Source organism: Thamnophis sirtalis, unplaced genomic scaffold, assembly GCF_051295495.1.
Source record: "Thamnophis sirtalis isolate CommonGarterSnake01/CBP01778 unplaced genomic scaffold, rThaSir2_p1.2 scaffold_9, whole genome shotgun sequence".
In the NCBI taxonomy this organism is placed as follows: Eukaryota; Metazoa; Chordata; class Lepidosauria; order Squamata; family Natricidae; genus Thamnophis; species Thamnophis sirtalis.
In genome coordinates this window covers 2,552,239-2,833,886 of record NW_028261389.1, presented here as the reverse complement: position 1 = coordinate 2,833,886, position 281,648 = coordinate 2,552,239, and the positions used below count along the sequence as shown (strand labels likewise).

The 281,648-nt window shown below is 47.3% G+C and overlaps 11 protein-coding genes across 15 annotated transcripts in view; 6 read left to right on the top strand and 5 right to left on the bottom strand.

Moving 5' to 3' along the window:
• The first annotated feature begins 1,005 nt into the window (after nt 1-1,005).
• On the top strand, nt 1,006-40,570 carry COPG2 (coat protein complex I subunit gamma 2). Of its 4 annotated transcripts, none has more exons than XM_087722657.1 (24): nt 1,006-1,143; nt 6,827-6,879; nt 8,905-8,985; nt 11,136-11,207; nt 12,750-12,829; nt 15,915-15,990; nt 16,644-16,736; nt 16,875-16,961; nt 20,063-20,220; nt 20,884-21,017; nt 22,930-22,997; nt 23,372-23,560; nt 24,850-24,945; nt 26,391-26,634; nt 27,299-27,374; nt 28,823-28,926; nt 29,384-29,506; nt 31,041-31,103; nt 32,344-32,483; nt 34,134-34,305; nt 35,850-35,947; nt 37,292-37,430; nt 38,587-38,685; nt 40,167-40,570. In XM_087722657.1, the coding sequence occupies exons 1-24, from the start codon at nt 1,107-1,109 to the stop codon at nt 40,295-40,297; spliced, it is 2,613 nt and encodes an 870-aa protein (XP_087578783.1). In that variant the 5' UTR covers nt 1,006-1,106; the 3' UTR covers nt 40,298-40,570. The 4 variants fall into 4 exon arrangements, with proteins under 4 accessions (XP_087578783.1, XP_087578782.1, XP_087578780.1 ...); XM_087722656.1 differs by having other exon boundaries at nt 29,381-29,506; XM_087722654.1 differs by lacking the exon at nt 1,006-1,143 and adding an exon at nt 1,447-1,585 and having other exon boundaries at nt 29,381-29,506.
• A 594-nt stretch (nt 40,571-41,164) lies between these two features.
• MEST (mesoderm specific transcript) lies at nt 41,165-58,066 on the bottom strand. The gene is made up of 11 exons (XM_087722664.1): nt 57,786-58,066; nt 54,988-55,067; nt 54,794-54,871; nt 53,089-53,225; nt 50,621-50,679; nt 49,770-49,810; nt 47,834-47,904; nt 46,703-46,804; nt 44,556-44,632; nt 44,375-44,438; nt 41,165-42,330 (listed from the first exon to the last, which is right to left on the bottom strand). The coding sequence occupies exons 1-11, from the start codon at nt 57,937-57,939 to the stop codon at nt 42,213-42,215; spliced, it is 981 nt and encodes a 326-aa protein (XP_087578790.1). The 5' UTR covers nt 57,940-58,066; the 3' UTR covers nt 41,165-42,212.
• Nucleotides 58,067-62,457: 4,391 nt separating this feature from the next.
• Nucleotides 62,458-79,719, top strand: CEP41 (centrosomal protein 41). The gene is made up of 11 exons (XM_087722662.1): nt 62,458-62,523; nt 67,019-67,082; nt 68,131-68,178; nt 71,653-71,714; nt 72,220-72,289; nt 73,763-73,907; nt 75,629-75,777; nt 76,252-76,319; nt 76,511-76,625; nt 77,528-77,749; nt 79,510-79,719. Exons 1-11 carry the CDS (start codon nt 62,491-62,493, stop codon nt 79,656-79,658), a joined length of 1,125 nt encoding a protein of 374 aa, XP_087578788.1. The 5' UTR covers nt 62,458-62,490; the 3' UTR covers nt 79,659-79,719.
• Nucleotides 79,720-87,372: 7,653 nt separating this feature from the next.
• LOC106537620 (carboxypeptidase A1) lies at nt 87,373-99,455 on the bottom strand. Its single transcript, XM_087722661.1, has 11 exons — nt 99,361-99,455; nt 98,592-98,673; nt 98,158-98,292; nt 96,696-96,797; nt 96,456-96,557; nt 94,532-94,633; nt 92,966-93,076; nt 91,603-91,693; nt 91,246-91,445; nt 89,899-89,983; nt 87,373-87,906 (listed from the first exon to the last, which is right to left on the bottom strand). Exons 1-11 carry the CDS (start codon nt 99,423-99,425, stop codon nt 87,719-87,721), a joined length of 1,263 nt encoding a protein of 420 aa, XP_087578787.1. The 5' UTR covers nt 99,426-99,455; the 3' UTR covers nt 87,373-87,718.
• A 7,216-nt stretch (nt 99,456-106,671) lies between these two features.
• On the bottom strand, nt 106,672-125,806 carry CPA2 (carboxypeptidase A2). Its single transcript, XM_087722653.1, has 11 exons — nt 125,589-125,806; nt 123,266-123,347; nt 121,498-121,632; nt 119,924-120,025; nt 118,487-118,588; nt 114,568-114,669; nt 112,602-112,712; nt 110,116-110,206; nt 109,424-109,623; nt 109,231-109,315; nt 106,672-107,924 (listed from the first exon to the last, which is right to left on the bottom strand). The coding sequence occupies exons 1-11, from the start codon at nt 125,651-125,653 to the stop codon at nt 107,737-107,739; spliced, it is 1,263 nt and encodes a 420-aa protein (XP_087578779.1). The 5' UTR covers nt 125,654-125,806; the 3' UTR covers nt 106,672-107,736.
• Nucleotides 125,807-131,397: 5,591 nt separating this feature from the next.
• Nucleotides 131,398-137,786, bottom strand: SSMEM1 (serine rich single-pass membrane protein 1). Its single transcript, XM_087722472.1, has 4 exons — nt 137,779-137,786; nt 135,789-135,936; nt 134,144-134,201; nt 131,398-131,819 (listed from the first exon to the last, which is right to left on the bottom strand). The coding sequence occupies exons 1-4, from the start codon at nt 137,784-137,786 to the stop codon at nt 131,398-131,400; spliced, it is 636 nt and encodes a 211-aa protein (XP_087578598.1).
• Nucleotides 137,787-139,324: 1,538 nt separating this feature from the next.
• TMEM209 (transmembrane protein 209) lies at nt 139,325-173,033 on the top strand. 2 transcript variants are annotated; one of them, XM_087722658.1, is made up of 16 exons: nt 139,325-139,625; nt 141,434-141,573; nt 142,108-142,166; nt 148,863-148,994; nt 151,426-151,664; nt 152,590-152,794; nt 153,156-153,200; nt 153,815-153,990; nt 154,668-154,739; nt 155,008-155,104; nt 157,783-157,908; nt 163,334-163,431; nt 166,412-166,526; nt 168,078-168,175; nt 170,045-170,118; nt 172,369-173,033. In XM_087722658.1, exons 2-16 carry the CDS (start codon nt 141,437-141,439, stop codon nt 172,421-172,423), a joined length of 1,728 nt encoding a protein of 575 aa, XP_087578784.1. In that variant the 5' UTR covers nt 139,325-139,625; nt 141,434-141,436; the 3' UTR covers nt 172,424-173,033. The 2 variants fall into 2 exon arrangements, with proteins under 2 accessions (XP_087578784.1, XP_087578785.1); XM_087722659.1 differs by lacking the exon at nt 153,156-153,200 and having other exon boundaries at nt 139,328-139,625.
• A 5,060-nt stretch (nt 173,034-178,093) lies between these two features.
• On the top strand, nt 178,094-214,689 carry LOC148043994 (uncharacterized). The gene is given in 23 exon segments (XM_087722444.1): nt 178,094-178,176; nt 183,368-183,517; nt 187,889-188,016; nt 188,870-188,978; nt 190,489-190,605; nt 192,288-192,349; nt 192,680-192,814; nt 193,715-193,900; nt 195,544-195,646; nt 197,347-197,488; nt 198,567-198,750; nt 199,677-199,740; nt 199,743-199,775; nt 200,732-200,850; nt 201,184-201,221; nt 203,351-203,463; nt 205,779-205,905; nt 207,289-207,347; nt 207,350-207,411; nt 209,379-209,450; nt 212,269-212,284; nt 212,287-212,376; nt 214,395-214,689. Coding segments are annotated over 23 exon segments (2,241 nt in total). The 5' UTR covers nt 178,094-178,118; the 3' UTR covers nt 214,469-214,689.
• Nucleotides 214,690-217,953: 3,264 nt separating this feature from the next.
• On the bottom strand, nt 217,954-237,667 carry KLHDC10 (kelch domain containing 10). The gene is made up of 9 exons (XM_087722652.1): nt 237,425-237,667; nt 232,594-232,815; nt 231,053-231,207; nt 229,018-229,166; nt 226,363-226,447; nt 224,145-224,211; nt 222,301-222,348; nt 221,042-221,181; nt 217,954-218,476 (listed from the first exon to the last, which is right to left on the bottom strand). The coding sequence occupies exons 1-9, from the start codon at nt 237,561-237,563 to the stop codon at nt 218,267-218,269; spliced, it is 1,215 nt and encodes a 404-aa protein (XP_087578778.1). The 5' UTR covers nt 237,564-237,667; the 3' UTR covers nt 217,954-218,266.
• A 3,046-nt stretch (nt 237,668-240,713) lies between these two features.
• ZC3HC1 (zinc finger C3HC-type containing 1) lies at nt 240,714-263,149 on the top strand. The gene is made up of 10 exons (XM_087722651.1): nt 240,714-240,874; nt 242,379-242,490; nt 243,938-244,088; nt 246,227-246,310; nt 246,475-246,602; nt 248,665-248,837; nt 250,613-250,832; nt 254,460-254,672; nt 260,072-260,272; nt 262,307-263,149. Exons 1-10 carry the CDS (start codon nt 240,714-240,716, stop codon nt 262,373-262,375), a joined length of 1,512 nt encoding a protein of 503 aa, XP_087578777.1. The 3' UTR covers nt 262,376-263,149.
• Nucleotides 263,150-280,945: 17,796 nt separating this feature from the next.
• The window catches only part of UBE2H (ubiquitin conjugating enzyme E2 H), a 44,062-nt gene continuing 43,359 nt past the window's right edge, over nt 280,946-281,648 (top strand). The window contains exon 1 of the mRNA XM_087722650.1: nt 280,946-281,305. Within this exon, the coding sequence (XP_087578776.1) occupies nt 281,253-281,305 (53 nt within the window). The 5' untranslated portion in view covers nt 280,946-281,252. The remainder of the gene's footprint in view (nt 281,306-281,648) is intronic.

The window sequence follows — 281,648 nt, the reverse complement described above, 5'->3', positions numbered from 1 at the left end:
TCCTTGTTTGACTGACTTTGGAAAGATGGAAGGCGGAATCAACCTTGAGCCGGTCAGGATCGAACTGCTGACAATTTGCCTGCAGTACTGCCTTCTCACCACTGGTTCACCCATGACTCTTTTGGTAGGAGGAGGAGGAGGAGGAGGCCTTTTTTCCCATGTAGCAATGGGGACTTCCAGTTTCTGACAAGGTTGATGCTTTGCCCCACAGAAAGATGAAATCGTTCCCCTGCGGATCCTGTACTCATCCTATTTTCCTCTTTAACAGTTCAGGTACAACTAGTCCTTAACCACTTGAAGTCACTAAACGGAACTCCCAGAATTCCCCAGCCAGGCATGCTTTAAGATACGTGGACTTCAATTCCCAGAATTCTTTAGTCCGCAAGTGTTAAGAATTGGTGAACTTCCATTCCCAGAATTCCCCAGCTGGCATGCTTTAAGATGGGTGGACTTCAATTCCCAGAATTCCCCAGCCGACATTCTTTAAGACGGGTGGACTTCAATTCCTAGAATTCCCCAGCTAGTATGATTTAAGCCTTGTGGACTTCCACTCCCAGAATTCCCCAGCTGGCATGCTTTAAGCCTTGTGGACTTCAACTCCAGAATTCCCCAGCCGCCATGCTTTAAGACAGGTGGACTACAACTCCCAGAATACCCCAGCCAGCATGCTTTAAGATGGGTGGGACTTCAACTCCAGAATTCCTCAGCTAGCCATGCTGACTAAGGAACTCTGGGAGTTGAAGTCCATACATCAACGTTTCGAAGTTTGAGAAACACTGGTAATAAACCAAGGCCACATGCAGGGGGCGTCTATGGCTCCTCCCCAACAAGTCGCCGAATCCACGGCGCTCCTTTAGAGCGAGGAGGCGTGGGAAAAAAAAAGTGGGCAGGGCTCATGCAAATAGGCAAAACGAGACGGGCGCGCGCGTGACGTTACCAGGGAGGCCGTTCCCGCCGCTTTGAGCGTCATCCCCGCGAGCCGCTGACGTCGCCGAAGGTTGGCCGGGCGGCGACCGGCGAACGAGGCGGGATTTCCTGTCAGCGGGCCGAGCCGGGGACGCCGAAGCGAGCGGCGGGGGGTTAGCCAACCGGCCGCTGCCGTCGCCATGATCAAGAAGTTCGACAAGAAAGATGAGGAGTCCGGTAGGAGTTTCCACCTCCCCCGCCGCCATCCCCATTTCCCGCCGCTGCGATTCAACTTGAAGCGGTCGTTGGGCAGATTTGAAGAGCTGCTTCCCTCAACGGGGCCGCTAGCCCCGTCGTTCCATGAGAGACCTATTGGCTCCGCCTCCTGGGGGCGTGGCCCATGCGTCCCCTTCTGAGAGGCTCGAAGCGGTTAGCTGGGCGTGGTGGGCGGGGCCAGAGAGGGCGGGGCCGGCGAAGCGGAGGCTGTTCACGCTTAGCAGTCTTCTTTCCTCCCCCCCCCCCTCCGCGTTGCCTGGTATAAACCCAGCTTCGCTTTGCACGTCTGGACGGAGGGGGGGGACCATGCAAAGCGGGTCAGCAGATTGGTCCCTCTGGGTCAAAGAGCTCCTGGGGTCCCCGGGGCTGAGCGTTCCCTATGTTGCCTCTGGGCGTTTCTCAGGTGTGTTACTTAGCAACCAGCACTTACGCCCCCTCCCCAAATAGAGGGGATAGGCAGGTGACACGTGTGTCTCTCTGGGGAAGGGCTGGGGGGGGTAGATGGGGGGAGGGCTAAATGGACCCACCACTCAAAAGGCTGGTTGCCTTTTGGGGGGGAAGGGGTGAACATGGGAGGGAAAAGACCAGGATTTAAATCCTAGGGGGTGGAAGGGACCTTGGAGGTCATCTAGTCCAACCCCCCCTTTATACAGGTGATTCCCCAATTATGGCATCTTGGAGAATCTGGGTGGATTTCAAATTCGTGGGGTCCCCCGGGAAGCCTGATGCAAGCGGCCCCTCCACTCACAACAGCTCATTCAGTGACCGTTCAAAGTTACGACGGCCTCGGGAAGAAAGCGATTTAAGACCGTTGTTTCACACTTGCGACCGTTGCAGCATCCTGACGGTTGCAGTGTCCCGAGGTCGTAGGATTCCCTTTTGGGGTCCCGACCGGCAAAGTCAGTGGGGGGGCGGGGAAAGGCCAGACTCACTTCAGTGATTCGCTTAACAACTGCGGCAAACAACGGTTGTAAAAGGGAGACAAAACTCAAATTTTTTCACAGAGCCGCATGAACGTTGGGCTAAACTGTGGTCGTAAGTCGAGGACTACCTGTACCGAAGATGTCCCATCCCGGCAAATTTGAGACCGGTGGACTTCAACTCCCAGAATTCCCCAGCCGGCCACGAATGAATGACTAGGCGTGTCTAATCCAGTGTTTCTCAACCTTGGCAACTTGAAGATGTCCGGACTTCAACTCCCAGAATTCCCCAGCCAGCATTTGCTGGCTGGGGAATTCTGGGAGTTGAAGTCCGGACATCTTCAAGTTGCCAAGGTTGAGAAACACTGGTCTAATCTACTCTAAGATCTGTGCACTTTAACTCCCGTGAGCGGCTTGCTGGGGAATTCTGGGAGTTGAAGTCCACTGGTCTTAACAGGGCCAAGGTTATATTCCCTTGCCTTATGCAATCCTGGTTAAATGGTGGTTTGTTTTCAAAACCCTCCAGCAATGGAGCATTCCCAACTCTGGGAAGAAATCTGTTCCATTAATTCTCACAGACAAGAAGTTTCTCCTTAATTCCAGGTTGAAAATCTCTCTCCAATGAGCTTCCCCCGTTTACTCGCCTTTGGAAAACTTTTTGTCTCAGTCATGGCAACTTCAAGATGGGTGGACTTCAACTCCTAGAATTCCCCACGGATCGGAGAGGCGTGCCTTTATGGACCACAATTTCTTGGCTGTGTTCCAACTTCAGGACACGTAGATCTAGAACATTCATCGATAGCCATTGAGTCCCAATACACGCCGGCTGGGGAATTCTGGAGTTGAAGTCCACCCATCTTCAAGCAGTTGAAACGGAGAACCATCACCATAGACGCTGCTTGAGAGACCGCCTGCTGCCAATTACCTCCCAAAGACCCATTAGATCACACAGATAAGGCCTCCTCCGGGTTCCGTTTACTAGCCAATGTCATCTGGCCACGACCCGGGGGAGGGCCTTCTCTGTGGCGGCTCCCACCCCTTTGGAACGAGCTCCCCGCAGAGATTCGGACCCTCGCCTCTCTCCAGGCCTTCCGAAAAGCCGTTAAAACCTGGCTGTGTCGGCAGGCCTGGGGTCGATGAGTTCCCTTCCCCTCTTGAATTGTGTGGCTGTTGGTTGTTTTTATATGCCCTGTACTTTTATGTAGTCTTTGTGTTTCCCTTCCCCTCCTTGGGTTTGTGCGCTGCCCTGAGTCCCCCCGGGAATAGGGCGGCATATAAATAAAATGAAACTTGAAACTCGAAACTCAAACTCGAACTCGCTTGAATGCAATGACATTCAACTTGCGTTTCTCCCGCCGTGTAAAACTCTCGTGTTTTATACATTGCACAATCTCTGTTATAAAGACTCCGCTTTGATTGATTAGCAACCACGTAGCTGTCCTCATCCTGGCCCTTTAGGCCTTCTGGGTGCAACAACCATGAAGAATGAGGATTACACCTAATTTCCAGTTCAGAAGATTTATTACTCATGTCTACCCACAAGGATCTAGTTCAGTGTTTCTCAACCTTGGCAACTTGAAGATGTCCGGACTTCAACTCCCAGAATTCCCCAGCCAGCGAATGCTGATCTAGTTAACCAACGGCCAGCACTACATTGGCTCTGGATAAAAGTCAATGTAATTCAGAGGGAATTGGGCTTGGTGCCTTTGTGACAACGTAATGATTCCAGCCTGATTCCTCTCTTGACTCCACCCCCAGGCTCTGCTTTTTCTTCTCCTGCAAGGTCTTCCATGTCCGAGCAAAGGCAGACCTTCTCTAGCCCAGCCCCTTCCCCAAAGAAAGCCCCTGACTCTTGGATTAAGGGAGACGGACTGGCCCAAAGCCCCCCCCCCCCAGATTGCCTCCACGGCTCAGATTAGACTCGAACTCCCATCTTCTCAATCTTAGTCAAAACTGAACTACAAATGAGGGTCCGAAAGGGGCTTTTTTCAAGAGGCAACTGGACTTTCTGGGGTTTTTGTAAGACATTTCACTGTTCATCCAAGCAGCTTCCTCGGTTCTGACTGGATGGTGGAGGATGGAAGGATTGATACTCCTTGCAGACAGCTGGTCATTTGCATCCTTTTTTTAGAGAGTCGTTGAGGCCACTTGGAGGTTTTATCTGTGTCCTCGGGGTCACCTGAGCGATGTAAATGGGTGTGGAGCCTTCTTGGAACTGCTGAAAGGATCTTGTTGTAGACTGGAGATAGACAACTGTCGAGGGAGATGCGAAGTAACCATCCTCTGCTACCAAATGTGATGTTCCCGTGGTTCGTCCATGAGGCCAATGTGGAGAAAAGACACGGACACGATCTTTCTCGGGATGGAGCGACCCAGATTGGGGGTCTGAGAGCCCCTTTTATTGAGATAGGACAAAGGCAGGAGGAGCAATCAGCATGTGGTTAAAAACAGCCTGTAAAACTACAATTTCTAATCTACTACTCAGGGAAGTTCTGTCTATATATGGTCAAATCCTGGGCGTCATTGGTAGGGCACATCTCAGGATGTTATGTTATGCACTATCAGGATGTTATGGAGTTTTAGGAGTTTGTTTTCTCCTGTGTGGTTCAGCGTGGCTCCGCATGCCCTGGTATGAACTGGGCCATGGGTGACCCACACCTACACAAGGAACTATATTACAACAGGGAGAGCTGCTTAATTTTCGCCTAGATGACCTCCTTGACCCCACTTTCAAACCATTGGGCCTCTCTGTCCAGAAAGTGGACTTTGCTCTCTTCCAAAGAGTGGTTTTTGTCTTTGAAATGCAGATGGGACTGCTGAATCTTGTCCCGATGCGTTTGTTCTCCGATGTTGTTCATGAAGTGGTTTGTTGTTGTTTTACAAACGAGGGTCCCCAGGTTTAGAGGCCATCCACACCTATCTTACCTCCAAGTGTTTGGTGTCACAAGGTCCTTGCATGGCAAACATTGCCGGGCAACATATTACCAAAACTCTCACTGTCATGACCTTTCACCTGGCGAAACAGTGCGCCATAGGGGGTGATTTTGGAACCAAGATACCTCTAGTGGGCCACTGTAGAGAGTGTGCCCAAAATCTGGGAATGTAGGAGAGAAGGAAGGGGGGAAGGAAGAAGGAAAGGAAGGGGGAAAGGAAGGAGGGAAGGGGAAGAAAGGAGGGAAGGAAGGAGAGAAGGAGAGAAGAAAGGGAAGGAAGGAGGGAATGTAGGAGAGAAGGAAGGGGGGAAGGAAGGAGGAAAGGAAGGGGGAAAGGAAGGAGAGAAGGAGAAAAGAAAGGAGGGAAGGAAGGAAGGAGGGAAGGAGGGAAGGAGGGAAGGAAGGAGAAAAGAAAGGGAAGGAAGGAGGGAATGTAGGAGAGAAGGAATTGGGGAAGGAAGGAGGAAAGAAAGGGGGAAAGGAAGGAGAGAAGGAGAAAAGAAAGGAGGGAAGAAAGGAAGGAGGGAAGGGGAAGGAGGGAGGGAAGGAGGGAGGGAAGGAAGGGGAGTAGGAGAGAAGAAACGAGGGAAGGAAAGAGGGAGGGAGGGAGGGAAGAAGAAGTAGGACCGTTGTAAGATAAGATGGATCTATGGGATGGTAAGAAAGCAATCTTCAAGTATATGGTCAACTGTAGGGAAAAATTGTTATACATACATATTATTAATAACAGTTATGAGATCATATAATTGTGAATGTATATATGAAATTGATAAAATAAAATAATTTTTTTTTTAAAAAAAATCTGGGATCTCTTCTTCCCCAGGGAATGAAATTTGCGGGAAACGGTGGCGGCTTCAGTGCTGCTGGTTGCTGCTTGCAGTCAACACGATCTTCATTTTCAACCTTCTGTGACAGTTTCCCAGCCGCTCTCGCAATCCCTCATTCCCTCTGATACTTGTACAGGTAGTCCTCAACTTAGAACAGCTCATTCAGAGACTGTTCAAAGTTACAAACAGCCCTGAAAAAAAAGTGACTTATGACCGTTTTTCACACTAAGGACCGTTGTGGCATATCCCCCCTCCCCCATGGTCACATGATCAAAATTCGGATGCTTGGCAACTGGTTCATATTTATGAGGTTTGTAGTGTCCTGGGGTTATGTGATCATCATTTTGTAACTTTTTGTAACTTTCAAAGGGGAAGCCAGATTCACTTAAACGCGTTACTCGAAGACCTCCAAGGTTCCTTCCCAGCTCTGCTATTCTCTAGTTCAAGCCTTGGGAAGAAAAAATTCATGAGGCCAAGAAGGCCTGTTTTATTTATTTATTTATTAGACTTATATACCGCTTCATAGGGCTTTCAGCCCTCTCTAAGCGGTTTACAAATTTTTTAGCAAATTGAGTCAGCAACTTGCCCCCACAGTCCGGGGCCTCATTTCACCCACCTCGGAAGGATGGAAGGCTGAGTCGACCTTGAGCCGGTGAGATTTGAACCGCTGAACTGCAGATCACAGTCAGCTAAAGTGGCCTGCAGTACTGCACCCTAACTACTGCGCCACCTCGGCTCATTAATATCATTTGCTTCATATCATATCATTTGCTTCACAGCCTCATGTACGACTCCTATTTCTTGCTCATTTTCACATTGCCAAGAAGCGTCCATTCCGTGGGGATGAGTCCCTTTGATGGGAGCGCCTCACCTGGCATTGCTGAAAGTATCTAAGGGAGCGTCGCAAATCCCCCCCCCATTTGAAACGTCAAGGGCTCACATCATGTATGCTTGTCTCCTTCAGGTAGCGGCTCGAACCCTTTCCAACATTTGGAAAAAAGCGCGATCCTCCAGGAGGTATGATGGGGCCTTCTTATTTGACTTTATGTTGTGTTGTTGATTCTGTCTCTATGACCATCTGTCTCTGGGTGGTGTGCTAACAGATCACTCTTTATTTTTGTGTGTAATTGCTCGTCTCCTTTTCTGAAGTGGTCGGCCTGAGGGACTAGGAAGGACTTTCTCTGTGGTGGCTCCCTCCTTATTATTTGAAGGAACTCACCCTCTCCTGGTGATTGGCCCAAGGTTACCTAGCTGCCATTCACGCTTAAGGAGCTGCTAGAACTCTCCATCTCCTAGCGATTGCCCCAAATCACCCAACCAACTTTTATCCCTAAGGCAGGACTAGTATAGGTAGTCCTCGACTTACAACAGTTTGTTTAGTGACCATTCAAAGTTGCAACATCAGTGGAAAAAGTGACTTAGGACTGCTTTTCACTCTTATGACCATCACGGCATCCCCATGGTCACGTGACCAAAATTCGGACGCTTGACCACTAGCTCCCATTTACAATGGTCGCAGCATTCCGGGGTCACGCGATCCTCTTTTGCGACCTTGTGAAGTCCGTGGGGAAGCCGGATTCGTTTAACAACTGTGCTAACTTAATAACTGGAAGGATTCACTTAACAACTGTGGCCAGAAAAGTGGTAAAACTCGCTGAACAAATGTTTCACTTAGCAGGAGAACATTTGGGCGTTCAATTGTGGCCGTAAGGCGAGGACTACCTGTACTCGCAGTCTCCTGCTTTCTAGTTTGGTGCCTTTACCACTAGACACGACTAGAGCAATCTTCTTTCTGACAAGTTAAACATACTCAGTTCCTTTAACTACTTCTCGGTGGACGTCACATTGTCTCCCCTGACTATCAAGACTGGGGGTGTCAAACTCAATTTCTTGACGTCACTTGTGTTGGGGGCACCGGTGGTGGCCTGAGCGCTCTGTCAGTGAAAACGGGCTCCTGAGCTCCATTTTCGGCTACCGCATCCTCCTGCAATCCTCTGCCAGTAAAAACTCTGTTTTTGGGTACTGCAGCCTTCTGCAACCCTTTGCCAGTAAAAGCTCCCGTTTTCAGCTACCGCATCCTCCTGTAACCCTCAGCCAGTGAAAACAGAGCTGGGGAGTGCCGTTTTCACTGGCAGAAGCACCACGGTCCATTCCTTCACCGTTTCCAGGGCGACCACGTGGGCCAGATCTAAATTCCCTTGCAGTCCGGATCTGGGCCCACGAGCCTTGAGTTTGACACCCCTGATCTTGTGCAAACCTCTCAAAAATAAGTCATTGAGAGTCGGGAGTTTTTAAAATCTACGTAAACAGAATTGAAAATATAATATAGAATATTCTTTTATTGTCCAAGTGTGATTGGACACACGGGGAATTTGCCTCCGCTGCAAGATTTCCCAGTGGACCAACGACAAAGTGATGAGTCGTAAGATATAAACATCAAGGTGATAATAATGAGTAATGAAAATGATGCTTAACACAGAGTCCAGCTTGATGTCACTTGTGTTGGGGGCGCCTGTGCGCTCTTCCAGCGAAAATGGGCTCCCGACCTCTGTCTTTTGGTGGCGGGAGGCCGTTGCAGCTGAAAACGGAGCCTGCGGGAACCGCGCACAGCCCTCCCGATCTCCATTTTCGCTGGCAGAGGCACCGCGGACCGGGTTTATGCACGGTTTTCAGGGTGACCCCACGGGCTGGATTTGGCCTTGAGTTTGATACCCCTGATCTCGGCTGCCCTTCTGTGGACTCCAGCGTATTGACGGCCCTTTCGAAGAGTGGGGTCCAGACTTGGACCCAGAGTCCGACGGGAAACGTCAGCAAGTCTTCCCGGAGTCTGACTCTACGTTTCCTGTAGCGCAGTGTTTCTCAACCTTGGCGACTTTAAGTCCTGTGGACTTCAACTCCCAGAATCCCCCAGCCAGCACAGCTGGCTGGGGGAATTCTGGAAGTTGAAGTCCACAGGACTTAAACTCGCCAAGGTTGAGAAACACTGCTGTAGCGTTTCCTGTAGCAATGCGAAGTCCTGGATTTGTCTCTCTCCCTCCCCAGGCTCGTATTTTCAACGAGACGCCCATCAACCCACGAAGATGTCTGCACATCCTGACCAAGATCCTTTACCTGCTGAACCAGGTAAATGCCATGTCAGGGTTCCAAATAGCCTCCGAAATTAAATCAGAGTCCGAGGCAAAGGATTCCTCAAAGTCCCAATTGAAGAAGAGAGCCATGTTGGCACCTCTGGGAAAACCCGAATCTGAAAGCTTCCCAGTTTTCCCCACCCAGTTGAAAGTTCAAGATCTTGCCCCCCACACCCACAAGCCCACCCCACGGTCCAATCTCCCACTGTCATGCTGGCAGTTGCCCCATGCTAGAAACTCCCCATTGCCTGGGGATTTGCCCAAAGATACACATCCAACTTTCATACCTAAGGTGGGGCTAGAACTCCCAATCACCTGGTGATTGGCCCAAAGTCACACGACCAGTTTTAATGCCTAAGAGGGGGGACTCGAACTCCTCGTTGCCTGGTTGGCAACCACATCTGTATTTTTCCCCGGTAAAACACCCGCCTAGACAACAGGTCCATTAAATCGACGGGAAGCGAAACAGATCCAAGGTCGTCTTTACCTTTAGATGAACATTCTTGATTTATTTATTTAATTTCTTAATTAGACTTATATACCGCTTCATAGAGCTTTTAGCCCTCTCTAAGCGGTTTACAAATTTTTTTAGCAAGTTGAGTCAGCATATCGCCCCCACAGTCCGGGTCCTCATTTCACCCACCTCGGAAGGATGGAAGGCTGAGTCGACCTTGAGCCTGGTGAGATTTGAACCGCTGAGCTGCAGATCACAGTCAGCTAAAGTGGCCTGCAGTACTGCACCCTAACCACTGCGCCACCTCGATGTTTGAGGTGTATCTCCTTAGCACAGTGGTACCTGCTGCATTCCGGAAGCTGATGTGAAATTAACTGGGTCTGTTTTGGTTTCCTTTGTGGGGCGGTCCCGTAATTTTTTTTTTAATTGAGAATTTTAGGGAAAAAAACTTTTACAAATGTTTACCTCTCCCCCCTACCCTCCCCCCCACCCCCCCAACCTTCTTCCCCCCACCCCATTTCCCAGAACCAATACAGGGTATAAATCTTTAACAAAGATAGCAATAGCAATAGCAGTTAGACTTATATACCGCTTCATAGGGCTTTCACCCCTCTCTAAGCAGTTTACAGAGTCAGCATATCGCCCCCAACAACAATCCGGGTCCTCATTTCACCCACCTCGGAAGGATGGGAGGCTGAGTCAACCCTGAGCTGGTGAGATTTGAACAGCCGAACTGCAGAACTGCAGTCAGCTGAAGTAGCCTGCAGTGCTGCATTTAACCACTGAGCCACCTCGGCTCTTTCTAGATGTTCTAAAATAAACTTTAAAAAAGTTAGTATCATCTTTCATTTGAGCTCTAACTCCTCTTTGCTAGGCTAACTCTAAACAGATTATATCATTCCTTGTTTCTTCAGTCATAAACTATCTGGAATTTCTTAGTCCCATATTTATCCATCTTCTCCACTCCAATTTATATCTCTCATTGGAATGGTCCTTGAGATATGCTGATATTTTAGCCATCTCTACTAGGTTTGTTACTTTTAATGTCCATTCTTGAATAGTAGGCAAATCTTCCTTCTTCCAGTATTGCGCCACCAACAGTCTTGCTGCGGCTATTAAATGCAAAATCAAGTTAATCTCTATAACTGTACAGTCAGTAATTATACCTAACAAGAATAACTGAGGGGTAAACTTTATCCTTTTTTTAAGAACATTTTGCATAATCCACCATATTTTTTTATCCAAAATGCTATAACCTTTTTATAAGTCCACCATATATGAGAGTATGTAGCATCGAGACAATCACATCTCCAGCATTTAGATTGTAAATTGTAAATTATGGGCGGTCCCATAATTTGAGACCAGGAGAATTGACAATTGAGCCTAGCAGTTGAAGGGAGGGTTGCCTTCGCCTAAATAGCAATATAGCAATAGCAGTTAGACTTATATACGGCTTCATAGGGCTTTCAGCCCTCTCTAAGCGGTTTACAGAGTCAGCATATCGCCCCCACAGTCTGGGTCCTCATTTCACCCACCTCGGAAGGATGGAAGGCTGAGTCAACCTTGAGCCGGTGAGATTTGAACCGCCGAACTGCAGATAACAGTCAGTTGAAGTGGCCTGCAGTACTGCACCCTAACCACTGCACCACCTCGGCTCTTAAAAGTGTCCGCTGATTGCTTGTCTCCTTTAGGGTGAGCATTTCGGGACGACGGAAGCCACCGAAGCCTTCTTCGCCATGACAAGATTATTCCAGTCCAACGATGTGAGTCATTTCTTCCATGATTGATCCTTGGTTTCCTGTTCCTGTGTCGGCGACCGCTGGCAGCGTCCTTAGGGGTGTCCTCTGGTGGGTTGCTCCCGGCATTACGGCCAGTTTGGTGCGTGCGCATTTGCACAGAAGATAGGTCTGCGCATACGCAAAATGCTTAAAAGGGAGGGGGGTAAATTAAATTTGTGCAATCACAATTCTTCTGCGCATGCGCAGAACCAGAAATCAAGATGGCGGCCCCATCGGAGAATCGGTTTGGGGGCGTGGCAGGCCTCAGTCGCTGCCATTCCCAGCGACCCAGGCTGCCAAACCACTACTGGTTCAGGCGAACCGGTTCAAACTGGTAGGAACTGGGTGTCCTTTTTTGAAAGCAGGGGTCTCAAAAAATCAGGTAACCATTTTAAGACTTGTGGACTCCAAGTCCCAAAATTCTGGGAGATGAAGTCCATAAGTCTTTTTCTTTTCTGTTTTACTTTGTAAACATTACATGTTAGGTAAGCTCCCCGTTGGGAGAACGAGTGCGTTCAGAGAAGCGTTGTGAGAGTTGTGTTGGAGAACACACAAACCAGCATACAGAGATACTGCAGTTTAAATAGGCTTTTACTTTCGTGGAAATTGAGGTATCAGAGTCCATCAAACAGTCCAAGTCATACACGGATAAGACAGTCAGTCATCAATGTCTTTCAGTTAAGGGATAATCCAAATAACATAGTCCAGTATCATATAATCAGTTCGGCATTCAAAACTTGCTAACATGTTGCAAAACCTACAATAGCTCACGGCACTTTCTAACAGCCAGCTTCCAAAACACTCAGATCAGATCAGCCCAGCATCTAACAAACAGAGAGAGCTAACAGTCATTCTGGCTCCCTCTTATGGCCGATTGAGGAAACAGCAACCAATCACATTTTACAGTATGATTTAAAGAAACAGGTATAGCATTGTTACATGATTTATATATTGCCAACCCAACCGTTAGAATTATATTCCTAACAATTCATTTAGAGAATAAAATACAAAAGCAAATAGCGGGATATACAGCGGAAGGGAAGGGGAAAAGAGTGAGGAAGAGAGGGGGGGAAATTAACCCCCCAAAAAGTGTGTTGACTTCCAACTCCCTCTGTCGCAGTAGAATGAGATAGTCACATCCAACCTCCCCTTTTTACTTTTCCCTAATAGGATAAACTAGCCATTTCCTTTAACGGCGAATCAGTAAAACCCAAAATCAAAGGTTCTTCTCCCCGCCCTACCCCCCCCACCTCAAGCACAAAGTCCAGAAGTGGTTTCGAAGCAGAAAGAAAACACTTTTATTCTTTTCTTAGAACAAAACGGTCAATTTAGCCCTCTCTGCCAACTCCCATCCGCTTCTGTAGACATTCGTCCATGATGGGAAGAAGTCCACAAGTCTTAAAGTGGCCAAGGTTGGACACACACACACACACACACACACAACCCTAGAGAGGACCACGGGGATAAAACAGCAGTGGGTCATCAACCCCCTTGGAAAATTCAACTTTTATTGTGGTCTTTCCGCAGCAAACCTTAAGGAGAATGTGTTACCTGACCATCAAAGAGATGGCCAACATCTCAGAAGACGTCATTATCGTCACCAGCAGGTAATCTGGTTTTGATTCTGGGGCTAGAAGCATCGATATCTCAGGTGGGATGGGATGGGATGAGAAGTAGAAGAGAAGTTAGAATGGAGCGGAACTGAAGGGAAGGGAAGAAAGAGGAGAGGAAAGGAGAATAGAAAATAGGATAGAGAAGAGAAGAAGGAGTTGAGTAGAAGAAAATAGAATAGAATAGAATGGAATAGAATAGAATAGAATAGAATAATAAAATATAGAATAGAAAAGAAAATAGAATAGAAAGAACAGAACGGAAAAATAGAATATAGAATAGAATAGAAAGAAAAGAATAGAATATAGAATAGAATAGAATAGAATAGAATAGAATAGAATAATAAAATATAGAATAGAAAAGAAAATAGAATAGAAAGAACAGAACGGAAAGAATAGAAGAGAGAATAGAATAGAAAGAAAAGAATAGAATATAGAATAGAATAGAATAATAAAATATAGAATAGAAAAGAAAATAGAAAAGAAAGAACAGAACGGAAAAATAAGAAGAGAGAATAGAATAGAAAGAAAAGAATAGAGAATAGAATAGAATAGAATAATAAAATAGAGAATAGAGAAGAAAATAGAATAGAAAGAACAGAATGGAAAAATAGAAGAGAGAATAGAATAGAAAGAAAAGAATAGAGAATAGAATAGAATAGAATAGAATAATAAAATATAGAATAGAAAAGAAAATAGAATAGAAAGAACAGAATGGAAAAATAGAAGAGAGAATAGAATAGAAAGAAAAGAATAGAGAATAGAATAGAATAATAAAATATAGAATAGAGAAGAAAATAGAATAGAAAGAACAGAATGGAAAAATAGAAGAGAATAGAATAGAAAGAAAAGAATAGAATATAGAATAGAATAGAATAATAAAATATAGAATAGAAAAGAAAATAGAATAGAAAGAACAGAACAGAACGGAACGGAAAAATAGAATATAGAATAGAATAGAAAGAATAGAATATAGAATAGAATAGAATAGAATAATAAAATATAGAATAGAAAAGAAAATAGAATAGAAAGAACAGAACGGAAAAATAGAAGAGAGAACAGAATAAAAAGAAAAGAATAGAATATAGAATAGAATAGAATAGAATAGACAGAGTTGGAAGGGACCTTGGAGGTCTTCTAGTCCACCCCCCTGCTCAGGCAGGAAACCCTATCCCACAGGTGTCAAACTCGCGTTGTCATGGCGGCGTCACATGGCGTATTGCAACTCCCACCCCTTCGCTAAACCAGGTGTGGGCGTGGTCAGCGCGGGACGCATCTGGCCCGCGGGCCAGAAGTTTGCAAGCCCTGCCCTAGATCACTTCAGGCCAATGGTTCTCCCATCTCCTCTTAAAAACTTCCAGTGTTGGCTCATTCACAACCTCTGGAGGCATGGGGTGAAGAACCTAGGAGGGGTGACTCTGTTTGCCACCCAGAAGCCTATAGATCACTTTCCGGAATCCGTTCGGTCACCATGGGATCGTCTTCTGCAGGTTGAAACAAGCCTGTTTTTCGCATCCGGCGTCTCCTGGAGAACCAATTACCCTGCCTAAGGCAGATTGCAGCCACAGCTCGGTCTCCTGGGCACCCTTTAAAAAATCTAAGCAGACACATTTATCCTGCGAAAGCAACATTTCCCACCGATTTTAATATTCTAATTAAACTAACAGAACGTTTACAAAATAAAACACAGTTTGATGAGAGATAGCTTGATGCAGCCGATAATGCATCAGACTAGATCTGTAATGGCGAACCTTTTTCCCGTCACGTGCCAAAAGTAGGGGGAGCGCAGTGGGGTCGTGCACGGGCATGCCCACACCCATAATACTATGCGGAGATCCATGCACACATGACTCCCCCACCCGCTTTTGGCATGTGATGGGCCCGTTTTTCATCCTCCCCAGACTCCGGAGGCTTTCTAGGAGCCCGGGGAGGGTGAAAACAGCCCTCGGAGGCTTCAGGATCTTCCTTGAAGGCTCTGGAGTGCAAAAAACGGGCCTATGGGCAAACCGGAAGTTTGGGAACGGACTTCCGGTTTGGCCGTAGTGCCGTTTTTCGTGCTCCGGAGACTTCAGGGAAGCCTGAAGGCTCCGGAGGGCAAAAAACGGGCCTATGGGCAAACCGGAAGTTTAGGAACGGACTTCCGGTTTGGCTGTAGTTTCGTTTTTCGCACTCCAGAGCCTTCAGGGAAGCCTCCTGAAGCCTCCGGAGTGCAAAAAACGGAAGTTTGGAAACGGACTTCCGGTTTGCCCGTTTTTCTCGCTCCGGAGGGGGAAAAATGGGCCTACGTGAAAATGAAGTCACTTCCGGTTTGGCCGTAGGGCTGTTTTTCACGCTCTGAAGGCTCTGGAGGGCAAAAAACGGGCCTATGGGCAAACCGGAAGTTTGGGAACGGACTTAGGGTTTGGCCGTAGTGCCGTTTTTTGTGTTCCAGAGGGGGAAAAATGGGCCTATGTGAAAACTGGAAGTCACTTCCGTTTTGGCCATAGGGCTGTTTTTCGCGCTCCGGAAGCTTCAGGGAAGCCGCCTGAAGGCTCCGGAGGGCGGAAAACGGGCCTATGTGAAAACCGGAAGTGACTTCCAGTTTGCCCATAGGGCCATTTTTTGTGCTACGGAGGGCAAAAAACAGCCTTAAGGCTGAAGTTAGCTGGCCAGCATGCTGAAGCTGACAGGGCAATGCCTCATGTGCCACCTGTGGCATGCGTGCCATAAGTTCGCCATCATGGGAATAGATAGTGGAGGACTGCGAGTTCTAGTTCTGCTTTAGGCGTGGAAGCCGGATGTCACCACAGGCCAGATCTAAGCACCCCTTGGGCCAGATGCAGTCTATGGGCTCTGAGTTTGAACCCCCCCCCCCCCCAAACTGTAGGATAACAATTGCAATGGATCTCAGAATTCACCAAACAGGTAAAAAAAATCTCCTGGCCACACTTCGTACCAGCTGAAGCTTCCGGGCTGCCTTCAAGGGCTGCCCCAGTCAGGACTCACGGCAGCTGTCTACCTCTGAGACAGCAAAAGTTAGGATGGCTGAACCCCAGGCCTCCTGGCATCTGTGTTAAGGCGAGCCTTGTCTTCTGTGTCCTAGCCTAACTAAAGATATGACGGGGAAAGAAGACGTTTACCGAGGACCGGCGATTCGAGCCCTCTGTCGGATCACGGATGTGAGTTTGAAAATTTCCCAGTTGTGAAAACGAGGAATGTGTTGGTTCACGGATGAGATTTTGAACCCCGGATGAATGCCGTGTGTCTGTGTGTGTGTGTGTGTTAGTGTTATCCGGAGATCTTACCCCACACCTTCAGTCTTTTTGACATGTAGTCCTCGGCATACGACCACAGTCAACTGGAGAGAGAGGGGGGGGAGGGAGGGAGGGAGGGAGGGGGGGAAGGGAGGGAGGGGGGAAGGGAGGGAGAGAGAGAGGCAGGGGGCGGAGATGAATAGATGTACAGAAGACAGAGGGGAGAGAAGAGCAGTGGAAATCTGCAAGGAATCATTGCTTCAACTACAAAGGATTTGCCGTGTTTGGGGAGCTGGGCCAGAATGGAAATTGCTGGCTGAGGAATTCTGGGAATTGAAGTCCACAAATTGCCAAGTTTGGACTCCCCTGGTTTTAGAGGCTCGTTTCCGCCAATGCGAAGGACTAGAAACTTATCTTTTAAATCAAACGGTGAATAACTCCCCCCCCCCCCAAAATGCTCCGTTTTGTTTTCCGAGGTACCAAAGAGCCTCGCGTGAATGTGATTCCGTCTTCTTTCATTTCTGTCCCCGTGTGCCGTTCGGACGTCTGTCTCACCTCCGTTCTTCTTGCTTTCCCAGGGAACGATGCTCCAGGCCATCGAGCGATACATGAAGCAGGCCATTGTCGACAAAGTCGCCAGCGTGTCCAGTTCTGCCTTGGTGTCGTCCTTGGTAAGTGACAAAGGCCGGAGCCCTCGCGCCCGCGATCTGAATTCAAATCCTTGGCAAGCAAGCAAGCCTCCGTCTCCGAGAAGCGAAATCGGCGAGGGAAGCGGGGACGCATCATTCATGTAACGAACTCTTTTCCAGCATATGATGAAGATCAACTACGATGTGGTCAAGAGGTGGATTAACGAAGCCCAGGAAGCCGCTTCCAGCGACAACGTCATGGTGCAGGTAGGGATTCCCCGGAGCAGGAGGTGGGAATCTGGGGAGCTTTCTGGACCCAGCCTGGAAGTTGGGACACGTTTGGAGGCCCCCCCTGGTTAGTCCACCTTCCCTCCCTTGAAGCCGCCTCTGCAGGTAGCAATAGCGTTTAGACCTAGAGATACCGAGCCTTTATAGCGGTAAGCGGTTTACCGAGTCAGCCCCTCTTGCCCCCAACAATCTGGGTCCTCATTTGACCCACCCTTGGAAGGACGGAAGGCTGAGTCAACCTTGAGCCGGCCAGGATCAAACTGCTGGCAGTGCGCAGAGTTTGGCTGCAATACTGCATTCGAACCACTGCATCACCAGGGCCCTTCCTTCCTTCTCTGCCTTCCTTCCTCTTTCTCTCTCCTTCCTTCTTTCCTTCCTTCCTTCCTTCTCTTTCTTCCTTCCTCTTTCTCTCTCCTTCCTTCTTTCCTTCCTTCCTTCCTTCTCTTTCTTCCTTCCTCTTTCTCTCTCTCTCCTTCCTTCCTTCCTTCCTTCCTTCTCTTTCTTCCTCCTTCTTTCTCTCTCCCTTCCTTCTCTTCCTTCCTCCCTCTTACTCTCTCTCCCTCCCTTCCTTCCCTTTCTTCCTTCCTATTTCTCTCTCCTCCTTCCTTCTTTCCTTCTTTCTCTTTCTTCCTTCCTTGCTATAGCAGATAGACATTTATTATTTCAAAGGGCTTTACAGCCCTCTCTAAGCGGTTTACAGAGTCAGCCTCTTTCCCCCAACAATCTGGGTCCTCATTTTACCCACCTCAGAAGGATGGAAGGCTTAGTCAACCTTGAGCTGGTCAGGATCGAACTGCTGGCAGTGGGCAGAGTTTGCCTGCAATACTGCATTCTAACCACTGTATTCCCAGGGCCCTTCCTTCCTTCTCTTTCTTCCTTCCTCTTTCTCGCTCTCTCCTTCTTCCTTCCTTCCTTCTTTTTCTTCCTTCCTCTTTCTCTCTCCCTTCCTTCTCTTTCTTCCTTCCTCTTTCTCTCTCTCTCCCTCCCTTTCTTCTCTTCCTTCCTTCCTATTCTTCTTACTCTCCTCCTTCCTTCCTTCATTTCTTTCCTTCCCTCTCTTTCTTCCTTCCTTGCTATAGCACATAGACATTTATTGTTTCATAGGGCTTTACAGCCCCATCTAAGAGGTTTACGGAGTCAGCCTCTCTTGCCCCCAACAATCTGGGTCCACATTTTACCCACCTCAGAAGGATGGAAGGCTGAGTCAACCTGGAGCCGGTCAGGATCGAATTGCTGGCAGTGGGCAGAATTAGCCTGCAATATTGCAATCTCATCATTCTGCCACCACAGCCCTCCCTCCCTCCCTCCCTCCCTCCCTCCCTTCCAAACAGTTAGAAGCACTTAGATTTATATACCCCTTCACAGTACTTTACAGCCCTCTCTGAGCCGTTTATAGAATCACGGTCACCCCATTGACCCCAACAATCTGGGTCCTCGTTTTAGTTTAGTTTAGTTTAGTTTATTAGTTTTGTATGCCGCCCACTCTCGGAAGACTCAGGGCGGCTTACAATAAAAAGGGAGAGGGGATATAAAAATAAAACAACAATTTAAAATTGCAACAACATTCATAACTTAGAATGGGGCTAGATAATTCAACAGCCCCAGGCCTGCCGGAACACCCAGTTCTTGGCCGCTTTACGGAAGGCCGGGAGAGTAGTAAGGGTCCGGATCTCAACGGGGAGATCGTTCCAGAGGGCCGGAGCAGCTACAGAGAAGGCTCTCCCCTGGGGGGTCGCCAGCCGACATTGACTGGCAGATGGAATCCGGAGGAGACCTAGTCTGTGCGATCTGATCGGTCTATGGGAGGTAAATGGCAGGAGGCGGTCTCTCAGGTAGAAGGACCTCAAAAGGACGGAAGGCTGAGTCAACCTTGAGCTGGTCAGGATTGAACTCCAGACTGTGAGCAGAGTTAGCCTGCATTGCTGCACTCTAACCACTGGGCTATCGCAGCTCTTGATTGTTGGTCTACAATGCCCATCATTCTCAGTCAGCTCCACAGTGGCTAAGGATCGTGTGGGCTGTCATCATGACATCAGTAGTGGAGGACCTGTGTTCACACGTTCTAGGTCGATCCTCCCAGGAGGCAGGCATGAGGAGGTGCTACCTGTGTTGAGGGCTCCTTCAAACTTTCCCTGGCTTTGAGCCAATCCTGGTGTTCTGGCCGAGGCTTCCCAAGATCACGAAGCCGACTCCTCGTCCCGATGAAACCCCTTTTAATTAGTTTAAAGGGAATTCCACTCCAGCAAAGTCCCGGCCAACAGTCTTTCTTGCGATTTCACAATCATTGGCTTTTATCAGGCTTGGAGAGCGGCCAAGCCGATATGAGCCGAGGTGGCGCAGTGGTTAGGGTGCAGTCCTGCAGGCCATTTCAGCTGACTGCTATCTGCAGTTCGGCTGTTCAAATCTCACCGGCTCAGGGTTGACTCAGCCTTCCATCCTTCCGAGGTGGGTGAAATGAGGACCCAGACTGTTGTTGGGGGCGATATGCTGACTCTCTGTAAACCGCTTAGAGAGGGCTGAAAGCCCTATGAAGCGGTATATAAGTCTAACTGCTATTGCTATTGCTATCTTCCAAACTCCATCTGTAGCGGCAATTACTTGACAAGAAGTCAGGAACAGATCTTCACCCTAATGCATTGAACTGATTGTCTCCTGCAAACTCCACTCCCTTTTATTCCCTCTGGGAGGGGCCATTCACCGTCCACCTGTGGCCTTCCTCCCAAGTTGACCCCTGTTCTTTAGCTCTTCCCTTCGTCTGGCAGCTCTGCGCATGCGCACACTGGGAAGAGGCTCCAGCTGTTCTTCTGCCTCACTGATCTCCGACTCTGAAGGCAGCTGATAACTGTCAGACGGCCCTGGCCCCCTCTCTGCCTCTGACATGGAGCCCTCATCAGAGCCTCCTCCAGACTCCAGGACTGGCCCAGGTTCCTCCCCAGAGTCCTCACTGTCCGAATCTGCTTCCAGATCCGCTGGCGGGCCAGAACACTTTTCCCTGGCTTTGAGCTGACCCCGGCCACCCGCGTGTGTGTGTGTGTGTGTGTGTGGAAATCAATCCTTTTCCTTCTTTCTTTTGTCCGCAGTACCATGCCCTTGGCCTGCTCTACCATCTGAGAAAAAACGACCGCCTGGCCGTTTCCAAGATGCTGAACAAATTCACCAGATCCGGATTGAAGTCCCAGTTTGCCTACTGCATGCTGATCCGGATTGCCAGCCGGCTGCTGAAGGAGTCTGAGGAGGGGTAAAGAAATCGGGGGGGGGGGGCTCGTCAGGAGGTCCAGAAGAGCATCCCTGCACGACCCCCTCCCCAGCTTCCCAATGCTTTCCTGAAGGGCGAAAAACGGCCCCAAAGGGCCAACCGGAAATGATCCGTTTGCGGCTTCCGGGGAGCCGGAGGGGATCCGTTTCCGCCCTTCCCAGGCTTCAGGAAAGCCTCCGGAGCCTGGGGAGGGGTCGTGCGCGCATGCGCAGGTGGGCAGGGAGGATTGAATTGCCAGTGGTGGGTTACGACCGGTACGCCTCGGTATAGGCGTACCGGAGCCTGCCGGGAGCACCAGGTACCGTTCTGGTACGGTGCTCCGGAAGGCCCGCCCGCGCTCCTTACCGGTATTTGAGGTTTTTGGGGCTTCCGCGCACACCCACGGATGCTCCGCCGGCCAGATGGAGCATTGCAGGCAGTAAGTGTGCGTGCGTGCGCTGCGCGCATGTGCGCACATTCATGTATTGGACGCCCGGCTCCGTTGCACCGTACCAGTTGCAATTGGCCCCGGAACCCAGCACTGGGGTACCCATGCGCTCACGATAGCCCGTGCGCATAATTTTGGCACGCCATAAGAAAAAAGGTTAGGAGATTAATGGTGACGTCCCCCAACCTGTTAAAGGCAGCCGTCTCTTCTCCCCGCAGGCACGACAACCCCCTCTTCGACTTCATCGAAAGCTGCCTGCGCAACAAGCACGAGATGGTGATTTACGAGGCCGCCTCGGCCATCATCCACCTCCCCAATTGTACGGCCCGGGAACTGGCCCCCGCAGTCTCAGGTGAGCGCAACATGGGAGCCTGTCCCTTCGTGTCAGACCCCGGAACCCCCGGTGGATGAGGTGACCTGCGGCCTCAGAAAGTTTGTTTATTCATTTTGAACTGTTCAATCGATGCGTGACCCGTCAAAACCGCGCTCGACTAAGCCGCGCCCGATTAAACCGCGTCGCTGATGTCATCAACAGGGCGACAACAGCCAGCGCGGAGAAAGAAGGGCGCTTTAAATAGCGCTTTGAAAGCAAGCCGATTCAACTTAAGGTAAGGGTTAGGTTTAGGGTTAGCTTTAGGGTTAGGGTTAGGTTAAGGGTTAGGGTTAGGTTTAGGGTTAGGTTAAGGGTTAGAGTTAGGTTTAGGGTTAGGTTAAGGGTTAGGATTAGATTTAGGGTTAGGTTAAGGGTTAGGTTTAGGGTTAGATTTAGGGGGGTTAGGTTTAGGGGTTAATTTTAGGTTTAGCGTTTACAGCGTGCTTCTGTCTCCGCGCTGTTGTCGCCCTGTTGATGACGTCAGCGACGCGGTTTAGTCGGGCGCGGTTTAGTCGAGCGCGGTTTTGTGGTGGAACCCAATCGATTGACGTAGCTGCCAAGTCAATTTTTTTTTAAAAAAAATTCCACCGTATAGAGGTGGTCCCACGACTACAATTGAGGCCAGAATTGATGTCGCTGAGTGAGACGTGGCTTCAGTCAGTTCCACCCCACTTTACAACCACTTTGTTAAGTGAATCACTGTTGTTGCTACGTTAGCAGCATCCTTGTTAAGCGAATCTGGCTTCCCCCTTGATGTCGCTTGCTGGAAAGTTCGCAAAAGGGGATCGCGTGACATACCCCTCCCCCCCGGGATGCTGCGACTGTCATAAATATGGGTCAGTGATCAAGCATCACGTGGCCACAGGGATACTGCAAGTGTGAAAAATGGTCATAGGTTTCTTTTTTTCCATGGCGCTGTAACTTTGAAGGGCGCGGCCAGCCTGTTGCTACTCCCCAAACTGCTGGGCCAATGTTTCCTCTTCCCACTGGGTAGACTGTGCCGAAAGGACACGGGCCGGCCTCTTACATTTTCCAGGATGGCCCCTTGGGCTGGATCAGACCACATCGCGGACCAGATCCGACCCATGGGCCTTGAATTTAACACACACACACACACACACACACACTTAATTTAGACAAAGATGTAGAAGGGGTGTTATTTGGGTAACAAATATGCTAATGGATGTGCTGTCTATCGGGCTTGATCCCCTTCCCTCCTCTCATTGGGCTGCCAAAAAAGCCAACACAGTTCTAGGCTGCATCAACAGAGGGAGAGAATCAAGATCACATGAAGTGTTAATACCACTTTATAAGGCCTTGGGAAGGCCACACTTGGAATATTTGCATTCAGTTTTGGTCGCCACGATGTAGAAAAGATGTGGAGACTCCGGAAAGAGGGCAGAGAAGAGCAACAAAGAGGATTAGGGGATTGGAGGCTAAAACATACGAAGTACGGTTGCAGGAACTGGAAATGTCTAGTTTAATGAAAAGAAGGACTAGGGGAGACATGATAGCATCTTCCAATATCTCAGGGGTTGCCACAAAGAAGAGGGAGCCAAACTATTCTCCAAGGCACCTGAGGGCAGAACAAGAAGCAATGGGTGGAAACTAATCAAGGAGAGAAGCAACTTAGAACGGAGGAGGAATTTCCTGACAGTGAGGACAATTAATCAGTGGAACAGAATTTGCCTCCAGAAGTTGTGAATGCCCCAACACTGGAAGTCTTTAAGAAGATGTTGGATAGTCATTTGTCTGAAACGGTATAGGGTTTCCTGCCTAGGCCCCAGGGGGTTAGACTAGAAGACCTCCAAGGTCCCTTCCAACTCTGCTATTGCATTGTAAAATTGGTGTGACAGAATTCAAAGTTGTCAATCTTTGCTTCTCCGTTCAGTGCTTCAGCTCTTCTGCAGTTCTCCGAAGCCCGTTCTGCGCTATGCGGCGGTCAGGACCCTTAATAAGGTGGGCTCCATCAGAGAGCATTAACTATTTTATTGCATTTTATTTGCTTTTTATTTGATACTGTATTTATATCTTATTACTTTATTTTATATTTTATTGCATTTCATCTTATTATTTTACCATATTCTTTATTTATTTTATTTGATTTTTATTTGATACTGTATTTTATCTTATTACTTTATTTTATATTTTATTGCATTTCATCTTATTATTTTACCATATTCTTTATTTTATCATTAGTTTCGTTTATTATTATTTATTTTGTTGCATTTTATTTTATTCTATTCTATTATTTCATATATTATTCATCATTGCAGGCTGCAGGATTCCTATTGGCGGCTGTCCTCTAAGCCTTTTCTGGGTTGTGCTTTCAGGTGGCAATGAAGCATCCCTCCGCCGTGACAGCCTGCAATTTGGACTTGGAAAACCTGATCACCGATTCTAACCGCAGCATCGCCACCCTGGCCATCACCACCCTGCTGAAGACGGGCAGCGAGAGCAGCGTGGACCGGCTCATGAAACAGATCTCCTCCTTCGTCTCTGAGATATCGGATGAGTTTAAGGTCAGCTTTCTAAGAACCGGCTCCTGATTTTTCTCTTCGGGCAGCCAGGATTCTTAGGAATGGGATTCCGGCTTTTCTCTGCCAAAAACTGGCACGGAGGGGAGTCTGCCTGGGGAATTCTGGGAGTTGAAGTCCAGCAAAGTGGCCAAGCTTTGAGAGAAGGACTCTTGCGTGCTGTCCTGTGGCACGACTAAGCCGCGCCCGATTAAACCGCGTCGCTGACGTCATCAACAGGGCGACAACAGCAAGCGTGGAGAAAGAAGGGCGCTTTAAATAGCGCTTTGAAAGCAAGCCGATTCAAGTTAAGGTAAGGGTTAGGGTTAGGATTAGGGTTAGGGTTAGGGTTAGGGTTAGGTTAAGGGTTAGGGTTAGGTTAAGGGTTAGGTTAAGGGTTAGGGTTAGGTTAAGGGTTAGGTTTAGGATTTAGGATTTTAGGATTTTATTAATATTTGTAGGCCGCCCTTTTCCCTGAGGGGACTCAGGGCGGCTCACATAAAATCGGGGAGGGGGAATACAAACATTAAGATAAGACATATAATAAAATAGTAAACAACATACATTCATCATTCGGGAGGGGAACTATCCTTGTCCCCAGGCCTGACGGGCGAGCCAGTTCTTAAGGGCTGTGCGGAAGGCCTGGACGGTGGAGAGGGTGCGAATCTCTACGGGGAGCTCGTTCCAAAGGGTCGGGGCTACTACTGAGAAGGCCCTCCTCCTTGTAGTTGCCAGCCGGCACTGGCTGGCCGATGGAATACGGAGGAGGCCTAATCTATGTGATCTTATTGGTCGCAGGGATGTAATTGGCAGAAGGCGGTCTCTTAAGTAGTAGGTTAAGGGTTAGGTTAAGGGTTAGGGTTAGGGTTAGGTTAAGGGTTAGGTTTAGGGTTAGTTTTAGGGTTAGGTTTAGGGTTAGGTTAAGGGTTAGGATTAGGTTTAGCGTTAGGTTAGGGTTAGGATTAGGTTTAGGGGGGTTAGGTTTAGGTTTAGGGGTTAATTTTAGGTTTAGCGTTTACAGCATGCTTTTTTCTCCGCGCTGTTGTCGCACTGTGATGACGTCAGCTACGCGGTTTCGTCGAGCGCGCTTTAGTCGAACGCGGTTTTGTGGTGGAACCGCGCTGTCCACATTTCTCCCATCATACAAAGGTCACATTCTGCTGCCCTCACCATGACCTACATCAAGATGGGTTTGTCCCACTTTATGACCTTTCTCCCTCCATCAGCTCTTTAATTGACCGATACAGACAACTGACCGGTCCTCACTTAACGTCGTACCGTTGTATGCCTTGCAGGTGGTAGTCGTCCAAGCCATTAGTGCTCTGTGCCAGAAATACCCACGGAAACACAGTGTCATGATGACCTTCCTCTCCAACATGCTTCGGGATGACGTAGGTCCCTTCATCTGCCCCCTGCAACGCCCCCTGTTGGGGGAACTTACCTGGGCCGTTTCTTTGCAAACCCGTCTTGAGGACTATAAACCTGCCAAGCCTAGAGACTCAAGAGCAGGGAAGTCTTAAAAAGTAGTCCTCGACATACAACCATAACGGTCATACGTTGGGACATTCGTAAAGCAGGTCACCCACGACCAACCCCAAGAGGTGTTTTTTTTTGCAGTGGTCGTTAAATGAACCTCTGCAGTTGTTAAGCGAATCTGTTGTTTGCGATTGGGCATTTTTGTTGAAACCTGGAAGCCAACACCAGTTTTTTTGGGGGGGCGGGGAAGAGATTCTAAATTGTGGCCATGGGACGGCAGGATATGGTAACCAATAGGTGTGATTGCCAAGTGTCTGTTTTTGGTCACCTGAGTTCTGGGGGCAGTCTTCAGAACTTCAGAAACTGGTCGTAAGTATCTTTGGGGATGGGGTGTCTATCATACCTTTGAACAGCCGCTAAGCAGACGGTCGTAAGTCGAGGACTCTCTGTTCAGGTTGTCTATGGATGATACAACTTAGGTTGGCTGCCAATATTTTGATGGAAAATAGACTAATTTGTTTGAAATGATATAGGCTCTCCCGTTCGAGCTGGGGGTTGGACTAGAAGACCTCCGAGGTCCCTTCCGACTCTGCTATTCTGTATTCCGTAAGGGAAGAGTCGGAAGGGACCTTGGAGGTCTTCTAGTCCAACCTCCTGCTCAGGTTGGCCAATCTCTTCTTAAAAACCTCGATTGTTGAGCATTCACAACTTCTGGAGGCAAGGAGTTCCACTGGTTAATTGCTCCCACTGTCAAGAAATTTCTCCTCAGTTCTAGGTTGCTTCTCTCCTTGATTAGTTTCCACCCATTGCTTCTTGTTCTGGTCTCAGGTGCCTTGGAGAATAGCTTGACTCCCTCTTCTTTGTGGCAACCCCTGAGATATTGGACACGACTGCTATCCTGTCTCCCCTGGTCCTTCTTTTCATTAAAGAAGTTGTGCTACAGAGAGTCCTTGTTTTACAACCATTCACTTAGTGACTGCTCGCTGACAGTACTGAAAAAAAGTGACGTATGGCCATTTTCCACCCTCACGACCGTTGCAGCTTCCCCACAGTCACGTGCTCCAAATTCAGACGCTGGCTCCTATTTATGACGGTCCCCCTGTCCCCTTTTGCGACCTCCTGAGGTCAACAGGGAAGGCAGATTCACTTAACAACCGTATGACTAACTTAACAGCCACAGCGATTCACATGACAACCTTGGCAAGGAAAGTCTTAACAATGGCCTTAAAACTCACGCCACAATTGCCTCGCTTTAGCAATGGAGGGGTTTTTTTTTGGAGGGGGGGGCTCAATGGCGGTCGTAAGTCAAGGACTGGCCGCCGTTCCACTGCTGCACCCGTGTTTTGCGTGTCCCCCGCAGGGCGGCTTCGAGTACAAGCGGGCCATCGTGGATTGCATCATCAGCATCATCGAGGAAAACCCCGAGAGCAAAGAGACGGGCTTGGCCCACCTGTGCGAATTCATCGAGGACTGTGAGCACACGGTGCTGGCCACCAAGATCCTCCACCTGCTGGGCAAGGAGGGGCCCAGGACCCCCACCCCTTCCAAGTACATCCGCTTCATCTTCAACCGAGTGGTGCTGGAGAACGAAGCCGTTCGAGCTGGTGAGTTTGGGGAGGGGGGCAGGCGGGGGGCTCAGGCAGGTTCAGGAGAACTCGTATCTAACGTTATGGCCGGTTCGGAGAACCTCCAAATCCCACCCCTGGCTGGCCACTCCCCTCCTGCCAGGGGTGAAGGATTCAATTATTTTTTTTACTACTGGTTCTGTGGGCGTGGCTTGGTGGGCGTGACTGGGTGGGCATGGCAGGGGAAAGATACTGCAAAATCCCCATTCCCTCCTGATCAGCTGGGATTCAGGAGGCAGAGAATAGATGGGGGCGCGGCCAGCCACAGATGCTACTTGCCGGTTCTCCAAAGTACTCAAAATTTCCGCTACCGGTTCTCCAGAACTGGTCAGAACCTCCTGAATCCCACTTCTACACCCCTCCCCTCCCTTCCCCGGAGTCTCCACGTGGCTCATTTTGGATGCAGAGACAAAGGATGACCTTGGCTTTCTAGAAAGAATGTTGTTATGGCTACGTGGCATCTAATTCCGTACAATCCCCCCCTCCCCTTTTCCCGCCATAGAAAAAATGCTCAGTAGAAGAATAGAAAGTGTGGGAGGACAAAGACCCAAAAGAAAAAAATGGCTGCAGGCCTAAGAATAACCTGACGAAGGAGGTAAAATGAAGCCGTTAACCTTTGGCCTCTGACTTCCTTCCCCTGCAGCGGCCGTCAGCGCTCTGGCCAAGTTCGGGGCTCAGAATGAGAATCTCCTGCCCAGCATTTTGGTGCTCCTGCAGAGGTGAGTGCAGCCTCCACACAGACACACAGACACAAACACACAAAACCTGTATCAAACTCAATCAAAGTTTCTTCCAAATGGGTTCTCTCTTTTTTTGGCTGGCCAAGAATACCTTGAACGGACTCTCAAACCATCTATGGGGGGTCTTCGTCCTTCTGGGCTTTTGGGGGGCTTGTGGTGAATTTGGTGATCGAAAACCTGTGGGTGATTTCGGCAGAGGCCCCATTTTGGTTTTTAGAGAGGGCAGAGGGCCCGTCCTCTCTCTCTCTCTCTCAGCCCAGCCCACCTCGCAGGGTGGGGGAAAAGAGGATGACGAAAGTTCGTTGGCTATAGCAACAGCAAGAGACCTTAGACTTATATGCCGCTTCACAGAGCTTTTACAGGCCTCTCGTGTCCCCAACAATCTGGGTCCTCATTTTACCCACCTCAGAAGGACAGAAGGCTGAGTCAACCTTGAGCCGGTCAGGATCGAACTCCTAGCAGCGGGCAGAATTAGCCTGCAATGTTGCAGTCAAACCACTGTGCCAACAGAGTCCTTCCTGCCTGCCTTCCTCCCTCCCTCCCTCCCTTCTTTCTCCCTCTGCCTCTCACTCTCCCTTTGCCTTCCTTCCTTCCTTTTTTCACTCTGCCTCTTATTCTCCCTTTGCCTTTCTTCCTCCCTCCCTCCCTCCTTTCACTCTGCCTTTTATTCTCCCTCCTTTTCCCTCATTTCCTCCCTCTGCCTTTCACTCTCCCTTTGCCTTCCTTCCTTCCATCCATGTTTCGCTCTGACTCTCACTCTCCAGTTGTCTGCCTTCCTCCCTCCCTTCCCTTCTTTCACTCTGCCTTTTATTCTCCCTCCTTTCCCCTCCCTTCCCTTCTTTCCTCCCTCTGGCTCTCACTCTCCCTTTCCCTCCCTTCCTTCCTTCCTTCCGTCTTTCACTCTGTCTCTCACTCTCCGTTTGTCTCCCTTCCTGCCTGCCCCCCTCTCTCCCTTCCCTCCTTTTCTCCCTCTGCCCCCCACTCTCCCTTTGCCTCCCTTCCTCCCTCTTAAGACTTATATACCGCTTCACAGCCCTCTCTAAACGGTTGACAGAGCCGGCATATTACCACCACCAATTCAGGATCCTCAATTTACCGAACTTTGGTAGGATGGAAGCCAACTTGGAGCCGGTCAGGATCGAACTGCTAAAGTGCTGGCAGCCAGCAGCATACCTCTGCCACCTTGAGTTATTTGTAGAAATAATAAAGGCAGGGTAACCCCCCACCAAAAATCTAAAGAGATTGGAGGTATGTCTGTTTGTGAATTTTTGTGTGCTTAAGCTGGCAGTTCATAAATTGTATTTTAAGGCTGGTTGTTTTTGTCCACCGAGAGGCTTCTGAGCAGTGTTGGTCTCACGTTTCTTCTTTTGCTTCCTCCTCCTCCTCCTCCTCCTTCCCCTTCCTCCTCCTCCTCCTCCTCCTCGCAGGTGTGTGATGGACAGTGATGATGAAGTCCGAGACCGGGCCACTTTCTATCTGAACGTCCTGCAGCAGAGACAGCTGACTCTCAATGCGGCCTACATCTTTAATGGTAGGGGTCAGGATAACAGAGGGACCGGAAGGGACCTTGGAGGTCTTCTAGTCCAACCCCCTGCAACGACGTTGTTTTATACACTGAGAAGAAATTGAAGTTAAGCTGGAAAACGTGGAAAGGAAATAAAGACGGCTGAAATGGGAAATGGAAATACGATGCAAAGTGAACTATGCAAAGTGGGGGGGGGGGGAAACGGACAACGTTTTGTTTATAAAAGGAGTTAAAATATGTAACAAAAAATTAAAAGAAAAACCTTTGTTTATTTTTAAAAAAAGAAAGAAAACTTGTATAAAAGGTTTTATAAGCTGGCATTTTTGCACCGGCAAGATTGGCTCAAAGGTAGAGAGAGAAGCCTGCCAGATGTTGGAAGCGTAACCAGTCGCTGGGCTCATCCTGCCACATGTGATGGGCTCAAGAATCTGGGAGGAAAAGCCCCTTTTCTTGTCCTCAGCAGGTCTTACCGTCTCCATTCCCGGCATGGAGAAAGCCTTGCACCAGTATACGCTGGAGCCTTCCGAAAAGCCTTTTGACATGAGATCCGTGCCGCTGGCCACCGCCCCCGTCTTTGAGCAGAAAGGTACTGGGGATGAGGGGACGGTCAGGCTAAGGCGGGGGGCGGGGGGGCGGGCGGGCTCGTCCAGGAGGGCCACGGGGGCCCTCCCAGCGGCTGCTGAAAGCTGCAGGTCCCTTCGGCAGAGTTGAAGACCAAGCAGAGATTTCCAGGGAGGAGGGGCAGCAGGACGACGGTGGGGTCCTTGCAAGTGTCTCATGACCCAGCTAGGTAACCTCATCAGTGCTAGGAGGGAGGAGGTTGGTGGAGAGGAGGAGAAGGAAGAGAAAGGAGAAGGAATAAAGGGGAGGGAGGGTGGGCTGTGGGGTCCTTGGTGCTCTCTGAGCCTGGTTGTTTCCTTGCAGACGTTTCATGACCCAGGTAGTTAACCTCATCAGTGCTGGAAGGGAGTGGGGTTAGTGGAGAGGAGGAGGAGGAGAAGGAGAAGAGGAGGGGGAGGAGGAAGAGGAGGGCTGTGGGGTCCTTGATGCTCTCTGAGCTTGGCTGTTTTCTTGCAGACTTTTCATGACCCAGCTAGGTAACCTCATCAGTGCTGGAAGGGAGTGGGGTTAGTGGAGAGGAGGAGGAGGAGAAGGAGAAGAGGAGGGGGAGGAGGAAGAGAAGGGCTGTGGGGTCCTTGGTGCTCTCTGAGCTTGGCTGTTTTCTTGCAGACGTTTCATGATCCAGTTAGGTAACCTCATCAGTGCTGGAAGGGAGTGGGGTTAGTGGAGAGGAGGAGGAGGAGAAGGAGAAGAGGAGGGGGAGGAGGAAGAGGAGGGCTGTGGGGTCCTTGGTGCTCTCTGAGCTTGGCTGTTTTCTTGCAGACGTTTCATGATCCAGCTAGGTAACCTCATCAGTGCTGGAAGGGAGTGGGGTTAGTGGAGAGGAGGAGGAGGAGAAGGAGAAGGGGGGGGAGGAGGAAGAGGAGGGCTGTGGGGTCCTTGGTGCTCTCTGAGCCTGGCTGTTTCCTTGCAGACGTTTCATGACCCAGCTAGTTAACCTCATCAGTGCTGGAAGGGAGTGGGGTTAGTGGAGAGGAGGAGGAGGAGAAGGAGAAGAGGAGGGGGAGGAGGAAGAGGAGGGCTGTGGGGTCCTTGATGCTCTCTGAGCCTGGTTGTTTTCTTGCAGACGTTTCATGATCCAGTTAGGTAACCTCATCAGTGTAAGAAGGGAGTGGGGTTAGTGGAGAGGAGGAGGAGGAGAAGGAGAAGAGGAGGAAGAGGAGGGCTGTGGGGTCCTTGGTGCTCTCTGAGCCTGGCTGTTTTCTTGCAGACAATTTCATGGCCCAGCTAGTTAACCTCATCAGTGCTGGAAGGGAGTGGGGCTTGTGGGAGGAGGAGGAGGGACACGGAGGTTTGCAAGAAAACTACTGAGAAAGTCCCAAGGCAGCCGTAGTGCCTCCTCCTCCTCCTCTTCCTCAGTGCCAGGACAAATGCTGGAACCACAACAGTGGTTGTTATCACCACCCAAAGAACCAACCGATTCAGACAAAGGGCACCCGATGGTTCTCTGGCGCTCCCCGGTCGGAAAGATTCACCGGTGGCCGCATTTTCTCTTTCAGAGATTTCCCTGGTAGCCAACAAGCCTGAAAAACTGGCTCCTTCACGCCAAGACATCTTCCAGGGTAAGAATATTTCCATCCTCCTCCTCCTCCTCCGCCATCAGAATTCATCCCTCGCTCCCTTTGAACCAGGACAGAATGTCTCCCCATGGAGATGAAAGAGTTCTTTCTTTCTTTCTTTCCTTTCTTTCTTTTTCTTCCTTCCTTCCTTCCCTTTCTTTCTTTCTTCATTTTTGCCTTCTTTCTTTCTTCTTCTTTCTTTCTTTTTTCTTTTTCTTCCTTCCTTCCTTTTGTTTTCTTTCTTTTTTGTCCTTTCTTTCTCTTTTTCCTTTTCTTTATTTTTTCCTTCTCTTTCTTTCTTTCTTTCTTTCTTTCTTTCTTTCTTTCTTTCCTTTCCTTTCTGTCTTTCCTTTTCTTCTTTACTTCTTTCCTTTCTTCTTTCTTTTTTTGTCCTTTCTTTTTTCCTTCTTTCTTTCTTCATTTTTGCCTTCTTTCTTTCTTCTTCTTTCTTTTTTTCTTTTTCTTCCTTCCTTCCTTTTGTTTTCTTTCTTTTTTGTCCTTTCTTTCTCTTTTTCCTTTTCTTCTTTATTTTTTCTTTCTTTCTTTCTTCCTTCCTTTCTTTCCTTTCTTTCTTTCCTTTCTGTCTGTCTGTCTGTCTTTCCTTTTCTTCTTTACTTCTTTCCTTTCTTCTTTCTTTTTTTGTCCTTTCTTTTTTCCTTCTTTCTTTCTTCATTTTTGCCTTCTTTCTTTCTTCTTTTTTCTTTTTCTTCCTTCCTTCCTTTTGTTTTCTTTCTTTTTTCTTTCTTTTTGTCCTTTCTCTTTTTCCTTTTCTTCATTTTTTCCTTCTTTCTCCTTCTTTCTTTCTTTGCTTCTTTTTTCTTTTTTTCTTTTTTCTTTCTCTTTCTTCCTTTCTTTTTTCTTTCTCTCTTTTTTCTTTCTTCTTTATTTATTTTTTCTTTCTTTCTGTTTCTCTCTCTCTCCCACCCTCCCTCCTTTTCTTTCTTTCCTGCCTTGATTTTTACAAATAAACCCAGGCGGTGAACGTATATCCACACCTTCTTCCTCCTCCTCCTCTTTTCCCCATAACAGGAACCCTGCCAGGTGGGTGGAGTTGAGAGAGAAGGAGTGGACCAAAGTCACCCAGGTGGCTTTTATGGCTAAGGCGGGACTAGAACTCCCCGTCGCCTGGTCATTGGGCCAAAACCACCCAGCCAGCTTCCATGCCTGAGGCGGGACTAGAACTCCCCGTCTCCTCTTTCTTATCTGCCCTTCTGACCCCGAGCTCCTTTCCCCCCCCCCTTAGAACAACTGGCTGCCATCCCTGAATTCAAGACCCTGGGCCCGCTTTTCAAGTCCTCAGAGGCCGTGCAGTTGACCGAGGCAGAGACCGAGTATTTCGTCCGTTGCATTAAGCATGTCTTCTCCAATCACATCGTCTTCCAGGTAAGGGGGTTGGATGGGGGGTGGGGGGGGGATTCTCAAAAAAAAGCAAAAATGAGGCGGAGTAAATGAATTAGGAAGGCTTGAAGCGCATTGAGTTGCGTTCCTATCTTCATTGTCGCCTCTTCCTAGAGCAGTGTTTCTCAACCTTGGCAATTTGAAGATGTCCGGACTTCAACTCCCAGAATACCCCAGCCAGCGAATGCTGGCTGGGGAATTCTGGGAGTTGAAGTCCAGACATCTTCAAGTTGACAAGGTTGAGAAACACTGTCCTAACCACTGCTGGGGAATTCTGGGAGTTGAAGTCCGGACATCTTCAAGTTGACCAGGTTGAGAAACACTGTCCTAACCACTGCTGGGGAATTCTGGGAGTTGAAGTCCGGACATCTTCAAGTTGCCAAGGTTGAGAAACACTGTCCTAACCACTGCTGGGGAATTCTGGGAGTTGAAGTCCGGACATCTTCAAGTTGCCAAGGTTGAGAAACACTGTCCTAGAGCACGGTGTCCAGCACTGTCCGGTTTAACACCTGCGGACTTCCAACTCCCAGAATTCCCCAGGGTTTTCTTGCAGACGTTTCGTGACCCAACTAGGGAACGTCATCAGTGCGGTCATGATTTAACATCAGTGGTTCTCGAAACGTTTCTACAGCAACGGACCCTTTGAATACCTTTTGTGGCCAGGGACCCCCCCCCAAGACTTAAGATTTAAATCATAGCATTGCTTCGGGCCTTTTCCTTGGGAACACTGAGGATATTACCTAGTTTGGTAATGAGACGTCTGCAAGAAGACAACCCAGCTCAGAGCGCCTCAAGGGCCCCTCAGTCCTCCTCCTCCTCCTCCTCCCCACAACCCTCGCTCCCTCCAAAGCACTGATGATGTTCCCTAGTTGGGTCATGAAATGTCTGCAAGAAAACCACCAAGTTCAGAGAGCACCAAGGACCACACAGTCCTCCTCTTCACAACTTCCCTCCCTTCTAGCACTGATGATGTTCCCTAGCTGGGTTATGAAACGTCTGCAAGAAAATAACCAAGCTTCGGAGAGTAGCAAGGACCCCACGCTTCTTATCTTCTTACTCCTCCTTCTTTCCCTTCATCCCTCCTCCCTTCCCCGTCTCCTCCTCCCTCTGCAAACCCCACTCCCTTCCACTGATGATGTGACCTAGCTGGGTCATGAGATGTCTGTAAGAAAACAAGCACCAAGGAACCCACTGTCCTCCTCCTCCTCCTCATAAACCCCTGTCTTATGTAGCACTGATGATGTTCCCTAGTTAGGTTATGAAACGTCTGCAAGAAAACCACCAAGCTCAGAGAGCACCAAGGAACCCACTGTCCTTTTCCTCTTCCTCCTCCTGCTCTCCACTCCCTTCTAACCTTGATGATGTTCCCTACTTGGGTCATGAAACGTCCTTCAACGAAGCAACCCGCAACCCAGATCAGAGAGCACCAAAGGCCCCTCATTTCAACTTTGAGCTACAAAATATTCTTTATCGGTTCCCTTTTGGCTGTTTGGTAAAACCCACCCACCTGCACCTGGATTTACACTGAGAGTTCTTGTTTCTCAAAGTGTTACGCTGCTCAGCCAAGTTCTGGAACAAAGGCATGCTAGAAATCCCAACCAGGCGCTTTCTCTTTTTTTCTTCTTCTTTTTTTAGTTCGATTGCACCAACACTCTCAACGACCAGCTTTTGGAAAAAGTGACGGTTCAGATGGAGCCTTCGGAAGCTTACGAAGTTCTCCGCTGCATCCCGGCACCCAGCCTTTCGTACAACCAGCCGGGCATGTGCTACACCTTGGTGCGCCTGCCTCTGGACGATGCCACCGCAGGTACTGCCTGTTCTGACCGAGGCTTCCCAAGAGCAGGAAGCCAACTCCTTGTCCTGACAAAACCCCTTTTATTAATTCTCTGTGAATTCTGCTCCTTGCCACAAAGAAGAGGGAGTCAAACTATTTTCCAGGGCACCTGAGGGCAGAACAAGACGCAATGGGTGGAAACTAATCAAGGAGAGAAGCAACTTAGGAGAAATTTCCTGACAGTTAAAACAATCAGTGGAACAGAAGTTGCCTCCAGAAGTTGTGAATGCCCCAACACTGGAAGTCTTTAAGAAGATGTTGGACAGCCATTTGTCTGAAACAGTATAGGGTTTCCTGCCTAGGCACGGGGTTGGACTAGAAGACCTCCAAGGTCCCTTCCAACTCTGTTATTCTATTCTATTTTATTCTATGGATGGATGGATGGATGGATGGATGGATGGATGGATGGAAGGAAGGAAGGAAGGAAGGAAGGAAGGAAGGAAGGAGCAAGGGAGGGAGGGATTCTCCAAGGCACCTGAGGGCAGGACAAGAAGCAATGGGTGGAAACTAATCAAGGAGAGAAGCAACTTAGAACTGAGGAGAAATTTCCTGACAGTGAGAACAATTAATCAGTGGAACAGAAGTTGCCTCCAGAAGTTTTGAATGCCCCAACACTGCAAGTCTTTAAGAAGATGTTGGAGAGACATTTGTCTGAAACGATATAGGGTTTCCTGCCTAGGCACGGGGTTGGACTAGAGGACCTCCAAGGTCCCTTCCAACTCTGCTATTGTATTGTATTGTGTTTTAAAGCTGAGAAACATGGATCTATCCCGAGTGCGTTTTATCATTCATAACCAGTGGAAACATCTGGAAGTGCTGAAAACAGCCCATTTACAGTTGGTCCTCGACTTACAACAGTTCATTGAGTGACTATTCGAAATTACAACTTCACTGGAAAAAGTGACTTAGGACAGTTTTTCACACTTATGACCGCTCCGGCCTCCCCACGGTCACATGACCAACACCCTTGGCAACTGACCCATATTTATGACGGTTGCCGTGCCTTCCTGTTGCCACCTTCCAGCAAGCCAAGTCCATTGGGAATCCAGATTCACTTACTAATTTCGCAAAGGCAGCGATTCCCTTAACAGACGGGGTAGGAAAAGTCGTAAAACGGGGCAAAACCCACTTAAGAAATGACTCACTTAGCCACGGAATGGTAGGCCGCGATTGTGGTCGTAAGTCGAGGACAGCCTGTAGCTGATATTTTTTTTTAAAAAGGACCAGTAGAGCCGAGGTGGTGCAGTGGTTAGAGTGCAGCACTGCAGGCTACTTCAGCTGACTGCAGTTCTGCAGTTCGGCTGTTCAAATCTCTCCGGCTCAGGGTTGACTCAGCCTTCCATCCTTCCGAGGTGGGTAAAATGAGGACCCGGATTGTTGTTGGGGGCAATATGCTGACTCTGTAAACCGCTTAGAGAGGGTTGAAAGCCCTATGAAGCGGTATATAAGTCTAACTGCTATTGCTAACTGCTATTAATAAATCATCCTTTGAGCCTTGTCTCTCTCTCGCCCCCTAGTGGCCTGCACGTTTAGCTGCACGATGAAGTTCACAGTTCGAGATTGTGACCCCAACACTGGTGTGCCGGAGGCCGACGGTTACGAGGACGAATACGTGGTAAGAGCCGGGGCGTTTGCGGTCCTTTGGGGCGGGGTTTGGCTCGCGCGATGGCAGCCGCCATCTTCACTTTCTTACATCCCCCCCCCCCGACAGATCTTCCTCTTTATGGGAGGTCCTCGGATTAAGGACCACGATGGGAATTAGAATTTTTTAAAATCCGTCATACGGGGAAGTCCTCAACTTACGACTGAGCCCGAAATTTATGTTGCTAAGCGAGAAATTTTGTTCCGTGAGTTTGGCCCCGCTTTACGACTTTTCTAGCCACGTTTGTTAAGTGAATCACCGCAGGTTGTTAAATTAGAGCCGAGGTGCCGCAGTGGTTAGAGTGCAGCACTGCAGGCCACTTCAGCTGACTGTTATCTACAGTTCGGCGGTTCAAATCTCACTGGCTCAGGGTTGACTCAGCCTTCCATCCTTCCGAGGTGGGTAAAATGAGGACCCAGATTGTTGTTGGGGGCAATATGCTGACTCTGTAAACCGCTTAGAGAGGGCTGAAAGCCCTATGAAGCGGTATATAAGTCTAACTGCTACTGCTAATTAGTCACACGGTTGTTAAGTGAATCTGGGTTCCCCGTTGGCTTGTCAGAAGGTCATAAAAGGGGATCGTGGGACACGGGGGCACGCAACAGTCGTAAGTATGAATCACCGTCATAAATGTGAGTCAGGTGAGCATCTGAATTTTGATCACATGGCCCCGGGGAATGTTGCAACCGTCGTTAAGTGTGAAAACATGGTCACAAGTCTCTCTCTTCAGTGGCATTGCAACTTTGACTGGTCACTAAGCGAACCGTTGTAAGTCCAGGGCTAGCTGTCAATCAAAAACTAGAAAATGTGTTTTCTCCCTTTAGGGTTAAAAACTTGGCAATAACATAGGGAATTCTTTAAATATAAATTATGATAGTTTATAAAGTTTAAGGAGAAACCAAGATGACTAAATTGACTCTTCTTATCCAAAGAAGAGAGTACAAATAGTCCTCAACTTACAGCTATTCACTTAGTAACCTTTCAAAATTACGGCGGCACTGGAAAAAGTGACTTATGACCATGTTTTCACACTTACGACAGTTGCAACCTCCCCACAGTCACGTGATCAAAATTTGCACGCTTGTCAACTCCCTCGTACACGACGGTGGCACTGATTCACTTAACAACCATGTGACTCACTTAACAACTGCAGTGACCCACATAACAACCCCACTTTCGCTTAACAACTGGCCAAAAGGTCACAACTTGGGGCAAGCCTCCCTTAACACAACCGCCTCAGCGGTGGAAGTGCGGGCCTCCGTCGTGGTCGTAAGCCCGAGGACCACCTGCGATGCTTCCTGGGTTTCCCTCCCGCAGCTGGAGGACCTGGAGCTGACTCTCTCCGACCACATCCAGAGGATCCTGAAGCCGAACTTCGCGGCCGCCTGGGAGGAAGTGGGCGACGACTACGAGAAGGAGGAGACTTTCGCACTCAGCACCATTAAAAGCCTGGATGGTGAGAGAAATGGCGGCTGTTTCCAACCAGAAAGTGGGTTTGGGGGGAAGACCACCTAGCCCACGGATGACGGCTAAGCTTTTTGCCCACACGTGCGCATGGATGTGCTCCCAACTCTCTTTCCTTGCGCCCCGTTTGGGGGCTTAGCAGGCCTCCCTGAAGCCTCCTGAAAGCAAAAAACGCATTAGCAGCCAGAGGCTCAAAAATCAGCTGGCCGTCGACGGCCAGCTGATTTTTGAGCCTCTGGCTGCTAATGCGTTTTTTGCTTTCAGGAGGCTTCAGGGAGGCCTGCTAAGCCCCCCAAAATGCAATTTGGAGCAGTGATGGCTAATCTTTTTGTCCCTGTGTGCTGAAATCACACGCGTGCATACCCCCACCTATAATGCAATGTGCCCCGCCCCCTCGTGCATGGGCATGCCCCCCCCTTCACCTGCACCCCGTAATGGGCCTAGCAGTATTCCCTGAAGCCTCCTGGGAGCAAAAATGGGGCACGGGGTGTGTGTGTGTATGTGTGCACCACACACACCCATGCTCCTCCTGCCCTGGGGAATTCTGGGAGTGGAAGTCCACCCATCTTAAAGCATGCCGGCTGGGGAATTCTGGGAGTTGAAGTCCACCCATCTTAAAGCATGCCAGCTGGGGGATTCTGGGAGTTGAGATCTATACATTTTCGACTTGCCCCGGCTGAGACACACTGTCCTACAGAGTCTCATCTCCAAATTGCCATAAGAGACCTGCTTGCAATGTGCTGTCTCTTGTCTGCAAATAAAGGTAGATTTTTTTAACACAGCTGGAAGGGACCCTGTAGGTCATCTAGTCCAACCCCCTGCCCAAGCAGGAGACCCTATACCCTTTCTGACAGAGGGCAGTCCAAAGCCTCCAGGGATGAAGCTCCCGCAACTTCTGTTCTTGAGTTACGACCATAGCTGAGCACCCTTAATTATGGTCGTAGGTGGTGATGGTCCTAAAGTGAGTCACCGTGTGATTGAGCCTTATTTTACGACCTTTTTTTTAACGGTGGTTGTTAAGCAGACACCCCAGTCATTAAGGGAGCCTGTTGTTTTTGCCAGAAGGCTCTGAATCCCCGTGTGCTGAAGTGTGAGCCCGTGGAGGGCTAACTCTGGCTGCTGCTGTTGTTTTGTTCCCCGAAATGTAGAAGCTGTGAAAAACATTGTGAAGTTCCTTGGCATGCAGCCTTGTGAGAGATCGGATAAAGTGCCCGAGAACAAGAATTCCCACACCCTCTACCTGGCAGGTACGAACCCCATGGGGAATTAGGTAGGTGTGTGTGTTGAAGCTCCCGGCAGCTATTGGTCAGGGTTCCGCCTTCACGCAGAAAACACACACACAAACACACAACTTTGGTTCAGGAAGGAGGAGCCCAGGCCAACCTTGGGTGAATTTGGGGGGCTTCATTGTTCACGATTAGAGTGGTCCCATTGGTTAAAGGCAGGACTAGAACTCACCGTCTCCCGGTGATTGGCCCAAAGTCCCCCATTTGGCTTTCATGGCTGAGGCGGGACTAGAACTCACCGTCTCCCGGTGATTGGCCCAAAGTCCCCCATTTGGCTTTCGTGGCTGAGGCGGGACTAGAACTCACCGTCTCCCAGTGATTGGCCCAAAGTCCCCCATTTGGCTTTCTTGGCTGAGGCGGGACTAGAACTCACCGTCTCCCGGTGATTGGCCCAAAGTCCCCCATTTGGCTTTCTTGGCTGAGGCGGGACTAGAACTCACTGTCTCCCGGTGATTGGCCCAAAGTCACCCATCTGGCTTTCGTGGCTGAGGCGGGACTAGAACTCACCGTCTCCCGGTGATTGGCCCAAAGTCACCCATCTGGCTTTCATGGCTGAGGCAGGACTAGAACTCACCGTCTCCCGGTGATTGGCCCAAAGTCCCCCATCTGGCTTTTATGGCTGAGGCGGGACTAGAACTCACCGTCTCCCGGTGATTGGCCCGAAGTTACTCACTTGTCTTTCATGCCTAAGGCGGGACTAGAACTCACCCTCTGCTGGTGATTGGCAGAAACATCCCTCAGCCGGCTTTCACACCTAAGGCAGAACTAGAACTCAATCTCCTGGTTTCTCGACCTGCACCTTTAGCACTATAACCTCCAACCGATTGATTGATTGATGATTGATCGATCGCTTTGGGAAGACCGTGAAAGGTCCTAAAACAGAGGGGTGCGGTGGCCTAGCCATGGAGCTCTCGCCTCGCAATTGGGGGGCTGTGGGTTTGATCCCAGGTGGAGGCAGATATTTCTGTCTCTCTGGGCACAGTGAGAATATATCTGCTGAACAAAACTCCACATTGGCGACAGGGAAGGGCAACTGGCCACTCAGCTACATTCAGTTACCCAGACACCACCCAAAGGGATTATGGGATCATTCAAAGATGACAGAAGGCCCAAAGATAGCGCCCTCTCGTTTCTTGGAGAGAGCCGAGGTGGCGCAGTGGTTAGGGTGCAGTACTGCAGGCCACTTCAGCTGACTGCTATCTGCAGTTCAGCGGTTCTAATCTCACCAGCTCAAGGTTGACTCAGCCTTCCATCCTTCTGAGGTGGGTAAAATGAGGACCCGGATTGTTGTTGGGGGCAATATGCTGACTCTGTAAACCGCTTGGAGAGGGCTGAAAGCCCTATGAAGCGGTATATAAGTCTAACTGTTATTGCTATTGCTATTCTTCTGGAATCTTCAATCCTGGCCTACCTTCTTGGATTTCCTCCTCCCCAATCCCCAGGTATGTTCAGAGGTGGCTTAGATGTCCTGGTCAGAGCCCGACTCGCTCTTGGCGACGGCGTGACGATGCAAGTGACTGTCCGGAGCATCGTAGAAACCCCCGTGGATGTCATCCTGGCTTCCGTCGGCTAACGGTCGTAACCCCGATGCTGCCCCGTTCCCGACTCTTCTTCCGCCGGGCAAGGCGCAACCCGGATCTGGGGCGGTGCGTTCCTTCGGTTCGTCGTGCGAATCCCTTCGACTGTTATTTGTCTTTCATGGAATAATTTTGGCGTTCCTTTTTCCATCCCTAACCCCCACCCTCCCAGCAAGGCAAAAACTTGGTCGCATCTTCGTTCCGGTTATAAATTAAGATTGGAAGGGGGGGGGGTGTTAACCTTTATTTTTCTTCTTTCTTTTTTTTTTTTTTAAAAAAAAGCAGTTCGTTGATTGGATTTTTATTGGCCGCCAATAAATGGGCTGTTTTCAGCACTTCCAGAAGTTTCCACTGGTTATGAATGATAAAACGCACTCGGGATAGATCCATGTTTCTCAGCTTTAAAATACAATACAATAGCAGAGTTGGAAGGGACCTTGGAGGTCCTCTAGTCCAGTGTTTTTCAACCTTGGCAACTTGAAGATGTCTGGACTTCAACTCCCAGAATTCCCCAGCCAGCGAATGCTGGCTGGGGAATTCTGGGAGTTTAAGTCCGGACATCTTCAAGTTGCCAAGGTTGAAAAACACTGCTCTAGTCCAACTTAACGACTGCGGCCAGGAAGGTCGTAAAAACAGGCCAAAACTCACTCAACGGGCGTCTCATTTTGCAATGGAAATATTGGGCTCCGTTGTGGTCGTAAGACGAGGACTACCTGTAATTGGGGTGTTTAAAAAGGCAGCAGGGAAAATAATCCACTTTTATACGATCCAAGGTTATAAATAGGGAGCCGGCATCCGTGGGAATAATCCAAAGAATGTCTTTGTATAATACAAATTTATAATTTAGACGTAACCAAAAAGGAAACGAGGCGGAAAACTAAGTTTATCAAGGATGCCACAAGGCAGCCATCAACTTACAATGCTTCATTTAGCGACCGTTCAAAATTACAACAGTACAGGAAAAAAAAACCACATATTTTCCACGCTTATCTCCATTCCAGCATCCCCATGATCAAACTTTGGTCGTTTGGCAACTGACTCATACTTATGACGGTTGCAGCATCCCGGGTTCACGCGATCCCCTTTTGCGACCTTCCGGCAAGCCAAAGGGGAAGCCGGATTCACTTAACAACCGGGTGACTCACTTAACAACTGTGGAGATTCACTACACAACGGTGGCGAGAAAAGTCGTGTAACGGTGGGCAAGAGTGCTTTACAAATGTCCCACTTAGCGGCAAAATATTTGGGGCTCCGTGGTCGTAAGTCGAGGACTGCCTGTACCTTGTGCGCGGAGTGCCAAGCGATGAGTCCCTGGGGCAAACCTTTTGTGTCAAAATGCGCTGAGGACCAAATTTGATGCGTTTCAAAGCAGTCGAGTCCCAAAAATGACCACATGATCCGGGACACTTCAACCGTCTTAAATACGAGTCCGGTACCAAGCGTCCGAAGTTCGATCCCCTAACCACGGGGATGCCACGGTGGTCATAAGTGTGAAAAATGCTCAAAGTTCCCTTTTTTTTCAGCACAGTTGTAACTTCAGTCACTAAACGAACCGTTCGTAAGTCCAGGACTACCCGTACGGTTATCATCCCGATCCTGATGGGCCGTTCTCATTTCTGCTCGCTTATTCCCCTGGACTTTCTCTCCCCGCATCCTCCAGAGGCAGGATTTTGGGGGGAAAGCCCGGGAGGGGGGCTCCCGTCAAACTGCTTCAGACCCCTCCACCACCGTCCCCACCAATCCGTCGGGTAAGATTCCGTCAATTTACTCGCCGACGCAGAGATTGCATGAAAGACTGGTTCACCGCCGTCCGGAGTTTCCATCCGCTCTTCCCACGCCTCTCCTGTTGCTCCAGAATGCAAAATTGTCCTCGGAAGAGCAGGAATGGTTTCTGTCCATCGTCTTTGTGGCTCAGAAGGAGTTGATGAAGTTTAAGTAGGCGTTCAGAAAACCCTGAGGCTCCTCCAGCTGTGGATAATGGCTGATGTGGTCATCCAGCACCGTCACTGTCGACGTGGGAAGCATCTGTCTGTCAAAAAAACAACAACAGCAGAGGTTCTTGGGTGCTACCTCCAAGGTGCATGGGGACGGGGGGGACTCTCTGTAAACCGCTTAGAGAGGGCTGAAAGCCCTATGAAGCGGTATATAAGTCTACTGCTATTGCTATTGCTATTGTGAGGGCCATTTACACGGGGAGGGTCCCTAAACTTTTAAGACTTGTGGACTTCAACTCCCAGAATTCCTCCGCCATCCAGCTGTTCTTCAGAACTGAAGAAGCTTCTTGAAGGAGAAAGCGAAATCTCTTCAAGGGAAAAAAAAAGTCCAGTTGCCTTTTGGAAAAAGCTTCTATACCTAGTCCTCGAATTATGACTGTAATGCAACTGGAAGTCGTAACACGGTTGTAAAATAGGTCAATCACGTGACCGAGCCAGTTGCACATTTTTTAACAGCGTTTGTTAAGCAAACGTAACCATCATAAGGGGTAAACACCACAGTCACTAAATACAAGTAAACCCTGTTTTTTTCTCCTTGCAAAACTGTCTTAAAGCTCACTCACACAACTCCTTCCAAACAGCCATAAATGCAGCAATCGCGCCCCATTTATGTTGCATTACATTATATTATATTATACTAACTAAACTATACATTATACTACAGTATATTATGTTATATTATTGTATTATATTATATTACATTATAATATAATATTATACTAACTAAACTATACATTATATTACAGTATATTATATTGTTATGTTATTGTATTATAATATACTAACTGTACTATACTATACATTCATTATATATTATATTATATTATATTACATTACACTATACTATACATTACTACAGTATATTATATTATGTTATATTACACTACTATACATTATACTACAGTATATTATATATTATATTATAATATACTAACTATACTATACATTATACTACAGTATAATATATTATGTTATGTTATTGTATTATTATATTATAATATACTAACTAAACTATATTATACTATACATTATACTACAGTATATTATATTATATATTATATTATAATATACTAACTATACCATACTATACATTATACATTATACTACAGTATATTATATTATAGTATATATTATAAAATACTATACTATACTATACATTATACTACAGTATAATATGTTATTGTATTATTATATTATATTATACTAACTAAACTGTATTATACTATATATTATACTACAGTATAATATTATGTTATTATATTATTATATTAATATATGCATTTATTTTGCCATAAGTAACCCTTTTTCAAGTAGGTCGTAGCTTCGCTGAGCAGCCGGTCATAAGTCAAGGACTGCCTATATAACAGGAGACCTTCAGAGGTTTCGCAAAGACGGGCATCCCCATTCCAGGGTATAAAAAAAAAATTATGACAGTTTATAGCTATTATAAGGGTGCTTCTTGATTCTTATATGGAGGAATCATTTTATGGAAGGATTTGCACAATGCCTTTAGCCCCTGATGTTCGTAGAACGTAAGGTAATACCATTGGAAGGGCCCCTGGAGGTCTTCTAGTCCAGCCCCTGGCTCAAGCAGGAGACTCTATACTAGGGGTGGCTAACTTTCTTGTCCTCGCTTGCTGAAAGCACCCGCGGGTCTGACAGCGCGCATGTGCATGACACTGCGGACGGGCGTCCCCACACCCATAATGCCATGCGCACGGCACCCCCACTCCCGCCTGTGCCCTAGCAGACCTCCCTGCAGCCTCCTGGGGCCAAAAACAGGCCGAAGGGGCGCCACTCCCCACGCATGCAGGCGTGACCTGTCGTGCATGCACATGTCTCCTGTATGGGCGGCACAGAAAATCATCTGGATGATGGGAGGCGCATGCGCGGTGGAGCTGAGCTTGACGAGGGCTTGCGTGCCACCTAAGTTCGCCCTCACGTCCCTACACCGACGTGAAAGAATGGAGTTTCTCTTCAGATCAAGAAAAGGGGAGAGTACCGTTTTTGTTTTGTGAGTCCTTGAAATGTGACGGTGAGACCTTCTCCCCCCCCCTTCTCCCCCCCCCCCCAGCTTACTTATAAAGCGGGAGAAATTCCGGATGAGGGTTGACCGGATCCAGTGGTCCATAAATCAGATGCACTGGAAGAGAGGAAGGGCGACACGTTGGCACTAAAACCCAAATGAAAACAAATGTCCTACGTTTCTCCCCCGTTCTTACGAAGCCCGTCACAGGTCCGAGGAGCCGGTCCTACTCACAGGGAACGGAGGTGGATTGCAGTGCTCCGACCCATCGGTCTCGATGTTGCTTCCGCTGGGTGATGTAGTGTAAAAGGCTGCAAAGCAGAATTTAAGGGGTGAAAAATTCCCAGGGTAACAGAGTGGGAAGGGACCTCAGAGGGCTTCTAGTCCAGCCTCCTGCTTGAGCAGGAGATCCGACTCTAACAGGAGTCTTCCAACCTTGGCAACTGTAAGACTTAGGAACTTCAACTCCCATAATTCCCCAGCCAATAGCAGTAGTAATAGCAGTAGACTTATATACCGCTTCATAGGCCTTTCAGGCCTCTCTAAGCGGTTTACAGAGAGTCAGCATATTGCCCCCAACAATCTGGGTCCTCATTTTACCCACCTCGGAAGGATGGAAGGCTGAGTCAACCCTGAGCCGGTGAGATTTGAACCGCTGACCTGCTGATCTAGCAGTAGCCTGCAGTGCTGCATTTAACCACTGCGCCACCTTGGCTCAGGGTTAAATGCAGCATGCACCTTACATTTCCCCCCAAAACCAGTAACCTTTATTCTGCACACCTAAAAAATAATAATAGAATACAATGGAACAGAATAGAATTAGAGAATAGAATTAAAATGTAGAGTAGAACAGAACAAGAAAGTAGAATAGAATTAGAATATAGAGTAGAGTAGGAATGGAATGGCATGACATAGAATAGGATGGGATGGAATGGAATAGAATAGAATTAGAATTAGAATGTAGTGTAGGAATGGAATAGAATAGAATTAGAATGTAGCGTACAGTAGGAATAGAATAGAATAGAATATAGAATAGAATTAGAATGTAGAGTAGGAATGGAATAGAATAGAATTAGAAAGTAGAGTAGAAATAGAATAGAATATAGAATAGAATAGAATAGAATAGAATAGAATAGAATAGAATAGAATATAGAATAGAATTAGAATGTAGAGTAAAGTTGGAATGGAATAGAATAGAATTAGAATGTAGAGTAGAGTAGGAATGGAATGGAATAGAATTAGAATTAGAAAGTAGAGTAGAAATAGAATAGAATATAGAATAGAATTAGAATATAGAGTAGAGTAGAAATAGAATAGAATAGAATATACAATAGAATGAGAATGTAGAGTTGGAATGGAATAGAATAGAATTAGAATGTAGCGTACAGTAGGAATAGAATAGAATAGAATATAGAATAGAATTAGAATGTAGAGTAGGACTGGAATAGAATAGAATTAGAAAGTAGAGTAGAAATAGAATAGAATATAGAATAGAATAGAATAGAATATAGAATAGAATTAGAATGTAGAGTAGAGTTGGAATGGAATAGAATAGAATTAGAATGTAGAGTAGAGTAGGAATGGAATGGAATGGAATAGAATTAGAATTAGAAAGTAGAGTAGAAATAGAATAGAATATAGAATAGAATTAGAATATAGAGTAGAGTAGAAATAGAATAGAATAGAATATACAATAGAATGAGAATGTAGAGTTGGAATGGAATAGAATAGAATTAGAATGTAAAGTAGAGTAGAAATAGAATAGAATATAGAAGAGAATTAGAATATAGTGTAGGAATGGAATAGAATTAGAAAGTAGAGTAGAAATAGAATAGAACAGAATGTAGAATTAGAATATAGAGTAGAGCAGGAATGGAATGGAATAGAATAGAATTAGAATGTAGAGTAGAAATAGAATAGAACAGAATATAGAATAGAATATACAATAGAATTAGAATGTAGAGTTGGAATGGAATAGAATAGAATTAGAATTAGAATGTAAAGTAGAGTAGAAATAGAATAGAATATAGAATAGAATTAGAATATAGAGTAGAGTAGGAATGGAATGGAATAGAATTAGAATGTAGAGTATAACAGAACAGAACAAGAATATAGAATAGAATTAGAATATAGGGTAGAATAGAAAAGAATAAACAGAGTTAAAAGGGGACCTTGGAGGTCTTCTAGTCCAACCCCTGCTTAGGTAGGAAACTCTGACATTTGTTTAACGACCCCCACAAAAAAAATAATCAGAAAAATGGATCTGGTCGTGGGATGACCCATTAAAGCCAGCATGTCTCACGGCCATAATTGGCAGGCTCAATGACGGCCGTAGGTCGAGGACTAAACCTGTACTGCATTTGGGGGATTTAAGATCCTACCTGTCCACCACAAGGTTTCCGTCGTTTGTTCGCAGGGCTGTCCACATGTCCCACAATTCGGCCTCCGAAGGCTGGGTGTGCGGGCCGAAGACCTCGGCCAGGCTGGAAGGATTCAAGACGAGATGGATTAGCACTGCAGGATTCACACAGCACAAGCCCCCCCCCCCCTCAATACTCCTAATGACCAGTTCTGCAATTCAAATGGCTTAAATATAATCTGATTTTTAGGGCTGTAGGAAGATTATTTGACGAGTCTTATTCTAGAACAGTAATCCTCAAACTTAAGACACTTGATGACATGTAGACTTCAAATCCTAGAATCGCCCATCCAAATGCTTTAAGATGAGAGGACTTCAACTCCCAGAATTCCCCAGCCAGCATGCTTTAAGATGGGTGGACTTCAACTCCCAGAATTCTCCAGCCAGCATGCTTTAAGATGGGTGGACTTCAAGTCCCAGAATTCCCCAGCCTGTTTGCTTTAAGATGAATGGACTTCAAGTCCCAGAATTCTCCAGCCAACATGTTTTAAGATGGGTGGACTTCAACTCCCAGAATTCCCCAGCCAGCATGCTTTAAGATGGGTGGACTTCAACTCCCAGAATTCTCCAGCCAGCATGCTTTAAGATGGATGGACTTCAACTCCCAGAATTCCCCAGCCAGTATGCTTTAAGATGGATGGACTTCAACTCCCAGAATTCCCTAGCCAGCCTGCTTTAAGATGGATGGACTTCAACTCCCAGAATTTCTCCAGCCAACATGCTTTAAGATGGGTGGACTTCAACTCCCAGAATTCCCTAGCCAGCATGCTTTAAGATGGATGGACTTCAACTCCCAGAATTCCCTAGCCAGCATGCTTTAAGATGGGTGGACTTCAACTCCCAGAATTCTCCACAGCATGCTTTAAGATGGGTGGACTTCAACTCCCAGAATTGCCTAGCCATTATGCTTTAAGAGAGGTGGACTCCAACTCCCAGAATTCCCCAGCCAGCCTGCTTTAAGATGGGTTAAAGACCTCAATTCCCAGAATTCCCCAGCTGGCTCAGGAATTCAGGGATCTTCAAGTGGCCAAATTTGAGAAACGCTGTTCTAAAAGGGCCAAAATCTTTTTAACACCCTAAAAGGCAAACTCACCTTTTGGCGAAGACAAAATAGTTCGTTAGCCGAGTAAGAATGAGGGACAGCAGCCCGCCATCTTTCAGAATCTGAAAAGGAGCGGGACACCTGAAACAGTTTGCATGGGGAGGAAGAGGAGGAGAGGAGAAGAAAGGTGGGGGGGGGCTCTTCGCTGCAGCAAAATGGAAGAGAAACAGAGTCAGCTGCTAGCAGGGGGAAAAAATGGCTTTCCAAAATTAAAAAATTCCCATTGCATCTGGTTCCAGGTTGCTAAACTGGCCCGTTTTTGCCATGTTCTTTTGCGGTTCGGGACTTCCCAACATCAAAGCGGAGAAAGATCAAGAAACGGAGGCCTCCCTGACGAGACCAGTTCAAGTTCAGAATGAAAGGATATGCGGGTACTCCTCGACTTACGACCGCAATGGAGCTCCCAATTTCTGTTGCTAAATGAGGCAGTTCTGAGGTTTGCCCCGTTAAGCGAACCACTGCAGCTCTTAAGGGAATGGTGCGGCCGTTAAATAAATCTGGCTTCCCTCCTGCTTCTCAGAAGGCCTCAACCGGGCTCGTTGGTGGTCGTAAGTCGAGGACCGCCTGGGTGACGTATCAATAAATTGAACTGGTTGATATTTAAGAGGCAGCCTTTGGGGTGAAAAGAGAATAAGTAAACATCAGCTCGCTAACTCCTATTCCTTTTAGGTCTTTCTAATTAATCTGCTTTTTAAAAAATAACTGATAAATAGCTGATAATCCGGCGTTGCCTGGGTATTTATTTATAGGGGGGGAAATGTCCAGACCAAACATAATTTCTAATGTTGGAATTTCCCCCTTACCAGAGGGAGCCCCCTTGTGGAGAACTGTGAAGCCGTTGCCAGGGCAACTCCACTGCGCTGTACAGTAGAAGCCATTTTACGGCACTACAGTAGAATCCATTTTCAGACACAACAGGCTGCATCTTAACAGAACACACACCCCGAGGGATGTTAGGGGCATCTTACCCCCACAGTATTTTTCTCCAGAGGGTAAGACATCTGCGTGCCAAGTTTGGTTGAAATTGCTCGAGGCGTTCCAGAGTTATGCTGGAACATACATACACACACACACATTTATATATATATAACAAAAAGGCAATAGTAAAAATATTGGGTTTCTGCCTGGATGGTCTCTTGTGACGAGCCGATGGACAGAGAATGGAAGTAGTGATCTTCCTCCCATATTTGGGCATACCGGGGGTTGTAAAAGAAAAGAAAAAAATCTAATAGATACCTTTCACCCTGGCTCAGCTGATAAAGGAGGAGAACCTTGTGGCTTAGTGGTTAACACATCTGCCTAATATGTAATACAGCCCTGGTTCGAATCCCAGTAAGGGTATGGCTAGCTGATGAGAGCTAATGATGGAAGCAGTAGGCTTCCTCCCATATTTGAGCATACCAGGGGTTGTGACACTAAATACATACCTATTTCCCTGGCTCAGCTGATAAGGAGAACCTTGTGGCTTAGTGGTTAACACAACTGCTTAATATGTAATACAGCACAGGTTCAAATCCCAGTAAGGGTATGGCTAGCTGATGAGAGCTAAATAGCTTGAAATAGATCTATACTAGTCTCCCTTTATTTATTTATCAGCACAAATACAACAATATGTAACAAAAAGGCAACAGTAAAAATATTGGGTTTCTGCCTGGATGGTCTCTTGTGACGAGCCGATGGACAGAGAATGGAAGTAGTGATCTTCCTCCCATATTTGGGCATACCGGGGGTTGTAAAAGAAATATATATATATATATATATATATAAATAGCTGTCTGTTGCAAGGAAGAAACTTCACTTCCAAAGCTTAAGCAGACATAACACAGACAGGGTTATTTATTGGCTGGATTACTGGCTGATCCAAAAATGGAATTCTTCAGACGATAAATCTCTCCACGAAACCATTTTTCTGTTCACAGCAAATTACCTTCTGGATGAATCTGGGATAATAAACTTCTGGAAAAATGCCTGCAAATTGAAGAGAGGAATGGAAATCAGACGATTCGTTCCAAAACTTTTTCCATGCCACGAAAACAGTTTTTATCCGGGGGGGGGGGGGGGGGGGGATTACACTAAGATCCAAAGTGGCAGGTGATGGGCCCAAAACAGGTCAGCGGTCAAAAGGCATCTCCTAAAGTTTTAAATTGCACAGAATCCTAGGATGGAAAGGATCCTTAGAGGTCATTTAGTCCAACCCTCTGCCTGAGCAGGAGACCTTATACAATGCCGGACAAATAACTATCTGATCTTTCCTTGAAAGGATTTAAATTTGCGAGGTGAGTTTTGCTCCATTTTACGATGTATTTCTTGACACCGTTGTTCAGTGAATCACTGCAATTGTTAAATTAGTAACCACGGTCGTTAAGTGAACCTGGCTTCCCCATTGACTTTGCTTGTCGGGAGGTCGCAAAAGGGGATCGCGTGAACCCCAGGACGGTGCGCGACCGTCGTAAAGGGGAGTCAGTTTTCAAGCGTCAGAATGTAAGTCACGTGACCGCAGGGATGCCACAACGGTCGTTAAGTGTGAAAAAACAGACCTAAGTCACTACAAAGTCGTTGCAACTCTGAATGGTCGCTAAGTGAACGGTCGTACCTTGAGGACCCCTGTACCTGTAAAAAGGGAGTGGGGACTTGGATAGTGATGTCATGGTGCCCTCTAACTTGATTGACATCTGGATCCAACTGCCCCTCCCCTCTTCCTCACCCAAAGATTGATTGAACCAATCCTTTTACGTTCTGAGTAATTTTTCCATGGGAATTTTCCGATAAATCGCTTACCTCCGTTTGACAGACACAGGCTGTTGATGAGGACGCATCCCGTTCTGTTCTGTTCATACCTGAAAGTAAAACAGGGTAAAGTAGCGTTAACTACAATCTATATACAGAACAGCCAAATACCACTCACGCATCATCACAAATTCTCCAGAACCGTAAAGCCTACAAACTTGAAATTCGGCCCGTATGTTCCTCTTGGCTCGCTAAGAAAGGTTTTTTCAAAATGACCATGAGATCATCAGAATGTCTTATACAATATTATATTAACACACGTCGATGCTAAGGAGCTAGACGTTCTACTCCCCCTCCCCACCTGAAAGGGACTCTGTTCCAACTGGGGCAGTTGCCTTATATGGGCATGACCAGACGTATCCGGCCTGCGGGCTGGCCCGATCGTATGGTTTTCTAGCAAAGCATGGGCATCCAGCTAGTATAAATATAATATAAATATGACAATTCGGGAGGGAGAGAGGGAGGGAGCGAGGGAGAGAGAGAAAGAGAGAGAGAGAGAGCCTGGGCTGTCAATCATCCCTCAGATGGAGGTTCAACAGTCCCTAGGTCTGGAAGTGGCTGATGAGGAAGAGGAGGAACAGCTGGGTCCAGTGCCTGACGCATGGATGTACAGAAGTCAGAGGAGAGGAGAGCAGTGGAAATCTATGGGCCGGTCCTTGGGACGGAAGATCCCTGAGTGCCTGACGTGTGGATGTACAGAAGTCAGAGGAGAGGAGAGCAGTGGAAATCTATGGGCCGGTTCTTGGGACGGAAGATCCCTGAGTGCCTGATGTGCGGATGTACATAAGGCAGAGGAGAGGAGAGCAGTGGAAATCTATGGGCCGGTCCTTGGGACAGAAGATCCCTGAGTGCCTGACTTGCAGATGCACAGAAGGCAGAGGAGAGGAGAGCAGTGGAAATCTATGGGCCGGTCCTTGGGACAGAAGATCCCTGAGTGCCTGATGTGCGGATGTACAGAAGGCAGAGGAGAGGAGAGCAGTGGAAATCTATGGGCCGGTCCTTGGGACGGAAGATCCCTGAGTGTCTGACGTGCGGATGTACAGAAGGCAGAGGAGAGGAGAGCAGTGGAAATCTATGGGCCGGTCCTTGGGACGGAAGATCCCTGAGTGTCTGACGTGCGGATGTACAGAAGGCAGAGGAGAGGAGAGCAGTGGAAATCTATGGGCCGGTCCTCGGGACGGAAGATCCCTGAGTGCCTGACGTGCAGATGTACAGAAGGCAGAGGAGAGGAGAGCAGTGGAAATCTATGGGCCGGTCCTTGGGACGGAAGATTCCTGAGTGCCTGACGTGTGGATGTGCAGAAGGCAGAGGAGAGGAGAGCAGTGGAAATCTATGGGCCGGTCCTTGGGACGGAAGATCCCTGAGTGCCTGACGTGTGGATGTGCAGAAGGCAGAGAGGAGAGGAGAGCAGTGGAAATCTATGGGCCGGTCCTTGGGACGGAAGAGCCACCACTACTAGCAAAGCTCTGGGGATGAAAGGCAGGGGGCGGAGATGAATAGATGGGGCAGACAACTCTTCCTCTCCCTGCCAGACAGACTTGTTAGCCCGCGGTGAGAGAGAAACTTTTTGCCGGCGCTCCTAATAAAGGGATCATTGATTTAAACAGTTGGGTCAGAACAATTTGCTTTGTTTTAACAGCGCCAAGTAGCATCAACTCTCAAGGCTACCTGGATTCCAGGTATATGTATCTTAACTGAGATTAACTGCCCAGTCTCTTGCCCGAAAGGTTGGAATACAAAGGAATACAGGGAGTCCTCATTTAGTGACTGCAATTGAGACCAACGATATGGCCATTAAACAAAGCAGTAGGTAAGTGGACTCCCCAACTGCAACGATGATCCTCCTTGGCTTTACAGACCTGTGGAGGTCACAAATGCGAGGATTAGCAGTTTTCCTCACCACCGTAACAGCAAAGAGTCACTAAACGAGGCTGTCACTAAACGAGGACTGCCTGTGTTGTGACTGGGCTTGCAACACTAAGGACTAAGCGCAACCCTAACCCCAAAATACAGCACCAAACCCCAGCCATAGCGGTTCCTGGCAGTTGATAGGTAGTCCTCGACTTACAACAATTCACTTAGCGACCGTTTGAAATTATAATGGCGTGGAAAAAAGTGACCTGTGACTGGTTTTCACTTAAAAGACACTGGCGGCATCCCCGTGGCCACGTGATCAAAATTCAGGCGCCTGGCCACCCACTGACTCGTATTTATGACGGTTGGAGCATCCTAGGACACATGATAAATTGTGACCTTCCCACCCAGTTTCTGACCGGGGAGTGGGGGGGGGAGCAGACCCGTTTAACGACTGCACAATTCACTGGCCAACCAGGGCGATTGGCTTAACCACCGCAGCGAAGTACGGTTGGTCAAATTGGCCACGCCTCGCTTAGCAACGGAAACCCTGCCACCCAATGGTGGTCGTAGTACAGCGAGGATTTCCCGTCGTTCCCACGCACCTGTAGAGCAGTTCTTGGGCGACGGTGTCTCCGTAGTCGTGCGAAAGGAGGTTGATCCGTTGGTTCAGAAGGCCCAGGTGGCGCAACAGGCTTTCCACAATGCTGGCTTGTTCGAAGATGGAGTACGCGTGAGGCCGCTGTTTTGCAATGCAGAGAGAGAGAGAGAGAGAGAGAGGAGGGAGGGGAGGGGGAGCACCGAGTTCGAATCAAGCCCTGTTACTTCAGCGGCCCACCTGAACCCCTACCTGTCAGGTTGCAATCAAGCCAACGGCATTGAAGCGGAGGCAATGCTGCCGTCTCGAGTCTTTTGATGCTGCCGGTGATTGGCAAGACTTTACTGGGCCTAAGTTGGGTTTCCCTCACCTGCAGCTCTGTTTTTCTAATGGGATTTCTGCATTTATTTATGTCATGCCTTTAGTATTCCGACAAATAACTCGGCAAACATATCCAACACACCTTCCTTTCTATTTTCACAACAACCTTATGAGGTGGGCTGGGCTGAGAGAGGGACGGCCCAAAGTCACCCAGCTGGCTTTCGTGCCTAAGGTGGGACTAGAACTCACCCTCTCCTGGTAATTGGTCCAGTATTGCCTACCCAGTTTTCGTGCCTTAAGGCGGGACTAGAACTCACAGCTTCCTGGTGATTGGTCCAAAGTCACCCAGCTGGCTTTCCTGCCTAAGGTGAGACTAGAACTCACCGTCTCCTAGTGATTGGGCTAAAGTCACCCGGCTGGCTTTCCTGCCTAAGGCAGGACTAGAACTCACTGTCTCCTGCTGATTGAGCCAAAGTCACCCAGTTGGCTTTCCTGCCTAAGGTGGGACTAGAACTCTCCGTCTCCTGGTGATTGGTCCAATATTACCTACCCAGTTTTCGTGCCTTAAGGCGGGACTAGAACTCACGACCTCCTGGTGATTGGCCCAAACTCACCCAGCTGGTTTTCACAACTAAGGCAGGACTAGAACTCCCCGTCTCCTGGTGATTGGCTCAAAGTCACCCAGCTTTATTAATTTTACAAATAACCCAAGGCGGAAAACGGCACAGAAAAAAAAGTGACTCATGGCCTTTTTCACACTTTCGACCACGCATCCCCCATGGTCACACCATCAAAATTCAGATGCTTGACAACCGACTCATATTTAAGACGGTCATTTCTTTAGGCTGGCCGAATCCAAATCCTGCAACCGTTGTGGATACGTTTTAGTCTCGAGGGCCTTTCGTCTTTACTTTATTTCCAAAGTCTCAGCACCAAAACTGCGTGTATTTATTCCCTTTTTGGTGCTTTTGTGTGTTCCACTTTTTGTGCTGGCTTTGCACTTTCAAACCGGCAAGATTCCGTCAAGGTCGCCTTCGCCGTAAGACAGAATTGGACCGTGGGATCCGTTTCCCCTCTGGCAGGTTGACAATATTTGGGGAATAGCAATAGCAATAGCAGTTAAGACTTATATACCGCTTCATAGGGCTTTCAGCCTTCTCTAAGTGGTTTACAGAGTCAGCATATCGCCCCCAACAACAATCCGGGTCCTCATTTTACCCACCTCGGAAGGACGGAAGGCTGAGTCAACCCTGAGCCGGTGAGATTTGAACAGCCGAACTGCAGAACTAGCAGTCAGCTGAAGTAGCCTGCAGTACTGCACTCTAACCACTGCGCCACCTCGGCTCTTGAATGAAATGAAGTTGAGAAAGCCTCCTTCGAAAGGTACTCACAGGTTTGTCGCTGAAGCCGAAGCCCACAAAATCCAGCGCGATCACACGTTGGAATCGCTGCGTGAGCCCTTCCCAAATCTGCAGCCGGGATGAGGAAGAGAAGGAGGGGAGGGAGGGAAGTGGGGTTGACTTCCTACAGCGTCTCTACGGCCCCGTCCTGCCCTTCAATCCAACAGGTCCGTCCCTCCCCTCACCTTGTACCAGTCGTAACTCGAGGTGGGAAATCCATGCAGGAGAACCACGATGTCCGAACTGCCGACAGCGCCGGGCGAATCTAAAAGAGGCGAAGGGGAGTAAACATTCCTTAGAGCACTTTGGGGTTTGAGCAGAGCGTACCGAAATAAAGAAGAGAAAGTTCTCCATTTAAATGCGAAATGCATCGTGAATTCTTAACAGGGAATTGCAATTGGCTTGAGATAAAAACAGTTCAGGGGGTTCGGTTTCCCAAAATTTAATGAGCAAAGAGAACGGTAGCCGAAGACTGAATTGCATCTCTGCTTGAGGACTCTTGTGAGTGTCAAGAAGACAAATTGTCCAACTTTGTGGAAAGACACACAAAACGCATAAGCACAATGCTTTTAAATGGAGGCTGAAACATACGAAGAACGGTTGCAGGAACTGGGTATGTCTAGTTTAATGAAAAGAAGGACCAGGGGAGACGTGATAGCATCTTCCAATATCTCAGGGGCTGCCCCAAAGAAGAGGGAGTCAAGCTATTCTCCAAGGCACCAGAGGGCAGAACAAGAAGCAATGGGTGGAAACTAATCAAGGAGAGAAGCAACTTAGAACTGAGGAGGAATTTCCTGACAGTTAGAACAATTAATCAGTGGAACTACTTGCCTCCAGAAGTTGTGAATGCCCCAACACTGGAAGTCTTTAAGAAGGTGTTGGATAGCCATTTGTCTGAAGCGGTGTAGGGTTTCCTGCCTAGGCAGGGGGTTGGACTAGAACAGTGTTTTTCAACCTTTTTTGTGCAAAGGCACACTTTTTTCATGAAAAAAATCATGAGGCACACCACCATTAGAAAATGTTTAAAAAATTTAACTCTGTGCCTATAGTGACTATAGGCGGGTGTTTTTCCCACGGCACACCTTACACTACGTCACGGCACACTAGTGTGCCGCGGCACAGTGGTTGAAAAACACTGGACTAGAAGACCTCCAAGGTCCCTTCCAACTCTGTTTTTCTATTCTATTCTATTTCTATTTCTATTTCTATTCTATTTCTATTCTATTTCTATTCTATTTCTATTCTATTTCTATTCTATTTCTATTCTATTTCTATTCTATTTCTATTCTATTTCTATTCTATTCTGTTTCTATTCTGTTTCATTTCTATTCTATGCTATTCTATTTCTATTCTATTTCTATTCTATTTCTATTCTATTCTATTTCTATTCTATTTCTATTCCTATTCCTATTCTATTTCTATTCCTATTCTATTTCTATTCTATTTCTATTCTATTCTGTTTCTATTCTGTTTCTATTCTGTTTCTATTCTGTTTCTATTCTATTTCTATTCTATTTCTATTTCTATTCTATTCTGTTTCTATTCTGTTTCTATTCTGTTTCTATTCTATTTCTATTCTATTTCTATTCTATTTCTATTCTATTCTATTTCTATTCTATTCTATTTCTATTCTATTTCTATTCCTATTCTATTTCTATTCCTATTCTATTCCTATTCTATTTCTATTCTTTCTATTCTGTTTCTATTCTGTTTCTATTCTGTTTCTATTCTGTTTCTATTCTATTTCTATTCTATTTCTATTCTATTTCTATTCTATTCTATTTCTACTCTATTCTATTCCTATTCTATTTCTATTCCTATTCTATTTCTATTCTATTTCTATTCTTTCTATTCTATTTCTATTCTATTCTGTTTCTATTCTGTTTCTATTCTGTTTCTATTCTGTTTCTATTCTATTTCTATTCTATTTCTATTCTATTCTGTTTCTATTCTATTTCTATTCTATTTCTATTCTATTCTGTTTCTATTCTGTTTCTATTCTATTTCTATTCTATGCTATTCTATTTCTATTCTATTTCTATTCTATTCTATTTCTATTCTATTTCTATTTCTATTCCTATTCTATTTCTATTCCTATTCTATTCCTATTCTATTTCTATTCTTTCTATTCTATTTCTATTCTATTCTGTTTCTATTCTGTTTCTATTCTGTTTCTATTTCTATTCTATTTCTATTCTATTTCTATTCTATTTCTATTCTATTTCTATTCTATTTCTATTCTATTTCTATTCTATTTCTATTCTATTTCTATTCTATTTCTATTCTATTTCTATTCTATTCTAAATTTGCAAAAAGGAAGCATGCCCCCCTTTTGTTTAAAAGAATCCTTTGAACCCTGGGTGCATGTCCCCCCCCCCAGGATATCCCTGGACCACAACTTTTGCCTCTGCCAGATGTTAAACCGCAAACTAGCCTCGACAAGCCTAAGATTTACTACAAGTCTGTAGAGGTTCTCCATCATCTAGCTCATGGTTGTCCCAAAGGTGCTTTTTTTTTCAAGAGGCAACTGAACCCCTCCCCACTGTACATGCACGCACAACCCCTCCCATGCTCCCCACGCCCCTCGCACATGTGCGGGACACCTCCCCCCCCACGCTCCCCCATGCAACGTGTGTGACACCACCAGCCCCGTTTTGGGCCTAGCAGGCCTCCCTGAAGCCTCCTGGGAGCCAAAATGGGTGCCCGGGGGGGGGGGGACGCGCCTCCCGCACAAGCCTCCACCCCTTGGGGATGCGTGCATGACCCTCGCGCATGCGCGCACATCTCCTGCATGTGTAGCAGAGACCTGAAAATCAGCTGGCCAACGGGGGGCGCACACGCATGCGCAGTGGAGCCGAGCTGAGCGACGGCTCGAGTGCTCAGAGTGGGCTCCTCATGGCCACCCCCGTGGCACGCGGGTTCGCCATCACGGGTCTATAGCGAATATCCAAATGGCAAAAACTGGCCTAAGCATCTACGCCACCTCTGAAAAAGATGTCTTGCGTCTTGTAGGTGAAGAAACTCCCCGAGGAGCGCCAGGAATGCAGAGCTGGAGACAGCTTGGGAGGCGGGATGTGGAGGTAAACGGCAAGCAGGGGAAGCATCAGGAGGCCGACTTGGATCCACCACTCTTTCATTCTGCAATTGGGAGAAGGGAGGCCCAAAAAAATATATGAAAATAAAAAGGAAGAGGAATGGCAGAAGCTGGGGGCGGCGTCAAAAGAGGAAGCAGCCTAGAATCCCTACGTAGTCACAATAGCAATAGCAATAAGACTTATATACCGCTTCGTAGGGCTTTCAGCCCTCTCTAAGCTGTTTACAGAGTCAGCATATTGCCCCCAACAACAATCCGGGTCCTCATTTCACCCACCTCGGAAGGATGGAAGGCTGAGTCAACCTTGAGCCAGTGAGATTCGAACCGCTGAACTGCAGATAACAGTCAGCTGAAGTAGCCTGCAGTGCTGCATTTAACTACTGCGCCACCTCGGCTCTATCTATCTATCTATCTATCTATCTATCTATCTATCTATCTATCTATCTATCTATCTATCTATCTATCTATCCATCCATCCATCCATCCACCCATCCATCCATCCATCCACCCATCCATCTATCTAGCAATAGCAGTTCGACTTATATACCGCTTCATAGGGCTTTCAGCCCCCTCTAAGCGGTTTACAGAGTCAGCATATCGCCCCCAACAACAATCCGGGTCCCCATTTCACCCACCTCGGAAGGATGGAAGGCTGAGTCAACCTTGAGCCGGTGAGATTTGAACAGCCGAACTGCAGTCAGCTGAAGTAGCCTGCAGTGCTGCATTTAACCACCGCGCCACCTCGGCACAAGCAAATTACCATATTTCTTGGACTATAAGACGCACCAGAGTATAAGAGGCACTGTGATTTTGAAGAGGTACATTTTTAATAAAAAGGTTTTTGCACTCTGCAGGCCTCCCAAACCCTCTGCACACCTCGTTTTTTTGCACACAAAAAAAGAGGTGGGGGGGGGCATGCAAAGCTTTGGGAGGATTGTAGAGTGCTCCTGGGGGCGGGGGGGGGGAAAGGGAAACGAGCAAAAATTGCAGTTTTTGAGTTCTAGAATATCAGCCGCCACCACCCTTCTTTTTTAAAAAAAATTAAGTAATCCCCTAAGAAATAATCATATTTTCCTGGACGCTCTACAAACCAACTCTGTTTTTTTACAGATGTTTTCATAACGCAAGGCAGCAACATTCTCAGTGTTAGGAGGGGGGGGGGAGTTGCTGTGTTTATAAATGAGCCCCTCCTAACACTGATGATGTTCCCTAGTTGGGTCATGGAACGTCTGCAAGAAAACCAAGCTCAGAGACCACCAAGGACCCCACAGTCTTTTTCCTCCTCCTCCTCTCCACAAACCCACTCCCTTCTAGCACTGATGATGTTACCTAGTTGGGTCATGAAACATCCGTGAGAAACAATTAAATCCAGAAAGCACCAAGGACCCCCACAGGTGGCTCAGGGGCTAAGACACTGAGCTCGTCCATCAGAAAGGTCAGCAGTTTGGTGGTTTGAATCCCTAATTGAGGTCTCCTGCGTGAGCAGAGGGTTGGACTAGATGACCTCCAAAGCCCCTTCCAACTGTTATGTGTACTGTCCTCCTCCTCCCAACCTCCCCCCCTCCTAGCACTGATGATGTTCCCTAGTTGGGTCGTGAAACGTCTGCCAGAAAACCACCCAGCTCAGAGAACACACAAATGACGCCACAGTCCTTCTCTGCCTCCTCCTCCCCCACTTCTCCTCCCCTTATAGAGCCGAGGTGGCGCAGTGGTTAGGGTGCAGTACTGCAGCCACTTCAGCTGACTGCTAGTTCTGCAGTTCGGCGGTTCAAATCTCACCGGCTCAGGGTTGACTCAGCCTTCCATCCTTCCGAGGTGGGTAAAATGAGGACCCAGATTGTTGGGGGCAATATGCCGACTCTGTAAACCGCTTAGAGAGGGCTGAAAGCCCTATGAAGCGGTATATAAGTCTAACTGCTATTGTTATTGCTATTCTCCTTTGCAAATCCCTCTTTCTTGCAACACTGATGATGTTACCTAGTTCAATCATGAAACGTCTGCGAGAAAACCATCAAGCTCAGAGAGCACCAAGGACCCCACAGTCTTCTCCTCCTCCTCTTTCCCACTCCCTTCTAACACTGATGATGTTACCTAGTTGGGCCATGAAACGTCTGTTAGAAAACCACCCGGCTCAGAGAGCACCAAGGACCCCACAATTCAGCCCTAAGCTGCAAATATTCTCTCATTGGTGAAGCCCAAATCTTACAGAACCTTTTCAGCCCCACAAGCAGTGCATTTCCTAGGGAGGGGGTGCAAATAACGCCCCCTTCTCTTGCTCAGCAAAATGCACCACACACCCCCTATTCTTTTTCTGCCTTTGTTTGCAAGTTTCCATCCCCCCCCCTTTCCTTCCCCCTAAAAAAAGAACCACCCCCCCGCCCCAGAGATCCCCTTCCTTGCAGAGAGACAAAAAAAAAAGGGAAGGGGGCGTCTATTCCTCCTCGCCCCCCCCCCTCCACCTCTGTCCTGGGGAAGGACGCACATGCGCCCTCGGCTCACCTGAGCTATAGTCCGGAAGAAGTCCCAGGCAGGCGCGTGGGCCAAGGCGCATGCGCGTCCCCGGCTTCTCCTGCCCCCCCCCCCGCCCCTCGGGAGGCTTCCCACGGGTTGATTGCGCAATGCGAGTTTTGCAACCGGCGCCGCCGCCGCGGCCTTTTTGCAAGCGGGGCGGCGGGAACGTGTGAACGGGCGGCTGCAGGGATGGGGAATCAGGCCGGGGGGGGGGGTTGTTGTGCATTGTTTAGGAGGGAAGGGGCTTTGCAGGATCTTTGTCTCCGGCGACAGGTGCAATAAAGCCTAATGTGAGTTTTTATCCTTCCTTTCTTTCGTTTTCCTTTCTTTTCTTTTTTCTTTCCTTGAATTCTTTCCTTCCTTTCTTCTCTCTTCCTCTCTCCCTCCCTCCTTTCTTTCTCTCTATCTTTTCTTTTTTCTTCCTTTTCTTCCCTTTCCTTTCTTCTCTCTTCCTTCCTTCCCTTTTTTTCTTTCTCTCTTCCTTTTTCTTTTTTCTTTCCTTGAATTCTTTCCTTCCTTCCTTCTCTCTTCCTCTCTCCCTCCCTCCTTTCTTTCTCTCTCTTTTCTTTTTTCTTCCTTTTCTTCCCTTTCCTTTCTTCTCTCTTCCCTCCTTCCCTTTTTTCTTTCTCTCTTCCTTTTTCTTTTTTCTTTCCTTGAATTCTTTCCTTCCTTTCTTCTCTCTTCCTCTCTCCCTCCCTCCTTTCTTTCTTTCTCTCTCTATCCTTTCTTTTTTCTTCCTTTTCTTCCCTTTCCTTTCTTCTCTCTTCCCTCCTTCCCTTTTTTCTTTCTATTCCTTTTTCTTTTTTCTTTCTTTCCTTGAATTCTTTCCTTCCTTCCTTCTCTCTTCCTTTCTCCCTCCCTCCTTTCTTTCTTTCTCTCTCTATCCTTTCTTTTTTCTTCCTTTTCTTCCCTTCCCTTTCTTCTCTCTCCCCTCCTTCCCTCTTTCTTTTTTCTCTCTCCCTTTCTTTTTTTCTTCCTTCTTCCCTTCCCTTCTTCCTTTCTCTCTTCCCTCCCTTCTTCCCCTCTTTTCTGTCTTTCTTTTTCTTTTTTCCTTTCCTTCCTTCCCTTCTTTCCCTTTTTTCTTTTCTCTCCCTCCCTTCTTTCTTTTTCTTTCTTTCCTTCTTCCTTTCCCTTTTTGCTTCCTTTTTCTCTTTCTCCTTCCCTTTATTCTCTCCTTCCCTCCTTCCTTTTTCTATCTTTCACCCTGCCTTTTTCTTTCCTCCCTCCTTCCTTCCCTCCCTCCCTCCTTCTGGAAGCCTACACCCTTGCTCTTCATTGGGAAGGACGTCTGAAATGCAAGCTTTGTGATCTATAAATAAAAACAAGTGATTTGGAAATTTAATGTTCATAATGGTGAATCAGGGAAAAAAAATAACGTTGGCTGCATTCACACGCCGTACAGACACACAAACACAAAATACACGCGCAGACAATAGATGGTTTGGGATTCCAGATCCCAGAATGAGCAGCCCATACATGTGGAGACCATTAAGGGGGGGGGGGGAAATCAAGGTCCTCTGAGTTTTGAATGTACCCACACAGGTGAGCTGCACCCCACAGAACACGTGTGAGTGCAGAAATGAGGAAAACACGCGTCAGAACGCGCGTTGGCACAAAGGCACTACTTCTCCTCTCAGCCCCGCCCCTCCCGTGCAGACCCCCTCAGCGGAAGGACACCGCGGTAAAGCGTCCCAGAACTCCTGTTACATGATAATCCCGCCTCAAGCGCCGCTCGGAAACGAACCAAAAAAAAAAAAAAAACCCAGGCGCGCGGAGGCGTCCCTCGTCACCCAGGGAAACCGCCGACGCTCGCCCTGAGCCCCGCCAGCCTCAACGCGCACGCGCGAAGGAGAAAAGCCGAACCGGGACTTTTAAAATCCGCGGGCGTGTGGCGTGGGGGGGGCGGCGACCGACTTGGCAACAGCGCTGGGAGGGAGGGGTGGGTGGGAGAGCGCGCGGATGGGCGCGGGGACCGGCCAATCGGACAGGAGGCATGGTCCGAAGAGCCGGCGCGGATTGGGCCGGCGCGGGCGCGCGGGCCGGCGGAGGGGCGGGGCCTGCGCGAGGCTGACAGTTGGGCAGGATGTCGGCGAGGAGGCGCATCGGCGACCCTGAGGTGAGGAAAGCGGGGGCTCCGGGGGTGGTGGTCGTGAGGGGGCTTCCCAGAGGGCGGGGGAGGAGGCACGTGACCCCGGGTTTAAAGGGAGGGGGGAGGCCTGAGGGGGTCCCCCAACCCGGGAAGGCCCTGAAGAGGCCTCGGGACCCCAACTCGGCCCCACACAGGAGCTCCTTCCCTCAGGCCTCGTCGCTGTGGGGGGGTCCCCGGTATCCTGAGGGAGTCGGTGGGGGGGCTGTCAATCAAACATTGGGCCCCTTTTCTTATATTTCTTGATGTGTGTGTGTGTGTGTGTGTATACTCACATACACACATATATACATAAATACACACATACACACACACACACACACACACACACACACACACACACACACACATACACCCATATATAAAGGGGTTTTTGTCAAAGCACCTAGTATGCCCAGCTATGGGAGAGAGCATACTGCTTCCCTTTTGCGTTTCAATAGCAGTTAGACTTATATACCGCTTCATAGGGCTTTCAGCCCTCTCTAAGCGGTTTACAGAGTCAGCATATCGCCCCCAACAACAATCCGGGTCCTCATTTCACCCACCTCGGAAGGATGGAAGGCTGAGTCAACCTTTGAGCCGGTGAGATTTGAACAGCCGAACTGCAGAACTGCAGTCAGTTGAAGTAGCCTGCAGTGCTGCATTTAACCACTGCGCCACCTCGGCTCTTCAGCTCCACCCTAGGAGCCTTCCAGACAGGAAACCATTTTTGTGTTGCATTTGTGATGATAAATAAATAAAGGGAGACTAGTATAGATCTATTTCAAGCTATTTAGCTCTCATCAGCTAGCCATACCCTTACTGGGATTCGAACCTGGGCTGTTTTTACATGTTTAGAGAGTTGTATTAGCCTCTAAGCCACAAGCTCTCCTCCCTTTTCAGCTGAGCCAAGGAAATGATTTAAGTGTTATGTCAAAGCATCTGGCATGCCCAACTATGGGAGGGAGCACACTGCTTCCCTTTTGCCTTTCAGCTCCACCCTAGGAGCCTTCCAGGCAGGAAACCGTTTTTGTCTTGCATTTGTGCTGGTAAATAAATAAAGGGAGACTAGTATAGATCTATTTCAAGCTATTTAGCTCTCATCAGCTAGCCATACCCTTACTGGGATTCGAACCTGGGCTGTTTTTACATATTATTTATCAGCAAAAATGCAACCCAAAAATGATTTTTCTGCTGGAAGGCTCCTAGGGTGGAGCTGAAAGGCAAAAGAGAAGCAGTATACCAGGTGCTTTGACATCACACACACACACGTGCCCGCACGCACACATGTGTATATATGTAAGATGACAGATGGATGGATCATAGATGATAGACAGATGATAGAGATATAGAGCTGTTTTTACATATTAGGCAGTTGTATTAACCTCTAAGCCACAAGCTCTCCTCCCTTATCAGCTGAGCCAGGGGAATGGTTAAGTGTTTTTGTCAAAGCACTTGGTATGCCTCTGTATGTGTGTGTATGTATGTGTGTGTATGTATGTGTGTGTATGTATGTGTGTGTATGTATGTGTGTGTAAATAATTTCTAGTGCTTCTGTTATTTTTTTAAATTTTTTTATTCTTTTTTATTTTCTTTTTTTTTTATTAATGTTTTTATTTTCCATTTTTCATTTTCATACAGTCACATATACACTGTGCATAACCGGGGCCGTACAACATTAAACAATAATCACAGCAGTTCCTCTTGTCAACAATACCCCCAGAAATATAAATAAAATAAGACTCAGACTCAAACTCAAATAGAAACCCAATATACCTCTTCCGCTCTCCATACACCTCTTTCTTCCACCCCCCTCCAACTTACTATCTTCCCTCCATCATTCCCCTCTACCCTACTTCCCCTCCCCCTCTACCACTCCTCTCTCCCAGTCCACTCCCTCCCTTCCTTCTCACCCTCCCTCCCATCCTCTCTCCCGCCCTCTCTACCCCTCTTCCTTCTATAATTTCTAGTGCTTCTGATGGGGGGGTGACAATGACCTCAGCCAGAAGAAGAAGAAGAAATAAGAGAAATAACTGGAAAAACCGTAAAAAAAGTGAAATGCAGGGTGCACAGTGATATCAACTATCTGTAAAAATTGAATAAGAAATGATCAAGAACTATGTAAACTATGAAAATAAGGCTGTGGAAGTTGGAATAGCAAAGCCAGGGTTAAAGATGGTTAATTTCTAAAGATGAATTAATAGTATATTAGTTGAAGCCAAAAAAGAAAAGGGGGCTTAGTAACTGTTAGCGTAAATGAATTAATGGGAAAAGATAAAGGATTATATAAAAGAAGATGAATATGGATAAAAGTGGGAAGGCTAGAATATATGGAAACTATTATTATAAATAGGATGTGTAAGATGTGATCTGGAAGTGCACTCCTTGCTAGCACTGATGATGTTACCTAGTTGGGTCATGAAAGGTTTGTAAGAAAACAGTCAAGCTCAGAGAGCACCCTGTCAAACCTGAGCTACAAATATTCTCCTCGAAGAGTAGAAACGCCTTAGATTCTGCAGCTCAGCTACTTGGCTGAGTCATCTGGTCATTTGTATTCTTCTAGAGCAGTGTTTTTCAACCACTGTGCCGCGGCACACTAGTGTGCCGTGACATAGTGTAAGGTGTGCCGTGGGAGAATTACTTTATATATAGTCAATATAGGCACAGAGTTAAAAAATTTTAACATTTTCTAATGGTGGTGTGCCTCGTGATTTTTTTCATGAAAAAAGTGTGCCTTTGCACAAAAAAGGTTGAAAAACACTGTTCTAGAGAGTTGTTGAGGCCACTTGGAGGTTGGAGGGAGGGCAGAGATAAACCTCAACCACTCTAAAAAGGATGCAAATGACCAGTTGTCTGCAAGAAGAATCAGTCCTTTCAATTCCCACCCTTCCAGTCAGAGCTGAAGAAGCTTCTTGGGTGAGAAGTGAAACATCTTCAAAGAAAATCCAGAAAATCCAGTGGTCTCTTGGGAAAAAAGCACCTTTGTGACTCCTTTAATTGTTTAATTCATCTGAATTCATTATTGAATTCTGTCCTCCAGAAATTGGTTGGTGGTAGACCTTCCTGAAATTGAACTTCTTAAGCGGGAAGTAGGCTAACCTGGTTTGCTTGAGATATGTTGAAATTTAGTTCCCATGGCTGTAATAATATATTTGGCAGGGTGGTACCAAGTTAGTATAGATGGCTTGAGTCCAGGTACCTCCCTGTGAGAGGCCCTGAAATTACAGTTTTCCTCTTTCTGGGAATGCCTTGTATGCATGCTGATTGGTATCAAGAAACACTAGATTAACTCAATTAACCAGTTTTTTAGTTGATGCAATATACTGAGCCAAAATTTAACCAAATATGCAGCTTTATACAACATATAAGACACACACACAAAGTATTAGCACTAGCCAAGTTTAGCAATGTAGTCTAACCCCTTGGCTTGATTTGTTTGAGCAAATATTGTGAAATCAGGATTAAGCAAATTGTAAACCCAAAGTATCTAAAAAAAGATTAAATCATGGCAACTGGACCCAAGTCAGAAACTCTCTGCCTAACTAATTTTTTATTTTGACTGATGAAATTACATCAATGAGTAACAAAATGTCTCAGGTTAACAAATTTTGGTCCAGTTGCCATGATTTCACCTTTTTAGATACTTTTGTCCTGGATGATGGAGTTTTCATTGACACAGGAAGCCAGGTAGCCCTCACCTTAACAGCCGCAATTGGAAAGCAGAAGTTCCATTGCTAAATGAAGCGATTATTAAGTGAGTCATGTCCAATTTTATTAACCTTTTTTTGCTGCTGTTATTAAGTGAAACACAGTTACGTGAATCTGGCTTTCCCCCCTTTAGATGATAGTTGAGCACTGTGAAGGCAGCATTATACATCCCCCGTGAATAAAATGCACATTTGTGAGAAAATGACAGGGTCACCCAAATGTCACATTCATCCATTGAAAAAAGAAATAAGTTGCCAGTGAAAAAGGAAAAAAAAAAACCTAGCAAATGAAACCAAACAGATTGGATTATGGCTTGGAGTATGTAATGTGTGAAAACATAACAGGCTTTCTTTTTTCTCTTTCTCTTGACATGCTCGAATTGTAGAAATTGGGTGTGTGTGTGTGTGTGTATGCATATATATATGCTTGTGTGTGTGTGTGTGTGTTGATCACATGGCCCCGGGACACTGCAACCGTCATAACTATGAGTCAGTTGCCAAACATCCACATTTTGATTATGTCACTTGCAATGGTCGTAAGTGTGGAACATGGTCACGAGTCACTTTTTTCAGCGCCGTTGTAACTTCGAAATGGTTGTAAGTCAAGGACTACCTATATGAACTTTGGGTATTTCAGCATCATGCATCTTTTACTGTGGTGGTTCTGGGTCTTTGTTTTCTAAAGTTCTGTGCATATCGCAATCATGCTATTTTTCCATTCTTCCTGGGTAATTTTCTGATCGTTTTTCTTTCTACTTTCTCCCCCTCCCGGTAAGCAGTTCTTGACCAAAAGGATCCCACAGAATCCTAAATACCAGCATGTAAAAACTCGCCTTGACACTGGTAAGTTGAAATCTGCTCTTTTTGGTGGGTGGGGGGGAGTGTGAAGGGACAGCAAAGTGCTTAAGAGTTTTTCATTTGCTACATCCAAGCCCTGGACCTTGTGTGAGAAGCTGTGACTTCACCCAGGACTTGTGTGCACCATGAGATCAGGGCATGAAGGCACAATGGCCACCAGGAATGGGCTGCCCTTGAGAGCTTACTAAATTGTGGGGTCCTTGATGCTCTCTGAGCTTGGACCTTTTCTTGCAGGCATTTCTTGACCCAACTAGGTAACATCATCAGTGCTATTAAGGAATGGGATTTGCTCATAGTTTATATCCTTAAAGGCTTGCTCTGATGATGTTACCTCATTTGGGCAATGAAACAACTGCAAGAAAACAGCCAAGCTTTTAGAACACCAAGGGCCCCTCATATTCTCCTTTATTAGAGACATTTCATTACCCAACTAGGTATCCTCATCAGCACTAGAAGGGAGCAGAATGTGCAAAGAGGAGGAAGACTGTGAAGTCCTTGGTGCTCTCTGAGCTTGGTGCTTGGTTTGCCTACGTTTAGGTAACATCATCAGTGCTGGAGGGGAGGGAGACAACAGCAACATTGACAACTGTGGGGTCCTTGGTGCTCTCTGAGCTTGGTGGTTCTCTTGCAGACATTTCATTACCCAACTAGGTAACATCATTTGTGCTGGTCATTGACTGAATATTATAGATGGGTTCCTGGTTGCGCCTGTCAAAATAAATAATCTGTTTACAAGCCTAAGCCTGAAGCCGGCTTTCTTTTCTCAGCCTTATTAACATAATCTATTATTGAGAGGACAAAAATAGGCAGGGGAAAAATGGCTTCTCTGCAGAGGCCTTTGAAGAGGAATATGCGAGAAATAAATACATATTTCAAAGCACCCAAAGCCAAACTTGGCCGTTCCGAGGATGTTTCTGATTTCCCATCCCTGCTAATCCTGTTAATTACACATAAATGATTAACTTGGAGTAAACAGAGTTTTTGGTATAAAGATGGCCATCTCTTTCCTAATTGGGTGTCTTTTCTTCCACAGGTAGCAGTATGACCAAGTACACTGAAAAACTAGAAGAGATCAAGAGAAGTGAGTCCCATATATTGCAATAGGAACTCAAATGTCTGTAATCAGCTCACAGGAGGGTGGCAGCCTAGTCCAGTCTTTCTCAAACTTGGCAACTTTAAGATGGGTGGATTTCAACTCCCAGAATGCCCCAGCCAGCTTGGCCACTGATGAGAATCCACCCATTTAGAAGTTGCTTGGAGCTTTGGGAAGCACTGGTGGAACAGTAACGAAAAGACGCGGTTTTTATTCATTTATTATAATTTTATCCAACCTTTCTTACTTTATAAGTAACTGAAGGAGGCAAGCATACCGAACACTCTTTCATTCTCCTATTTTCCTCATATCAACAACGTTGTGAGATGAGTTGGACCGAAAGAGAGTGATTGGTCCAAGTCACCCAGACGGTTTTTGTGCTTAAGGTAGGACTAGAACTCCCTGTCTCCTAGTGATTGGCCCACAGTCACCCAGCTACTTTTCATGCCTAAAGCGGGACTAGAACTCCCTGTCTCCTAGTGATTGGCCCACAGTCACCCAGCGGCTTATATACATAAGGCATGACTAGAGCTTACAGTCTCCTGATGATTGGCCCAAAGTCACTCTGCTAGGTTTCATGCCTAATGCGACACTAGAACTTTCCCTCTCCTGGTTTCTAGGTCAGCACTTTCACCCCTACATCAAACTGGCTCTTTCCTCTTCCTGCTTCCTCCTCATTCATTTACTTTCCTCCTCAGCTTCCACAGGTGCCATGAAAGACCCATCTCGACACAGGCTCCGTCATCTTCCCAGAATAATTTAACTCCTGTGTTTTGGTATCATAATCTGGCCACACCTTCATTAATTAGGACTAGAACATTTCCCCCCCCCCCCACCTCAACAGCATTTCCTGCACCGTGAGTTTGGGTGTGTCTGTTTTGTGCATGGGAACTGACTTAATGAACCAGGGATGGGCGCCAGAGTACATTATGCGTTTCGAGCACCATTCCTACTATCTTTTTGCCCCCCGGCAATCTTGGCTGGTCCCGATGGAATCTGAAAAACACCTAAGAGGTTTCTAAACTGCCTGCTTTGATTTTAGAACCATTGTGTCATGTTGGCAGAACTTCAGGTATCCTCATTTTAAGTTTATTTTTCTTTTTAAGCGCTCTTCCTCTGCTCTTCATCCTGACTGCTTCGTTCGGCTGAAAGAGCTGGTTTCATAACATCCTCCTTTTAATGGAAGGCTTTTGAGTGCCGAAATACTAGCCGTGGTTTGTTGTGACACTGTCACAATCCTTGCTGTGTTTCTGTCCTTTTTTTTCGTTTGTGCTTTGAATTCTCTGCTCCGCAGCCCCGGTGTGCCTTTTCTCTTAGCCTGGCATTGTGCTTCAACTCTGCTTAGGTGGCAAAGCGTGCTCTTCAAGTGAATAAGCACCTTGTGTGTGGCTTTAGGTAACTGAGCTTTCTCAGGGATATATGAAGCCCTAAGAGGCAATCTGAAAAGCCCACACAGGGTCGCTTCTGTCTTTCTTTTGTAACTTGAGTCAAGTTGTGAAAAAGGCTGGAAAATCAAAACCGAGGCGCCCGCAGGTGCCGTCCTCACTTGCCTCTCTGACGGACAGAACCAAGAAAGGACAAGTCAAGATTATTTCTCTTTTGCAAAACCGGCATCCCCGCCGGTCTGAAAGGATCATTTATTTTTCTTAAACCGACGTTGCATCTTGGATTTAAAATGTCTGAAAACTCGAACGGATCTTCTGAATCAGCTCCAGGTAGACTGCGCTGGGGACTTGGGAGGAACTGTGATTTTTGGGCTGCTGGGGTGATGGATGTTGTAGTGGGCACCTCAGGAAGTTCTCAGATTTGGGGGGCATTTATGATCTTTGCTAAAATATTAGAGCCAACCGGGCAAAGATGCAAAATTTATAATCAGGAAACTATTGTATCTTTGTGCTTGTTTGCATTTTTTAATGGGACTTTTAGCAGTAAAATATCTTGGTCAGATTGTCTACATATCTTATATATATTATCTATATATTTGCTGGTGCTTTATTTAAACTACATTTGTAAATCACTGATATGCAGAGCTCTAGCCATACGCTAAATAAATAAATAAATATTCTTGGTCTGATCCTTATGGGAAATCATCCTTGTTTTCAGGCTATTATCAGGTGGTGAAAGATTTTTGTTTTAATAATGCCAAAATCCATTTCTGTAGACTGTGAAAATAATAAGTCAAGTAATTCTTGTTCTTTATTTGCTCATATTATCTGGAATTCTTATCATTCCTTTTCATCAAACCTCCGATTATCAGCCTAGGGAGGGCTTGGCACATATTGGGCAAGAGATTGAAAGCAGGCATGTCCAATCTTGGCAACCTTAAGAACTGTGGACTTCAAATCCCAGAATTCCCCAGGCAACCATGCATGGGAGTTGAAGCCCATTGGACACCCTCTGCTTTCAAGTTTGCTTCAAATGGATGAAATCAAGAGTTAGTTTGGTCTAGTGGTGAAGGCGTAGGCTGAAACCAGGATACGCTGAGTTCTAGTCCCACCTTAGAACTGGCTGGATGACTTTGGGTCAATCACCAGGAGATGGTGAGTTGTAGTCCTGTCTTAGGTGTGAAAGCCCACTGGGTGACTTTGGGTCCCATCTCACTGTCAGCCCAGCTCCCCTCACAGGGTTATTGTGGTGAAAATAGGAGGAGGAAGGCAGGAGTAATAGATATGTTTGCCACCTGGACTTGGCGGGATACACCCAAAATTAATAAAATAAACTGCTTTGACAAAGCACAAAGAAAACTAGATGCTCTCTCCTACTGAAGTCACAGCTGCACTTTCAAGTCACAGCCATGCTCTGGGCTTTCTCAAACTGGAGAACTGAGTCAAGTTTAGAGACAGAAGGAATTTGTCATAGTAGATCTCAAATTGGGCTGAAGTTTTACTTCCGTGCATTCTACATATTTCAGAAACCAAAACTGGAGAAAAATGTACTGTGTGAATTGGATTTGTTTGCTTATTTATTTGAAAGATTTACAGGGCCACCCCGTTAAAACAACTCTGGGCAGCTCACGATATAGGACAGGCGACTCCAAACTTTAAGACTTGTGAACTTCAATTCCCAGAATTCTGGGAGTTGAAGTCCACAAGTCTTTAAGTGGCCAAATTTGGAGACAATCAGAGTAGAAGATGAGCAGGCAGAGCCCGAGGACGGGGTCAAATGCATCATCAGTTTGGAGTCACTGCGTTCCCATGAGAGACCCAAGTCCAGGCCCCCACCTGCCCCCCATGAATTTCCTTGACCCTTTTCTAGCCCCAATTTGGCTTGACCATCAGTAAATCAAATTCTTGAGTACAGGTAGCATGTCATAAACTTTTGAGTGTTTTGAACTGCTCTTGTTCCTAGTGACTTGTACCTGAAACACATTGCGTGAACTGCCTGGAAATTCCAGATTTTTCTAAATTGAAAGCTTTGTCCTTTACTGAGTTTATTAACGGAATACTCCTCTGTGTTTTGCAGATTACAGATACAAGAAAGATGAGCTCTTCAAGAGACTAAAAGTGTCTACATTTGCCCAACTGGTAAGTTCCTGGTTTTGTCCATGAACATTAAACACTCCCCTCCCTTCCAGCTCTGGCCATCTCAGTGGGGATGAGTGGGGTCTGTACAGAAACCAGGTGGGGTGTGGGCTCTGACTGACTTTGGAAAGGCCCTCCCCAACTTCATGGCCCCAGGCCTGTGGTCCTACAATTTCTAGGCCAGCAGTTCTCCACCCTGCCAGCCTTACATTGTGTGGACTTCAACTCCCAGAATTCCCCAGCCAGCATCCCTACACAAACTCCAATCCAGATTTCTGGGAGTTGAAGTCCACACACCTTAAAAGTACCCTGAGTTGAGAAACATTCAACTAAGCAGCAGAAGGTTCATTAAGTCTTAAGTGCTATTGCTATTGCTAAAGAGACAAACACTCTCAATAGCACTAGCTGGGGAATTCTGGGACTGGAGGGCTACACACCTTAAAGTTGTCAAGGCTGAGAAACATTGTCCTAGACCTAGGCTGATTTCTGCCCTTTCTTCTTCCTGCAGGTTATTCAGGTTGCCACTCTGTCGGATGAAACTTTGAAAGGGCCACCTGAAGAAGGCCAGAAACTAGATGGTGATTTATTGATTTATGTCATTTGTTTGCTGCCCATCTTGTCACAAAGCGGCTTACAAATTAAATTCATGTTCTTTTTAAAAAATCCTATTAGGAAAGGAGGTTGGCTAGAAGCTTACTGTCTTTCTTTCTTTCTTTCTTCTTTCCTTCTCTCTCCTTCCCTCATTCCTTCTTGTTGTGAGGGTTTCTCCTTCCTTCCTTCCTTCCTTACTTACTTACTCACTCACTCACTCACTCACTTACTTACTTACTTACTATCAAATTTATTTGCTGCCCATTTCGTAGTTCAAGGCGACTCTGAACAGTTTACAGCAAGATAAAGCACACAAACATTTAACAGTTATTCATACAAAAACTTCATCTACATTGTGCTAATTTATTTTTGTACTGTTCTGTGTTTCACCTCTATCCCACTCTGGGTCGCATGTCAAGCAACAGCTACATACATCGATTAAATACACAAAATGGTTGCTTTGCATCCTGAAGCCAGAGACACATCTGAGTCCCTCTATGGAATTTGGGAGGATTTTTAAATGGGATTCTCACATTTCATAGGGGGGGGGAGAAGGGGAGGTCTCTGTATGCAAAACCTCTGCTCTGTCTCTTAGCAGATGCCTATAAAACAATTGATACAGTATCTGAATGGGCACAGCCAGTTGGTTTAATGATTATCAGGCTAGAAACCCGGAGGCTGTGAATTCTAGTCCCATCTTAGGCACAAAAGCTGTCTGGGTGGCTTTGGGCCAGTCACCGGGAGATGGTGAGTTCTAGTCCCGCCTTAGACATGAAAGCTGTCTAGATCAGTGTTTTTCAACCTTGGCCACATGAAGATGTCTGGACTTCAACTCCCAGAATTCCCCAGCCAGCGAATGCTGGCTGGGGAATTCTGGGAGTTGAAGTCCAGACATCTTCATGTGGCCAAGGTTGAAAAACACTGGTCTAGATTACTTACTCAATCAACCAACAGGAACCTATGAGTTCTAATCCCGCCTCGAAAGCTGGCTGGGTGATTTTGGGCCAATCACCAGGAGGCTGTGAGTTCTAATCCCGATTTAGGCATAAAAACCGACAAGGTGACTTTGAGCCACTCCCTCTTTGCCAACCCAATCCACCTCTCAGGGTTGTTTTGTTGTTGTGGGGAAAATAGGAAGAGGAAGCTGTGATGGATATGTTCATTGTCTTGAGTTTTGTAAAAATAATAATAATAATGAAGGCGGGATATAAATAAATATATTAAAAAACCGGATGCATTTCAAGGCCGTTAGTCCTGAAGCCTCTGTGTTCATCTTTGGATCAAGGGATTCCCGTTGCAAGGGGACAGTGGTGGGGAAAGAGAGGATGAACTGCTCCTGCTTGCAAGCCCTCCACACAGTCACCCTGGAAGAAGCAAACTGAGATGGACCTTGGGGGGTGCTTCCAACATCTCGCTGTGGGTCTGAGAGTTACGTACCCCTTTCACTTGCCCCTTTTCAGAAGGCGACGCTGCTCCTACAGAGACCAATCTTGAGGTAGCGGAGACCAACGGCAAAGGCAGCCCCGAGGAGGAGACGACAGCCAGTCCCATCCTGTTCATCAACAACACCGGAGCTGGAGAGTCATATCGCTCCACCTTACAGAGGTATCCAATATGCAGCGGTCTCCCTCCTTGCCCTCCCCTCCTCTCCTCTCCTCTCTATATGGGGATTCCCTTAACTCCCTGCAAAAACCTCTGATTAAACCACGATGGCTCAGTTCTTAGGCAAAACCCAGTTAGAAGGGTATCAGGCCTGTTAGCCATCTTTCCTTTTGGCTCTTAGGCCTGCCACACTTTATTCTACTATGCATTTTCTATTGTGGGAAAATGAGGGCGGGGGGGGGGGGGGTTATACGGAGTTGGATGAGATGTAGCCATAACAAAATTCCTTCTAGAAAGCCAAGGTCATCCTTTGTCTCTGCACCTGACCGGATCTGGATGGGTGGAACTGCCAGCATGGCAGTGGGAGATTGGACTATGGGATGGACATGTGGGGGGTGGAGATCTTGATCTTTCAACTGGGTAGGGAAAACCGGGAAGCTTTCAGATTCAGGTTTTCCCAGATGTGCCAACATGGCTCTCTTAACAAATTGGAACTTTGAGGAATCCTTTGCCTCGGACTCTGATTTAATTTTGGATGCTATTTGGAACCCTGACAAAGGGAGAGATCGACAGTACAAGATAGTCCTCAACTTATGGCCACAATTGAGCCCAACATTTCTGTTGTTAAACAAGACAGTTGTTAAATGAGTCTTGTCCTCCTCCTCTCCACAAACCCCACTCCCTTCTAGCACTGGCGATGTTACCTAGTTTGGGTCATGAAACGTCTGCAGGAAAACCACCCAGCTCAGAGAGGACCAAGGAACCCCACGGTTCAATCCTGAGCTACCAAGATTCTCTCCTATCAGATTTGATAATAGATGACCTTAGTCTGAACCTGTGGGGTTTGAGCTTCCATTCTGCCATTCTTCCTGAGCTTAGTTTTCGATCTATAATCCTTATTTTTGCAACGAGCCTAAAAAAAGGTCAGCAGAACACCCAAATTCTCACAAAGGCAATTTTTTCTTTCTTTTGAAGACCTTTCACTTCTCATCCAAGAAGTTTCTTCAGCTCGGATAGGATGGTGGGGAATGGAAGGATTTATATTCCCCACTATCCTGTCAGAGCTGAAGAAGCGAAGGGTCTTCAAAAGAAAAAACAAGAAAGTCCAGTTGCCTCTTGGAAAAAAAGCACCTTTGGGACAACCCTGACCTGGAGGACTGAGAATCTCCACAGACCCAAATTCTCAGCTCTTGGGGGGGGGGGTTGCTTGCCGTGGGTTCCACCACAAAACCGCGTTCGACTAAAGCGCGCTCGACGAAACCGTGTAGGTGACGTCATCACAGCGCGACGAAAAAAGCACGCTGCGAACGCTAAAGCTATAATTAACCCCTAAACCTAACCCCCCTAAACCTAATCCTAAACCTAACCCTAAACCTAACCCTTAACCTAACCCTAAACCTAACCCTTACCTTAACGTGAATCGGCTTGCTTTCAAAGCGCTATTTAAAGCGCCCTTTTTTCTCCGCGGTCGCTGTTGTCGCCCTGCTGATGACGTCAGCGACGCGGTTTAATCGGGCGCGCTTTATTGGAGCGCGGTTTTGTCGCGCCACGCTCTCCAAACACCTGTGATTCGGGGGGGGGGGGGATCTTTCTCCTTTCTACTGACTGACTGCCTGAGAGACTTTCTCTCCGATACTGATTGCTGCAGAAGCCAGCAGTTTAGATCCAGGAAGGATCTAAGGAAACCTTATTCCGGGGTCCCTAACGTCACTTCTTTCTCCCAGTGTCATCAGTGGGGTAGGCGAGCTGGACCTGGGCAAAGGCGACCCCAAGGAGACGCAGGTTCCAAACGATGGACCTTATCCCGACTGCCCTTACCTGCTGCTGGACGTGCGAGAGCGAGACGCCTATGACCAGTGCCACCTTGTGGGAGGTGAGACAAAGGCACTCACCGTGTCCCCCCGCAGGGGCATTTTGTGGGAGGACAGAAGGGGCCACTCTCCCTGCAACGGACCCTTCCTTATAACTGGGTTGTCTGACACATCTATTCATCTCCGCCCACTGCCTTTCATCCCCAGAGCTTTGCTAGCAGCAGTGGCTCTTCCGTCCCGAGAACCGGCCCATAGATTTCCACTGCTCTCCTCTCCTCTGCCCTCTGTGCATCAGGCACTAGATCCAGAATGGAAGCATCTGAGTAGGCTGCTCAGCCTCATATTAGAAATCCTAGCTCGTTGAGGAATTCTGGGAGTTGAAGTCCACAAGTCTTAAAGTTCCCAGGTTCGGAGAGCCCTGCTGTAGAAGCTCGGCCTCCATCTCCGTCTAAGAGCCTAATGCTTTGGACTCGTCCTCTGTTATTTGACCCAGGTTCCTTTCTGCTTTTTCCTAACGTGTTTCTCTTGCCTTTCAGCTCACTCCTATCCCATCGCTACTCTCTCCCGAACGATGAATCCCTACACCAACAGCATTTTGGAATACGTATCCTTTGTGAAGTGATGACGTTCCTTGGCTGGGTCATGAAACGTGTGCAAGAAAACAACCAAGCTCAGAGTGCTCCAAGGACCCCTGAGAAACAGACTCAAGAGGGAGGAGGACTGGGGGAAGGCTGCTTCTCCGTCTGTCTCTTCTCCCCATGGAACTTTGGACCCTTAACCCCCTCCATCCGCTAGAAAAATGCTCACGGGAAGATTATCATCCTTTATGACGATGACGAGAGGGTGGCCAGCCAAGCAGCCACCACCATGTGCGAGCGGGGCTTCGAGAATCTGTTCATGCTTTCTGGAGGTAGGAAGGCTCGGAGGCCTTAGGATTAACCTCCTTCCCAGCTGGGATCCACTGAGCACAGAGAAAGGCAAGGAAGTGGGCATTAGGACCGCCTCTCCTGACTCTATCCCTGTAATTGGAGGGAGATTTTTAGAATGAGAAAGAATTAGAATAGAATAGAAAATAGAACAGAGAATAGAATAGAAAATTGGAATGGAATGGAATAGAAAGGAATAGGAATAAAATAAGATGCAGAATATAGAGAAGAATAGAAAATAGAATAGAATTGGAACAGAACAGAATTCTTTATTGGCCAAATGTGATTGGACACACAAGGAATTTGTCTCCAGCACAGAAGCTCTCAGTGTACATATAAGCAACAAGTGATAAATCATGATCATAATCATGAAATACAATCATCACAAATCATAAAACACCCAATGATAGTCATAGGATACTAAATAAACAATCAACATAAATCATAATAGGATACTAAATAAAAGCAGTCAACATAAGTCACGAGATACAAACCACAAAGTTATAGTCATAAGAAGCGAAGGAAATATGTAATAGGAAAGGTAATAGCGTTCTACTACGTGGTTTGACATCCCAGGGCATAAGGACAAGTTGTGGGAATTAGTTGTTTAGTTGTGATGGGATGAGAGAGAGAAAAAACTCCTTGTCTCTAGTTGTTCTGACGTGCAGAGCCCTATAGCGTCCTTTTGAGGGTAGGAGTTGAAACCATTTACGTCCAGGATGCGAGGGGTCTGTAGATATTTTCACGGCCCTCTTTTTGACTCCTGCAGCGTACAGGTCCTCGATGGAAGAAGGCAGGCTGCTTGCAATTCCTTTTTTGTGCCGTCCTAACCACTGCATATTTTTTGAGACTTCCCTGCCATCTTGTCGTCCTCCTGTTCTCCCAGGTCTCCGAGTCATTGCTCAGAAGATCCCCGAAGGCCTGGTGACCGGCTCCTTCCCCGCCTCCTGCCTGGTGGCCAGTCAGCAAGGAAACTCCCGGAAAAAAGCCACCACGCCGCCGCCGCCCCTCGCCCACTCCGCCGAAAACAAGTGGAGGTTTACCGCAGAGGATCTGCAGAAGATACAGTACTACCTGCAGGAGGAACAGCTTCCCAGCGACCCTGCCAGTAAGACTCCCACCCTCCCATTTGTCTTCAAGGCCAGAGACCCCTTTCCTGCAGGGCTGTTCTGGGAGGAATTTGCGCTGGGCTTAAGAGGCTCCAATCAGGCCGCAAAATCAGGTCCCAAAGGTGTTTTTTTTTCCCAAAAGGCAACTGGACTTTCTCCAGGTGGTTTTGTTTCTTTCCTGAAAACATTTTGCTCCTCGTCCAAGAAGCTGCTTCAGTTCTAACTGAAAAGCTTTGACTAGAACTGAAGAAGCTTCTTGGATGAGAAACGACACGTCTTCAAGGGGGGGGGGGAGCCAAGAAAGTCCAGTTGCCTTTTGGAAAAAAAGCACCTTTGGGACAACCGAAGCATCTCCAAAGACAACGAAGGACAAGTTGTGATTCAGAGCGCACACAAGCACCCAATCAGAGAAGGCAGCATGGCTGCTTTCAAGGGTTCCCAGCCAATGGTACAGGCACAGCCACCCCATTGCCCCATTGACAGGACCCTCCTGCAGGCCTGGCAACAAGGCATTGCTAGGTGACTGGTCTGGTGTGTTGCTGCAACAACCTCAGGCAACTGGCACACACATTGGGGCTGCCCTTTGCATCACCCTGGAGGTAACACTGCCACAGCCACGCTGATGGAGCAAACATAGCTGGCACACGGGGGCAGGGATCAATTTGGGAAGGCAACCCTTTTGTCGCTCATTTATGACGGTCCCTAATGTGACTTTTTAAATTGTGCGGCCAATCCAGAATGGATTGTTCCTCTGGGTGGTTCCCATGTGTGTGTGTGTGTGTGTGTGTGTGTGTGTGTGTGTGTGTGTGTCAAAAAAGTCGAAACGGTGGCACCTCACAACTCACTGGTGGAGCCTCCTGCCTGGCGCTGTGCTAATGAGAGGCAATTTCTACAGATAGTCCTCGACTTACAACAGTAATGACCATTTGAAGTGACAGCGGCACTGGAAAAAGTGACTTATGACCATTTTCCGCACTTATGACCGTTGCAACATCCCCTGGGATGTCAAACCACCTAGTAGGACGCTATTACCTATTATCAGCCCTCAGATAGAGAATCAACAGCCCCAGGTCTGGAGGTGGCAGATGAGGAAGAGGAGGAACAGCCGGGTCCAGTCCCTCACATGCAGAAGCACAGAAGGCAGAGGAGAGGAGAGCAGTGGAAATCTATGGGCCGGTCCTTGGGACGGAAGAGCCACCGCTGCTAGCAAAGCTCTGGGGATGAAAGGCAGGGGGCAGAGATGAATAGATGTGCAGAAGACAGAGGGGAGAGGAGAGCAGTGGAAATCTATGGGCCGGTCTTTGGGACGGAAGAGCCACCGCTGCTAGCAAAGCTCTGGGGATGAAAGGCAGGGGGCAGAGATGAATAGATGTGCAGAAGGCAGAGGAGAGGAGAACAGTGGAAATCTATGGGCCGGTCCTCGGGACGGAAGAGCCACCGCTGCTAGCAAAGCTCTGGGGATGAAAGGCAGGGGGCGGAGATGAATAGATGGGGCAGACAACTCTTCCTCTCCCTGCCGGAGGGACTTGTAAGTCTGCGGTGAGAGAGAAACTTTTTGCCGGGGCTGCCGGCACTTCTAACGAAGGAATCTTTTGAGTTCCCTTCAGAGGGTTTTGTCGTGTTTGGGGAGCTGGGCCAGAACAGGGGGATATAAATAAATATATCTGGTTACAACCCGCCCCCCCTACCCACAAACACAGCTCTCCTGCTGGACCATCCTGCGCCCTGATGGCCTTTCCTCTCGGTCCCTTCTCCACAGGCCGCCTCAGCCGCTTATCGTCCGCCCGGGATTGCAAAGCCACCGCCGTGAAGAGCAGCCAGAACGTGCCCAGCACCAACCCAGCTACGGCGGGCCTCACCACCCGCTCCCTCAGCAGCAGCAGCCTGCAGAACAGGCCTTGGCGGTAGCCCGGCACCCTTTCGCGAGAATAAAAGAGGGCCCGTTTTCCTGGGGCCGTTTAACCCGACAGACCAGGCCCCCCCTCTTTGCTTTTTAGGAAGGTAGTTTGCACGGGGCGGGGAAGGGGGCTGGAAAGCACGTTTGGGGGGAGCTGATCCCGCCGAGGATTGTCGTGTTCTTTCCTCTTCCTGAGAAACCCAAAAATTAGCCAGGAAGTGGCCGATGCAATTGGACCAAAATTTTGCTTTAACCTGAAGCAGCTGAAGAGTTTCTGGGCTCAGCAAAAGGGGCACAGAGACTGTTTACATCCTCATCCTCCTTCTCCCGCCCACCCCCAGGAGCTTCCCCATAATAATCCTTGGATATACTGGGAAAAGAGGGGGGGAAAAACCCCAAACCCCACCCTTTCCTGGCTTGCCTCCAAAGCTATTTGGGCCTTAGAAAGACGGTGGGTCGATCAATCCCCAAGCTAAGAGGATTGGGACTGTGCAATGGGAAGCCCACCCCTCTTTTACTCCTGGTACACCTAACAAGCAGGCAAGGGTTTGGGTGGCACCCTTGGCTTCCCCATCTTTTTTTGACCCCGATGCCCACAGACCAGAGGAAAAACAAGATGAAGCCCTGGCGAGGAATTTGAGGCAGTCGGGTTTCATGGAAGAGGGTTACCGGGTTTTTCGGAGTATAAGAAGCACCTTTCCCCACCCCCCACCCCCAAAAAAGAGGGTGAAAATCTGGGTGCGTCTTATACACTGAATACAGCAGTTTTGGCCGCCCGAAACCCCGCCAAAATAGACACGCAGAGATTTTGGGAGGCCTGCAAAGTGCTCCTGGGGGGGAGGCAAAAATGAGTGGTTTTGCCCCCCCTCTAGCCCCCAGGAGCACTTTGCAGGCCTCTCAAACTCTCTGCATTCCCCATTTCCCCCCCAAAAAACGAGGCGTGCAGAGGGTTTGGGAAGCCTGCAGAGTGCAAAAACTTTCTTTTTAATTGACCTCTTCAAAATCTTGGTGCATCTTATACTCCGGAAAATACAGTAATTTAGTTTAAATCTTTGTTCAGTAAAATCTCCACAAATAAAGAGGTGGTGCCAGGAGCCACCTTGCGGTCTTGCTCTTTGCCCTGCTGGGGTTTTCAAGGAAGGGACCAACCCTGGTGATGGAATAGCCCGTTCCTCCCACCCACCCGCCCTGGCTCCTGGGTGATTCCCTGCCCCCTTACAATGGTACCAACGGAAAAGCCAACTTGTACCGCCCAGGAAAAAACTGTGTTAAATTGCACCCTGTATCCTCCCCAGCTGGAGGGCACCAGACCTGGAAGGGCTGCTGTGTGCAGCCACGGAGGGGAGATGGGTATGGCTGACGGGGAGCACGGGCTCCTGGCTGATGGGCCAAAGTGGTGGGCGTGCAAAGAAGGGCTGGCACAATCTCTCAGCCTCTCTTTTTTTTCCCCCCGTAATGGAAAGCAGCATCAGGGGGCCGCATCGCAGAAGCGGCCAAACGGAGACCAGGGGATGGGCAGGGAAAATGGGCATTGTCCCCTTCTCCCCACAGCTCACCCCCTTAAAAAGATGGAAGAAGCTGTGCTTGAGAAAGCAATTTGGAGCTGAATTGCACGATCCCTTCCCTTCCGCCCTGCCTTTCCTTCTCTGCTGCTGAATCAGGATGAGGGAATAGCCAGATTATTTCAGACATGGCCTGCTTTGTGTCTAGGATTAGCCCCGGTGGAGGGGCACCTGGCCTTGGGCAGCAGGACAAAGGAGCGACAGCTGACGATGTCAGCCTCTCTACCCCCCCCAAAAAAAAAAAACATTATCCTGGCCATATTTATCAGTATTTGTCTGATGCTGGAGCAATGTTTTGGGGGCTCTGAATCTCGATCCTAAGAGGCCCCCATCAATGTTAATGGCTGTCTCTGCTCAAAGTCATCATAATGCTGCACTTCGGATGCTATCTGCCTGCTCAGCTGAGCTCTTCCCATACTCCACCTCTCTCACCCCTAGCCTAGAAGCTGGCCTGCCCCCCCCTTCCCTGCCCCCCAATCCCTCCCCTCCCCCTTGCATTTGCTGTTGGATTCATTCCCTTTGCTTAAACCCCCTCTGGGGCTGAAAAGCGTGCATCGTCTTAGAGCCGGGGGTTGTCTCCAAACACAGCCACTTTTAAGACTTGTGGACTTCAACTCCCAGAATTCCCCAGCCCACCATGAGGAATTCTGGGAGTTGAAGTCCACAAGTCTTAAAAGTCGCCAAGTTTGGAGACCCCTGGCTTAGAGGTCAAAAATTTTCAACCTCGTGTGTGTGTGTGTGTGTGTGTGTGTGTGTGTGTGTGTGTTGAACAAGAATTGACAATTCCTCTTTCAGTGCCCTTTGGTTATCACACCTGCATCTGATTCTCCAGTGGTTTTTTTCCCCCACCTTTTTTTTTAAACCTTGGCAGCTTTAAGCTGGCTGGGGAATCCTGTGAGTTGAAATCCCCACATCTTAAAGCTGCCAAGATTGAGAAACTACCCCAGAGAGACAAATTGCCGGGGAAAAACCCAAACCTGGACATCAAAAGCCCAAATTCAAAAAGGAACTCTACCAACCCTATCACCCCACTTCCCACAAGGCACCCCCAGTTTTTGCCGTCCTTGGCGAACAACACCGCAGTCCTTTCGGCGATGCCCAGACCGAGTGGTATGCATGCTTTCAGGGGGGGAAAAAACCCCAATATTTAAAAAGGACTGAGGCTTTACACCTTCCCATCCTATTTATCTTCCCTCATCGCCTCCAACGCCGATAAGCCTCCCTGTGTTTTTCCTCTCTGTACAGATTTGTGTAAAATGTCTATTTTTATATTAACTTAATCATGCGTGGTTTTTAAAAGTATGAAGAAGGTTTGTGGGGCTTTTGTCATTGGTTTTTTTTGGGGGGGGGGTCCGCGTTCCTGATTTTGTGTTGCGTTTCCTTGATTTGCAGACCCCCAACCTTTCTTGCTTGTGAGGTTTTATAATTTTTGACTCCAGAGCTGTTTGCTTCTTAGTTCTGCTTGGATAAACGATTGCTGGCTTTTTTGCTACGCCCTTGTCCATTCGGTTATTTGAATTAGGACCCGGAGCAAATGCTTCGCGAATAGATGAGCGGCTGGCTGTAATGGCATCCCAAATCGGGGCTTCCATGCTGTGGCCGTCTCCTTTGCCACAGCAGCAGGACAAGTCACCACAAGTTGTTAAGGCTGAGACCCCTAAGGATGTCTCTCCACCCAACCTCGTGATCCCTCTTCTCCAGCTTCCTGATCCCGCCGCCCTTCCATCCTGACCCAGTAGCAATTTCTTGGCAGCTTGAGCCGAGGTTTGTGTAAATACCATGTCTTTATTACGACCCGGTTTGTGGTTTGATGTCAGTTTGTTGCCAGTTTTTATTCTGCTACCTTCTTATTTTTAAATGCATTCAATCCAACTCTGTAAATTTTTCAGGTGAACTAGAATCACATGTGTTTCCTTCTTAGCTTACAGTTTTGGTGTGCCTGGTTACTGTTTCTTTCTTTTTTAAAAAATGTGTGTTATTTAATGTAAATTGTTAGCGTAACCGTCCCTCAGTCGGTCCTGAAAGCAGCGGCAGTCAAGCTACAGATTAGCAATGCAAGGAAAACGACCCCTTCAGAAAACTCCGGATTTCAGGACTGTTGGGAAAAACGGAGAAAGTTTGATTGGAATCGTTGGAATACACCTCTCTTGCTTTTGGTAAGCAAAAGGAAACAGCTCCTCACCCTTGGCTGGTGATATTTTCTTCTTCCCACAATGTCTTGGGGTGGGAAAAAGAAATCAATACAATTTGATTCTGTGGCTGTGGCTTCGTCCGAGTAACTGAGAAACTTCTGCGGAGGTTTTGAAAAGAACATTGAACGCTAAAAACTCACAATCTCTGGAAGCGTCAAGCGTGAGGCTCGTATCCAGAACCTTTTTCAGAGGACCAAGCGTGCACTTTGGTGTGACCATTGGGCACAGGGTGGTGTGTTTCCGTGCCTGACGTTTGCCCAAAGGACTGAACCATCTGGTGCAGCAGAAGGACAGATGCCACCGCCCGGATTCCTTCACCCCAAAGAACCTTTTTAAAATCCTTGGCTGTTGGAAGGCCTGACCTGCTCAGTGGATTTGGGATGCTTTAGTCATTAAGCGAATTAAGGCAGCCATTGCTGCTGCTGCTTCTTCTTCTTAGCACTTCCATTTTTGTGCTGTGTTTGACTTGCCTGTTATATGGTTTGCCTCTTAATAAATACAGAGCGGCGTGCTATTATTTTTAAGCGGGTTCATTTGCTTTCCCCAGAAAAGTGGAGACTCTGGAAAGAGGGCAGAGAAGAGCAACCAGGATGATGAGGGGACTGGAGGCTCAAACCTACGATGAACGGTTGCAGGAACTGGGCCTGGCTGGTCTAGGGAAGAGAAGGACCAAGGGAGGCATGGATAGCAGTGTTGCAATATTTGAGGGGCTGCCACAGAGAGGAGGGGGCTCAAGCTATTTTCCAAAGCACCCGAAGGCCAGACGAGGAATAATGGATGGAAACTGACCAAGGAGAGATTCAGAATATAAGGAGGAATTTTCTGACAGGGAGAACAATCAACCCATGGAACAGAAGTTGCCTTCAGAAGTTGTGGGAGCTTCATCCCTGGAGCCTTTCAAAAAGAGACTTGACTGCCCTCTGTCAGAAATGGTGAAGGGTCTCCTTCTTGGGTGGGGTGAGGGGGTTGGACTAGATGACCTACAAGGTCCCTTCCAATCCTGTTAATCTATTAAAGATGCTAACGACCTGTGGACTTCAACTCCCAGAATTCTTGAGCCGGTCATGCTGGCTGAGGAATTCTGGGAGTTGAAGTCTTAAGAGTTGCCCACTCCTGCCCTAACACCTGTTAAAAACTTATTTTCAAAAGGAAGATCCAACCCTTACACTCGGCATCAAAATTAAAATGGAGACAGCCCGAGGTAGGTCATTTTTTAATTTACGGTCGGTAGTCATGACGGCCGTGAAGCAAATCACTCAGGTGACCGACCCAATCTTACGACCTTTTTTGCAGCAGTTGTTAAGCGAATACAGCTGTCCTAAGGCAGCCGCCATGATGGTTAAGCAAACACCCCAGTCGTTAAACGGACTCTTCGCTATGAGCAGTTTTCGCTGAAAACGGAAAGCAGATGCTGGTTGTCAGCAGAAATGTCATAAAATGAGTCAGCTGACTGGGATGCTGCAAACGGTCATAAAAGGAGATAAGTTGCCATACATCCAGCAGGCTGTCATGTGACTGGGGGGGGAGGGGGAGGCCATCGTAACTTTGGAACCACATCGTAAGTACCTTTAATGGGGTCTGTCGTAACTCTGAATTGTCACTAAGCGGCCAATCGTAAGTCAAGGACTACCTCTAGAGATAATCGGTCGGTCCATAAGGAGTGCCCACTTATTGACAAGTATTCCCTTCTATGGCCAGAAAGTGCCAGGTAAATAGTCCCAAAACACCACTTGGAAACTAATCAAGGTGAGAAGCAACTTAGAACTAAGGAGAAATCGGGGGGGATAAAAATTGTGGTTTTTTTTAAAAAAAGAAATCAGATTTTTTTACATTGGATTTTTATTTTCATCAAATTTATTTTAATCAAATGCTTTTGGAGTAAACATCTACCTAAAGATAGTTTTCTATTTAAGATACATTCATAATTAAGTTTATTCAGCCCGAAATGGAGCTTAGTTCTGTAGCATGAGAGGCTGTGCATTCTGCAATATTGGGACTGTCGGTGAGTCAACAGCAGGACAGAGATGACAGCTGCTCTTTCAAAATCAGGACTTAAATTGAGCTGATTTAATACGCTCTACATGGGGCTGCCCTTGAAGAGTGTTCAAAGACTTCAGCTAGTCCAGAATGCAGCCGCGCGAGCGATCGTGGGTGCACCCAGGTACACCTATGTTACACCTATCCTCCGCGAGCTGCACTGGATACCTATTAGTCTCCGGACTCGCTTCAAGGTGCTAGTCGTTACTTATAAAGCCCTACATGGCATCGGACCTGGGTACCTGAGGGACCGCCTCCTGCCAATTACCTCCCATAGACCGATCAGATCGCACAGACTAGGCCTCCTCCGGATTCCATCTGCCGGCCATTGCCGGCTGGCGACTCCCCGGGGGAGAGCCTTCTCTGTTGCAGCTCCAGCTCTTTGGAACGAACTCCCCATGGAGATCCGGACCCTTACTACTCTCCCGGCCTTCCGCAAAGCCACCAAGTCCTGGCTGCTCCGGCAGGCTGGGGGGCTGTTGTAATAGTCAGCCCCACGGGAACTATGAATGTTGTGTATTTTAAATTGTTGTTTGTCTGTTTGTCTATTTATCACCTTCCTTTGTTTATTGTAAGCCGCCCGGAGTCCTTGGGAAGTGGGCGGCATACAAGACCAATAAAATACAAAAATACAAATTCAAAATAAATCAAGCCCTTTTTGCTAGTGATTTAAATCGTGATTTAAATCAACTTGATTTAAATCAAATCCAACCTGGGAGAAATTATGAGGGCCCCTTGGTGCTCTGAGCTTGCATATTTTTCTTCAGATGTTTCATGACCCAAACAAGGTAACATCCTCAGGGCTAGGAAGGAGTGAAGGTTGCTGTATTCTACTGGTAATATAATAATATTCTAATATAAGAGAATATAAACTGACAGCAAACTACTCCTTATGTCAGATTCAGGTTAATGCCAGGGTTCCAAATAGCATCCAAGAGTAAATCAGAATCCGAGGCAAAGTATTCCTCAAAGTCCCAATTGATGAAGAGAGCCATGTTGGCACCTCTTGGAAAACCCAAATCTGAAAGCTTCCCGGTCTTCCCCTCCCAGTTGAAAGTTCAAGGTCTCCCCCCCCCCCCCCCAACCACAAGTCCACCCCACGGTCCAATCTCCCACTGTCAATGCTGGCAGTTCCACCCATCCAGATCCGGTCAGGTGCAGAGGTGCAAAGACAAAAGATGAACTTGGCTCTCTAGAAAGAATGTTGTTATGGCTACGTAGCATCTAATTTCGTACAACCCTCCCTCCCATTTTCCCACAATAGAAAAAAATGATAATAGAAATTGTGGCAGGTCAAAGACTCAAAAGAAGAGATGGCTGCAGGCCTGACACCTTACTACCGTAGCACTGATGATGTTACCTAGTTTGGGTCATGAAACATCGGTAAGAAAACAAGCTCAGAGAGCACCAAGAATCCCTCATTTCAACCCTGAGCTACAAATATTCTCCTTTATTAGTAAGGAGACATTGCTTGACCATGAGAAGAATCTATCAGTGGAACTCCTTGCCTCCAGAAGTTGTGGGTGCTCCAACACTGGAAATTTTCAAGAAGAGATTGGACAGCCATTTGTCTGAACTGGTGAAGGGTCTCCTGCTTGAGCAGGGGGTTGGACAAGACCAGTGCCAGGTCACAGCATGCCAGAAACTGGACTGCGGAAACAAGCAAAGCTCGATAAGCGGGCATCACGCAAAACCACACACCCGTCTGGTCTGCGGAAAAACGTCCATGGAACCCATCCCTGGTGCCCAAAAGACCAGTAGAAGACCTTCAAGGTCCCTTCCTACTTTATCCTACTCTTAAGCTACTGAATCCTGAAATGGGAACTTGTTCCAGTATTCCATATTTAACTTATAACTTTTATCTCCCGTCACTTGGACTTGCTTAGTGCAAAAAAGTGCCGGGCACACAAAAAACACAGATCCACACACAACGGTCCAATTAGAACTACTTTATTGCTGAAAACCCGACGCACAGGAATCTTCTCAACTATCGGCGCCTGCCGGGAGTTAGATCTCAGGGCCAGTGGAATTCCAGGGAGGGTAGATTTCATTCGCTTGTGACTATGTAGGGATGCTAGGCTGATCCCTCCTTGGACTCCACCCCCAGGTTCTGCCGCACTGCCATTACTACCGGCAGCAGAAATGCAGCAGGAGCCGATGATGTGCAAAGGGGCTATTGGTAAGAATCAGGCGGGAGGCGCCCCCGGGTGAATCCCAAAGGCGGGCTGAGGACCAGGCGGCCTGGGGCAAGACCGTCGCCGTAAGCCCGGCCCCTCCGGCTTAGTAGGGATGATCCCGCGTGTGCTCCATGATGGCCATCAGGGCAAGCCAGGTCTCCTCTGCCGTGGGAATGATCTGGTTAGCCGGGAGCAGGAACCCGTATCGTCCCTTGTCTCTCAGCTCAAAGGTGTAGGAGTACTTAATGCCTTGGTCGTAGGTCCAGTCAATCGTGCCTCCGTCAGCTTTGTCTAGAGACAGGAAGGGGGATGCAAAAGAAGACGATTCGTGAAAACCGTCTCTCGAGCAGGACAAAAGCACCCATCACCCCTCTCCCTTCGAGCACTGATGATGTTGCCTAGCTGGGTCATGAAACGTCTTCAAGGAAGCAATCAAGCTCGGAGAGCATCAATCACCTTTCCTCCTCCTCCTCCTCCCCTCTCCCTTTTCCCCTCCACAAATCCACTCCGAAGGCAGCTGATAACTGTCGGACGGCCCTGGCCCCCTCTCTGCCTCCGAGCCCTCATCCGAGCCTTCCCCAGACTCCAGGACTGGCCCAGGCTCCTCCCCAGCCTCCTCACTGCAGCCACCTCCGCTGACCAGCCACAACACTTGGTTCGTTTTGGTTTTCTCCCTCTTCCAGATAACGGGAGGGCAGAGAAGGAAAAAGAAGTGCTTTTTCATTCCTGACAGGCTCCCAGGTTCACACGTTCCCCTGGGAAGAATCCGGGAAAATCGACAGACCGAGGCTTCCCCACTGTAAGGTGATTGTGGTGCCGAGTTGGCGATAAAGGAGAAGATTTGGGAGTCCTGGGATGTGGCATAAGTCAAGAACTGTCACCAACGACGGTGGCTTTAATGATAGAATGAGAGCGATGGGTGGGACCTTGGAGGTCTTCTAGTCCAACCCCCTGCTCAAACAGGAAACGATCTACTGGATTCCTTATGGACTCAATCCACTACTCAATCCTGATGTCATCCAAGTCATCCTTGTCCCAAAGATGCTCTTTTTTTTCAAGAGGTAACTGGACTTTCTGGTTTTTCTTTGAAGATGTTTCACTTCTCATCCAATAAGCTTTCTCAGTTCTGACTGGGTGATGGAGGAAGGAAGGACTGATCCTCCTTGCAGACAGCTGGTCATTTGCATTCTTTTTAGAGGGTCGTTGAGGCCACTTGGAGGATTTTCTTTTGAAGACGTTTCACTTCTCATCCAAGAAGCTTCTTCAGCTTCTGACCGAATGGTGGGGGATGGAAGGATTTATACTCCTTGCAGACAACTAGTCATTTCCATTCTTTTTAGAGGGTCGTTGAGGCCATTTGGAGGTTTTTCTTTTGAAGACATTTCGCTTCTCATCCAAGAAGCTTCCTCAGTTCTGATCAAATGGTGGGGAAGGGAAGGATTGATAGTCCTTGCAGACAGCTGGTCATTTGCATCCTTTTAGAAGGTCGTTGAGGCCCCTTGGAGGTTTCTCTGTGTCCACAGCGTCACACCTGAGTAGTGCAATGGGTGTGGAGCAAAAGAACTGTGCAATTCCAAAGAAGCTTCCACACCCATTTGCACCACTCAGGTGTGACGCTGAAGACACAGAGAAACCTCCAAGTGGCCTCAACGACCCTCTAACAGGATGCAAATGACCAGCTGTCTGCAAGGAGTATCAGTCCTTCCTTCCTCCATCACCCAGTCAGAACCCAGGAAGCTTCAGGGATGAGAAGCGAAACAACTTCAAAGAAAAAAACAAGAAAGTCCTGTTGCCTTTTTTGGGGGGGAAAAGCACCTTTGGGATAAGTAATCCTAATCAAACCGTAGGCCCATTCCAATACAGGTAGTCCTTGACTTTACAACCCCCCCCAAATTCTGTCGCTAACCAAGACATTTATTAAATATCCGTTTTCTCCCGTTTTAACACCACCTTGCCACCGCTCTTAAGCGAATCTCTGCAGTTGCTGAGTTAGTAACCCGGTTGTTAAGCGAATCCGGCTTCCCCCACTGCTTGTCAGACAGCCGCCCAAGGGGAATCACGTCACCCCGGGACGTTGCAAGCGTCATAAATACGAGTCCCTGGCCAAGCCGCTGAATTTTGATCACATGACCAGGCAGGGGGGGTGCTACCTCGGTTGTGCGAAAAACGGCCCTGCCCCCTTTTTTTCCCCCAGCGCCGCAATAACTTAGAACGGTCACTAAACGAACGGTCGTAAGTCCAGGACCGCCTGCAATTCATCGGCTGGCCGTTTCGGTCACTTACAGATGGTGGTGAGGATGTCGCCGTATATGTACTTGGTTCCGTGGAGGGACTCCAGAGCAGCGACGGCCTTCTTAGCCAGAGCATCCTGGGAAGAGAGAGGAGGAGAGGAGATGGGAGGACCAAGTGGGGGAAGGGGGAAGTTTCTAGAAGGGGTTTTTTTTGGAGGGGTGGGGGCTTTAGTTAGGGAAGATGAGCAGCCGACAGAAAACCTCTGGTTGAGAAGAAGTTAAGGTGGCCTGTTGGGTTGGCCAAGCGTTCTTTGGGTCATCCTCGATTCACGACCACGACGGAGCCCAACGTTTTTGTGGCTAAGCGAAACATTGGTCCAGTGAATTTCCTCCCCCGGGGGAGGAAATGTTTCTTGCCCCCATCAGTAAGTGAATCGCTATCGCCATACGGTTGTGATAGCAAACTGCACTCCTTGCTAGCACTGTTGACGTTACCTAGTTGGGTAATGAAACGTCTGCAAGAAAGCCACCCAGCTCAGGGAGCACCAATCGCCCTTCCTCCTCCTCCTCCTCCTCCTCCTCCTCCTCCTCCTCCTCCTCCTCCTCCTCCTCCTCCTCACCTCTCCCTTTCCCCCTCCACAAACTCACTCCCTTCAGCACTGATGAAGTTAACTAGCTGGGTCATGAAACGTCTGCAAGAAAACCACCCAGCCCAGGGAGCACCAATCGCCCTTCTTCTTCTTCTTCCTCCTCCTCCTCCTCCTCCTCCTCCTCCTCCTCCTCCCCCCTCTCCCTTTCCCCCTCCACAAACTCACTCCCTTCAGCCCCAATGATGTTACCTAGCTGGGTCATGAAACGTCTGCAAGAAAACCACCAAGGTCAGAGGTCACCAGGGACCCCACAGCCCCTCCTCTTCCTCCTCCTCCTCCCACTCCTCCTCTTCTTCCTTCTTCTCTCCCTCACAAACCCACTCCCTTCTAGCACTGATGGTGTTACCTACTTGGGTCACGAAACATTTGCAAGAAAACCACCAACCTCGGACAGCACCAATTGCCCTTCCTCCTCCTCCTCCCCCCTCTCCCTTTCCCCCTCCACAAACCCCCTCCCTTCAGCCCTGATGACGTTACCTAGCTGGGTTGTGAAACGTCTGCAAGAAAATACGTGAGCTCAGAGGACTCCCCGCTCCTGTCAACTCCAGGCTACAAATATTCTCCTTTATATTTTAATCTTTTGAATAAAATTATATATACCTACATAGGGATGTGTGTGTGCGTATGTGTAATTTTATTCAAAAGATTAAAATACACACACACACACACCCCCAATTCAGAACAAAACTAGAGGAGAACATTATTAAAAGACACGTGAATTTTCGGATGGTTCTTCTGAGGAAGCTTACCAGCTCCTGGTGATCTGGCGCTTTCTCCGTGGTGTAACCGTAAGGGTAGAGGAGCATCTGGGAGTAACTGTGGATGGAGACGAAGGCCTTGATGTTGCCGTGTTGACGCACGAAATCCGCAATGGCTTTCACCTCCGGTTCAGACTCTGCGTAAGGCCCGCGGTAGGTTTCGGAGCAGGGGTTCCCGCTGGAGCCAGTCCCTGCAATGCAAAATGACAGGGGTTGGACTAGAGGACCTCCAGCGCCTTGATTCTTGCGCCACCGCAGGCGGTCCTCGACTCGCGACCACAATTGGGGCGCCGACTTCTTCCGTTGATGAAGCTGCCCAGTCCCCCAACACCCCCACCAATGTTTTACCTCCAAAGCCTGCTGCCCAATTCCGGTTGGGGTCGACTCCGATGCAAGTGGATCCCTCTATCTTCGATCTGGTCTTACGCCACATACGGTTCTGCAGATCAGGAATGCCCATCAGTAGCCGTAGCACTTATATGCCGCTTTCACAGGGCTTCCCAGCCCTCCCGAAGCTGTTTATAGAGTCATCCGATTGCCCCATATAATCTGGGAGCACATTCTAAGGATGGAAGGCTGAGTCGAACCTTGATCCGGTCAGGATCGAACTGCTGGCAGTGGGCAGAAGTAGTCTGCAATAGTGCATTCTGACCACTGTGCCACCAGGGCCCTTCCTTCCGTTCCCTTCTCTCCCTTCTTTCTTCCTCCCTTCTTTCCTTCCTCCATTCCCTCCTTCCCCTTCCCTTTCTTCTTTCCTTCCCCTTCCCTTCCCTTCCCTTCCTTTCCTTTGCCTTTCCGTCCTTCCTTCCTTCCTTCCTTCCTTCCTTCCTTCCTTTCTTCCTTCTCACTTAGCAGTATCATTTAGACATATACCGCTTCACAGTGCTTTTACAGCCCTCTCTAAGCAGTTTACAGGGTCAGCCTCTCTTGCCCCCAACAATCTGGGTCCTCATTCTACCGACCTCGGAAGGATGGAAAGCTGAGTCAACTTTAAGCTGGTCAGGATTGAACTCCTGGCAGTTGGAAGAGTTTGCCTGCAATACTGCATTCCAACCATTGCGCCACCGTGGCCCTTCCTTCCTTCCTTCCTTCCTTCCTTCCTTCCTTCCTTCATTCATTCATTCATTCATTCATTCATTCATTCATTCATTCATTCATCTCCATTCTCTCCTTCCTTCCTGCCTATGGCTCCCAACAATCTGGGTCCTCCTCCTACTGACCTCAGAAGGATGTAGGGCTGAGTCATCCTTTAGCCGGTCAGGATCAAACTGCTGGCAGGGGGTAGAGTAGCCTGCAATACTGCATTCTAACCACTGTGCCACCACAGTTCTTCTTTCCTTCCTTCCTTCCTTCCTTCCTTCCTTCCTTCCTTCCTTCCTTCCTTCCTTCCTTCCTTCCCACTTAGCAGTATCATTTAGACTTTATATACCGCTTCACAGTGCTTTACAGCCCTCTCTAAGCAGTTTACGTGGTCAGCCTATTGGCCCCAACCATTTGGGTTCTCATTTGACCGACCTCGGAAGGATGAAAGGCTGAGTCAACCTTGAGCGGGTGAAGATTGAACTCCTGGCAATGGGCAGAATTAGCCTGCTTCATTCTCACCACTGTGTCACCACAGCTCCAATGAATGTCGGAAGGAAGTAGAGCCTAAAGCATTTTCATGCTGCACCTCACATGTACCACCGATGTTCCACCACCAGGAACAAGATACCTTGGCGTGGGTGTAGGCATAACCATCCGGATTGGTGACAATCTCTAAGAAGATATCGAACTGGTTCATGATGGATGTGAGAGAAGGATCTTTCCCGACTTCTTCAAAGATCTAAAGAGGATCGAAATCAATTGAATGAAGCTGTTTCCTGGCCAGATGCCTTTCCTGTTGCCAATGCGGAGTTTTGTTCAGCAGTTATAATCCCATTTTGCCTAGAGAGAGAAATATCTGCCTCTACCTAGGATCGAACACACAGCCTCCGGATTGTGAGGCAAGAGCTCAACCTCTAGGCCACAGCACCACTCTACATTGCATCCATCTAACTGCCTTACTGGTGCATTTATGGCAGTGGCCCCCAATCTTTTGGGCACCAGGGACCGCTTCCGTAGAGACAAGTTCTCCACTAACCAGAGGGGGGCGTGGTTTCGCGTGCTGCCTGCATCCCACGGATGGGGCTTCGCTTGTTGGTACGGCCCAGTTTGTGGCATATTGTGGACCAGTACCTATTCACGGACCAGGAATTGGGGACCCCCGATTTATGGGATCACTATGACAGGACACCCTTCACAAGCCAACATATTTTAGGACCTGGAGTGGGGGGGAAAAAATCTAGAAAATATCAGATTGGCCATGGCTTTTATTTTATTTTTATTTTAGGACTAAATGGGGAACAGAAGCCATGAAATGCGGTGGGGGGCAGATGTGCTGGACCGTCCCCATTTTTCCTGCATTTAGGGAAAATTACAGGAATATCATCATCGTTCTTTTAATGACCTCATAATTCTTTTGGGGGGGTGGAGCCTGGGCAACTGAATGAAGCTGAGTGTTTCCTGGCCGGATGCCTTTCCCTGTCGCCAGTGCAGAGTTTTGTTCGGCAGATATATTCTCATCGTGTGCAGAGAGAGAAATATCTGCCTCTACCTAGGATCGAACTGACCGCCTGCCGATTGTGAGGCCACCGCAGCACTTGGAAAATTACAGGACTATCTCTAAGAAAAAACAAGGTGGCATATAGATAGTCCTTCGGCTCACGATCACAATTGAGCCCCGAATTTCTGTCGCTAAGCAAGACATTTATGAAGCGAATTTTGTTCCATTTTGCAACCTTTCCTGTTGCGGTCGTTCTATGAAACACTGCAGTTGTTTTAAATGAATAAGATGGGTCAGAAAGTAACAAGAAGTGATCCGGGACACTCATCGATAGGAGTCAGTTGCCAAATGTCTGCATTTTAATCACGGGACTGCAGTGGTCGTGTGAAAAAATCAGGGTTTTTTTCCCGTGCCCTTGTAACTTCGAATGGTCACTAAATGGACTGCTGTACCCCGAGGACTTCGCCTGTAGTGCAATTGGAGCCCCCGTCAATCCGCCAAACTTGAAAAGGGGTTTTTTTCCCGTGCCCTTGTAACTTCGAATGGTCACTAAATGAACTGTTGTACCCCGAGGACTTCGCCTGTAGTGCAATTGGAGCCCCCGTCAATCCGCCAAACTTGAAAAGCCCTGATCTAACCAAGAGATGATGGTTTAGCTTTCCCCTCTCCTGCCTAGAGAAAGTTTGCGGCTGTTACCTTCTTTGCAAACCAAATTCCACTGGCTTGAGTGACCCACTCGCGGGAATGGATGCCGGTGTCAATCCAGATCGCTGGCCGATTGGTTCCCCCGGTGCTGAACTGTGCCAAGCAAAGAACAAAGAGAAGACTTCCATCTAAGCCAGTGTTTCTCAACCTTGGCAACTTGAAGATGTCCGGACTTCAACTCCCAGAATTCCCCAGCCAGCATTCGCTGGCTGGGGAATTCTGGGAGTTGAAGTCCGGACATCTTCAAGTTGCCAAGGTTGAGAAACACTGATCTAAGCAACCATCTTGATTTGAATCTTACAAACATTTCATGACCCAACTAGACAGGGGTGAGATTCAGCCGGTTCAGACCAGTTTGCCAGGACCGGCTGGCCCTACCCCTCCAAGGAGTCTCCACACGGCCCATTTTGGATGCCGGGTAAGTGCCTGGAGGCTCTGGGAGGGCGAAAAACAGGCCGACCGGAAGTTCTGGAAGTCTGGAAACGGACTTGTTTCCGGCTTCTGGAGGGCCCCCAGAGCCCGGGGAGGCAATTTTTGCCCTTCCGGAGGCTCAAGGAAAGCCTCCAGAGCCCGGGGAGGGTGAAAACGACCCCCCCACACACACACACTGTGAGGAGGCCAAGGAGGCCACCCAGCAACTGAGCAGAGAACCAGTTGTTAAAATTTTCCAATCTCACCTCTGGAACTAGGTAACATCGTCAGTGTTACAAGGGAGGGAGGAGGAGGAGGAGGAGAAGAGGAAGAAGGAGCAGAAGAAGGGGAGGAAGAGGGGGAGGGGGAGGAGGAGGAAGAAGAAGAAGAAGAAGAAGAAGAAGAAGAAGAAGAAGAAGAAGAAGAAGAAGAAGAAGAAGAAGAAGAAGAAGAAGAAGAAGAAGAAGAAATAATCATCCTTGGTGCTCTCTCATGAGGGATCTTTTGATGCTCTCTGAGCTTGGTAGTTTTCTTGCAGACGTTTCATGAGCCAACTAGGGAACATCATCAGTGCTAGAAGGGAGTGGTGGTTTGTGGTGAGGAGGAGAAGGTGGAGGAGGAGAAAGGAGAAAGAATAAAGGGAAGGGGCAGGGGGAAGGAAAGGGAGGGAGGGCTGTGAGGGAGTCCCTGGTGGTCTCTGAGCTTGGTGGTTTCCTTGCAGATGTTTCATGACCCAACTAGGGAACATCATCAGTGCTAGAAGGGAGTGGGGTTTGTGGGATGGAGGAGGAGGAGGAGGATAAGGGAGGAGAAGGAAGAGGGAGGAGGAGGAGGACTGTGGAGTGCTTGGTGCTCTCTGAGCTTGGTTGTTTTCTTACAAACGTTTCATGACCCAACTAGGAAACATTATCAGTGCTAGGAGGGCGTAGGGTTATGGACAGGAGGAGGAGGAGGAGGAGGAGGAGGAGGAGGAGGAGGAGGACTGGGGAGGTCCTTGGTTCCCTCTGAGCTTGCTTGTTTTCTTACAGACGTTTCATGACCCAACTAGGTAACTTTATCAGTGCTAGGAAAGCAGGGGGTGGTTAGTGGTGTTGGTGGGGAGGAGGAGGAGGAGGGAGAAGAAGAAGAAGAAGAAGAAGAAGAAGAAGAAGAAGAAGAAGAAGAAGAAGAAGAAGAAGAAGAAGAAGAAGAAAACTACTACTGTGGGGTCCCTGGTGCTCTCTCAGCTTGGTGGTCTTCTTGTAGATGTTTCATGCTCCAACTAGGTCACATCATCAATGCTGGAAAGAACGGTGTTTACTCTCTGTTTATATACTCCACTGAAGATGTTACCTAGCTGGGTCAAGAAACGTCTACAAGAAAACCACAAAGATCTCCACAGTTCAACGCTCAGCTACCAATCTTCTCTTCTCTTGGGGTTTAGTTATGTTGAAAAGACACGACAACTTTCCCCCCCCCCTCCAGAAGTCCTCCCTCCAAAATGAGCATCCAAACAGAGACTGACCTTCAACACATTGATTGGGCGTCCTTCGGTTGTCTGGCCAATCTCAATCTTGCTGACCAGGAGGGGTTTGGTGCGCACCAAAAGGTCCATGAAGCTATAGATCTAGCAAGCAAAGAGCAGATGCCACAATGGGGTCTCTAAGTGGTCCTCTAGAAGTCTCCTCCGCTACTGAATTCAAATATTCGCAGTCGTAAGATGGTTGGAGACACACACACCCCACCGTGCCTTAAATGTACTTACTGTATCCAAGTCGTGGTAAGCAGCGAAGTTAAAATTGGCGAGTGACAACTCTTGGACTTGTCGTTGGCGCATCATTTGACTCCTCTCCTCCTCAATCAGTTTCTGAAGGAGACAACGAGGAGAATCACAAAGGGTCAGTTGAGCAGGAGGTTAATCTCTCCTCTGCGTCTTCCACTCAGAGCTAAATCCCACTCCATCCTTCCGCGGAATGAAGACTTTTTCTCAAATCCATTCTCCCGTTGATCCATCGAAACCCTTCCAGGAATTTCAGGAAGGTAAATGTTCCCCTCGCTTTACTTCTATTGTAAAGGTAAAAGTAAAGGTTCCCCTGGCACATATGTGCTAGTCGTTCCCGACTCTAGGGGGCGGTGCTCATCTCTGTTTCAAAGCCAAACAGCCAGCGCTGCCTGAGGACGTCTCTGTGGTCATGTGGCCGGCATGAATCAACGCCGAAGCCGCACGGAACGCTGTTCCCTTCCCACCAAAGGTGGTTCCTATTTTTCTACTTGCATTTTTTGACCTGATTTCGAACTGCTAGATTGGCAGAAGCTGAGACAAGTCACGGGAGCTCACTCCGTTACGCGGCGCTAGGGATTCGAACCGCCAAACTGCTGAGCATTCTGATCAACAAGCTCAGCGTCTTAGCCCCTGAGCCACTGCGTCCCTTCTGAAAATTCCAGGAAAGCCAACCCCAAGCCCTTGGTCATGTTGGCCAACTCATCTGATGGAAGAGCAGCCTAGAACTTCTTCCAATCCATAACATTGACTCAAAACATCTGATGGTCCGTGGGGGATACCTTCTTAACGATGGGGTTTCAACATTGAGATAGGGTCAACTTGCTACACTACATTTTTTGGTGACGAGCCTAAAACATACAGCATAGACCAGAGTTAAAAGGGTCTTGGGAGGTGGTTTAGTCCAACCCGCTGGTCACAGAGGAAATCTCATTCCATTTCGGACAAATGGCTACCCAATCTCTTCTTGAAAACCTCCGGTGATGGTGCACCCATAACTTCTGTTCCACTGATTAACAGTTTCAACTATCAGGACATTTCTCCTTAGTCCTAAGGTTGAATCTCTCCTTGATTAGCTTCTACCCTTGCTTCTTCTTCTTCTACCTTCATTGTTTTTTGGAAAAAGCTCTCACTTTTTGTGGCATCCCCTTAGAATTACAGTTCAATATGATTACGGAGAGGTAGTGTTTCTCAACCTCAGAGACTTTAAGTCCTGTGGACTCCAACTCCCAGAATCCCCCAGCCAGCTATGCTGGCTGGGGGATTCTGGGAGTTGAAGTCCGCAGGACTTAAAGTCACCGAGGTTGAGAAACCGTCTCTTGGAAAAGCACCTTCGGGACACTTCCATATGTCCTTCTCCATTGCTTCTGATGTCAGATCTTTTGAGATTGCAAGAGTGGTTCTTTCCAGGACCAACAGGTCCACCTCATGTGGTCAGAGCACTCACCTGAAGGTTGCCGATCATGATGGAGTATTGGATGTCATTGGCCTCCAGAAAGGCCTTGACCCCTTGAAGGCTGTGGAAGGGCACGCGGACATCTATGGGGAGGTCGGGATGAGCCGGTGCTCGCCAGAAATCCAGCTACGCATCCAAATGAGAATGAAGAGAGAAGATTATTGACATGGTGTCATCATCGTTGTTGCCTTCTTTTAACGACCCCATCCTCCGTTGCAGCGTGGAGTCTGGACAACTAAATGGAGATGTTTACTGGCCGGATGCCTCCCTGTCACCAATGAGGAGTTACATTCAGCAGATATGAACTTTGGAAACACATCCTATATAGCTCAAGAACAATTTCCTATTCCTTCAACGTTCTTTATTAATGAATAACTTCATCATTCTGGCCCCTGATCGTAGGAAAGGTTCTTGTTAATCAGTACCTGAAGATTCTCCAGAGCTTCCAGCTCCTTCAACGTCTCCACCTGAGCTCCATCGGCAGCCCGGATTCTGAGCACCTGATGTCTGCGGAACAGAATAACAAGAGTTGGAAGGGTCCTTGTAGGTCATCTAGTCCAACCTCCCGCACCCAAGCAGGAGGCCCTACACCATTTCTGACAGAGGGCAATCCAGTCTCTTCTTGAAAGTCTCCAGGGATGAAGCTTCCACAACGTTTGTGTGGGTGACAGAAACAGAATCCCCCCCCCAAAAAACGGCATATATTAAAATGAAATTTCGTTGCATACAGCTCTCAAAAGAGTCACCACCTCCAATATGCACCGCATGAACATGACAAGATAAATAAATACAAAATGATGCATATACCCGCATATATTGCGTGAAGTAGAGAAACAACACAGTCTCTAACAATGCTTCAAGCTCTATGCACATAGCGCTTATGAGCAGTATCCTGAATAGCGGGAAGCAAGCTTACTATAATCTCCACTGTCCTCACCACTCTCTGTAGGGACTTTCTATCTGATTTGTTAAAACGCTCCCCATCGCGCCTCGTTTAAAAAGTGGCCAGGATAGAAGGAGAAAGATGTAGCATACATAGCAGGGGCTCTACTTAGAGGCTGGTAAGGGATGCCCCCCACCCCAAATTATCAAACTGTCCAGCGACCAATGCTGCTAAGAGTCCGAAAGTGGCACCCGGTGAACTCTTCCCCCGGTCACTGTGTCCTTTCCTATCCGAGGCCCGTGTCTACCTACCCGTTGAAGGTATCGGTGGCAAACGCCACCGCCAGCAAAGTCGCCAAGACCACCAAGACCCTCATTGTCACCGAACAGGGCAACAAATAGGAACCCCTTCTCTTCCATCGCATTTTTATATATACCTGCCTAACCCGGCCACGTGTTGCCTTGACCATCCACCGAGGACACAGCGGCCAGCTGTCTGCTTTCTCACGGCTCTGTCGGAAAAGACACACAAACACACAAGGCTCACCTGACGGGTGTCCGGGGAACACGCCAGCTGCCTTGATAGGAGGGAAGAGGGGGGTCGTCTCTGCTGCGTCTCTCTCTCTCTCTGCCCAAAGCTGTGACGAAGATGGATTTCTTGCAAACACAAACCCAGCGTTGCTGTACGGGTGGTCCTCGGCTTACGACCGTCCGTTCAGTGATTGTTTGTTTCACAAACGGTTGTGAAAATAAACGGGAGTTATAACCGGTCCTTGTGTTTAAAAGGGCCACAACATCGCCACAATCAAGTGATCACAACCTGGGCATGTATTTTCAAGAGTTGCCGAGTCGCGGGAATCACGTGGTCGCCAGTTGTGATCTTCCCAGCGGGCTTGCCGCAAACAACGTCCATGGGGGGAGCTGGAGTCGCTTAACGACTGAGCGATTTGCTTAACAACCGAAGGGGTTTAGAACATAGAGAAACAGAGTGGGAAGGGACCTTGGAGGTCCTCTAGTCCAACCCCCTGCTCAAGCAGGAGACCCAAGACCGTTCCAGACAAATGGCTGACTAAGCTTCTTCTTTAAAACCCTCCAGTGATGGAGCACCCACAACCTCTGGTGGCAAGGAGTTCCACTGGTTAATTGTCCTCACTGTCAGGAATTTTCTCCTTAATTCTAGGTTGCTTCTCTCCTTGATGAGTTTCCATCTCTTGCTTCTTCTGCTTTCTGGTTCATTGGAAAATAGACCCCTCTCTTCTTGGTGGCAGCCCCTCAAATATTGGAAGATCAGTGTGATAGAATAACAGAGTTAGAAGGGACCTTCGAGGTCTTCTAGTCCAACCTCCTGCCCAAGCCGGAGACCCTGTACCGTTCCAGACCAATGGATGTTCCTACATTGGTCAGGTCATTAAATTTATCTGCTCCTAGATTTGCCGCGTAACACAGCTATTGTACAAGTTGCAAGAGCTCTCCGTTTCTCTCCATGCGCCATTCAAGGTGCTAGTCCTCACCTTAAAAGCCCTTTCACAACCCAAGACCAGGTTTATCTGCGGGATTCACTTTTCCCTTAAGGGCATCTACTGGTCCTTATCAGATCAGATCCAGCGGGCACACCCTTAATCCCTGGGGGATTCTGGGAGTTGAAGTCCAGGCATTGCAGTCTGGCTGGGGAATTCTGGAAGTGGTAGTCCATACGTGTCAAAATGGCGGCGGTTGAGAAAATCTGGCTCCGAGGCCGTGCAGGGTTAGGGATTGCAAGGCTGTAAGTAGTTGGCCCATTGCGGAGACTTCCACGGTCCCTCAATTTAAGACAGCCCTGATTAATGATGAGAAAATCTCTCTCTGGTGCAAGAAAAGGTTTTCCAACCACGTCATGTTGGTTAATGGTTAACGGTTTGATTCTTTTTCCCCCCAGTGGAAAATTCCCCCCCCCAGCTCAGGTGACATAAACAGATGCTCTGAATCCCAAATATCCTGGCTCAGCATCTCTTGTCTGCTTCTCTCTCTCTTTTCTTGTCTCTTTTGCTCTTTCCTTTCTCTCTCTTTCTATTTCTCTCATTCTTTCTCTTTTTCTCTCTCTTTTCTCTCTCTCTTTCTCTTTTCCTCTATCTTTTTTCTTTCTCTCTCTTTTCTCTCTCTTTCTTTTCCTCTCTTTACTTTCTCTCTCTCTCTTCTCTCTTGCTTTTTTCTTTCTCTCTCTTCTCTTTCTATTTCTTTCTCTTGTTCTTTCTCTCTCTTTGTCTTTCTCTCTCTCTCTCTCGCTCTTTCTCTTTTCCTCTGTCTTTTTCTTTCTCTTTTCTCTCTCTGTCTCTCTTTTCCTCTGTCTTTTTTCTTTCTCTCTCTTTTCTCTCTTTTTCTCTTTCTCTTTCTTTTCCTCTCTTTACTTTCTCTCTCTCTCTCTCTTGTCTCTTGCTTTTTTCTTTCTCTCTTTCTCTTCTCTCTAATTCTTTCTCTTGTTCTTTCTTTCCCTCTCTGTCTTTCTCTCTCTCTCTCTCTCTCTCTCTCTCTTTTCCTCTGTCTTTTTCTTTTCTTTCTCTCTTTTCTCTCTTTTCTCTTTCTCTTTCTTTTCCTCTCTTTATTTTCTCTCTCTTTTCTTGTCTCTTGCTTTTTTCTTTCTCTCTCTTCTCTCTTTCTATTTCTTTCTCTTGTTCTTTCTCTCTCTTTGTCTTTCTCTCTCTCTCGCTCTTTCTCTTTTCCTCTGTCTTTTTCTTTCTCTCTTTTCTCTTTTTCTCTTTCTCTTTCTTTTTCTTTCTCTCTCTCTTTTCCTCTGTTTTCCTCTGTCTCTGTCTGTCTGTCTGTTTGTCTGACTGTGTGTGTGTGTGTGTGTCTGACTGTGTCTCTGTCTCTGGTCTCTCTCTCTCTCTCTCCACAGACACTTCTATCACAGGGTGCAGGGTGTGCTATTTTTAAACTGTTCCAAAGCCAGAGGGCCATACCAAATTTGCCAGGTCAGCTGCGTCCTCATAATGTCTCTCTTTGGAATCAACTGATCCATGGACAGGTGGCTATGCTGGACATGCGCTGCAGGCAAACGCATGCATTAAAATATAACATATTTCCAAGAGAGACTGGAGAGCCACTTGTCTGAAAGAGTATAGAACAGCGATGGCAAACCTTTTTTGGCTCGCGTGCCATAAGTGGGTGGAGCGTGGGGGGGGGGGTCGTGCACGGGCATGCCACACCCATAATACAATGCACAACACCCCCCCCATGCGTATGCGCGCATGACAGGTGCTCCCCCCCCCATTTTTTGCATGCTTTTTTCGCCCTCCCCAGGCTCCAGAGGCTTTATAGGAGCCTGGGGAGGGCGAAAACATCCACCCCCACCCCCTCAGAAGCCCTCCGGAGGCTTCCGGGACCTTCAGGAGGCTTCCTTAAAGCCTCCGGAGCAGTCAAAATGACCCACCGAGCAAACCGGAAGTGACTTCTGGTTTGCCTGTAGGGCCGTTTTTAGTCCTCCGGAGCCTTCAGGGAAGCCTCCTAAAGGGCCCTGAAACCTCTGGAGGGCTTAAACTGACCCTACGAGCAAACCGGAAGTCCGTTCCCGAACTTGCCCCATAGTGCCGGGTTTTTTTGCACTCCGGAGGCTTCAGGGAAGCTCCTGAAGCCTCCGGAGGGCCTTGGGGTGGGGGGAGGCTCTTTTCATCCTCCCCAGGCTCTTATAAAGCCTCTGGAGCATGGGGAGGGCGAAAAAAATATCACTGTAACACGCTCTACATGGGGCTGCCCTTGAAGAGTGTTCGAAGACTTCAGTTAGTCCATAACGCAGCCGCGCGAGCGATTCTGGGTGCACCCAGGTACACCCACGTCACACCTATCCTCCGCGAGCTGCACTGGCTTCCCATTAGTCTCCGGGCCCGCTTCAAGGTGCTAGTCGTCACCTATAAAGCCCTACATGGCATCGGACCTGGGTACCTGAGAGACCGCCTCCTGCCAATTACCTCCCAAAGACCGATTCGATCGCACAGGTTAGGTCTCCTCCGGATTCCATCTGCCAGCCAATGTCGGCTGGCGACTCCCCGGGGGAGAGCCTTCTCTGTTGCAGCTCCGGCCCTTTGGAATGACCTCCCCGTGGAGATCCGGACCCTTACTACCCTCCCGGCCTTTCGCAAAGCCACTAAGTCCTGGCTGCTCCAGCAGGCCGGGGGGCTTGTGAAATATCCAGCCCCACGGAAATTGTGAATGTTGTGTATTTTAAAGTGTTGTTTTGTTTATTTATCCCCTTCCCTTGTTTATTGTAAGCCGCCCAGAGTCCTTCGGGAGTGGGCGGCATACAAGACCAATCAACTCAACTCAAACTCAAAATGGCTTTAAAAAAGGCTGAACTCAGCTGGCCAGTGCGCGAGTGCATGCTGGCCAGCTGACAGGGCAATGCCTTGCGTGCCCTGACAAATGGGTCCGTGTGCCATAGGTTCGCCATCCCGGGCATAGAGTCTCCTGCTTGGGGGGGTCGGACTAGAAGACCTCCGAGGTCCCTTCCAACCTAGTCACTCTGTTATTTTGTTCTGCTTTTTTAAACCTGTTTTGTACAGAATTGAAATTTGCTTTACAGGGGAGTGAATGAGCAGAGAGTTGGCCTGGCATAAGGCAGAGATAAAGAGCTCACCTGCCAGGTGACACCTGGCTGGATTTTGTCCCAGGAGAACAGAGGTGGGATTCAGCCAGTTCTGACCAGTTCTGGAGAACCGGTAGCGGAAAGTTTGAGTAGTTCGGAGAACCGGTAAATGCCACCTCTGACTGGCTCTGCCCCCATCTATTCTCTGCCTCCCGAGTCCAAGCTGATCGGGAAGGAATGGGGATTTTGCAGCAACCTTCCACTGCCACACCCATCAAGCCGGTACTAAAAAGAAAAAATTAAATCCCACCACTGCAGGAGACCCTTTTAACGGGCTCTGGTTTGACCCTCAATTCTTAGGGTTGCAAGCGTGCAAACAGCAGGCAGGAGTGTGAAACAGTTAGGGTGCATCACTTGATAAAGTTGTGTGCAAATTGCTAGGGAGATCGGTCGGGGGAGGGGGGCAAAGGGTGTGGGCAGAAAAGTCAAGATGGCAGCTATGATGATGGAATCCTCCTTTTGTGTGTGTGTGTGTTTTATATACCGCAGCCGTCCTTGGATTTGACCTTCTAAAGCGGATTTCTCCATCTCTGCAACTTTAAAAATGTCTGGACTTCAACTCCCAGAATTCCTCAGCCAGAATCAAGTGCACTCCAACTCCCAGAATTCCCTTCCCTCAGAAGCAGCCCGTTTCCTATTGGGCACATCCATCCTGGAGCTGTTTCTGATCCCCTTCCCCCCCACCTCCTATTTCTACAGCTGAAAGACTATTGTAATGCTTGCTTTCTGACGCTAGATGGCACTAAAGTACTGTCTGAGATGGCACTAAAGTACTGTTTGCATCAATATGTATTTTAAATAGTAGATACAAGCAAGAAAGCTATTTCCTTTTCTACTTATGACTATAACTTTGCTGTTTATATCTTTACGATTTGTATTTTTTATTTAGTTTCCTAGTATGCTTTGATTGCTTATTTAGTATCCTGTGACTATCACTAAGTGTCTTATGAGTCACAATGAATGTATTTTTATGGTGACTATGATCGTGATTTATCACTTATAGCGTTTAGCTTTTATGCACAATGAGAGCTTATGAACTGAAGACAAATTCCTTGTGTGTCCAGTCACACTTGGCCAATAAAGAATCTTCTCCTGTCCTGTCCCTATTCCTATTTTTGATTTTTTATTCTATTCTATTCCTATTTTTTGTTCTATTTCATTCCATTCTAATAATTATTCTGTTCTATTATATTATATTCCATTCCATTCTATTGCTAATTAATTCTAATTTTAATTCTATTCCATTCCATTCCAATTTCTGTTTCTATTTCTATTCTATTCAATTTCATTCCAATTATTATTCTGTTCTTCTGTTCCGTTCCGTTCCATTCTATTTCTATTTCTATTCTATTCCTATTTTCTGTTCTATTTATTTCTATTTTCTGTTCTATTCTATTCCATTCCATTCTAATTATTATTCTGTTCTATTATATTATATTCCATTCCATTCTATTTCTAATTAATTCTAATTTTAATTCTATTCCATTCCATTCCAATTTCTGTTTCTATTTCTATTCTATTCTATTCAATTTCATTCCAATTATTATTTTGTTCTTCTGTTCTGTTCCATTCCATTCTATTTCTATTCTATTCCTATTTTCTGTTCTATTTATTCCTATTTTCTGTTCTTTTCTATTCTATTCCATTCTGTTCTAATTATTATTCTATTCCATTCCATTCTATTTCTATTATATTCTATTCCAATTATTATTCTATTCTATTCTGTTCTGTTCTATTCCGTTCCATTCCAATTGTATTTCCATTCCATTCTATTCTCTCTAATATTTTAGGGTTCTTTGTGTCATTATCTGGTATAATTCCTCCATTCAGCTTCTGGTGCAGCCAAGTAAAATAATCTGAAAAATCCCAGATGCCAAAGTCAGTCTGATCAGCACTTCTGCCTTCTTCCATAGTCATCCATCTGGATTTTACCAGCCATAATTTGAATATTCCCTTTGCTTCCATATCTGGGGCATTTCCCCTGCTTCCCTCTCTCTCTCTCTCTCTCTCTCCCTCCCTCCCTCCCTCCCTCACACACACACACACACACACAGAGGGTTGTTGGAACGCAACTGTCTTCATTTATGTTCATATAAGAAGTCCTTGAACCTGATTGCTTCCAATGTATTGAACTTGGTTAGAAGTAGTATCAATTTACTAAGCCACAAATAAAATGAATCAGCAGAAGACCATTGTTGGGTACGAGATGGGTGGCAAATAAATGTTACCAATCAATCCATCAATCTCTATAGCTCAGGGTTGACTGATGGAGTCCTTGGTGCTCCTTGGACTTGGCTGATTGGGGTAAATTGTTTTCTGCTTGCTTGGTGGTTTGTCTGGTGTTAATCCCTGCTTATCTATTGGCTGCTGGAAAGGATGTCCTTCTTTGTGGGCTTTTCTGTTGTCTCTTTTGAATGGGGTGTAAATGGGGCTCATCTCTATGTGTCTGTTAGCACTGATGATGTGACCTAGTTGGGTAATGAAACATCTGCAGGCAAACAACCGAGCTCAGACTTCACAAAACTAACCAAAGCTACAGGTGTTCCTCGACTTACAAGAGTTCATTTAGTGACCATTCAAAGTTACAACGGTGGTGAAAAAAGTGGCTTACAGTCATAGGTTTTTCACACTTATGACCGTTGCAGTATCCCCATGGTCACGGGATTAAAATTTTGATGCTTGGCAACTGACTCATATTTATGACAGTCGCAGTGTCCCGGGGGGGGGGGTGTCACGTGATCTCCCTTTGCGACCTTCCGACAAGCAACGGGGAACCCAGATTCCCCCTAACAACCACATCCCTAGCTTAACGGCAATGATTAACTTAACAACTGTAGAAAGAAAGTTCGTAAAATGGGACACAGCTGACTGAACAACTGTCTGGCTCAACAATGGAAATTTTGGACTCAACTGTCGTCGTAAGTTGAGGACTACCTGTATACCCAGGGCCCACGAGTCACATCATTAAGAGGATCCATAGTGAAGAAAAATGAAGGAAAAGTCCAGAGGACAATTGGAAGCAGGATTTATTGATAAAGTGCTGGAGAAACATCTCAAGAAGGTTTAATCCAAAATATTAATGTCTAGTTGTCACAGGAACCACAGAAGAGAAGATTTGGTTCTCCACAACATTTGCCTTCATTCCTTAACTGCTAAATATGCTAGAATATCTTGGCTCAATGACCTTCAGACAAGCTGGGACTACAGCGTCCAGAATCCTCCGCTGCTGTCTGGGAATGCTGGGCAATGTAGTCCCCATTCATTCCAGCAAGCTTGCTGCTAAATACGCCACCCTGTCGGGAGGATTCTGGGAGTTGTAATCCAAGCACATCGAGGGCCGTCACCATGAGGCTGTCTTTAATAAGCTTAAACGTATCAGATCTGGACTGCAAAAAAAAAAACACGTAGTGACCACTAGAGGGCAACAACTGCAAAGAGATTTCTGCACCTCTGCTGCCCCCAGTGGCCATTATCTGAATTGACCTATTGATGGTTATTTAAAATCTGATTTTCTCTCTCTCTCTCTCTCTCTCTCTCTCTCTCTGTGGCCATCTGGTTTTTTGGGGCACCAGAATGCTGGAAAATGGCCTGAAAACGGCTCAAGAAATGCCCGAAAACCGGCCTGATTGTGGAGCGTTTTTGGTCCTTTTTTGACCTGTTTCAGGCATTTTTCGGGCTGTTTTCATGCCAAAATGGTTGGGAAACGGCCAGAAAACAGCTCAAGAAATGTCCAAATACCAGCCTGTTTTGGGGGTGTTTTTGGTCCTTTTTTTGGTCTGTTTTCAGGTGTTTGTTGAGCTATTTTCAGGCCAGAAATGGCCGGGGAATGGTCAGAAAACGGCCCCCAAATGACCTGAAAAGGGGCCACAAAATGCCCCCCAAACAGATCATTTTTCCTGGCTGTTTTTCAGGCCAAAAACAGCCAGAAAACAGGCATGGGTGCACCAGCCAACTGGTTTGAGCACTCGGTGCCGAAAAGCTTCGCCATGGCTTGGTCTCTCCTATAATCCGATTCCTGTGAGTGTGATAATTTGAAGCCCAAATCCTGTCTTCCCCGGGGGAACTTCTAGTCCTCAGTAGGGATGGTCCCGCACGTGCTCCATGATCTTCTTCAGGCCCAGCCACGTCTCCTGGGCGGTGGGGATGATCTGTTTGGCCGGCAAGAGGAAGCCGTAGCGCCCCGTGTCTCTCAGCTCAAAGGCGAAGGAGTACTTGATCCCAAAGTCGTAGCTCCAGTCAATGCTTCCACCGCTGGCTTGGTCTGGAAGGAAGACGGCGCAGGAGAAGACGGGTCTAAGCAAACTGGGTAGGTTTGCATCTCTACGGGGCAGGGCCCGGTTCTGCCAGCCACTACAGCCGGTTTGCTCGCGGCTGTGCCACACGCGCACGACAATAAGAATTGCTCTGTGCATGCACAGAAGCACAAAACAAGAGGATAGTACCTGCAGCACTGCGCAGGGAACCAGCTCGGGGGGGCCTGACAGGCCTGGGTCACTGGCGGACTATCCAAACCGGTAGGAACAACTGCTACTGGGCCCCAGAGCCTTAGACCAGGGCTCTCCAAACACTTTAAGACTTGTGGACTTCAATTCCCAGAATTCCTCAGCTAGCCAATACACACGTACATATCCAGGGGTGGGTTCCTGCCAGTTCTAACCTCTTCTATAGAAGAGGTTCCACAAATCTACACTGCCGTTTAGGACCAGTTCCAGCTCTCTCCCTCCCCCCCGCCCGTCCGCACATCATCAAGATGAAGAGCGAGAGGAGGAATTCTGGGAGTTGAAGTCCACAAGTCTTAAAGCTGTCAACTTTGAACACCACTGGGGTTTTTTTTTCCTAAAGGGTTAGGGGTGCGAGGGTCTTGTAACTTGACAGCTTTAAGACTTGCGTGCTTCAATGCCAGAGTTTCTGAGCCAACATGACTGGAGGAGGAATTCTGGGAGTTGAAGTCCACAAGTCTTAAAGCTGTCAACTTTGAACACCCCTGGGGTTTTTTTTCCTAACGGGTTAGGGGTGCAAGGGTCTTGTAACTTGACAGCTTTAAGACTTGCATGCTTCAAATGCCAGAGTTCCTGAGCTAACATGACTGGAAGAGGAATTCTGGGAGTTGAAGTTCACAAGTCTTAAAGCTGTCAACTTTGAACACCCCTGGGGGTTTTTTTCTCTAAAGGGTTAGGGGTGCAAGGGTCTTGTAACTTGACAGCTTTAAGACTTGCGTGCTTCAAATGCCAGAGTTTCTGAGCCAACATTTTGGCTGCTAAGCAAGAGCGTTGTAAAGTGAGTTTCACCACATTTTACAAGTTGGCCACTCCCACCCGGTCACATGACTGCCAAGTCACGCCCACCCAGTCACATGGCTGGAAAGCCACTCCCACAAAGCAGGCCACACCTACAGAAGAGGTTCTTTAAAAATGTTGAAACCCACCACTGATACATACATACATATACACATACACATACATAGAGGATTTGAAGTCCACACCTCTTCAAGCTGCCAAGGGTGAGAAATATCCTAGAACCCCCCCCCCCAAAGAGTCCCAGGCTGAAATACACCCCCCCACACTTACAAATGACGGAGCAAATGGGCCCGACTCTATACTGGGTGCCATACAGGGAGGTCAAGGCGTTGGCGGCTGATTTTCCCACCGTGTCCTAGGAAGGAAAGCAGAAATGAACCCCTTGGATTCCCTTGGGAGCAGAGATGTTCCCCTTCAACTTCCCCCCCCCCTTCCAGACTGCTCCTCTCCTCGGTTCCTTTACCAGTTCTGCCCCGTCTTTGGCCTTGGCGCATGTGTAGCCATAGGGGTACATGAGGAGCTGGGAGTAGCTGTGGATGCTGATGAAAGCCTTGATGTTTCCGTGCCTCTTGACGAAATCCACCACCGAGCGGACTTCGACTTCCGAGTTGGCGCTGGGTCCGCGGTAGGAATCGGAACAGGGGTCATCGCTGGCGCCAGGCCCTGCCAGGGTGGGAGTGCAAAGAGACCCCGTCAGAACACAAGAAGAATCCAAGGTTTGCTTTTATTCAGAGACCCCAATCATCAACTACCGTATTTTTCGGACTATAAGACGCACTTTTGCGTCTCCCCAAAGGGGGTGAAAAGGTCTCTGCGTCTTATAGTCCGAATATTGCCAAAGCCCCATGCACCCACCCACTGGCCATTTTCTGGGCTCTGCAGGCTCCCTTTTCAGGGCTTTTTTCGGCCCATTTTCAGGGCATTTTCCGGCCTATACGTACATGTCAATTTCCAAGATCCAAAGTTTGATCACGTCACCACGGGGACACCGCAACAGTTGTAAGTGTGAAAACCATCACAGGTTACTTTTTTTCCAGTGCGGTTGTAACTTCAAACGGTCACTAAATGGACTGCTGTAAGTCAAGGACTATCTAACACCAGCACCAGCCAATTCAAGAACTCGCTGCCTAACAAAAGAAGCAATGCCTAACTCACCTCCAAAGCCGGCATCCCAGTTTCGGTTGGGATCGACGCCGACACACCGGCTGCCAAGTATTCTGGACCGGGTTTTTCGCCACATGCGATTCTGGATACGGAAGAGAAAGCGGTTCCGTTAGAAGCGACAACAAGCCAACAATAAATGGCCATGGCATCGTGAGGTTCCGGATCAGAGGTTCTGGCTTTGCGGATCAGCGGAGAGGAGAGTGGATGTTACTTGCATGATATCCTGACGTAGGCTTCCCGAGGAAGCATAAATCACAATCTTAGTCCCCCAAACCGCCTTTTATTTTTACGGCTGTAAATGATGGTCATTCACAGTCCACAAGCAGCCTGTGAAGATTCCGACAGATGTCTGCTCGAGTTGCCACAGCCTTTCAGGGGAATGTTATTAAGAGCCGAGGTGGCGCAGTGGTTAGGGTGCAGTACTGCAGGCCACTTCGGCTGACTGCTATCTGCAGTTCAGCGGTTCTAATCTCACTGGCTCAAGGTTGACTCAGCCTTCCATCCTTCCGAGGTGGGTGAAATGAGGACCCAGACTGTGGGGGCGATATGCTGACTCTGTAAACCGCTTAGAGAGGGCTGAAAGCCCTATGAAGCGGTATATAAGTCTAACTGCTATTGCTATGTTGATAAACACCCTCCTTATCTCGCTGGGAACGTGGCCAGGGACCTCATTGCCAAAGGCAGAGCAAGCACCAAACTTAGCACAAACAGAAGTTTCTAGGTTTATTGGATTTATATGCCGCCCTTCTCCCAAGGACTCAGGGCGGCATACAGCATTTTAAAAAACACCTATTACAAAAGTTAAAAAAGGAAATTAAATAAAGTATCCAAAAACAAACCCAATTAATATCAACAATGCAATTTAAAAATCAGATTAAAATTAACAATTAGATCAGTGTTTCTCAACCTTGGCAACTTGAAGTCCTGTGGACTTCAACTCCCAGAATCCCCCAGCCAGCATAGCTGGCTGGGGGAATTCTGGGAGTTGAAGTCCACAGGGCTTCAAGTTGCCAAGGTTGAGAAACACTGAATTAGATTAATCGTTTATTTTATTCTGTTCAGGCTAAGCCGGCTTGCTGGAAAAGCCAACTTTTTAGGGCGCGTCGGAAGGACCGGAGGTCGGGGATTATACGAAGCTCTCGGGGGGCAGCTCATTCCAGAGGGAAGGCGCTCCCACAGAGAAGGCTCTCCCCCTGGGGGTCGCTAGCCGACACTGTCTGGCCGACGGCACCCTGAGGAGGCCAACTCTGTGGGATCGCACTGGACGGTGGGAGGCTGTAGGTGGCCTCGCAGGTATCCTGGGCCTAAGCCATGGAGCGCTTTAAAGGTCATAATTAGTACCTTGAATCGCACCCGGAAGACAACCAACAACCAGTGCAGGCCGCCTAAAAGGGGTGTAACATGGGAGCACCTAGGTGCCCCCATGATAACCCGCGCGGCCGCATTCTGGACCAGTTGAAGCCTCTGGGTGCTCTTCAAGGGCAGCCCCATGCAGGGAGCGTTACAGTAGTCCAGGAACAGGACTTTTCAAAGCTTGAACTAATTGTCCCATTCGCTCCTCTTTTATGTCTTACGGGAGGGGCCAATCACCTCCGAGCCGTACTCCCGAGTCGGACCCTGTTTTCTGAATCGTTCCTGCCCTCGGGCAGCTCTGCGCATGCGCGCCCTGGGAACAGGCTGGTAAATACTGATCAATACTGATCCATTTGACTAACTTACTTGGTTTCAACATAGTTTGAAATCCTGCAAGTAATAAATTAACTGAGATTAGGAATGATGTACATTGTTTAAGTTTTAATAATGATGGGAAGCTGAGCTCAATGTAGAGAGTTTATTGATTTTTCCCGTTTTTCTTTTTTTGTTTTTTTTTTATTCCCTTCTTTTTTCCCTTTATCTTTTATCTTTTAATTTCTAATCTATTTGGTTTTAATATACTCCAGACTGTGCTTGATAAAGAGTTATGCCGGGTATGGGACCTGGGAAGTCGGAAGGGGGTTAGGGAGGGGGGTTTACGGGGGGGGAGGGAGGGAGGGTGGAAATATAGCTTCAATTTTTAAAACAATAAGAACGCACTCGTATACTGCTGCAAGGTGGCGCAGTGGTTAAATGCAGCACTGCAGGCTACTGCTAGATCAGCAGGTCAGCGGTTCAAATCTCACCGGCTCAGGGTTGACTCAGCCTTCCATCCTTCCGAGGTGGGTAAAATGAGGACCCGGATTGTTGGGGGCAATATGCTGACTCTCTGTAAACCGCTTAGAGAGGCCTGAAAGGCCTATGAAGCGGTATATAAGTCTACTGCTATTGCTCTTTTTTCTTTTTTTTTCTCTTTTCCTTTTATTTTCCCTTTTTTTTCATTTTTTTTTAATTTTAGTGTAAAATATAAATTAAATATAGATTAATGTATAGTAGAAAAAAAAATACTGATCAAGACGGGAAAAAACGAGACCCCCTGATGCGATTCGGGATCAGAGACTCACTGTGGTGTGAGAGAAGACGTATCCGTCAGGATTGGCAACCACCAGGAGGAAAATATCCATTTGGTTGAGGAGGGAGGTCAGAGACGGATCTTTCCCAAAGTCAGAAGCAATCTGGGGAGGCAAGAAAAAAATAAAGATTCAAAGTGGGGTGCAACTCCAAGACCCACACTTTCTTGGGGGGGGGGGGAAAGTCGAGGTGGCGCAGTGGTTAAATGCAGCACTGCAGGCTACTTCAGCTGACTGCTAGTTCTGCAGTTCGGCTGTTCAAATCTCACCGGCTCAAGGTTGACTCAGCCTTCCATCCTTCCGAGGTGGGTAAAATGAGGACCCGGATTGTTGTTGGGGGCGATATGCTGACTCTGTAAACCGCTTAGAGAGGGCTGAAAGCCCTATAAAGCGGTATATAAGTCTAGCTGCTATTGCTATTGCTATATGCTGACTCTGTAAACCGCTTAGAGAGGGCTGAAAGCCCTATGAAGCGGTATATAAGTCTAGCTGCTATTGCTATTGCTATATGCTGACTCTGTAAACCGCTTAGAGAGGGCTGAAAGCCCTATGAAGCGGTATATAAGTCTAGCTGCTATTGCTAACTGCTAAGTCCCATCCCCCCCCTCCCAAGCAGGCATTTGCAGCCGTTGACCCTTCTGAGAATCTCCTTGTGGCTTCACACCCAACTTCCATCTATGTGCAGTTCCCATCCGCTTGTGTGTGTGGGGGGGGCAGACAGCCCCCCACCCCATAAACTTTACACCTCTGCGTAGTTAAAGCCTTGTTTTGCACCCCTCAAATCCTCCCACTTCCTTTTACACAAAGGGGAGCTTTGTTTTCCATCCTTATTTTCGCACTTTGTTTGAGGGATAATGTCGCGGGTGTGCACACCAACTTTCGGGATTTCGCAACCTGAGCTAAGAAGCTGATCAGCCCCTCTTCGCACCCCAATATACAGGTGGTCCTCGACTTACAAGTGTTCATTTAGTGACCATTCACAACAGCACCGGGAGGGGGGGGAACGAAAGCAACATAGCCGTTTTCGTGTGACCGTTGCCACCTCCTCATGGTCGTGTGATCAAAATTCAGAGGCTCGGACACAGGCTCATATTTGTGACGGTTGCAGGGTCCTGGGATTCGCTTTTGCGACCTCCTGGCAAGCGAAGTCAATGGGGGGAAACCGGATTCCTTTTAACCCCTGAGTTATGAACTTCACAGCTGCAGTGAGTCACTTAGCGTAAAATGGGGCAAAACTTACTTAAATGTTTCGCTTAGCAGCAGAAATGTTGGGCTCAATGAATGGTCGTAAGTTGAGGACTACCTGATGATGTTACCTAGTTTGGGTCATGCAAGAAAACAAGCGAGCTCAGAGGGAGCCAAGGACTTCCCCAGTCCTTTTCTTCTTCTTCTTCTTCCTCCTCCTCTTCCTCATCCTCCTCCTCTCCATAACCCTACGCCCTCCTAGCACTGATAATGTTTCCTAGTTGGGTCATGAAACGTTTGTAAGAAAACAACCAAGCTCAGAGAGCACCAAGCACTCCACAGTCCTCCTCCCTCTTCCTTCTCCTCCCTTCTCCTCCTCCTCCTCCTCCTCCTCCATCCCACAAACCCCACTCCCCTTCTAGCACTGATGATGTTCCCTAGTTGGGTCATGAAACGTTTGTAAGAAAACAACCAAGCTCAGAGAGCACCAAGCACTCCACAGTCCTCCTCCCTCTTCCTTCTCCTCCCTTCTCCTCCTCCTCCTCCTCCATCCCACAAACCCCACTCCCTTCCAGCTCTGATGATGTTCCCTAGTTGGGTCATGAAACGTCTGCAAGAAAACCACCAAGCTCAGAGACCATCAAAAGATCCCTCATGAGGACTACCCCCATCAGGTGACACCTTTTCTAGTTGCACCCAGTGGGTGTGGTCAGTCCCTCAAGTGGGTGGAGCCAGATAGAAACCTCCCCACCACTCCTATTCCGTAGCAACCGACCTTTTTAGCGGTCCAGAGAGCTGTGGCCTGGGTCACCCATTCCCGCGCGTGAATCCCAGCATCGATCCAGACGGCAGGCCGTCGGCTTCCCCCGGTGCTGAACTGTCAGACAGAATGTGGACTTTTACAAATAATAAAACACCACAAAAATGATAGCCAACGATAGACACTCTCAAATAAAATAACGATACAAAAACTAATTCTAAATCTAAAATGGATAAGAAGTCTCCCGTGACAGAGACAGGTTGCCAAATGTATTACAGATAAGCAGTATAGACAATAATAGGTTTCATGACTACAATATTAACAGATTAACAGAGTTGGAAGGGACCCGTTAAGGCCATCTAGTCCAGTGTTTCTCAACCTTGGCAACTTGAAGATGTCCGGACTTCAACTCCCAGAATTCCCCAGCCAGCGAATGCTGGCTGGGGAATTCTGAGAGTTGAAGTCCGGACATCTTCAAGTTGCCAAGGTTGAGAAAAACTGATCTAGTCCAACCCCACCACCTACCCCAAGCAGGAGACTCTGCCTAAAACCATTTCTGATGTATATATAAAATGTGTCATATAAAATATGTCGTGTTATATAAAAAATGACTAGGGGAAAAAAATGCAACAATATAAAATAATTTGTGCATTTTCAGAGCATCTCAATGCGTAGAAACACAATTTTTCAACCTTGGTCCCTTTAAGAGGGGTGGGACTTCAGTTCCTAGAATCCCTCCCCCCCAGCCTAGAATCCCCCCACCCCTCTTAAATGCAGCCAAGGTTGAGAGCCATTGGTACAAAAAAGAGTTCGGTGCTAAAGAAAATACATTTAAAGCCAAAAATCGGTTTAATTGCTTTTATTAAGCCTGTGGCAGATGACAATTTGTCAAATAAAGCCTTTGGAATCTGTGCAATGCAATCAATTAACCGCATGTCATTGTGTCTTAATGAGTATCTGAATAAAAACTCCCGTTCTGCATTAATTTGCAATTCTAGTTATTCCTCCTCCTCTGCTTTCTGATGATCATAGTTTGAAGTTTTTATATCCTTCTAAGGCAGCAATTTCCCCCTTTTTGTACATGTGAATATACATGTGTTCATTCTTAAGATGCTCTACCAAACAATTATGCATCTCTCTCTTTTTTTTTTAAAGATCTCGGTGATTTAATTCTTGGAATTGTGGTTTTTTTAAATCTATTTTCTTTTTAAATACTGATTTACACATATTATAGAAACAAACTTGATTGGATCTTTCCTTTTTCAATCCTCTCATTTACCTAATCAGGCTTCAGACCCGGTTACAGCACAGAAACCGCTTTGGTCGCATTGACCGATGATCTCTGGAGAGCCAGAGATGGAGGACATTCCTCCATCCTGGTCCTCCTTGACCTCTCTGCGGCTTTCGATACCATCGACCATGGTATCCTTCTGCGACGACTGCGGGAGGTGGGAGTGGGAGGCACCGTGTTGCGGTGGTTCTCCTCCTACCTCTCGGACAGGTCGCAGTCGGTGTTAGTGGGGGGGCAGAGATCGTCCCCTAGGCCCCTAACATATGGGGTGCCTCAGGGCTCGGTCCTATCCCCCCTACTATTCAACATCTACATGAAACCGCTGGGAGAGATCATCCGCAGGCACGGGATCAGATACCATCAATATGCGGACGATACCCAGCTGTATCTGTCCGCCCCGTGCCAACTCAATGAAGCGGCAGACGTGATGAACCGAGGCCTTGAGGCCGTTATGGACTGGATGAGGGTAAACAAGCTTGTGCTCAACCCAGAAAAGACCGAGTGGCTGTTGTGCTTCCCTCCCAAAGATTCGATCAATATTCCATCACTCAGGCTGGGGGGTCAAATTCTATACCCCTCAGAGAGGGTTCGCAACTTGGGAGTCCTCCTGGATCCACAGCTATCGTTTGACCACCACCTGACGGCTGTGACCAGGGGGGCATTCGCCCAGGTTCGCCTGGTGCGCCAGTTGCGACCCTACCTGAATCGGGAGGCTCTCACAACAGTCACTCGGGCCCTTGTGACCTCTAGGCTGGAATACTGCAATGTGCTCTACATGGGGCTGCCCTTGAAGAGCATCCGGCGACTTCAGCTAGTTCAGAACGCGGCCGCGCGAGTGATCGTGGGTGCGCCTCGGTTCACCCACATAACACCTATCCTCCACGAGCTGCGCTGGCTACCTGTCGATCTCCGGATGCGCTTCAAGGTGTTATTAGTCACCCATAAAGCCCTGCATGGTAGTGGATCTGCGTACTTGAGAGACCGCCTTCTGCCAATTACCTCCCTGCGACCAATTAGATCACACAGATTGGGCCTCCTCCGTATTCCATCGGCCAGCCAGTGCCGGCTGGCAACTACAAGGAGGAGGGCCTTCTCAGTAGTAGCCCCGATCCTTTGGAACGAGCTCCCCGTGGAGATTCGTACCCTCTCCACCGTCCAGGCCTTCCGCACAGCCTTGAAGAACTGGCTAGCCCGTCAGGCCTGGGGACAAGGATAGCCGCCCCTCCCGAATGATGAATGTATGTTGCTTATTACTTTTATTATATGTGTCTATGTCATTGTTTGTGTTCCCCCTCCCTGATTTTATGTGAGCCGCCCTGAGTCCCCTCAGGGAAAAGGGCAGCCTACAAATGTTAATAAAATCTAATAAATCTAAATCTAATCCATTTTACATCACAGCCAAATTATTTTCTTTCATTATTTTCCATTTTTTATACTTGTTTCTTCTTAATACATAAACAATATCTTCAATTGCCCCTTCAAAAATTACACCAAATTATCATTTCATGTTTCTCTATTGGTCTATTTTACTATAAACAACATATAGCTTCAACTTAAGTTTGAACATAGAGAGCATCGAAACTACCCGCCTATGGATGAAGCATGTAAACAGGGATACCCATTGTCATCGGGGCACTTGGCACCATGTCCAAGAATTTTATAAGATACACCAACAAATTGCAGCTTCCTGCAATAATACTAGCGGAACTGCAAAAGACTGGGCTACTCGGAACATCTTATATTTTAAGAAGGTCCTTGGTTGATACCTAGGAGGCTGGTAGCAAACTGTATCAACCATTAGCACCAGTCAATGGTGTTTGCAATGCATTTTTGAATGTTCAGTTGGCTGAGTTTCATGTTTAATGAATAAAGTATTTTTATTACTATTATTATTATTATACAATTGTATCACAGCGGCCAGTTGTTTCGCCAGATTTGTCATTGGTTACTAGTCGGGCCCCACCCAGGGGCCTAGGATGTCATAACGTATTTTCGTAATATGCGTGCAGATCCAAGCAGTGCGGCTTTTTGCATTTGACTGATGGTGATTTTGTCAATTTTTAACTGTTTTAAATGTAATTCCAGTGCTTTTGGAATAGCACCCAGTGTGCCAATTACCACTGGAATTACCACTGCTGGTTTGTGCCATAATTGTTGAATTTCGATTTTTAAGTCCTGGTATTTTGCGATTTTTTCATGTTCCTTCTCGGCGACCCTGCTATCACCTGGTATTGCGATGTCTATGATTGTGACCTTATTTTTCTCAACCAGTGTGATGTCTGGTGTATTATGCGCCAGTATTTTGTCTGTTTGTATACGAAAATCCCACAAGATCTTGACCATCTGATTTTCGGTGACTTTTTCAGGCTGATGTTCCCACCAGTTTGTTGCTGTTTCAATATTATAATTTTTGCACAAATTCCAATGGATCATTTGTGCTACTGAATTGTGCCGCAATTTATAATCAGTCTGCGCGGTTTTTTTTACAGCAGCTGAGTATGTGATCAACAGTTTCATCAGCTTCTTTGCAAAGTCTGCATTTGGCATCATCAGAGGATTTTTCGATTTTGGCCTTAATGGCAATAATAATAATAATAATAATAATCTCAAGATTTTAATACACAGACAGAAATACTGTAGTACCTTCAGGACAAAGAGGGGTCGGTTTTCATAGGTCTCTCCAATCTGGAGTTTGCTCACAATCTCGGGGTGCTCGGCCGCAATATCATCCATTGCTCGATAAATCTAAGGAGGATATAAAAGAGGAGACAGGTAGAATTTGGGGGGGGGGGGCAGATAGAAAAGGATACACCTGGTGGAGTAAAAACCACCTTGTAAAAAGTTAAATTTTAATACACAGTTTGATGTATAAGCTGCTTTTTTGGTCTAGAGTCTAGACCAGCGTTTCTCAGACTTGGCAAATTTAAGATGAATGGACTTCAACTCCCAGAATTCCCCTGCAGCAAGTTTGCTTTAAGATGCCTGGGCTTCAACTCCCAGAATTCCTCAGCCAGCATGCTTTAATATAAATGGGCGTCAACTCCCCAATTCCCCTGTAGCATATTTGTTTTAAGATGTCTGGACTTCAACTCCCAGAATCCCCCAGCCAATAGGCTTTAAGGTTGATAGACTTCAACTCCCAGAATTCAATGGCTACCTGGGGAATGCTGGGACTTGAAGTCCACCCATCTTACTGTTGCCAAAGTTGAAAAACTCTGGTCTAGATAGAGTTGCGGCCTTTGAAGTCACCTGTCAATCAGGGGCCTGTATAGAGGGAAGGTCCCGAAAATTCGAGGCGATGGCCAAATGCATGCGACTGAATGCAACACGGCTTAAAAAGTTATTCGCCGGTAGAGTGGTGGACGCCATCTTGACTTTTTTGCCACCGTAGGTCTGGTTCCTATGCTCTGGGATAGGAATCGTCACCTCATCAATAGCAATAGCAATAGCAGTTAAGACTTATATACCGCTTCATAGGGCTTTCAGCCTTCTCTAAGCGGTTTACAGAATCAGCATATTGTCCCCAACAACAATCTGGGTCCTCATTTTACCCACCTCGGAAGGATGGAAGGCTGAGTCAACCTTTGAGCCGGTGAGATTTGAACCGCCGAACTGCAGATAACAGTCAGCTGAAGTGGCCTGCAGTACTGCACTCTAACCACTGCGCCACCTCGGCTCTCCTCACATCCCTGAATGATGGACACGTGTCATTCATCATCCTTCCCGCCCCAAAAACGAGGCCATCTCCACCCAAACTGCAAATCTTTTGGTTTATTTATGCATTTATGCATTTCTCAAATGTCTTGCAGTCACCGGAAATGACTCTTGTTCTAAGAAGCTTCCTTGCCTAGTGGTTAGCTAATTGCCACCTTCGGTTCTCACCTCCGTCGCTTGCAGTAAGCGTGTTTGTGTAAAGCCAGGTTTGGTTCACTTAACAACCACCTTGCTCAGCGATGTAAATTCTGCTCTCCCCCCCCCTTCCCGTGGCGGTCGTAAGTCGAGGACTCCCTGTTCTATAACGGTTCCTCTGCGTGAGGGATGGAAGCCCACTGTGAGCCAAGCCGTTCTCAAGCGACTTACGGTGTCCAAGTTATGGTAAGCGCCGTAGTTAAAATCCCTGCTGCTCCCGGATTCCCGTTGCCGGTTGAGGTGCATCTCGCGAGATTCTTCGTCCAGCAGGGCCTACAAGGAGAACGGTGGCAGGATTTGAATGTGGCTACTCTAGAGACAAGGAGGACTGGGACTAGGGGGGAGATGAAAGCAATATTCCATTATTTGAGGGTCTGCCCCAAAGAAGAGGGGGCTCCAATTAGTTTCCGAAGCACCAGAAGGCGGGACAAGGAACAACGGATGGAAACTAATCCAGGAGAGAAGCAAGCTGGAATTAAGGAGAAACTTCCTAAAAGTGAGGACAATTCGCCAGTGGAACTGCTTGCCACCAGAGGTTGTGGGGGCTCCATCAGTGGAAGATTTCAAGAACAGATTAAGCCACAATTTGTGTGATATGGTTGAAGAATCTTCTGCTTGAGCTGTGGGTTGAACTAGAAGACCTCCAATGTCCTTTCCAGCTCTATTCTGATTGATTGATTGATTACAGAGATCCTGTGTTTCCCCGAAAATAAGACAGGATCTTCTTTTGACCCCCGAAATAAGCGCTTGGAGGTCTTATTTTCGGGGAAACAAGGAAGTCAGATTTGTTCTCATGTTGTTGGTCACCGATTGTGGGTGAAGTTGTGCAGGCCACACACTCTCCCTCGGCGTGAGGGTGGAAACATTGGTGGGGAGAATGCTGGGTGTATCACCTGGATTATTCACAGCAAAGTTTCTCAATTTTAACAACTTGAAGACGGACAGACTTCAACTCCCAGAATTCCCCAGTCAGTTTTGAGATAGGCGGAGTTACTTCAACTCCCAGAATTCCCTGGCCAGCCATCCTGACCAGGGAATTCTGGGAGTTGGAGTAACGCTGCCTATCTCAAAACTGACCGGGGAATTCTGGGAGTTGGAGTAACTCCGCCTATCTCAAAACTGACCAGGGAATTCTGGGAGTTGGAGTAACTCCGCCTATCTCAAAACTGGGGAATTCTGGGAGTTGGAGTAACTCCGCCTATCTCAAAACTGGGGAATTCTGGGAGTTGGAGTAACTCCGCCTATCTCAAAACCGGACTGGGGAATTCTGGGAGTTGGAGTAACTCCGCTTATCTCAAAACCGGACTGGGGAATTCTGGGAGTTTGGAGTAACTCCGCCTATCTCAAAACTGACCGGGGAATTCTGGGAGTTGGAGTAACTCCGCCTATCTCAAAACTGACCAGGGAATTCTGGGAGTTGAAGTAACTTCGCCTATCTCAAAACTGAACGGGGAATTCTGGGAGTTGAAGTAACTTCGCCTATCTCAAAACTGACCGGGGAATTCTGAGTGTTGGAATCCATCTATCTTCAAGTTGTTAAAATTGAGGAACCCTCATTGACAGGAACACAAGTAAACCTCTCACAACTCAACACGTCAGCCCACCTCACCCTACTCCCCCCAGTGCCCAGACGGAGCATGATTGTTATTGTGGTTCTTAGGGAGAGGAGCGATGGGACGTGTGGTCCAAGTACCGTGCTTGAGTCCCTTTTATTGATTGTTCCTTTTTGCCCCCTTCCATCATACCTGCACGTCTTCGATCAGGATTGAGTACTCGATCCGGTGTGACTCCAGAAAGACTTTGACCGCTTGGAGACAAGCGAAGGGCACCTGGAGATCGACCGGTTCTTTGGGGTGCGAAGGAGACCGCCAGAAATTCAGCTGAGGAGAAGAAGAGAAAAAGCCAGAGAAGGAGGCAAGGTCACCTCAAAATATGCCTTAAAAAAGAGAGAAATCCTCACGCACTCCTTGACATACGGCCATTCATTTAGCGACCGTTCAAAATTACAATGGTGCTGAAAAAAGTGACTTACGACAATTTTTCACACTTACAAACCTGTTCTGACTCCCCCCCTCCGTACGGTGAGTCACGCCGACACAAGATTACTCCTAGACAATTTATTCACAGTAAATTAACACACCGACAAGACTTTGGCAGCAACCCAGACTTCCACAGATAAGAAATACACACAAAAACTTCTCTAGCTTTAGTATAATAGTTGTGTCCTGCAAACAGCCTCCTCCCAGAGTCTCTTCTTATATACTCTCCTGGGGGGAGCCTAATCACAACCACCTGGCCCCAATTATCTTCTGTATCTCCGTAGTTGCTGTCGGCGCTTATCTGCCCGCCTTTGCCTGGCGTCCGGGACCAACTCCCTTAGCTCCTCCCCACTGCTCCAGGGCTTGACATCAGGGACCAACTCCCTGTGGCTTTCACCACTGCTCCATGCCTCAGGCGCCTCCTGGTGGCCAATCAGCCTCTCTGGTCCCTGCTTGGAGTCTGAACCCTGTCCAGGGACCTCCACAACTTCTAGAGCCGACTCATAGGGCCCCTCGCTGTCGGAGTCTGTTTGCAGCTCCAACGGCTCCTGCTGGGCCACAACACAAACTGTTGCAACTTCTCAATGGTCACGGGGTCAAAATTCAGACATTTGGCAATCGGTCCGTATTTATGGCGGTTGCAGCATCCTCACCATCATGCGATCAAAATCCAGACAACTCTTCCTCTCCCTGCCGGAAGGACTTGTAAGTCTGCAGTGAGACTGTTTTGTTGCCGCTACTCCTCGTAAAGCAATCTTTGAGTTCCCTTCAGAGGGTTTTGTTATGTTTGGGCAGCTGGGCCAGAACAAACTGCCTGAAGCACTAGGTGAGGATGGATCTATAGGAAATATTGATCACTCCTGTCTCTTTATCCCCCACTGCAACCCTATCGGCCCACTTATTTTGGGATGCAGAAGGCCAACCCAACCAATACTTAAAGAGATGCACACCTCCACACACTTGCAACCCGTTGGACAACTTAGCAGGAAGTTAAACCAGCTGTTCTACACACCATTCTACCCTTCATTCTGGGAGGTTTCAACTCCTAGGTGTAAGGTCAGAATTATTAATTTAATCAGAATGCAGCTAGTTCTCAACATACTATTTATTTAGTGGCTGTTTGAACGGCACTGAAAGAAGGGACTTATGGCCAGTGTTCACACTTATGACCATTGCAGCATCCTCACGGTTCCGTCATCAAAATTCAGACTCTTGACAACTGACTCCTATTTATGACGCTTGCAGGGTTCCTGTGGCTCCCTTTTGCGACCGTCTGATAAGCAAAGCCAACGGGGAGGCCGGATTCACTTAACGACCGTGTGGCTCGCTTAATAACTGCAGTGACTCCCCTTTACCATTGTGGCAAATAAGGAGGTAAAAACGTACTTCACCACTGCCTTGCTTAGCAACAGAACCTTTGGGTTCAAATTGTGGTCGTAAGTCTGGGATTGTTACCCTGCGTGAATGGACACACCTGGAGATGCTTCAGGCCTCCCAATTCTTTGAGCAGCTCGATCTGTTCCTCGTTGCGCGGCTTCATGCGAAGGACCTGGTGACTGAAAGAGCCAAAAATCAAAATAAGAGCATTAATGTTTCGTCATGTTTGACCCATTGACCCATTGCTGGGCATTCTGTATTCTGTATTTTACCTTTTAGCAGGTAAAACTCCAACTGGTTGTGGGAATTTTGGAGATAATGACACCACGGGCAAAACAGGTGGGCCTTTTGCAAATGTACCTGACAGTTGGAAGGGGCCTTGGAGGTCTTCTAGTCCAACCCCTTGGTCAGGCAGGAAACCCTATACACCTTTTCAGGCAAATGGCTATCCAGTCTCTTCTTAAAAACCTCCATTGACGGAGATCAAAGTTTAATGCATATAAAGAGGATATATATAATGTACTAATACAGAAGGATTCGGTAACAGAATTAGTTAAAGATTGTATGATAAAGTGGGCTCAAAATATTGAAGAACCAATAATGTTGGACACATGGGAAAGAATCTGGGTAAGAAATGTGAAATTTACACAAGCACAAAACCCGAGAGAAAAATTTTATAAGATGTTTTATAGATGGCACTTAGATCCTAAAAAGCTGGCTTCTACGCATCCGAATGTACAGCCTAAACGTTGGCGATGTGGTTCTCTCAATGCTACGTATTTTCATATATGGTGGACTTGTCAAAAGGTTAAGGCATTTTGGATAAAAATGTGGTGGGTTATGCAAAATATCTTTAAAAGAAGGATAAAGTTTACGCCTCAGTTATTCTTACTAGGTATATGTACTGACTTTACAGCGGTAGAGACTAATTTGATTCTGCACCTAATAACGGCAGCAAGACTGTTGGTGGCGCAAGACTGGAAGAAGGAAGACTTGCCTACAACTCAAGAATGGACATTGAAAGTTACAAATTTAGCCGAGATGGCTAAAATATCGGCATAGCTTAAAGACCATTCAAATGAGAGATATAAACGAGACTGGAAAAAAATGGATTGACTATATATACATTGATGGAGTAACCACAACTTCTAGTGGCAAGGAGTTCCATAGGTTAATCCTTCTCAGTGTTAGGAAATTCCTCCTTAGTTCTAAGTGGCTTGTCTCCTTGATTAGTTTCTATCTGTTGCTTCCTGTCCTGTCTTCAAGGTGCTTTGGAGCAGGGGGGGGGTCTCCAAATCTTGGCAACTTTAGGACTGGTGGACTTCCTGGCTGAGGAACTCTGGGAGTTGAAGTCCACCAGTCTTAAAAGTCGCCGAGGTTGGAGACCCCCCCCCCCTGCTTTGGCGAGAATAGGCTTCAATAGAACAAAAATAATTTGATTTCTTCCAAAAACCAGACAACATTCTGAATACAGTGAAGGATTGCATATCACATTAAACCTGGATTTATTTAACTCTTTCATCTATGGAGATGGTCAATCCTCCAGATCATGGTTTGTCCCCAAGATGCGACTTTCTTGGGGGGGGGGGGGTTCCCCTTAAAAACATTTTGTTCCTCCTTTAAGAAGCTTCTCAGAACCGAACAGGACAAGAAGCCACACAGATGGAAACTCATCAAGGAGAGAAGGAACCTAGAACTAAGGAGGAATTGACAGTTAGAACAATTCACCAGTGGAACTACTTGTCACCAGAAGTTGTGGGTGCACCAACGCTGGAAGTGTTTAAGAGATTGGACAACCATTTGTCTGAAATGGTAGAGGGCTTCCTGTCCGGGCAGCGGGTTGGACTAGAAGACCTCCAAGGTCCCTTCCAACTCTTGCTATTCTGCTAAGAACTGAAGCAGCTTATTGGATGACAAGCTAAACGTTTTCAACCACATAAGCCGCAAAGTTCACAAGTGCCTTTTTTGGGGGGGAAAAGCATCTTTGGGGTTAACTGTGTTTTATAATTCAGCCGAGTTGCCCGCAACACACATTACAATGATCGACAAGCAAGCAAAGCATGTTACGGTTTAACCTAATGCAGGAAATCTACCGCATTTGGGACCCTAGAGTTGGAAGGAGTTCCTGGAGGTCATCTAGCCCAACCCCCTGATCCTTGCAGAAATCCTCATCAAAGCATCCTCCTCCGCTAACAAATCCAGGAAGGAGAACCCACCAACACACGAGGCCAGGGGGGTCTCCAAATTTGAAACTTTGAGACTGGTGGACTTTAACTTCCAGAATTCCCCAGCCAGCTATGCTGGCTGGGGAATTCTGGGAGTTGAAGTCCACCAGTCTCAAAGTTTCAAATTTGGGGACTCCCTTCACTAGACGATTGGTTGATTCCAACCCAGGCCACGATGCAAGCTAGCTAGCTCACCCTTCAAACGTTTCCAGGCTCCAGGCGACCCCGAGCAAAACTCCAAACCACAGGATGAGCTTCATGGTGGGAAAAATCCAGAAACAGGATCCCGGAGTGAGCTGTATTTATGGGACCGGATCCCCTACTTATCTACTCTTAGGTTACGTCCTAAAAGAGTTCCATCTGCCACAATTCCCAGGGACGAACAAACAAACTCCCTTGCAAGAGCCGGCCAACCACAACAGGAATGCGATAATAATGTCAGGGGAGAGGAATTGTTTGATTAGTAACGTAGGTGTAGCTACACACCCCATTCTCGAGTGGCCCAAGGCGAGTTTGACAAGGGTGGATGTGTGACTCAGGAATCTATTGTTTTTCTCCTCCTTGGGGGACAAAAAAAAATATCACAATTTTAAGGGCGGTTTGACTTATAGGATCCACCTAACCTCCCAATAAAGTGATAGAAATCTGAGTCGGCTTCCTTCTCGTCTTCTTTCAACGCGGGAATTTTTCTCTTCCCTTCTTCCTCCTCAATGTTCCCTCTAATTTTTTTTCAGTGGGATCGGAAAAGTACAGTGTTTGAGCTGCACGGTTTCATGCTTGAGCACCTAAGAGAGCCACAGTTTGAACTGCTGCCACGTCTGCTGGACATTTGCGCAACCTTCCAAGCGTCAAGCGCCGATTGCGAGCGAGGTTTCAGCCCGAGGAATGCCAGGCATGAAAAGTGCCACTCAAACACTATTCTTTTCCGCTCACCCTGGAAAAAAAAAAAGGCTCTCTGCTCAGCTTTTACATTGTTAGACTGGCTAGAGAGAGACATGGCACCAACAGGGTCCTGGGTCCTGGCATTTTGCAGGCAACCCGTCCTCTCACATCCCTTTGGAATGCAACCCATCACATGTGAATTAGATTTTGCCAGTTATCCTATTAAAAAGATAACGCTATTATTCTAAAATACGACTAACTCAATATTAAAAACTGTAAATATGTAATGCTGATAAATAATAGCAGTAATTGTTATTTAGTACGATTAAAATCAGTATTGATATATCAATATAATATCTAACAAAATTGACAATAAACACTAAAATAACAATACAAATATATAATGTGGAATATAAATGTAATAAATATAATATATAAATGCAACATAAATGTAATAAAATAATTTGTCATGAAACTCTCCCCCTTTAAAGTAGTAAGATCAATTAAATAGTCTAGCAAGTTTGGACAATATGCTATATGTTATGTTACTTAAGAATATATATACCTCAGAATCAGATACAACATCCACATCATTTCCAACTGAGTCAATAAAATCATATGCCATGCCAAAACTATTTTAAATAAAGATATGGAATTAATCAAGTCTTGCATTTATTTTTCAAAATGAATGTACAATTTTTTTATTATTTAAGTTTTGTACCCTATCTTTTCTAACTAACGTTAACTTTAAAAAGATGTTACATCAGACTACAATACAAGTAATTAAATGAAGACTAAAATAAGTGTTTTGGCATATGGAGCTTTTTATATTTCTTTCTTATATTGCTTCCTTAGTTGAGAACTTGCTCCTCAGCTTACTTACGCATTAACTGTTTGTTGCTTTTATGGTTTATTCATTCACTGCTCCATCTTCAGTTTTTTTCACAGGGGGCAGGGCTTCCTTCCTTCCTTCCTTCCTTCCTTCCTTCCTTCCTTCCTTCCTTCCTTCCTTCCTTCCTTCCTTCCCTCCACTCCTTTGGCCACCAATTTTGATCCAATTCGCAATTCGTATACTTTTTCTACCACCATCTCATCAAGCGGAATCTCACACACACACACACACACACAGACACACACACGTTCTTTGGGGGGGATGTTGAATTACTCCGCCTCACAGCAAAGACGCGGCGCAAAGTCGGCGCAGCATGTGTTCGGCCCCCGCTTACGCCGAATCAAATCCGCGGCCGGCGGGACCAGGGGGTTGCATTGCAAAGCCGCCAGTCCTCTTGCTTCTTCTCCTTCTTTGCCGGTGAAGCCGGCAAAGCTCCCGCTGGCGCCCCCGCCCACGGAAGCGGCGGTGGTGCCTCCCCCTCCGCTCGGAGCACCTCAGCTGGGCTCTGGGTTACCCCTGCCCCCGCCTCCACCTCCGCCGCTTTCCTACTAGCTCCCGCGGCCTCAAAAGCACGGCAGAGGAGGAAGGGGGAGGGATAACGCGGGGGCCAGCTCAGGTGCTCCGCGTGGAGGGAGAGGCACCACTGCCACGGGCGGCTCATCAAAACAAGTCTGGGGAGGTCCTTTGCGGGCGGCTAGTTCTAGCCGCCCGCAAAGGACTTCCCCACGTTTGCTTTGGTAGAAATCTCTGCGCGGCAGTTAGAAACTGCTGCGCGGGGGTTTCTTGCCAGGTGCGCGGCCGCACAGCCGCGCACCTTAGAGAGAACAGTGTTCCTCCTGCTGCTTTCCAATTCCAGAGAATAACAGAGAATTCATTCACCACCCATGCTCTTCAGCATCACCCTTTAGAAGGAAAATCCAACTAGTGGTAGGAATTTGGTGGATAATTACACCGTGAGCAAAACAGGTGGGCCTTTTGCAAATGCATTGCAGAGTTGGAAGGGGCCTTGGAGGTCTTCTAGTCTAACCCTCCTGCTCAAACAAGAAACCCCATATAAGTAGGTATTGACTTACAAGGGGAATTCTGGGAGTGGAAGTCCACCCATCTTAACCGTGGCACGACAAAACCGCGCTCGACTAAAGCGCGCCCGATTAAACCGCGTCGCTGATGTCATCAACAGGGCGACAACAGCGCGCGCGGAGAAAGAAGGGCGCTTTAAATAGCGCTTTGAAAGCAAGCCGATTCAAGTTAAGGTAAGGGTTAGATTTAGGGTTAGGGTTAGGGTTAGGGTTAGGGTTAGGTTAAGGGTTAGGTTTAGGGTTAGGTTAAGGGTTAGGGTTAGGGTTAGGTTAAGGGTTAGGATTAGGTTTAGGGTTAGGTTAAGGGTTAGGTTTAGGGTTAGGTTTAGGGTTAGGTTAAGGGTTAGGTTAAGGGTTAGGTTTAGGGTTAGGTTAAGGGTTAGGTTTAGGGGGGTTAGGTTTAGGTTTAGGGGTTAATTGTAGGTTTAGCGTTTACAGCGTGCTTCTGTCTCCGTGCCGTTGTCGCCCTGTGATGACGTCAGCTACGCGGTTTCGTCGAGCGCGCTTTAGTCGAACGCGGGTTTGTGGTGGAACCCATCTTAACATGGCTGAATTTAAGAAACGCTGCTTTAACTTGGCTTCTTTATTACTAAGTTTTGAAAATATCTGGCTTTTTAATCATTTTTGAAGGCCTGAGCATTGTTTTTGATCCATCCTCTGGGATCAAAATCCTTTATTCTGGGCTTGATTGCTAATAGTGTCTTGTGTTATTGTATGTATGTATGTATGTACCGTATGTATGTATTGGTTAATAATGTTGTTCAGAACTGAATAGTATGTTTGAAGCAGGATATAAGCTCAGCAGATAAATGTGCAGAGAACTGGAAACTTGAGGCTAAGCCGAGTTTTTGACAGCAGCCTTGTAAATATAAACTGGGGAGACAGAATAAACGAACTAAATGTGCAGAGAACTGGAAACTTGAGTCTAAGCCGAGTTTTTGACAGCAGCCTTGTAAATATAAATTGGGGAGACAGAACAAACGAACTGAATTCAACTGCAAAATGAAATATAACCAGGATGAGCTGTGCATAATCGCCTTTCTGTGCTGAGATGAAAGAAAACACACCGGCAAGGATTATGCATCGCGTTAAACTACGATGTGGCTTGTTCCATTTGGGTTTAATCGGCTCAATGACCCCAGAACTATTGTGGTTTACAAACAAGGTTTCTATTTTGAATGGAACCGACTACAGTTAACTAGCCGCCACACAGGAAAGTGTGCAAATGCAGTCCTTGAGTCACACTCAGATTTCAAATGCATTGGCAGCCTGAATCTACCGCTCCTCCGAGTGGGCACTTTTTTTTTTCCTTGAAGAAAAAAAAAAAAATATATATATATAAAGAAAAAGGAAAGAAGGATGCACAATGCAACTTCAAATAAACCCAAGACCCTTCGGAGTGTATCGGCATCCTTTTCCAATGATAAGAATTTGTCCACTTTATTTAACTAAACACTGAGCTGAAATATGCTGTACAGCTGTCACAATTCACAGCCTGTCCAGCCTTGAAGGGAATCTGGCTGGGAAATTCACACCCCCGAAACACACGGACACAAGTCCTTCAAGGTCAGGCTATGGAGTCTGGCAGCCAAGCAGCCTTTTTAAAGGCAAAATGTTTCCCTCGAGTCTAATGAATGAGATGCCAAACCAGCAAGATTCACGACCCTGCAGTGTTGATATAGAGCATTGTAAAGTCAGGCGATGTACATCGGAGGTCTCCAATGTGGCCCCTTTAAGACTTGTGGACTTCAACTCCCAGAATTCCTCAGCCAGGCTAGGGAATTCTGGGAGTTGAAATCCTCAAATCTTCCTATATGAATGGCTGGGGAATTCTGGGAGCTGAAGTCCTCACATCTTCCTATATGAATGGCTGGGGAATTATGGGAATTGAAGGCCTCACATCTTCCTGGCTGGCTGGCTGGGGAATTCTGGGAGCTGAAGTCCTCACATCTTCCTGTCTGTCTGTCTGAGGAATTCTGGGAGCTGAAGTCCTCACATCTTCCTACATGAATGGCTGGGGAATTCTGGGAGCTGTAGTCCTCACATCTTCCTGTCTGTCTGTCTGAGGAATTCTGGGAGCTGAAGTCCTCACATCTTCCTGTCTGTCTGTCTGAGGAATTCTGGGAGCTGAAATCCTCACATCTTCCTGTCTGTCTGTCTGAGGAATTCTGGGAGCTGAAGTCCTCACATCTTCCTGTCTGTCTGTCTGAGGAATTCTGGGAGCTGAAGTCCTCACATCTTCCTACATGAATGGCTGGGGAATTCTGGGAGTTGAAGTCCTCACATCTTCCTGTCTGTCTGTCTGAGGAATTCTGGGAGCTGAAATCCTCACATCTTCCTGGCTGGCTGGCTGGGGAATTCTGGGAGCTGAAGTCCTCACATCTTCCTGTCTGTCTGTCTGAGGAATTCTGGGAGCTGAAGTCCTCACATCTTCCTACATGAATGGCTGGGGAATTCTGGGAGTTGAAGTCCTCACATCTTCCTGTCTGTCTGTCTGAGGAATTCTGGGAGCTGAAGTCCTCACAGTTTCCTGTCTGTCTGTCTGAGGAATTCTGGGAGCTGAAGTTCTCACATCTTCCTACATGAATGGCTGGGGAATTCTGGGAGTTGAAGGCCTCACATCTTCCTGTCTGTCTGTCTGAGGAATTCTGGGAGCTGAAGTCCTCACAGTTTCCTGTCTGTCTGTCTGAGGAATTCTGGGAGCTGAAATCCTCACATCTTCCTGGCTGGCTGGCTGGGGAATTCTGGGAGCTGAAGTCCTCACATCTTCCTGTCTGTCTGTCTGAGGAATTCTGGGAGCTGAAGTCCTCACATCTTCCTATATGAATGGCTGGGGAATTCTGGGAGCTGAAGTCCTCACATCTTCCTGTCTGTCTGTCTGAGGAATTATGGGAGTCGAAGGCCTCACATCTTCCTGTCTGTCTGACTGAGGAATTCTGGGAGTTGAAGTCCACAAAGTGGCCCAATGTACATTCACCAATCCACAACCCCTCCAGCTGGGTCAAAAACAACACCGTGATTTACAATTCATCTTTTATTGATACGGTTTATCCCGGCAAGCCCACCAAGCCAGCTCCTCAGTGCCCCCCCCCCACCCAAAGCGACTTGAACAGCACGGGAGGGGTCCCCGGACGGCCTCTTTGGCCCGGCCTCAGTTTTTCTTGCTTTGCAACGCGGAGTCTGGGTTGTAGAAGTGTCGGATCAGCCACTCGCGCGTCCGTTTCGCTTTGCAACGCAGGCAGGGCTGCTGCCTCATCCAGGCGGTCTCGGGGTCCCTGGGGGTCTTGGCGGGCCGTGGCTTCTTCTTCATCCGGCTGGCCTGGCTGACGCTGTCGCCTGTCTCGCTCCACTTCCAGGAGGATAACTGGGAATCGGGGCTGCCGGTGGCGGAAGAGTCGCTGTCGCAGAAAGTCTGCTGGCTGAGCAAGGAGAGACGCTTCTTCAGCCGTTTCTTCAGGGGGGGCGAGGCTGGGGGGTCCCCCGTTTCTTCGGTTCCTTTCCCCCCAAAGATCTTCCTGAACAGGCCGCAGAGGGTGATCTTGCAGTGACATTGGCAGCTGCATCCGTGGCCGCCTAAAAGAAGGGGGGAGGGAGACAAATTGCAGGGGGTCCTCGTTTAGTGACTGTTCGGAGTTACGACGGCACTGAAAAAAAGCAACGTGTGCTCTGTCTTACCACCATTGCCGTATGGATCACGTGATCCAACCCCCAGGGGCTGCTGGGAGGTACAGGGCAGTCCTCGGCTTACGACTGCAACTAAGGGACCGTTCAGATTTTGCAATAGCAATAGAAGTTAGACTTATATACCGCTTCATAGGGCTCTCAGCCCTCTCTAAGCGGTTTACAGAGTCAGCATATCGCCTCCACAGTCTGGGTCCTCATTTCACCCACCTCGGAAGGATGGAAGGCTGAGTCAACCTTGAGCCGGTGAGATTTGAACAGCCGAACTGCAGATAACAGTCAGCTGAAGTGGCCTGCAGTACTGCACCCTAACCACTGTGCCACCTCGGCTCTCTCAACAGATAGCAACAGTGCTTAAACCTATATACCACTTTACAGTGCTTGACAGCCCTCTCTGAGTGGTTTACAGAGTCAGCATATTGCCCCCAACAACAATCCAGGTCCTCATTTTACCCACCTCGGAAGGATGGAAGGCTGAGTCAACCCTGAGCTGGTGAGATTTGAACAGCCGAACTGCAGAACTGCAGTCAGCTGAAGTAGCCTGCAGTGCTGCATTTAACCACTGCGCCACCTTGGCAACCGGCCGTTACGACTGAAAAAAGCAACCTGTGACCGTTTTTCACACTTAACGACCATTGCAGCATCCCCGCGGGAAGGATACTGCAAAATCTCCCTTCCCTCCCCACTTCTGGAGCCAGCCGGAGGTGGTGTTTGCCGGTTCCCCGAACTACTCTAAATTTCCGCTACCGGTTCTCCAGAACCTGTCAGAACCTGCTGGATTTCACCCCTGTCTAGGAGTCCTGGTTTTTTTTTTCAGGATCTATCCCCAAATCCTTTGTTAATTTATGATATATAACAAAGGGTCTCCAACCTTGTTAAAAGTTTTAACTTGTGGGCTTCATTTCCCGGAACCCCCCAGCATGGCTGTATGGGGGAATTCTGGGAGTTGAAGTCCCCCAGGTCTTAAAGTTTGTGACCCGTCAAAACCGCGGTCCACTAAAGCGCGGCCGATCAAAGCGCGTACGTGACGTCATCAGCAGCGCGACAAATAAAATTAAAAATAAATTAAATTAAAATTAAAGCAAGCCGATTCACATAAAGGTAAGGGTTAGGGTTAGGGTTAGGGTTAGGGTTAGGGTTAGGGTTAGGGTTAGGGTTAGGGTTAGGGTTAGGGTTAGGGTTAGGGTTAGGGTTGGGGTTGGGGTTAGGGTTAGGTTTAGGGTTAAGTTAAGCGTTAGGGTTAGGTTTAGGTTTAGGGTTAGGGTTAGGGTTAGGGTTAGGTTTAGGGTTAGGTTTAGGTTAAGGGTTAGGCTTAGGATTAGGTTTAGGGTTAGGTTTGGGGGGGTTAGGTTTAGATTTACGCGTTAATTTTAAGTTTACCACTCACAGCGTGCCGTTTTCGTCGCGCTGTGATGACGTCACGTACGCGCTTTCGTCGAGCGCCCTTTAGTCTACCGCGGATTCGTGGTGGAACCTTAAAGTTGACAAGGCTACTCCCCAATTGTCCTTGTTAGGTATAATTACAGACTGTACAGTTATGGAGACTAATTTGATTCTGAACTTAACAACGGCAGCAAGATTGTTGGTGGCGCAGTACTGGAAGAAGGAAGAATTGCCTACTATTCAAGAATGGACGTTAAAAGCAGTAAACTTAAGCAGAGATGGCCAAAATCTCAGCATATTTGAAGGACCATCCAGGTGAGAAATACAAGCTGGAATGGAGAAGATGGATTGACTCCATTCAAAATAAATATTGGACCAAGAAATTTCAACTAGCTTATGAATGAAATGAACAAGGAATGTTACAACGAAGTTAGCTTAATAAAAAGGGAGTTAAAGTACAAGAGGGTGGTAGGATGGTATAGTTAGTTATATAGTGCAGTGTTTCTCAACCTTGGCCACTTGAAGATGTCTGGACTTCAACTCCCAGAATTCCCCAGCCAGCATTCGCTGGCTGGGGAATTCTGGGAGTTGAAGTCCAGACATCTTTCAAGTGGCCAAGGTTGAGAAACACTGATATAGTGTATGATTGTTAAATGTTTATACCCTGTATTTTGCTCTGGGAGGTTGGGGGAGGGAGGGGGGGCGGAGGGAGGGGAAGGGGAAACATTTGTAAAATCTATTAAAACTCTTTAATTAAAAAAAAAAAAGTTGACAAGGTTGGAACACCCTTGACGTGTAAAACATGCTCTCTAGGAGGAAACATAACTGTTTACCTTTCGAATGGACTTTCCAGTTGCAAGAGAGAGTGCCACAAGGTTTTCTCCGGAAAAACTGTACCGGGAAATATGGAAACGTTGAGTTACCGATTTTGAAAGGAACATGCAAAGCGCATAGCAGAAAACAGATCATATTGTTTATGGTTTCTTATTTTGGAGTTTAATATAGCAATAGCAATAGCAATAGCAGTAGACTTATATACCGCTTCATAGGCCTTTCAGGCCTCTCTAAGCGGTTTACAGAGAGTCAGCATATTGCCCCCAACAATCTGGGTCCTCATTTTACCCACCTCGGAAGGATGGAAGGCTGAGTCAACCCTGAGCCGGTGAGATTTGAACCGCTGACCTGCTGATCTAGCAGTAGCCTGCAGTGCTGCATTTAACCACTGCGCCACCTTGGCTCTTATTTAAGGATTAGGGTCATGTTGAAGGTAGGATTAAGGGGGTGTTGAAGAACCATAGGCCGCATTCACACAATGTTCTACACCATTGTTGCATAAATTATGACCTTAGCATGTTGTGCGAACACGGCTAATGGGTTTGAACCAGCTCCTAATATGAAATTGGAAGCCATCGTGGTTCCCTTTGGGAGATTTCACTCTTGGTGGGAAGACTGATCTACGGGGAATCCTCGACTTACAATTGAGCCCAAAATTTGGGTTGCTAAGCGAGACGAGTGAGTTTTCCCCCCATTTTATGACCTTTCTTGCCACAGTTATTAAGTGAATCGCTGCAGCTGTTAAGTTAGTGACACAGTCGTTGAGCGGATCTGGCTTCCCCCATGGACTTCGCTTGCCGAAACGACGCCATCGGGGGATCACGTAACCCTGGGACGCTGTAACCGTCACAAATATGAACCAATTGCCAAGCATCCGAATTTTGATCGCGTGGCAACAGTCGTAAGTGTGGAAACTGGTCCTAAGTCACTTTTTTTTTAGTGCCGTTGTAACTTCCAACCGTCACTAAGTGTCCTGTTGTAAGACCAGGACTTCCTGTGTTATTTTTCAACTGGTCCCAATGGCTACCCTAAGGCTTTGCGTGCAAGGAGCAGTCTATCAGCATATTCATGCAGCAGATGTTAGCTTTTGAGTGCTGGTTGCATGAACTTTCTTTATTTGTAATTTGTATTTGTATTTTATTAAATTTATATGCCGCCCTTTTCCCTGGGGGGACTCAGGGCAGCTTACAGCTTAAAAAGGGAAGGGGGAGAAACAAACTTTGGACATATAGAACAATACAATTTTAAGAACACAACATTCATACCATTCGGGCGGGTTACAATCTTAGTCCCAGGCCTGACGGGATAGCCAGGTTTTAAGTGCTATGCGGAAGGCCTGGAGGGTGGTGAGGGTACGAATCTCCACGGGGAGTTCGTTCCATAGGGTCGGAGTTGCCACCGAGAAGGCTCTCCTCCGCGTGGTCGCCAGTCGGCACTGGCCAGCAGATGGAACTCGGAGGAGGCCTAATCGGTGAGATCTGATAGGTCGCGTGGAGGTAATCGGCAGTAGGCGGTCTCTCAAGTAATGTTTAATGTTTTGGTTGACCGTTATGGGGACAACATGGCCGAGCTGATCCAGTGGGATTTTTATCGCTGGAGATCCTCTCCCTAAATGACAAAATACAACGAAACACCATCCCTTACCCTCTTCGCCCCCAGGGAACCGAGTTTTAGAACGAGGATAGCCAAACAGTAAAAAAGCAACATCTCTCCGATCACCCAGCAAATTTCTTCTTCCTCCTCCTCTTCCTCCTCGCAAGGGATTTCCTTGCGGGGACAGAGTCCACCTGCCCTTCGTCGGAATAATGCCACCAGGAATAGAGAAAAGGGAAAGCCATTAAGAGAGAGAAAAAAAACCAAAATCTCGCTTTGCAGAAATGTCCAAAAACGCTGTGCTAAGTTCAAATAAGGCTCCCAGAAAATGAGAAGTGTCCAGTGGCCGAGCAACGGATTGTGTGGACACCGCCCGTTTCCCAAGCTGTGATCTGCAAGACCTAGAACCCTGATTCTGGAGCATTCTGTAACCATGGGGACCACCAAGCTTTCTTTGAATAGCCTGTCTACTTTTTGGAGTCTGCAACAGACTTGATGTGTTTGAGTATCAGAAGGTCAAGATTCAGCCTAGGTAGCAGGAACTGTGAGAGGGATCTTGGAGTCTCTCGTGGACAACCAGCTAAATAGGAGCCAGCCGTGTGCGGCGACAGCCAAAAAAGCCGATGCAATCCTAAGTTGCATTAACAGAGGGATACAATCAAGATCAAGGGGAGGTACTAATACCACTCTATAAAGCCTTAGTAAGACCACACTTGGAATATCTGCATCCAGTTTTGGTCACCACACTATAAAAATGACGTAGAGACTCTAGAAAGAGTGCAGAGAAGAGCAGGATGATGAGGGGATTGGAGGCTAAACCTACGATGAACGGTTGCAGGAACTGGGCACGGCTGGTCTAGGGAAAAGAAGGACCAAGGGAGGCATGGATAGCAGTGTTGCAATATTTGAGGGGCTGCCACAGAGAGGAGGGGGCCAAGCTGTTCTCCAAAGCACCCGAAGGCCAGACGAGGAATAATGGATGGGAACTGACCAAGGAGAGATTCAACCTGGAAATAAGGAGGAACTTTTCTGACAGTGAAAACTATCAACCCGTGGAATAGAAGTTGCCTTCGGAAGTTGTGGCAACTGGACGGCCACCTATCTGAAATGGGATAGGGTCTCCTGCTTGAGCAGGGAGTTGGAGTAGAAGACCTCCAAGGTCCCTTCCATCTCTATTCTGATTGATTGATTGATTGATTATCATATGGATTTTTTGTGCCAAGATATACCCATCTGTTCTGACCCGTTCCTCCGTCCAGTAACGAATGCCGAGACAAGCTTAACTGGAATGTACTTTAATAGCAAGAAACCAAAACCTCGGTGGCTGAATGCCAAGCATAACAAACAGATAAGGACCTTGGCAGCAATCCAGCCTGCCAAGGTAGTTTCAAAAGTTCTCCAACTTTTAGTCAATGCGTTGACTTCTGCAAAGAGGGGCGTGTGCACAAGTAGTCTTTTTATAGTCTGGAGAGGAGCCTAATGACCACCAGCTGAGTGCAATTACCTCCTGTAATTGCGTAATTGTTCCTGATGCCTAGTAGCTCTTCGATGGTGTGCATCCAGGAACAACTCACTGCTGGCTTCTGGGTCACTCTCCCTTGTCTCCTCCCCACTGGTCCAAGGCTCAGGCGCCTCCTGGTGGCCAACCAGCCTCTCTGCACCCTGCTCGGAGTCGGAACCCTGTCCCGGGTCCTCCACATCCTCCATAGCCGACTCATAGGGCCCTTCGCTGTCGGAGTCTGGTGGTAGCTCCAACGGCTCCTGCTGGGCCACAACACCCATCCATGTCACCTGAAGGAGCAAATCACTCCCAGGGCTTGGAAAAAACATGACAGGACATGTTCTCATAAGCAAGGACGCATGATGGAAGACAAGACAATGCATGGCCTTCCGTGGAGGAGAGGAGAATGACTTGACATGCTCCCCAAGGTCACCATATCATGGGATCCGGGCATGCAACCATGTTATTAGGACTTGTGCAAGCTCATGAATTGCACCGCAGGGTTTTCTGGGTTAGCGGAGCCTCATTCAGACAACACACGGCGTCATCGTCAATAACACTGATGAGTGGATTAGGGCTTAGCATGTTAGGACAACCCAGCCGCCACAATGTGAAAACAAGAACTGGGCGGATTGCTACATTCGGACATTGTGGGAATGCTATCGTGGATAGACAAGCCATGGTTTAGGTCTTGGGCGAAACTCAGCTTGTAGATTAAACCATGATTGGGTGATGCTTTAGACCAGTGTTTCTCAACCTTGGCAACTTGAAGATGTCTGGACTTCAACTCCCAGAATTCCCCAGCCAGCGAATTCCTGGCTGGGAATTCTGAGAGTTGAAGTCCAGACATCTTCAAGTTGCCAAGGTTGAGAAACACTGCTTTAGACTGTGTGTGTGAACACTGTTATGGTTAGGCTGGCATAGCTTAGGTCAGTAAACCAGCTTGTGGTTAAACCATCATTGGGATTGATGGCTCAGACATTGTGGGAACACTATTATGGTTAGACAACGCGTGGTTTAGATCCGGAATGAACCAACTTGTAGTTAAACCACCATTGGCATGATGGCTCCGTGCAGTGTGAATGTTATCATGGATAGACAAGCCATGATTTAGGTCTTGGGTGAACTCAGCTTGTAGATTAAACTATGATTGGGTGATGCTTTAGACTGTGTGTGTGAACACTGTTATGGTTAGACTGGCATAGCTTAGGTCAGTAAACCAGCTTGTGGTTAAACCATCATTGGGATAGATGGCTTCAGACATTGTGGGAACACTATTATGGTTAGACAAGGCATGGTTTAGATCCGGAGTGAACCAACTTGTAGTTAAACCATCATTGGCATGATGGCTCCGGGCAGTGTGAATGTTATCATGGATAGACAAGCTAGGGTTTAGGTGTGAACTTGTGACTGTAAACATGAATGGATCAGTGGCTTTCAATACGGCCTGAATGCTATCATTAAAGAAGTCAGGGTTAAGAGCCTGTGTGAACACAGCTTGTTGTAAACCACGTTTTAGAACTGTGTGAACACTATCATGGTTAGACAAGCCTCAACTGGGTTGATGGCTTCAGATATTGTGTGAATTCTATGGTGGTTAGACAAGCCATGGCTTATTTCCTTTGTGCTTGTATTCTACTCCTTGAAGATCTATCACAAGGGTGGATCCCCCTTGGATCCCTCCCTCTCCATGAATCCAGCCAGGATCCCAAACTCAGCGCCCCATAAAACATTTTGAAGAAATCAGAGAAATCGCCTCAAACCCAGAAAGCTTTTTAAATTCTCCCGCCAAAACGTCAAAGAGCGGTTCGGCCAATCGGCGCTGAACACGCGGGCGGCCGCCAATCCCCTCTTCCGCGCCCGTTGCCTCGGCAACAAAGCCCGCCTTCGCGCGCAGCGTCCTCGATCCTCGCTTGCCCATAAGGGAGGGGGAGAGGAAAACCCCGCTGCGCGTGCGCAGTTCGGCCAAAGAAGGCGAATCCGTGCTGGTAAGCGAGAGGAAGGGTGCGGGATAATTTTTTTTTGGCGTGGGGAGGGGGCTGTCGGTTGATTGCATTTTTCTCGCCCCGTTATAGGGAAAGCGCATGCGCTTTCCGCACCGCGTTGACGTCGGGAGGGGGTCTTTGCCCCGCAGCCCTTTCCAACCGGCATCGCGAGGTTAAAGAAGCTAATCCACGTGAGGCCCCGCCTCCCGACATGGCGCCCACGAGAGGAGTAGGACCACGACTCCCAGAAGCCTTCGCGCCACGGACCGTTTCCCACGCCGCGCTGAAAGGCGCCGTCCCGATTCTGCCTTGCGTCATCTAAGCGCGCCGCTTTCGTCTCCGCAGCGGGAGCGTGCCTGGGTCAGATCCGGCATCTTCGCGCACGCAACGTGTGAATGTGGGGTAGGCACAATAGGGGTTAGGTTTTGTGGGGCTGTGCCTGCGGGGGGGGGGGGGGAGGGAGTCCTCCCCGTTAAATCAGGTAACATTCATTCATTCATTTATTTCATTGATTTTTCCCTGCGGTGCCTCAAGGTGGCGCTGTTGATCCCAACTTGGGTGAAACGCTCGCAAACGCAGATAGTCCTCAATAGAGCCCGAAATTGATGTTGTTAAGTGAGAAATTGGTTAAAGTCAGTTTGCTTCATTTTGTGACCATTCTTGGCAGTTGATTACTTATTTATTTATTTTATTACATTTATATTGCCTATTGCACATGGAGGTTAGGTGAATCGCTGCGGTTGTTAAGTGAGTGACGGTTGTTAAGCGAATCTGGTTTCCCCGTTGACTTTGCTCGTCAGAAGGGCGCAAAAAGGGGATCACACGAACCCCCCCCGGGGACGCTGCCACCGTCATAAATATGAGTCATGTGCCAAGCGTCCAAATGTGCATCACATCACCATAAGGATATGGCAATGGTCGTAAGTGTGAAAAAGGGTCGTAAGTCGCCTTTTCAGTGCTGTTGAAACTTTGAACTAAGAGTAAATACAGAACATGTGTCCCCCCCCCCCTCCCGCGTGATGCTTTGCTTGTCAGAAGGTTGCAAAAAGGGATCACATAAACCCCAGGGACACTGCAACCGTCATAGATATGAGTCAGTTACCAAGCATCTGAATTTTGATTGTATGATCATGGGGCGGTTGCAACGGGTTGTACGTGTGAAAACGGTCCTAAGTCCCTTCTTTTGGGGTGCTGTTGTAACTTGGAACGGTCACTAAATGAAGTGTTGTAAGCCGAGGACTAGCTGTACTCAAAGGGAGGGCATATCCACCATAGAAAGCGTCCTCACATATTGCGTTGCAGTGGGGTAGGCTGGTTTAACAGCTGCGGACAGGAAGGCCCTACAGAGAGTGATCGATTCGGCACAAGGAACCATTGGTTGCCCTCTGACACCACTGGGTGACATCGCCAGGCCTCGCTGCTCTAGCAGAGCAAGGAAGAGACTCAGAGATGATTCACACCCTGGTCAGTGTCTCTTCGCTCTTCTACCATCGGGCAGAAGACATCAAAGCATAGCCAGACGAACAAAGAGGTTTAAAGATCGTTTCTATCCTTGGGCTGTCAGATTTTTAAATACAACCACAATCACTCCATGCACACGCTAGTTTTCTTTTTCCTTTATTTTTTCGTTTCTGCTATAATTCTGCCCCAGTGAGGTTAAAACCAATTCCGTTGTATTGGAGTACAATAACAATAAAGATTATACATATATTTCATTTCATTTATTTCATTTGTATGCCGCCCTTTTCCCCGAGGGGGACTCAGGGCGGCTCACAAGTTGAGCAAGGGAAAGGGGATACAAACAGTTTAACACCAACACAACACAATACATAATTTAAAAGCACAACAATCATACCATTCGAGATAGGGGAAACAGTTGTTTAGCCCCAGGCCTGTCGGAACAGCCAGGTTTTAAGGGCTTTGCGGAAGGCCTGGAGGGTGGTGAGGGTGCAAATCTCCACGGGGAGTTCGTTCCAGAGGGTCGGAGCAGCCACAGAGAAGGCCCTCCTCCGGGTAGTCGCCAGACGACACTGGCCGGTGGATAGGATTCGGAGGAGGCCTACTCTGGGATCTAATAGGTCTGTTGGAGGTAATTGGCAGCAGGCGGTCTCTCAAGTACCCAGGTCCAATACCATGAAGGGCTTTATAAGTGACGACTGAATGGGAGGAATAAAAATAATAAATCAACATTCTCTTCTTGCTCTTTCTAGACAATGCAGGGGGACCCAAATCCCCCCGAGTCCCTCATTGACAGGACCATCAGGATGAGGAAGGAAACAGAGGCGAGGAAAGTCCTCTTGGCCTGGGGATTTCTCAACCTGTCACTCGCTGGCATGATCTACACGGAAATGTAAGGTGGAGAGCTGCGATAACAGAATCACAGAGTTGGAAAGGGGTCTTGGAGGTCTTCTAGTCCAACCCCCTGCTCAAGCAGGAGACCCTAGACCAAAGGCACGCATGCCAGGGGTGGCACTCAGAGCTCTCTCTCTCTTGGGCACGTGTGCCATCACCCGAGCCCAGCTTCATCGCGTATCTCCCACAGGGGGGGGAGAGAGGGAGGGAGGGAAGGAGAGAGAGGGAGATAGGGAGGGAGGGGGGAAAGAGAAATGATATTACAAATCATTTTCTTTTTTATTGTTGCTAAACGTAATATTTCAAAAGCAGAAAAAAACAACGAAGGGGCATAAAAGTGCATTTATCACGGTTTTCTTAGAACAATTATCTGGACTCTGCCTTGTTTATCATTATTTTAGGTAGTCAAACCTCATTATTCAGGTTAAATTGTCATGTTGGCACTTTGCAATAAATAAGTGGGTTTTGGGTGCACTTCCTTTTAGACATTCATTAAACATGAATGCCAACCTCCAGCATTCTCTCGTTCTAGGTCTGGGAAACTGATAAGTTCCTATTACAATATTTCGTGCTGGATCCTCTGGTACGTTGGTGAGTATCCAGCAAGAAAATGACGGTTAATTCCAACGCCTTTATCCCTGTTTGTTTGTTTGTTTTAAGCAAGTTGCCAGTCCTCTGTTTTTAACTGCTGTGTTTGAAGACTTCCTTTCTATGTTGCTACCCTCCGTCCATATTGCACTCGGCCTAATCTGTTAAGTTTAGGTGAAAACCTGGCAGCCTGGTGTTCCCTCCACCCCTCTAATTTCTGTTGTCATATAACTCCTTGTGTAGGTGTGGCGGTCACCCATGGCCCAGTGCATAACAGGGCATGCACAGCCACGCTGAACCACACAGGAAAAAACAAACTCCTAAAAGAACATAACATCCTGATAGTTCACTCAAAAGAACATAACATCCTGATAGTTCACTCTAGATGTGCCTTACCCAACGACGCCCAGGATTTGACCATATATAGACAGAGCTTCCCTGAGCAGTAGATTAGCAATTGTAGTTTGACAGGCTGCCTTAAATCACATGCTGATTGCTCCTCCTGCCTTTGTCCTATCTCAATAAAAGGGGCTCCCAGCGTCCAATCTGGGTCGCCTCATCCCGAGAAAGCTCGTGTCCGTGTCTTTTCTCAACATTGGCCTCATGAGCGAACCACGGGTACTTCACAAATTTCTAGTGAAATTCCCTTTCTACTAACTTTTTTTTTCTTTTGAAGGCATTTCGCTTCTCATCCAAGAAGCTTCTTCAGCTCTGACAGGATAGTGGGGAATGTAAGGATTGATTCTCCTTGCAGACAGCTGGTCATTTGCATCCTTTTTAGAGGGTCCTTGAGGCCACTTGGAGGTTTTATCTATGTCCTTGGAGTCACCTTCCAGAGAAAAAAAATTGCAGACTGTAGAAACCATTTGAACCACTCAGGTGGCCCTGAGGACACAGATACACCTCCAAGTGGCCTCAACGGCTCTCTAAAAAGAATGCAAATGACTAGTTGTCTGCAAGGAGTCTCAATCCTTCCATTCCCCACCATCAGGACACAGCTGATGAAGCTTCTTGGATGAGAAGTGAAAGGTCTTCAAAAGAAAAACCTCCAAGTGGCCTCAAGGACCCTCTAAAAGGATGCAAATGACCAGCTGTCTGCAAGGAGTATCAATCCTTCCACTCCCCACCATTCAGTCAGAGCTGAAGAAGCTTCTTGGATGAGAAGCGAAACCTCTTCAAAAGAAAAACCTCCAAGTGGCCTCAACGACCCTCTAATAGGATGCAAATGACCAGCTGTCTGCAAGGAGTCTCAATCCTTCCATTCTCCACCATCCAGTCAGAGCTGAAGAAGCTTCTTGGATGAGAAGCGAAACCTCTTCAAAAGAAAAAAAACGAGAAAGTCCAGTTGCCTCCTGAAAACAGCACCTTTGGGACAACCGTGAGCTGGATGACGGAGAATCTCCACAGACTTTCTACTAACCTTATTTAGCACCCATACAGGAGAATATTTGAGGCTCAGGGTCGAACTGAAAGGCCTCCCCACCAGCAAACAACGGCCCGATAAGCAGAGATTAACACCGGGGTGTAAACAATACCCCAATCAAGGAACTACCAACTCAGATGAACAATCGAACAATGAACCACAGCCTGATCAAGGAAGCACCAAGGTTGCATTCCCTGCAGCCTTGACAAGTCAAACCCCCAACATATAAACAGAACTTAAACCTCCCCTCCACTTCTATTGCGTTCCCTCGCTGGGTCATTGAAATGTCTGCAAGAAAACAGCCAGGTTCAGAGAGCAACAAGGACCCCACAGTCCTCCCCTCCTCCCCCTTCCCCTTCATTCCTTCCCTTCATTCCTACTCCTCTTTTCGCCTCATCCCCTCCTTTTCCTCCTCTTCCCCTTCTCTGTTACACAAGCCCCATCCCCTTCTAGCACTGATGATGTTAACTAGTTGGGTCATGAAACGTCTGCAAGAAAACTGTTATTCTTCCCCTTTTCCCTTCTCCCAATGATGATGTTACCTAATTGGGTCATGAAACGTCTCCACCTCCTCTTCTCCTCCTTCTTCCCCTTCTTCTCTCTCTCTCTCCTCCTCTTCCTCCTCCTCCTCCTCCTTTTCCGTCTCCTCCTCCTTTTTCTTCTTCTCTTCCCCCTTCCCCTTCTTCTTCTCCCTTTTCCCTTCTCCCAATGATGATGTTACCTAATTGGATCATGAAACGTCTCCACCTCCTCTTCTCCTCCTTCTTCCCCTTCTTCTCTCTCTCTCTCTCTCTCCTCTTCCTCCTCCTCCTCCTCCTCCTTTTTCTTCTTCTCTTCCCCCTTCCCCTTCTTCTCCTTCTCCCTTCTCCCTTCTCCCAATGATGATGTTACCTAATTGGGTCATGAAACGTCTCCACCTCCTCTTCTCTTCTTCCTTCCCCTTCTTCTCTCTCCCTCCCTCTCTCTCTCATCCTCCTCCTCTTCCTCCTTTTCCGTCTCCTCCTCCTTTTTCTTCTTCTCTTCCCCCTTCTTCTCCTTCTCCCTTCTCCCTATGATGATGTTAACCTAATTGGGTCATGAAACGTCTCCACCTCCTCTTCTCTTCCTCCGTCCCCTTCTTCTCTCTCTCCTCCTCCTTCTTTTCTGTCTCCTCCTTCTCCTTTTCCTTCTTCTCCTCCCTCTTCCCCTTCTTCTACATGGGGCAGCCCTTGAAGAGTGTTCGGAGACTCCAGCTGGTCCAGAATGCAGCCGCACGAGCGATTGTGGGTGCACCCCAGTACATCCACGTTACACCTATCCTCCGTGAGCTGCACGGGCTGCCTATTGGTCTCTGGATACACTTCAGGGTGCTAGTTATTACTTATATTCATAAAATATTTTATTCAATTTTCACATTCCATTTGCAATCATTTATATACAGGGTATTTACTATATAAAAAAAAGAAAAAAAAGAAAAACAAAGAAAAAGGGAATAAAACGAACAAGTAAAGAGAAAACACAACTCATCATTCACAACCCCACCCTTGCATCCTCCATACACCCCATCTACCCCCTCCAACTTTCCTTTCTCCCTCTAACACTCCCCTCCTACTTCCCTTTCCCCTCAATCCTTCCTTCTCCCCTTACTCCCCGGACACCCTCCTTACCTTCCCCTTACTCCTTCCTTACTCCTCCCTCTTCTTTCCCTCTACCTCCCTCCTTGGTGTATGCCTTTATTCGAGTGTTGTTTGATCTGATAAAAGTAAAATGAACCAAGGAAAAAATAATAATAATAATGATTAAAAAAAAAGAACCACCGTATATAAATACATTCTTGTTCTTATTAAAACTATGTTAACACCCCCCCACCCCACCCCCACAATCCCCATCCCTAATCCTCCCGACTTCCCAGGGCCCACACCTGGCACTACCTTCTGTCTAAAATATCTTGTATACATATGAATTAAAAAATAAAAGTATATATCAAAAGAAAAGAAAAGCAGAGAAAGGGGAAAAAAAAAAGGGAAAAAAAGAAAAGAGAAAAGAAAAAAAAAGAAAAAAAAAAGAAACCAGTCTTGTATTGATCTCAGCCCCCCATCTTTATCTATGCTTAAATAGTATAAATCATTCTATCTATATTTTATTCTCGTCTCTTACTTCTTTGCTATTTACCCCAACCTTCTGTAGACTCTCCCGTTCCCTTCCTAAACCTCATGATCCCTTCCAATAAAATTTAAGCAGCGTGGTTCATGCCATATATTCAAATATAACTTTACAGACAAGTAATCAAACTTTCCCTTCTAGTAAAATTTAAACAACGTAAATAATCTTTCTTTACCCCTTTTTCAAACAGTAATTCAAAATAATAAATAACTTAGTTCATTCCACATTCATTTTACCTTCATCCCTCACTTGTCTGATATTTACCACTATCAAATTTATACTAGCATTTGTTTAAAATATAACTCAGAGTGAATTGTAGCATGAATCATTCCACATATTCCAATAATACTTTCAGCAAGAGTCAGTTAACCTTCTATTTTAAGGTAGTCCCTTCTAACAGAGTTTAAACAACATAAGTCATTCTGCATTCTTTTTACAGTTATCTTCCCAGGCGGCTTCCTGTTCTAATAAGCTTTAAACAACGTAGATTTTGCCCTCTTCCCTTGCTTGTCTGATATTTACCACAAATAACGTAGTTCATTCCACATGCATTTTACCCTCATCTCTTGCTTGTCTGATATTTACCACTATCAAATTTATACTAGCGTTTATTTAAAAAGTAACTCAGAACTATTACAACCAACTTTCCCTTCAAATAAAAGTTAAGTAGCATGGATCATATTCAAATAATACTTTCAGCAAGAGTCAGTTAACCTTCTATTTTAAAATAGTCCCATCTAACAAAGTTTAAACAACATAAATCGTTCCGCATTCTTTTAACCACTATCAAATTTATGCTAACGTTACTTTAGAATCTAGCTCAAAGTAGTTTCACCCAGCTTTCCCTTCTGATAAAAATTAGTCCACTTTTTCTACCGGAGAGAGGTCTCAAACCCCCATTCAGTCCTCAACTTTAGGAAGTCTTTTGAAGTATCTAAATTCTCGATCTGCGTTCTTCTGCTTCTCTGAGGGAGGAGGGGCTGCCCCCTCCATCTTGCAGCCGCATGACCAGCCGTTTGCTTTCTCCTTCCGCTTGTCTCTCCTCTCTTCCAAGCGCGTCAGGAAGACCCGCCTTCAGAATCCTACAATAGAAATCTTGAGCCTCCGAAACAGAGTTAAGACGAAATCTTTGATTCTCAAATGTAACTGTAATACCGGCAGGGGCCTCCCATCTGTATCGAATCTGTTGACTCCTAAGCTCCTTAGTTAAAAAGGTGTAATTCCTTCTTGCCTTCAACATCTGAAAAGGAATATCTTTGAAAACAATCAGGTCCTGGCCTTCAACTCGAAAACCGTTATTATGAAACTTTTGCACAATCGCATTTCTAGCTTCTTTTGTGGAAAAATGTATAATTATGTCCCTCGGGAGTTGTCGCTGTTCCGCTATCAATGAGTTCTGGCGATAGATTTTCCGAATCTGCCAATCAAAGTTAAGTCCCGGGCTTCCCAGCGCATGGCTGAAGGCTTCAGCAAAGGTCTGTTTCAAATCCTCTTGCTCCTTTTCACGGAATCCTCTGACTCTAATTGCAGATGCCTTCCTGTTAAAATTTAACATCATAAGCTGATCTTCGTTATTTCTAATTTTTTCTTGTAAAATTTGAATATTGGTAGTCAAATTAAAATTAGCCTTCTCCAGACTTTCCAATTTGTTCTCTATTTCAGCAGAGTAATCTGAGAGGGCAGACACGGCTGCAAACGTATTCGCCTTCATTTGATTAACTTTAGATTTTAGATCATCATAAAGTTGCAATACAAATTCCTGAATTTCTTGTTTAAAGGCATTAAACATTTTAAAGAGATATTCCTGTGTTAAAACTTCTCCAGTAGAGGGCGTAGGAGACAAAGGCTGTGTTTCCAGAAAAGATTCTTTAAATTCCTTAGATACATTTGTAGCAAGACGCTTCTTTGATCTGGGTGCCATAATAAATAAACAAGTAAGCAGTGCTTCGCTCCCCTCTATTTCCAAAGAAAAAAAGTTTATTTTGTTAAGGAGCGGTCTGCAGGAAGATAAGCCCGGCTAAGTACATCCAGTAATCATCCACGGAGAGAAATCGCCATTTTGAAGTCTATTTAAACAAAGAAGTCTTTAAGACGAATGGAGCTGGTATTTAAGATAGTAATAAAAGCATAAATCTCACAGGGGTGGTACCCTCCCGTATCAATTCTAGCTTGAAAAAACTTTGTTTTGTCCTGGGGGGGGCTAGCCTGTCTGGGGCTGCCAAAAAAAAAAAAAGGCAGCTGAGAAGAACTGGCCGGAGATAAAAGCTCCGCTTCGGCTGGATCTAATCTCTTCCACAGCCCCCCCAAAAAAAAGGCTGTGGCTTACGAATAGACCCTAGTCTACGGAGCTATCCTCCCTGCCCCTTTCTTAGCCAAAAAGGGGTGCTATCTATGATCTTATTTAGATATACAGACCAGGTCTCTGAGGAGCTCGGTGGAGCCCTCCTCGGCAACAGGCCACGCCCCCAGGAAGTCGCTAGTTATTACTTATAAAGCCCTACATGGTATCGGACCTGGGTACTTGAGAGACCGCCTTCTGCCGATTACCTCCCACAGACCCATTAGATCCCACAGGTTAGGCCTCCTCCATATTCCATCTGCCAGCCAATGTCGGCTGGCGACTACTCGGAGGAGGGCCTTCTCTGTGGCTGCCCCGGCCCTTTGGAACGAGCTCCCCGTGGAGATTCGGACCCTCTCCACCCTTCAGGCCTTCCGGACGGCCGTGAAGACCTGGCTGTCCCAGCAAGCCTGGGGTTGAGTTCCCCCCCCCTTACTCGAATTTGCTGTGTCTGTTGTGCTTTTAAATTGTTCGTATTGTCTGATTGTCTTCGTCTTACTTTTTGTAATTTCCCCTCCCTTGGTTTTGTTCAGCCGCCCTGAGTCCCTTCGGGGAATAGGGCGGCCTACAAATTGAATAAACTCCAAAATTCTTCTTTTCCTTCTCCCTTCTCACATTGATGATGTTACCTAATTGGGTCACGAAACGTTTAGTGGAAAACCACCCAAGTTCAGAGTACACCAAAGACCCCACAACCTTATCTAGAAGTGCGTTTCCTTCTGTCGCTAACCAAACTGATTCTTTTTTTTTATGCTTCATTGTCATTTTGCGCTGTTTTATTTATTTTTGATTCTAGAACTCGGCTTTGCCTCTTTGTTCAGCCTGAACGCCTTATTCGATTTCTGGAGGTACTTCAAATATACCATGGCTCCTACCAGCTTAGTCATGAGTCCTGGCCAGCAGACGCTTCTGGGATTGCAGAACGCAGGTGGGCCTGTTTTCCTTGTCCTTATTAGTGCAGGGGGTGTCCCGTGACGGTTCTTGGCCACCTGAAGGCTTGTGGACTTCAACTCCCAGAATCCCCTAGCCAGCCTGGGGAATTCTGGGAGTTGAAGTCCACTTTGGTTTTATTGTACACCAGCAGCCCACAACTTTTCAGGCACCAGGGACTGGCGTGTTTTCACAAGCTGCCTGCATCCCTTGGATGGGGCTTCAACCTGTTTGCACGGACCAGTTTCTGGCATGCCACGCCCCAGTGCTGGCCCACGGACCGGGGGTTAGAGACCTGTTTTGTACACCACCCTCCAGCCCTTCCGCAAAGCCCTTAAAACCTGGCTGTTCCGACAGGCCTGGGGCTAAAGAGCTGTTGCCCCCGTCTCGAATGGTATGACTGTTGTGTGTTTTTAAATTATGTATTGTTATGTTTCGTCTTTTATTTTTTGTCTGTACCCCCCTTCCCTGATTTGAATTGTGAGCCGCCCTGAGTCCCCTTCGGGGGAAAAGGGCAGCATATAAATATAATCAAATCAAATCAAAAACCCTTTCCTTTTTCTTTTTTTTTCTTTTTTGTAAATTTTATTTTATTTTATTTTCAAAACAAACATACAACTCCTCCTTCTTTACATACTGTAGAAAGTGTATCAGCTGGTTACAAAAAGGCTTTTGTGCATCTCTTTCCACTGTCATCAAATATAATTCATATTAATTCAAATATCTTAACTCAAATATTTATTATATTACCATCATCATGCCTCCACTTTTAGCAATAGCAATAGCAGTTAGACTTCTATACCGCTTCATGGGGCTTTCAGCCCTCTCTAAGCGGTTTACAGAGTCAGCATATCGCCCCCAACAACAATCCGGGTCCTCATTTTACCCACCTCGGAAGGATGGAAGGCTGAGTCAACCTTGAGCCGGTGAGATTTGAACAGCCGAACTGCAGAACTGCAGTCAGCTGAAGTAGCCTGCAGTGCTGCATTTAACCACTGCGCCACCTCGGCTCTTTTATTTGAACATCCTTCATCCTAAAATATACCAAGATTTAATACATAACCACATGCTGGCATTTCATTTACGTATTTGTAAAATCCTCCATTAACATTAAATCCTCATATCCTGTTTTAGCTAAACATCCATAATATTTAATACCAAAGTTTTCTAATCCTCCATGTATATAATTCATTATCATTATCCATTCTTTATTTAACTATATCCTATATCATAACATTTTCCCCCTATTAGTTAAGACCCTTTCCTGAGGAACATGGGCAGTTAAGAAATATGAAATATAAACAAACTTATTATAGCATCCCCAAGAGATGGCCCTCTGGCCTCTCTTTCAGCATCTCTTAAACGGTCACAGGTGTGCCTCGACTCACGACCAAAAAGTCTGTTCCCAGTTATGGTCGTAAGTCGAGGACTGCCTGTTCTTCCACCTACAGACATTCCTGGAGTTACGACCACACACACCTGAGCCCATAATTTACGTTGCCCACGGGAGACGTTTGTTAAGTGAGCTTGTCCCATTTTATGACTTTTCTCGCCACCGTTGTTAAGTGAATCGTTGCGTCTGTTAAGTTGGCATCACGGCAGTTAAACGAATGTGGCTTCCCCTTGACGGGGAAGGTCGTAAAAAGGGGATCGCGTAACCCTGGGACGCTGCGACCGTCGTAAATATGAACCAGTTGCCAACGTCTGAATTTTGACACCCCCCCACCATCCCGTCACTGGAGGTTTTAAAGAAGCGCCTGGAGAGTGGCACTTGTCTGAAATGGTGCTTGAGCAAGGGGCTGGACTAGATGACCTCCAAGGTCCCTTCCAGCTCTATTGTGATTGACTGAAATATGAACCCGTTCCCAAGCTCTCAATTTTGATCACGATACTGCAACAGTCGTAAGTGTGAAAAATGCCCATCAGTCACTTAATTTTGGGCGCCGTCGTAACTTTGAACAGCCACTAAAGGAAGGGTTGTAAGTCGAGGACTAACTGCCCTTTAAATTCCTTGTTTCTTACCACCCGAACACGCCCGAACGTTTCTGCGCTGGCTTCATTCAGAAACTTTTATGTTTTAACCCCGCCAACGATTACAATTTATCTCGTCCGTCTCGGCCACCTGAAGGCTTGTTGAGGAGCCGAGGTGGCGCAGTGGTTAAATGCAGCACTGCAGGCTACTTCAGCTGACTGCTAGTTCGGCAGTTCGGCTGTTCAAATCTCACCGGCTCAGGGTTGACTCAGCCTCCCATCCTTCCAAGGTGGGTAAAATGAGGACCCGGATTGTTGCTGGGGGCGATATGTTGACTCTGTAAACCACTTAGAGAGGGCTGAAAGCCCTATGAAGCGGTATATAAGTCTAACTGCTATTGCTATTGCTATTGCTTTGCTGTTCTTTCTTAATCTTCCAAAATGGGATTTACTTTCAGCGGTCCAGACTACGCCGCCGCGCGAGCTGATGCCCAAGAAAACGCCCCCTTCGCCCCCTTCCCCTCCCATCCAGGGGCAGAGTGTCCTGAGCTACAGTCCTTCCCGCTCCCCCAGCACCAGCCCCAAATTTGCGACGGGTTGCATCTCCGGATACAGTCCCCAGCTGCAGGCCTTGTCGGGAAGCAGCGGGTCCTACGGTACGGCGTCGAGTTACTCTCCGGGAAGCAACTACAGTAAGGTAGGAGAGCTAAGGATTTATTAGCCACGGTTCTTGCAAAAGTGCTCTTTTTTTTCCTTGAAGTTGTTTCGCTTTTCCTCTAAGAAGCTTCTTCAGCTCTGATTGGATGGTGGGGAAGGATTTATACTCCTTGCAGACAGCCGGTCATTTGCACTCTTTCTAAGAGTCGCTGAGGCCACTTGGGTTGATTTGCATTCTTTTTAGAGAGTTGTTGAGGCCATTTTGTTGTAGAAAAAAACAGGACACGCAAGCCAGCTCTTCAGGGAAGGAATAGTTTATTTGCGCAGGTTCATGGCAAAGAATAAATGGCCCGAACAATGAGTGAAAGGCAGGAATTCCCTTACATATAGTTTATCGCGTTCAGAGAAAGCCATCTGTTAGTTTTGGAAACACCCCTCAAGATTTGCCCTTGAGTTACAGTAATATTATGTCTACAGGAAGCTATAATACATATGTCGGCTAACGGAGCAGGGTAGCTCGTATTTTGAGGAAGTTAAATGTGTCCTCCAGACAGATTTGCAGTCAAGCCAGCAAATACATTAAAATAGAGACTTTGCCTCAGCAGGTTTCATGCGCCTCTAACCCGTGTCTAACCGCACCGTGTCCTGAAAGTAAACCTTTGCAATTTCTATATATGAACAGTTGAAGCTTAATGTCATGAGACCCTAGTTTGGTTCAGGCTTGAGGCCTACTTTGGTTCAGCCTGCTACCTCAGTCCCCCCTTTGTGACTCATCTTCACCTGCAAGAAGAGTCACATAATTTGATTCGGCAAAACTCACTTAGCAGCTTTCACGTTCAGCAGCAGAAATGTGAGGCTCAATTGTGGTCGTAAGTCGAGGACTACCCGTATTATAATAAACTTGAATAATGATTCCAAATGAGTTCCCGATAGATGATTGCAGCGTTTCGCTCTTTCCCGCTCAGGCGCCCCCGTTCAGTCCTTCTCCGGGGCCCCTGATGTACCCCGCGAGCATTGGGCCCATGGATAGCAGCGGGATGAGATCCAGATATCGCTCCTCGCCCACCGTCTACAATTCTCCCACGGGGAAAGCCGACTACATGACGGATTTGAAGTCGCTCGACAGCTTCCTTCGAAACGAGGAGGAGAAGCAGCACAGGGTGCAGCTGGGTGAGTAGCTGGATACTCGGAAGATAAGTCACTTGCAGTTCAGCGCACCTAGTGGTCCAATGGTTAAGGCATCAGGCTAGAAATCGGGAGACTGAGTTCTAGTTCCGCCTTAGGCGTGAGAGCCAGCTGGATGATTTTGGACCAATCACCAGGAGATGGGGAGTGATAGTAGGCATGAAAACTGGTGACTTTGGGACAATCACCAGGAGACAGGGAGTTCTAGTCCTGCCTGAGGCATGAAAGCCTGCTGGGTGAGTCACTAGGAGATGGTGAATTCTAGTCCCACCCTTAGGCATGAAAGCTGAGTGGATAACTTTGGGCGAATCACCAGGTGACGGTGAGTTCTACTCCCCCCCCTTAGACATGAAAGCCAACTGGATGACTTTGGGCCCATCACCAAGAGATGGTGAGTTCTAGTCCTGTGCTAGGCATGAAAAATGGCTGGGTGACTTTGGGCCAATCACCAGGAGACAATGAATTCTAGTCCTGCCTTAGGCATTAAAGCAGGGAGGGGGGTTGACTTTGGGCCAATCACCAGGAGACAGGGAGTTCTAGTCCCTCCTTAGCCATGAAAGCCGGTTGGGGGACTTTGGCCCAATCACCAGGAAATTGGGAGTTCTAGTCCCATTTTAGGCATGAAAGCCGCCTGGGTGACTTTGGGCCAATCACTAGGAATCAGTGAGTTCTAGTCTCTGAGTGATTAGCCCAGTCACCCAATCGGATTTTTTGACTCGACTTGTGGCGGGATTAGAACGCACCGTCTCCTGGTTTCTAGTCATCGTCTTCACCCCGACCTCAAGCTCTCTGACTTAGCCACCCAGCCTTAGGAGGCCGTCGTACAGGACTGTCCAACTGGCGACCCGCGTGCCAGGTACCTCCGGATGCACACACCCCCCGGCTCCGCAAAGGTCACAATGCATCACGTGACGTGATCGAGTTTGACCCCCGTGCCGTAGTAGGATCCGGTGCCTGCGGTGCTCAAGTAATCTCATTTCTGTGTGTTTCTCTGGATCACTGCAGGAAGTTCGGATTCCGGCTCTCCGTCCAACAGCCCAACTTTTTGGAACTACGGTCGCTCCACGGCCGACTACGCCCAGATGCTCCGGAAATTCCAGTACCAGCCGGCCTGCAGGTCCCAAGCGCCCTCGGCTAACAAGGACGAAGCTGATCTAAGTTCCAAGCAAGCCGCCGAAGAGGTAAACCACATTGGCAGAGACGAAAAAGATAGATAGATAGATAGATAGATAGATAGATAGATAGATAGATAGATAGATAGATAGATAGACAGACAGACAGACAGACAGACAGACAGACAGACAGACAGATGATAGATAGATAGATAGATAGATAGATAGATAGATAGATAGATAGATAGATAGATAATGATGGTAGGTAGGTAGGTAGGTAGGTAGATAGATTTACAAGATAGATAGATAGATAGATAGATAGATAGATAGATAGATAGATAGATAGATAGATAGACAGACAGACAGACAGACAGACAGACAGACAGACAGACACAGACAGATGATAGATAGATAGATAGATAGATAGATAGATAGATAGATAGATAGATGATAGATAGATAGATAGATAGATAGATAGATAGATAGATAGATAGATAGATAGATAGATAGATAGATAGATAGATAGATAATGATGATAGGGAGATAGATAGATAGATAGATAGATAGATAGATAGATAGATAGATAGATAGATAGATAGATAGATAGATGATAGATAGATAGATAGATAGATAGATAGATAGATAGATAGATAGATGATAGATAGATAGATAGATAGATAGATAGATAGATAGATAGATAGATAGATAGATAGATAGATCAAAACTTCTTTTGTCTTCCTGGTCAGGTCTGGGCACGCGTGTCGATGAGTAGACAGCAATTCGATCACATGGATTCCTGGACTGCCAAATTCAGAAATGTGAGTTTTGCCTTTGTGGCTTCCGGGGGTTAAAATGTGAAACAGCCCCGGAAATTCCTTCCTGAGGTGGGAGCTTAAGGAAGGGACTCGGGCTAAATAGGGGTGATTGAACCCGAAGTGCACCTAGTCCTCGCCTTAAGACCAGCCGCTTAGTGAGACCTAGAACCGTGGAAAACCGACAGCAGAAAAAGCATCCAGAACATGTTGCTCTTCTAACTTCTCTTGTCCTCTCCCCCACACCCCCCAAATATCTTTTTGGATCCAACAGTGGGTCAACGAGACCATTTTGGTGCCGCTGGTCCAAGAGATTGAATCTGTAAGCACTCAGCTGCGGAGAATGGGGTGTCCAGAGCTGCAGATTGGAGGTACGGTGACCCTGCGGAGGGGCGTGACCTGTCAAAACCGCGTTCCACAAAAGCGCGGTCGACGAAATCGCGTATGTGACGTCATCACAGCGCGACGAAAAAGATCGAAAAATTGAAATAAAAATTAAATTACAGCAAGCCGATTCACATAAAGGTAAGGGTTAGGGTTAGGTTTAGGGTTAGGGTTAGGGTTAGGTTAAGGGTTAGGTTAAGGGTTAGGGTTAGGGTTAGGGTTAGGTTTAGGGTTAGGTTTGGGGGGGTTAGGGTAAGGTTTTCGCTTTATTTTTACATTTTTCGATCTTTTTCGTCGCGCTGTGATGACGTCACATACGCGCTTTCGTCGACCGCGCTTTTGTCTACCGCGCTTTTGTGGTGGAACCGCGGAGGGGAGGGGGGGGATGCCGTAAGCATGTGCTCCGAGTAAAATATATGGATTAAAATTATAATTCTTTTTAAAAACGAGCTTAGAATTTAGCAGCGTTATAGAGAAAAGGGCTTTTACTAGCTGGAAGCATCTGAAGTTGCCACATTATGATAAGAGTTGTATTAATATAAGATGGAAGATGGGTGGACTTCAAATCCCAGAATTCCCCAGCCAGCAAAGCTGTCTTTTAAATGTAGGCGGACTGCTGAATCTTGTCCTGATAGGTATCGCCCAAAGGTGCTTTTTCAAGAGGCAACTGGGCTTCCTTGTTTTTCTTTCGAAGACGTTTCACTTCTCCTCCCAAGAAGCTTCTTCAGCTTCTGACCGAATGGTGGGGAAGGGAAGGATTGATTCTCCTTGCAGACAGCTGGTCATTTGCATCCTTTTAGAGGGTCGTTGAGGCCACTTGGAGGCTTATCTGTGTCCTCAGGGTCACCTGAGTGGTGCAAATGTTTCCCGTGGTCTGCAATTTTCCCTCTGGAAATCCTTTCCTACTCCCACACCCTTCGAAGGGTCTTCATCTCAAATTGTGGAGCTAAAAGTCTGTAGAGATTCTCTGTCAATTCAGGTCGGAATTGTCCCAAAACTGTTTTTTCCCCCAAGACAAGAGGCAACTGGACTTTCTGTTTTTTCTTTGAAGACATTTTGCTTCTCATCCAAGAAGCTTCTTCAGCTCTGACCGAATGGTGGGGAATGGAAGGATTGCTACTCCTTGCAGAAAACTAGTCATTTGCATCCTTTTTACAGAGCCATTGAGGCCACTTGGAGGTTTTTCTTTTGAAGATGTTTCGCTTCTCATCCAAGAAGCTTCTTCAGCTCTGACTGAATGGTGGGGAATGGAAGGATTTATATTCCTTGCAGACAACTAGTCATTTGCATCCTTTTTAGAGAGCCGTTGAGGCCACCTGGAGGTTGGAGAGGGCAGAGATAAACTTCCAAGTGGCCTCAACGATTCTCTAAAAGGATGCAAATGACTAGTTGTCTGCAAGGAGTATCAATCCTTCCATTCCCCACCATTCGCTCAGAACTGAGGAAACTTCTGGGTGCAGAAGCGAAATGCCTTCAAAAGAAAAGAAAAAAACCAGAAGGTCCAGTTGCCTCTTGAAAAAAAACATAAAAATCGCACCTTTGGCACAACCCTGACCTGGAGGATGTGAGAATCTCCCCAGACTTTTAAGCATCTTGAGTGTTTTGCGCTGCAGAATAACCGAGAGCTCTCGATCGCAGCTGCTTACTTTCATTTTAAATAATTTTTATTTTATTTTTGTTACATAGACAACATATACACACAACAATAGGAAAAAAAAAGAAAGAAGAAAAGAAAAAAAACACACACAAACACAAAAAACAAAGCCCATCATCACATACAGTATGTCGTTTGTTTACTGGTGTTTTAACATTTATCATTCTTATACATTTATTGTTTCATTTAATAGATTATAATTTAATATCGTTTCTTATTCCCCTACCTGTGGCAATCCATCCCAATTACATTCCCCCCCCCACACACACACCGTATCTCTCTGTTATATATTTAATAGACACAACAATAAAATTAAAATAAAATTAAAAAAAAAACCATCATCACATACAGCATGTCGTTTGATTACAAGTGTTTTAACATTGCAAGAGCCGAGGTGGCGCAGTGGTTAGGGTGCAGTACTGCAGGCCACTTCAGGTGACTGTTTATCTGCAGTTCAGCGGTTCTAATCCCACCGGCTCAAAGGTTGACTCAGCCTTCCATCCTTCCGAGGTGGGTGAAATGAGGACCCGGATTGTTGTTGGGGGCGATATGCTGACTCTGTAAACCGCTTAGAGAGGGCTGAAAGCCCTATGAAGCGGTATATAAGTCTAACTACTGTTGCTATTGCTAACACCCACATCCTCGAATAATATTTACCATCTCAAACTTTTCATCTAGTATAACTAAAAACCTCATTTTCATTCTACAATATATATTCAGTTGCCATTAGTATTATTTTTTTTCCAGAAAATATTCTTATTATGTTCATTATTATCCTTGTACTTCATACCTTCAAACAGAGATCTTATTCCTTCCATTTTTCAACAAAACGTCACTGCATATATATATACCAGTTTTCAATTATTCCCTTATTAAAATTGTTTATGCTTACTTCCGTCTGTCACTTGAGTAAAAGGAAATCCACAGCCGAGACCCGAAACTGGGGACTTTCGTGATGGCAAAAGGGTGCCGTTTCTACCTCTCTCTCTCTCCCTTCTTTGTTTTCTGCAGAGGCCAGCCTGAGCAGCCTCAAGCAAGCCGCTTTGGTTAAAGCCCCCCTCATCCCCACCCTGAACACAATCGTGCAATACCTGGACCTGACCCCCAGCCAGGAGTATTTAGTCGAAAGGATCAAAGGTGAACGGCTATTTATTTATTTCTTATTTATCCTGCCCTCGTCGTTGGTTTACGAATCATTTCAAGTCAGCGAACGCGCCCGGAGTTCGTTGCAGAAATCAAATCCAGAAAGCACACACGGATAACTGATTCAGTAGGATTCGTTAACTCCTTTTTTTTTTTAATAAAAAAAATTGCTTTTATTAAACATTTTTACCTTTAAAAACAAAGGGAGGGAAACAAATGGGTTCCACCACAAAACCGCGCTCGACTAAAGCGCGCTCGACGAAACCGCGTACCTGACGTCATCACAACGCGACGAAGAAAGCACGCTGTGAGCGCTAAAGCTAAAATTAACCCCTAAACCTAAACCTAACCCCCCCGAAACCTAATCCTAAACCTAACCCTTAACCTAACCCTAAACCTAACCCTTAACCTAACGCTAAACCTAACGCTAACCCTTAACCTAACCCTAAACCTAACCCTAACGCTTAACCTAACCCTTAACCTAACGCTAACCCTTAACCTAACCCTAAACCTAACCCTAACGCTTAACCTAACCCTAAACCTAACCCTTAACCTAACCCTAAACCTAACCCTTACCTTAACGTGAATCGGCTTGCTTTCAAAGAGCTTTTTAAAGCGCCCTTCTTTCTCCGCGCTGGCTGTTGTCGCACTGCTGATGACGTCAGCGACGCGCTTTAATCGGGCGCGCTTTAGTGGACCGCGGTTTTGTCGTGCCACGAACAAATGCAAAAAAAAACCCAAGACAAACGTAACAATATAAAATAAGTTTTACAGCCTTTTGTATCAGCACACATGTTTAGCTTTTGTAATTCATTGCCTTACTATTGGTTTTAACATCTGTAATAGCGTAATAATATTAATTGTTCATATCTCCATTATATTTACATTATGGTCAATACTTTAGGTTTGATAGTAATTAGTAACTTTGATTAATTTTTATTCAATACTAGTTTAGAAAAATCAAAAAGAGACTTCTATTTCCTATTTTCCTGTTTTCTAGCCACTTATAAATTCTATCAGAATTTGTAGAATTCATTAACTTCTTCACATACATAATGACACATGAATAAATGTGCAATATCAACAGCAGAGAGTTGGTTTCAGTTTCAGTTCAGAGAGGAGACTAGACCAGTTCTCTTGCACAGACTCAGAGCTACACAGGCAAGCCACGCCCAAGCTCCAAGCTGTCTGGCATGGCTCTCGGTCACCAAATAAGCCTCATTGCCTGACCTGGTTACCATGTCTCTGCCAGTTCATGAATATTCTGACAGAGCGTAACCTGATACTCCACTCCTCCTGTTTTCCTCCCAACGACAGCCCTGTGAGGTGGGTTGGGCTGAGAGAGAGCGATGGGACCTAAGTCATCCAGATGACTTTCTTGCTAGAACTCACCGTCTCCTGGTGATTGGCGCAGAGACGCCTAATGAGCTCTGGTGTCTAAGGCAAGGCTAGAACTCACTATCTCCTGGTGATTGGCTCAAAGTCACCCAGCTGGTTTTCATGCCTAAGGCAGGACTAGAACTCCCAGTCTCCTGGTGATTGGCTCAAAGTCACCCAGCCGGTTTTCATGCCTAACACAGGACTAGAACTCACTATCTCCTGGTGATTGGCTCAAAGTCACCCAGCCGGTTTTCATGCCTAACACAGGACTAGAACTCACTGTCTCCTGGTGATGGGCCCAAAGTCACTCAGCTGGCTTCCATGCCTAAGGCAGAACTAGAACTCACTATCTCCTGGTGATTGGCTCAAAGTCACCCAGCCGGTTTTCATGCCTAACACAGGACTAGAACTCACTATCTCCTGGTGATTGGCTCAAAGTCACCCAGCCGGTTTTCATGCCTAACACAGGACTAGAACTCACTGTCTCCTGGTGATGGGCCCAAAGTCACTCAGCTGGCTTCCATGCCTAAGGCAGAACTAGAACTCACTATCTCCTGGTGATTGGCTCAAAGTCACCCAGGCGGTTTTCATGCCTAACACAGGACTAGAACTCACTGTCTCCTGGTGATAGGTCTAAAGTCACGCCAGTTTTCCTGCCTAAGGCAGGACTAGAGCTCCCAGTACTACCGACATACAATGAATAAATAAACCTCCTTTCCCAATTGCTGTCGTAACTCGAGGACTGTAGTAGAACAGGAGTTGCGGGGGCCATGGGGGTGGTTGAGGGGACCAGAGACACGGGAGAGGGTCGGGGTATTGCGGTCGTAACAGGGAGGGGCAGATACGGCGGGGACTTTAGGGCAGGCCATTACCGGGGAAGGAGGGTTCGCTACATTGCAGAGATCCCTCCTTCCGGCCCTAGGAGTCCCACTCCAAGACCAGATGGCGTAAGTAGTCAGGACCCTGGTCTCAGGCTGTTGTCGCTAAATGCCAGGTCTGTTGTCCATAAATCACCTCTCGTCCGGGACTTAATTTTAGACGAGAGGGCAGACCTGGCATGTATTACTGAAACCTGGCTGGGCCCAGAGGGAGGAGTCCCCCTTGTAGAGCTGTGCCCAGAAGGATTTCAGGTGCTGCATCAGCCGAGAGCCCAGGGAAGGGGTGGGGGTGTGGCCGCCGTTATCCGGGAGTCATTAGTTCCTCGTAGGGTCCCTGCTCCGGAGATTGTCGGGTGTGAGTCTTTGCTGTTAAAGTTGGACCTCAAGGGTCAAGTGGGCCTGCTGCTAACGTACCTGCCTCCCAACAGCGTTGCAGCAGCCCTCCCCTCGCTCCTCGAGTCGGTAGCCGAGCTGGCAATTGAGTTCCCTAGGTTGATGGTCCTGGGGGACTTCAATTTGCCGTCGCTCGGTGAAAACTCTGATGGGGCGCAGGAGTTCATGGCTTCCATGACAGCCATGGGCTTGACTCAAGTAATTCGAGGCCCAACCCATTCAGCGGGACACATGCTTGACCTTGTATTTCTCTCGGAGCAGTGGATTTGTGACCTTGGTCTGAGGGGGAGCGACATCATACCCCTGTCGTGGTCAGACCACTGCCTACTGAGGCTTGACTTCCGGAGGCCAAACCCCCACTGTAGGGAGGAGGAACCGACCAGGTGGTTCCGCCCCAGGCGTCTTATGGAGCCGTCAAGGTTCCAGATAGAGCTTGGGGTTATTCCTGACACTCTCGCCCACAGTCCGGTGGAGGCTCTGGCTGCTGCGTGGCACTCGGCAGCGTCGGAGGCCCTCGACCGGATTGCGCCACTGCGGCTCCTCCGAGGCGGCGGATCCCGGAGACCTCCTTGGTTTACCGAGGAACTCCGGGAGATGAAGCGCCGGAGGAGATGCCTAGAGCACCGTTGGAGGTCCGATAAGTCCGAATCGAACCGAGCAATGGTAACCACCTGCACCAGGGAATACACCAGGGCACTCAGGGCAGCAAAAAGATCTCACATAGCCACCCTGGTTGCATCCGCTGAGTCCCGTCCAGCCGCCCTGTTTAGGATAACCCGCTCCCTATTGAACAAAAGGGAGGCGGGGGAACCCTTGCAGGGCAGAGCTGAAGAGTATGCCCAATTCTTAGCGGATAAAATTGCTCGGTTTCGGTCGGACTTGGACTCCACCTCCGCAGTTCCAGCCGAAGCACAGGGGGATCAAGAAGAACAGCTCTGGGTTGAGTTTCAGGATGTTACCCCCGGGGATGTGGACAAGGCCATGAGAGCTGTAAGTACCTCCACCTGTGTTCTGGATCCGTGTCCCTCATGGCTGGTTACGAACTGCAGTGAGGTGACACGAGGCTGGATCCAGGCGGTCGCGACCGCCTCCCTTCGGGAGGGGAACTTCCCCGCCGCACTGAAAGCGGCGGTGGTGAGACCCCTCCTGAAGAAACCATCCTTGGATCCAGCTGTCCTTTATAGTTATCGCCCTGTCTCCAACCTCCCCTTTTTGGGGAAGGTTGTTGAGAAGGTGGTGGCCTTCCAGCTCCAACGGTCCTTGGAGGAAGCAAACTACCTAGACCCCTTCCAGTCAGGCTTCAGGCCCGGTTACAGCACAGAAACCGCTTTGGTCGCATTGATGGATGATCTCTGGAGGGCCAGAGATGAAGGACATTCCTCCATCCTGGTCCTCCTTGACCTCTCGGCGGCTTTCGATACCATCGACCATGGTATCCTTCTGCGACGACTGCGGGAGGTGGGAGTGGGAGGCACCGTGCTACGGTGGTTCTCGTCCTACCTCTCGGACAGGTCGCAGTCGGTGTTAGTGGGGGGGCAGAGATCGTCCCCTAGGCCCCTAAAGTATGGGGTGCCTCAGGGTTCGGTCTTATCCCCCCTACTATTCAACATCTACATGAAACCGCTGGGAGAGATCATCCGCAGGCACGGGATTAGATACCATCAATATGCGGACGATACTCAATTGTATCTGTCCGCCCCGTGCCAACTCAATGAAGCGGTAGATGTGATGAGCCGGGGTCTTGAGGCCGTTATGGGCTGGATGAGGGCTAACAAGCTTGTGCTCAACCCAAAAAAAGACCGAGTGGCTGTTGTGTTTTCCTCCCAAAGATTTGACAAATATTCCATCACTCAGGCTGGGGGGTCAAATTTTACACCCCTCAGAGAGGGTTCGCAACTTGGGAGTCCTCCTGGATCCACAGCTGTCATTTGACCACCACCTAACGGCTGTGACCAGGGGGGCATTCGCCCAGGTTCGCCTGGTGCGCCAGTTGCGGCCCTACCTGAATCGGGAGGCTCTCACAACAGTCACTCGGGCCCTTGTGATCTCTAGGCTGGAATACTGCAATGTGCTCTACATGGGGCTGCCCTTGAAGAGCATCCGGCGACTTCAGCTAGTGCAGAACGCAGCCGCGCGAGTGATTGCGGGTGCACCTCGTTTCACCCGCATAACACCTATCCTCCGCGAGCTGCGCTGGCTACCTGTTGATCTCCGGATGCGCTTCAAGGTGCTATTAATCACCCATAAAGCCCTACATGGCAGTGGATCTGGATACTTGAGAGACCGCCTTCTGCCAATTACATCCCTACGACCGATAAGATCTCATAGATTAGGCCTCCTCCGTATCCCATCGGCCAGCCAGTGTCGGCTGGCAACTACAAGGAGGAGGGCCTTTTCAGCAGTAGCCCCGGCCCTTTGGAACGACCTCCCCGTGGAGATTCGTACCCTCTCCACCGTCCAGGCCTTCCGCATAGCCTTGAAGAACTGGCTCGCCCGTCAGGCCTGGGGATAAAGATAGTATCCCCCCCCGAATGATGAATGCATGTTGCCTACTATTTTATTATATGTCTCTATTTTGTTGTTTGTATTCCCCCCCTTCCTAGTTTTATGTGAGCCACCCTGAGTCCCCTCAGGGAAAAGGGCGGCCTACAAATTCTAATAATAAACTAAAAAAAACTAGAACTGACGATGAAATAAATGAAAAAAAGAGCTGGGAAAAAAAACCCCTTTTGGGCCATTCATGGTCTTGTTTTTTCACTGATTGACAGAGCTTTCCCAAGGCGGCTGCATGAGTTCGTTCAGGTGGAACCGAGGCGGGGACTTCAAAGCGCGCACATGGGACACGGATCTCCCCACCGACTCTGGAGTAAGTCCCCCCACCTGCGCCAAAGGCTTCTGAAGTCGGTAAAAGGAGGCGTATCCGATTCGTTCTCCCTTTCCTGTTCCCAGCAAGGCTGCTGGCGGAGTTATTCGTTTATATTTTTATCTTATTTGTCTCCTGCCTTTATTATTTTTACAAATAATTCGGGGCAGTCAACACATATGTGTCTTCCTCCGCCTTCTGCGTTCCCCACAACGGCAAGACCGTGAGGTGGTCTGGGCTGAAAGAGAGAACGATTGGCTCAAAGTCACCCAGCCGGCTTTCACGCCTAAGGTGGAACTAGAACTCGCATTCACCCAGTGATTGGCCCAAAGTCACCTAGCTGGCTTTCATGCCTAAGGTGGAACTAGAACTCACATTCACCCAGTGATTGGCCCAAAGTCACCTAGCTGGATTTCATGCCTAAGGTGGAACTAGAACTCACATTCACCCGGTGATTGGCCCAAAGTCACCTAGCTGGATTTCATGCCTAAGGTGGAACTAGAACTCACATTCACCCGGTGATTGACCCAAGGTCACCTAGCTGGCTTTCATGCCTAAGGTGGAACTAGAACTCACATTCACCCAGTGATTGGCCCAAAGTCACCTAGCTGGCTTTCATGCCTAAGGTGGAACTAGAACTTGCATTCACCCAGTGATTGGCCCAAAGTCACCTAGCCGGCTTTCATGCCTAAGGTGGAACTAGAACTCACATTCACCCAGTGATTGACCCAAAGTCACCTAGCCGGCTTTCATGCCTAAGGTGGAACTAGAACTCGCATTCACCCAGTGATTGGCCCAAAGTCACCTAGCTGGATTTCATGCCTAAGGTGGAACTAGAACTCACATTCACCCGGTGATTGGCCCAAAGTCACCTAGCTGGCTTTCATGCCTAAAGTGGAACTAGAACTCACATTCACCCAGTGATTGACCCAAGGTCACCTAGCTGGCTTTCATGCCTAAGGTGGAACTAGAACTCACATTCACCCAGTGATTGGCCCAAAGTCACCTAGCTGGCTTTCATGCCTAAGGTGGAACTAGAACTTGCATTCACCCAGTGATTGGCCCAAAGTCACCTAGCCGGCTTTCATGCCTAAGGTGGAACTAGAACTCACATTCACCCAGTGATTGACCCAAAGTCACCTAGCCGGCTTTCATGCCTAAGGTGGAACTAGAACTCGCATTCACCCAGTGATTGGCCCAAAGTCACCTAGCTGGATTTCATGCCTAAGGTGGAACTAGAACTCACCTTCTCCTGGTGATTGGCCCAAAGTTACCTAGCTGGCTTTCATGCCTAAGGTGGAACTAGAACTTGCATTCACCCAGTGATTGGCCCAAAGTCACCCAGCCGGCTTTCATGCCTAAGGTGGAACTAGAACTCACCTCCTCCTGGTGATTGGCACAAGGTCACCTAGCTGGCTTTCATGCCTAAGGTAGAACTAGAACTTGCATTCACACAGTGATTGGCCCAAAGTCACCTAGCTGGATTTCATGCCTAAGGTGGAACTAGAACTCACATTCACCCAGTGATTGACCCAAAGTCACCCAGCCGGCTTTCATGCCTAAGGTGGAACTAGAACTCACATTCACCCAGTGATTGACCCAAAGTCACCTAGCCGGCTTTCATGCCTAAAGTGGAACTAGAACTCACATTCACCCAGTGATTAACCCAAAGTCACCCAGCCGGCTTTCACGCCTAAGGTGGAACTAGAACTCACATTCACCCAGTGATTGGCCCAAAGTCACCTAGCCGGCTTTCATGCCTAAGGTGGAACTAGAACTTGCATTCACCCAGTGATTGGCCCAAAGTCACCCAGCCGGCTTTCATGCCTAAGGTGGAACTAGAACTCACCTCCTCCTGGTGATTGGCACAAGGTCACCTAGCTGGCTTTCATGCCTAAGGTAGAACTAGAACTTGCATTCACACAGTGATTGGCCCAAAGTCACCTAGCTGGATTTCATGCCTAAGGTGGAACTAGAACTCACATTCACCCAGTGATTGACCCAAAGTCACCCAGCCGGCTTTCATGCCTAAGGTGGAACTAGAACTCACATTCACCCAGTGATTGACCCAAAGTCACCTAGCCGGCTTTCATGCCTAAAGTGGAACTAGAACTCACATTCACCCAGTGATTAACCCAAAGTCACCCAGCCGGCTTTCATGCCTAAAGTGGAACTAGAACTCACATTCACCCAGTGATTAACCCAAAGTCACCCAGCCGGCTTTCACGCCTAAGGTGGAACTAGAACTCACATTCACCCAGTGATTGGCCCAAAGTCACCTAGCCGGCTTTCATGCCTAAGGTGGAACTAGAACTTGCATTCACCCAGTGATTGGCCCAAAGTCACCTAGCCGGCTTTCATGCCTAAGGTGGAACTAGAACTCACATTCACCCAGTGATTAACCCAAAGTCACCCAGCCGGCTTTCATGCCTAAGGTGGAACTAGAACTTGCATTCACCCAGTGATTGGCCCAAAGTCACCTAGCCGGCTTTCATGCCTATGGTGGAACTAGAACTCACCTTCTCCTGGTGATTGGCCCAGAGTCACCTAGCTGGCTTTCCTGCTTAAGGTGAAACTAGAACTCGCATTCACCCAGTGATTGACCCAAGGTCACCTAGCCGGCTTTCATGCCTAAGGTGGAACTAGAACTCACCTTCTCCTGGTGATTGGCCCAGAGTCATCAAAATGGCTTTCACACCCAAGACAGAACTAGAACTCACCTTCTCCTGGTGATTGGCCCAAAGTCACCCAGCCGGCTTTCATGCCTAAGGTGGAACTATAACTCACCCACCCCTGATTGGCCGAAAGCCATTCAACTGGTTTTCATGCCTCAGGCAGAACTAGAACTCCCCATCTCCCGCTCCTTCCCCCAAAGTCAACCAGCCGTCCTTCATGTCTAAGGTGGGACTAGAACTTACCGCCTTTGTCTCCGAAGTGTCCAACGTGGCGCTAAGTCTCAACCGCCCTTCTTTTCTCCCTCCAGATCTTGATGCACGTCTTCTGCACGTATCTTGACTCCAGGCTGCCCCCCCATCCCAAGTATCCCGACGGGAAAACCTTTACCTCTCAGCATTTCATTCAAACCCCTGATAAACCAGGTAATGTACGCCCCCCCCCCTTTAAAAAACAGGCTGCGGTAACCCCTGCAGCCTGAAACGGCTGATCGGGAGGCCCAACAATCAGCTGTTTCTGCTAATCAGGCTGTGCTGGAACTGAAATGGGCTGTTTGGCTGTTGGCTGCAAGGAGGCAAATTGCTGGGAGGCAATAGCAATAGCAATAGCCGTTAGACTTATATACCGCTTCATAGGGCTTTCAGCCCTCTCTAAGCGGTTTACAGAGTCAGCATATCGCCCCCCACAGTCTGGGTCCTCATTTCACCCACCTCGGAAGGATGGAAGGCTGAGTCAACCTTGAGCCGGTGAGATTTGAACAGCCGAACTGCAGATAGCAGTCAGCTGAAGTGGCCTGCAGTACTGCACCCTAACCACTGTGCCACCTCGGCTCTAACTCACCTTCACCTGCAGAGGCAGGTTTCCCCCCCCCCTTTTTTTTTTCCTCCCCAAAAGCTAGGTGCGTCTTATACTTCGGAGCGTCTTATACTCTGAAAAAGTTTTGTTTAATCGGGCGGTTAACAGATGTGATTCAGAGGAATAGGAGAAAGGGAAAGGCAGAGGAAGAATGGGAGGGAATGTAAGAGTAGGAAAGAGGGGAGGAATGGGAAGAAGAGGGGAAGGGTAAAGGGGAGGAAGGGGAAGGAGAGAAGGGAAAGGAGAGGAGGAAGGAAGGAAGGAAGGAGAGAAGAAAGAGAAGAAAGGGGGGTAGGAAGGAGGGAGGGAAGCAAGGAGGGTAGGAAGGAGAGAAGAAGGGAGGGAAGGAAGGAGAGAAGAAAGGAGGGAAGGAAGGAGGGAATGTAGGAGAGAAGGAAGGGGGGAAGGAAGGAGGAAAGGAAGGGGGAAAGGAAGGAGAGAAGGAGAAAAGAAAGGAGGGAAGGAAGGAAGGAGGGAAGGAGAGAAGGAGAGAAGAAAGGGAAGGAAGGAGGGAATGTAGGAGAGAAGGAAGGGGGGAAGGAAGGAGGAAAGGAAGGGGGAAAGGAAGGAGAGAAGGAGAAAAGAAAGGGAAGGAGAGAAGGAGGGAAGGAGGGAGGGAAGGAAGGAGAGAAGAAAGGAGGGAAGGAAGGAGAGAAGAAAGGAGGGAAGGAAGGAGAGAAGGAAGGGGGGAAGGAAGGAGGAAAGGAAGGAGAGAAGGAGAAAAGAAAGGAGGGAAGGAAGGAAGGAGGGAAGGAGAGAAGGAGAGAAGAAAGGGAAGGAAGGAGGGAATGTAGGAGAGAAGGAAGGGGGGAAGGAAGGAGGAAAGGAAGGGGGAAAGGAAGGAGAGAAGGAGAAAAGAAAGGAGGGAAGGAAGTAGGGAAGGAGAGAAGGAGGGAAGGGGAAGGAGGGAGGGAAGGAAGGGGAGTGGGAGAGAAGAAACGAGGGAAGGAAAGAGGGAGGAGGAAGAAGAAGTAGGACCGTTGTAAGATAAGATGGATCTATGGGATGTTAAAAAAAGCAATCTTCAAGTATATTGTCAACAGTAGGGAAAAATTGTTATAAATACATATTATTATATTATTTTTAAAAAAACCAGATGTGATTCTTCTTCTCACTCACAGATATGTCGAACGAGAACCTGTTCTGCGTCCATCAGAGCAGCATCAACCCTCCCCATTACGAGCTGATTTATCAACAGCAGGTCTACAATCTTCCTAAGGTAGGGGTCCTGCAGCGTCTCCGTGACTATCCCAGGACAGGCGGGGTCCACCGGCGAGGATTGATATGTCTCTGGGGTCCTTGTTTTCTGGCAGACGTTTCATGACCCAACTAGGTTATATCATCAGTGCTAGAAGGGAGGGGGGAAACGTCTAGTTGGGCCATGAAAGGTCTGCAAGAAAACCACCAAGCTCAGAGAGCAACTAAGGACCCCACATTCCACTTCCTCCTCCTCCTCCCTCCTTCTCCTTCACTCCATAAAGCCCACTCCCTTCTAACACTGATGAAGTTCCCTAGTTGGGTCATGAAACGTCTGCAAGGAAACCACCAAGCACCTCGGGCCCCACAGTCGTTGTTGTTGTTGTTCTCCTCCTCCTTCTCCTCCTCCCTCTCTTCCTCTTCCTCCTCCTTCTCCTTTCTTCCTCCTCCTCCTCCTTTTCTTTCCCTTTCTCCTTCTCCTCCTCCTCTTCCTCCTCCTCTTCCTCTTCCTCCTTCTCCTCTCTTCCTCTTTCTCCTCCTCCTCCTCTTCCTCTTCCTCCTCCTTCTCCTCTTCTTCCCTTTCTCCTCCTCCTTCCTCCTTCTCTCTTCCTCTTCCTCCTCCTTCTCCTTTCTTCCTCCTCCTCCTCCTCCTTTTCTTCCCTTTCTCCTTCTCCTCCTCCTCTTCCTCCTCTTCCTCTTCCTCCTTCTCCTCTCTTCCTCTTTCTCCTCCTCCTCCTCTTCCCTCCTTCCCTCCTTCTCCTCTTCTTCCCTTCTCCTCCTCCTCCTCCTTCTCTCTTTCCTCTTCCTCCTCCTTCTCCTTTCTTCCTCCTCCTCCTTTTCTTCCCTTTCTCCTTCTCCTCCTCCTCTTCCTCCTCTTCCTCTCCCTCCTTCTCCTCTCTTCCTCTTTCTCCTCCTCCTCTTCCTCTTCCTCCTCCTTCTCCTCTTCTTCCCTTTCTCCTCCTCCTCCTCCTCCTCTCTTCCTCTTCCTCCTCCTTCTCCTTTCTTCCTCCTCCTCCTCCTTTTCTTCCCTTTCTCCTCCTCCTCCTCTTCCTCCTCCTCTTCCTCTTCCTCCTTCTCCTCTCTTCCTCTTTCTCCTCCTCCTCCTCCCCTCTTTCTCTCCTCTCCTTCTCCTCTTTTCTTCCTCCTCCTCCTCTCTTCCTTTCTCCTCCTCTCCTTTCCTCTTCTCTTCCTCTCTTCTCTCCTCTCTCTCTCTTCTCTCCTCTCCTCCTCCTCCTCCTCTTCCTCTTCCTCCTCCTCTCCTCTTTCTCTTCTCCTCCTCCTCCTCTTCCTCTTCCTCTCCTCCTTCTCTCTTCCTCTTTCTCCTCATCCTCTTCCTCCTCCTTCTCCTCCTCTTCTTCCCTTTCTCCTCCTCCTTCTCTCTTCCTCCTCCTTCTCCTCCTCCTCCTTCCCTTTCTCCTCCTCTTCCTCCTCCTCCTCCTCCTCCTCCTCCTCTCCAGAAACCCCACTCCCTTCTAGCGCTGGATGTTACCTCGTTGGGTCATGAAACATCTGCAAGAAAACCACCAAGCTCAGAGTGTGCACCAAAGACCCCACAGTCCTCCTCCTCCTCCCTTCTAGTTCTGATAATGTTCCCTCGTTGGGTCACGAAACGTCTGCAAGGAAACCACCAAGCACAGAGTGTGCACCAAGGGCTCCACAGTCCCCCCCCCTTCCTCCTCTCCTATCCATATGAGCAATGTTTCTCAACCTTGGCCGTTTTGAGACCCGTGGAATTCAACTATGACCCCTTTTTTTGGGCCATTCTTTAGCAAGGCCAAATAGTGTTGGGTCAAAACAAAAACTGGGCCGATGGGAAGGAGAGAAAAGACACAGCTTGTTGCAAGTGTAAACTAGTCGGGCTCTAACTGGCCTTTTCATCCCTCCTGTTCAGGGCAGAAACAACCTGTTCCACACTCTGCTTATGTTCCTGTACATCATCAAGACCAAGGAATCGGGGATGCTGGGGTACGTATAATATATTTCTATATATTTCTATATATTTTATATTATATATATATATATTTCTGTTCTCACAGCTAATGCAGGCGACCCTCCAGTTAGGACCCCGATTGAGCCCAGAACTCATGTTTTTGAAATTTGTGGGTTTTGTCCCGTTTTACGACCGTCCTCGCCACAGCCGCTAAGCGAACCGCTCTCCGTTCTTAAACGAGTAACGGTCGTTGGATGAATCCGGCTTTCCCCCACGGACTTCGCTGGTCAGAAGGGGGTCGCAAAAGAGGGCGCGCACACACACACACACACACACACACACACACACGGGGCACTGCAGCCGTCATAAGTATGAGTCAGTTGTCAGGCACCTAACCTAATCCATCTCATCAGCTACAGATTGAATTTTGATACCGATCCGTCTGATGCGTTTTAGGTTGAGCTTGGAAGAGAGAGGGGCAGGAGTGGGTGCCAGCCACTTAAAAGAGGCATGGACTTCAATTCCCAGAATTCCCCAGGCTACCCTCTCTCTCTCTCTCCCTCTCTCTCTCTCTCTCTCTCTCTCTCTCTCTCATCTATATCTATCATCTATCTATCTAATCTATCATCTATCTATCTATCATCTATCTATATCATCTATCTATCTATCATCTATCTAATCTATCTATCTATCATCTATCTATCTATCATCTATCTATCATCTATCTATCATCAATCTAATCTATCTATCTATCATCTATCTATATCATCTATCTATCATCTATCTATCATCTATCTATCTAATCTATCTATCTATCATCTATCTATCTATCATCTATCTATCATCTATCTATCTATCTATCTATCTATCTAATCTATCTATCATCTATCTATCATCTATCTATCTATCATCTATCTAATCTATCTATCTATCATCTATCTATCTATCTATCTATCTATCTATCTATCTAATCTATCTATCATCTATCTATCTATCTATCTATCTATCTATCTATCTATCTATCTAATCTATCTATCATCTATCTATCATCTATCTATCTATCTATCATCTATCTATCTATCTATCTATCTATCTATCTATCTATCTATCTATCTATCTATCTATCTATCTATCATCTATCTATCTATCTATCTATCATCTATCTATCTATCTATCTATCTATCTATCTATCTATATCTACAACGGGGGTGTTGAACTCCGGGCTGCAGGGCACTTAAATCTGGCCCATGGGGCCAGCCTGGAAATAGCAGAGGAGTGGCCTGCAGTGCCTCTGCCAGCCAAAATGGGGCATGAGGGAGGGCTGCGCATGGCTGCCCCGTGCCCCATTTTCAGCCTGGATAGCCTCCTGCAGCACCATGCCGATCAAATCAGGGCACAGGGGGGGAAGCCCACACTAGCCTCCGCCCCCCATACACACACACACTGTTTTGGCTGGCAGGGTAGTGCAGGAGGCCGTCCAAGCCAAAACGGGGCACGGGGAGGCCCACATGTGCTGCCCATGTGGGGGGTTCCAGCCAGCCACTCCCGAGGCCCAATTCCGAATAGACCACCGGCCGTTAATGCGCCACAGCGCGCGAGTTGTGGACTCCTGATCTACAACTATAAACAGGTGGCCTTTTCAAATGTCTTCTTTCTTGGTAGTTCTCCCCCCCCCCAAAAAAAACCCCCAAAGATGTGATTGTTGGTGCATAAGATAAGGTTAAGGTTCCCCTTGCACATCTGTGCTAGTCGTTCCCGACTCTAGGGGGCAATGCTCATCTCCGTTTCAAAGCCGAAGAGCCAGCGCTGTCTGTAGACGTCTCCGTGGTCATGTGGCTGGCATGACTCAACGCCGAAGGCGCACGGAACGCTGTTCCCTTCCCACCAAAGGTGGTTCCTATTTTTCTACTTGTATTTTTTACCTGCTTTCGAACTGCTAGGTTGGCAGAAGCTGGGACGAGTAACGGGAGCTCCCTCTGTTACGCGGCGCTAGGGATTCGAACCGCCGAACTGCCGACCTTTCTGATCGACAAGCTCAACGTCTTATCTACTGAGCCACCGTGTCCCCTTGTGCATAACAAGGTTTAAAAAATAGAGCAGCTAGTGGGGAAAACACCATAACCCTGGGCCTTCTGCCTCTCTCTCTCTTTGGCCCCGAAATTCATCACACATGCCTGATTTTGCACAGTTTTATTTCTAGCCGGAGAGAGAAATTGTGAATTTCTTGATCTCTCGACGAAGGTTTTTCTGGGATCTAATAATAAAGGCTGCCCTTCTCTTCGCAGGCGAGTCAACCTCGGATTATCCGGCGTGAATGTTCTCTGGATTTTTGGAGACTAGCTGGGTTTTTCCCCCCAGCTACAAACTCTTTTTAGATAAATTCCTTCTCTAGGATGGGAATTTAACTCGGAGATGGCACTGCCTTGAATTTAACTGCCATGCAACGACAAGAGGTGCTTTATTTTTTTTATTTCCACAACAACAGAAGAGCCGAGAAATAATATTTCAAGGCCATTTCTGCGCAGGGAGGTTTGAACAGAAGGAACGTTGAATTTTTACTCCATGAAAGGAATCGCTTTTTGGAAAAATTGGGGCGAAATCAGCTTGAAGGGAGATCTGGTTTGCTGCCCTCCATTGATCAATCTGGAGTCCAAACCCCGAACCACACTTTTGAACCAAATCTTGAGTCCCCCAAATGCACCAAAGGATTGTTGCTTTAAATAAGAACACAAATCAGAAGAAAAAAACGGCAAAGGAGATGTTAAAAATCCGGATCCTGTGTGGATTTTGCTTTTCACCCACCTGAGCTTTTTGACGGCCAGCACCGAAAAGTTGCAACGTGTTTTCCTTACGTTGCGCGCGTGATTTCTAAAGTGAAAATATTTCTTCAGTCCCTTTTAGATCCGGTTTTCGCTTTGAGCACACTCCAAAACTTTTTAAAACTTTATTTTTTTTAAAAAAAGGGTCTCTTTTTTGAACGGGAGGATTCTTGAAAAATTGAACTTCACACTGTCGGTCCATCGAGATTTTTTGGGTGGGAAAAAAATAGGTTTTTGTGTAACTGGATAATGGAAGAAGCGACATTGTTAGAATAATGTACTTTTTCCCCCCAATAGCTATAACAGTCTTTCTCAAGTTTAAGATAGGGGGACTTTCAACAGCTATGCTGGCTGGGGAATCCTGGGAGTTGAAAGTCCCCCTATCTTAAACTTGCCAAAATTGAGAAATGCATACACAAATGCCCTCTAGGCAAGCATTCACACCCATGAGGCTACAGGAAAAAACCCCATCCAGCTTGCGAATATCTTGATGGAAAATCCCGCAATTGATTTTCCTCCAAAATACATTCATTCCATTCCAGAGTGGAAAAATGAATGGCATCCTTCGTCACCCCGCAGTGAAAGTTTTAAAACTACCTCTTTTGCTACAGCGGACAACCTTACCTGCTTCTCGTCAACTTTTTAAAAAGGTGATATATATATTTGCCACTATCCCACTGAAAGATTAACAACAACTCCAGTGCTGGAATTTTTATTTTTTTGTTTTTAAATTTCTTGCTCCGCGTTTTAAAAACGAAACGTTACCCGGTTTGTGTTTCTCGCTAGGTTTATATCCTGGTTGTGAAGCGAGGTATTGTTCAGTTGCCTTAAACGCTGTTTGTGCGTTTGTGTCGCACAAGTGCAAGCAAGCTGGCGTGTGGATCTGGCGGGGGGATGCGTCTTGCAAATGGGGGAAATACTATTTTGTAATTCCGGGTTCTTCCTTGTCGGCGCCGAGATATTTGGAGGATGTCTTGGTACCGATATTAAACGGAATTATTTTGGTTAATCTTGTCTCAACATCCGTTTCGATTCCCAGCTGCTTTTAATCCCGTCCTCTTTTTCGACGTAATGCAAAACAAGAAGGGAATTGCTCTGCCGTCTTTAGCCCAGACAATAGCAGTAATAGCAGTAGACTTATATACCGCTTCATAGGCCTTTCAGGCCTCTCTAAGCGGTTTACAGAGAGTCAGCATATTGCCCCCAACAATCTGGGTCCTCATTTTACCCACCTCGGAAGGATGGAAGGCTGAGTCAACCCTGAGCCGGTGAGATTTGAACCGCTGACCTGCTGATCTAGCAGTAGCCTGCAGTGCTGCATTTAACCACTGCACCACCTTGGCTCTTGGTGGTCTTTGACTTACAACCGTAAGTCAAAGACAAGTGGTCTTTGACTTACAACCGTTTGCTTAGAGACCAAAGTTAACAAGTCACGACGGTTTTTCACTTATCGGCCGTCACAACATCCTGTTCTGACCGAGGCTTCCCAGAAGCCTGAAGCCAACTCCTGGTCCCAACAAAAAAAAACCTCTTTTATTAATTTGCAGTGAATTCTGCTCCTTCACATCCAGCAAAGTCTTTCAAAGGAGGATTTACGGTCACAGACCTTATCTGGCTTGGAGAGCTGCCAGGCCGAGATCTGCAGAACTTGGCAAGGAGTCTCGGAGAATCACGAACCAATGAAGCGAACTAATTGTCTCCTGCAAACTCCACTCCCCTGTCGCTCCTCTTTTATTCCCTTTGGGAGGGGCCATTCACCGTCCACCTGTGGCTTTGCTCCCAAGTCGACCCCTGTTCTTTAGCTCTTCCCTTCCTCTGGCAGCTCTGCGCATGCACAAACTTGGAACAGGCTCCAGCTGTTCTTCTGTTCTTCAATGTTCCTCAGACCATTACTGGCAGTCCTTGACTTACAACCATTTCTTTCGTGACCGTTTGAACTGGAAAAAGTGCTTAGGGGCATTTTTCACACTTAACGACCATTGCAGCATCCCCCGTGGTCAAAATTCAGACTGGCGTGGGCTTACGGCAGTTGCAATGTCCCAGAGTCACGTGGTCCCCTTTTGCGACCTGACGAGCCGAGTCGGTGGGGAAACCGGACTCACTTAACAACTGGGTTACTAACTTCATTAACTGCGGCGATTCACTTAACGATCGTGGCGAGCAAAGTCATCAAATGAGTCGTTTAACCGCTGTCTCTGCTTAGCAACGGAAATTTTGGTCACATCCATGGGACTAACTTTAACAACTGCAGCGATTCGCTTAACGACCGTGGCAAGGAAAATCGTAAAATGGGCCAGAAATCATTTAATAGCTGTCTCGCTTAGCAAGGGGAATTTTGGTCTCCCTTGTCGTAAGTCGGGGACTAACCTGTAATATCCAGAAATCCCGTTCTAAGGAGTAGAAGGGCTCTTTGCCCCACCTCAATTTTGCTTTAAAAAAAAAAGGCTGAAATACTTTATTATAAAAGGGTGGGAAATGGTATGACGGCGTTTCTTGTGATTCGCGTCCGGAGATACGCCACCGCCATAAAAATTAAAAATATCTGCTCTCCGGGTGGGATCTTCTGAATTCTGCCAAATGCATTATCTATACATGAACTTTTCAATCATGACGCCTCCCTCTTTTACAATGAGCTCCATGCAACTTTTAGAAAGGGGTTTAAAAAATAAAAGTATAAATATAAAATATAGATTATAAAATACAAGGTGCCGTCCATCTTGTGCAGTTAGTATCTCGAAGTCCTCAACCAACGACCGAAATATGGATGGCTGTAAGTCGTGACGGTTGCAAAGCAGGACGCCTGCCTGACAAGACCTAATGTTACGATATATATATATATATATATATATATATATATATATATATATATATATATATATATATATATATATATATATATATATATATATATATATATATATATATATGTTATATTTATGCTGATAAATAAATAAAGGGAGACTTTAAGTATATATATATATACTTAAAGTCTCCCTTTATTTATTTATCAGCATAAATATAACATATATATATATATATATATGGCAGATGTTTTAACCACTAAGCCACAGGCTCTGATACGTTATCAGCTGAGCCAGGGAGAAAGGTATATATTTAAAGTCACAACCCCTGGTATGCCCCAATTATGGGAGGAAGCTAACTGCTTCCATTCTCTGTCCATCGGCTCGTCACAAGAGACCATCCAGACAGAAAGCCCAATATTTAGTAACAAAGGCAACAGTAAAATATTGGGTTTTAAAATATTGGGTTTGTGGTTAACTAATAACGGATAAGAGCCTGTGGCTTAATGGCTAAGATGTCTGCCTAGTATGTAATATAACCCAGGTTCCAATCCCAGTAAGGGTATGGCTAGCTGATGAGAGCTAAATAGCTTGAAATAGATCTATACTAGTCTCCCTTTATTTATTTATCGGCACAAATACAACACAAATGTAACAAAAAGGCAACAGTAAAATATTGGGTTTTAAAATATTGGGTTTGTGGTTAACTAACAAAATTAATTAACAAAATATTGGCGGCTAAATGTTTTTTTGGCTTGATTTATTCACAATAAATGAAATGAATCAACCAATAAGTTAACCACAAATTGATGGGACACCCTGTGAAATTTTGAAGGAAACCAGAAATGGGCACCAGTTTCCTTGCAAAATCGAGTCATAAAACTCGGCCACGTGGCTGCGAACGGCTGGGAATGCTGGCCAGTTGTTTAGACAGGTGATGTGCCATCCCATGATTGTCCACACTTCAGAACAGGGTCCTAAGTATCCTTGGTGGACTCTGTCATAACTTTGAGCTAAGCAACTGGTCGTAAGTCGAGGCCCGCTTGTCCCAGGCTTCTGGTTTGCACCTTTCAAAAAAAAAAAAGAGAAATTAAACTAGGTTAGATGTCCAATCTTGGCCACTTTAAGACCTGTGGACTTCAACTCCCAGAATCCTCCAGCCAGACAAACCCTTGCAAGAAAGCACTCAGAGACCACAAAGAACACCAGTCCTCCTCCTCCTCCTCCTCCTCCTCTCCACAAACCCCGCTCCCTTCTAATACTGATAATGTTCCCTAGTTGGTTTAGGAAACGTCTGCAAGGAAACCATGGAGCTCAGAGAGCACCAAGGACCCCCCCCCCAGTCAGCCAGTCCTCCCTTCCTTCTTCCACTCCACCCTTCCCTCCTCTTTCCTCCCTTCTTTCCTTCCTTTATTCTTCCTCTCCCTCCCTCCTTTCCTCCCTCCCTTTACTCTCCCTCCCTCCTCTTTCCTTCCTCCCTTCCTCTACTCTCCCTTCCTCTCTCCTTTCCTCCCTTCCTTTACTCTCCCTCCTTCCCTCCCTCCTTTCCGCCCTTCCTCTACTCTCCCTCCCTCCTCTTTCCTTCTTTCTTTCCCCTTTCCTTCCTTCCTTCCTTCCTCTACTCTCCCTCCCTCCTTTTTCCTTCCTCTATTCTCCCTCCTCTCTCCTTTCCTCTCTTCCTTTCCACTCTTCCTTTCCTCTCCCTCCCTCCTCTTTTCTTCTTTCTTTCCTCTTTCCTTCTTTCTTTCTTTCCTTCCTTCCTTCCTCCACTCTCCCTCCCTACTTTTTCCTTCCTTTCCCTCTTCTCTCTCCTCTTTTCCTTCCTCTACTCTCCCTTCCTCTCTCCTTTCCTCCCTTCCTTTACTCTCCCTCCTTCCCTCCCTCCTTTCCGCCCTTCCTCTACTCTCCCTCCCTCCTCTTTCCTTCTTTCTTTCCCCTTTCCTTCCTTCCTTCCTTCCTCTACTCTCCCTCCCTCCTTTTTCCTTCCCCTATTCTCCCTCCCTCTTTTCCTTCCTCTACTCTCCCTCCCTCCCCTCCTTTTCTCCCTCCTTTCCACAAACCCTTCCCTCCTAGCAGTGATGAAGTTCTCTAGTTGGGTCATGAAACGTCCGCTCAGAGACCTCCGCCACAATCCAACCCCTGAGGGTCTCCTCTACCCTCCTCCACAGGGGGACTCTTCGGGGGAGGGGGCGGTTAGAAGCCCGGGGAGGGGAGCGGAGGGTCTCCCGCTATTCTCCCCCCTCCCCCGTCCTGGGACCTGCCGGGCTCCCCTCCGCGCGGGGGCGGCGCCTTCCCCCGCCCTGCCTTAAAGCCCCCGCGCACGTGCCTGCCTCGCCCGGGGAGCCCAGACCCGCCCCGGCTTCTCCTTCTCCGGCTCCTTCTCCGCAGCAGCAGCGCCCGCGGCTCTCCCCGGCCATGTCCCGCGAGTGGGAGCTGGGCAGCCGCCGCCGCCGCTCCACGCAGGACGGCTACGGTGAGTGAGGGGCTTCCCCGGGCCCCTTCCTCCCGCGCAGCTCCTCCGCCGGGACTACAGAGCCCCTACAGAGCTGCTGGGGATGAGGGGAGAGGGAGTCCGGCCCCAAGGCTGGGGAGGGGCGGTGGGTTACGAGAAAGGCTAGTAAGCTGGGGAGGATGGGCATGGGAGTCCTGCCCTTAGCTGGAGTGGGGAGGGCGGCTGGGAAGGATGGGAGTCCCGCACCCAGTTGGGGGCAGGGGGGCTGGGAGGAATAGGGCTGGGAGTCTCCCCCAACTGGGAAGGATGGGTATAGGAGTCCTGCCCTCAGCTGGAGGGAGAAGGTGGGCTGGGAAGGATGGGTATGGGTGTCCTGCCCTCAGCTGGAGGGAGAAGGTCGGCTGGGAAGGATGGGTATGGGTGTCCTGCCCTCAGCTGGAGGGAGGTCAGCTGGGAAGGATGGGTATGGGAGTCCTGCCCTCAGCTGGAGGGAGAAGGTCGGCTGGGAAGGATGGGTATGGGAGTCCCGCCCTCAGCTGGAGGGAGAAGGTCGGCTGGGAAGGATGGGTATGGGAGTCCTGCCCTCAGCTGGAGGGAGAAGCTCGGCTGGGAAGGATGGGTATGGGAGTCCTGCCCTCGGCTGGAGGGAGAAGGTCGGCTGGGAAGGATGGGTATGGGAGTCCTGCCCTCAGCTGGAGGGAGAAGGTCGGCTGGGAAGGATGGGTATGGGAGTCCTGCCCTCGGCTGGAGGGAGAAGGTCGGCCGGGAAGGATGGGTATGGAAGTCCTGCCCTTAGCTGGAGGGAGAAGCTCGGCTGGGAAGGATGGGTATGGGAGTCCTGCACTCGGCTGGAGGGAGAAGGTCGGCCGGGAAGGATGGGTATAGGAGTCCTCCCCTTAGCTGGAGGGGGGAGGGCGGCTGGGAAGGATGGGAGTCCTGCACCCAGTTGGGGGCAGGGGGGCTGGGAGGTGTAGGGCTGGGAGTCTTCCCCAACTGGGGAGGATGGGTATGGGAGTCCTCCCCTTAGCTGGAGGGAGAAGGTCGGCTGGGAAGGATGGGTATAGGAGTCCTCCCCTTAGCTGGAGGGGGGAGGGCGGCTGGGGAAGGATGGGAGTCCTGCACCCAGTTGGGGGCAGGGGGGCTGGGAGGTGTAGGGCTGGGAGTCTTCCCCAACTGGGGAGGATGGGTATGGGAGTCCTCCCCTTAGCTGGAGGGAGAAGGTCGGCTGGGAAGGATGGGTATAGGAGTCCTCCCCTTAGCTGGAGGGGGGAGGGCGGCTGGGAAGGATGGGAGTCCTGCACCCAGTTGGGGGCAGGGGGGCTGGGAGGTGTAGGGCTGGGAGTCTTCCCCAACTGGGGAGGATGGGTATGGGAGTCCTCCCCTTAGCTGGAGGGAGAAGGTCGGCTGGGAAGGATGGGTATAGGAGTCCTCCCCTTAGCTGGAGGGAGGAGGGTGGCTGGGAAGGATGGGTATGGGAGTCCTCCCCTCAGCTGGAGGGAGGAGGGTGGCTGGGAAGGATGGGTATGGGAGTCCTGCCCTTAGCTGGAGGGGGGAAGGCGGCTGGGAAGGATGGGAGTCCCGCACCCAGTTGGGGGCAGGGGGGCTGGGAGGAATAGGGCTGGGAGTCTCACCCAACTGGGAAGGATGGGTATAGGAGTCCTGCCCTCAGCTGGAGGGAGAAGGTCGGCTGGGAAGGATGGGTATGGGAGTCCTGCCCTCAGCTGGAGGGAGAAGGTCGGCTGGGAAGGATGGGTATGGGAGTCCCGCACTCAGCTGGAGGGAGAAGGTCGGCTGGGAAGGATGGGTATGGGAGTCCTGCCCTCAGCTGGAGGGAGGAGGGTGGCTGGGAAGGATGGGTATGGGAAGTCCTCCCCTCAGCTGGAGGGAGGAGGGTGGCTGGGAAGGATGGGTATGGGAGTCCTGCCCTTAGCTGGAGGGGGGAAGGCGGCTGGGAAGGATGGGAGTCCCGCACCCAGTTGGGGGCAGGGGGGCTGGGAGGAGTAGGGCTGGGAGTCTTCCCCCAACTGGGAAGGATGGGTATAGGAGTCCTGCCCTCAGCTGGAGGGAGAAGGTCGGCTGGGAAGGATGGGCATGGGAGTCCTGCCCTTAGCTGGAGGGGGGAAGGCGGCTGGGAAGGATGGGAGTCCCGCACCCAGTTGGGGGGCAGGGGTGCTGGGAGGAATATGGCTGGGCGTCTTCCCCCAACTGGGGAGGATGGGTATAGGAGTCCTGCCCTCAGCTGGGGTGGCAGAAGGGGGAGAAGCCTGGGTTAGGAAAAAGATTTTCCTCTGTTTTGTGGGGGGGGAGGCCTGGGGAAGGGTCTTTCTTTCCCCAGGGTCACTCAGGGCTGGGCATGGCGTGGTGGGCAGGCGAGGGTCCCCCAAAATCCAGCCCTGAAGGGAACCTCATCTTGCACCCCTGAAACTTCCCGCAAAGCAAAGGAGAACTTTGCAAAACCCATAGAAGCTCAAGAGAATTTCCTCAGCCGCCTTAGCCAGGTTTCTGTGAGGGTTGAAAGGGCTTTGGGGGTTTCCTGACCCAACTAGGGAACATCATCAGTGTTAGAAGGGAGGGGGGTTGTTGAGGGGGAGAGGAGGGGGGGGATTGTGGGGTCCTTAGTGCTCTCTGAGCTTGGCTGCTTTCATGAAGACATTTTATAACCAAACTCCGCATCATCACTGCTCAGTGCGCTGATAATGTTCCCTAGTTGGGTCATGAAACGTCTGCAAGAAAACAACCAAGCTCAGAGACCACCAAGGACTCCATCATCATCCTCTTCATCTTTTTCTCCTCCTCCTCCTTCCTTCTCCCCCTCCTCCTCCCCAGAAACCCAACTAGCCCTGATAATGTTCCCTAGTTGGGTCATGAAACATTTGCAAGAAAACAGCCAAGCTCAGACAATTACTACTACTACTACTACTACTACTACTACTACTACTACTACTACTACTACTACTACTACTACTACTTCTTCTTCTTCTCCTCCTCCTCCTCCTCCTCCTCCTCCTCTTTCCTTCTTTCCTTCTCCACCTCCTCCTCCTCCTCCTTCCCCCTCCTCCCGCTCCCCTCCTCCTCCTCCCCAGAAACCCCACTCCCAACTAGCCCTGATGATGTTCCCTAGTTGGGTCATGAAATGCCTGCAAAAAACAACAACCAAGCTCAGAGAGCACCATGGACCCCATAGTCCTCCATCTCTCCCTCCAACTGCATCCATTTTGACTCCTCCCTCCTCCTCCTCTGAAAACCTCCTTCCTCGTAGCACTGACGATGTTATCAACTTGGGTAATGAAACGTCTGCAAGAAAACCACCATGCTCAGTGACCACCGAGGAGCCCATGTATTGATGGTGGAATGCTGTGGGGGTCTTTGTTGTTTGAGTTTTATTTAATATTTATTTATAGGGGGGGGGGGAAATGTCCGAACCAAACTTAATTTCTAATGTTGGATTTTCCCCCTTACCAGAGGGAGCCCCCTGGTGGAGTACTGTGAAGCCGTTACCATGGCAATTCCACTGTGCTGTACAGTAGAAGCCATTTTAAGGCACAACAGGCTGTATCTTAACACACACTCCAAGGGGTGTCTTAACCCCACAGTATTGTTCTCCAGAGAGTAAGTCATCTGTGTACCAAGTTTGGTTGAAATTGCTCCAGGCATTCCAGAGTTATGCACGCGCGCACACCCACAGAGCTATTTTTATATCTATAGATATCTGGATGGATGGGTGAATGGATAGATAGAGATATAAAATATGCATGTGTTTCTTACGGCAGTACAGTAGAAGCCATTCGAAGGCACAACAGGCTGTATCTTAACAGAATAACCCCCCTCCCCTGAGGGCCGAGGTGGGTTGCAAATCCTGCCACTACTGATTTGCTTGTGCTCGCTCGCACATGCGCAGAAGCGTCCGGGCGGGTGGGTGGAGCCTCCCGCCGCTGGTACTACCAGTTCACCCGAACCGGGAGCAACCCACCTCTGCTCTAGGGGTGTCTTGCCCCCCCCCCCCCCACAGTGTTATTTCCCAGAGAGGAAGTCATCTTGTGTACCACATTGGGTTGAATTTGCTCCTTACTCCCAAGTTGTGAGCGACCTCATCAAAGGAGAGGCCGGGCGTGGAGTTTTCCACGCTGACGTGCCGTTTGGGACTTTCCCAGATAAAGGTGATCTTAATCTCGATAACGTGCCTTCCTCAACAATCCAGGCTAACAAACCCACCGCTGCCCCCCCCTTCCCCCTCCACCGAGGTGATCCAGCCAAAAAAGGACCGTCGCGTTCCCAGGTTCCCAACATGTGAGATCACTGTTGTGTTGTTCCTGTTCTGTGTGCAGTTTTCTTGTTTTCACACCTTATCTACAAGACCGACCTCACCTAAATGTCTGTAGAAACCCCCCTCGGACGAATTAGTGATAAAAAAAACCTTTGGATTGTGCAGAGATGGAGAAATCAACACTAACATTAAAAGATAAAGAAGAGTCGGAATATTATGAAATTTGGAACAATTGGTACAAATGGCTGCAAAACAAGAATAAAGTTAATTAAGCCAAAAAAACCCACCAATATACATATATAGAACTGTTTGTCTACATTTCTCTGTCCTTCCATCCATCCCTTATCTGTCTGTCTATATTTGTCTGTCTGCCCATCCATCCATGGAGGAGGAGGAGGACTGTGGGGGGGTCCTTGGTGCTCTCTAAGCTTGGCTGTTTTCATGAAGACGTTTCATGACCTAACTAGGGAACGTCATCAGTACTAGAAGGGAGTGGGATTTGGAAAGGAGGAGGAGGACCACTGTTGGGGTCCTTGGTGCTTTCTGAGTTTGGCTGTTTTCATGAGAACATTCTCATGACCCAACTAGGGAACGTCATCAGTGCTAGGAGAGAGTGGGATTTGGAAAGGAAGAGGAGGAGGAGGATAACAATTGTGGGATCCTTGGTGCTCTCTGAGCTTGGTGATTTTCTTGCAGACGTTTCATGGCCCAACTAGGCAACACCATCAGTCTAGAAAGGAGCGTGTCTTTTGTAGTAGGAAGAAGAGAAGGAGGAGGAGGAGGAAGAGGAGGGGGGCCGGGAGAAGGAATGAAGTGCAGCTGGAAGGAAGGAGGAGGCGAAAGCCATCAAAGGCTTATTCTCGTCTGCATGGCAGGAGTGTGTGAAATTCCAAAGATTTCTTCACTAGCCCTGCAGAAACACCTTATGGGTCACCTCTTCCTTTTCAGAATTCCCCAAAGGACTGGCACACAGGGGTGACCCTCACCGGAGAGGCTCACTCTGCGACCGACACTGCACGGCCATTAACAACCTCCACGGGGACCTGACCGACGTGCACTCGGAGTCCCACCACCTCCTTCCCCTCCGCATCCCGTCAGGTAAAGGGGGTCTCAGCCGCCAGCAACGCTCCCTAAGAGGAGAAGATTGGCCTCGCCTTTATTTAGTCAATACGGGGAGTCCTCGACTTATGACCACCATAGATTTCCGTTGTTAAGCGAGAACAGGTGCGGAGTGATTTCCGCCTCGCTTTACAGCCTTTCCTGCCGCTGTTGTTAAGCGAGTCACTGCCGCTCTCGAGGTCATTAAGCGAATCGGGCTTCCCCGTTGACAGGGCTCGTCGGGAGGCCTCAACAGTCATAAATACGAGTTAGTTTTTATGATCGTGTGAGCGTGGGGAAGTTGCGACGGTCGTAAAGTGTGAAAAACGGTCCTAAAATCCCTTTGGTTGGGGCCGCTGGCACTTCGGGCGGTCACTAAAACGAACGGTCGTACGTCAAAGACTAGCTGTATCCCCAAATGCTGGGGATCAGGGAGAGCAGGAATTGAAATTCTTTATATTCTTCACATTTATATTCTTGATTATTTATTCTTAAATCATTTAAAAGGAATCATTTAAATTCGGACGGACAGCAGGAATCTGTGGTCAAGCGTTAGACCCATAAAAACAAGAGAACTCTATAGTGCTTTGATGGGGAACTTATGGCGTTCGGAGCCGTTTCTGAGGGCACGCGAGGCTTTGCCCTGTCAGCTCCAGCGGGCATCCACATGCTGGCCAGCTGATTTTGGGGCGTTTTCCAGCTGTTTTTCAGCCATTTCTTAGCTGTTTCTCAGCCGTTGTTTTTCAGCCGTTGTTTTTCAGCCGTTGTTTTTCAGCCGTCGTTTTTCAGACGTCGTTTTTCAGCCGTCGTTTTTCAGACGTCGTTTTTCAGACGTCGTTTTTCAGACGTCGTTTTGCAGACGTCGTTTTGCAGACGTCGTTTTGCAGACGTCGTTTTTCAGACGTCGTTTTTCAGACGTCGTTTTTCAGACGTCGTTTTGCAGACGTCGTTTTGCAGACGTCGTTTTCAGACGTCGTTTTTCAGATGTCGTTTTTCAGACGTCGTTTTCAGCTGTTGTTTTTCAGCCGTTGTTTTTCAGTCGTTTTTCAGACGTCGTTTTTCAGACGTCATTTTTCAGACGTTGTTTTTCAGACGTCGTTTTCAGACGTCGTTTTTCAGACGTCGTTTTCAGACGTCGTTTTTCAGACGTCGTTTTTCAGACGTCGTTTTCAGCTGTTGTTTTTCAGCCGTTGTTTTTCAGTCGTTTTTCAGACGTCGTTTTTCAGACGTCATTTTTCAGACGTTGTTTTTCAGACGTCGTTTTCAGACGTCGTTTTTCAGACGTCGTTTTCAGACGTCGTTTTTCAGACGTCGTTTTTCAGACGTCGTTTTCAGCTGTTGTTTTTCAGCCGTTGTTTTTCAGTCGTTTTTCAGACGTCGTTTTTCAGACGTCATTTTTCAGACGTTGTTTTTCAGACGTCGTTTTCAGACGTCGTTTTTCAGACGTCGTTTTCAGACGTCGTTTTTCAGACGTCGTTTTTCAGACGTCGTTTTCAGCTGTTGTTTTTCAGCCGTTGTTTTTCAGTCGTTTTTCAGACGTCGTTTTTCAGACGTCATTTTTCAGACGTTGTTTTTCAGACGTCGTTTTCAGACGTCGTTTTTCAGATGTCGTTTTTCAGACGTCGTTTTCAGCTGTTGTTTTTCAGCCGTTGTTTTTCAGTCGTTTTTCAGACGTCGTTTTCAGACGTCGTTTTTCAGACATCGTTTTCCAGACGTCGTTTTCAGCCGTTGTTTTTCAGCCGTTGTTTTTCAGCCGTTGTTTTTCAGTCGTCGTTTTTCAGTCGTCGTTTTTCAGTCGTCGTTTTTCAGTCGTCGTTTTCAGTCGTCATTTTTCAGTCGTCGTTTTTCAGCCGTTGTTTTTCAGCCATTGTTTTTCAGCCGTTGTTTCTCAGCCGTTTCTCAGCCGTTTTTCACCCTCCGGAGGCTTCCCTAAAGCCTCTGGAGGGCGAAAAACAGCACAACGCACAAACCGGAAGTTTGGGAATGGACTTCTGGTTTCACATGTTGGGGGCTATTTTCCGTCCTCCCCAGGCTCGAGAAAGCTTCTGGAGGCTGGGGACGGTGAAAAACGGACTTACGGAGCCCACCGGCAGTCGGAAAACAGGCTGTTTCTGGCCTCCGGAGGGCCTCCATGGGAGAGGGGAGGACATTTTCACCCTTCCCCAGGCTCCAAGAAAGCCATGTGCGGGGCAAGGGGAGGGGGGGGGTCACACACCCATGGACAGGGGGCACTGCGCGGGGGGCATTAAATTTTGGGGGTGGGCACGTGCTTTTGCCACCCGAGGCAAAAAAGGTTCCCCATCACTGCTATAGTGAATTTAAACCAGCCTTGAAAATCAAATTATCCACAGCGATTAAATGCATTTTGGGAAGAATGGAAGCATTGAGCGTCTGACTCCCACCCAGCTAAATGTCAGGCCAGTTGAGGGAAGAGGGAGGGGGCAACCTTTGCAGAGAGGTGGGGGGTTCAAGTCCAGGCCACGGGGCCTGAGAAGACCTTTCTGACTCTCGAGTCCTTGTTTAGTGACCGTTTGAAGTTACAACAGCACAGAAAAAACAACTGTTTCACACTTACGACTGTTGCAGTGTCCCTGTGATGACGGGATTAAAATTTGGATGCTTGGCAACTGACTCGTATTTATGACGGTTACAATATCTTTGGGGGGTCACATGATTCCCTTTTTCGACCTTCAATGTGGAAAAGCCGATTCACTTAACAACAGCGACTCGCTTAACAACGGTATTGATTCACAACAACTGTGGCAAGAAAAGGTGGTAAAATGGGGCAGAACTCGCTTCACCAATGTCTCGTTTAGCAATGGGAATTTGGGGCTCAATTGTGGCCGTTAAGTTGAGGACTAGCTGTGTTTCTTGACTGTTCCTTGCGGATACCAATATGGGTAGTCCTCGATTTAACGACCGCAATTGAGCCCAAAAATTATCTTCCTCGGGGAGAAATTTATTACATTCTGCCCCATTTTACGCCTTTTCTTGCTACAGTTGTTAAGTGAATCACTGCAGTTGTTATGTGAGTCACATGGTTGTTAAGCGAATCCGGCTTCCCCATTGACTTTGCTTGTCAGAAGGTCGCAAAAAGAGGATCGCGTGACCCCCCTGGGACCCTGCAACCGTCATAAATACGAGTCAGTTGTCAAACATCCAAATATAAATCACGTGACCACAGGGACGCAGTGACCGTCGTAAGAGTGAAAAATGGCCCTAAGTCCTTTTTCTCCGTCCTGCTGTAATTTCGAAGGGTCACTAAGTGGACTGTCGTAAATCAAGGACCACCTGTAATTCGTGGTTTGCAGTGATTTAAAAATCCATGTTGGCCTTAATCTGCCAATATGGATTTTATAATCACTACAAACCATGAACTAACTAACTGTGGTTTAGTAAGCCACCCCTTGCTGGAAAGAATGGGGTGTTCTGTTGTAGCCCGCCGGCGGATCTAGAAGCAGAGTCAGACAGTGAGGACTCTGGGGAGGAACCTGGGCCAGTCCTGGAGTCTGGGGAAGGCTCTGAGGAGGGCTCTGTGTCGGAGGCAGAGAGGGGGCCAGAGCCGTATACCAGTTATCAGCTGCCTTCGGAGTACGTCAGTGAGGCAGAAGAACAGGGGGAGCCTGTTCCCAGTGTGCACATGCGCAGAGTGGCCAGACGAAGGGAACAGCTAAATAACAGGTGGACACAGGTTTTAATAGCCTTTCAGAAGGCCATGAGAGTGTGTAGGGTCCGGATCTCTGGGGGTAGTTCGTTCCATAGGGTCGGAGCGGCTACAGAGAAGGCCCTCCCCCGGGTAGTTGCCAGCCGACATTGTCTGGCTGACGGCACCCGGGGAAGGCCCACCCTGTGCGATCTTATCGGCCGTTGGGAGGTGTGCGGCAGAAGACGGTCTCGCAGATATCCGGGTCCTGAGCCATGTAGGGCTTTAAAGGTAATGACCAGCACCTTGAATCGCGCTCGGAGACCAATAGGGAGCCAGTGCAGCTCGCGGAGGATGGGCGTAAGGCCACAGGTGGACGGTGAATGGCCCCTCCCATAGGGAATAAAAGTGGATCGAAAGGGGAGTGGAGTTTGCAGGAGACAGTTCAATTCATTAAGGTGAAGATCTGCTCCTGACTCCTTGCCAAGGAATTGCCGCTACAGCTTGGAGTTTGGAAGATATCGGCCTGGCAGCTCTCCAAGCCTGATAAAAACCTGTGATTGTGAACTCGCGTGAAAGACCGTTGGCCGGGACTTTGCGGGAGAGGAATTCTCTTTAAACTAAATAAAAGGGGTTTTATCGGGACGAGGAGTCGGCTTCATAATCTTGGGAAGCCCAGGTCAAAACAATCTCCACCAGCTAGTAGCCTCCTTCTGTTCTGTACTCAGTGGTCTCCAGCCCGGGCTGCTGCCTGCATCACTCCGAGGAAGTTCAGACATGCGACGGGTGCCTGCAGAAGATGACCCTTCTGGCCGAGAACGAGGTGGAAGCCCACCGTCTCTCCAACAACTACAAGGTTGGTGTGCGAAGGTCTCCTTGGGTTGGGGAAGGAGGAAGAGCGGAGTTTGGGGGTGCCAGGGGGTCACGTTAGCGACTTAGCAACGGGCCAGGAGAAAGGAGGTTTTTTTTACAATGCTTCATTTAGTCAAGCATTGTAAAAAAACAGGGGCTTAAAAGCCCGGTCCTCACACTTGCGACCACGGCAGCGTCCCCCCCTCGTTCACGTGATCAAAATTCAAAAGCTTGGCAACTGGCGTGTACTTACGACAGTTGCGGTGTCCCAAGCTTACGGGGGATCCCCACTTGCGAACATCTGACAAGCAAAATCGACGGGGAAAGTAGATTCATTTAACAACCGTGTTAATAACGAGGCGATTCACTTAACCCCTGTGGCAAGAAAGGTCGTAAAACAAGGCAGAACTCACGGAACAAATTCCTCGCTCTTTTTTTTTTTTAACAGTTTATTTAGACATTTTCATTTAACGCACATAAGTAGCAATAGCAATAGCAGTTCGACTTATATACCGCTTCATACAGCTGACTGTTATCTGCAGTTCAGCGGTTCTAATCTCACCGGCTCAAGGTTGACTCAGCCTTCCATCCTTCCGAGGTGAGTGAAATGAGGACCCAGACTGTGGGGGCGATATGCTGACTCTGTAAACCGCTTAGAGAGGGCTGAAAGCCCTATGAAGCGGTATATAAGTCTTAACTGCTATTGCTATTGCTAAACTGCCTCGCTTAGTAAGGGAAAATTTGGACAGTAAGTTGAGGAAAAATAGGTGTTACGTGTGGTATAAAAGAGAAATCTCTCTTGGTGTTCCTTTAGTAAATTCGTTTTAATTTACATTCTTCCTGCTTCTTTCACACAGTTCGGATTTAAGAAATGGAAGAGTCACGTCACGGCTCGTCCTTGGGAAGAACGGTCAGAAATTGTCAAAGAACTCTACTCGGACCTGACTATCATTAAAAGTCCAACAGGTAAAGTCCAGCCCATCTTAGGCTGCTATACTAGGGTTAGATCATCTGAACAGCCTTGAGCGAACAGCTTACAAAATCATAGAATAACACAGTCAGGACGGTGACCGTTAGTGACCGTTTAAAGTTTGAAGTTTTAATAAACTTATATGCCGCCCAATCCCGAAGGACTCCGGGCGGCTTACATAAAAGACAATTTTAAAAGTCCTAAAAAGTTTAAAAAGTAAAGAAAACAAAGCAGGTTAAAACACAACACACACTCAATCTTAGTGGGGGCTGGACCTCATTCAAGAGGTCAACAGCCCCAGGCCTGCCGGAAAAGCCAGGTCTTAATAGACTTTCTGAAGGCCACGAGAGTGGGGAGGGTCCGGATCTCTGCGGGAAGATCGTTCCATAGGGCTGGAGCAGCTACAGAGAAGGCCCTCCCCCGAGGAGCCGCCAGACGACATTGTCTGGTTGACGGCACCCGGAGAAGGCCCACCCTGTGAGATCTTATCGGTCGCTGGGGGGGTATGTGGCAGAAGATGGTCCCGTAGGTATCCGGGCCCTAAGCCAAAGTTACAACGGCACTGGAAAAAATTACTTAACGACCATTTTTCACACTGCAGCATCCCCATGGTCACACGATCAAAATTGAGATACAACTGGCTCATAGCAATAGCAATAGCAGTTAGACTTATATACTGCTTCATAGGGCTTTCAGCCCTCTCTAAGCGGTTTACAGAGTCAGCATATTGCCCCCAACAACAATCCAGGTCCTAATTTCACCCACCTCGGAAGGATGGAAGGCTGAGTCAACCTTGAGCCGGTGAGATTTGAACCGCCGAACTGCAGAACTGCAATCAGCTGTAGCCTGCAGTGCTGCATTTAACCACTGTGCCACCTCGGCTCTTTTTATATTTATGACGGTCACAGTGCCCCGGGGTCAGGTGTTCCCTTTGTGTGACCTTCTGACAAGCAAAGTCAAAGGGGAAGCCAGATTCGCTTAACGACCGTCTTACAACTGGGGTGGAGTCGCTTCCCGCCTGTAGCAAGGAAAGTCCTAAAACGGGACAAAGCTCGCTTTAACAAATGTCTCTCTTAGCGACAGAAATCATCTTTCAATGACCCCATAATCCCTTGCATTGGGGTGGAGTCTTGGCAGCTAAATGAAGCCGAGTGTTTTACTGGCCAGATGCCCTTCTTGTTGCCAGTGCGGAGTTTTATTATTCAACAGATATAATCTCATTGTGCCCAGAGAGAGAAATATCTGCCTCCACCTAGGATGGAACTCACAGCCTCCGGTTAGTGAGGCGAGAGCGCCACCTCTAGGCCAACGCACCACTCTCGCTTAGCAACAAAAATGCTGGGCTCAGTTGCGGTCGTAAGTCAAGGACAACCTGGATCCCTGAATCAAGGATGGACTTGGATCTCCACTCAACAAGAGTGTCCAAGATTGGCGACTTTGAAGGCCAGGTGGGGGGGTCAACAGTTGACTTGCGGTCTTCCCCTGTGGTCGTGTCTTCTTCTCCAGGTTCTATGCTGACCTGTGGCAACCTCTTCTACCTGCTCTTCTTTGGATGGTGGCTCTCCCTCCTCTACGTCTTGGTCTCCCTTCTGATGTTCCTCACCGTCCTGGGAGCTCCGTACGGTGAGGATGTGGTTTTTTTTTTTCCCTTAAAGTTTTTATTAAGTAAACATTAAAAACGTTGGGCATATTGTGATGTTTCTGGCATAGTCATTTCCATGGAGTTTTTTGCGTGGCCCGACAAAAGCGTGAATGTCATAAGCGCGCCGACAAAAGCGCGGCGCTAAAACCGCGATGTCAAAAGCGCGTCGACAACAGCGCGCCGACAACAGCACGCCGACAGAAGCGCGATTTAAGTTAAGGTAAGGTTTAGGGTTAGGGTTTGGGTTAGGTTACAGCGCGCTTCTGTCAGCGCGCTGTTGTCGGCGCGCTTCAGGGCTCATTCGTCGCTCCTTCGTCGCGCGGTTTTGTCACCGCGGTTTTGTCACCGCGGTTTTGTCACCGCAGTTTAGCGAGGCGCGCTTTTGTCGTTCGCGCATTTGTGGTGGAACCAGCTTTTTGATCTTACACCAGTAACCGTTTGTTTCCGTTACGTAGGGATGTCTGGTCAGTCAAATTAACTACACATCAATCCCTTACATAATATAGCTACTCTCAGTACATACACATATCCAATTCCTACTTTTTGTACAATATTAATACCCTGTTTTCCAATTCTTATCTGTGTTTCTCTGTCCTGGCCTTTTTCCCTTGTTTCTAACCATTTGTCCCAGATTTCGTGATATTCCATCTCACCCTCGTCTTTGAGCTCTAAGAGTCAGTCTGTCCATCTCTGCGCATGTCAGTATCTCATTTATTATTTCTTGTTCCGAGGGAGTCTCCTTATTTTTCCATTTCTGTGCAAAAAAACCAGACTTGCCGCCGTTAAAATATGCAGCATTAAACATAGCCGTGTTTTTCTTTTGTGATCCCTAGTAGAAATAAATTCTGTCCTCAAATCCATTCTTTAATTTAACATCTCTTCCAAATGTTTCTTATCCAATTTATCCACTTATGCACTCCCACCACATATGGTGGAAGGTCCCTAGTGCAGAGTTACATTTCCAACATCGTGGCGATAAGTTTTTATTAATTTTGGCTAATCTTGTGGGCGGGATGCAGAGGTGGGTTCCTACCAGTTTGCACCTATTCGGTAGATCCGGTTCGTCAAATCTACCGAACCGGTTAGAAGAGGTTCCACCAGTGGACCCGGAAAGCCGGCCACACCTACAGAAGAGGTTCCAAACTTTTTTGAAACCCACCACTGGTCCTTGGATATGATTATTCTACACTATCAGGCACATATTTATAAACCTCAGTGCCTCTGTGAAAGGTAAGGATGACTACTGCGTTTGTGGTGCAATCAGAACATTGCGTTGTGTTGAAGTTGTTTTAACGCAAACCAAAGATGCCTTTTAAAAAACAAGTTTACATCATATTCTTATGCATGCCAGTGCTGTGTGGGAGGTAATTTAAGGTGGTTCTGACAAGTGTCGTCAGCATCTTCATATCTGGGCGGCAAGCCACTCCCACAAAGGAGGCCACACCCACAGAGTAGGTTCGAACAATTTTTGAAACCCACCACTGGCAGGATGTGCCCGTACGTTGAGGATGTTGATGCCAAGTGTCCAGGGAGAATGGGGGGAATCGGGGCTCCATGGAGCAGCAGGAACATGGCAGACTATGTGTCCATGTGCGTGCAAGCGATTGTCCATCCAAGGAGAAACATCTCCCATCTTTCTCCTCGATTCTCTTCCCGGTTTTAGGAAAATTCTGCTGGAAGTTCGCCGGATATTTTCTCTGGCCGTTCGGGAAAGTAGTTCAGAAGGTGAGGACGAAAGTTGGAGGCCCACCTCGAAGGGAAGGCCTTCCGGGCTAGTTGAAGGATCTTTCCTCCCCCGGGTGGGTGGATTTCTCCAGATCCTAGAGTTCCCCAGTCAGCATGATCTTCCTCTCAGCCGATGGGGGGATTCTGGGAAATCTGGAATCAAGTATCTCCCAAGTTGCATTTCTGTTCTGGATGACCACATCTGCAGACGGGAGGAAAGAGGTCCGGAAAAACCACAGCTCTTCACCGGATCATCCTCCTGCTCCAGATCAGGTAGCCTGAATTTCGGAGGGAGGAGTCCGATTGGTTGTTCTTTCCTCCCTCTTCCAGATGAAAACATACCGTCCAGATTGCCAGATGAAGTTCAGCGAGAACCACGTCGTCGCTGAAATCAAGGCGCCGAAGGACACTACCCCGTTGCTCCCCCGGCAGGATTCGTGCAAGATGGGTGGCTGTGGTTACTGGGTAAGGGTCTCAAACGTGGCACGTTTAAGACTTGTGGACTTCAACTCCCAGAATTCCATAGGATTAAATCAGAGGCCTCAAACTTGGCGAGTTTGAGGCTTGTGGACTTCAACTCCCAGAATTCCATAGGATTCAATAAGAGGCCTCAAACTTGGCGAGTTTGAGGCTTGTGGACTTCAACTCCCAGAATTCCATAGGATTAAATCAGAGGCCGCAAACCTGGTGAGTTTGAGGCTTGTGGACTTCAACTCCCAGAATTCCATAGGATTAAATCAGAGGCCTCAAACCTGGCGAGTTTGAGGCTTGTGGACTTCAACTCCCAGAATTCCATAGGATTAAAATAGAGGCCTCAAACTTGGCGAGTTTGAGGCTTGTGGACTTCAACTCCCAGAATTCCCTAACAAGCATGGCTGGCTAGGGAATTCTGGGAGTTGGAGTCCGCGAGTCTTAAACTTGCCAAGTTTAGTGACCCCCTGGGGTAATGTACAGATAATCCTTGATTTACAACAGTTCATTTAGTGACTGTTTGAAATTACAATGGCAGTGGAAAAAGTGATATATGGCCATTTTTCACACTTACGACTTTTGCCGTCCCGTGATCAAAGTTAGGACGCTCGGCAACCGGCTCGTATTTATGACGGTTGCGCTGTCCTGGGGTCACACCATCCCCTTTTACGACATTCCGACAAGCGAAGCCGTTCACTTAATGACCGTGTGACTCCCATAACGACTGCAGCGATGCCCTTAACCATTGTGGCAAGGAAGGCGGTAAAAATGGGGCAAAATTCACTTAACAGTGTCTTGTTTAGCAACATGAACGTTGGGCTCAATTTTGGCCGTAAGCCGAGGACGACTTAATAGTGGTCAGCCATAACTCTTACTCTTTCCCACTCTACATAGCGGCGTAGTAGCACTTACGTCTGGCTCCTAGTCGGCTTCCCTCCGCTGGTCCTCGCCCACGCTCTGCTCTGCGTCATCTGTTGGCTTCTGGTCTTCTTCATCCCCACGGCCAAAATGAGCCTGCGCACCATCACCACGATTCTTCTCCTGCCCCCCGAGTGCGTCCACATTCAGCGGCTACGGAAGGTGAGAGGGGGATTGGGACTTTCAAGGGCGGTCCTCGAATTACAACACTTCATTTAGGGACCGTTGGAAGTTACGAGGGCACTGAAAAAGGGGACTTGGAGTGGGGAGGAAATGAGGATATTGCAGTATCCTTTCCCTGGAGTGAGGAGGGAATGGAGATTTTGCAGTATCCTTTCCCTGGAGTGAGTAGGGAATGGAGATTTTGCAGTATCCTTCCCCTGGAGTGTGGAGGGAATGAGGATTTTGCAGTATCCTTCCCCTGGAGTGTGGAGGGAATGAGGATTTCACAGTATCCTTCCCCTGGAGTGAGGAGGGAATGAGGATTTCGCAGTATCCTTCCCCTGGAGTGTGGAGGGAATGAGGATTTTGCAGTATCCTTCCCCTGGAGTGTGGAGGGAATGGGGATTTTGCAGTATCCTTCCCCTGGAGTGAGGAGGGAATGAGGATTTCGCAGTATCCTTCCCCTGGAGTGTGGAGGGAATGAGGATTTCGCAGTATCCTTCCCCTGGAGTAGGGAGGGAATGGGGATTTTGCAGTATCCTTCCCCTGGAGTGTGGAGGGAATGAGGATTTTGCAGTATCCTTTCCCTGGAGTAGGGAGGGAATGGAGATTTTGCAGTATCCTTCCCCTGGAGTAGGGAGGGAATGGGGATTTTGCAGTATCCTCCCACTGGAGTGGGGAGGGCATGAGAATTTTGCAGCATCCTTTCCCTGACACGACCACCAAGCCACGCCCACAGTAAAAGAATTTGAATTTCACCATTGGTCATGTGATCAAAATTCAAACACTTGGCCACTGACTCGCATTTACGATGGTTGCAATGTCCCAGGGTCACGTGATGCCCTGAAATGATACAGAGTTTCCTGCCTAAGTAGGGGATTGGGCTAGACTAGAGGATCTCCAAGGTCCCTTCCATCTCTTATTCTATTCTATAGAGACTCATTATTTATGGTTGCAGAGCCTCGGGGTCACGTGATCCAGTGGTATGTTTCCATTTTTTTTTACTACCGGTTCGCTCACCCGCAACACTTCTACGCATGTGCAGAAGTGGGTGGGTGGAGCCTTCTGCCACCGCTACTCTTGGTTCGCCTGATCTGGGTCAAACCAGTAGAAACCCACCTCTTATTGTGACCCTCTTTTGCAACGTTCCGACAAGCCAAGTCAATGGGGAAGCCGGATTCACCTAACACCGACATTATTCACTTAACAAGTGCAGATTCACTTAACAACAGTGGCAAGGAGTATCATAAAACGGGGCAAAACTCACTTAACAACGATCTCACTTGGCATCAGAAATATGGGGCTCAGTTGTGGCCGTATGTGGAGAACTACTGCAATAGAAGCATCGTCGTCGTCTTTTAACGACCCCCATAATCCCTTGGAGTGGAGTCTGGGCAATTGAATGGCGCTAGCAGAGTGTTTTCCTGGCCGGATGCCCTGCCCTGTCGCCAGTGCGGAGTTTTGTTCAGCAGATATATTCTCATTGTGCTCAGAGAGAGAAATATCTGCCGCTACCTAGGATCAAACTCACAACCTCCTGATTGCAAGGGGAGAGGTCCACCTCTAGGCCGCTGCAGCACTCCTAGAACCAAAACTGAGCAAAATCTGGTTTATTCTCCTCTTGTCTTTTTCCTCTGCTCCAGACGGAAGTCCCCTTAGATGCGGAAGTGGTCCTCTGCTGTTACCGAGCGGTCTCCGCGTATTATTATAAATACTCTGTTGATGGGATCAATGTCTTCGCCGTCAGTATCCTTTTGGGCCCTGTAGGCATCTCCCGTGACATCTACGGCCACTTCTGGGGTCTTCAGAGACCTTCTGGGCAGCACATTAGCCTTTCCTCTCTTTGACCAATGTCCATAAGATGACCATGTATGACCGGTAGGTCATACAAAAGGTGAAGGAGATGCCATCAAATCAGGTTTGACTCTTGACGAGTGTACGGTCAACATACTTGATGCTGGGACCTCTCTGTAGCTCAACGGAGGTCATCTAGATACTGGCCTGGTCTCACTCCCTTCACCGTGGTTTTTTCCCCTACTCCTCTCATTGACCCCGAATAGCACTGGGCAGTTACCCGTTGTTGGTCCTTCAAGAAAGTTCTCAACCCCTGGTGACTTCACAGGGACCTCCAGGAAGTTTCCCGATCAACAGTTCAGAAGTATGGAGAGAAGAGAACCATAACTCAGGGTTGAACTGTGGGGTCCTGGGTGGCCTCTGAACTGGGTGGTTTTTCCTGGCAGACATTTCATGACCCAGCTAGGTAACATCATCAGTGCTAGAAGGGAGTGGAGAGGAGAAGGACTGTGGGGTCTTTGGTGCTCTTGGTGGTTTCCTTGGAGACGTTACACGACCCAACTAGGTAACACCATCAGTGCTAGAAGGCAGAGGGGTTGCAGAGAGGAAGAGGAGGAGAAATAGGAGGAAGAGGAGGAAGAAGAAGAGGAGGATGAGGAAGAGGAAAAGGACGAGGAGGGGGTGGGGAGGAGACCTGTGGGGTCCTTGGTGCTGTCTAAGCTTGGTTGTTTTCTTGGAGACATTTCATGACCCAACTAGGTAGCATCATCAGTGCTTAGAGGAAGTGAGGTTTGCTCTCTGTTTATATACCAGTGGTTTGGCCTATCACTATTGGTTGAGGGGTGTTGGTGGTTCCTTGATTAAGGTGTTCTTTACTGTTTGATTGTTGGTCTCATATTAATTGGTCCTCTGTTGATCTCTCCTTGGGGTGTTAATTGTTGGCAAGGAGGCGTTTTGCTCTTTTTTTTCTTTTAACGTTTTAGCTTTTTCATTGTCTCTTCTGAATGGTGTGTAGCTGTTGTTCATCTTTATGTGCCTGTTGATGGCCAATTTTACATGCAAGGACAATCCACGTGTATATAAACAGAGAGCAAGTAGTTTTCTTCTCCTCCTCTTCCCTTTCCTCTTCTTCTCTTCCTCCTCTTCTCCTCCTCCTTCTCTTCTTCTCCTCTTCCTTCTCCTCCACTTCCTCTTTTTCTCCTCCTCCTCTTCTCTTCTTTTTCTCTTCCTCTTCCTTTTCCTCTCCTCCTCCTCCTCCTCTTCCTCCTCCACTTCTTCCTCACCCTCTTCCTCTTCTTCCCCTCCTCCTTTTCCTCCTCCTTCCCCCCCCTCCTCCTCCTCCTTCTTCTCTTTCCCCTGCAAACTGTACTCACAACACTGACGATGTTCCCTACTTGGGTCACGAAACGTCTGCAAGATAACAACCAAACTCACACACAGCACCACGCGCCTCTTTTCTTCTTCCGGGATGTATGTCCAACCCCTCCGTTTAGTCGACAGCCACGAACGTCTAACGCTCTGCCCTCCCACTACTAGCCAGATCCTCTCCTTGAGCGTTGTATCCCACGCTCCACCAGCGCAGCTCTCCACCGCCATCCCGGCCGACTGAAGGCCCCCTTCCAGGCGCGTTTTCCTGACCCACCAACCTCCAGATCTCCTCCCGTTGGTCGTCGTGACTCTGATTTTGGGCTACGCCGATAAACACAACTACTACACCAGCTCCGTGACCAAGTTCACCCTGGCTCTCCTCTCCATCATGCCTCTCTCCTACTACATCGGCATGGCCATTGCCAGGTGAGGCTCGTATGGACCTTTGGCCAGAAGGAGGAGAAGTGGGGGGTCCTCTAAAGATTCCTGACCTCTTGGTTGGTTTCCAAACGGAGTCCAAAGCTCAGATAGTCCTCGGTTTATAACAGTTCATTTAGCGACCAGGTGCATTTTCCTGACACGTGAATCTTCAGGTCTCCTCAGACTTAGAATGGATGAGTTGGAAGGGACCTTGGAGGTCTTCTGTATATTATTTTTCCTTCCTCCCTCCCTCCCTCCCTCCCTCCCTCCCTCCCTCCCTTCCTCCCTTCCTTCCTTCTCCAACACTGGAGGTTTTCAAGAAGAGATTGGATAACCATTCATCTGAAGTGGGTGTAGGGTTTCCTGCCTGAGCAGGGGGTTCGACTAGAAGACCTCCCAGGTCCCTTCCAACTCTTATTCTGTTATTCTGCTATTCTTTTTCCTTCCTTCCTTCCTTCCTTCCTTCCTTCCTTCCTTCCTTCCTTCTCCATCACTAGAGACTTTCAATCATTTGTCTGAAGTGGTCTAGGATCTCCTGCCTGAGCAGAGGGCTGGACTAGAAGACCTCCAAGGTCCCTTCCAACTCTTATTCTGCTAATCTTCCTTCCTTCCTTCCTTCCTTCCTTCCTTCCTTCCTTCCTTCCTTCCTTCCTTCCTTCCTTCCTTCCTTCTTTTTCTTCTCCAACACTGGAGGTTTTCAAGAAGAGATTGGATAACCATTCGTCTGAAGTGGTGTAGGGTTTCCTGCCTGAGCAGGGGGTTCGACTAGAAGACCTCCAAGGTCCCTTCCAACTCTTATTCTGTTATTCCGCTATTCTTTTTTCTTCCTTCCTTCCTTCCTTCCTTCCTTCCTTCCTTCCTTCCTTCTCCATCACTAGAGACTTTCAAGAAGAGACTGGAGACAACCATTTGTTCGAAGTGGTCTAGGATCTCCTACCTGAGCAGAGGGCTGGACTAGAAGACCTCCAAGGTCCCTTCCAACTCTGTTATTCCGTTCTCCTCCTCCTTGAGGAGCCCAGGAAGACCCTCAAGATGGGCTCCCCGGTTCCCTCCGTGAGACCCTCCCTCCCTCTCTCTCCCACAGCATCTCGGCCCAAAGCAACTTTGCGGTGGGGGCCGTGGTCAACGCCACGTTTGGCTCCATCACGGAGCTGACCTTCTACATCACGGCCCTCATCAAGGGGGCTCGCGAGAAGAACAAGTGCTACGAGGAGATCGTCAAGTCCGCCCTGACGGGGACCCTCCTGGGCTGCGTCCTTTTCGTCCCGGTGGGTCTGGGCCCCCAGCTCCTTTCCATGGGGCCCCCGGTCCCTTCGTGGCTTTGGGGGTGGGTTGGGGTGGAGGTCCTGTTTGACCCAGGTTCAGCACCAAGAGATGGAAAGTGCTTCTCCCACTCTCTTAACCCCTCCCTCTATCCCTCTCCCCCTATCTATCTCCTCCCTCCCTCTCCCTCGCTTTTTCTCCCTTCCGCTCTCTATCTCTCCTTCCTCCCTCTCCCTTCTTCCTTCCCTCTCCCTCCCTCTCTATCTCTCCTCCCTCCGTCCCTCTCACTCTTTCTATCTCTCCTGCTCCCTTTCTCTCCCACTCTACTCTCCCTCTCTCTCCTTCTCCCTCTCTCTATCTCTACCTCCTTCCCTCCCTCCATCTCTCTCTCCTTCTCTTTTCCTCCCTCTCATCCTCTCTCTCTCCCCCACTCCCTCCCTCCATCTCCTTCCTTCCTCTCCCTCCTTCCTTCCCTCTCCATCCCTCCCTCTCTCCCTCCTTTCCTCTCTGTCTCTCTCCTCCCTTTCTCTCTCCCTCTCTACTCTCCCTCCCTCCCTCTATCCTTCTCTCTTTTCCTCCCTTCCCTCCCATCCTCTCCCCCTCCCCCACTCCCTCCTTCCCTCTATCTCTCCTCCTTCCCTCCTCCCTCTCCTCTCTGTCTCTCTTTCCTTCTCCCCCTCTCTCTCACCTTCTCTCTTTTCCTCCCTTCCCTCCCATCCTCTCTCCCTTCCCCACTCCCTCCTTCCCTCTATCTCTCCTCCTTCCCTCCTCCCTCTCCTCTCTGTCTCTCTCTCCTTCTCCCCCTCTCTCTCGCCTTCTCTCTTTTCCTCCCTTCCCTCCCATCCTCTCTCCCTCCCCCACTCCCTCCGTCTCTCTCTCTCTCTCTCTCTATCTATCTATCTATCTCTCCTTCTCCCTCTCTCTCTTGCAGGGCCTCTGCATGGTGATCGGGGGCATCCGCCATCAAGAGCAAAGGTTCAACAGCCGCTCGGCGGGATCAGCTCCGCTCTCCTGTTCCTGTCGGTGGGGGGTAAGCTCTGGGGGCACCCAAACCCCCTTTCCCGCCCTTGGTTATTTATATCTCAGGTTGGGAACGCAGAGCTGCAACATCACAGTTTGAGCTGAAAGCCCCTTCGGCCTCCATTGGAAGAGTTTCTAGCGGGATCTGATCAATCTCGAAGCCTCCCTCCTAGAAATACAGGATGGAGGGATGGACCATCCAGCAGGGAGAGCAATAGTTGTCTGCCCCATCTATTCATCTCCGCCCCCTGCCTTTCATCCCCAGAGCTCGGGTGGGGCTTCTCCAGTAGCGGTGGCTCTTCCATCCCAAGGACCGGCCCATAGATTTCCACTGCTCTCCTCTGCCTTCTGTACATCCGCACGTCAGGCACTCAGGGATCTTCTGTCCCAAGGACCAGCCCATAGATTTCTACTGCTCTCCTCTCCTCCGCCTTCTGTACATCTGCACATCAGGCACTCAGGGATCTTCTGTCCAATAGATTTCCACTGCTCTCCTCTCCTCTCCTCTGCCTTCTGTACATCCACACGTCAGGCACTCAGGGATCTTCCGTCCCAAGGACCGGCCCATAGATTTCCACTGCTCTCCTCTCCTCTGTGCCTTCTTTGCGTCCGTGCGTCAGTCACTGGGCTCAGCTGTTCCTCCTCTTCCTCATCAGCCACCTCCAGACCTGGGGGCTGTTGACCCTCCATCTGAGGGCTGATTGACAGCCCAGACTCCACCTCTGCCCCCCCTCTCTCTCTGCCAACTCCCTTCCCTCTTCCCCCTCGGAGCTCTCCGGCTGCCCTGATGCTGACCCCGACTGCCAAGCCTCCTCCAGCGGCCAACAGGGTGGGATCCGGACTGTGGCATATGGGGGATTTTTTTGTACTGCGCCAATCAGCCACTGCCCTGTAATCTGGTTGGTTTTGCCCTCCAGGGTGGCATCGCACATGAACTCTCCTCCCCCCCATCCCTTTACCTGCCAGGTGTCTTTGCCCCGACTCTCTTCTCCAAAGTCTACGGAAGGCTGGTCTGTGGGGAATGCCAGAATTTGACTCAAGAGCTACCCGCGCATTACGTCTGCCAGAACTGTCACTTCGATCTGGTAAGTGGGATGACCTCCCTGCGGGTTGCGAACGGCGCCTCCGAGGAAGCCATCCCCGCGACCATTTCAGCCGCCAATGAGAATCGATGCCTCGGAGCTTTGGCCCCTTCCAAGTGTATTCGTTTGGCGGTTCCCAGGTGGGCTGGGGAGGCTTGGATTTGTAGTCCCGACACACCTGAAGGTCTTAAAAGTGGCATCAAATGGAAAGTTTAGAAGAAGTAGAGGGCTGGCTGAGTTGGGTTTTTTTTTGGGGGTGGGGGAAGAGGTCGAAAGAGATTGGGATGTGGGGGGTCTTGACTAGGCGTCTCTGACCCTTCGGTTCTCTCTCGGTAGATGGAGAACAACGGGACTCTCTACTACAGCCATATTGAGTGAGTAGCTCTTGCTCGGAAGATTTGATTGGATTTGACTTGATTTGATTATTTAATTTATTTAATTTATTTAATTTATTTAATTTATTTAATTATTTATTTAATTTATTTAATTTATTTAATTTATTTAATTTATTTAATTTATTTAATTTATTTAATTTATTTATTTTATTTAATTTATTTAATTTATTAATTTAATTTAATTAATTTAATTAATCTAATTAATCTAATTAATCTAATTAATTCAATTGATTTAATTAATTTAATCTAATTCAATTAATTTAATCTAATGTAATTACTTTAATTAATTTAATCTAATTTAATTATTTAATTTAATTTAATTAGTTTTATTTTATTTTACTTTATTATTTTATTTTGTTATTTTATTTTATTATTTTATTTTATTGTTTTATTTTATTTTATTATTTTATTATTTAATTTTATTTAATTATTTTTACTTAATTTCATTTCATTTCATTTAATAATTTAATTTAATTTAATAGTTTAATTTTATTTAATAGTTTTATTATTTTTATTTTATTATTTTATTTTATTATTTTATTTTATTATTTAATCTAATTTAATAATTTAATCTAATTTAATTATTTTATTTAATTATTTTATTTTCTTTACTTTAATTTAATGTAGTAATTTAATCTAATTTATTTAAATATTTGATTTAATTTAATGGAATTTAATTTAATTTAATGGAATTTAATTTAATTTAATGGAATTTAATTTAATTTATTTAATTTGATTATTTGATTTAATTTAATTATTTAATTATTTGATTATTTGATTTAATTTATTTTTTATTTTTTTATTTTATATTATTATTTTATTTTAATTGTAGCTTTATTTTATTATTTATTTGCTGCCTTTATTACATTTACAAATAACTCAAGGCGCCAAGCCTATTTATGTATTTATTTTATTAACTGTCTGTGCTGTCCCTCTCCCTTACAAGGTTGTCTCTAGGCGGCTTAGAAATGGTGCAACAAAATTTTTTCCTCACAGCAACAACCCTGCGAGGTGGGCTGGGCTGAGAGAGAGAGGCACTGGCTGGCCTAAGGCGGGACTAGAACTCCCTGTCTCCTGGTGATTGGTCCAAAGTCATTCAGCCGGCTTTTATGACTCAAGGCAGGACTAGCAATTGGCTCAGAGTCGCCCAGCCAGTTTTCATGGTGAAGGCGGGACTAGAACTCGCCATCGCCTGGTAATTGGCTCAAAGTAGTGACTCCCATTGCAGGGTATCGATTGCAGCGGGAGCCGAAACCCGCTACTGCTTTGTTCTCACAAAACGCTTAGCTAGCAACGCATCAGGTCTCCTTAGTAGTGTTAGTAGCATCCTGGCTGGGGAATTCTGGGAGTTGAAGTCCACAAGTCTTAAATTGGTCAAGGTTGGACCCCCCCCCCCGGGCCTAAACCCTTTCTGATAATCCGTCTGTAGGTAGGTGGGATTACAATCCCAAATCCCAGCTGTCCAGGAATATGGGAGCTGTAGTACCCAGCCCTCCAGAAGGCCCCTGATCAGGAGGTTGATTCTGCAGTTGCTTCAAAACTTTTCCGGCCTGGAGGACACTCCCAGGGGAAGATCCTTCAGAGCACCAGAAGGCAGGACAAGATGCAACGATGGAAGCTCATCGAGGAGAGAAGCAACCTAGAATTAAGGAGAAATGCCTTAATAGTGAGCGCAATGAACCAGTGGAACTCCTTGCCACCAGAATAGCAGTAGCAGTTAGCAATAGCAGTTAGACTTATATGCCGCTTCACAGGGCTTTCAGCCCTCTCTAAGCGGTTTACAGAGTCAGCATATCGCCCCCAACAACAATCCGGGTCCTCATTTTACCCACCTCGGAAGGATGGAAGGCTGAGTCAACCTTGAGCCGGTGAGATTTGAACCGCCGAACTGCAGAACTGCAGTCAGCTGAAGTAGCCTGCAGTGGTGCACTCTTAACCACTGCGCCACCTTGTGGTTGCTTCCCCACTGGAGGTTTTGAACCAGAGATTGGAAAAAAACATTTGTCTGAAATGGTCGAGGGTCTCCTGCTTGGGCAAGGGTTGGACTAGAAGACCTCCCAGGTCCCTTCCAACTCTTGTTATTCTGCGCCTTGCTTCCCACACCGCAGGCCCCTGGTGTACACCGTCTCCTTGATGCTCCCGGCCGCGTATGTCATCGGGCTCGTCTTCACCCTGAAGACCCACTCCCACATCTACGACATCCACATCAGCGACTGTCACAGTAAGTCCTCCGGCCCGTCCCACGTCGCTAAAACAGACAGTTATAAGTCGAGGACCTAATCCGTCCCCCGGCGTCTGAATAATTTTGATTCGTGACCACGGGGGTGCGAGCAACGGTTGTTAAGCAGTGGTGGGTCTCCTACGGCCTTACCAGAGGTAGCTGGGAGCAGCGGCCACCCCCCCCTCTCCCCGCGGTCCTTACCTGTTTTTTTTCTTAGAGCAGATTTTTTTATTTGCATAATAAATAAATTATTTTTATTTATTATCATTCAGCAGTTCCGTATCGGTGTATCTTTACAGTTAATATCTTCCCTCCTATACATTCATGTCTTTCATTCGTGGTTCCTCTTATTCATTACCCATTTTTATGTTTGATTCCATACTTATATTTATATTCCGTATAAATACTTATCTGTTTAAATCAAAGTATCATCTTTGCTATCATTTTTTCTACCGCAGATTTTTATTATTCCCTAACATCTTAACAATCATCACATCAACATTGTTGTTGTCAGCACCTCTTCACTGAGTAATTAGGAAAGAAGACCACGAGACTCCATTGATAGAAATCAAGTGTACTTTTACTAATTATAAATGATCAGAAGCATAGCAAAGCGAAGACTGATTATTTAGGCGCGAAAGCAAATGATATATAGAATAACCCATTCCCCACCCCTTGGCATCCCAGTTACAGGCCAATCATAATTCTCCCAAGTGTCAGGTGCGAGATAACTTCGAAAGGCATCACCCAGATGGAATGTCGGTGCCGTTAGCCTTGGCGGGAAACCTCCTCCACATGCGCAGTAATACAGGCAGCAAAAACTCCAGAATCTTTCTCCAGCACAATTAGTAATCCCCTCCCAAATACCATGCCCCCCCTCCCCGTTTCAATGGCAGCCGAAGCAGCAGCAAAGCAGAGGCTGACAGTTGTGTCCTCATACCTGTACATATCAATCTTATTTTGCTTGTAGTTCAAAGTTTAATGAATTTATATGCCGCCCAAACGCAAAGGACATAAAAACAACTCTAAAAAGAATACTAAAAAAATTTTTAAAATAGAGAGAAAAAGCAAGTTAAATAAGACACATCATGCACTCAACCTTAGTGGGGGCTGGACTTCATTCAAAAGGTCAACAGCTCCACCAGGCCTGCCGGAATAGCCAGTAGTAGGAGATTTTCGGAAGGCCGAGAGAGTGGGGAGGGTCCGGATCTCTGGGGGTAGATCGTTCCATAGGGTTGGGGCAGCTACAGAGAAGCTTCTATATTTATATACATTTATCTACAGTTCTATACACATCTCTATTGTTTCTCGGCTGAATTAATTTTATTCCTGTTTTGCAACCATTTGTACCAATTATCCCAAATTTCATAACATTCAGGCTCTTCTTTGTCCTTTAATCTTAATGTTAACTTGTCCGTTTCTGCACAATTCAATTTTTTTCTGAATCACGAATTCATCCGGAGGGGAATATTACTTTTTTCCCAACATTGGGCAAACGTTATTCCAGCTGTAGTCAACACATGTATTTAATTTTCTTTCTATATTTCCCCCTGGTTATTCCCAGCCGAAAGGATTCCGGTTTATATTCTATTTGTTCCTCTGTAATTTGTTCTATCCATTTCCAAACCCATTGCACATGCGCGCACAATGTGCAGCGAACATCTGGATGCCGCAGGGCGGTGGTGTGAGCATGCCCAATTATGACTCCCAGCCCTATGCGCAGCATATAGCAATAGCAATAGCAGTTAGACTTATATACCGCTTCATAGCCCTCTCTAAGCGGTTTACAGAGTCAGCACATATCGCCCCCACAGTCCAGGTTCTCATTTCACCCACCTCGGAAAGGATGGAAGGCTGAGTCAACCTTGAGCCGGTGAGATTAGAACCGCCGAACTGCAGATAACAGTCAGCTGAAGTGGCCTGCAGTGCTGCACCCTAACCACTGCGCCACCTCGGCTCGGTTGCGATGGATCCAGAACCCACTCGTTAGTTTGGGGAAAAAACGGCCCTAAGTCCCTCTTTATTCAGGGCCGTTGTAACTTCCAGCCGTCGCTAAATGAACAGCCCTAAGCCGAGGACTTGCTTGTCCTTTTGGGCCGGGCAACACAGGTGTGTTGGAAGTGACTAGTCCATCTTGAGGAGGGGAGTTTCGATCCGACGTTCCTCTTGACCTCTTCCTTCCACCTTGACGTGGAAATAAACGTTTTGGGAGGGGGTTCTGTTTATTTTGTAAACTCTTCCTGGGGGTCCATGTTGAGGCGGAGACGAGGAACCCCCCCCCCCCGCTGAGGACCCTCTTCTGGCTTTTGTCGCAGTGCCTGGCCACCATCACAGCGCAGTGGTCCACTGGTCCCGCTGGAGAGCCGTGGTCATCCTTCTGGTGGCCACCCTGGGCATGTCCGCCTGCGCGGATCTGGCGAGGCACATCAGCCCCATTCTGAACACTCACTGATCTCCCAGGTAAGGAAGGAGGGAGGGGGGAGGGAGGGGGCGAGGGCTGGGCGAAGTCCCCGAGATGCTTCTTCAGAAGGCGCCCAACAGTGGGACCGCTGGGTGGGAAACTCTGGCCGTTTCCAAGTAAGCGGATGAGCTGTGGGGGTCCTTGGTGCTCTCTGAGCTGGGTGGTTTTCTTGCAGACATTTCATGACCCAACTAGGGAACATCATCAGTGCTAGATGGGAGGGGGGTTGTGGAGAGGAGGAGGAGGAAGAGAAAGAAATAAAGGGAAGGGAGGGAGGAGGAGGGTGGGAGGAGGAAGGAAGGAAGGAGGAGAGGAAGAGGAGGAGGAGGAAGGAGGAAGGAAGGAAGAAGAAAGAAGGAAGGAAGGAAAGGAAGGAAGGAAGGAAGGAAGGAAGGAAGGAAAAATGAAGGAAGGAAGGAAGGAAGGAAGGAAGGAAGGAAGAGGAAGGAAAAAATAGATAAGGAAGAAAGGAAGGAAGGAAAAATAAGGAAGGAAGGAAAAATAAGGAAAGGAAGTGAAGGAAGGAAGGAAGGAAGGAAGGAAGGAGAGGAAGGAAGGAAGGAAGGAAGGGCTGTGGTGGGTCCTTGGTGTTCTCTGAGCTTGGTGGTTTCTTGCAGACATTTCATGACCTGACTAGGTAACATTATCAGTGCTAGAAGGGAGTGGGCTTTGTGGAGAGGAGGAGGAGGAGGAGGAGGAAAAGGACAGTGTGATCCTTGATGCACTCTGAGTTTGGTGGTTTTCTTGCAGACGTTTCATGACCCAACTAGGTAACATCATCAGGGATACAGCATTGATCATTGCAACGTCTGCAAGAAAGCCATCAAGCTCAGCACAAGGACACCACAATTCCCCTCCTCCTCCTCCTCCTCCTCCTCCTCCTCCTCCTCCTCCTCCTCCTCCTCCTCCTCCTCCTCCTCCTCCTCCTCCTCCTCTCCCCCTCCTCTCCACAAACCCCAATCCCTTCTAGCACTGATGATGTTCCCTAGTTGGGTCGTGAAACGTCTGCAAGAACACCACCAAGTTCAGAGAGCACGAAGGAAGCCACAATCCTCCTCTTCCTCCTCCACCACCACCACCTCCTCCTCTCCCCAAACCCACACTCCCTTCTGGCACTGATGATATTACCTAGTTGGGTCACGAAACGTCTGCAAGAAACCCATCCAGCTCAGAGAAACCCCCAGGACCCCACTGTTCAACCCTGAGCAACCAATATTCTCTTCTATCCGTTCCTTACGACTGTTAGTTTGTCTACCAAATTGTGAAGTTTGCTTTAAAAAAAAAACGAAAACCACCACTGCCTCGTCCAGCCCCTTTGCGGAATCCTGGCGGTGGGTCCCCGATGCCCAGGGGAATCTAACCTCGAGTTCTCCCCTCTTCTCCCAGTACTTCATCGGCGTGACGGTGCTGGCCATGGTGCCCGAGATCCCGAGTTGATCAACGGGATCCAGTTTGCCCTGCAGAACAATCTCAGCTTGATGGTAGGTGTGAGCCTCTCCTTCTGCAGATAAGGATCGGTTGTGAAATCTCCCTCGGAAGAAAACCTTGGTTTGGGAATCTCTCTGTCTCTTGGCATTGGGGGAGATCCAGCGGTGGATTTCACATTCGGTTTTGGGTTTTTAAAAAATATTTTTATTAGACAGGTTTTTTTTTTTTCATTTTTAAAACATAAATATCATCTTTGCACATTTCTACATTGTTAAGCATCGATTATATTCCTTTTCTCCATACACATGTATCTTTATATGTCTATATCTATCTATCTATCTATATCTATCCATCCATCCATCCATCCACTATTACTATCTATCTTTCAAACTATCTGTCTGTCTATCTCTATCCATCCATCCATCCATCCATCCATCCATCCATCCATCCATCCATCCATCCATCTATCTATCTATCTATCTACTATCTTTATTTGTATCTATCTATCTATCTATCTATCTATCTACCTACCTACCTACCTACCTACCTACCTACCTACCTCTCTATCCATCCATCCATCCACAAATTAACTATCTATCAAACTGTCTGTGTCTCTGTCTGTCTTCTATCTATCTATCTATCTATCTATCTATCTATCTATCTATCTATCTATCTATTATCTATCTTTATCTGTATCTATCTATCTATCTATCTATCTATCTATCTATCTCTCTATCCATCCATCCATCCATCCATCCATCCATCCATCCATCCACAAATTAACTATCTATCAAACTGTCTGTCTCTGTCTGTCTTCTATCTATCATCTATCTATCTATCTATCTATCTATCTATCTATCTATCTATCTATCTATCTATCTATCATCTATCTACATCCATTCATCCATCCATCCATCAACATATTAACTATCTATCAAACTGTCTGTCTGTCTCTATCTGTATCTATCAATCTATCCATCCATCCACATATTATCTATCAAATTGGTTAAATGCAGCACTGCAGGCTACTTCAGCTGACTGCAGTTCTGCAGTCCGGCTGTTCAAAATCTCACCGGCTCAGAGTTGACTCAGCCTTCCATCCTTCCGAGGTGGGTAAAATGAGGACCCGGATTGTTGTTGGGGGCAATATGCTGACTCTGTAAACCGCTTAGAGAGGGCTGAAAGCCCCATGAAGCGGTATATTAGTCTAACTGCTATTGCTATAAGAGGAGAAAAATAGCAAAAACAGATGTTAACAATATACGGTAAAACTTTCGAGAAGCTTTAGAATTGAAGGATGACAGCAGAAATTAGGCGTTGGCAAAACTAAAAATGAAAACGGAATTACTAGGAATAATGCTGTCATGTTTATTGGTATTGAACTCCCAGGAATCAGACCATCCACACGATGAGATGTAAACAAAAAATAGAACTTTTTTTAAAAAAGATATTAATATGCCCTGTTGTAATATAGTTCCTTGTGTAAGTGTGTGTCCTCCATGGCCCCAGTTCATACTAGGGCATGCAGAGCCACGCTGAACCACACAGGAGAAAACAAACTCCTAAAACTCCATAACATCCTGATAATGCATAACATAACATCCTGAGATGCGCCCTACCAATGACGCCCAGGATTTGACCATATATAGACAGAACTTCCTGAGCAGTAGATTAGAAATTGTACTTTTACAGCTGTTTTTAACCACATGCTGATTGCTCCTCCTGCCTTTGTCCTATCTCAATAAAAGGGCTCTCAGACCCCCAATCTGGGTCGCTCCATCTCGAGAAAGTTCGTGTCCGTGTCTTTTCTCCACATTGGCCTCATGGTCGACCCACGGGGAACAATCACAATGCCCAATATTGAAATGGTTGGGAAATGCAAGGGTGCAATCCAGCTGGTGGTGGTGGTGGGGGGGGTGATGTCTCAGGTGGCTGGGGATTATGGGAAGCAGGTTGTGTCCAACATGTGTCCCATGTCCCCCCCTTCTCCCCCCTCCTTTTGTGTCCGTCCTTTTGAAGCATCGAGATCGGGAATTGCATCGCCGTCCAGGTTTGCATGTTGCAGATCCCCATCCTGGTCCTCTTCACCGTCTTTTATGTAAGTAACCGAGGGAGAATCTGCTGCAACTTATCATCATCATCATCATCATCATCATCAAGCCCAAACAGGTTGCCCAGTGTCCAGGTTGCCATCATGTGACCGGGGAGGGCAGGTGGGAGGCACTGCGATGGTGATAAGTTTAGACGGGGTGTGGGGGGGCATGTCCCTTCGTTCAGCATCATTGTAATTTTGAATGGTTGTTGAATGAACAGTTGTATGTCGAGGACAGCCTATCCTTTATATATAATGTGTCTGTGTGTGTGTGTGTGTGTGTGGGTATGGAGGGAGGGAGGGGGAGATAGAGAGGGAGGATTAGATAGATAGATGATAGATAGATACATACATACATACATAGATGGTAGGTAGGTAGCGTAGGTAGGTAGGTAGGTAGGTAGGTAGGTAGGTAGGTAGGTAGGTAGGTAGATAGATAGATAGATGATAGATAGATAGATAGATAGATAGATAGATAGATAGATAGATAGATAGATGATAGATAGATGATAGATAGATGATGGTAGGTGGGTGGGTGGGTGGATGGATGGATAGATAGAGGTAGGTAGGTAGGTAGGTAGATGATAGATGATAGATAGATGATAGATAGATAGATAGATAGATAGATAGATAGATAGATAGATAGATAGATAGTAGGTAGGTAGATAGATGATAGATAGATAGATAGATAGATAGATAGATAGATAGATAGATAGATAGATAGATAGATAGATGAAGAAATAAATAAGTAAATAGATGATAGGTAGGTAGGTAGGTAGGTAGGTAGGTAGGTAGGTAGGTAGGTAGGTAGGTAGGTAGATAGATAGATAGATAGATAGATAGATAGATAGATAGATAGATAGATAGATAGATAGATAGATGATGGTAGGTGGTGTGGTGGGTGGTGGATGGATGGATAGATAGAGGTAGGTAGGTAGGTAGGTAGATGATAGATGATAGATAGATGATAGATAGATAGATAGATAGATAGATAGATAGATAGATAGATAGATAGATAGTAGGTAGGTAGATAGATGATAGATAGATAGATAGATAGATAGATAGATAGATAGATAGATAGATAGATAGATAGATGAAGAAATAAATAAGTAAATAGATGATAGGTAGGTAGGTAGGTAGGTAGGTAGGTAGGTAGGTAGGTAGGTAGGTAGGTAGATAGATAGATAGATAGATAGATAGATAGATAGATAGATAGATAGATAGATAGATAGTAGATAGATAGATAGATGGTGGGTGGGTGGGTGGGTGGATGGATGGATAGATAGAGGTAGGTAGGTAGGTAGGTAGGTAGGTAGGTAGGTAGGTAGGTAGATGATAGGATAGATAGATAGATAGATAGATAGATAGATAGATAGATAGATAGATAGATAGATAGATAGATAGATAGATAGATAGATAGATGGTAGGTAGGAGGTAGGTAGATAGATAGATAGATAGATAGATAGATAGATAGATAGATAGATGAAGAAATAAATAAGTAAATAGATGATAGGTAGGTAGGTAGGTAGGTAGGTAGGTAGGTAGATGATAGATGATAGATAGATGATAGATAGATAAAATAGATAGATAGATAGATAGATAGATAGATAGATAGATAGATAGATAGATAGATAGATAGATAGATAGATAGATGATAGATGATAGATGATAGATAGATAGATAGATAGATAGATAGATAGATAGATAGATGAAGAAATAAATAAGTAAATAGATGATAGGTAGGTAGGTAGGTAGGTAGGTAGGTAGGTAGGTAGGTAGGTAGAGATAGATAGATAGATAGATAAGATAGATAGATAGATAGATAGATAGATAGATAGATAGATAGATACAGATAGAGAGACAGACAGACAGACTGTTTGATAGTTAATATGTGGATGCATGGATGGATGTATGTAGATGATAGAAAGAAAGAAAGAAAGAAAGAAAGATAGATAGATAGAAGACAGACAGAGACACAACAGACAGTTTGATAGATAATTTGTGGATGGATGGATGGATGGAGAGGTAGATGATAGATAGATAGATAGATAGATAGATAGATAGATAGATAGATAGATAGATGATAGATAGATAGATAGATAGATAGATAGATAGATAGATAGATAGATAGATAGATAGATAGATATAGATATGTGTGTGTCTGTGTGTGTGTTGCAGTTTTGCTGATAAATAAATGGAGACTGGTATAGATTTAATTCAAACTATTTAGCTCTCATCAGCTTGCCATACCCTTGCTGGGATTTGAACTTGGGCTATTTTACGTTAGGCAGTTGTATTAGCCTCTAAGCCACAAACTCTCCTCCCTTATCAGCTGAGCCAAGGAAATGCTTAAGTGTTATGTCAAAGCACCTGGTATGTCTGTGGGTGTGTTTGTGTATGTATGCGTATATGTGTTGCATTTTTGCTGATAAATAAACGAAGGGAGACTGGTATAGATTTAATTCAAGCTATTTAGCTCTCATCAGCTAGCCATACCCTTGCTGGGATTCGAACCTGGGCTGTTTTTACATGTTAGGCAGTTGTATTAACCTCTAAGCCACAAGCTCTCCTCCCTTTATCAGCTGAGCCAAGGGAATGATTAGATGTTTTGCCAAAGCACCTGCTCCCTCCCATATTTGAGCGTACCAGGTGCTTTGACATAATACTATATATATTTCTTAGTTTGTCTTTAATTAAAGTTTGGCAACTTTAACAAAAAAAAAATATATATATATTGTAAGAGGGAAGGAGGCGGTTGGATTTTCAGGCCGTCGGTCCCTGTGGCGGCTTTGGAGATTTACTTTTTTCCTTTCCTTTGGGGCAGCCCACCGATTTCATCCTGGTTTCAGCGACCTCCACGTCTACGCCAGCATGTTCAGCGTGGTCCTCATGAATTACATCTTCATGGACGGCAAGTGTGATTACTTCCAAGGTGAGAACATTGACAGACGTTGATTGGCAGAGAATATTGGCAGCTGAGGGTTGAAATGAGGGGGTCCCTGGTGCTCTCTGAGCTGGGTGGTTTTCTTGCAGACGTTTCGTGACCCAACTAGGTAACGTCATCAGTGCAAGAAGGGAGGAGGGTTTTCAGAGAGAGGGAGAGAGAGAGAGATGGACAGAGAGAAGAAGAGGAGGAGGAAGAGGAAGACAGACAGATCCTTGGTGCTCTCTGAGCTTGGTGGTTTTCTTGCAGATGTTTCATGACCCAACTAGGGAACATCATCAGTGCTAGGAGGAAGGGAGGGAATAAAGAAGGGAGGGAGGGAGGGATGGATTGAGGACGAAGAGAGGGATGGATGGATGGATGGATGGATGGATGGATGGATGGAAGGAAGGAAGGAAGGAAGAAAGGAAGGAAGGAAGGAAGGAAGGAAAGACTTTGTGCTCTCCGAGCTGGGTGGTTTTCTCGCAGACGTTTCGTGGCCCAACTAGGTAACGTCATCAGTGCAAGAAGGGAGGAGGGTTTTCAGAGAGAGAGAGAGAGAGAGATGGACAGAGAGAAGGAGGAGGAAGAGGAAGACAGAGAGATCCTTGGTGCTCTCTGAGCTTGGGGGAGGGGGGGGTTTGCAGACGTTTCATGACCCAACTAGGGAACATCATCAGTGCTAGAAGGGAGGGTGGTTTTCAGAGAAGGGGGGGGAAAGGAGAGAGAGACAGAGAGAAGAGGAGGAGGAGGGAAGACAGTGGAGTCCTTGATGCTCTCTGAGCTTGGGGGAGGGGGGGGTTTGCAGACATTACATGACCCAACTAGGGAACATCATCAGTGCTAGAAGGGAGGGTGGTTTTCCAAGAAGGGGGGAGGGAGAGAGTGAGGGACAGAGAGGAGGAGGAGGAGGAGGAGGATTCTACGTTCTTCCAAGAATTCTTCCGTAAAATGAGGACCCAGATTCTTGGGGGCGAGAGGTAGACTCTATAAACCGCTTAGAGAGGGCTGGAAAGCGGTATATAAGTCTAAGGCAGTGTTTCTCAACCTTGACAACTTGAAGTCCTGGGGACTTCAAGTCTGCCAAGGTTGAGAAACACTGGTCTAAGGGCTATTGCTAATTGGGAAGGGAGGGAGGGAGGGAGGACAACTGGTGGCACAATGGTTAGAGGGCAGCATTGCAGGCCAACTCTGCCCCACAGCCTGGAGTTCGATCCTGACCGGCTCAAGGTTGGACTCAGCTTTCCATCCTTCGAATACTCTTGACTCTGTAAACCGCTTAGAGAGGGCTGCGAACCAGTGTAAAGCACTATATAAGTCTAAGGGCTATTGCTAATTGGGAAGGAAGGAAGGAAGGGAAGGAAGGGAAGGAAGGAAGGAAGGAAGGAAGGAAGGAAGGAAGGAAGGAAGGAAGGAAGGAAGGAAGGAAGGAAGGAAGGAAAAGATGGATGGAAGAAAGGACGGAAGGAAAAGTTGGATGGATGGAAGGAAGGAAAGAAAAGAAGGAGAAGATGGAAGGAAGGAAGGAATGGATGATTGAAAGGAAGGAAGGATGGATGGATAGATGGATGGAAGGAAAAGATGGATGGATAGATGGATGGAAGGAAAAGATGGATGGATGGATGGATGGATGGATGGATGGATGGATGGAAGGAAGGAAGGAAGGAAGGAAGGAAGGAAGGAAGGAAGGAAGGAAGGAAGGAAGGACGGACTCTGGTTGCATAATGGTTAGAATACAGCATTGCAGGCTAATTCCTGCCAACTGCCAGCAGTTCAATCCTGACCTGTTAACTCAGCCTTCCATCCTTCCAAGGTGGGTAAAATGAGGACCCAGATTGTTGAGGGGGACAAGAGGCTGACTCTGTAAACCGCTTAAGAGAGGGCTGTGAAGCGCTATATAAGTCTAAACGTCCCTGGGGATCGATCAGGCTGAGCATGGCTGCTCCAAAGCCCCCCCCAGCCGACGTCCAGGCCTGCAGAGGAACAACGTGTCCACCTCTCTCTCTCTCTCTCTCTCTCCCGCCCAGGAACTGTGCTGGTGACGGTCTATTTTATCCTCCTGGCCGTCTATTATTTTGCTCCGTCCCCTGCTGGCTGCTGAGCCGACGCGCCGTTGGGCTTCCGTGTTCCTGCCTCTCGGGCCCGGCAGTCGCTTCCCGCAAGTCCTTCCATCCGAGCCATGACCGTCTCGTAGGGGGGGGGGGAGACTCCAAACAAACTTTCAACACCTTGATATGATTTATCTCCAAGGCAGCCCTCCACCCTTCCAGTTCTTGAGCTTCTTTTTTTGGGGGGGGGGTCTTTCCTGCATTCGAAAGCCCACCCAACACAAGATGTTGGCCAACTCTTTGCAGATGATGTTGGCCAACTCTTTGCAGAAGACGTTGGCCAACTCTTTGCAGAAGACATGGGCCAACTCTTTGCAGAAGATGTTGGCCAACTCTTTGAAGATGATGTTGGCCAACTCTTTGCAGAAGATGTTGGCCAACTCTTTGCAGAAGATGTTGGCCAACTCTTTGCAGAAGATGTTGGCCAACTCTTTGCAGAAGATGTGGGCCAACTCTTTGAAGATGATGTTGGCCAACTCTTTGAAGATGATGTTGGCCAACTCTTTGAAGATGATGTTGGCCAACTCTTTGCCACCTACGAAGAGTTTGGCTGCAGAAGAGCAGCGATGCCCTTGACGTCTACGGACAAGGGGGGGATGGTGATTTTCAACACGGATTCGGGGATGGGCCCCGTTTCATCGTCGCTACCTCTCAAGCGTTTATCATGCGTGCCCCCCTCCTGCTGTGGGGAAAGATGATCCCCCCCCCCAAGTCGAGCCACATCTAATCTCGAGACAGAGCACCAAATAAAGGAAGCCGATTTTGAACGTATCCTTCGGTATTGGTTGGTGAGGGTATCTTTCGTTTCGTAGCCGTCACGGGAGAATAAGGCAGGGGGGGTCGGCAACCTTGGCCATTTTACGACGGGTGGACTTCAACTCCCAGAATTCCTCAGCCAGCCATGGCTGGCTGAGGAATTCTGGGAGTTGTAGTCCACCCGTGACTGAGGGATTCTAAAGAAGGCCCACCGGTGGCTGGCTGAGGAATTCTGGGAGTTGTAGTCCACCAGTGACAGGGATTCTAAAGAAGGCCCACCGGTGGCTGGTTGAGGAATTCTGGGAGTTGTAGTCCACCCGTGACTGAGGGATTCTAAAGAAGGCCCACCGGTGGCTGGCTGAGGAATTCTGGGAGTTGTAGTCCACCAGTGACAGGGATTCTAAAGAAGGTCCACCGGTGGCTGGCTGAGGAATTCTGGGAGTTGTAGTCCACCTGTTGTAAAGTGGCCAAGGTTGGAGACCCCTGCTCTAACAGGGTGTATAGAATCGACATCTCCCACTGCCCCTTGCTGGAATTGGGCACGCTCCTTAAAAACCTCCAGTGACGAAGTACCCACAATTTCTGGAGGCAAGTTGTTCCACTGATTAATTGTTCTAACTCTGCACACTGCCAGCAGTTTCATCCTGACTGACTCCGCCCTCCATCCTTTCGAGGTGGGTCAAATGAGGACCCAGATTGTTGTTGGGGGGGGGGGCAAGATGTTGACTCTGTAAACCACTAAAGAGGGGGCTGGAAAGCTCTGTGAAGCATCTAAGTGCTATCTAATCTATCATCTCTCTCCCTCTCTCATCTATATCCATTTTATCTATCCATCCATCTTGTCTAACATTCATCTTTCTTCACCTATCATCTCTCTTTCTCTTCATCCATATCTATTTCTCACTCTTGCCATCCCTATTTATCTGTCTAATCGATCTCTCATTTGTATCCAACCATCTCTATATCTATCATCTCTACATCTATCTATATCTATATCTATCTACCTACCTATCATCTCTATATCTCTATATCTATCTATCATCTCTATATCTATCTATATCTATCTTTCTATCTCCATCTATCTATCTATCTATCTATCTATCTATCTATCTATCTATCTATCTCCATCTATCTCCATCCATCTATCTCCATCCATCTATATCCATCCATCCACCTATCATCTCTATATCTATCATCTGTCTGTCTGTCTGTCTATCTATCTATCTATCTATCTATCTATCTATCTATCTATCTATCTATCTATCTATCTATCTATCATCTATCTATCTATCTATCTATCTATCTATCTATCTATCATCTCTATCTATGCATCTATCTCTCTATCTAATCTATCATCTAAAGCCAGTTGGTTGGAAGAAAAGGCAAATCCATTTGCCAATGCAGCTGCAGCATGGAGTGTGGGGTGTCCCACCCACCCCCGTTTACACAGGCAAACACACTTGCAAGGAGAAAAAAAATAAGTGTACCTTCACATTTTTTAAAAAAAAAATACAGGTAGTCCTCGAGTTACGACCGAGACCAAAATTAGTCGCTAAGCGGGACAGAGTTAAGTGGGTTTTGCCCCCATTTTACGACTTTTCTTGCCACGGCTGTTAAGTGACCGGCTGCAATTGTTAAGTCATTCACACGGTCGTTAAGTGAAGCTGGCTTCCCTGTTGACTTTGTCAGAAGGTCGCCACGCCCCCACAGATGCTGTGACCGTCATAAATGCAAGTCCACTGCCGAGCGCCCGAATTTTGATCGCGTCACTGACAGAACGCTGCAAGTGTGAATAATGGTTATAAGTCCCCGTTTTTCCGGTGTCGTCGTAACTTTGAATTGTCACTAAGCGGCACTGTTGTAAGTCGAGGTCTACCTGTATCTTATTCTATTTTTTTTGAACTATATTCTATAGTTTAAGTCATTTCTCTATTGTGGGAGATCGATAGCGATGACAGCTTAGCAAGGATCTTTCCGTCGTATCAACAAAAGTCAAATCCTTGAATATTTTGGTCGCAAAAGGACAACGAAGGACCCCCTTCACACAGTCACAAGAGGCAGCCTCTGTTGTCCTCCACTGTAAACGGAACACACACACACACACACACTCACAACATGACAAAAACAGTGCAGGATTTCCCTAATTTCCTGCCAGGAAGCAGGGAAACAGCCTCGCCGAATTCCAGAGGCAGCCAGCTGTTGTGTGTTGAACGGATACGTCGTTTTTTCCCAAAGGGGAAATCCGAGGCCTGAAACCGGAAGGCAGTGACCGGGTCCTCGCCTTACGACGCTACAAGCACGTGACAAAAACCCAGTACAGGTAGCCTTCAACTTACAACCACAACCGCCCGCCCAAAATTCCTGTTGCTAAGCGAGGCATTCGATCAATGACTTTTATGAACCTTATTGCTACGGTCGTTGAGCGAGTCCCACGTTAAGTGAACGTTCCCCCAGGGACTTTGCTTGCCAGAGCGTCGCGAAAAAGGGACACACACCCCCCCACGGGACACCGTAACCGTCATAAATGGGAACCAGTTGAAGAGCATCCAAATTTTGATTGGGGGACCGAGGGGGGGGGGCTCTGCAAGTGTGAAAAACGGACGTTAAGTCACTTTTCCCACGGCCAATGAACGGTCGTAAGTGGAGGACTACCTGTACAAATCATCCCAGCCACAGTAGCTTTTTTTTCCGTTCATGATGTATTTATAGGTCTCCATAAATTAAAAAAAAAGCACAGAGTTTAATAAATTCTCAAATCAAAATAGAAAAAAAAATCATATATGTTATATATATATATATATGTATGTATATATATATAACGGGAAAGGCATCCGGAGTTCTTGGCGAGTAAGGCTGGAGAAGCGGGTGGGTGGGTGGGTGTTTTTTCGGCCTGCTCCTCCTCCTCCTCCGTGGCGTTCTCCGTGGGACCATAAATAAGAGAGGAAATGAGAACGGGAGGGAGGGGAGGGCCGGAGAGAGGGTGGTGGTGGTAAGGACGGTGTTTTAAATTAGTGCGCCGGCCTGCGGGACGTTTTTCATTTCAAGCGTTCAATGAGTCCCTGCGTCAGTCCCAGGTGCAAAAGCTGCGATCGGCTGAGCTTGGCCAGGTGAGGGAAAAAGGCCAGCACCTTCTCCCAACAGAGTTCCAGCAGGCTGGGAACCACCAGCCACATCTTGAAGAGGGAGCCAGTCCGTCTGTTCCGGTGAATGTCCACCACGCCTCCGTGGACGTACATACAGCCGGCCTGCGGGGAAGAAGAAGAAGGGCGGGGGGGAGAACCACTTTTATAATTGTGTCTTGAAAAAGCTTCTCAGCCCCTCCTCACCTGACCTCTTCTGGCAGCCCCCCCAAAAAGAGAATGCAGGAGGAGAGAGTTGGAAGGCACCTTGGAGGTCTTCTAGTCCAACCCCCTGCCTTGGCAGGAAACCCTACACCACTTCAGACAAATGGTTGTCCAATCTCTTCTTGAAAACCTCCAGTAATGAAGCACCCACAACTTCTGGTGGCCAGCTGTTCCACTGGTTAATTGTCCTCACTGTCAGGAAATTCCTCCTCAGTTCCAAGTTGCTTCTCTCCTTGATTAGTTTCCACCCATTGCTTCTTGTTCTGCCCTCAGGTGCCCTGGAGAATAGTTTGACTCCTTCTTCTTTGTGGCAGCCCCTGAGATATTGGAAGACTCCTATCCTGTCTCCCCTGGTCCTTCTATTAAATTAGACATTCCTAGTTCCTGCAACCGTTCCTCATGTTTTAGTTTCCAGTCCCCTCATCCTCTTTCTTGCTCTTTGCACTCTTTTCAGAGTCTCCACATCTATCTATCTATCTATCTATCTATCTATCTATCTATCTATCTATCTATCTATCTATCTATCTATCTATCTCTTCTATCTATCTCTATCTGTATCTATCTATCACTGTCTATCTTAATATCTATCATCTATTCATCCTCTATCCCTATCATTTCTCTCTACTCATCCATCCATCCACATATCTACCTATTCATCCATCTATCTATCTATCTATCTATCTATCTATCTATCTATCTATCTATCTATCTATCTATCTATCTATCTATGTCTTCTAGATCTATCTATCTATCTATATCTATGTCTTCTATATCTATCTATCTATCATCTATCTATCTATCTATCTATCTATCTATCATCTATCTATCTATCTATCTATCTATCTATCTATCTATCTATCTATCTATCTATCTCTTCTATATCTCCATCTATCTGTCTGTCTGTCTGTCTGTCTGTCTATCTATCTATCTATCTATCTATCTATCTATCTATCTATCTATCTATCTATCATCTATCTATCATCTATCTATCTATCTATCTATCTATCTATCTATCTATCTATCTATCTCTTCTATATCTGTCTGTCTGTCCATCCATCCATCCATCCATCCATCCATCCATCCATCCATCCATCCATCCATCTACCATCTATTATATATCTAGATATCCATCCATCCATCCATCATCCATCCACTTATTTGGCATCCTGCAGTTTGATTAGCTGCCCTGGAATGGAGGCTGTGACTGTGTAAAGCATCGTTTCCGAATCTGGACCCTTTTTAAGATGTATGAACTTCAATTCCCAGAATACCCCAGCCAGCCATGAATTCTGGGAATTCTCGAAGTTGCCAAGGTTGGAAAACACTGGCCTACAAGGTGTGAAGAAACAGGCTGTGGTCCAAGCCTGAAGTTCATGGATGCCCTGAAAGGCTGACAGTTACAACTGCCCGACTCATCAGAGTGGGGAGGGAGGGAAGGGTACAGGTCCCCTCTCTTAAGGAGGCCCATCTGGTGGGATCGAGAAGGTGGGCCTTCTCCGTAGTAGCCCCCTCCCTGTGGAACACCATCCCTGCAGAGATAAGATCAGCTCCCAATTTAATGGTTTTCCTGTCGTGGCTTGTCGGCTACCGGCCCCTTAAGCAGCCAAATCGGAAGAGGTGTGGGAGAGGGTCACCATCAAGGCAGCCTGAGAGCTGAGAGGGAGGGAGGGAGGGAGGGAGGGAGGGAGGGAGAGAGGGAGGGGGAGAGAGAGAGACGGAGCCTGGGCCACCCATCAGCTTTCAGATGGAGAGTCAACAGCCCCCAGGTCTGGAGGTAGCTGATGAGGAAGAGGAGGAACAGCTGGGCCCAGTGCCTGATGCACAGAAGGCAGAGGAGAGGAGAGCAGTGGAAATCTATGGGCCGGTCCTTGGGACAGAAGATCCCTGAGTGCCTGATGTGTGGATGTACAGAAGGCAGAGGAGAGGAGAGCAGTGGAAATCTATGGGCCGGTCCTTGGGACAGAAGATCCCTGAGTGCCTGATGTGTGGATGTACAGAAGGCAGAGGAGAGGAGAGCAGTGGAAATCTATGGGCCGGTCCTTGGGACAGAAGATCCCTGAGTGCCTGATGTGTGGATGTACAGAAGGCAGAGGAGAGGAGAGCAGTGGAAATCTATGGGCCGGTCCTTGGGACGGAAGATCCACCACTGCTGGAGAAGCCCCACCTGAGCTCTGGGGATGAAAGGCAGGGGGCAGAGATGAATTGATAGGGCAGACAACTATTCATCTTCTGGGCGCACGGACTTGTTAGCCTGCGGTGAGAGAGAAACTTTTTGCCAGCGCTCCTAATAAAGGAATATTTGGAGGGTTTGCCGTATTTGGGGAGCTGGGTCAGAACATTTCCAAAATGCCCTGAAGATCCGGGATGGCCAGCGGGGCTGGAGACCTCAGGGTGGTAGAAAGCCCATCATGAGGTCAGTTTGACTGCTGCCACCAGGTGGAGGGGGGAGGGGGTGCAACCTCTTACCGGAGTCACAGCAGCACAGTGGAAGTAAACGGGCTCGGGCATCACCGCAGGGAGCTTCACCCACTGAAACGTCTGCAGGCTCAGTTTCCAGATATCGCCTAAAATCACCTCTCCGTTGTATCCGCCGCAGACAAAGACATCTGAGAGGAGAGAGGAATTTTTTTTGTCCCCCAATCAATGTGTCAATCGTGGAATGAGAAATGCGTTCCTGAATGGATTCTTTCATCGGTAATTTCCCAATGTTTCCCCAATGCTTGCGAGTTAAATGCCTCAGTCAGCATGAATTCTCGTCCTGCCTAAGGCACGAAAGCCGGGTGGGGTGACTGTGGACTAGCCACCAGGAGACGGTGAGTTCTAGTTCTGCTTGAAGAATGAAAGTGGCCCTGTGACTCTAGGTCAATCACCAGGAGACAGTGAGTTCTAGTTCTGCCTCCGGCATGCAGGAGACTGGGAGTTCTAGTCTCACTCTAAGCATGAAAAATGGCTGGGTGATTCTGGGCCAGTCACCAGGAGATGATAAGTTCTAGCCCTGTGCCTCAGGCATGCAAGCTGTCTGGGTGGCTTTGGGCCAATCACCAGGAGGCAGAGAGTTCTAGTTCCACCTTAGGCATGCAAGCTGGCTGGGTGACTCTGGACCAATCACCAGGAGACGGTGAGTTCCAGTCCTGCCTTGGCTCTGAAAGTCAACTGGGGTGACTTTGGACTAATCACTAGGAAATGAGCCAAGGTGGCGCAGTGGTTAAATGCAGCACTGCAGGCTACTGCTAGATCAGCAGGTCAGCGGTTCAAATCTCACCGGCTCAGGGTTGACTCAGCCTTCCATCCTTCCAAGGTGGGTAAAATGAGGACCCAGATTGTTGGGGGCAATATGCTGACTCTCTGTAAACCGCTTAGAGAGGCCTGAAAGGCCTATGAAGCGGTATATAAGTCTACTGCTATTGCTATATTGCTATGGTGAGTTCTAGTCCCACCTTAGGCATGAAAGCCAGCTGGGTGACCTTGGGCCAATCACCGGGAGACTGTGAATTCTAGTCCCAACTCAGGCACCAGGTTGGCTGGGTAACTTTTCCTCACAGGGTTGTTTTGGTGGGGAAAAGAGGAGGACGGATTATTAAATATATTTGCCGCCTTGAGTTATTTATAAAAAAATATGTAATAAAAATGGGACAAATAAATAATAATAATAAAATACGCAATTCCCCCACCCCAAACAGGAAATTCTGTTGTTGTACGCATTCCAAAGTTAAGCTATTACTTACCATTTTTTATTTGTACACAGCTGTGACATCTTCGAGCCGCGGGATAATCTGTGGGTCAAAGGCCTGAATGTGAGTTATTTAGTCCGTAAGATGCTTCTTTGATTTAACTTTTAAGACTTGTGGACTTCAACTCCCAGAATTCCCCAGCCAGCCATGAATGGCTGGCTGGGGAATTCTGGGAATTGAAGTCCGTGGGTCTTAATGTTGCCAACGTTGGGCATCTCTGCTCTCAAACATCAGCTACTTCCCTGTCTTTAGAAGTGGGAAAGTGGAGTGCCATGACAGAAAATGTCCCATTTCTTTAAAACGTGATTTTTGAAAAGCCTTCTAGACGTCTGGGAAACGTAACTGATGCAGACAGCAAGAGAGCAAAAATTGGGATACAGAGCAATGAAATATATGCAGAAATTACTCTGAATTAATCGCTAACCTAAATAAAGTCTATTTATGCGGCGGATATTATTTTGGAAAGAGGGATCAGATTCTAAGAATTAAATTTATTAAGAGAACAAAGCAACTGAAATGATTCACTTTAAATTCTGAATTAATAATTGGGGGGAGGGAATCTGACACGTCAAATTTTCAACAAGAGGCTAAAATCTACATTCTTAATAAAGCGTTTTATAAAACATTCTACAGCGTTATGAAACATTCTTTTATTTTTTAAAAAATATTTTATAACACAATAGAGAACCAGAAGCTCAAAAGTTTGTTGTGCATCCAGCTATTTTGTCGAAGTCATTTTCACAAATAAGATAAATAAATATATGAGCAGAGTTTCAATTTCTGATGCAAAAATAGAAGAGAATATTTATGGCCTCAGGGGCTGAACTGTGGGGGGCCCTTGGTGCTCTCTGAGCTTGGTGGTTTTCTTGCAGATGTCTCATGACCCAACTGGGTAACATCATCAGTGGTAGAAGGGAGTAAAGTTTGCAAAAAGGAGGAGGAGGAGGAGGAGGGGGGGGGGAGGACTGTGGAGTCCCTGCTGCTTTCTTGAGCTTGGTGGTTTTCTTGCAGATGTCTCATGACCCAACTAGGTAGTATCATCAGTGGTAGAAGGGAGTAAAGTTTGCAAAAAGGAGGAGGAGGTGGTGGTAGTGGTGGTGTTGGAGGAGGAGGAGGACTGTGGAGTCCTTGGTGCTCTCTGAGCTTGGTGGTTTTCTTGCAGATGTCTCATGACCCAACTAGGTAGTATCATCAGTGGTAGAAGGGAGTAAAGTTTGCAAAAAGGAGGAGGAGGTGGTGGTAGTGGTGGTGTAGGAGGAGGAGGAGGACTGTGGAGTCCTTGGTGCTCTCTGAGCTTGGTGGTTTCTTGCAGATGTCTCATGACCCAACTAGGTAGTATCATCAGTGGTAGAAGGGAGTAAAGTTTGCAAAAAGGAGGAGGAGGAGGAGGAGATGGTGTGGTGGTGGAGGAGGAGGAGGGGGAGGAGGAGGAGGAGGAGGACTGTGGAGTCCTTGGTGCTCTCTGAGCTTGGTTATTTCCTTACAGATGTCTCATGACCCAACTAGGTAACATCTTCAGTGCTAGGAGTGGTGGTGGTTTGCTCTCTGTTTATGTAGCCACCTGTCTACAGAAGCCAAGCCTCGCTCCCTTCTAGCATTGAAGAAGTTACCTACTTGGGTCATGAAACGCCTGCGAGGAAACCAGCCAAGCTCAGAGAGCACCCAGGGCCTCACAGAGACACAAAGACTTTGGGAAACAACGTTAGAAAGACTCGAACGGTTGTGAACGAGGCCTCCGTGGCCGGATTTACAAATTGTTTAAACCAGACCCTCATCCTCCCTTTGGGCTTTCGTCCTCCCTCCCTCCCAAGCCCCACAGATGGAGAGACCCCCCCTACCTTTCTTCTTATGGGGCTTGGTGGCGATTTCTTCCCAAGTGTTGGTTTCCAGATTGTAGGCGTGAATCTTAGGCAAGAGGGAAAAAGACAATTCAGCTACCATTTTCATACGAAAGCAAAGGCGGCCAGGAGGAAGCCAAGGGGGGTGAAGGACCAGCTGCCTCTTCTCTGGCGGAAGTCAAAGGTTGCAGGGCCCAATAACGGGCGGAACGGACAACTGGCCACAGCCAATTCGCCCTGGGACAACCTTAACAGTTCTATTCGGCTGCTTGAAATGCGAGCGGTGTGGTGGCCTAGAGGTGGCGCTATTGCCTCAGAATCAGGAGACTTGTGAGTGGGTAGAAGCAGATATTTCTCTCTCTGGGCGCAATGAGGATATATCTGATGGAGGGAGAACTCCGCTTTGGCGACAGGGAAGGGCATCCGGCCAGTAAAACACTGCTAGCTCCAGTTAGTTGCCCCCCGACTGCACCCCGATGCAAGGGATTTTACAGGGTTATTAAAAGACAAACTTCATTATTTAAAATAAGTAAAACATTTTTAATTTTTGCCCTTCGCATCTCATCCTGTCCCCCCCTCCTTTCTCACCCTTTCTTTCACGATTCTATGCCTCCATTTCTTTGATACGTATTAGTGTAACTCTCCTCCTCCAGCGAGTTGGCTGTGGCTAAGTGTCACGGACCCCAATCTGGGTGGGTCACCGGGACCAGAGGTTTTGTCTTCCCAGCTTTTGGGCTTGTGCTGGGGGGGCCATCTTCAGGGAACTTCTGCCTAGTGGAATGTGGGTCCTTCTTGTGTGTTTATCTAGTGCCTGTTGCGTGCGGCTTTTTAAGACGTCGCTTGGGGGTGTTGTGTTGACGGACGGTTTTGGAGGTGTTGGCGGTCATTCGCTTGCGCTGCCCAGCTCCCGCAGTCAAAGAAAGGGGGTCTCAGGTGCTTGGACACCTGTTTTGCCTCAACCACCAAGCTTGTATCTTTTTCCCCTAACCAACTGCCAATCACCTCCACCAGACCGATTAGATCCCACAGATTAGGCCTCCTCCGAATTCCATCCGCCGGCCAATGCCGACTGGCGACTACCCGGAGGAGAGCCTTCTCTGTGGCTGCTCCGACCCTCTGGAACGAGCTCCCCGTGGGGATTCGGACCCTCACCACCCTCCAGGCCTTCCGCAAAGCCCTTAAAACCTGGCTGTTCCGACAGGCCTGGGGCTAAAGAGCTTTTGCCCCCCCCCTCTCGAATGGTATGGTTGTTGTGTGCTTTTAAATTGTGTATTGTTTTGTTCGTCTTTTTTATCCCTTATCTGTATCCCCTTCCCTGACTTGGATTGTGAGCCGCCCTGAGTCCCCTTCGGGGAAAAGGGCGGCATATAAATGCAATAAATTCAATTCAATTCAATTCAAACCCTCTTTCGGATACCCTCTCCTCACAGTTGTTCCTTTAATGACCGTCCCAAGTTACGGCAGCACTGCAAGAAACATGACTTAGCATTTTTCACACTTGAGCAGCGTCCCCGTGGTAGGCAATCAAAAGCAAACCCTTGGCAGCTGACTTTAAGTTTAAGTTTTAGTAACATTTGTATGCCGCCCAATTCCGTGGGACTCCGGGCGGGTAACAATACAGTAAAACAAAAAAGAAGAGGAGGAAAGTAAAAAATAAGATTTAAAAAAAAAACACATCACGCACTCCATTCTAAGTGGGGCTGGACCGTATTTTGGGGGTCAACAGTCCCAGGCCTGCCGGAACAGCCAGGTTTTAATGGCTTTACGGAAGGCCGGGAGAGTGGGAAGGGTCCGGATATCTGTGGGAAGATTGTTCCACAGGGCCGGGGCCGCTACAGAGAAGGCTCTCCCCCGAGTAGTCGCCAACCGGCATTGTCCGGTCGACGGTACCCTAAGGCAGTGTTTCTCAACCTTGGCAACTTGAAGATGCCTGGACTTCAACTCCCAGAATTCCCCAGCCAGCATTCGCTGGCTGGGGGATTCTGGGAGTTGAAGTCCAGACATCTTCAAGTTGCCAAGGTTGAGAAACACTGCCCTAAGGAGGCCCAATCAGTGCGATCTTATAGGTCGTTGGGAGGTGTGTGACAGGAGGCGGTCCCGTAGGTATCCAGGTCCCAAGCCAGACTTGTATTTATGGTGCTCGTGGTGGTTGGGGGGGGGGGGTATAGAAACACAAACAAACAAACAAACATCAATAAAAGGCCTTTGAGCAGGTCACCTTGTCCAAGGAGTAGGCCGTCCAAGAGGTACCGCCTCCCAAGATGTAAATTCTCTGCCCGTCGTGTGCGATTTCGTGCCTGTACCTGAAAGGACAGGGATGGAGGTCATATTTAAAATTCCACCCTATTGAACTGTTTAACGTTAAATAGATCTAATAAAGGAGAACGTGTCTAGCTTGGGGTTGAGCGCCTTAACGCTCCTCGCTCGCTTGTGCTTCGTTGCCATGCGGGGACAGTCTACCACGAACTCTGGGGGAGGTGTATGGGAAGAGGGGAGTGACTGGGAGGGGGAAGTGAAAGTAACTTCTGTATCTACCCGAGATGCTGCCTCAAGGTCGGCCAGTTGGGAGAGGAAAGGAGCTGCATACCAACCTACGTTCGAAGTCTCCGTTCTAGAAGCGCCTTGCTTGGACCTGATTGGCCACTGTGAAGGGGTGTCAGCGATGGGAGGCAGTTAAGGGAGGAGGTGGCGCAGTGGTTAAATGCAGCATTGCAGGCCACTTCAGCTGACTGTTATCTGCAGTTCAGCGGTTCAAATCTCACCGGCTCAGGGTTGACTCAGCCTTCCATCCTTCCGAGGTGGGTAAAATGAGGACCCGGATTGTTGTTGGGGGCAAATATGCTGACTCTGTAAACCACTTAGAGAGGGCTGAAAGCCCTATGAAGCGGTATATAAGTCTAACTGCTATTGCTATTGCTAAAAGGTTGAGCTTAGGGATTTTGGCGTGCGATGCTTACATTACTCCAGGACACTCGATTTCTAATAAAATTGTGCCTTTCTCAACAAATGGAGCCGGGGATCATTTCTATTTGGAGGTTTAAGCGCTGGCCAGGTCTGACACGAGGGGGACCTTGGTGTTCTCATCAAATAGATCTATGTTAATCAAATCAGTCGATCCTAAAGGGAATCAACCCTGAGTGCGCTTTGGAAGGGCAGATATCGAAACTGGAGCTCAAATACTTTAGGCCCCCAAATGAGAAGAGAGGACTTGATGGAGAAGTCCCCTCATGTTGGGGAAAGATGGAAAGCGGAAGGAGAAAGGGGGTGGCAGAGGTGGGTAAGATAGCATCATCCATGCAAATAACATGAATATGGGGAAATTCCAGGAGATAGTGGAGGACGAGGGGCCTGGTGTGCCGTGGTCCATGGGATTGCAAAGAATCAGACACAACTAAGCAATAGCACTTAAGATTTATAGCAACAGCAATAGCAGTTAGACTTATATACCGCTTCATAGGGCTTTCAGCCATCTCTAAGCGGTTTACAGAGTCAGCATATTTGCCCCCACAGTCTGGGTCCTCATTTCACCCACCTCGGAAGGATGGAAGGCTGAGTCAACCTTGAGCCAGTGAGATTTGAACCGCTGAACTGCAGATAACAGTCAGTGGCTGCAGTGGCCTGCAGTACTGCACTCTAACCACTGCGCCACCTCAGCTTTATATACCGCTTCCTCTCTAAGCAGTTTAGAGTCAGCCTCTTGTCCCCAACCATCTGGTCCTCATTTTACTGACCATGGAAGGATGAGTCAAGCTTAAGATGGTCAGGATTGAACTGCTGGCAGTCGGCAGTTAGCCTGCAATACTACATTCTAACCACTTGGCCTTCCTTCCTTCCTTCCTTCCTTCCTTCCTTCCTTCCTTCCCTCCCTCCCTCCCTTTCTTCCCAAGCACTAGACTTATATACCGCTTCACAGAGCTTTTACAGCCCTCTCTAAACGGTTTACAGAGTCACATATTGCCCCTAACAATCTGGGCCTTCATTTTCAGGATGGAAGGCCATCACCCTTGAGCAGGATATTTATTTATTTATTTATTTATTAGACTTATATACCGCTTCATAGGGCTTTCAGCCCTCTCTAAGCGGTTTACAGAGTCAGCATATCGCCCTCACAGTCTGGGTCCTCATTTCACCCACCTCGGAAGGATGGAAGGCTGAGTCGACCTTGAGCCGGTGAGATTTGAACCGCTGAACTGCAGATCACAGTCAGCTAAAGTGGCCTGCAGTACTGCACCCTAACCACTGCGCCACCTCGGCTCTTTAATAGAATCAAACTCCTGGCAATGGGCAGAGTCAGCCTGTATCACAGGTAGTCCTCAACTTACAACAGTTTGTTTAGGGACCGTTCAAAGTTACAACGGCCCTGAAAAAGGGCTGTAACTCGTGACAAGCGAAGTCCACGAGGAAGCCAGAATCACCTAACAACCGTATTACTGACCGAACAACTGCAGAGATTCACTTTCGATCTGTGACAAGAACGGTTGTGAAACGGGGCCGAACCCACTTAGCAAATGTTTCTCTTTTAGCAACAGAAATTTGGGGGTTCCGTTGCGGTCTTAAGCTGAGGACTACCTGTACCGTGTTCTAACCATTGGCAGCATCCTGGCTCTGGCTTAGTAACTGAACCACAGCATCCTTGTTTTTATGGCAATGTAAACTACAGAGGGTCCCTGGATAGTGAGATTGCAGACGGAAAAAGCCCATAAACAAAATGGATAAATGCAGGATATTGCTGGTGGTTTTCTTGGAAATATATCACTTGTTCTAGCAGTGAATGGTGAGGTGCTTTTAAAAAGAAGAGCCGCCCTCTTCTTTCTCCCAGGGGGCAGTCTAAGCATGAAGGAGCCCCCAGACCGTGGATTTGGGCCCCACTGACCTTTCCTCCGGCATATCACAGTGCAGGCTGTTTGGCTTGAGCTGCGTCCATTCCCTGGTGTTGAGGTCCAGTTTATGCAAATCTGTGCTGTAGATGTAGCCAGTCGTCCCTCCAAAGACGTACAAGGAGCCGTTAATGATGGCCATGGCCTGACAGGGAGAAAGGGAAAGGGTGTGTGAGAATAGGCTGTGTTTTATGTCGGCTCCCTCAGGGGGAAACCTGGTTCAAAGAGAGTTAGTTCTCTGTGAGAGGGACTTTGGGAGTCCTGGTGAACGATCCCTTAAACAGGAGCCAGCCCCAAAAAAGCTGATGCGATCCTAGGTTGTATAAACAGAGGTCTAGAATCAAAATCACGGGAACGCTTAGTACCGCTTTAAAAAGCCTTAGGAAGGCCACACCTGGAATGGGGCATCCGGTTTTGGCCACCACGTTACAAAAAAGATGTTGAGCCTTTGGGAAAAGTGCAGAGAAGAGCAACTAAATGTGTGGTCCCAGGTTCGGATTAATCTTAGGGTTCCAAATAGCATCCAAAATTAAATCAGAGTCCAAGGCAAAGGATTCCTCAGAGTTCCAATTTAATAAGAGAGCCACCTTGGCCCATCTGGGAAAACCCGAATCTGAAAGCTTCTCAGTTTTCCCCACCCAGTTGAAAGTTCAAGATCTTTCCCCCACACACACCCACAAGTCCAATCTTCCACTGCCATGAAGACAGATTCCTCCCATCCAGTTCCGGCCAGGTGCAGAGACAATGATGACCTTGAGTTTCTAAGCGGAATGTTATTATGGCTACATATCACCCAACTCGGTATAATCCTCCCTCCCGTTTCCCCGCAATAGAAAGTAGACAGTGAAAAGTGTGGCAGGCCCGAAGTCCGGAAGAAAAGATGGCTTGCAGGCATGACACTAAGATGATTAAAGGCCTAAAGACAAAAACGGTTTGCAGGATTTGAGTTTGGGCCAGTCTAGAGAAAAGAAAGACTACGTGGGACATGAGAGCAGCATTCCAGTACTTGGGGGCTGCCCAAAAAGAAGAGGGGGGTCAACTTATCTTCTAAAGCCCCAGAAGGCAGGACAAGAAGCAACAGGTGGAAACTAACCAAGGCAGTGATGATTAAAATCAAAGTTAAAAATTAATGAAAAGCCAGAGGGGGGGAGGAGGCTTTTTGGGGTGCTAACCAGTACATGCTTCTCTGCAGATCTAAGTGTGTTGGCAGAGAGGCTTTTCTGGAATGCCAGGAGAGGGGTGGGGGATCAGCCTCTCGTCTGGGAGAATGTCCCACAGCGTGAAGACTAATCACGGAGAGAAGCAGAATGGAATTAAGGAGAAACTTCCAAACCGTGAGGACAATTAGCCAGTGGAACAAAAGTTGTGGGCGCTCCAACCCCTGGAGGTTTTTACGAAGAGACTGGACAGTCACTTGTGTGAGGTTCCCAAAAGATGCCCTGATTAATTTACGAGCCTCAAGACAAAGTTCAAAATAAAATAAAATCCAGTCATTTATTAGGAGCAATATTTTGCCATTGCCTGCCACGGAGCCAGATCCGATTTCTGTTTAATGCTGGCTGAACTTTAGCCCTGGGTCTCCCCTCCCCTCAGTCTGTGTCGTAAATCACATCCACCAATGGAGTGCTGCAGCGGGTTGTAAAATTTCAGGCCTGCTGTAGAAATCTGAGATCCGACCCTGGTCGGAGGTATGCGTGGAATTCTCCCTCCCTTCTCTTTCAATGCCAACTTGATAATGGGCATGGAAATATTTACAAGTTGACAACTTGCCTCAAACTGCGTAGGGTCTCCTGCTTGAGCAGGGGGTTGGACTAGAAGACCTCCAAGGTGCCCTCCAGCTTTATTCTGATTGCTTGAAAACTGTTGGGCTGAACTGTGGCCGTACGCGGAGGATTAACGGTACAATTTTTTCAAGTCTAACTTTGTTAAGGTTATTATTTATGATTTTAGAGTCTCTCTGGATGGTCAGATGGGCGCATAGGAAAGGGAGGCTCAGCGGATTCGCCAAGGGAGCCCGTGGCTGCCTTTTACCTGTCCGTAGATGCGGTTCGGCTTCTTCCCTCGGCAGTTGAAGAGCGCCCACCGCTTGTACCTTACGTTGCAGACGTGAACGTCGTTGCCGTTGCTCTCCCCAAAGGGGATCCCGGTGCCGCCAAAGACCAAGAGGTTATTGCCGTGCAGCACGACTGCGGAAAGACAACCCCGAAGGGGGGCTTTGGTGAACAGGAGAAGCAGGAAAGAAAACGACCCAGCTGCAAATGTGCCAAGTTTCAAATGGCAGGTTTCCTCCCTGGCTTACAACCACAACCGGGCCAAACCTTTCCGTTGCTAAGCGAAACAGATGCGAAGTGAAGTTTTGCCCCACTTTACGACCCTTCTTGCCACAAGTTTTTAAGTGAACCACTGCACTGGTCAAGTGAAGAAGATGGCTATTAAGGGAATCTGCTTCCTCGTCGACTTAGCTTGTTGTCAGAAAGTCGCAAAAATGACCCCGCGGATGCTGCAACCGTCAGATGTCTGAGTCAGTTGTCAAGCACCCTGAGGATGCTACAATGGTCATAAATGTGAAAACTGGTCATAGGTTGCTTATTTCAGTGGGGCTGTAATTTTGACCGGTCACTATACGATCTGTGGCCAGTCAAGGGCTACATCGTAATCGTGCATAGAGAAATTGCAACCGTAAGCCTCACGTAACCGTTTCATTCTCCATCTTATTCTAGTCTAGTTTTTGCATCGTGAAACGTGCTGGGTGTTATGTTTAATTTAACTTATTTAATTTAGGCCCCAGCCGTCACCAAATTGTGGACTCTGGGCAGGGTACAATAAAGCCAAACCAATCGGAAAACACAACATTTAGAAAGGGTAAGAAAAGGAACACAAGAATGAAACAAGCAAGAATACCGGACTGATTTCATTCTTGAGTTTCTTAACCTTTTAAAATAATTGTATGACCGTATTTTTCAGAGTATAACACGCACCTTTTCTCCCCCCTAAGAGAGCATGGAAATGTTGGTGTGTCTTATACATCAAATATAGCCATTTTTGGCCTCCCGATGCCCTGTATCCCACTTTTGTGAAAAATGGACAAAAAACGGGCTGTTTTTCACCAAAATGGGGGTACTTTTGCCTCCCCCTCCGGCAGCACTCTGCACGCTTCAGCAGGGCTGAGGGAAGGGAAAAACACCTGTTTTGGTGAAAAATGAGCAAAAACCGGAGCGTTTTCACCAAAACCGGAGTGTTTTTGCCTTCCCCTACCCCCCCATAAGCACTCTGCAGGCTTCAGCAGGGCTGGGGGAAGGGGAAAATGCCCACCTTTTGGTGAAAAATGGGGGAATTTTTGCCTTCCACGAACCCTGCTGAAGCCTTCAGGGTGTTCCTGGGGGCCGGGGAAGACAAAAACTTTTTTTTTCTTACTTACCTCTTTGAAATCTTGGTGCGTCTTATACACTTATAGTCCGAAAAATACGGTACATTGTGTTTTCCCATTGTGTTTGGTTTTATTCCTAACCTTTCTAAATAATTTTGAGATCAGTTTTGGGCTAGTCATCCGTAATTCAACCGCTCGCACTTACGCGACATGGATGCCAACTCGCGAGGCATGTAGCCCTCGGTGCCCATCTGATGCCAGGTGCCAGTAGCAAAGTTGTATCGCCAGAGTTCCCGGAAGAGAGGGTAATCTTCATTCTCCGGCCCTCCAGATTCATCGTAGTCGGGATTGTATCCTCCAAACACATACAGGTTGGCATTGTCTGCCACGCAGCGGTGGCCGCTTCTGGCTGGCGGCACTCGGAGGCCTAAAGCAGAATAAAGACCCACTTGTCACTCAGAGAAGAGACAAAATCAACTGGGGCAAAACTGGGCGATGCAGGAAATGGAGCGCTAAGGCTGTGGGGCAAATACCACCATGGATAAAATCTCAGCATCCTCCAACGAAGTACCTGCGACAGCCAGTTTAGTATTAAGGTGCTGGCCTAGGAACCAGGAGACCGGGAGTTCTAGTCCCAGTTTAGGCATGAAAGCCAGATGGGTGACTTTTGGGCCACTATGAGATGTTGAGTTCTAGTATGCCAATCACCAGGAGACAGTGAGTTCTAGTCCTGCCTTAGGCATGAAAACTAGCTGGATGACTATTTTGGGGCAATCACAAGGAGACGGTGAGTTCCAGTCCTGCCTTAGGCATGAAACCCAGAGGTGTAACTGTGGGCCGGCCATTCTCCCTCAGCCCAAGGCACCTCGGATGGCTGTTGCTCTGAGGAAAATAGGAGGAGGAAGGAGTATTAGGTGTTTGCTGCCTTATTTATAAAAATAATAATAAAAGCCAGGATATTAATCAATCAATAACATATGTAACGCTGCATCAGAAAGCACTCTGGAGAATTTTCACTGATATCTAGCTGGGATAGCAAGGGGATAACAAGAGGAGGGGCATGAGGCTAGGAATACAGCGTGCGACCTGCTGCTGATGAATTACTTGGAACTTCTTCTTCAAAGTAGCACAAAGTTCTCCTTGTAGCAAAAACAGGGCTGAACCTTCTAGTACAGTGGTTCCCAAACTTGGCAACTTTAAGACTTGTGGACTTCAACTCCCAGAATTCTCCAGCCAGCTTAAAGTTGCCAAGTTTGGGAACCACTGTTCTAGTACTTAAGGTTTATTTAGGGCTGTGCGCAGCACTTCAACCACCCAAAAGTGCACCAAAATAGAACTTCCCTCCAATTCAACGCCTTGGAGGATCGAAGCTTTCTTCCAGAACTGCTGGAATTCCGGCTCCTCTAACATTTCGTTCGACTTTTGGGAATTTAACCTATACAACTCCACTAATTATAACCTTTTCGGTGCCAAATGGGAAACCCGCTTCTGTTAAGGGTAACCCCATTTACCTGGGTCTGAACACGTGCAAAACACAATTTGTTTTGGAACAGAATCATAGACAGCTGGGTGACTTTGGGCTAGCTAGTCCTTCTCTCTCAGCCCAACCCACCTCCGAGGGTTGTTGTATTGGAGAAAATAGGGGGAGGGAGGAGTCTGAGGTATGTTTGCCACTCTGAGATGTTTAGGAGAATATAATAAAGGTGGAATAGAAACGACACAAACAAAAATTTTAAAAAAGGACCTGAACATTGCACGAGTCAAAAAGAGGGCTGTGAAAGTATCTACAGACCCCTCACATCCTGGACATAAATTGTTTCAACTCCTACCCTCAAAACGACGCTATAGGGCACTGCACACCAGAACAACTAGTCACAAGGACAGTTTTCCCCCAAACGCCATCATTCTGCTAAACAACCAATTCCCACAACACTGTCAAATTATTTACTACGACTGTATGACTACTATTCTTCTCTTCCTTCCGAGTATCTATCTCTTCCCACTTATGACTATAACCATGTTGCTTGTATCTTTATAATTTATATTATTTGTTCCTAGTGTGACTTGATAGCTTATTAGCAACCTATGGCTTTTACTAAGCGTTGTATCTTACAATTCTTTATCTTATGATTCTTTATGAATGTATTGTTTTATGTACACTGAGAGCTTATGTACCAAAGACAAATTCCTCGTATCCAACCACACTTGGCCAATAAAGAATTCTATTCTATTTTCCTATTCTTTCCTATTGCATTGTATGGTAATGGTAATGGTTATGATATTCTATTCTATTCTAAATAACGTACGCATAAATTATTTTTAAACTAGCTTAATACCAGTAACGTGCATTAGACCAGTCTTTTTCAACCTTTTTTGTGCAAAGGCACACTTTTTTCATGAAAAAAATCACGAGGCACACCACCATTAGAAAATGTTAAAAAATTTAACTCTGTGCCTATATTGACTATATATAAGGTGTTTTTCCCACGGCACACCTTACACTATGTCACGGCACACTAGTGTGCCACGGCACAGTGGTTGAAAAACACTGCATTAGACGAAACACAATGTTTGAAATGACAAAAGTGTAATTGAAGGTCTTAGCTCAGAGGTTCCCAAACTTAGCAACTTTAAGACTTGTGGACTTCAACTCCTGGAATTCTCCAGCCAGCAGAGCTGGCTGGAGAATTCCAGGAGTTGAAGTCCACAAGTCTTAAAGTTGCCAAGTTTGGGAACCTATGGGATTCTAGCCAAATCTCCAAAACTTCTCTTCATCTCCTCCAACCTGACAGCACGCATGTTCTCATGGCACACCAGAGATGCCCATCGTGTCTCAGTACAAGCTTCCTGAGCAAACTGGAGGACACTGGGAAACTTCCTGTGGCCGTTTTCCAAATTCCTTGCAGCCAACACTGACCAAAACTGCTGGAAAAGAAAAGCGTGGCTTCCTATCGCCTTCACACGGTTAGTAAATCGCAGAAGATGTTTAAAAAAAAAAGCATAATCTTAAGTTGAGGTCAGGTCTCAGTGACTGTCAGGAAGCTCCACACAGTTTCCCTGCTCTCAGTAGGGAAGTGAGGCCCCATTGCCTGCTCTCAAGGTCTATCCTTATCTCTACACTCTGGGATTTACTTAGAAAAGAACAGTGAGTAGCTCAGGGTTGAGCCGTGGAGTACTTGGTGGTTTGTGAGCTTGCTTGTTTTCTTGCAGATGTTTCATGACCCAGCTAGGTGACATTATTAGGGTCCGGAAGTTGGGTGGAGGGAGGAAGAAGGGAAAGAATGAAGGACTGTGGGGTCCTTGGTGCTCTCTGAGCTGGGTTGTTTTCTTGCAGACATTCATGACCCAGCTAGGGAACATCATCAGTGTCAGATTGAGGAGGAGGAGGACTGTGGGGTCTTTGGAGCTCTCTGAGCTTGCTTGTGTTCCTGCAGACCTTTCATGACCCGTGGAGATAACCTCATCAATGTTAGAAGGGAGGGTGGGTTTTACTTTCTGTTGATGTACAAGTGGCTTGTTTGGTGGGAGTGGTCTTGTGGGTTCCTTGATTAGGAAGCCCCCTGATTGCTTACAGTTTGCCTGTCTGAGTTGGTAGCTCCTCGATTGGGGTATAAACAGAGAGCCAACCTCACTCTCTCCTAGCACTGATGATGTTACCTAGCTTGGTCATGAAACATCTGCAAGGAAAATACAACAATTTCACAAGGCATCAAAGACTCCATCGTCATCCTTCTCCTGTGCAAACCCAACACCTTTCCAGCCATTATGTTGTTACCTAGCTGGATCAGGAAATGTCTGCAAGAAAACCACCAAGCACAGAGAGGCACCAGGGACCCCACAGTCCTCCTCCTCTCTGCACTCCCCCCTCTCTTCTAGCACGGATGAGGTTGCCTAGTTGGGTCATGAAAAGTCTGCAACAAAACCACAAGGTCACAGAGTAGCAAGTTGTAATTGTTCTTCTTCCTCTCCGTCTCTGCACACACACACCCTCCCTTCTAGTATGAAGATGAAATGTCTGTAAGGAAACCACCAAGCTCAGAGAGCATCAAGGACCCTGCAGTCCTCCTCTCCTCTTCAAAATTGCCTCCCTTTGAGCACTGATAATGTTACCTAGTCTGCTAATGAAATGTCTGCAAGGAAACCACCGAGCTCAGAGAACACTAAGGACCCTGTAGTCCTCCTCCTCCTCCTGAGCACTGATGATACTATCTAGTTGGATTATGAAACATCTGCAAGAAAACAACTAAGCTCAGAGAGCACCAAGGGCCCTCTTTCTCATTTCCTTCCTTCCTTCCTCTGTTCCACCCTCCCTCCCCTTTATTCCTTCTCCTTTCTCTTCTTCCTCCTCTCCACAACCTCCCCTCCCTTCTAGCACTGATGATGTTCTCTAGTTGGGTCATGAAACGTCTGCAAGAAAACTATCAAGCTCAGAGACCACTAAGGGCCCCACAGTCCTCCCCTTTTTTCTTCTCTTCCTTTTCCTCCCCTTCTCCTCCTCCATTCAACAAGCCACCCTCCTTCCTAGCACTGATGATGTTCCCTAGTTGGGTCATGAAACGCCTGCAACCCCCCCTCCAAATCTCAGAGCCCACCAAGGATTCCCCCCCCCAAGGATTTCCTGGTGGTCCCCCATCCAGACCCCAACCCTAGAAAGGACTGGCCGCCACTCCCCCTTCCTGAGAACCATCACACTTGCAGTCCCAACTCTTTAACCCCCCCCCAACCTTTAAAGTTGCCCTGTTTCCCTGCCCCTCCTCAAGGGGGCGTCCTTCCCAGATAAAGTGCCCCTGGCCAAGGAAGCTCCACTCCCCGCCCATTTTTTCCTCCTCCAGGACGCCTGAGCAGCCTTCACGGGGCTCCGCGGGAGGACGGAGGCCAAAGGAGAATCGGATATTCCCACTGGCCGGGAAGGACTCTAGGCCGGTCACGCCCAGCCCGGCTTACCTCGCAGGGGTGTTGTGCGAGGCCTAGGAAGAAAAGAGGCCGAGGGAGCCAGGAAGGGCCTTCCCGTGACCTGGGGCCTCCCTTTGACTCACCGACGCGTCCGGGGCCGGGCGGGAGGCGGACGAAGCGGTTGAGGAGCCCCCCGGACGGGGCCTGAGCGGCCGGCCCGTCGCCGCTGCCTCCTCCGCGCTGCCCGTTGCCGTCCCAGCCTTCTCCGTCGGCGGCAGACATGCTCCCCGCCGCCCCGGGCCTGGGCCTGGGCTCGCCCCGCGTCCCCTTAACGGCCGACCGGCGGAGCCCACCTCAGCCGCCTCAAGGCACCGCGACTAGCGGCGTTTCACCCTCACGGGCCAATCGGCTTCGCCCTAACTCCGCTATAGCCAATAGGAGGCGCGCTTGTTGCGAGGCGCGAGGGGAAGGGCCGGATGACCATAGAGTGCCGTCGGTCGTCTCGACCGCCCGGCGGCACCACGTGACCGGCAGAGGAGACCCGGACGGCCGATCCGAGCTTTCGCTTCTCGCGGCCTTGCGCCGAGACAGAAGCAATCGAAGCCAGAGAACAGTCCCGCGCGACCTCTTCGCGAGTGCTGCTGGGGGCTGTAGTTCCATTGCAGGCAATTTTCCATAGACTCGATAGCCAATGGACCACACCTCTGAAATAATCTGCCAATGGGTTGCATTTCAGATTTTTTGTGAAAAGTTTTTTTTATTTTTCTTACTCATATACGTACATACGTACATTTCACAAATATACATATCGCATAGATAATATTAGCGTTATACATTATCCTTTAACATTTATAATTGCCATTTCATTTCAGATTTTGGAAGCCTTGCCCCGTCTTGTCTTCCGCAGCCAGTGGCTGGGGATGATGGGAATTGCAATTACCACCATGGAAAGGCATCAGGTTAACATGATAGCAGTCTTCCAGTAATTGGGGGGCAGCCACAAAGAGGAGAGGGAGCCGAGGTGGCGCAGTGGTTAGAGTGCAGCACTGCAGGCTACTTCAGCTGACTGCAGTTCGGCTGTTCAAATCCCACCAGGCTCAAGGTTGACTCAGCCTTCCATCCTTCCGAGGTGGGTAAAATGAGGACCCGGATTGTTGTTGGGGGCAATATGCTGACTCTGTAAACCGCTTAGAGAGGGCTGAAAGCCCTATGAAGCGGTATATAAGTCTAACTGCTATTGCTAAATTATTTTCCAAAGTACTCGAAGTCAGCCAAGAAGCAATGGATGGGAACTAATCAAAGAGAGAAGCAACCTGGAATGAAGGAGAAACTTCCTCTAACAGTGAGGACAGTTAACCAGTGGAACTCCTTGCCACCAGAAGCTGTGGGAACTCATTTGAGGCTTTTAAGAAAAGACTGGACAGTCACTTAGCTGAAATGGAAGGTTCCCCTGCTTGAGCAGGGGGCTGGACTAGAAGACCTCCAAGATCCCTTCCAGCTCATTCATTCTAATCAGGTTGGGAAGGCAGACTTGAAATAGATAAAAAGAGAAAGATTTTTTTTTAATTTTTTATTTACAAACATATAAAATACACACACACAAAACTTAAAGGTACACCACATTTACGCAATACAATACGAACAGGAGCTTCCAGTTCTTTCTAAAGAAAAGATAACTTCCCACACAACAATAAAATAGCCTCTCCAAAATCTCAATAAAACTTGAGTCTCCCACCATCAATTGCATTGATAGTCCTCCATTTGTTTAGTGATAGATCACAAGTCACAACAGCACTGAAAAGTGACTTATCTCCAATTTTCACACTTGCAGCAACCCCCCCCCCCCAGTCACGTGTTCGTAATTTGGCCGCTTGGCAACTGACTCAAATTTATGACGCTTACTGTGTCTTGGGTGGGGTGGGGTGGGGGTCACGTGTTCCCTTCATGCGACTTTCTGACAAGCAATGTCAGCAGGGTGTGGGAAGTTATCATCCAGCCCTCTCCCAGAAAAATGAAATATCCTAGGAAATATTGAAAAGGCAGAATATTTCTCTGGATGTGAAAAGAAGCATGCTTTAAAAGACAGAATAGTTGCCTGTAGCTTCTTGCCCACCCCCACTTTGTCAATAGGCCCATTAAGACTAGCCAGGGTAGCCCACTTTACATAATAAAGACTTCACCAGCAGCTACAGAAAGGCATGATAATATACTCAACTGACCACAAGGCATCTGAGAACTCATCACAGCCTAGAGAGTAGCCCCCTGCATGGCACCATGGGAGTCTGACAACCAATCAGAATACATTTCTTACACAGGAACAGGAAACAGAGAGGTGGGACTAAACAGGGTATAAAAAGCCTAGCAAGCCCCTCCCTCAGCCCTTCTCTTCTTCTCCACCAACATTGAAGCATGTGATCACCTTTTCTGTTCGGGGTTCAAGCCATGTGGCCCTGTCCAACAATAAACCATCTTTCCAAGCAGCCTCCGTGTCTCCAGTGTCTTCTTCCCCACTTGGAACTGAACCCAGAGAGACATTTCTTTCAACAAGGGGAAGAAGCCACTTAACAACCGTATTACAAACCTAACAACCGCAGGGATGGGTTTAACAACTTTAGCAAGAAAGGTCGCAAAATGGGTCCAAACTCAAATCAACAACTACGGTTTCTTGCTTGCAATGGGAGTTTGGAGACCAATGAGGGACATTCGTGGAGGACTTAACTGCATTAAGACACATGTTCTCGTGTGTATTAAGTTTGCGTTTGAAGGTTTGTTGATGAAATGGAATAAAAATAGTTGCAAAAAAAGACAAAACAGAAATGGAATGGCTTGTGGCTTGTTCCAAACAAGGGACTTTCCCCAACTGGGTGCCTTCTAGGTATATCAGGGCTGTCCAAACTTGGGAACTTTAAGACTTGTGGACTTCAACTCCCAGAATTCCCCAGTCAGGGAATTCTGGGAGTTGAAGTCCACAAGTCTTAAAAGTTCCCAGATTTGGACACCCCTGAGGTAAATTAAGCCAGTGTTTCTCAACCTTGGCCACTTGAAGATGTCCGGACTTCAACTCCCAGAATTCCCCAGCCAGCAAATTGAATCTGGCTGGGGAATTCTGGGAGTTGAAGTCCGGACATCTTCAAGTGGCCAAGGTTGAGAAACACTGAATTAAGCTGTCACTCTCAGGAATTCATGAGCAGGGCTGAAAAAGGTTGGCACCTACAATCTGGTGCATTGGTGGCACCAACCAACTTGGAGGAGGTTTTTTTTTTCAGTCTATAGGCCCCCCACCCCAATTTCCAGCCCCAGGCATTGTTTTTTAACGGGGCAAAGGAGACGGCAGGAGCTGGCAATGGAGCCAGGTAGGAACGAAGGTTCCGCGGAACTTCCGTTTCCGGTCTTCGGTTAGCAAGGGGGAACGCTTTCTACGGACGGACCAAGATGGCGGCGCCCAGCCCCGCGGCGGTTGCTGCTGCTGCTGCTACCCCGGAGGCCGAAAACGGCGCCCTGGCCACCAAGCCTAAGTCCCCGGCCATCACGCCGCAGAAGGTGCGGGAGCTGATCGACGAAGGCATCGCCCCGGAGGAAGCCGGGCAGGACAGGTGAGCGGGGGAGGAGGAGGAGCCCGCCCGAGCCCGGCCGGCATCCCGCGCGGGGCTTCGTCCCTGGCGGAGGGGAGAGGCGGGTTCTGGGCCTGGGGTGGCCGTGGGGGAGGGAAGGGGCTGGGGTTGATGGGGACGCCGTGGAACATGGTTTTCATTGAGGGGGTTCCTATTAGAGGGACGGTTTGTTTTAGGTGGAGAAGGAAGAGTCCAGGAGACGGTGAGTTCTAGTACTGCCTTGGGGATGAAAGATGGCTGGGTGGCTTTGGGCCAATCACCAGGAGACAGTGAGTTCTAGTACTGCCTTAGGCATGAAAGCCAGCTGGGTGGCTTTGGGCCAATCACCAGGAGACGGTGAGTTCTAGTACTGCCTTGGGTATGAAAGATGGCTGGGTGGCTTTGGGCCAATCACCAGGAGATGGTGAGTTCTAGTTCTGCTTTAGGTATGAAAGATGGCTAGGTGGCTTTGGGCCAATCACCAGGAGACATTGAGTTCTAGTACTGCGTTAGGTATGAAAGATGGCTGGGTGGCTTTGGGCCAATCACCAGGAGACGGAGAGTTCTAGTACTGCCTTGGGTATGAAAGATGGCTGGGTGGCTTTGGGCCAATCACCAGGAGACGGAGAGTTCTAGTACTGCCTTGGGTATGAAAGATGGCTGTTTGGCTTTGGGCCAATCACCAGGAGAGGGTGAGTTCTAGTACTGCCTTGGGTATGAAAGATGGCTGGGTGGCTTTGGGCCAATCACCAGGTGATAGTGAGTTCTAGTACTGCCTTAGGTATGAAAGATGGCTAGGTGGCTTTGGGCCAATCACCAGGAGATGGTGAGTTCTAGTTCTGCTTTAGGTATGAAAGATGGCTAGGTGGCTTTGGGCCAATCACCAGGAGACATTGAGTTCTAGTACTGCGTTAGGTATGAAAGATGGCTGGGTGGCTTTGGGCCAATCACCAGGAGACGGAGAGTTCTAGTACTGCCTTGGGTATGAAAGATGGCTGGGTGGCTTTGGGCCAATCACCAGGAGACGGAGAGTTCTAGTACTGCCTTGGGTATGAAAGATGGCTGTTTGGCTTTGGGCCAATCACCAGGAGAGGGTGAGTTCTAGTACTGCCTTGGGTATGAAAGATGGCTGGGTGGCTTTGGGCCAATCACCAGGTGATAGTGAGTTCTAATCCCACTTTAGGCATGAAAACCAGCTGGGTGACTTTGGACCAATCCCAAGGTGATAGTGAGTTCTAGTCCTGCTTTAGGCACAAAAGCCTAAGAACTAGAACTGAGCAGCTTTTCATTTGGGGAGTTTCCATTCCGATTCTGTCCTGAGCAGGGGGTCAGACTGAATGGCCTCAAAGGTCCCAAGCCCAATTCAAAAATCCCACCACTGTAATTCCTCTACCACAGGTTAGTTTTATACACTTTTGAGAGGGGCTGGAAGATGGAAGAGAAACTACTACTTCTGGCTCTTGTGAACTGACGATCCTTTCTCAGAATCCTCTTGCTTGCGTTTCAGAAAAGATTCCTCGGCCTTCCCCGAAGAGGCCAATGGATCTCCCCCGACCAACGAGCAGCATTTTGAATCCACTAGCAAAGAGGCTTTCTTCAGCCGCGTGGAAACATTCACCATATCCTTTTGAGTCCCAATTATTCTAAGACGGCTTCCTCTTTGGTTTGGGTGGGGGGCAGTTCCCAGAGGAAACAAAATATACTTGTAGTCCTCGACCTTTAACCACATTGGAGCCCCAAATTTCTGCTGCTGAGCGAGACAGTTAAGTGAGTTTTGCCCCCATTTTACACCCTTTCTGGCCACAGTGGTTCAATGAATCGCTGAAGGTGTTAAATAAGTCACACGGTTGTTAAGTGGACCTGGCTTCCCCGTTGACTTTGCTTGTCGCCAAAGGGGATCACGGGACCCCAGGACACTGCGACCGTCATAAATATGAGACAGTTGTCAAACTGTCTGAATTTTGATCACGTGACTCTGAGGCTGCTGCAACTGTCATAAATGTGAAAAAGTGGTCAGCGGTGACTTTTTTCTAGTGCCGCCATAACTTCAAATGGTCACTAAATGGATGGTTGTAAGTCGAGGAATACCTATGTTTAAAGTGGGAGGTGCTATTTTTAATAAAAAGCTGCTTGTGTCAACAGGAGAAGCATACAAGCATTTCCTTCCTGGCTACAAGCTGTCCAAATACAGCTCAGCCTCAACCTACGACCACTATTGAGCCCAAAATCTTCGTTGTTAAGTGAGAAATTTGTTAAGTCATTTTTCTCCCCATTTTATGCCTTTCCTTGCCCCATCTAAGTGAAATCACTGCAGTCATTTGATTAATAACCCAGTTCTTAACTGAATCCGGTTTCCCCATTGACTTGGCTTGTCAGAAGGATTCGCAAAAGCCGATCCCAGGATCCGGGGACCCTGCGACCGTCATAAGTGTGAGTCAGTTCTTAAAATATATAAATAAACTGTTGTGTTTTTTTTAAAAAAAATGCGAGTCAGTTCTCAAGTATAGGTCTGTACATCACATGACCCTGGGGATGCCACAGTGATTGTAAGGGTGATAAATGGCCATTTGTCACTTTTCCGCCAGTGACGTAACAAAAGAAAATGTCGTAACTCGAGGACTACCTGTATTGAGAGCTGTGAGAATTGGAGGAAATTCCATGCTGGCCTATAGAAGTTGATAGGAAGGCCAGATTTTTCTTAAATCTGTAGCACTCTGTGAAGTTCCCAAGGGATGACCTAATTAATTTACAAGCCTCGAGACAAAGTTCAAAAAAAACAAAAACCCCATTCATTTATTAGGATCAACATCTTGGCATGATCTTCTGTGGAGCCGTAACTGGCTTCCACTTAATTGCATTTGAACTTTACCCCTCAATCTCCTCCCTTCTGTCATGCGTCATAAATCATATTCACGAACTAGGTTGTAGAAATATGAGATCTGACTCTGAGCAAAAGTACGCATGGAATCCTCCCTCCAATGCCAACCTGATAATGGCAACGCTTGACAAGTTGACATCCCCCCCCCCCAAAAAAAATCTTGAATGGCTTTCCTTAATGCCAAATACTCCCTCAAGTGGGCGGGCAAACCCCACGAGCTGTCGCCCCTGATCTGCGCCAAGTACGGATGGACCAACGTGGAGTGCGACATGTTGAAATGCTCCAGCTGCCAAGCATACCTCTGCGCCAGTCTCCAGCTGTCGTTCGACTTCAGCAAATGTAAGTTGATTGGTTGGTGTTCTGACCCAGCTCCCCAAACAGGACAAAACTTCTGAATTCAATCAAAGGTTCCGTTATTAGGAACGCCAGCAGCCTTGACAAAAAGTTTCTCTCTCACCGCAGGCTGACAAGTCCCTCCGGCAGGGAGAGGAAGAGTTGTCTGCCCCATCTATTCATCTCCGCCCCCTGCCTTTCATCCCCAGAGCTTTGCTAGCAGTGGTGGCTCTTCCGTCCCAAGGACCGGCCCATAGATTTCCACTGCTCTCCTCTCCCCTCTGTCTTCTGCACATCTATTCATCTCTGCCCCCTGCCTTTCATCCCCAGAGCTTTGCTAGCAGCGGTGGCTCTTCTGTCCCGAGGACCGGCCCATAGATTTCCACTGCTATCCTCTCCTCTGCCTTCTGTACATCCATGCGTCAGGCACTGGACCCAGCTGATCCTCCCCTTCCTCATCAGCCACCTCCAGACCTGGGGACTGTTGACCCTCCATCGGAGGGATGATTGACAGCCCAGACTCCACCTCTGCCTCTCTCTGCCAGCTCCATTCCCTCTCCCCCCTCAGAGCTCCTCTCCCCCCTCGGAGCTCCCAGGGTGCCTTGATGCCAACCCCGACTCCCACGCCTCCTCCTCCTCCGATTCGGCTGCTGGGGGGGGGGGGCAGTGGCCGACAGGCCACAATAGTTGGTTTGCAAAATGAGTTGCCCATCTTGGCACGTGGTAACTCTGGATGAGATAGTTTGCACCACCTTGTGATTGAAAGAGCCGAGGTGGCGCAGTGGTTAGGGTGCAGTACTGCAGGCCACTTCAGCTGACTGTTATCTGCAGTTCAGTGGTTCAAATCTCACCGGCTCAAGGTTGACTCAGCCTTCCATCCTTCCGAGTTGGGTAAAATGAGGACCCGGATTGTTGTTGGGGGCGATATGCTGACTCTGTAAACCGCTTAGAGAGGGCTGAAAGTAGGGTATATAAGGTCTAACTCCTATTGCTATTGCTATTGGGACTTCACAGATGTGGCCTGTGGCTTTGGGGTAGAGATTAAAACAGACCTGTACATTTTAGGGACTCCCCAGGCCACATCTGGCCCTTTGGCGGTTGTCATGGTCCCCTCAGAGCCCGGTTAGGAGGGGACTGGGACTGTCCGACAGGGAAGGCACACAAGGGGAGGGGGGGTTGAGGACGATGCTGTTCCAGGACCCTCGGGCATTGGGGGATGTGGTCAACCAGACAGAGAGCTTCCTGCTTGCACCAACACAGAGGAGGATCGGCTGACAACCAGCACCGCTGCCGGTCAACAGCCGAACCTCCTCTGTGTCGGGTCATGAAACCTCTACAAGAAAAACACCAAACAAAGAGCATTAAGGATTGTACAACCCTCCCCCTCCACCCTACTCTTCCTCCTCCTCCTCCTCCTCCTCCTCCCCTCCTAGGACTGATGATGTTACGTAGTTTAGTAATGAAACACCTCCAAGATAAGCACCAAGCTCAGAACATTAAAGATCCTACAACCCTCCTCCTCTTCCTCCTCCTCCTCCTGCTCTCCCCCTTCTAACATTGATGATGTTCCCTAGTTTGGTAATGAAACGCCTCCAAGATAAGCACCAAGCTCAGAGCATTAAAGCAATAACAATAGCAATAGCAGTTAGACTTATATACCACTTCATAGGGCTTTCAGCCCTCTCTAAGCGGTTTACAGAGTCAGCATATCGCCCCCAACAACAATCCGGGTCCTCATTTTGCCCACCTCGGAAGGATGGAAGGCTGAGTCAACCCTGAGCCGGTGAGATTTGAACCCCTGAACTGCAGCTAACAGTCAGCTGAAGTGGCCTGCAGTACTGCACCCTAACCACTGCGCCACCTCGGCTCTATAAAGATCCTACAACCTCCTCCTCCTTCTCCTGCTCCCCCCCTTCTAACACTGATGATGTTCCCTAGTTTGGTACTGAAACGCCTCCAAGATAAACACCAAGCTCAGAGAGCCTCAAGGACCCCCCCAGTTCAACCGCGAAGTACAGATATTTCCTAGATGAGTTGTCAGAGCAGGTGCATTGGGACTCGGCTTAGAGAGATCTTTAAAAATGCTCTGCTTTGCGCCGGTCAGATTGTGGGTTTGCTGTTGATCAGGCCACTTTGCTTCCTAGATAAGCAGAGGTGCCAGGAGCTGCAGAAGGCCTTGCTGGGAGCGCACGAAAAATTCTGCTTCTGGCCAGACAGTCCTTGCCCAGGTAAGAATGGGAGAAAGGGACAGACTCCAGGCTTTCCAGGTGCGTAGGCTGACGGGTCCTCCACCATGTTCAGTTGGGGGGGGGGGGAATTCTCACTTAGCCACTTTGGGCTCCGTTGTGGTCGTACATCGAGGACAACCTCTTGTTTGCTTCTTCCGGACTAGATCGCTTTTCGGTGCTGCTGGTGGAGGAGCCGCGTGCTCTTTTCGGCGACTTCCTGGAACGCTTCCAAACGCTGTGCCAGCTGCAGCTTCAGCTGCCCTCCCTGAAGCCGGACAGTCTCAAAAACGTGGTAAAGCTCTTGGGGATGAGATAAGATAAAGATAAGGTCACTTTGATGGTCCTTTTTTATTATTTATTTTTTTATACATTCACAATTATATGATCTCATAACTGTTATTAATAATATGTATTTGTAACAATTTTTCTCCCCTACAGTTGACAATATAAATGAAGTTGCTTTCTTACTATCCCATAAACCCATCTTATTTTACAACAATCCTACTTCTTCTTCCTTCCTTCCCTCCTTCCTTCCCTCCTTTCTTCTCTCCTTCTCTCCTTCCTTCGCTTCTTCCTTCCCTCCCTCCTTCCCCCTTCCCTCCCTCCTTTCTTCTCTCCTTCCTTCCTTCCTTCCCTCCCTCCTTCCTTCCCTCCTTTCTTCTCTCCTTCTCTCCTTCCTTCCCTCCTTTCTTCTCTCATTCATTCCCTCCTTCCTTCCCTCCTTTCTTCTCTCCTCCTCTCCTTCCTTCGCTTCTTCCTTCCCTCCCTCCTTCCCCCTTCACTCCCTCCTTTCTTCTCTCCTTCCTTCCTTCCCTCCCTCCTTCCTTCCCTCCTTTCTTCTCTCCTTCTCTCCTTCCTTCCCTCCTTCCTTCCCTCCTTTCTTCTCTCCTTCATTCCCTCCTTCCTTCCCTCCTTTCTTCTCTCCTCCTCTCCTTCCTTCGCTTCTTCCTTCCCTCCTTCCATCCCCCTTCCCTCCCTCCTTTCTTCTCTCCTTCTCTCCTTCCTTCCCTCCTTCCGTCCCTCCTTTCTTCTCTCCTGATGGTCCTTTTTTTTTACTGAGCACTCTATAAGCTTCCTAGTGCCCTTTTTTTGACAAAAAACGGGCCTGTTTTCACGAAAAGCGGGCTGCTTTTTGCTCGTTTTTATTCCCCCTCCAACACTCTACAAGCCTCCTAAAGGCTATTCACATCCTTTTTTTTTTTTTTTTTTTTTTACAAAAAAAGGACCCGTTTTTGCGAAAAATGGGCTGTTTTGGGGAGGTTTGCAGAATGTTCCATTCCCGGAAGAGCTGGTTGGGCATGAGTGAGGCGGTGGCCAAAAGGTGGAGCTCTCGCCTCACCATCAGGAGGCTGTGAGTTCGATCCTAGATAGAGGCACATATTTCTCTCTCTGGGCGCAATGAGACTACAGCCGAGGTGGCACAGTGGCTAAATGCAGCACTGCAGGCTACTTCAGCTGACTGCAGTTCGGCTGTTCAAATCTCACTGGCTCAGGGTTGACTCAGCCTTCCATCCTTCCGAGGTGGGTAAAATGAGGACCAGGATTGTTGTTGGGGGCGATATGCTGACTCTATAAACCACTTAGAGAGGGCTGAAAGCCCTATGAAGCGGTATATAACTGCTATTGCTATTGCTAAATCTGCTGAACAAAACTCTGGATTGGTGACAGGAAGGGCATCAGGCCATTCAGTTGCCCTGAGTCCAACCTGATGCAAAGGATTATGGCAGTGACGGTGAACCTTTCAGCACCAAGGGCCCAAACTAGAATATTTGTGCATGCACACACGCACACCAGAGCACCGGAAACCAGCTATCCGGCACGCGCCTGCCTGTTTTTTGGGCGTTTTGGGGCTGTTTTCTGGGCCATTTTCAGGCTGTTTTTGGCCCCAAAAAACCAGCCCAAACATGGCCTGAAAATTGATCGAAAACCAGCCTATTTTATGCCCATTTTTCAGACCGTTTTGGGCCATTTTCCAAGCCATTTTCAGGGCCAAAACTGGCCAGAAAAACACCCTGGAAAATAGCCCCAAACCAGCCTGAAAACGCCCCAGAAAATGGTCCAAAAATGATCTGTTTTTTGGCAGTTCTTGGCCATTTTCCGGTGCACCGGCACCTGCGAAGACCACCTGGTAATGGTACACGTGCCCACAGAGCGTGCTGTATGTGCCGCCTCCGGCATGCCTGCCATAAATTCGCTGTCATGGGATTATGGGGTCATTAAAAGATTTTTTTTAAAAAAAAAAAAAGGTTGGGCATCTCTTTTAGCCTCTGGAAATGGTGTTCACCTACCAAGAAGAGGCTGGGTGCCGTTTTGGGGGGAGGTTGAGAGATTGATTTCCTCTGTTTGCTTCTCAGTCCTTGACGGAAGAGAAGGTCAGCTTTCTCTTGCAATTGATCGAGGAGAAGGAGGAGGAGGAAGAGGAGAACTGCAAAACCGAGGCCGAGAAGACGCCAGCCAAGCAGCCTTCTGACCTCCTTCAAGTCCACATCACGGCTTCCATCCTGGCCCTTTGCGGCTGGACTGGCAGGTAAGTGGAAAATCAGAATCGGGGTGGGGTGGGGGATCCTTTCTGCATGTGTGTTCCCCAAACTATCCTTTATTTGCAAAAATTTATTGGCAAAAAAACAAAAACCCTGCGGAAACTGGACTCATCACCATCGTCTTTTAACGACCCCATAATCCCTTGCCGGGTGGAGTCTAGGCATCTGAATGGACCTAGCAGAGAGTTTGATTGGCCGGATGCCCTTCATGTTGCCAGTACGGAGTTTTGTTCGGCAGATATATTCTCATTGTGTCCAGAGAGAGAGAGAGAGAAATACAGTATCTGCCTCTACCTAGGATCGAACTCACAGCCTTCTGATTGTGAGGCTGTTGTAATATAATTCCTTGTGTAGGTGTGGGTCACCCATGGCCCAGTTCATAACAGGGCATGCAGAGCCACGCTGAACCACACAGGAGAAAACAAACTCCTAAAACTCCATAACATCCTGATAGTTCATAACATAACATTCTGAGATGTGCCCTACCAATGACGCCCAGGATTTGACCACATATAGACTGAGCAGTAGATTAGAAATTGTACTTTTACAGGCTGTTTTTAACCACATGCTGATTGCTCCTCCTGCCTTTGTCCTATCTCAATAAAAGGGGCTCTCAGACCCCCAATCTGGGTCGTCGCTCCATCCCGAGAAAGGTTGTGTCCTGTCTTTTCTCCACGTTGGCCTCATGGGCGAACCACGGGAACGTTACAGGAGGCCAGAGCTCCACCTCTAGGCCACGCCACCACTCCACCTGCGGAAAATGAATTGATTTCGTCGTTCATTCATTATTTAGAAATTTTACAGTGCCGCCTGCTCGCACTTGGCGACTCCAGGAGATAAAAGCACAATATAAAAGAAATAAAAATAATAAAATAAGAACCCACGTTCATACCACGATTCTCTTTAACAACTGCCAGATTTGTGTTATGGCCACCGTCTTCGCTTAATGACCACCGCGAAACAGATCAGGGGCGGGTCACACGATGAGCCCACTTAAGGATTATCACAACTTAACAACTGTAATAATTCCAGGCTCAGTCGTGGTGTAACTCAAGGAATGCCAGTGCTTGAAAAATGCACACAGTACGGATAGTCTCTGACTTACAAATGGTTCGTTTAGTGGCCTTTTGAAGTTACGGCGCTGAAAAAAGGGACAAGACTCTTTTTTCACATTTGTGGCATTCAGCAGGATCTGGAGAACCCATAGCGGAAATTTTGAGTAGTTCGGAGAACCGGCAAATACACCTCTGGCTGGCCACGCCCCCATCTATTCTCTGTCTCCCGAGTCCCAGCTGATCGGGAGGAAATGGGGATTTTGCAGTATCCTGACCCTGCCACGCCCACCCAGCCACGCCCACAGAACCGGTAGTAAAAAAAAAATTTGAATCCTACCACTGGGTCACCTGATCAAAATTCAAAAGCTCGGCAACTGGCATGGGCCTACGACAGTTGCAGTGTCCCGGAGTCACACAATCCCCTTTTGTGACCTTCCGACCAGCCGAGTCCTTGCGGGGGGGGGGGACCAGATTCGCTTAACAACCGGGTTACTAACTTCACAACGGCAAGCGATTCACTTAGTGGCGGTGGCGAGAACGGTCGTCCAATGGGCCAACGCTCCCCGAACAGCTTGTCTCGTGTAGCCACCAAACACGTTGCAGCTCGGCTGTAGTTGTAAGTCGAGGACCTCCCTGTACGTATTTAAATTGTGCTTGGCTTTGGATCCTCAAGTTAATTTTCTTTGGGGTGGGGGTCTTTTTCCTAGCCCTCCCTCTGGATCCGTCCACCTCCCCTTGATCAGCTGCTGCCGTTGCTTAAGGAAAGTGGGACTCTGGAGTTTCCACCAGATGGAGTCCGTGGAAACCGAGCTGGAGAACCCCTCCAATGTTGCTCCCGCGGCCGAGAGACCCTCGGTGGGGCCCACCTCCCCACGACGGATGATCACCCGAAGTCAGGACACCAGCGTCCCACCGGGCTCGGAGCAGGTAACGTTTGAAGCCGGAGGCCCAATTTCTTTTTTTCAAATTTTGAACACATCGTCAAAAAGAAACACATAACTTGAAACAACCCCAGAACTAAAAGTTCCATCATTCAGCAGTTCCGTATCGGTGTATCTTTACAGTTAATATCTTCCCTCCTATACATTTTATTCGTGGTTCCTCTTATTCATTACCCATTTTTATGTTCGATTCCGTACTTATTTATATTTATCTGTTTATATCAAAGTATCATCTTTGCTATCATTTTTTTTACCGCAGATTTTTTTATTCCCTGACATCTTAACAATCATCACATCAACATTGTTGTGTCCTCATACTGGTACAAATCAATCTTATTTCGCTTCTATATTTATATACATTTATACAGTTCTATACATATCTCTATTGTTTCTCGGCTGAATTAATTTTATTCCTGTTTTGCAACCATTTGTACCAATTATCCCAAATTTCATAGTATTCAGGCTCTTCTTTATCCTTTAATCTTAATGTTAACTTGTCCATTTCTGCACAATCTAAAATTTTCTGAATCACTAATTGGTCTGGGGGGGGAATATTACTTTGTTTCCAACATTGGGCAAACGTTATTCTAGCTGTAGTCAGAAGGTGTATTAGTATATATTTAATTTTCTTTCTACATTTCCCCTTATTCATTACCCTTTTTTAAAAAAATTATTTTAAACACATAAGCACATCAACAAAAACAAACGCATGACTTAAAACAACATAGGAACAAGAAGTTCCATCATATATCATACAGCAGTTCCGTATCGGTTTCTTTACAGTTAGTGTTTTCCCTCCTATACATTTCTATCTTGCATTCATGGTCTCCTTATTCGTTCTCCATTTTTATGTACAATTCTATATTTATTTATACTTAGCTATTTATAACCAAATATTGTTTACCTATATTGTGCTTTATATTCTTACTGTCATTTATTCTCTTACATACAGTTATAGGTATACATTCACATAGTTATTCTTTTTCTTTGCCATTCTTATACTTTTGTTATTCCATTTAAAAGGTTATAATATACGGTTTGAGTTGCTTTGTTTACCATCCCTAGCGCCTGTTGTAACACCACCTTATTTTCCCTTTCTTTACCCATTTTGATGGACAATTCCATACTTATATGTTTAGATCAAAGTATCATCTTTGCTGTCATTTAAACTGTACATGAAATTCACGTGATTGCCATGTCTTAACTTGTCTTTACTGTCTCCTATCTGATTCCTGTGTCCTAATGCTCTTCTACATCGTTATTTGACATTTCCCTGTTTCTTATTTCTGTCCTCTGACCATTTGTACCATTTTTTGCCAGATTAGATAGGAATCTGATTCCTCCTTTCCTTGTCTTTCTGTCCCATCTCCCCACATTCTAAAATCTTTCTTATCACTGGAGGCCTAGTTTCTGAGGGAGGGTCCTGAGGTGCTGGGCCTCTCGTCCTCCAGCCCAGGGTTGTCCCAAAGTTTCTTTTTCTCCCCCAAGAGGCAACTGGACTTTCTTGTTTTTTCTTTGAAGACCTTTCTCTTCTCCTCCCAAGAAGCTTCTTCAGCTTCTGACTAGAATGGTGGGGAAGAGAAGGATTGATACTCCTTGCAGACAGCTGGTCATTTGCATCCTATTAGAGGGTCGTTGAGGCCACTTGGAGGTTTTTCTTTTAAAGACGTTTCGCTTCTCCTCCAAGAAGCTTCGTCAGTTCTGACTGAATGGTGGGGAAAAGAAGGATTGATACTCCTTGCAGACAGCTGGTCATTTGCATCCTATTAGAGGGTCTTTGAGGCCACTTGGAGGTTTTTCTTTTAAAGACGTTTCGCTTCTCCTCCAAGAAGCTTCCTCAGTTCTGACTGAACGGTGGGGAATGGAAGGATTGATACTCCTTGCAGACAGCTGGTCATTTGCATCCTTTTAGAGGGTCGTTGAGGCCACTTGGAGGTTTCTCTGTGTCCTCGGGGGTCACCTGAGTGGTGCAAATGGTTCCTGTAGTCTGAAAGAATTTTCATTTCTTATTTTCTCCATTGGTATATTTTGCTATAAACAACATATATCCTCTAATTCAATTTAAACATACAGAGCATTTCTTTCATTTTTTTCTACAATTAACAATACACTATAATTTTTATTTTATTTCTTAGTTACGTAACAATAGCAATCTTAGTACTATTCTCTTTAATCTACTATTGTAACTCTTTTAACCATTTTCTCTTGGGCTCTCAAAAATTCTACTTTTAATTATTTTCCTTCTCCCCCTTTCCCCTAACTTTTTCTTTTTCCTGTTTTGGTGCTTATTGTATCTTTTCTTCAGAAGTATTTACTGTTATTATTCTAGTAACATTCCCCAGGTTTTTCTCTATTCTCCTCCCTTCCTTACTGTTTGGTGATTTCTTTTTTGGGGGTGGGAGGGATCTCCCCCTACATTCTGATTTTTTTTTCTTTGAAGACGTTTCACTTCTCCATAGAAGCTTCTTCAGCTCTGACTGGATGGTGGGGAGTGGAAGGATTGATACTCCTTGCAGCCAGCTGGTCATTTGCATCCTTTTAGAGCTGTGTTTCTCAACCTTGGCCCACCTGAAGATACGGGGACTTCGACGCCCAGAATTCCCCAGCCAGCTCTGCTGGCTGGGGGATTCTGGGCATTGAAGTCCCCGCATCTTCAGGTGGGCCAAGGTTGAGAAGCACTGTTTTAGAGGGTCGTTGAGGCCACTTGGAGGCTTATCTGTGTCCTCAGGGTCACCTGAGTGGTGCAAATGGTTCCTGTAATCTGCAGTTTTACCTCTGGAAATCCATCCCTACTCCCAGACCATTCCAAGGATCTTCATCCCAAATTGTGTAGCTATTTTCAAGAGGCAATTGGACTTTCTCAACTAAGGAGCTTCTTCAGCTCTGACTGAAGAAGGGAAGGGAAGGATTTATATTCCTTGCAGACAGCTGGTCATTTGCATCCTTTTAGAGGGTCGTTGAGGCCACTTGGAGGCTTATCTGTGTCCTCAGGGTCTCCTGAGTCGTGCAAATGGTGCCTGTAGTCTGCAATTTTCCCTCTGGAAATCCATTCTCGTTCCCACACCGTTCAAGGGATCTTCATCCCAAATTGTGTAGCTAAAAGTCTGTAGAGATTCTCAACCATCCAGGTCAGGGTTGTCCAAAAGTTGCTTTTTTTAGGAGGCAACTGGACTTTCTGTTTTGTTTTGTTTTTCTTTAAAGATGTTTTGCTTCTCATCCAAGAAGCTTCTTCAGCTCTGACTGGATGGTGGGGAAATGGAAGCATTGATTCTCCTTGCAGACAACTAGTCATTTGCATCCTTTTAGAGAGTCGTTGAGGCCACTTGGAAGTTTTAACTCTGCCCTCTCTCCAACCTCCAAGTGGGCTCAATGGCTCTCTAAAAGGATGCAAATAGGAACCACCTTTGGTGGGAAGGGAACAGCGTTCCATGCGCCTTCAGCGTTAAGTCATGCCGGCCACATGACTGCGGAGACGTCTTCGGACAGCGCTGGCTCTTCGGCTTTGAAACGGAGATGAGCACCGCCCCCTAGAGTCGGGAACGCCCAGCATGTATGTTTGAGGGTGAGGAGAAATCTTTCAGGGTTGACTTCCTTCCTTCCTTCCTTCCTGCAGCACGAGAAGAGTCCGTCCCCTGTGATCAGCCGCACGCGGAGCGGGGACAGCTTCAGCGAGCGCCCCGAGGCCGAAGCAGCCAGCCCCACCACCCGGAGCCGGCCTGTGACTCGCAGCATGGGCCATGGGGAGGCCTGCGGCCTGGGAGCCGAAGTGCCATCCAGCCCACATCGGAGAGCCAAGCGGCCACGCCTCTACTCCTGCAGCAGTTCGGTGAGGGTGCCGAATTCTTTCACTGCATTTATTTGTACCCCACTTTTGTTACTTTTGTAAACAACTCAAGGTGGCACATATCTCAAATCCTCCTCCTCCTGCCTCTTTCCCCCACAACAGCCACCCGGTGAAGAGGGTTGGGGTGGCAGAGTGGGAGGGATTGGCACCAAGTCACCCAGCTGGCTTTCATGCCTAAGGCGGGACTAGAACTCCCAGTCTCCTGGTGATTGGCCCAAGTTCATTCAGATGGCTGTCGTAGTTAAGGCGGGACTAGAACTCACCGTCTCCTGGTGATTGGCCTAAGCCCTATGGCCACTCAGATGGCTGTCATGGCTAAAGCGGGGCTAGAACTCCAGTCTCCTGGTGATTGGCCCAAGTTCATTCGGCTGGCTTTCATAGTTAAGGCGGGACTAGAACTCACCGTCTCCTGGTGATTGGCCCATTCAGCTGGCTTTCATGCCTAAGGCGGGACTAGAACTCCCCTTCTCCTGGTGATTGGCTCAGGGTCATTCAGCTGGATTTCATGCCTAAGGCAGGACTCGAACTCACCGTCTCCTGGTGATTGCTCCAAGTGACTCAGCTGGCTTTCATAGTTAAGGTGCGACTAGAACTCACCTGGCGGTTGTGCCAGGAACACTCAACTGGCTTTCATGCCTGAGGCTGGTCTGAGGACCAGGGCCAGTCTCTTTTTTTTCAGTGCCATGGTAACTTTCAACCGTCACTGAACGAATGGTTGTAACTCAAGGACTACCAGTACGAAAGCCGTTCACAAAGGCTGGAATCAAAATCTCAGCTGTGATAAAGAACGGGGAAGAAACTCAAGGAAGGCTCACCTTGATTCTCTTTGGGATCAGAGGGGACGGAAGGAAACTTTTTAACAGCTCAAGCTCCTATTTTTATGCCCTAAAACCATAAGGTCCTTGTAAGGTCTGTTTCCTGGCTTGGCCTCCCTCAAACGGCTAATACGGGAATCTCCAAACTTGGCAACTTTAAGACTTGTGGACTTCAACTCCCAGGATTCCCCAGCCAGCCTGGATAATTGTTACGTCGGACGCTCATGAGACAAATGGATGTAAGTCTAGGATTACTTGCAATTAAGACAGGTGGAAAAACCAATGAGATTGTCCAAAATATGCCCGGACATGAATCCAACCTGCTGGAATTGCAAAAGAAAAAAGAAAAACCGCAAGGGACTTTCTATCATATATAGCGGAACTCAAAAATATTGGATGAAAATTTGGAAATGGATACAACAAATTACAGAGGAACAAATAGAATATAAACCGGAACTCTTTCGGTTGGGAATAACCAAGGGGAAATTGTTCTGTCCCCCCTCCTTCTCTCGTTAGCAGACAACAGGCAAACAAACTTAAAAGGAACTCTCTTCATCAGTCCTCGGCTCAAACTGGCTACGAGCCCAAAATAAACCTAATTAAAGTCTCTGCCTGAAGATAACAGAATGCAGAACAAATCTCTCTTACGGCAACACAAGGTGAACAAAAAGAAAGCAAAGCACTTCTTCAAATGTCTCTACGAATCAGGGTTACAGAAATCAAATCACTTCTCCAAGTGTTCATCCAAGAAACCACGACCGAGGATCAATGAACGTTGAACGCACGAATGAACGTTGACTCCTGCAACCAGGGCATGGCACCATCCGTCCTTTTATCACCCGAAGACCCACTAACGAGCCCCAGCTGCATTGTTAAACTCGCATCCCGAAAAGACACACAGAAGACTGCTGCTGAGTCACAACAGGAAATATAGAAAGAAATTTTAATACATCTGTTGACTACAGCTAGAATAACGTTTGCCCAATGTTGGAAACAAATTAATACTCCCCCCAGACGAATTAGTGATTCAGAAAATTGTAGATTGTGCAGAAATGGACAAGTTAACATTAAGATTAAAGGATAAAGAAGAGCCTGAATGCTATGAAATTTGGGATAATTGGTATAAATGGTTGCATAACAGGAATAAAATTAATTCAGCCGAGAAACAATAAAGAAATGTATAGAACTGTAGATGAATGTATATAAATAAAGAAGCGAAATAAGACTGATATGTACAGTTATGAGGACACAACAATGTCGATGTGATGATTGTAAGATGTTATAAGAGGGAAAAAACAATAAAAAAAATTCTGCTTTTTTTAAAAAAAAGACAAGTGGGGAAAAAAAAATCACAAATAATTCCTCCCGGACAGCAAAATGGGAAATGCCATACAGGGAGATAATATGGAGAGCTTTCTAAAACATGGAGGGGGGGGGGGAGAGAAAATATAATGGGTGGAGGAAATGGACGGAGAAGGAGAAAACGGGGGAATGAGTCATTTGTTCATCCAAACGGGTGCTCCCAGATTCCTGATGGACTAGGTCACACTGGTGATCCAGGTGAGCCTGTGGGGTGATTCAGCCAAAAAAAAACAAATACGATTTAGGGATTATGAAGAAGAGATCACAAGAATCGGCGGTCCCATTCGATTTCTCCTGGTCAGATCTCACTTGGGGTTCCGTGTCCAGTTCTGGACACCTTAAATCTAAACAAAAGATGGATCCAGGTTCTGGGTGGATCTTCACCAAGCCAGGTGAAAAGAGGACCGTAGCCCACAGAAGAGAAGATGGAAGAGAGATAGGATGGAGGTCTTCAGTAGCAATCCAGATCTCACCCATATGGCTCCAACTGGTCAGAAGGCCTTGGACTTCAACCCCAAGAATTCTCAACCAATTCGAAGTTGAAGTCCCAATACAAGAAGAACGGACGTCAGTTTGAGGAAGGCTAAGTAGATACCTTCTCGTTCGTCCCCTGTCCCATTTTTCTTCGCTGCGCCTTAGATCAAAAGCTTGGTCAGGCCCATCCCAGAACTTGGGGTCCAATTAAGGATCATTTCTGGAGACTTGATGGAATATACGAACATCTGAATCTACTTAGCTCAGTAGAAGTTGAATACAAGAAGAATGGATGTCAGTTTGAGGAAGGCTAAGTAGATACCTTCTCGTTCGTCCCCTGTCCCATTTTTCTTCGCTGCGCCTTAGATCAAAAGCTTGGTCAGGCCCATCCCAAAACTTGGGGTCCAATTAAGGATCATTTCTGGAGACTTGATGGAATATACAAACATCTGAATCTACTTAGCTCAGTAGAAGTTGAATACAAGAAGAACGGATGTCAGTTTGAGGAAGGCTAAGTAGATACCTTCTCGTTCGTCTCCTGCCCCATTTTTCTTCGCTGCGCCTTAGATCAAAAGCTTGGTCAGGCCCATCCAACAACTAGTGGTCCAATTAGAGATCATTTATGGAGACTTGATGGAATATACGAACATCTGAATCTACTTAGCTCAGTAGAAGTTGAATACAAGAAGAACGGACGTCAGTTTGAGGAAGGCTAAGTAGATACCTTCTCGTTCGTCCCCTGTCCCATTTTTCTTCACTGCGCCTTAGATCAAAAGCTTGGTCAGGCCCATCCAACAACTAGTGGTCCAATTAGAGATCATTTCTGGAGACTTGATGGAATATACGAACATCTGAATCTACTTAGCTCAGTAGAAGTTGAATACAAGAAGAACGGATGTCAGTTTGAGGAAGGCTAAGTAGATACCTTCTCGTTCGTCCCCTGTCCCATTTTTCTTCGCTGCGCCTTAGATAAAAAGCTTGGTCAGGCCCATCCCAGAACTTGGGGTCCAATTAAGGATCATTTCTGGAGACTTGATGGAATATACGAACATCTGAATCTACTTAGCTTAGGGCCGGGGTCTCCAAACTTGGCCACTTTGAAGGTCTTGTGGACTTCAACTCAGCACGCCTGGAGAAGGAATTCCAGGAGTTGAAGCCCACAAGTCTTAAAGTTGCTATGGTTGGAGCCCCCTGCCTTAGGTGAAGATGAGCTAGTTCTTTACCTTACAGGTTTCAGGTTTCGTTTTATTTATATGCCGCCCTATTCCCAGCGGGACTCAGGGCGGCGCACAAACCCAAGGAGGGGAAGGGAAACACAAAAACTACAAATACAAGCATTTAAAAATAACCAACAGCCACACGATTCGAGAGGGGAAGGGAACTCATCGACCCCAGGCCTGCCGACACAGCCAGGTTTTGACGGCTTTTCGGAAGGCCTGGAGAGAGGTGAGGGTCCGAATCTCTGCGGGGAGTTCGTTCCAAAGGGCTGGAGCTGCCACAGAGAAGGCCCTCCCCCGGGTAATAGCCAGGTGGCATTGGCTGGTAGACGGAACCCGGAGGAGGCCAGCCCTGTGTGATCTAACGGGTCTTTGGGAGGTAATTGGCAGCAGGCGGTCTCTCAAGTACCCAGGTCCAATACCATTACCCACCTTACCGTATTTTTGGGAGTATAAGATGCACCTTTTCCCCACCCACTGGCCCCCACCCTTTGGCCTCAGCCTCCCAGCAATTTACCTCCTTGCAGCAAATGGGGAAAATGGGGCTTGCAGAGGCGGTAACAGGCTGTAACAATTCCTGCAGCCTGAAAACAGCTGATGATCGGGAGACCGGCTTAAACTGAAAGTGAAACAGGCTGTTTGCTCCACGAAACAAATTGTTGGGAGGAGGCAGATTTATTTTTCTTCTTGTGCTAATCTTTTGCTGCAAGGAGACAAGTCAAGAAATAAAAAAGTCCGTAGAATGTTCAAATCATTAGACATTTTTTAAAGACTGCTTTATTATTGTTCTAGACAAGTTAACAAAATGAAGAAGCTTCTTAAAACAAATGCTTGGTCTGAAGAGCCCCAGTGCTATTGCATCTTCTTTTAAATAGCAGAGAATGACGTATATTTCCAGAAAAGCCACCTCAATTTTAACAGCATCTGTACAAGTATAGATTGAAATGTAACACCACAAACGGCGTATATCGTCTGTTCTGTTTGCTGTTTGCTGCAAGGAGGCAAATTGCTGGGAGGCAGAGGAAGATTTTTTTTCTTGTGCTAATCAGGCTGTTTGCTGTTTGCTGCAAGGAGGCAAGTCAATAACTATAAATGCCTATAGAATGTCCAAATTATTAGACTTATTTTTTAAAGACTCTTTATTATTGTTCTAGACAACTTAACAAAATTAAGAAGCTTTTTAAAACAAATACTTGATCTGAAGAGGCCCAGTGCTATTGCATCTTCTTTTAAATAGCAGAGAATAACGTATATTTCCAGAAAAGCCACCTCAATTTTAACAGCATCTGTACAAGTATAGATTGAAATTTAACACCACAAACAGCGTATATCGTCTGTTCTGTTTGCTGTTTGCTTCAAGGAGGCAGATTGCTGGGAGGCAGAGGAAGATTTTTTCTCTCCCTTGTTTTCCTCCCCAAAAGCTAGGTGCGTCTTATATTTCGGAGCGTCTTATACTCTGAAAAAATACGGTAATCTGGTTGTGTGAACCCAGACTGTTTGTCTCCCCTAACAGGATTCGTGCACCCGTGTTTTCTTCGACCCCCTGGCCCAGCACCGTGACTGGTGCCCGTGGGTCAACAAGGTGAAGGAAGCGGCAGGGCCCGGAACCAAAGGGGACTCTCCGGAGGAGAAGGCCGACCATGGCTGGCAGGTGGTCCTCAAAGTTCTCCAGGATTCCAGGCAGTTAGAAAAGGCAGCCCATCTGGAGTCCGAGGTGAGTCGGCCCATTGGTCTACAGTGGGGGGTGTTCGAACTTGGCAGCTTTAAGACTTGTGGACTTCAACTCCCAGAATCCCCCAGTTTAACTCTGCCCCCACAGTGTCTGGCACTCCTACAGATCCATATTGTATAATTGTAAGCAGTCGAAAGCTTGGACGCGGAGGCTCAGTGGCTAAGACACTGATCAGAAAGGTCGGCCGTTTGGCGGTTCGAATCCCTAGGGCCGCGTAACAGAGTGAGCTCCCGCGACTTGTCCCAGCTTCTGCCAACCTAGCCGTTCGAAAGCAGGTAAAAAAATGCAAGTAGAAAAATAGGAACCACCTTTGGTGGGAAGGGAACAGCGTTCCGTGCGCCTTTGGTGTTGAGTCATGCCGGCCACATGACCACAGAGACGTCTTCGGACAGTGCTGGCTCTTCGGCTTTGAAACGGATGAGCACCAGAGGTGGGTTGTTGCCGGTTCGGTCCAGATTGGGTCCAGTTTAGCTACTATGTTCAGAGAAGTCCACGCGTCTTCAAGAGGTCAAGGTTGAAAAACGCCGGATTAGATGACAAAGTCCGTCCAACTCCTTCTGACCCAACTCTGGGAGCTACGTCAAGAATTGGTTAGATGCTACCTTCTTCAGATGTTGGTCACAAAGTTGGATCAGAAGGACTTGGATGAATTTTGGAGATCATCTAGTTCAGCATTTCTCAACCTTGGCCTCTTGAAGACGTGTGGAGGGCAGTTCCCAGAATTCCTCACCCATCCCTTGCCTAGGTTGGGACTAGAACTCACCATCTCCTAGTGATTGGCCCAAAGTTACCCAGCTGGGTTTCATCCCTAAGGTGAGACTGGAACTCAGCATCTCCTGGTGATTGGCCCAAAGTCAACCAATCAGCTTCTATTCCTAAGGCGGAACTAGAACTCAGAGTCACCTGGTGATTGGCCCAGAGTCACTCACTCATCTTTCATGTCTTAAGATAGGACTACAATTCACCATCTTCTGAGGATTGGCCCAAAGTCACCCGGCTGGCTTTCATGCCTAAGGCGGAACTAGAACTCACTGTCTCCTGGTGATTGGGCCAAAGTCACCCAGTTGACTTCCATCCCTAAGGCAAGACTAGAACTCACCATCTCCTGGTGATTGGCCCATAGTCACTCACTCATCTTTTTTTATGTCTAAGATGGGACTATAACTCGCCATCGTCTAGTGATTGGCCCAAACTCACCCAGCTGGCTTTGATGTCTAAGGTGGGACTAGAACTCACCATCTCCTGGTGGTTTTGGCTCAAAAGCATCCAACCAGCTTCCATGCCTAAGGCAAGACTAGAACTCAAAGTCTCCTGGTCATTGGCCCAAAGTCACCCGATCATCTTTCATGCTTAAGGCAGCACTAGAACTCACCGCCTCCCAGTTTCTCTACCCACTGCCTTCCCCACTAGACCGAACCGTTTCTCTCTTATAGCCGAGGTGGCGCAGTGGTTAAATGCAGCACTGCAGGCCACTTCAGCTGACTGCTATCTGCAGTTCGGCGGTTCAAATCTCACCGGCTCAGGGTTGACTCAGCCTTCCATCCTTCCGAGGTGGGTGAAATGAGGACCCGGATTGTTGGTGGGGGCGATATGCTGACTCTGTAAACCGCTTAGAGAGGGCTGAAAGGCCTATGAAGCGGTATATACGTCTAACTGCTATTGCTAGATAGATGGATAGATGGATGGATGGATGGATGGATGGATGGATAGATGATAGATAGATAGATAGATAGATAGATAGATAGATAGATAGATAGATAGATAGATAGATAGATAGATAGATAGATTAGATGATTGATTGATAGATAGATAGATAGATAGATAGATAGATAGATAGATAGATAGATAGATAGATAGATAGATGATAGATAGATAGAGCCGAGGTGGCGCAGTAAACCGCTTAGAGAGGGCTGAAAGCCCTATGAAGCGGTATATAAGTCCAACTGCTATTGCTATTTCTGTGGCATCCGTGTCTCTCCGCTTTCTCATTTCTTCCTCTTCCTCCCTGCCCCACAGAGTCTCTCGACCAAATCCCGCAAAGTGTTCCAGATTTTCCGCCAGTGGGAAGCCGCCTGCTCCTCCTGAAGACCGGGAGACAGCGTCGGGACGGGGCGAAGTAGGCTCAGCAGAACACTACCCCATTCGGTTAGCAGGAGGGACGTCGCGTAAGAGAAGAGACCCGGGGAGAAAACGGCGACATACCGCCTCCCAGTCGCACCTTCTCCTCCTCCCCTCCATCCACAGGCAGAAGCATGGGGCAGCTGTCCGTCTCCCCTCGAAGAAGAAGATGCCTTACCTGCGGCTCGGATCCCCCCCCCAAATCCTTCCGCCCCTTCGGAGGTGGGCAGGGGCACCTGAGCATTTCTGCAACCCTTGCACTGGTTCCCAGTTGCCGGGCGATCTCCAGCAGCCGAACCCTGAGAAATTCCCAGTTTAAATTGAACTAGATCCGTTCGGCAACAAAGTGGAGAAGATGGCTTCCCGTGGGACATTTTGGGTTCATCCTCCGAGTGGTGTTGGGGGGTCTTCCTTCCTCCAGCTTCTCTCCAAGGGGCGGGAGGGGGTGAGGGCGGTCTGTAGAATTTGTTGGGGGGAACGTGGTTTGACATTCTCGGCACCAGCACAAATATAGGAAAAACCCCCCGGCACTCCGCCGGGGACTGACATCCTTCTTACTTGAGCCGCGTGAAAATCCGATGGCTACCCCAAGGGTTCGAGTTGAGTCAAAATGTGAACTTGGGGGCAACTAGGATGGAAGTGGAACTTCTTATTTTTAGATGGAAAAGAAAAAGAAGAATTCCCTGTGACGATATTCAGCCTCCCATCTGGCAAAAAAATAAAAATGAAAAATGAATACTCCTTCCCTGTTTTTGTCATTCAAAAGGTTAAAAAAAAAAATTCCCTTTCCTCCGGAGACAGGTGTGAAAAATCGGGGAGAGCTTGCCTCTGGTCAGGGAGGTGTACAACGTTGTCAGTTTTAAGACTGGTGAACTTCAACTCCCAGAATTCCCTTAGCCAGCCGTGCAGGATGGACTTCAACTCCCAGAATTCCCTTAGTCAGCCGTGCAGGGTGGACTTCAACTCCCAGAATTCCCTTAGCCAGCTGTGCAGGTTGGACTTCAGCTCCCAGAATTCCCTTAGCCAGCCATGCAGGGTGGACTTCAACTCCCAGAATTCCCTTAGCCAGCCATGCAGGATGGACTTCAGCTCCCAGAATTCCCTTAGCCAGCTGTGCAGGATGGACTTCAACTCCCAGAATTCCCTTAGCCAGCCGTACAGGATGGAGTTCAGCTCCCAGAATTCCTTTAGCCAGCCGTACAGGATGGACTTCAGCTCCCAGAATTCCCTTAGCCAGCTGTGCAGGATGGACTTCAGCTCCCAGAATTCCTTTAGCCAGCTCTGCAGGATGGACTTCAGCTCCCAGAATTCCTTTAGCCAGCCGTACAGGATGGACTTCAGCTCTCAGAATTCCTTTAGCCAGCTGTGCAGGATGGACTTCAGCTCCCAGAATTCCTTTAGCCAGCCGTACAGGATGGACTTCAGCTCTCAGAATTCCTTTAGCCAGCTGTGCAGGATGGACTTCAGCTCCCAGAATTCCCTTAGCCAGCCGTGCAGGTTGGACTTCAGCTCCCAGAATTCCCTTAGCCAGCCGTACAGGATGGACTTCAGCTCCCAGAATTCCTTTAGCCAGCCGTACAGGATGGACTTGAGCTCCCAGAATTCCCTTAGCCAGCCGTGCAGGCTGGATTTCAGCTCCCAGAATTCCTTTAGCCAGCTGTGCAGGATGGACTTCAGCTCCCAGAATTCCTTTAGCCAGCCGTGCAGGATGGACTTCAGCTCCCAGAATTCCCTTAGCCAGTTGTGCAGGATGGACTTCAGCTCCCAGAATTCCTTTAGCCAGCCCTGCAGGATGGACTTCAGCTCCCAGAATTCCTTTAGCCAGCTGTGCAGGATGGACTTCAGCTCCCAGAATTCCCTTAGCCAGCCCTGCAGGATGGACTTCAGCTCCCAGAATTCCCTTAGCCAGCTGTGCAGGATGGACTTCAGCTCCCAGAATTCCCTTAGCCAGCTGTGCAGGATGGACTTCAACTCCCAGAATTCCCTTAGCCAGCCATGCAGGATGGACTTCAGCTCCCAGAATTCCGTAGGCAGATAGGCTGGCTGGGGCATTCTGGGAGTTGAAGTCCACCAGCCTTAAAAGTTGACAAAATTGGACACTCCAGCCTTATACTAAGTTGTGTATGTTAGCAACCACCTAAAGCATCAGAGCTTGTAGATGTATAAGTGACAGGCGGTATCACAACTGGACAACAAGCCCGTTTCATGCATCGCCGAACCCCTTTATTAAGAACCCCCCCCCCACTAAAATCTAATATTTCGTGCGGTGTTTGTATAAAATAAATAACAGAATCCAGGCCTATTTATTTGGCGTGTTGTGGTGTATGTCACACTTCTGTCACGGGGGTTGTGGGGCAGGCTAGGCCGAGAGAGGGACTTCACAAAGTCATCCCGTGACCGAGGATACATTTGAACCCAGATCTCCCTTAATCCAGCATTTTCAGCTCTGTGTCACTGTCTCATGCGGGGGGGGGGGGGGAGTAGAAATTATGAAGAAGGCAAAACCAAAATTAAACATTTCGCTTCTCCAAGAAGCTTCTTCAGTTCTAATCAGAACTTTTTCTAAAAGGCAACTGGACTTTCTCGGGGTTTTTTCTTTGAAAATGTTTTTACTTCTCATCCACGAAGCTTCCTCAGTTCTAATCGGAACATTTTCTAAAAGGCCGCTGGATATTCTCGGGTTTTTTCCTTTGAAAATATTTCACTTCTCATCCAAGAAGCTTCTTCAGTTCTGTTCAGAACTTTTTCTAAAAGGCAACTGGACTTTCTCGGGGGGTTTTTTTATTTGAAAACGTTTTGCTTCTCATCCGTGAAGCTTCCTCAGTTCTAATCTTTTTCTAAAAGGCAACTGGACTTTCTCGGGGTTTTTTTTATTTGAAAACATTTCGCTTCTCATCCACGAAGCTTCCTCAGTTCTAATCTTTTTCTAAAAGGCAACTGGACTTTCTCGGGGGTTTTTTATTTGAAAACGTTTCGCTTCTCATCCACGAAGCTTCCTCAGTTCTAATCTTTTTCTAAAAGGCAACTGGACTTTCTCGGGGTTTTTTTTATTTGAAAACGTTTCGCTTCTCATCCGCGAAGCTTCCTCAGTTCTAATCTTTTTCTAAAAGGCAACTGGACTTTCTCGGGGTTTTTTAATTTGAAAACGTTTTGCTTCTCATCCACGAAGCTTCCTCAGTTCTAATCTTTTTCTAAAAGGCAACTGGACTTTCTCGGGGTTTTTTAATTTGAAAACGTTTCGCTTCTCATCCACGAAGCTTCCTCAGTTCTAATCTTTTTCTAAAAGGCAACTGGACTTTCTCGGGGTTTTTTTTATTTGAAAACATTTCGCTTCTCATCCACGAAGCTTCCTCAGTTCTAATCTTTTTCTAAAAGGCAACTGGACTTTCTCGGGGTTTTTTTATTTGAAAACGTTTCGCTTCTCATCCACGAAGCTTCCTCAGTTCTAATCTTTTTCTAAAAGGCAACTGGACTTTCTCGGGGTTTTTTTTATTTGAAAACGTTTCGCTTCTCATCCGCGAAGCTTCCTCAGTTCTAATCTTTTTCTAAAAGGCAACTGGACTTTCTCGGGGTTTTTTAATTTGAAAACGTTTCGCTTCTCATCCGCGAAGCTTCCTCAGTTCTAATCTTTTTCTAAAAGGCAACTGGACTTTCTCAGGTTTTTTTTTATTTGAAAACGTTTCGCTTCTCATCCACGAAGCTTCCTCAGTTCTAATCTTTTTCTAAAAGGCAACTGGACTTTCTAGGGTTTTTTTTTATTTGAAAACGTTTCGCTTCTCATCCACGAAGCTTCCTCAGTTCTAATCTTTTTCTAAAAGGCAACTGGACTTTCTAGGGTTTTTTTTATTTGAAAACGTTTCGCTTCTCATCCACGAAGCTTCCTTAGTTCCAATCTTTTTCTAAAAGGCAACTGGACTTTCTCGGGGTTTTTTTTATTTGAAAACGTTTCGCTTCTCATCCACGAAGCTTCCTCGGTTCTAATCTTTTTCTAAAAGGCAACTGGACTTTCTCAGGGGTTTTTTTATTTGAAAACGTTTCGCTTCTCATCCACGAAGCTTCCTCGGTTCTAATCTTTTTCTAAAAGGCAACTGGACTTTCTCAGGGTTTTTTTATATTTGAAAATGTTTCGCTTCTCATCCACGAAGCTTCCTCAGTTCTAATCTTTTTCTAAAAGGCAACTGGACTTTCTCAGGGTTTTTTTTATTTGAAAACGTTTCGGTTCTCATCCATGAAGCTTCCTTAGTTCTAATCTTTTTCTAAAAGGCAACTGGACTTTCTCAGGTTTTTTTTTATTTGAAAACGTTTCGCTTCTCCTCCACGAAGCTTCCTCAGTTCTAATCTTTTTCTAAAAGGCAACTGGACTTTCTCAGGGTTTTTTTTATTTGAAAACGTTTCGCTTCTCATCCACGAAGCTTCCTCAGTTCCAATCTTTTTCTAAAAGGCAACTGGACTTTCTCAGGGTTTTTTTTTATTTGAAAACGTTTCGCTTCTCCTCCACGAAGCTTCCTTAGTTCCAATCTTTTTCTAAAAGGCAACTGGACTTTCTCGGGTTTTTTTTTATTTGAAAACGTTTTGCTTCTCATCCACGAAGCTTCCTGAGTTCTAATCTTTTTCTAAAAGGCAACTGGACTTTCTCGGGGTTTTTTTTATTTGAAAACGTTTTGCTTCTCATCCACGAAGCTTCCTGAGTTCTAATCTTTTTCTAAAAGGCAACTGGACTTTCTCGGGGTTTTTTTATTTGAAAACGTTTCGCTTCTCATCCACGAAGCTTCCTGAGTTCTAATCTTTTTCTAAAAGGCAACTGGACTTTCTCAGGGTTTTTTTTATTTGAAAACGTTTTGCTTCTCATCCACGAAGCTTCCTGAGTTCTAATCTTTTTCTAAAAGGCAACTGGACTTTCTCGGGGTTTTTTTATTTGAAAACGTTTCGCTTCTCATCCACGAAGCTTCCTGAGTTCTAATCTTTTTCTAAAAGGCAACTGGACTTTCTCGGGGTTTTTTTTATTTGAAAACGTTTTGCTTCTCATCCACGAAGCTTCCTGAGTTCTAATCTTTTTCTAAAAGGCAACTGGACTTTCTCAGGGTTTTTTTTATTTGAAAACGTTTTGCTTCTCATCCACGAAGCTTCCTGAGTTCTAATCTTTTTCTAAAAGGCAACTGGACTTTCTCGGGGTTTTTTTATTTGAAAACGTTTCGCTTCTCATCCACGAAGCTTCCTGAGTTCTAATCTTTTTCTAAAAGGCAACTGGACTTTCTCGGGGTTTTTTTTATTTGAAAACGTTTCGCTTCTCATCCACAAAGCTTCCTCAGTTCTAATCTTTTTCTAAAAGGCAACTGGACTTTCTCAGGTTTTTTTTAATTTGAAAACGTTTCGCTTCTCATCCACGAAGCTTCCTCAGTTCTAATCTTTTTCTAAAAGGCAACTGGACTTTCTCAGGTTTTTTTTTATTTGAAAACGTTTTGCTTCTCATTCGTGAAGCTTCCTCAGTTCTAATCTTTTTCTAAAAGGCAACTGGACTTTCTCGGGGTTTTTTTTATTTGAAAACGTTTTGCTTCTCATCCGTGAAGCTTCCTCAGTTCCAATCTTTTTCTAAAAGGCAACTGGACTTTATCAGGGTTTTTTTATTTGAAAACGTTTTGCTTCTCATTCATGAAGCTTCCTCAGTTCCAATCTTTTTCTAAAAGGCAACTGGACTTTCTCAGGGTTTTTTTATTTGAAAACGTTTTGCTTCTCATCCACGAAGCTTCCTCAGTTCTAATCTTTTTATAAAAGGCAACTGGACTTTCTCAGGTTTTTTTTTATTTGAAAACGTTTCGCTTCTCATTCGTGAAGCTTCCTCAGTTCTAATCTTTTTCTAAAAGGCAACTGGACTTTCTCAGGTTTTTTTTTTATTTGAAAACGTTTCGCTTCTCATCCGTGAAGCTTCCTTAGTTCTAATCTTTTTCTAAAAGGCAACTGGACTTTCTCAGGGTTTTTTTATTTGAAAACGTTTCGCTTCTCATCCGTGAAGCTTCCTCAGTTCTAATCTTTTTCTAAAAGGCAACTGGACTTTCTCAGGTTTTTTTTTTATTTGAAAACGTTTCGCTTCTCATTCGTGAAGCTTCCTCAGTTCTAATCTTTTTCTAAAAGGCAACTGGACTTTCTCAGGGTTTTTTTATTTGAAAACGTTTCGCTTCTCATCCGTGAAGCTTCCTTAGTTCTAATCTTTTTCTAAAAGGCAACTGGACTTTCTCAGGGTTTTTTTTATTTGAAAACGTTTCGCTTCTCATTCGTGAAGCTTCCTCAGTTCCAATCTTTTTCTAAAAGGCAACTGGACTTTATCAGGGTTTTTTTATTTGAAAACGTTTTGCTTCTCATTCATGAAGCTTCCTCAGTTCCAATCTTTTTCTAAAAGGCAACTGGACTTTCTCAGGTTTTTTTTATTTGAAAACGTTTTGCTTCTCATCCACGAAGCTTCCTTAGTTCTAATCTTTTTCTAAAAGGCAACTGGACTTTCTCAGGGTTTTTTTTATTTGAAAACGTTTCGCTTCTCATTCGTGAAGCTTCCTCAGTTCCAATCTTTTTCTAAAAGGCAACTGGACTTTCTCAGGGTTTTTTTTTTATTTGAAAACGTTTCACTTCTCATCCGCGAAGCTTCCTTAGTTCCAATCTTTTTCTAAAAGGCAACTGGACTTTCTCAGGGTTTTTTTTTTATTTGAAAACGTTTCACTTCTCATCCGCGAAGCTTCCTTAGTTCTAATCTTTTTCTAAAAGGCAACTGGACTTTCTTGGGGTTTTTTTTATTTGAAAACGTTTCGCTTCTCATCCGCGAAGCTTCCTTAGTTCCAATCTTTTTCTAAAAGGCAACTGGACTTTCTCAGGGTTTTTTTTTTATTTGAAAACGTTTCACTTCTCATCCGCGAAGCTTCCTCAGTTCTAATCTTTTTCTAAAAGGCAACTGGACTTTCTCAGGGTTTTTTTATTTGAAAACGTTTTGCTTCTCATTCATGAAGCTTCCTCAGTTCTAATCTTTTTCTAAAAGGCAACTGGACTTTCTCAGGGTTTTTTTATTTGAAAACGTTTTGCTTCTCATTCATGAAGCTTCCTCAGTTCTAATCTTTTTCTAAAAGGCAACTGGACTTTCTCAGGGTTTTTTTATTTGAAAACGTTTTGCTTCTCATTCATGAAGCTTCCTCAGTTCTAATCTTTTTATAAAAGGCAACTGGACTTTCTCAGGGTTTTTTTTATTTGAAAACCTTTTGCTTCTCATCCGTGAAGCTTCCTCAGTTCTAATCTTTTTCTAAAAGGCAACTGGACTTTATCAGGGTTTTTTTATTTGAAAACGTTTTGCTTCTCATTCATGAAGCTTCCTCAGTTCCAATCTTTTTCTAAAAGGCAACTGGACTTTCTCAGGGTTTTTTTATTTGAAAACGTTTTGCTTCTCATCCACGAAGCTTCCTCAGTTCTAATCTTTTTATAAAAGGCAACTGGACTTTCTCAGGTTTTTTTTTATTTGAAAACGTTTCGCTTCTCATTCGTGAAGCTTCCTCAGTTCTAATCTTTTTCTAAAAGGCAACTGGACTTTCTCAGGGTTTTTTTATTTGAAAACGTTTCGCTTCTCATCCGTGAAGCTTCCTTAGTTCTAATCTTTTTCTAAAAGGCAACTGGACTTTCTCAGGGTTTTTTTTTTATTTGAAAACGTTTCGCTTCTCATCCGCGAAGCTTCCTTAGTTCTAATCTTTTTCTAAAAGGCAACTGGACTTTCTCAGGGTTTTTTTTTTATTTGAAAACGTTTCACTTCTCATCCGTGAAGCTTCCTTAGTTCTAATCTTTTTCTAAAAGGCAACTGGACTTTCTCAGGGTTTTTTTTTTTATTTGAAAACGTTTCACTTCTCATCCGCGAAGCTTCCTCAGTTCCAATCTTTTTCTAAAAGGCAACTGGACTTTCTCAGGGGTTTTTTTATTTGAAAACGTTTCGCTTCTCATCCACGAAGCTTCCTCAGTTCTAATCTTTTTCTAAAAGGCAACTGGACTTTCTCGGTCTTTTCTTTGGAAACATTTCTCTCCTTGTCCGAACCGAAGAAGCTTCTTGGACTAGAAGCAAAACGTTTTCAGAGGGGAAAAAAACCCTGAGAATTCCCAATTGCCTTTCAGAGGGGGAAAAAACACCTCTGGGTCACCTGAGTGGCGTTTTGACAGGTGAGTCGAAGGATGAGACATTCGGCAGGGATGTTCCCTTGGCCGGAAAGGGCATCAAAACAACATAGCATCCAAGCTACTCACTCGCTGCTTCGTCGCCAAAGGACAATTTTTCACGCCGTGATAATGAGACACACCTTGGCAGGCGGATCCCGACACATGAAGCATTTCCCTAAGAGATGTTTCATGTCGGCCACAACCCCGGAAATCCAATGGGTTAACACCAGGGAATGTGGCAGCTGCAACTCACGCAGAGTGGCACTTTGCCACACGTCACGGGACGCCCACCGAGGAAACTAGGTCAGGAGAAGGTTATAGATTTCCCCGAAAGGGGAATCACCCGGGCTGGAGATCAACTCAAGTTTCAAGCATGCCCAAAGTTTTGGGGAAATAATCGCGGGAAGAATCCAAAAACGCTGGGAGGATCTTCTCAAATTCTCTCGTCGATTTTTTCCGACCCACCAAAATGGCATCCTTTAGTTTTTAATAGATATTGTACGTGTTTTATTTCATTTTGATTCTGAAGAGCTGTGAACTATTATTTATTTTTTCAATGAAATTATGTAGTATGTAGAAGTATGATTCTACATACTAGAATCATAAAAAAATGACAACATTTTGACTGATGAAAAACTTGATCTGCGGCATTAGAACACGGAGCTTTAACGTATTTCATTTCCAACTTTAAACCAGAATGGCAATATATTGAATTAATGTTTAGTTAATTACACTTTAATTACTACCCCTTTACCTCCCACCCACCCCCCAAAAAACGTGCATAGTTAAGCAGTAGTATAAATAATACATTTCTACAAAACCCTGAAGATCAATGTTCGTCTTTTTGGCTCTGAATTGAGTATAAAGGAAATCAGCTGCCCTGGTTAGATTCTGAGTATGTGTTTTGTTTTTATCAGCGAGAATAAAATGCATAACCGAAAAACTTGCCTAACAACAAAAGAAAAAAAGAAAAAATGTACCAAAAGGGGGGGGGAAGTCCCAAATATTAAATAAATCTAACATTAAACATAAAGAGTCCATCCCAGCTGAATGTTGATAAAAAATATAGAAAAACTTTGATAAAATTTTCCTTCCCTTACATAATGGATCTACAAATAGTTATAAGCTTTACTTTCCCATCCTTATTTAACAATACCATATTACTACCATATAAAATAAACAACTATTACACATGAGGGGATTTCTGATAATCAAGCTGGCCCAACCTCTTATTATATTATTACATGTGTTATATATTATTAATAATATTCTATGCTATACAAATATAATAAATATAAAATTATAAATATAGCCCAAAATCTCTTGTTGCAAAGCAAGACATTTAGTTGGTTTTGCCCGATTTTACGACATTTCTTGCCACCGTTGTTAAGTGAATCACTACAGTTGTTAGTAACAGCTGTTAAATGAATCTGGCTTGAAAGACAGACAGACAGAAAGATAGAAGATAGTTATAGATGAGCCAGATAGACAGACAGACAGATGATAGTTAAAGATACATTAGATAGACAGATAATAGTTAAAGAGATTCGATAGATAAGATAGTTAAAGAGATACAATAGATAGACAGACAGACAGACAGACAGATAGATGATAGTTAAAGAGATTAGATAAATAAATAAAGATACAATGGATATGTTAGATAGACAGATGATAGTTAGAGATTAGATAGATAGATAGATAGATAGATAGATAGATAGATAAAGATAGATTAAGATAGATAGATAGATAGATAAAAGATAGATAGTTAAAGATAGATTAGATAGATAGATAGATAGATAGATAGATAGATAGATAGATAGATGATAGATAGATGATAGTTAAAGAGATTAGATAAATAATGAAAGATACAGTGGATATGTTAGATAGACAGATGATAGTTAGAGATTAGATAGATAGATAGATAGATAGATAGATAGATAGATAGATAGATAGATAGATAGTTAAAGATAGATTAGATAGATAGATAGATAGATAAAGATAGATAGATAGATAAATAGACAGGACAGACAGACAGACAGACAGACAGCTTCCATAGACGCCTTTGAATCAAATTTGTGAGTCGGAAGAGGTGCTAACAGGGGGAGTCGTCCAATGTTTGTGCCACCACCGATGAACACCACTCTCTTGTAATTTCTGGGTTGGCGTAATTAATAGTATTATTCATGGCCATAATTACCCCGTTCTCCCAACATTGTGTTATTGCAATCATAAGTATAACGTATGATGATTATCCTCGCGAGGGAACTCACCATGAGTTGGCTTCATTCAACTTTTCATGCCGCAATTATGACCAGCCATCGTGATTGTTCTCCATCTGAGCACTCCAGGCACTGGTGTGAAATTCACATTTTTTTAACCTCCGGTTCGGTGGGCGTGGCGTGGTGGGCGTGGCAGGGGAAGGATATTGCAAAATATGGGTTCGAATCCCTAGCGCGCGTAACGGAGTGAGCTCCCGCTACTCGTCCTGGCTTCTGCCAACCCAGAAGTTTGAAAGCAGGTAAAAAAATGCAAGTAGAAAAATAGGGGCCACCTTTTGGTGGGAAGGGAACAACGCTCCGTGCGTCTTCGGCGTTGAGTCATGCCGGCCACATGACCACGGAGACGTCTTCGGACAGCGCTGGCTCTTCGGCTTTGAAACGTAGATGAGCCCCCTAGAGTCAGGAACGACTAGCACATATGCGCGAGGGGAACATTTACCTTTACCCCTTTAGAAAAATCCAATTAATTAAACCTTAGTTGATTAATAACATACAATATCTTAATTAACTGATGGCTGCTGTGTGCCTCTGTGCATATGGATAAGTCTGTTGTTATTATGGGATTATTCCTGCATTGCTGCAAAAGGAGGGGAAAAAACCACATTTCTGCGAAGAAAAGAATGCTTTCTCCTAAATTTCCACTTCAGGTTTATAAACTGGTTCTATTCAAATCTCTCTTTTTTTTCCTGGTATTCAAGTACTATAATCAGGAAACGCTGAAAGAATTCAATCGTTGGGCATTTCGAAGGCTTAAATGAAATCAAAGCTCTTTTGTAGCAACGCGGTGTGAAAAGGAGAATGTATAGAAAAGATTTTTTTAAAAGATTTTTTTTTTCTAATGGACTGTGAATAAAAAGCGCTAGGCTGCATTATAAAGCTGGAACAAGCATTAATAGCATAGCACTTAGACTTATATGCCACTTCCCGGTGCTTTACAGCCCTCTCTAAGTGGTTTACAGAGTCAGCCTTTTGCCCCCAACAATCTGGGTCCTCGTTTTACCCACCTTGGAAGGATGGAAGGCTGTTAACAGGTCAGGATCGAACTGCTGGCAGTTGGCAGAATTAGCCTGCAATGCTGTATTCTAACCATTATGCAACCAGAGTCCGTCCGTCCTTCCTTCCTTCCTTCCTTCCTTCCTTCCTTCCTTCCTTCCTTCCTTCCTTCCTTCCTTCCTTCCCAATTAGCAATAGCCCTTAGACTTATATAGTGCTTTACAGTGGTTCGCAGCCCTCTCTAAGTGGTTTACAGAGTCCGCCTCTTGCCCCCAACAATCTGGGTCCTCGTTTTACCACCTTGGAAGGATGGAAGGCTAAGTTAACAGGTCAGGATCGAACTGCTGGCAGTTGGCAGAATTAGCCTGCAATGCTGTATTCTAACCATTATACAACCAGAGTCCGTCCATCCTTCCTTCCTTCCTTCCTTCCTTCCTTCCTTCCTTCCTTCCTTCCTTCCTTCCTTCCATCCATCCAACCATCCATCCATCCATCCATCCATCCATCCATCTTTTCCTTCCATCCATCTATCCATCCATCTTTTCCTTCCATCCATCTATCCATCCATCCATCTTTCCTTCCTTTCAATCATCCATTCCTTCCTTCCTTCCATCTTTTCCTTCTTTTCTTTCCTTCCTTCCATCCATCCAACTTTTCCTTCCTTCCTTCCTTCCTTCCTTCCTTCCTTCCTTCCTTCCTTCCTTCCTTCCTTCCTTCCCAAGCAACAGCACGTAGACTTATCTACCTCTTCATAATGCTTTACAGCCCTCGCTAAGCAGTTTACAGAGTCAGCATATTGCCCCCCACAACAATCTGGGTCCTCATTTTACCCACCTCGGAAGGATGGAAGACAGTGGTGGGATTCAAATATTTTTACTACCGGCTTGATGGGCGTGGCATGATTTGGTGGGCGTGGCAGGGGAAGGATACTGCAAAATCCCCATTCCCTCCCGATCAGCTGGGACGCGAGAGGCAGAGAATAGATGGGGGCGGGGCCAGCCACAGGTGGTATTTGCCGGTTCTCCAAACTACCCCAAATTTCTGCTACCGGTTCTCCAGAACTGGTCAGAACCAGCTGAATCCCACCTCTGATGGAAGGCTGAGTCAACCGTGAGCCGGTGAGATTCGAACTGCCAAATTGCAGGGAGCCAGAAGTCAGCAGACGAATCCTGCAGTGCTGCACTCTAACCACTGCACCACTGCGGCTCTTAATGGATAGGATGGGGCCCCTTAACTTACAGCGGTGTTTCTCAACTTTGGCGACTTTAAGTCCTGTGGACTTCAACTCCCAGAATTCCCCAGACAGCTATGCTGTCTGGGGAATTCTGGGAGTTGAAGTCCACAGGACTTAAAGTCGCCAAGGTTGAGAAACACTGAGTTACAGCCTGATCTTTTAAAACTTGTCAGCCTTAAGATGGACTTCAATTCCCAGAATTCCCCAGCCAGTAAATGACAATTTATTTAGTGACCGTCAGGTCCCGTGGATCACAATTCAGACGCTTGGCAAGGGATTCATATTTATGACGGTTGCAGTGCCGCGGGTCATGGAATCAACTTTTGCAGCCTTCAGGTAAAGCGAGCTCCGGATTCGCTTAACGTCTGCCGCGATTCGCTTAACAACGGTGACGAAGGAGGTCGAAAAATGGAGCGAAACTCACTTAAGAAACGCCTCACTTAGCAATAGGAAGTTTGAGTTCCATCCTGGTTGCAAAGCGAGGACTGTCTGTCTGTCATAAATAGAAGCCGGTTGATAATCGTCTGAATTTTGACAATATAGGCAGTCCTCAAGGTATGGCTACAGAGTTCATGTAGCTGAGTGAGATCGTTGTTAAGTGAGTTTGGCCCCATTGTACAACTTTTCTTGCCCTGTTTCTTCAGTGAATCACTGCAGCTGTTAAATGAGTAACATGGTTGTTAAGTGAATCTTGCCTTTGCTTGTCAGATGATAGAGAGAGAGAGAGAGAGAGAGAGAGAGAGAGAGAGAGAGAGAGAGAGAGAGAGAGAGAGAGAGAGAGAGAGAGAGAGAGAGAGAGAGAGAGAGAGAGAGAGAGAGAAGTTTATTTATATGCCGCCCTTTTCCCTGGGGGGACTCAGGGCGGCTCACAATCCAAGGGGAGGGGGAGACAAACTTTTTGACAGATGGTCGCAAAAGGAGGTCACCTGACCCTCCGGATGCTGCGCCCGTCATAAATATGAGTCAATGCCCAAACATCCAAATGTAAATCTCGTCACCGTGGGGATGTTGCAACAGTCCTCAATGTGAAAAGCGGTCCTACGCCTTTTTACAGTGCTGTTGTAACTTCGAACAGTCACTCAATGAACTGTCGTAAATCGAGGACTCCCTGTATCACCATGGAGCTGCTGCGGAGGTTATAAGTGTGAAAAATGGCCGTACGTCCCTTTTTCAATGTCGTCATAACTTTGAACGGTCACTAAGTGAATTGACGTAAAGCGAGGACTCCCTGTATCACTATGGAGCTGCTGCAGAGGTCATAAGTGTGAAAAAATGGTCGTAAGTCCATTTTTCAATGTCGTCATAACTTTGAACAGTCACTAAGTGAATTGTCGTAAAGCGAGGACTCCCTGTATCACTATGGAGCTGCTGCAGAGGTCATAAGTGTGAAAAAATGGTCGTAAGTCCATTTTTCAATGTCGTCATAACTTTGAACGGTCACTAAGTGAATTGCCGTAAAGTGAGGACTCCCTGTATCACTATGGAGCTGCTGCAGAGGTCGTAGGTGTGAAAAACGGTCATAAGTCCTTTTTTCCAGTGCCGTTGTGACTTTGAACGCTCACTAAGTGGACTGTCGTAAAGCGAGGACTCCCTGTACCACTATGGAGCTGCTGCAGAGGTCATAAGTGTGGAAAAAAAGTCCCTTTTCCCAGTGCTGTTGTTAACTCCGGTCACTAAGTGAACGGTTGTAAGCCAAGGACAGCCTGGTGTGGTGCAAAGCAGCTGGCGCATTGAGCCGCCGGCCGAGGCCGCGGAGCCGGTTCTGCGGGTTGCAGTTCCTCCATCCTCCCCGTTTCCGGCAGGGCTGCAGCTCTGGGCAAATATCCAGCCACACCTTCCACCCGTCGGCCTGGCGTGTCATCGGCACCTGGGTGGCGGGTGAGGCAGGTCGTGACCCCATGGCAGGATATCCCGGGCAGTGGATGATGGGTAGATGATTCTCTGAAACGGATCCGTCCCTGAATTATGCTCCCGTCAGAGACAAGCGGAATAAACTCTCCAGACGGAAGAAAAGGCTGGTGCATTTCACAGGTAGTCCTCGACTTACGACACGTTCGTTCTGTGTCCGTTCGAAGTTACGATGGCCCTGCGAAAATTCATTTTTTCACCCTTCGCAGGACCTGCATTATCACGTCATCGAAATTCGGATGCTCGCTAAGTGACTCACGTTCACGACGCTTGCAGTGATCCCCTCTTACGACCTTCGGAGGAGCAAACTCCATGGGGGTTTAACAACCATGTGACTCATTTAGGAACGGCGGTGATTCACATAACAAACGTGGGGAGAAAAGTCTTAAAACGGGGCAGAACAAATTTCTCACTGCTGGGCTGACTTGTGGTCGTAAGTTGAGGACCAAGTGTTTTTATTTACGAAATAAATTGAATTGAATCCAGCTCACTCACAGATGACTCTGGCCATCCTATTCCTCGAATTACGACTGCAATGGAGCTTATTCAGTGAGTCTTGCCCTGTTTTACGACCTTCCTTGTTGTTAAGTGAATCACTGCAGTTGTTAAATCAGTAACCCGGTCGTGAAGTGAATTTGGTCTCCCTCCTTGATTCCTCTTGTCTGAAGGTTATAAAGGAGGATTACGTGACCCCAGGACACTGAGACCGTCATAAAGGTGAGTCAGTTGCAAAGCATCCAAATTCGGACCACGGGACCCTGGGGGTGTCGAAAACTTTTTCATAAGTCACTTTTTTCCAGCGCCGTTGTAACTTTGAATGGTCACTAAACGAGTGATTGTAAGTTGGGGGGTCTTCCTGCATGTTGTCTTCATTGCTGCTGGAAACCCCCAGCTTAACATGTGTGAACAAGCCATCCAATCGTGGTTTGTTGAACAGACCACAAGGAGGCTTCGCATGTGATATATACCAAGACGAGTAAACACGGGTAAAGATTGCAAACATTAACAAAACAACATCTGGGTGCAATACAGACATTCCTGTCCACATGACCCGTGGACTCTTGTTGGAAAGCCAACATTAAACCAACATGCGTGGTAAGCCACCATAAGCCCCACTTTCTGGTTTAGAGTATCGTGCACGTAGCTGCAAATCGATTCACATTGCAGCCCGTTTTCCACTGTATGGTAACCGTTCTCATCCCCCTAACCACGATCAGAGAGGAATCCTGGCTTCCGCAACCTGACCATTCACAAACCAGGTTCATTCCGGTTTGTGACTAGTTTGCTCTCTTTCAGACCGATTCCAATTATCACTTCGGCAAGCAGCTTGGTTGGAGGCCCCGCTGGGAAGAAAGCCTGCGAGGGAGTCTTGCAGATGTTCAGCTTATGGCCCTGTGAGATAACAAACCTGTATTTATTTTTCCTCTTAAGCCTACATCCGGGCTGCTCCCTCCAGCAGCGCGCACGTAAGCCTTGTTCATGCGGCATTTGCAAGCGTTTTTAAGACTCAGGCAGCTGTTGCTGTGGTGGCTTTCATAATAAGGCATCCCTTTATTTAAACCAAGTTGCCTTCACACAGCCCTTCCTTGAGGTCTCCATTCCTTTAGAAAAAAAAAGGGGTTAGCCAGATCTTTCCCCCGCACCTGTTGGGAGATTTCTTGATTTGGGCCTGCAGAGGTGCCCAAGGAATTATTTTAATTTCATTTAATTTTTCCTTTCTCCCCCCTCCCTGCTTTCCAAATTATGTAATTTTTATGCTGCATTCATTTCCTGCTTATAGTTTGTCCTTTGGATCCTATGATTTTTGATGAATGTATTCTATTTCATTTTTCTTTATGTCCACTGAGAGCGTCTGCACCAAAGTCAAATCCCTTGTGTGTCCAATCACACTTGGCCAATAAACTATTCTTTTCTATTTCTATTTCTATTTCTATTCTATTCTATTCTGCATTCTATTCTATTTCTATTTTATTCTATTCTATTCTATTTCTATTCTATTCTGCATTCCATTCTATTTCTATTTCTATTATTTTATTTTATTCTATTTCTATTGCTATTTCTATTTTATTTTATTCTATTTCTTTTTCTATTTCGTTTTCTATTCTATTCTATTCTGCATTCTATTCTATTCTGCATTCTATTCTATTTCTTTTCTATTCTATTCTATTCTATTTCTATTCTATTCTATTCTATTCTATTCTATTCTAATCTATTTCTATTCTATTTCTATTCTATTCTGCATTCTATTCTATTTCTATTTCACGTTCCCCCTGCCCCAAAAAAATGCCAAGCGGTGCCCACTGGAGAGTCAGCACAAACCACTGAGCCAAGGTGGCGCAGTGGTTAAATGCAGCACTGCAGGCTACTTCAGCTGACTGCAGTTCAGCAGTTCGTCTGTTCAAATCCCACCAGGCTCAAGGTTGACTCAGCCTTCCATCCTTCTGAGGTGGGTAAAATGAGGACCCGGATTGTTGTTGGGGGCAATATATGCTGACTCTGTAAACCGCTTAGAGAGGGCTGAAAGCCCTATGAAGCGGTATATAAGTCTAACTATTGCTAAATGCCAAATAGTTTTTTGGGGGTGGGGGGTGGGGTTTGCTTTGTACTAAAATCCCTGGGCAATTGATAGGAACGGTGTTGGGGTAATCAAGGGATTGCGCTGATTTTGCATTTTGTAGTTGCGGGAAATGCAGCTCCCTCAAGGTTGTGTGAACCCCCCGAAACGGGTGTTCTGCAAAACCCCTTTTGCTATCGGCCAGCTGGTCTAAGCCTGGTTGTCCAATACGGCCATTATTGAATCATTTAATCTGTTCAGCATGCTAATTCCCCCCCCCCCCCGAGTATACAGAGATATAGATTAACAGAGTCGGAAGGGACCTTGTAGGTCATCTAGCCCAACCCCACCGCCCAAGCAGGAGAACCCGCACCGTTTCTGACAGATGGCAGTCCAGTCTCTGCTCTTTTATTCCCATATTGGAAGAAGGTTTTTCTGTGGCTGGGGGAAAAAGGCTGGCTCTTTTTGTATGCTCAGAGGCGCTCTTGCCAGCTTGCGAAAGATCAAATCAAGAAGTTTTCAAAGACACGATGAAGCTGCAAAGGCTGGACAATCCCAGAGCCCATCTTGATGGACTCTGCACATGCCTCCCTCTCATCAGGTGCTGGGCACTCTGCACATGCCCAGAGGAAATGGCTGGTAGTCAATTTACCAAGTGGGTTCAGTGGTTGGAGCAGGAAGTTACTTAAAGGAATTTAAGAAGCCTCGCCTGAAAAGAAAGAGGGCGAGGGGTATACAGGTAGTCCTCAACTTACGACAGATCACTTAGTGACCGTCCAAAGTCATTACGACACTGAAAAAAGGGTCTTAATGGCCGTTTTTCACACTTATGACCATTGCCGCATCTGAGTGAGCAAAATCCAGGCGTTTGGCAACTGGCTCATCTTTATGATGGTTGCAGTGTCGTATGTTCCCCTTTTGTGACCACCTGAAATGCTTGGAAACTTTATAGATATGATGGTTGCAGTGCCCCGGGATCCCCTTTAAAGACTTTCTGACAATGGGGAAGCCAGATTCACTTAACGACCGTGTTACTCATTTCACGACTGCAGCAATTCACTTAATAGCCGTGGCGAGAAAGGCCATCCAACGGGTCAAACCCCTCTTAACAAACGTCTCCTTTAGCCACAAATACGTTTGGCTGTAAGTCGAGGACCATAAGGATTTGAACCCGCCTCTTGACAGGGAGAGGCCTGGAAAGAGCTCTGAAGCCTTGAGCAGCAAGCGGAGAAACTACCTCTCCCGACATGCCTCCCGAGGAGGGGGGGAGGAAGCCTCCGCCCCCCAGGAGGGCGTGGCTTTCCCCCGCCGCCCAATGAGGCCAGCCCCGGGCGATGAGGTCACTGTGGGTGACGTCAGGAGCCCAGCGAGAGGCTTTGGCAGAGCCGAGCGAGCGGCCGAGCGAGCAGCAGAAGCGGCGATTGGGGTGCGGGCGGGCGCAGGAAGCGGCGGCGGCGGCGGCGGAGGAAGGAGAAGGAGAAGCCGAGCGGCGGCGGCGGCAGCGGAGGGGGGGGGGCAGCCGCGGGGCAGGAAGAGCCGGCTCGCGAAGGGAGGGGCCGCGAGGGAGGCCTCCGCGCAGGCGCACCGCGGGCCCCCTCCCCGACGAAGCGTCCCCCCCCCCACAGTCCCCGCGCGCCGAGGGGTCCTGACAGGCCTCGCTCGAGACTCCGCCCGGGAGGGGCCGCCGGCCGGGGGGGCACCATGTCCTCCCCCAGCCCGGGCAAGAGGCGGATGGACACCGACGTGGTCAAGCTGTATCCTTCCTGGAGAAAAGGGGAGGGGGCTGTTTTGTGGGGGAGAACGAAAGGGGGGGGCTCCTTTGCCCCCCTCTCGCGTGGGACTGGGGGGGGCGAAGTAACAATTGGGGAGCCCCCTCCTCGGAGAATGTCTGAGGGGGGGGGCTCCCCTTGCAGAAGCAATGAAAGGGAGGGGGCTCCTGGAGACCTCCTTTTTGGGGAGGGGAGGGTCCAGGTGCTGGGACCCCCCCCCCCAAACTAGAGCCTGGGGGGGGGAAACAGGAACCCCCCCTCCCCTTTACTCCATCCAAACTGGAGAAAACAGGCCATGTTTTCTCCCCCCTCTCCCCAATATCCCAAA

Bases quoted from the DNA above. Each gene is read 5' to 3' on its own strand.
- COPG2 (XM_087722654.1), top strand. From the start codon at position 1,489: ATGCAAAGCGGGTCAGCAGATTGGTCCCTCTGGGTCAAAGAGCTCCTG. The intron at 21,018-22,929 runs GTGAGCGCAACA...TTCTCCGTTCAG, and splicing joins ACTGGCCCCCGCAGTCTCAG to TGCTTCAGCTCTTCTGCAGT. The intron at 26,635-27,298 runs GTGAGTTTGGGG...CTTCCCCTGCAG, and splicing joins GAACGAAGCCGTTCGAGCTG to CGGCCGTCAGCGCTCTGGCC.
- MEST (XM_087722664.1), bottom strand. From the start codon at position 57,939: ATGAAAGAGTGGTGGATCCAAGTCGGCCTCCTGATGCTTCCCCTGCTT. The intron at 54,872-54,987 runs GTGAGGGGAGGG...TCCCGGCTGCAG, and splicing joins CGAGTTACGACTGGTACAAG to ATTTGGGAAGGGCTCACGCA. The intron at 49,811-50,620 runs GTAAGCGATTTA...TTCAATTTGCAG, and splicing joins CCTGTGTCTGTCAAACGGAG to GCATTTTTCCAGAAGTTTAT.
- CEP41 (XM_087722662.1), top strand. From the start codon at position 62,491: ATGTCGGCGAGGAGGCGCATCGGCGACCCTGAG. The intron at 76,320-76,510 runs GTATCCTTTGTG...TCCATCCGCTAG, and splicing joins CCAACAGCATTTTGGAATAC to AAAAATGCTCACGGGAAGAT. The intron at 76,626-77,527 runs GTAGGAAGGCTC...CTGTTCTCCCAG, and splicing joins TCTGTTCATGCTTTCTGGAG to GTCTCCGAGTCATTGCTCAG.
- LOC106537620 (XM_087722661.1), bottom strand. From the start codon at position 99,425: ATGAGGGTCTTGGTGGTCTTGGCGACTTTGCTGGCGGTGGCGTTTGCC. The intron at 91,446-91,602 runs GTAAAACATTGG...TTTGCATTGCAG, and splicing joins TTGGGCAGCAGGCTTTGGAG to GGACTGGCTCCAGCGGGAAC. The intron at 89,984-91,245 runs GTAAGCTTCCTC...CTCTCTTCCCAG, and splicing joins CGCCAGATCACCAGGAGCTG to GATGCTCTGGCTAAGAAGGC.
- CPA2 (XM_087722653.1), bottom strand. From the start codon at position 125,653: ATGAAGCTCATCCTGTGGTTTGGAGTTTTGCTCGGGGTCGCCTGGAGC. The intron at 118,589-119,923 runs GTAAGTCGCTTG...TATCCTCCTTAG, and splicing joins CTTACCATAACTTGGACACC to ATTTATCGAGCAATGGATGA. The intron at 109,624-110,115 runs GTGAGTTAGGCA...CCACCCTGGCAG, and splicing joins CTGGGATGCCGGCTTTGGAG to GGCCTGGCGCCAGCGATGAC.
- SSMEM1 (XM_087722472.1), bottom strand. The intron at 134,202-135,788 runs GTAAGGGATGGT...TTCCCGGTACAG, and splicing joins GTTCCCTGGGGGCGAAGAGG to TTTTTCCGGAGAAAACCTTG. The intron at 131,820-134,143 runs GTAAACAGTTAT...CCCTTCTTTTAG, and splicing joins CTGGAAAGTCCATTCGAAAG to GCGGCCACGGATGCAGCTGC.
- TMEM209 (XM_087722658.1), top strand. From the start codon at position 141,437: ATGCAGGGGGACCCAAATCCCCCCGAGTCCCTCATTGACAGGACCATC. The intron at 142,167-148,862 runs GTGAGTATCCAG...TTTTGATTCTAG, and splicing joins CTGGATCCTCTGGTACGTTG to AACTCGGCTTTGCCTCTTTG. The intron at 153,201-153,814 runs GTGAGTTCTAGT...GGATCACTGCAG, and splicing joins GGGCCCATCACCAAGAGATG to GAAGTTCGGATTCCGGCTCT.
- KLHDC10 (XM_087722652.1), bottom strand. From the start codon at position 237,563: ATGTCTGCCGCCGACGGAGAAGGCTGGGACGGCAACGGGCAGCGCGGA. The intron at 232,816-237,424 runs GTGAGTCAAAGG...ATTCTGCTTTAG, and splicing joins GCCCGGCCCCGGACGCGTCG to GCCTCCGAGTGCCGCCAGCC. The intron at 229,167-231,052 runs GTAAAAGGCAGC...TCTCCCTGTCAG, and splicing joins CGAACCGCATCTACGGACAG to GCCATGGCCATCATTAACGG.
- ZC3HC1 (XM_087722651.1), top strand. From the start codon at position 240,714: ATGGCGGCGCCCAGCCCCGCGGCGGTTGCTGCTGCTGCTGCTACCCCG. The intron at 242,491-243,937 runs ATATCCTTTTGA...AATGCCAAATAC, and splicing joins GCCGCGTGGAAACATTCACC to TCCCTCAAGTGGGCGGGCAA. The intron at 244,089-246,226 runs GTAAGTTGATTG...TTTGCTTCCTAG, and splicing joins GTCGTTCGACTTCAGCAAAT to ATAAGCAGAGGTGCCAGGAG.